A 260,082-nucleotide genomic window follows, 5' to 3' on the forward strand; every position below is an offset into this window, starting at 1 on the left:
TTTAAGTGTTTCTTCCAAGTTTTTAATCATTTCTGGAAACTCCAATTGCGTATTTTAAGAGTTTTACCAGAATTAGTGAGTTTTCTTACAAGTATGTACTGGAACCGTCAGGATATTAAATGACTCACAAAAAAGACGCGGGAGAAAATCAGCCTCATTTGTAAACATAAGCGGTACGTAGTCCTCACTTACAGTCTTTCTACACAAATTTTGAGCTTTATAAACATGAATTCCTAATATATGACAGCAAATTCAAGTGAAAACGCTCCCTGAAGTGGCCAGAGTTGTAAATATTACCAGTTTTATGATCATTTCCCAGCTTTCCACTGGTAATATCCGTGATTGAAAACAGCTGGAAATGTAGTAGGCATCTATTTATTTTTACTTCAAGTGTTTCTTCCAAGTTTTTAATCATTTCTGGGAACTCTAATTGCGTATTTTAAGAGTTTTACCACAATTAGAGAGTTTTCTTACAAGTATGTACTGGAACCGTGAGGAAATTAACTGATTGACACGTTTGATGCCAGAGAAATTCGGCCTCAATTGTAAACATAAGCAGTGTAGTACTCACTTACAGTCTTTCTACACAAATTTTGAGCTGTATAAATATCAATTCCTAATGTTTGAAAGCAAATTCAAGTGAAAACGCTCCCTAAAGTGGCCGGAGTTGTAAATATTATCAGTTTTCTGGTCATTTCACAGCTTTCCACGGGTAATGTCCGTGATTGAAAACGGCTGGAAATGTAGTAAGAATCTATTTACTTTTACTTCAAGTGTTTCTTCCAAGTTTTTAATCATTTCTGGAAACTCTAATTGCGTATTTGAAGAGTTTTACCACAATTTGAGAGTTTTCTTACAAGTATGTACTGGAACCGTCAGGATATTAACTGATTCACAAAAAGACGCGAGAGAAATTCGGCCTGAATTGTAAACATAACCAGTGTAGTCCTTCCTTACACTCTTTCTACACAAATTTTGAGCTGTATAAATATCAATTCCTAATATTTGAGTGCAAATTCAAGTGAAAACGCTCCCTAAAGTGGCCGGAGTTGTAAATATTATCAGTTTTCTGGTCATTTCCCAGCTTTCCACGGGTAATGTCCGTGATTGAAAACGGCTGGAAATGTAGTAAGAATCTATTTACTTTTACTTCAAGTGTTTCTTCCAAGTTTTTAATCATTTCTGGAAACTCTAATTGCGTATTTGAAGAGTTTTACCACAATTTGAGAGTTTTCTTACAAGTATGTACTGGAACCGTCAGGATATTAACTGATTCACAAAAACACGCGAGAGAAATCCGCCTCAATTGTAAACATAAGCAGTGTAGTCCTTCCTTACACTCTTTCTACACAAATTTTGAGCTGTATAAATATCAATTCCTAATATTTGAAAGCAAATTCGAGTGAAAACGCTCCCCAAAGTGGCCGGAGTTGTAAATATTATCAGTTTTCTGGTCATTTCACAGCTTTCCACGGGTAATGTCCGTGATTGAAAACGGCTGGAAATGTAGTAAGAATCTATTTACTTTTACTTCAAGTGTTTCTTCCAAGTTTTTAATCATTTCTGGAAACTCTAATAGCGTATTTGAAGAGTTTTACCACAATTTGAGAGTTTTCTTACAAGTATGTACTGGAACCGTCAGGATATTAACTGATTCACAAAAAAGACGCGAGAGAAATTCGGCCTGAATTGTAAACATAAGCAGTGTATTCCTTCCTTACACTCTTTCTACACAAATTTTGAGCTGTATAAATATCAATTCCTAATATTTGAAAGCACATTAGAGTGAAAACGCTCCCTAAAGTGGCCGGAGTTGTAAATATTATCAGTTTTTTGGTCATTTCCCAGCTTTCCACGGGTAATGTCCGTGATTGAAAACGGCTGGAAATGGAGTAAGAATCTATTTACTTTTACTTCAAGTGTTTCTTCCCAGTTTTTAATCATTTCTGGAAACTCTAATTGCGTATTTGAAGAGTTTTACCACAATTTGAGAGTTTTCTTACAAGTATGTACTGGAACCGTCAGGATATTAACTGATTCACAAAAAAGACGCGAGAGAAATTCGGCCTCAATTGTAAACATAAGCAGTGTAGTCCTTCCTTACACTCTTTCTACACAAATTTTGAGCTGTATAAATATCAATTCCTAATATTTGAAAGCAAATTCAAGTGAAAACGCTCCCTAAAGTGGCCGGAGTTGTAAATATTATCAGTTTTCTGGTCATTTCACAGCTTTCCACGGGTAATATCCGTGATTGAAAACGGCTGGAAATGTAGTAAGAATCTATTTACTTTTACTTCAAGTGTTTCTTCCAAGTTTTTAATCATTTCTGGAAACTCTAATTGCGTATTTGAAGAGTTTTACCACAATTTGAGAGTTTTCTTACAAGTATGTACTGGAACCGTCAGGATATTAACTGATTCACAAAAAAGACGCGAGAGAAATTCGGCCTCAATTGTAAACATAAGCAGTGTAGTCCTTACTTACAGTCTTTCTACACAAATTTTGAGCTGTATAAATATCAATCCCTTATATTTGAAAACAAACTAGAGTGAAAACGCTCCCTAAAGTGGCCGGAGTTGTAAATATTATCAGTTTTCTGGTCATTTCACAGCTTTCCACGGGTAATGTCCGTGATTGAAAACGGCTGGAAATGTAGTAAGAATCTATTTACTTTTACTTCAAGTGTTTCTTCCAAGTTTTTAATCATTTCTGGAAACTCTAATTGCGTATTTGAAGAGTTTTACCACAATTTGAGAGTTTTCTTACAAGTATGTACTGGAACCGTCAGGATATTAACTGATTCACAAAAAAGACGCGAGAGAAATTCGGCCTGAATTGTAAACATAAGCAGTGTATTCCTTCCTCACACTCTTTCTACACAAATTTTGAGCTGTATAAATATCAATTCCTAATATTTGAAAGCAAATTCAAGTGAAAACGATCCCTAAAGTGGCCGGAGTTGTAAATATTATCAGTTTTCTGGTCATTTCCCAGCTTTCCACGGGTAATATCCGTGATTGAAAACGGCTGGAAATGTAGTAAGAATCTATTTACTTTTACTTCAAGTGTTTCTTCCAAGTTTTTAATCATTTCTGGAAACTCTAATTGCGTATTTGAAGAGTTTTACCACAATTTGAGAGTTTTCTTACAAGTATGTACTGGAACCGTCAGGATATTAACTGATTCACAAAAAAGACGCGAGAGAAATTCGGCCTGAATTGTAAACATAAGCAGTGTATTCCTTCCTTACACTCTTTCTACACAAATTTTGAGCTGTATAAACCAGAATTCCTAATATTTGAAAGCAAATTCGAGTGAAAACGCTCCCCAAAGTGGCCGGAGTTGTAAATATTATCAGTTTTCTGGTCATTTCACAGCTTTCCACGGGTAATGTCCGTGATTGAAAACGGCTGGAAATGTAGTAAGAATCTATTTACTTTTACTTCAAGTGTTTCTTCCAAGTTTTTAATCATTTCTGGAAACTCTAATTGCGTATTTGAAGAGTTTTACCACAATTTGAGAGTTTTCTTACAAGTATGTACTGGAACCGTCAGGATATTAACTGATTCACAAAAAAGACGCGAGAGAAATTCGGCCTCAATTGTAAACATAAGCAGTGTATTCCTTCCTTACACTCTTTCTACACAAATTTTGAGCTGTATAAACATGAATTCCTAATATTTGAAAGCAAATTCAAGTGAAAACGCTCCCTAAAGTGGCCGGAGTTGTAAATATTATCAGTTTTCTGGTCATTTCACAGCTTTCCACGGGTAATATCCGTGATTGAAAACGGCTGGAAATGTAGTAAGAATCTATTTACTTTTACTTCAAGTGTTTCTTCCAAGTTTTTAATCATTTCTGGAAACTCTAATTGCGTATTTGAAGAGTTTTACCACAATTTGAGAGTTTTCTTACAAGTATGTACTGGAACCGTCAGGATATTAACTGATTCACAAAAAGACGCGAGAGAAATTCGGCCTCAATTGTAAACATAAGCAGTGTAGTCCTTCCTTACACTCTTTCTACACAAATTTTGAGCTGTATAAACATGAATTCCTAATATTTGAAAGCAAATTCGAGTGAAAACGCTCCCTAAAGTGGCCGGAGTTGTAAATATTATCAGTTTTCTGGTCATTTCACAGCTTTCCACGGGTAATGTCCGTGATTGAAAATGGCTGGAAATGTAGTAAGAATCTATTTACTTTTACTTCAAGTGTTTCTTCCAAGTTTTTAATCATTTCTGGAAACTCTAATTGCGTATTTGAAGAGTTTTACCACAATTTGAGAGTTTTCTTACAAGTATGTACTGGAACCGTCAGGATATTAACTGATTCACAAAAAAGACGCGAGAGAAATTCGGCCTCAATTGTAAACATAAGCAGTGTATTCCTTCCTTACACTCTTTCTACACAAATTTTGAGCTGTATAAACCAGAATTACTATTAATTGAAAGCACATTAGAGTGAAAACGCTCCCTAAAGTGGCCGGAGTTGTAAATATTATCAGTTTTCTGGTCATTTCACAGCTTTCCACGGGTAATGTCCGTGATTGAAAACAGCTGGAAATGTAGTAAGAATCTATTTACTTTTACTTCAAGTGTTTCTTCCAAGTTTTTAATCATTTCTGGAAACTCTAATTGCGTATTTGAAGAGTTTTACCACAATTTGAGAGTTTTCTTACAAGTATGTACTGGAACCGTCAGGATATTAACTGATTCACAAAAAGGACGGGCGAGAAATTCGGCCTGAATTGTAAACATAAGCAGAGTATTCCTTCCTTACACTCTTTCTACACAAATTTTGAGCTGTATAAACCAGAATTCCTAATATTTGAAAGCAAATTAGAGTGAAAACGCTCCCTAAAGTGGCCGGAGTTGTAAATATTATCAGTTTTCTGGTCATTTCACAGCTTTCCACGGGTAATATCCGTGATTGAAAACAGCTGGAAATGTAGTAAGAATCTATTTACTTTTACTTCAAGTGTTTCTTCCAAGTTTTTAATCATTTCTGGAAACTCTAATTGCGTATTTGAAGAGTTTTACCACAATTTGAGAGTTTTCTTACAAGTATGTACTGGAACCGTCAGGATATTAACTGATTCACAAAAAGGACGCGAGAGAAATTCGGCCTGAATTGTAAACATAAGCAGTGTATTCCTTCCTTACACTCTTTCTACACAAATTTTGAGCTGTATAAACATGAATTCCTTATATTTGAAAGCAAATTCGAGTGAAAACGCTCCCTAAAGTGGCCGGAGTTGTAAATATTATCAGTTTTCTGGTCATTTCCCAGCTTTCCACGGGTAATGTCCGTGATTGAAAACGGCTGGAAATGTAGTAAGAATCTATTTACTTTTACTTCAAGTGTTTCTTCCAAGTTTTTAATCATTTCTGGAAACTCTAATTGCGTATTTGAAGAGTTTTACCACAATTTGAGAGTTTTCTTACAAGTATGTACTGGAACCGTCAGGATATTAACTGATTCACAAAAAAGACGCGAGAGAAATTCGGCCTCAATTGTAAACATAAGCAGTGTAGTCCTTACTTACAGTCTTTCTACACAAATTTTGAGCTGTATAAATATCAATTCCTAATATTTGAAAGCAAATTCAAGTGAAAACGCTCCCTAAAGTGGCCGGAGTTGTAAATATTATCAGTTTTCTGGTCATTTCACAGCTTTCCACGGGTAATGTCCGTGATTGAAAATGGCTGGAAATGTAGTAAGAATCTATTTACTTTTACTTCAAGTATTTCTTCCAAGTTTTTAATCATTTCTGGAAACTCTAATTGCGTATTTGAAGAGTTTTACAACAATTTGAGAGTTTTCTTACAAGTATGTACTGGAACCGTCAGAATATTAACTGATTCACAAAAAAGACGCGAGAGAAATTCTGGCTGAATTGTAAACAGTAGCAGAGTATTCCTTCGTTACACTCTTTCTACACAAATTTTGAGCTGTATAAACAGGAATTCCTAATATTTGAAAGCAAATTTGAGTGAAAACGCTCCCTAAAGTGGCCGGAGTTGTAAATATTAACAGTTTTCTGGTCATTTCACAGCTTTCCACGGGTAATGTCCGTGATTGAAAACAGCTGGAAATGTAGTAAGAATCTATTTACTTTTACTTCAAGTGTTTCTTCCAAGTTTTTAATCATTTCTGGAAACTCTAATTGCGTATTTGAAGAGTTTTACCACAATTTGAGAGTTTTCTTACAAGTATGTACTGGAACCGTCAGGATATTAACTGATTCAGAAAAAACGCGAGAGAAATTCGGCCTCAATTGTAAACATAAGCAGTGTAGTCCTTCCTTACAGTCTTTCTACACAAATTTTGAGCTGTATAAACATGAATTCCTAATATATGAAAGGAAATTTGAGTGAAAACGCTCCCTAAAGTGGCCGGAGTTGTAAATATTATCAGTTTTCTGGTCATTTCACAGCTTTCCACGGGTAATGTCCGTGATTGAAAACGGCTGGAAATGTAGTAAGAATCTATTTGCTTTTACTTCAAGTGTTTCTTCCAAGATTTTAATCATTTCTGGAAACTCTAATTGCGTATTTGAAGAGTTTTACCACAATTTGAGAGTTTTCTTACAAGTATGTACTGGAACCGTCAGGATATTAACTGATTCACAAAAAAGACGCGAGAGAAATTCGGCCTGAATTGTAAACATAAGCAGTGTAGTCCTTACTTACACTCTTTCTACACAAATTTTGAGCTGTATAAACAGGAATTCCTAATATTTGAAAGCAAATTTGTGTGAAAACGCTCCCTAAAGTGGCCGGAGTTGTAAATATTAACAGTTTTCTGGTCATTTCACAGCACTCCACGGGTAATGTCCGTGATTGAAAACGGCTGGAAATGTAGTAAGAATCTATTTACTTTTACTTCAAGTGTTTCTTCCAAGTTTTTAATCATTTCTGGAAACTCTAATTGCGTATTTGAAGAGTTTTACCACAATTTGAGAGTTTTCTTACAAGTATGTACTGGAACCGTCAGGATATTAACTGATTCAGAAAAAACATACGAGAGAAATTCGGCCTCAATTGTAAACATAAGCAGTGTAGTCCTTACTTACACTCTTTCTACACAAATTTTGAGCTGTATAAACAGGAATTCCTAATATTTGAAAGCAAATTTGAGTGAAAACGCTCCCTAAAGTGGCCGGAGTTGTAAATATTATCAGTTTTCTGGTCATTTCACAGCTTTCCACGGGTAATGTCCGTGATTGAAAACGGCTGGAAATGTAGTAAGAATCTATTTACTTTTACTTCAAGTGTTTCTTCCCAGTTTTTAATCATTTCTGGAAACTCTAATTGCGTATTTGAAGAGTTTTACCACAATTTGAGAGTTTTCTTACAAGTATGTACTGGAACCGTCAGGATATTAACTGATTCACAAAAAAGACGCGAGAGAAATTCGGCCTGAATTGTAAACATAAGCAGAGTATTCCTTCCTTACACTCTTTCTACACAAATTTTGAGCTGTATAAACCAGAATTCCTTATATTTGAAAGCAAATTCGAGTGAAAACGCTCCCTAAAGTGGCCGGAGTTGTAAATATTATCAGTTTTCTGGTCATTTCACAGCTTTCCACGGGTAATGTCCGTGATTGAAAACGGCTGGAAATGTAGTAAGAATCTATTTACTTTTACTTCAAGTGTTTCTTCCAAGTTTTTAATCATTTCTGGAAACTCTAATTGCGTATTTGAAGAGTTTTACCACAATTTGAGAGTTTTCTTACAAGTATGTACTGGAACCGTCAGGATATTAACTGATTCACAAAAAAGACGCGAGAGAAATTCGGCCTGAATTGTAAACATAAGCAGTGTATTCCTTCCTTACACTCTTTCTACACAAATTTTGAGCTGTATAAACATGAATTCCTTATATTTGAAAGCAAATTCAAGTGAAAACGCTCCCTAAAGTGGCCGGAGTTGTAAATATTATCAGTTTTCTGGTCATTTCACAGCTTTCCACGGGTAATATCCGTGATTGAAAACGGCTGGAAATGTAGTAAGAATCTATTTACTTTTACTTCAAGTGTTTCTTCTAAGATTTTAATCATTTCTGGAAACTCTAATTGCGTATTTGAAGAGTTTTACCACAATTTGAGAGTTTTCTTACAAGTATGTACTGGAACCGTCAGGATATTAACTGATTCACAAAAGAGATGGGAGAGAGATTCGGCCTGAATTGTAAACATTAGCAGAGTATTCCTTCCTTACACTCTTTCTACACAAATTTTGAGCTGTATAAACAGGAATTCCTTATATTTCAAAGCAAATTTGTGTGAAAACGCTCCCTAAAGTGGCCGGAGTTGTAAATATTAACAGTTTTCTGGTCATTTCACAGCACTCCACGGGTAATATCCGTGATTGAAAACGGCTGGAAATGTAGTAAGAATCTATTTACTTTTACTTCAAGTGTTTCTTCCAAGATTTTAATCATTTCTGGAAACTCTAATTGCGTATTTGAAGAGTTTTACCACAATTTGAGAGTTTTCTTACAAGTATGTACTGGAACCGTGAGGATATTAACTGATTCAAAAAGAGACTGGAGAGAAATTCGGCCTCAATTGTAAACATAAGCAGTGTAGTCCTTACTTACACTCTTTCTACACAAATTTTGAGCTGTATAAACAGGAATTCCTTATATTTGAAAGCAAATTTGTGTGAAAACGCTCCCCAAAGTGGCCGGAGTTGTAAATATTAACAGTTTTCTGGTCATTTCACAGCACTCCACGGGTAATATCCGTGATTGAAAACGGCTGGAAATGTAGTAAGAATCTATTTACTTTTACTTCAAGTGTTTCTTATAAGATTTTAATCATTTCTGGAAACTCTAATTGCGTATTTGAAGAGTTTTACCACAATTTGAGAGTTTTCTTACAAGTATGTACTGGAACCGTCAGGATATTAACTGATTCACAAAAGAGATGGGAGAGAGATTCGGCTTGAATTGTAAACATTAGCAGAGTATTCCTTCGTTACACTCTTTCTACACAAATTTTGAGCTGTATAAACAGGAATTCTTTATATTTCAAAGCAAATTTGTGTGAAAACGCTCCCTAAAGTGGCCGGAGTTGTAAATATTAACAGTTTTCGGGTCATTTCACAGCACTCCACGGGTAATATCCGTGATTGAAAACGGCTGGAAATGTAGTAAGAATCTATTTACTTTTACTTCAAGAGTTTCTTATAAGATTTTAATCATTTCTGGAAACTCTAATTGCGTATTTGAAGAGTTTTACCACAATTTGAGAGTTTTCTTACAAGTATGTACTGGAACCGTGAGGATATTAACTGACTCACCAAGGAGACGCGCGAGAAATTCGGACTCAATAGTAAACATAAGCAGTGTAGTCCTTACTTACAGTCTTTCTACACAAATTTTGAGCTGTATAAACAGGAATTCCTTATATTTGAAAGCAAATTTGTGTGAAAACGCTCCCCAAAGTGGCCGGAGTTGTAAATATTAACAGTTTTCGGGTCATTTCACAGCACTCCATGGGTAATATCCGTGATTGAAAACGGCTGGAAATGTAGTAAGAATCTATTTACTTTTACTTCAAGTGTTTCTTCTAAGATTTTAATCATTTCTGGAAACTCGAATTGCGTATTTGAAGAGTTTTACCACAATTTGAGAGTTTTCTTACAATATGTACTGGAACCGTCAGGATATTAACTGATTCACAAAAAAGACGGGAGAGAGATTCGGCTTGAATTGTAAAGATTATCAGAGTATTCCTTCCTTACACTCTTTCTACACAAATTTTGAGCTGTATAAACAGGAATTCCTTATATTTCAAAGCAAATTTGTGTGAAAACGCTCCCTAAAGTGGCCGGAGTTGTAAATATTGTCAGTTTTCTGGTCATTTCACAGCTTTCTACGGGTAAGGTCCGTGATTGAAAACAGCTGGAAATGTAGTAAGAATCTATTTACTTTTACTTCAAGGGTTTCTTCCAAGTTTTTAATCATTTCTGGAAACACTAATTGCGTATTTTAAGAGTTTTACCACAATTTGAGAGTTTTCTTACAAGTATGTACTGGAACCTTCAGGATATTAACTGATTCACCAATAAGACGCTGGAGAAATTCGGCCTCAATTGTAAACATAAGCAGTGTAGTCCTTCCTTACAGTCTTTCTACACAAATTTTGAGCTGTATAAACATGATTTCCTTATATTTGAAAGCAAATTAGAGTGAAAACGGTCCCTAAAGTGCCCGGAGTTGTAAATATTGTCAGTTTTCTGGTCATTTCACAGCTTTCCAAGGGTAATGTCCGTGATTGAAAACGGCTGGAAATGTCGTAAGAATCTATTTACTTTTACTTCAAGTGTTTCTTCCAAGTTTTTAATCATTTCTGGAAACTCTAATTGCGTATTTTAAGAGGTTTACCACAATTTGAGAGTTTTCTTACAAGTATGTACTGGAACCGTGAGGATATTAACTGACTCACCAGGGAGACGCGAGAGAAATTCGGACTCAATAGTAAACATAAGCAGTGTAGTCCTTACTTACAGTCTTTCTACACAAATTTTGAGCTGTATAAACATGAATTCCTTATATTTGAAAGCAAATTCGAGTGAAAACGCTCCCTAAAGTGGCCCGAGTTGTAAATATTAACAGTTTTCGGGTCATTTCACAGCACTCCACGGGTAATATCCGTGATTGAAAACGGCTGGAAATGTAGTAAGAATCTATTTACTTTTACTTCAAGTGTTTCTTCTAAGATTTTAATCATTTCTGGAAACTCTAATTGCGTATTTGAAGAGTTTTACCACAATTTGAGAGTTTTCTTACAAGTATGTACTGGAACCGTCAGAATATTAACTGATTCACAAAAAGGACGGGAGAGAGATTCGGCTTGAATTGTAAACATTAGCAGAGTATTCCTTCCTTACACTCTTTCTACACAAATTTTGAGCTGTATAAACAGGAATTCCTTATATTTCAAAGCAAATTTGTGTGAAAACGCTCCCTAAAGTGGCCGGAGTTGTAAATATTAACAGTTTTCTGGTCATTTCACAGCTTTCCACGGGTAATGTCCCTGATTGAAAACAGCTGGAAATGTAGTAAGAATCTATTTACTTTTACTTCAAGTGTTTCTTCCAAGTTTTTAATCATTTCTGGAAACACTAATTGCGTATTTTAAGAGTTTTACCACAATTTGAGAGTTTTCTTACAAGTATGTACTGGAACCATCAGGATATTAACTGACTCACCAAAGAGACGCGAGAGAAATTCGGCCTCAATAGTAAACATAAGCAGTGTAGTCCTTACTTACAGTCTTTCTACACAAATTTTGAGCTGTATAAACATGAATTCCTAATATTTGAAAGCAAATTCAAGTGAAAACGCTCCCCAAAGGGGACGGAGTTGTAAATATTATCAGTTTTCTGGTCATTTCTCCGCTTTCCACTGGTAATCTCCATGATTTAAAATGGCAGGAAATGTAGTAAGAATCTATTTACTTCTATTTCAATAGTTTCTTCCAAGTTTTTAATCATTTCTGGAAACTCTAATTGCGTATTTGAAGAGTTTTACCACAATTTGAGAGTTTTCTTACAAGTATGTACTGGAACCCTCAGGATATTAACTGATTCACAAAAAAGACGCGAGAGAAATTCGGCCTCAATTGTAAACATAAGCAGTGTAGTCCTTACTCACAGTCTTTCTACACAAATTTTGAGCTGTATAAATATCAATTCCTAATATTTGAAAGCAAATTCAAGTGAAACCGATCCCCAAAGTGGCCGGAGTTGTAAATATTATCAGTTTTCTGGTCATTTCACAGCTTTCCACGGTAATGTCCGTGATTGAAATGGCTGGAAATGAAGTAAGAATCTATTTACTTTTACTTCAAGTGTTTCTTCCAAGTTTTTAATCATTTCTGGAAACTCTAATTGCGTATTTGAAGAGTTTTACCACAATTTGAGAGTTTTCTTACAAGTATGTACTGGAACCGTCAGGATATTAACTGATTGACACGTTTGACGCCAGAGAAATTCGGCCTCAATTGTAAACATAAGCAGAATAGTCCTCACTTACAGTCTTTCTACTCAAATTTTGAGCTGTATAAACATGAAATCCTAATATTTGAAAGCAAATTCAAGTGAAAACGCTCCCTAAAGTGGCCGGAGTTGTAAATATTATCAGTTTTCTGGTCATTTCCCAGCTTTCCACTGGTAATGTCTGTGATTAAAAACGGCAGGTAATGTTGTAAGAATCTATTTACTTTTATTTCAAGTGTTTCTTACAAGTTTTTAATCATTTCTGGAAACTCTAATTGCGTATTTTAAGAGTTTTACCACAATTAGAGAGTTTTCTTACAAGTATCTACTGGAACTGTCAGGATTTTAACTGATTCACACAAAAGATGCCAGACGTCTCCCAATGCAGGTGTCTCCCTCACATCCATGTTTCTCTCTGCCTCTCCTGTCTCCCTAAAAGTCAAGGGAGAGATATCCTGGCCGAGGATTACGAGAAATAATTTAATTAATTAATTAATTTATTATAAATAAATGCAGGTGGAACCGCTGAACACTCTCGGGGGAATCTGATATGTGGCTCTCCTGGGTCCTCTTCATTCCGTGGGGACAGTGCCCTCTGTACCCACCCTCAACCCTGGGCCCACTCCGACTGCCGGTGCTCTGGTCTCTAGCTCCCGGACAAGGATTGGAAGGAGTTGTACTAGTGCCACTGAGTCTCCATGACCACCTGGGTGGAGCTCTGATAAGGCAACGCGTGGTGTCCGGGCCATTGGAAAATTGCCTGGGTCTCACCACAGTAGGAAAACCCACCATGAAGTCATTTTCCCTGATCAGGTGCACAGGGTTGTCTGAATAGACTTCCAGCCATGAAGGAATAAAATGAGCCCTCAACCCCTAGGATTTCCAGAGGGTACCGGACCTTGGTCCCCAGCACTCACTTCCTCTTATGCCCCCCATGACCTGAGGTAGGCACTTGAGAGACCCAGCAAACCACTCCTCCTGCAGTTTCTTCCGCTCCAGCACAAACACACACACACACACACACACACACACACACACACACAGCACGCACACAGGCACGCACGCACACACAGTGGCAAGGACGGATATGACGCCCTCAAGTGCCCCCAGTTGTGGCCTCCCTGGGATTGGCCAAGGCTAGGCTGTCCTAAGTTACCTGAGGCTACACACAGCTCAAGGTCAGCAGGCATCAGAAGGGAGACTAGAGCCACTGTCTGCATGAGTGAAACAGTTTTGCTGTAAGCTTTTCCCAAGGCACACCCCAAGGACATCTGGAGACCAGTGGAGAGCATCCTGCTCTCTCCCAGGTCTCCAGTCAAGTGAGGTGATAGGGGCCTGTCTCAGGAATGTGGTGCCTGGTGACCAGAGTTCTAGCTTCTGTATTGTCCTGTCACTGAGGAAGTGACATAAAGTTTGTAGGGTTCCATTACCTGTATGTGTTCCTTTAAGCACACTTGCCCGGAAAAGCCCTCTGGGCTTTTGACTGACACCCCCAGAAATACTCCAAGTTCTCCAACTCAGCTTACCCCTCCCCCAGCTCCCCGTTCTTGCCACCAGGGTCCTAGCGTTCAGGAGAGCCCAGTGAGACCTGTGTTGTCTGATCGATTTAGTGTCCTGGCAAAGCCACTGTGTCCTCCTGGGCCTTCCCAGGGACCCTGCCGACACACACGCGAGGGATGATGCAGGAAACAATCTTCTAGAGACCCGGACCGCTGCATATGACATCACACCTGCCACACCTGTGGGCCTTGTGACCTGCGCCGGATGCAAAAACTCAGAGAGGGCCAGATCATTAGGCGGGGTGGGATGTGGCCTGGATGGCCGCTTCCAACAGGCCTGGGCTTCAGCACTGCGGTCCTGGTAGAGGCACACCGCCCTGGGACACCTGGCTAGGTCTCCACCTGGAAGAGGGTGAAATGAAGGAAAGGAAGGGGTGACCACCCAGGCCATATAACCTTGGTCTCCCAGGACATGTAGCATCAGACCTTGGGCTTGCTGTTGGCCTCCCGGAGACCAGTTCCATCATGTCATAATTTCAAGAGTTTCTTTAGAACGTTGATGAGACTTGGGAACTCAACAGGGTTGAGTCACACATGTAGTCACATGTTGGGAATGGCTGAAGGCATTTCCCCAAACCTGAAAAGGGATGATTCTTGCCTGCCAGACAGTTAAAAGGCATCTTAATCTACATGTTATTGCCTCCTACTGGCCAAACACCTGAACATCCTTAGGCTAATTCCCCTATTCTGACAATGTTTCTGTAAACCCTTTGAAGTGTATATCTCTGCCTTGTCTCAGGACAAGTTGTGTTAATAAAAAGCATGGGGTCCTGGGGATGGGGAGAACCTAAGGCCTTAGACTTAAGACCTTAGAACTTAGCTCCTTTAGCTAAGCTCCTCTGACCCCCAAATGCCTTTCAAAATGATGTCTCCTCTCCAGACTCTTTATTCGTCCCTGGGCTCCTCTTATTTAACATCTACACACAGCCTTCTCCAGATTCCTGAACCCTTCTTGATGCTGGGACAAGAACCCCAGCTGGGCCTACTTGGTGGGCGCCTCCACCTCCAATCCCTCTGGGCCCTGCCTTCGCACATTTTTGGTCCCAACTAAGTGTTTAGCCATTGGATTCTCCCCAACAAAATGCTGCCATGGGGATGTGAAGTGGACTCCCTAGCGGAGCCCAGTTGGTGAGGGCGCCCCCTTCCGGGCTCACCGGGACATCGCACCCCCCGGGGAGCTGCTTTCTGGGAAGCTCAGAAGGTGGATGAGAGGCAGCTGGTGGCTCAGCAGGGACAGATCTAGTCCCGGCTAGAGGGCGGCCGGGTGGGCGGGGCGGAGGGTGGGGGGAGCTGAGCACCAGGTCAGCCACGGGGCCCAGGGCTCAGCGGGCCTGGAGCCCCGGAGCCGCGGGCTCTTGAGGCTCCCGGAGGCCGGCTGCAGCGTCTACAGCCATATCACCCTGAACGCGCCCGATCTCCTCTGATCTCGGAAGCTAAGCAGAGTGGGGCCTGGTTAGGGTGTGGTAGGTTTTTTTTGTTTTTTATTTCTTTTTAGCCTGCCCCATCTTCCCTTTGGCAGTGTGAGGGGAGACCATCCATCCTCAGAGCTACTCTTGGAACTGAGCCCACCCCCCGTAGTGCGCCCCTGCCCTTGTTTGCTGCCAAAAATCAGAAAATGGGGTCTGGTGCCTTACTGACAGCACCTCTTGATTGGAGGGGCGTGTCTATTATATTCTCACAGCCGGTGGAAGCCCCCAGTGCTCTTCAGGCGCCCCACAACCTGGGGAAAGGATGGAACCCCTGATGGTGAAGAGGGAGGTAGCTTCCCAAACTGCTAAGGGAACCCCGCAGTCCCCCACCAAAGGCCCCACACCACCCCTCACTTTTTGCTATCCTTAGGGGGCTTTTTCCTGCCCATTGGGGTGAACACCCCCTTCCCAGCTTTTCTGGCAATCGCACCCCCAATGGGAGGCACCCTCCCACATCGTTTGGAAACTCAGAAGATGGGCGGGGAGAGATAGCAGATGGCTCAGTAAGCAGAGATCTGGTCCCCGCTGGGAGACTGTGGGGCTGGTGTGGGGAGTGGGAGGCTGAGCACCAGGTCAGTGAGGGGCCCGGGGCTGAACGGACCTAGAGGCCTGGCGGGGACTCTTGGGGCTCCCGGAGGCCTGCCCCAGTGTCCACAGCCATCCCACCCTGAATGCACCCCACCTCCTCTGATCTTGGACGCTAAGCAGGGTAGACATGGTTGGCACTTGGATGGGAGACCTCCTGGGAATACAGGGTGCTTGTAGGCTTTTTTGTGTTTTGTTTTGTTTTTCCTGGCCCAAACCACGTCCCCTGGCCAATGCAAGGCCCAGTTATGGTAAGGTTAGGGGTAGGGTTAGGTTAAGGTTAGGGTTAGGAGATTTAGGGTCAGGGTTGTGTTAAGGTTAGAGTTAGGTATTGCGTTAGGGTTAGTGTTAGGAGTTAGGGGTAGGGTTAGAATTAGGGTTAGCATTTAGTGTTAGGGTTAGGAAATGTGTAGGAGAGTGTTTGAAACACTTGTAGTTCATGCTAAAAGTGCTAGGATATATGTAAGAAAGTGGTTTAAACACTTAGAATTCTCATTTAAAGAGCTTAGAAAGCTGTATGAAAATCTATAAAACACTTGGAACTCATATTGACAGAGCTAGGAAACGTTTAGGAATGTGTTTGAAACTCTTAGAATACATGTTGATAGAGTTGTGACATCTGTTGGGAAATGTGAAACACCAAGAATTAATGTTCAAAGGGCTGTGAAGTGTGTACCACAATGTTCAAAAAACTGATAATTCATGCTAATTAAGCTGGGATTGATGTAATAAAGTGGTTTAAATCCTCAGAATTCAGTTTCAAGAAGCTAGAAAACTGACAAAAATGTATAAAGCAGTTAGAATTGAAATTGATAGAGCCAAGAAATGTTATGAAAAGTGTTTGAAACACATGGAATACTTGTTGATAGAGCTGTGATATCTCTAGGGAAGTGTTGAAACAGTGAGAATCTGCATTCGAAGAGCTGTGAAATGTGTAGAATTATGTTTAAAATACTTAGAATTCATGTTGAAAGAGCTTAGAAAACTGTAGGAAAGTGTATAAAACACTTAGAATTCACATTGATAGAGTGAGGAAATGTTTAGGAGAGTTTTTGAAACACTTGGAATACATGATTACAGAGCTCTAATATCTGTACGAAATTGTTGAAACACTGAGAATTAGCATTCAATAAACTGTGAAATGCGTAGGATGGTGTATAAAATACTTAAAACTCATGTTGAAAGCCCTGGAAAATATGTATAAAAGTGTTTGAAAAGAGTTATAATTCATGCTGCAAGTGCTGGGATATATGTAGGTAAGTCGTTGAAGTCCTTAGAATTCGTACTTACAGAGCTGTGAAATATGTAAAGAGTTGAAACACTGACAATTCGCGTTTAAAGAGGTGTGAAGTCTGAAGGTGGCAGAGCCAAGGTTGACCAGGCAGGACCCCAAGCTAAGACAGGAGTGTCAGGAAACTCAGTGATAAAGAATTGCTATCTTGTCATACACCATGACCAAGTAGGATTTATCCCAGGGATGCAAGGATGGTACAATATCCGCAAATCAATAAACGTGATACATCACATAAACTAATTAAAAGAAAAAAACCACATAGTCATATCAATTAATGCAGAAAAAGCATTTGACAAAATCCAACACCCATTTTTGATAAAAACTCTCAGTAAGGTGGGACTAGAAGGATCATACTTCAACATAATAAAAGCCATGTATGACAAGCCCACAGCCAACATCATACTCAATGGACAAAAACTAACACCATTTCCCCTAAGAACAGGAACAAGACAGGGATGCCCACTCTCACCACTTCTGTTCAACATAGTACTGGAAGTATTAGCCATTGCAATTAGACAAGAAAAATAAATAAAAAGCATCCAAATTGGAAAAGAGGAAGTAAAACTGTCCTTATTTGCAGACGACATGATATTATACATACAACACCCTAGAGACTCCATCAAAAAACTACTAGACTTAATACATGAATTTGGCAATGTAGCAGGATACAAAATTAACCTCAAGAAATCTGAGGCATTTCTATACACCAATAGTGAACTTTCAGAAAGAGAGACCAAAAAAACAATCCCATTTACCATCGCACCAAAAAAATTAAGATACCTAGAAATAAACTTAACTAAAGAGGTAAAAGACCTCTACTCAGAAAACTACAGGATGTCGAAAAAAGAGATAGAGGAAGACATAAACAGATGGAAGAACATACCATGTTCATGGATTGGTAGAATCAACATCATTAAAATGTCCATACTACCCAAAGCAATCTATAAATTCAACGCACTTCCCATTAAAATACCAATGGCATACTTCACAGATCTAGAACGAACTCTCCAAAAATTCATCTGGAATAAAAAAAGACACCGAATAGCTGCAGCGATCCTGAGAAAGAAGAACAAAGTAGGTGGGATCTCAATACCAGATATCAAGCTGTATTACAAAGCCACTGTTCTCAAAACTGCCTGGTACTGGCACAAGAATGGACATTGGTATGGCCCGAACCAATATGCTCAATTAATATTTGACAAAGGAGGCAAGAACATACAATGGAGCTAAGATAGTCTCTTCAATAAATGGTGTTGGGAAAATTGGACAGATATATGCAAGAAAATGAAGCTAGACCACCAACTTACACCATACACAAAAATAAACTCAAAATGGATAAAGGACTTAAATGTCCAATGGGAAATCATAAAAGTTCTAGAAGAATCCAAAGGCAACAAAATCTCAGACATATGCCGAAGCAATTTCTTCACTGATACAGCTCCTAGGGCACTTGAAACTAAAGAGAAAATGAACAAATGGGACTATATCAAAATAAAAAGCTTCTGCACAGCAAAAGAAACCATCAACAAAACAATAAGAAAACACATTGCATGGGAAGACATATTTGCCAATGTCATATCTGATAAGGGCCTAATCTCCAAAATTTATAGGGAACTCATACAACTTAACAAAAGGAAGATAAACAATCCAATCAAAAAATGGGCAAAGGATCTAAATAGATACCTTTCAAAAGAGGAAATTCAGAAAGCCAAGAGACATATGAAAACATGCTCAAAGTCACTAATCATCGGAGAGATGCAAATCAAAACAACAATGAGGTACCATCTCACACCTGTCAGACATCAACAAATCAACAAACGACAAGTGCTGGAGAGGATGTGGAGAAAAAGGAACACTCGTGCACTGCTGGTGGGAATGCAGACTGGTGCAGCCACTATGGAAGACAGTATGGAGTTTCCTCAAAAAACTGAAAATGGAACTCCCATTTGACCCTGTGATCCCACTTCTAGGAATATATCCCAAGAAACTAGAAACACCAACCAGAAAGGATATATGCACCCCTATGTTCATAGCAGCACAATTCACCATAGCTAAGATCTGGAAACAGCCTAAGTGCCCATCAGCAGACGAATGGGTTAGAAAACTGTGGTACATCTACACGATGGAATACTATGCTGCTGTAAAAAAGAAGGAACTCTTACCATTTGCAACGGCATGGATGGAACTGGAGAGCATTATGCTAAGTGAAATAAGCCAGTCAATGAAGGAAAAATACCACATGATCTCACTCATTCATGGATAATAAAGACCATTATAAACTTATGAACAATAATAGATACAGAAGCAGAGCTGCCTGAAACAGATTGTAAAACTTCAGTGGGAAGGCTGGAGAGGGTTGGGGGGCATGAGGTAGGGGGGTAAGAGATCAACCGAAGGACTTGTATGCATGCATATAAGCATAACCAATGGACATAAGACACTGGCGGGTAGGAAGGCCAGGCGATTGTCAAGGGCGGGGGAAAAAAAGGGACACATATGTAATACCCTTTGTAATACTTAAGCAATAATAAAAAAGAAAAAAAGAATTGCTATCTTGAATCAGAAGATGGCGACCGGCAAGAAGGTAGAGAAGGAGAGAGTGTGAGAGATAGAGGAGCGATAGAGGAGTGTGTGGATGTGTGTGCTGTGTGTATGAGCTAGGGACAGTTAGATCCTGCAGGTCTTCCAAGGGGCTGCCAAACCGGGAAGTCTTAGACGGCGAAACCCCGCTGCCACCACAGACACTCCGGGGGCAGCTAGCATGGGCACAGAGACCACGCCATCTTGAAAAACAGAACTGCTTGAGACTAGGATCCTAGCCTCACCACCACCGAATCTGGTCTCAGATGCAAACCAGGACCCTACAGCCACTAGGGACAAAGACCTGCAACCACAGCTGCAGACCCACAGACACCAAGGATCCAGAAATCCTGGCCGAAGATTTCTGTGAGTCACAGAACCCAACCCTCTCCCTGCAGGCTCACTGCAGCGCCATAGGAACTGCTAGACCTGCCCCTGGCACAGGGCTGCGGCTCCGCTACCAGAATTTGAGCCTGGGTGTGTGTGTAGCGGCTGGGAATCTGTTCCCTGCAGTGCGCAATTGTGTGACCAGGTCCCATGCCCACACAGGGCGGATATGCTGCCAGAATTTGAGCCTGGGTGCATGCGCACCCACTGGGAATCTCTCCCCCGCAGTGTGAAATTATGCGACTAGGTCCCATGCCCACTCAGGGTGGCAGTGTTACCTGACTTTGATTCTGGAAAGTGCACAGGGAAGTCTGTTCTCTGCAGCGCAGGAGTGGACCTCCTGCCAACACGTGGTGGCTGTGCAACCCAGTCCCCCAAGCAGACCAGGGACCCTGATTCTCCACACGAGAGGCAGCACTGAGCACCAGTGACTTGACTCTGTTTCTCATCACGTGCACCTGGGATCCCTGATTTCCAGTGCATGCACACTTATAGCCACTGACTCCAATTCTCGGTGCATGTGCACACAGGGACCCTGATTCTCGGTGCAAGGCCACACCAAGCAACAGACACTCTGATACTCAATTCTTGGTGCAGGAATAGGGGGACTCTGACTCCTGGCACGCACTAGGGAACTCTGATTTTAGACACACACCAGCAGGGGTCTCTTTTTCAGTGCAGCGCAGGCAGTGGTCCCTGATTCTAGGTGCGCGCACAGGGCCACACTGAGCACCAGTGACTAGGATCCTGGGCAAGCATGGCTCCCACCAACTCACGGCAGCCACACATCTTCGTTTGGAAGTGTTGGAGCTCTTCAGTGACACTCAGGTGGTGCGAAGCTCCCATTGCACATGGCCCAGGCCCACACAACTTGACGTTTGAACATTCTGGTGACAGAATGGGGAGACAATGAAACAATCGCCAGAGGAAAGAAAATGAGGAATTGCCAAGATAGCAAATAAGTGAAACGGAAGCATGCAACATGACTGAAAAAGAATTCAGATTAATGGTCGTACAGTTCCTACACCGGATGGATGAGACAATCAACAACCTATGCAAAAATCAGGAAGAAACCAAAAGTGATATAGCTACAATCAAAAACACCATGGAGGGTTTCAACAGTAGACTAGAAGAAGCAGAGGACCAAATTAGTGATTTAGAAGATAAGATTGAGAAACAAGCTCAATCTGAAGAGCAACTGGAGAAAAAAATTAAAAAGCAGGAGGAGAGCCTAAGTGAGCTTTGGGACAACACAAAACGAAGTAACATACCTATAATAGGGCTGCCAGAAGGACAGGAAGAGCAAGGATTAGAAAATCTATTTGAAGAAATAATGACAGAAAAGTTCCCTGATATGGGGAAGAAAAAAGTTACACAAGTACAGAGAGTCCCAAGCAAGATGAATCCCCAAAAAACCCACACCAAGACATGTCATAATAACGATGGCAAATGTTAACGACAAAGAGAGAATCTTAAAGGCTGCAAGAGAGAGTCAGAGTTACCTACAAAGGATCCCCCATTAGATTATCAAATGATTTCTCAACAGAAACACATCAAGCTAGAAGGGAATGGAAGGAGGTATACAAAGTGATGCAAAGCAAAGGACTGAATCCAAGAGTACTCTATCCAGCAAGACTATCAATCAAAATTGAAGGGGAAATCAGCAGCTTCGTAGACAAAAAAAAAAAGTTTAAGGTAGTTTATCACTACCAAGCCAGCAATGCAAGAAATACTAAAGGGAATGCTGTAAAAAGAAGAAATAGAAAGGGAGGAAGGAACACAGGCATAAAGTACAGAAATGGCTACAAACAAGTACCTATCGATAATAACATTAAACTTAAATAGATTAAATGCTCCAATCAAAAGACATCGAGTCAGTGAATGGATAAGAAAACATGACCCGCCCTAACCGGTTTTGCTCGGTGGTAGAGCGTTGGCCTGCAGACTCAAGGGTCCCAGGTTCGATTCCGGTCAGGGGCATGTGCCTTGGTTGTGGGCACATCCCCAGTGGGGGGTGTGCAGGAGGCAGCTGGTCGATGTTTCTCTCTTATCGATGTTTCTAACTCTCTTTCCCTCTTCCTTCTTCTCTAAAAAATCAATAAAATCTATTTTTTAAAAAAGAAAAGAAAACATGACCCATATATAAAGCGTGTCCCAAAATTCACGCAAGAAGTTATTTTGATAGAAAACACAGGTTTATAATTAAAAATTGTAAATTTTTTATTGATTCATAAAGTATAAAGTATAGGGTTATGTATGGAATAGCACATCGGGTAAATAGCCTCCACAGCTTTGCTGGCACATACCCAAACCCCTGGTCTTCATTGGTCTTCATTGTCCCTGCTCCTGGGCCATAATTGGTACTTGGTAATGCCTATCAAATTGAAGGGATTGAAATCAAAGGGCAACAGATATTAGAATCTGATTCAACAAACCAAGTAAAATTAGGCTTTTATTTTTTGTTGTTGTTGTTGTTAATGCTCATGCAAAATTCAAATCTTGCGTGAATTTTGGGACACCCTTTAGAAGGATCATACCTCAACATAATAAAGGCCATATATGACAAACCCTCAGCCAACATCATACTCAATGGGCAAAAACTAAAACCACTTCCCCTAAGAAAGAAACAAGACAGGGATGCCCACTCTCACCACTCCTGTTTGACATAGTACTAGAAGTACTAGCCATTGCAATTAGACAAGAAGAAATAAACGGCATCCAAATTGGAAAAGAAGTAAAACTGTCCTTATTCGCAGATGACATGATATTGTACATAGAAACCCGCCCCCCCTCCCCCCCCCCCCGCCTGGGATTCTGATGATGGCGGCGATAAAGGCAGACGCGACCCAGGTCGTGTCCCGGAGCAAATGGAGTGAGCAGCTGAAACTAATAACACCCACCCCGAATTGGCGAAATGCTCAGCTGGTGAGACCGTTTGCAGCCGGGAAGGGCAGAACTCCCCTGGAAAGGTAAAAAAAACCAGGGATTTGGGCAGGAAAGTTTGCCAAACCTCTGAGCCCAGAGGGTTGCAGGGAGACCGCGTGGCAGACAGCCGCATCCCTTGGGACAGGCACAGCCCCTGACTGGGGAAAGGAGATCCGCGGGATTCCTGGCGCCGCCGGGGGATTTGAGAGCTGGGTTCTCTGATCACGGAGGACTGAGCCTAAAGGGGGCAGCCTGAAGAGCTGACCAGACCATGCAGTCCCGGTAAGAGAAGAGCTTACAGAAACCAAGCCTTCCCCATTTCCGCGGCCGGCGTTTGTCTGTTTGTTTTCACTGAATCCTGTTCATAAGATATTTCGGATACAGACACTCACCTGTGCTGAATAGAGGGAGAGGGTGCGGAGGAGTGGAATCTGGGGAGAGACTGAGGAGAGAAGGGGGGCCGGGAGAGGTGGCAGCGAACTGAGCGCTGAGACACTCCTGAGCCCAGGACTGGGACAGCCATTCTCTCCGAAGAGTGAGACTCCTCCCCCCATTCCCCAGGCAAGGAGCACAGCCACACCCAGATTCCAACCTGAACGAGATCAAGGGTTAAAATAATCTGATCAGTCCCTGGGAGTTAACAGGGTCTGGCCTATGGAGGGATTTTCAATCCCAGCAACAACACAGAGCAGGTAACTATTAAGGAACCAGCTCTGGATAGTTGATCTCTCCAAATCAGTTTTAAATGCAAAAGAGAAGCCGTATAGCCTGAGAGGCCAACCCCAGAACACTGCCACCCAGAGGCTGAGCCACAAACCGACTCTTTGCTAAACACAAAATAAGGCAGACTGGGAAACAAATACAACCTGCTTTAAAATAAGGACTGTGGTTTACAACACAGAGGAACAGTGTATCGCAGGGAAACTCAACGTTCTCCTGAATACCTGGCAGGACTAAAGGCGAGCCAGACTGAAGAATAGAAGAACTGAAGGACCTTCACTACTGCAAATTTTTTTTTCTCTTTTTTCACCTGTTAACTAAGAAACCAATTTTTTTTCTATTTTTTTCTTTTTTTCTTTTTTTTTCTTCTTTTTCCATCACCTGATTTTACCCTTTTAATTACTACCTTCTTATTTTTAACCAGTATTATTACTGCTACCATCTTAGCATTTTTTAAAGTGCCATTTTATTTTTTCTTTATTTTATTTTTGGATTAGTGTCCTCCATTCTATTTTCATCGTTATATTATTAGTTGTTTCTAGTTTGCATCCATTTCCAGGGAGCTGTTGCTGGAATTTGTTGGGATTAGTGGTGGTTCTATAGGAGTATTCTCCTCATATAAAAAGTCTCTTCCCCTCTTCCACTTCATTCTCTCTTTTCGCTCTTTTTTTCTTTTTCTTTTCTTTTCTCGCTTTTATTTTCCCACCGCCATTTTCCCAATTTCATTTTTGCATTCCTTTTTTTGGTCCCTACTTTTCTTTTCTTTTTTCTCTTTTATCTTTTTCTCTCCCTTCTTCCTTATCCCCTAATTCTCTTAATTCGGGTGGTCACCTTTATTTGGGGTTATTAATATCGTGAATATATTTGTGTTTAGTGCCTGGTACGTGGTGCCTTGTTGTGTTGTATTTTGTGCCTTTAAATCAACGCAGCAGATCCAAGCAACAGCAGCCTCCTGAGCACCACACCCTCTACTAAGGAACAGCAGCTGTACATGAAGCCTCCCCCCACCAGCCAGAAGAGCCACCACAGCTGTGAACAGCACCCACCAGAGGAGCTGCTGCCAACTGAGGAGCAGCTGCTACCGCAACCGCCCGAAGAACAACCACAGACCAAGGAGTCACTGCCACCCAGGGAGCAGCCACTGAACGACTCAACATCTAGATATGTCAGTGAGATCAAACATGGGTAGACAAAGAAACCCCCAAAGGAAAGTGAAGGAGGACTCTCCAGAAAAGCAGCTAAGTAATACAGAGGCATGCAACATGACAGAAAAAGAATTCAGAATAAGGGTCCTAGAGTGCATAAACCGGATGGAGGGAAAAATCAACAACTTCTACAAGAAGCAAGAAGAAACAGATGAAAAAGTCAACTACCTATGCAAGAAGCAAGAAGAAACAGATGAAAAAATCAATAACATATGGAAGAAGCTAGAAGAAACAGATGAAAAAATCAACAACTTAAGTAAGACCCAAGAAGAAATGAAGAGTGATATAGCTGCAATAAAAAACACCATTGAAAGTATCAACAGTAGACTAGGAGAAGCAGAGGACCGACTTAGTGAATTCCAAGACAAGGAAGCAAAACACACCCAAAATGTACTGCAATTGGAGAAAAAAATTAAAAGACAGGAAGAGAGCCTAAGGGAGCTTTGGGACAACATGAAACGAAACAACATACGAATAATAGGGGTGCCAGAACAACAGAAACATGAACAAGGATTGGAAAACCTATTCGAAGAAATAATATCAGAAAACTTCCCTGAGGTGGGGAAGAAAAAAAGTCACACAAGCCCAGAGAGTCCCAAACAAGGTGAACCCGAAAAGACCCACACCAAAACACATCATAATTACCAAGGCAAATGTTCAGGACAAAGAGAGAATCTTACAGGCTGCAAGAGAGAGACGGAAAGTTACATACAAGGGACCTCCCATTAGATTATCAAATGATTTCTCAACAGAAACACATCAGGCCAGAAAAGAATGGATGGAAATTTACAAAGTGATGCAAAGCAAAGGACTGAATCCAAGAATACTCTATCCAGCAAGGCTATCATTCAAACTTGAAGGGGAAATAAGAAGCTTCACAGACAAAAAAAGGCGAAGGGAGTTTATCACCACCAAGCCAGCAATGCCAGGAATGCTAAAGGGACTGGTATAAAAAGAAATAAAAAGCTCAGAAAGAAAACAGCCACACAAAAAAAGAAATGGCTACAAACAAGTACCTTTCAATAATAACTTTAAATGTAAACGAACTAAATGCTCCAACCAAAAGACATCAAGTGGCTGAATGGATAAAAAAACATGACCCATATATCTGCTGTCTACAAGAAACCCACCTCATTAGAAGGGACTCATACGGACTGAAAGTGAAAGGATGGAAAAATATCTTTCAGGCAAATGGAAAGGAAAAGAAAGCTGGGGTAGCAATACTTATATCGGACAAAATAGACCTCAAAGTGAAGGCCATAACAAGAGATAAGGAAGGCCACTTCATAATACTAAAGGGATCAATACAACAAGAAGATATAACCCTGGTAAACATATATGCACCCGATGCAGGAGCACCCAAATTCATTAAAAAACTCCTGGAAGATATCAAAGGAGAGATCGACAACAATACAATCATAGTAGGGGACTTTAATACACCACTGACAGCACTGGATAAGTCCTCTAGACAAACAATCAGCAAAGATACAGCAAACCTAAATGACTCACTAGATCAGATGGACTTAACTGACATCTTCAGAACACTTCACCCCAAAGCCAGTGAATATACATTCTACTCATGTGCTCATAAGACATATTCAAAAATAGACCATATATTGGGTCACAAGCAAAGTATCCCCAAATTCAAGAAGATTGAAATCATAAAAAGCATCTTCGCAGACCACGATGGCATAATATTAGAAATAAACTACAATAAAAAAAACCCAAAATACTCAAACACCTGGAAGCTGAATAGCATGCTATTAAATATTGATTGGGTTACCAATGAGATCAAAGAAGAAATTAAAAACATCCTGGAAACTAATGACAATGAAAACACAACAATCCAAAACCTATGGGACACAATGAAAGCAGTCCTGAGAGGGAAGTTTATAGCTCTACAGGCATATCTCAAAAAACAAGAAAAAATGGTAGTAAATCATCTAACTCTACAACTCAAAGAATTAGAAAGAGAGCAACAAGAAAACCCCAGAGTGAGCAGAAGGAAGGAGATAATAAAGATTAGAGCAGAAATAAATGACATAGAGGCCAAAAAAACAATACAGAAAATCAATGAAACCAAGAGCTGGTTCTTTGAGGATAAACAACATTGGCAAACCTCTAGCCAGACTCACCAAGAAGCAAAGAGAGAGGACCCAAATAAACAAAATCAGAAACGATAGAGGCGAAATAACAACAGACCCCACAGAAATACAAACGATTGTTAAAAAATACTATGGACAGCTCTACTCCAACAAACTAGACAACCTGGAGGAAATGGACAAATTCCTAGAAAAATACAACATTCCAAAACTCAATCAGGAAGAATCTAAAAATCTCAACAGGCCAATAACTATGGAAGAAATTGAAGCAGTCATCAAAAAGCTTCCATCAAACAAAAGCCCAGGACCAGACGGCTTCACAGGGGAGTTTTACCAAACATTCAAGGAAGAACTAAAACCTATCCTCCTCAGACTACTACAAAAATTCAAGAGGAAGGAAGACTTCCAAGCTCATTCTATGAAGCCAGCATCACCCTAATACCAAAACCAGGTAAAGACAACACAATGAAAGAGAATTACAGGCCAATATTCCTCATGAACATAGATGCCAAAATCCTCAACAAAATGTTAGCAAATCGGATCCAGCAGTACATCAGAAAGATCATACACCATGACCAAGTAGGATTTATCCCAGGGATGCAAGGTTGGTACAATATCCGCAAATCAATAAATGTGATACATCACATAAACAAATTGAAAGAAAAATACCACATGTTTATATCAATTGATGCAGAAAAAGCATTTGACAAAATCCAACAACCATTTTTGATAAAAACTCTCAGTAAGGCGGGACTAGAAGGATCATACCTCAACATAATAAAAGCCATATATGACAGACCCACAGCCAACATCATACTCAATGGACAAAAACTAACACCATTTCCCCTAAGAACAGGAACAAGACAGGGATGCCCACTCTCACCACTCCTGTTCAACATAGTACTGGAAGTGTTAGCCATTGCAATTAGGCAAGAAAAAGAAATAAAAGGCATCCAAATTGGAAAAGAGGAAGTAAAACTGTCCTTATTTGCAGACGACATGATATTATACATACAACACCCTAGAGACTCCATCAAAAAACTACTAGACTTAATACATGAATTTGGCAATGTAGCAGGATACAAAATTAACCTCAAGAAATCTGAGGCATTTCTATACAACAATAGTGAACTTTCAGAAAGAGAGATTATAAAAACAATCCCGTTTACCATCGCACCAAAAAAATTAAGCTACCTAGGAATAAACTTAACTAAAGAGGTAAAAGACCTCTACTCAGAAAACTACAGGACGTTGAAAAAAGATATAGAGGAAGACATAAACAGATGGAAGAACATACCGTGTTCATGGATTGGTAGAATCAACATCATTAAAATGTCCATACTACCCAAAGCAATCTATAAATTCAACGCACTTCCCATTAAAATACCAATGGCATACTTCACAGATCTAGAACGAACTCTCCAAAAATTCATCTGGAATAAAAAAAGACCCCGAATAGCTGCAGCAATCCTGAGAAAGAACAAAGTAGGTGGGATCTCTGCCGGAGTCCATTCATTGTCTTCACTAGCTGAGTTTAGACAGAGATCCCCCAAAAGCTAGTAGCCCTTGAAAGTCCTAGTAAAGGTCAGGGCTTGAAAGTCCTAGCAAAGGTCAGGGCTGTGCACCACCCAGTTAATCTAGGAACCACTCAGTTAATTTAGGTAATAATAGTTGAAGCATCCCCACCTTAGTTCCTTTAATTCCTTAGATACTTATGTAGATCCTTGTTGATTATTGTTAATCAGATACTCCCGGAAATCTATTGATGAGCTAAACAGATACTTTGTCTATTCCTGGAAATTGTCTGCTGATCTGTGTGTCATTGAAACCTCCTTACCCTAAGGGCTACTCCAGATCAATAAAACAATGGAGCAGCCTGAGCAGAGGAGGAAGTCCTTCGGGACTTGCCCACCTGGTCCCCCAATATTGCAAAATTATCTCGTGTCTTTTTCTCTCATTTGTTGTGCGGCTCCTCTTTCAGATACCAAACCCTACAACATGCAGAACGTGGAGGGAGTCTCACTCAACAGATCTCAATACCAGATATCAAGCTGTATTACAAAGCCACTGTTCTCAAAACTGCCTGGTACTGGCACAAGAACAGGCATATAGATCAATGGAATAGAATAGAGAGCCCAGAAATCGGCCCGAACCAATATGCTCAATTAATATTTGACAAAGGAGGCAAGAACATACAATGGAGCTAAGATAGTCTCTTCAATAAATGGTGTTGGGAAAATTGGACAGATATATGCAAGAAAATGAAACTAGACCACCAACTTACACCATACACAAAAATAAACTCAAAATGGATAAAGGACTTAAATGTACGATAGGAAACCATAAATAGTCTAGAAGAATCCAAAGGCAACAAAATCTCAGACATATGCCGAAGCAATTTCTTCACTGATACAGCTCCTAGGGCACTTGAAACTAAAGAGAAAATGAACAAATGGGACTACATCAAAATAAAAAGCTTCTGCACAGCAAAAGAAACCATCAACAAAACAACGAGAAAACCCACTGTGTGGGAAAACATATTTGCCAATGTCATATCTGATAAGGGCCTAATCTCCAAAATTTATAGGGAACTCATACAACTTAACAAAAGGAAGATAAACAATCCAATCAAAAAATGGGCAAAGGACCTAAATAGACACCTTTCAAAAGAGGACATTCAGAAAGCCAAGAGACATATGAAAACATGCTCAAAGTCACTAATCATCCGAGAGATGCAAATCAAAACAACAATGAGGTACCATCTCACACCTGTCAGACTGGCTATCATCAACAAATCAACAAACGACAAGTGTTGGAGAGGATGTGGAGAAAAAGGAACACTCGTGCACTGCTGGTGGGAATGCAGACTGGTGCAGCCACTATGGAAGACAGTATGGAGTTTCCTCAAAAAACTGAAAATGGAACTCCCATTTGACCCTGTGATCCCACTTCTAGGAATATATCCCAAGAAACTAGAAACACCAACCAGAAAGGATATATGCACCCCTATGTTCATAGCAGCACAATTCACCATAGCTAAGATCTGGAAACAGCCTAAGTGCCCATCAGCAGATGAATGGATTAGAAAACTGTGGTACATCTACACGATGGAATACTATGCTGCTCTAAAAAGGAAGGAACTCTTACCATTTGTGCAACGGCATGGATGGAACTGGAGAGCATTATGCTAAGTGAAATAAGCCAGTCAATGAAGGAAAAATACCACATGATCTCACTCATTCATGGATAATAGAGACCATTATAAACTTTTGAACAATAATAGATACAGAGGCAGAGCTGCCTGAAACAGATTGTCAAACTGCAGCGGGAAGGCCGGGGAGGGTTGGAGGACAGGAGGTAGGGGGGTAAGAGATCAACCAAAGGACTTGTATGCATGCATATAAGCATAACCAATGGACATAAGACACTGGGGGATAGGGGAGGCTATGGGACTGTCTAGGGCGGGGGGGAGGGGGGGGGAATGGACACATATGTAATACCCTCTGTATTACTTTAAGCAATAAAAAAAAAAGAAAACCCCCAAGACTCTATCAAAAAACTACTAGACTTAATAAATGAATTAGGCAATGTAGCCGGATACAAAATTAACACCCAAAAGTCTATGGCTTTTCTATACACCAATAATGAACTCACAGAAAGAGAAATTAAAAAAGCAATCCCATTTACCATTGCAACAAAAAAATTAAGATACCTAGGAATAAACTTAACCGAGGAGACAAAGGACTTGTACTCAGAACATTTCAGGACACTAAAAAAAAAAAGATAGAGGAAGACATGTATAAGTGGAAGAATATACCATGTTCATGGATTGGTAGAATCAACATCATTAAAATGTCCATACTACCCAAAGCAATCTATAAATTCAATGCAATCACCATTAAAATTTCAACGGCATACTTCAAAGACCTCGAACAAATTCTCTAAAAATTCATCTGGAATAAAAAAGACCCCAAATAGCTGCAGCAATCTTGAGAAAGAAGAACAATGTTGGAGGGATCACAGTACCAGTTATCAAGCTATACTACAAAGCCACTGTTCTCAAAACTGCCTGGTAATTGCACAAGAAGAGACATACAAACCAATGGAACAGAACAGAGAACCAAAAAATCAACACAAGCCAGTATGCTCAATTAATATTTGACAAAGGAAGCAAGAGTATGCAATGAAGACAAGACAGTCTCTTCAATAAATGGTGTTGCGGAAACTGGACAGATACATGCAAAAAAAATGAAACTAGACCACCAACTTACACCATACACAAAAATAAACTCAAAATGTAAGATGGGAAACCATAAAAATCTTGAAGAAGCCATAGGCAGCAAAAATAGCAGACATTTGTTGTAGCAATATCTTTACCAATACAGCTCCTAGGGCAGTGATGGCGAACCTATGACACGCGTGTCAGAGGTGGCACACGAACTAATTTTTTTGGTTGACTTTTCTTTGTTAAATGTTATTTAAATATATAAAATAAATATCAAAAATATAAATCTTTGTTTTACTATGGTTGTAAATATCAAAAAATTTCTATATGTGACAAGGCACCAGAGTTAAGTTAGGATTTTTCAAAATGCTGACACACCGAGCTCAAAAGGTTCGCCATCACTTTCCTAGGGCAATGGAGACTAATGAGAAAATAAACAAATGGGGCTACATCAAAATAAAAAGCTTCTGCACAGCAAAATAAATCATCAACAAAACAACAAGAAAGCCCACTGCATGGGAGAACATATTTGCCAATGTTATCACCAATAAGGGTTTAATCTCCAACATTTATAGGGAACTCATACAACTTAACAAAAGGAAGATAAACAATCCAATCAAAAAATGGGCAAAAGACCTAAATAGACACTTTTCTAAAGAGGACATTCAGAAAACCAAGAGACATATGAAAACATGCTCAAAGTCACTAATTATCCGAGAGATGCAAATCAAAACAACGAGGTATCACCTCACACCTGTCAGAATGGCTACCATCAACAAACGACAAGTGCTGGCGAGGATGCAGAGAAAAAGGAACCCTCATAAACTGCTGGTGGGAATGCAGACTGGTGCAGCCACTGGAAAACAGTATGGTGTTTCCTCAATATATTTAAAGTGGAACTCCCATTTGACCCAGTGATCCCACTTCTAGGACTCTATCCCAAGAAACCAGAAACACCAATCAGAAAGGATATATGCACCCCTAAGTTCATAGCAGCACAATTCACCATAGCTAAGATTTGGAAACAGCCTAAGTGCCCATCAGCAGATGAATGGGTTAGAAAACTGTGGTACATCTACACGATGGAATACTATGCTGCTGTAAAAAAGAAGGAACTCTTACCATTTGTGCAACGGCATGGATGGAACTGGAGAGCATTATGCTAAGTGAAATAAGCCAGTCTGTGAAAGATAAATACCACATGATCTCACTCACTTATGGAATATAAAGAACATTATAAACTGATGCACAAAAATAGATAGAGGCAAAGCATCATTGAACAGACTGTCAAACTACAGGGGGAAGGTAGGGGAGGTTGGGTGGGGGGTGTAAGAGATCAACCGAAGGACTTGTATGCTTGTATATAAACACAACCAACAGACGTAAGACACTTGTGGGGTAGGGGGGAGGGCAAGTGCCGGGGGTTAGGGGAGGCCGGAGGGAGATCAATGAGGAAAACAAAGGAGACATATGTACTACTATTTGTAATACCTTAAGCAATAAAATAAAATTTAAAAAAGAAAAATGTGAGCTGCATGCACAGATTTGAGGACTATAAACATGCAGCTGATAGTTGAAACTAGAGAGTATAAATTCCCTTCCATAAAATCAAGTCTACTGCTATGATTTTATCCTTTCTTATGGGATCTGTGCCATCAGGTGGAGTCTGTTTTAGATAGTTGCTGTGATCTGAATGACCAGGAGTCCCTTATGAAAGAAGCCCAAGTGGGCTCCTCACCCCTTGCACCTGAGGACACAGCAGGAAATCTGCTCCAGGAAGAAGGCCCTCTCCCAATCATGCTGGCAACCTGATCTTGAAGCCCAGCCTCCAGAATTTGTTGTTTATAAGCCACTTATTTGGTCTTTTGTTCTAGCAGCCCAAATGAACTAAGGGTATTGGCTATGTTTGTCAAACACAAATCTTAACTTCCACAGCTGAGTCCCTTTTATTATTTTTTATTGATTTAACAGAGGAGAGGGAGAGAGAAACATCCATCAGCTGCCTCTCACACATGCTCACTCTGATCAGGGATCGAACTCACAACCTGATATGTGCCCTGACCTGGAATTGAACCTCCTACCCTCAGTGCATGGGATGATGCTCCAGCCACCTGAGTCACACCGCCCAGGGCTGAAAGTCTTTTTAAATGAGTTTACTGAGCCATGTGCTAGCAAGAAAAAAAGGACCATGTCCTGGGGCATGAAGTCTAAGCCACCAGCAGCAGCACTGCATGCAAAGGCAACATGCCGCCCTTTCTGGAGGTGAGGGCTCTCTATAAGTACAAGTACCAGGAAGAAAGTTCTAGTTTGTCTTGAGAGAATTTACATCAGCTGCAGATAAGGGGGTGGGGAAAGGTGAAGCAGGGCAGCACCGTCTGAAGGAACAGTTACTGCTTCTACTTGGCTACAGACAAGCTTCAGTAAGTTCGTACGTGTGTGGGACACACTGTCCTTGAATGGTGTTGATCCAAAGCCCTAAGGCACACACAGGAAGGTGCCCACTGTCAGCATCGCCTGGGCCACTGTCCCTGTCTCTCTCTCACGATCCAGCTGCTGTAATTTAGTTTAGACCAAGCATGTCAAACTCACAACGAATATTTTTGCGGCCCAACCAATATAACGGTATATATGAACGTTTTAATAAAAAATTAATAACTTACTGTTTACAATATCCTGTTACACATAATTATTAAAATGAATGACAACATTCGCTAATGACTACTATCATGGTGTTGCATTCATTTCTCTTATGTGCCTTACTAATACTAGCAGTGAATATTTTAGCAGTTGATTGGCACATCATTAATGTTGTTTGGTGTGCGCAACAGGAAATATTTTGCTTCCGGAGAACAAGAAAAATAGGTTTATTTGCATTATGCTTATTAATTTGTGCAGTTATTCAGTGTCTGGTAAGTTACTGTTCAAGAAAAAATATTTTTATTAAAATGTTCTATTATTTTATGTTAATGATTACTCGTTTATTTCAGTCCTCTGTATTCAGCATGTCTCTATCTAAATCAAGTGGTAGTAAAAATAAACGAAAAATTACTGACGAACATCAGAATTTCCAAGAAAAGTGGGAATTGAAGTATTTCTGCTGTGAAATAAAAAACTAAAGTAATCTACTTGATGTGTAAAAATGCTATTAGTGTACCAAAGTTACACAACATTAATCGTCACTATGAACAACATAAATCAAAATATAATTACGAGGGATTAGTGAGATAAGAAAAGTTGAAAGAGCTCAAGTTGGGACTGAAAAAACAACAGTTCACGTTTACTAAAGTATCACAAGAAGCAGGGGGTGCATGCAAGCTACATCTTGTCGGAGTTGATAGCTAAAACACCTTTTACTGAAGGTGATTTCATCAAGGAATGTCTAATTAAAGCTGCAGAAATTGTTAGTCCTGGAAATGTGAAGTCTTTTCAAATAATCTCTTTGTCTCAAAATACAGTTGCAGAAAGAGTTACTGATTTGGCTGACAATTTAAGTATTCAGATCAAAGCAAAATCACCTAGTTTCAAAGCTTTTCCATTGACTGTAACAAGAGTATGGACATTGGAGGCGTAGCTCAGTTAGCTGTGTTTTTTCGTGCTTGTGACACCGATTTCAACATTTTTGAGGAATTACTGGAACTAGTACCGACGCATAAAACTACAGGACAAGATATATTTGTTTCTAAACTTCTGCAAAAATACAATCTACCTCTCTCAAAATTAACTTCTGTAGCTACAGATAGAGCTCCTTTGATGACTGGAAAAAACAAAGGTTTCGTGGCATTACTGCAAAAAGAAAAAGTGAAATTTATGATGGGTCCAAAGATTCATCATATGCATTGCATTATACATCAAGATTTATTATGGGTGAGATTCTGTCCCCACCCTCTTTACTGGGTGTTTGGTGTTTGGTTTATCTATTGGTTCTGTGGTGTTCTCTCTCTCTCTCTCTCTCTCTCTCTCTCTCTCTCTCTCTCTATATATATATATATATATATATATGGATGGCCCGGTGCAAAAAATTCGTGCACTGGGGGGGGGGGTGTCCCTCAGCCCAGCCTGCCCCCTCTCACATACTGGGAGCCCTGAGGGGATGTCCTAGTGACGGCTTAGGCCTGCTCCCTGCTCCCCTTGGGGATAGGGCCTAAACCGAAGTCTGGCCTCCCTTTGTGGGAGGTGACCGGGCTGATCAGGGGAAGGCACCAGCCCCATCAGCCCGCTGCTGCAGCCACTGCCAGTCACCACAGCCACCAAGGTTTTCTCATCAACACGGACTCCAGTCCCTTCACCATGAAAAAATGACAACTTTCTTTAGGCATTTTCAAGATGTCTTTTTCAAATAATTTCTTTATTATTTTTTTTTTATCCTCACCTGAGGATATGTTTCCATTGATTTTTAGAGAATGTGGAAGAGAAAGGGAAAGACAGAGAGAAACATCAAAGTGAGAGGAACACTTTGATTGGTTGCCTCCTGCATGAGCCCTGCCCTGGGCCCCGGCCAGGGAGGACCCTGCAACCTAGGTACATGCCTTTGGTCAGAATTGAACCCAGACCCTTCCATCGGCAGGCCAAGGCATTATCCACTGAGCCAAACTGGCTAGGGCAGGATATGACATTTCTTAGCCCTCCAGCAGCGGACCTCCGTTTTTTTCGCCAGGAGTGTGGTGAAAAACCCTAGATCACCTTTTAGGATTCTTATTACCCAAGTTACTAAGAATATTACCAGTGGCATACAGGGAGCTTAGCCAATAACAGGTCAGAAAAGGTGTTTCCTCTGTAGTTCACACCGATCCTGGCTTGGCCCCACTGGCCCAGGCCTGACAACTCTGGCCCAGGCTTTAGGCCTGGGCAGGGGACCCCCATCTCCCCCTGATCACCAGCTCCACCCCCCGCCCAGGCCTGACAACTCGGCCAGAGGCATCGATCCCCATCACCCTCCAATCACTGGATCGGCCCCTTGCCCAGGCCTGACGCCTCCACCAGAGGTGTCAGGCCTGGGCAGGGGAACCCCATCTCCCCCCTGATCACCGGCTCCACCCTCGCCCAGGCCTGACGCTTCGGCTAGAGGCGTCGACCCCCATCACCCTCCGATCGCTGAATCGGCCCCTTGCCCAGGCCTGACGCCTCCGCCACAGGTGTCTGGCCTGGGTAAGGGACACCCATCTCCCCCTGATCACTGGCTTCTGGGTGGCTTCTGGGGCCAGCCTGCGGCCGGGGATTAGATTCGATCACGGGCGGCAGGCAGGCGGGTACTGGGGTCGCACACGGGGGCCTGGATGGCGGCTCTCGCGCTGGCAGCTGCACTGTCCCGCCCTGCCTGCAGTATGCAAATTAGCCGCCATCTTTGTTGGTGGTTAATTTGCATATCGTGCTGATTAGCCCATGGGAAGTGTAGCAAAGGTATGGTCAATTACCATGTTTGTCTATTATTAGATAGGATATATTCTTCCTCTTTCTTTTCTCTCCTATCTTTTTTTTTTCTTTCTCTCTTAGATATCATTTGTGCTCCCTTTTCTCTCCCCTAATTCTTTTTTCTCAGGTGGTTACTTATATTGGGGTTATCGGTGTCGTGAGTACATTCATGCTTTGTTCCCTTTGGATCATGTCTTGCTAAGGTGAATTTTATCCAGTCTGGCTAAAGTGCTAGAGAACAAGCCACATAACCAGACACCTGGAAAGGAAACTTCATTAACAAATGGGTCAATTACACCCTAGACCAGCCGTGGGCAAACTACGGCCCGCGGGCCGGATCCGGCCCATTCGGCTGTTCTATCCGGCCCACGAAGTCGAAAGAGCAGAGGGTTCTCTTGCTCTCCCCTCCGCTCCTTCACCAGCAGCAGTGTTAACATGGCAACGTTGGGAAACACGGCCGCAGCTCCTTCTTCTGAGTCCAGTTTAAGAACCCACTGTGGCCCTCGAGTCAAAAAGTTTGCCCACCCCTGCCCTAGACCCAGCTACAGAGGCGGCAGCGAGGGAGCAAAAGAGGAGTGTGTGTGTGTGTGTGTGTGTGTGTGTGTGTGTATGTGTGTGTGTGAGACTGAGACGCAGTTAAACCCCGCAGGACCTTCAGGGACAGGCTAACCGGGCAGCCTAACTAAGCAGCCGCAGCTACCATTGCAAACAGTACGGTGAGGCCAGCTCCTCTTCAGAGGCCTCGCCTTTTCAAAGGGGAGAGCTGATGTAACTGAGGGCCCAGCCTCACCTCCACCCAGGGTGCCCTCAGGTAACAGCTGGGACTCTCCAGCCACCCCTGCCAGGGGCCTGCTACCTCGGCTGTGGTCCCACGGTCACCGAGTCTCCAGCCACCCCGGTGCAGGTACCTGTGAGTTCTGAAGCACACTCCCCTCTGACCAGCCCAACACTTTAGTCCAGGGTACTGCAACCACATGAGCAGCAGACATGTGAGCAGCACGCTCCTGACCAAGGAGCATCAGCCCCATGAGCAGCCTGACCCAGGCCTAAGAACAGCAGGCTCATGTGGCCTGCCCCTGTCCAAGGAGCAGCAGCTGTGTGAGCGGCCCACTCCCCCATCTGAGGAGCAGCAACCACGTGAGCAGCCAGACCCGTCCAAGGAGCAGAAGCCACACGAACAGTCTGCCTACCCCTGAGGAGCGACAGGCCTGCGCAGCCCGCCCCCATCCGAGGAGCAGCAGCTGCGCACAGCCATCACCCTGCACCAGTTCAAGGAGCAGCAGCTGCGCAATCATCTTGCCCTTGTCCAAGCAGCAGCAGCCGCACGAACAGCCTGCCCAATCTGAAAAGCAGCATCTGTGTGAGCAGCCCACCCCCATCCGAGGAGCAGCAGTTCTGTGAGCAGCCCGTCCCCATTCAAGGAGCAGCAGCAGCCCACCCTGGTCCAAGGAGCAGCAGTTCTGTGAGCAGCCCTTTCCCATTTAAGGAGCAGCAGCAGCCCACCCCAGTCCGAGGAGCAGCAGCCACACGAGCAGACCACCCACGTCCGAGAAACGGCAGCCCTGCTCAGCACACACCTGTCCGAGGAGCAGAGCCACACACAGCCTGCACTTGTCCGACAAGCAGCAGCCAAGTGAATGGCCCATCCCTGTCTGAGGAGGAGCAGCCACGTGTACAGCTCACTCCGGTCCAAAGAGCAGCAGTCACGCGAGCAGCCCACCCCCATCCAAGGAGCAGCAGCTTTGCAATCAACCTGCACATGTCCAAGGAGCAGTAGCCCAACAAAGAGCCCACCACATCAGAGGAACAACAGCAGTGTGCAGCCAGCCCCCATCCAAGGAACAGCAGCCTCGTGATCAGCACGAGGAACAGCAGCTGTGTGAGAAGCCTCCCCCCACCAGCCAGAGGAGCCACCAAGGCTGTGAACAGCACCCACCAGAGGAGCTGCTGCCAACTGAGGAACAGCTTCTACCACAACTGCCCGAAGAGCAACCGCAGCCCGAGGAGCCACTGCCACCCAAGGAGCTACCCCTGAATGACTCAACAACTAGATCTGTCAGTGAGATCAAACATGGGTAGACAAAGAAACCCCCAAAGGAAAGAAAAGGAGGTCTTGCCAGAAAAGCAGCTAAGTAAAACAGAGGCATGCAACATGTCAGAAAAAGAATTCAGAATAAGGGTCCCAGAGTGCATTAACCAGATGGAGGAAAAAATCAACAACTTATGCAAGAATCAAGAAGAAATGGATGAAAAAAATAAACAACTTATGTAAGAATCAAGAACAAATGAAGAGTGATATAGCTGCAATAAAAAACACCATGGAAAGTTTCAACAGTAGACTAGGAGAAGCGGAGGACCGAATTAGCAAATTAGAAGACAGGGAAGCAAAACACACCCAAACTGAACTGCAATTGGAGAAAATAATTAAAAGACAGAAGGAGAGCCTAAGGGAGCTATGGGACAACATGAAACGAAGAAACATACAAATAATAGGGGTGCCAGAACAACAGGTTGAGGAACAAGGGTTAGAAAACCTATTTGAAGAAATGTCAGAAAACTTCCCTGAGGTGGGGAAGAAAAAAGTCACACAAGCCCAGAGAGTCCCAAACAAGGTGAACCCGAAAAGACCCACACCAAGACACATCATAATTACCATGGCAAATGTTCAAAACAAAGAGAGAATCTTAAAGGCTGCAAGAGAGAAACTGAGAGTTACTTACAAAGGATCCCCCATCAGATTATCAAATGATTTCTCAACAGAAACACATCAGGCCAGAAAAGAATGGACGGAAATTTACAAAGAGATGCAAAGCAAAGGACTGAATCCAAGAATACTCTATCCAGCAGGGCTATCGTTCAAAAATTGAAGGGGAAATAAAAAGCTTCATAGACAAACAAAGGTTAAGGGAGTTTATCACCACCAAGCCAGCAATGCAAGAAATGCTAAAGAGACTGGTGTAAAAAGAAATAAAAAGCTAAGAAAGAAAACAGGCACAAAAAATAGAAATGGCTACAAACAAGTACCTTACAATAATAACTTTAAACGTGAATGGACTAAATGCTCCAATCAAAATACATCAAGTGGCTGAATGGATAAAAAAACATGACCCATATATCTGCTGTCTACAAGAGACCCACCTCATTAGAAGGGACTCACACGGACTGAAAGTGAAGGGATGGAAAAATAGCTTTCAGGCAAATGGAAATGAAAAGAAAAACTGGGATAGCAATACTTATATTGGACAAAATAGACCTCAAAGTGAAGGCCATAACAAGAGATAAGGAAGGCCACTTCATAATACTAAAGGGGTCAATACAAGAAGAGGATATAACCCTGATAAACATATATGCACCCAATGCAGGAGCACCCAAATACATAAAAAAAAAACCTCCTGGACAATATAATGGGAGAGTTCGACAATACAGTCATAGTAGGGGACATTAATACACCACTGACATCACTGGATAAATCCTCTAGATAAAAAATCAGCAAAGATACATCAATCCTAAATGACGCACTAGATCAGATGGACTTAACTGACATCTTCAGAACATTTCACCCCAAAGCCATGGAAGATACATTCGTCTCAAGTGCACATGGGACATTTTCAAAAATAGACCACATATTGGGTCACAAGCAAAGTCTCCCCAAATTCAAGAAGATTGAAATCATACCAAGCATCTTCTCAGACCATAATGGCATAATATTCGAAATAAACTACAATAAAAACAACACAAAAAACTCAAACACTTGGAAGCTGAATAGCATGTTATTAAATATTGATTGTGTTACCATTGAGATCAAAGAAGAAATTAAAAACATCCTGGAAACTAATGACAATGAAAACACAACAATCCAAAACCTATGCAACACAATGAAAGCAGTCCTGAGAGGGAAGTTATAGCTCTACAGGCCTACCTCAAAAAACAAGAAAAAATGGTAGTAAATCATCTAACTCTACATCTCAAAGAACTAGAAAGAGAGCAACAAGAAAACCCCAGAGTGAGCAAAAAAGAGATAATAAAGGTTAGAGCAGAAATAAATAATATAGAGATTAAAAAAAACAATACAGATAGTCAATGAAACCAAGAGCTGGTTCTATGAAAGGATAAAAAATATTGATGAACCTCTAGCCAGGCTCAGCGAGAAGCAAAGAGAGAGGACCCAAATAAACAAAATCAGAAATGATAGAGGTGAAATAAAAACAGACCCCACAGAAATACAAATGACTGTTAAAAAATTCTATGAACAACTATACTCCAACAAACTAGACAACCTGGAGGAAATGGACACATTCCTAGAAAAATACAACCTTTCAAAACTCACTCAGGAAGAATCTAAAAATCTCAATAGGCCAATAACTATGGAAGAAATTGAAGCAGTCATCAAAAAGCTCCCAGCAAACAAAAGCTCAGGGCCAGACGGCTTCACAGGGGAGTTTTACCAAACATTCAAGGAAGAACTAAAACCTATCCTCCTCAGACTATTCCAAAAAATTCAAGAGGAAGGAACACTTCCAAGCTCATTCTATGAAGCCAGCATCATCCTAATACCAAAACCAGGGAAAGACAACACAATGAAAGAGACTTACAGGCCAATATCCCTCATGAACATAGATGCCAAAATCCTCAAAAAAAATGTTAGCAAATCAGATCCAGCAGTACATCAGAAAGATCATACACCATGACCAAGTAGGATTTATCCCAGGGATGCAAGGATGGTACAATATCCGCAAATCAATAAATGTGATACATCACATAAATTGAAAGAAAAATACCACATGGTCATATCAATTGATGCAGAAAAAGCATTTGACAAAATCCAACAACCATTTCTGATAAAAACTCTCAGCAAGGTGGGAATAGAAGGATCATACCTCAACATAATAAAAGCCATATATGACAAACCCACAGCCAACATCATACACAATAGACAAAAACTAACACCATTTCCACTAAGAACAGGAACAAGACAGGGATGCCCACTCTCACCACTCCTGTTCAACATGGTACTAGAAGTATTAGCCATTGCGATTAGACAAGAAGAAGAAATAAAAGGCATCCAAATTGGAAAAGAGGAAGTAAAACTGTCCTTATTCATAGATGACATGATATTGTACATAAGAAAACCCCAAAGACTCCATCAAAAAACGATTAGATTTAATAAATGAATAGGCAATTTAGCAGGATACTAAATTAACCCCAAGAAATCCATGGCATTTCTATACACCAATAGTGAACTTACAGAAAGAGAGACTAAAAAAGCAATTCCATTTACCATCGCACCAAAAAAAATTAAGATACCTAGGAATAAACTTAACTAAAGAGGTAAAAGAACTCTACTCAGAAAACTACAGGATGTTGAAAAAAGAGATAGAGGAAGACATAAACAGATGGAAAACATACCATGTTCATGGATTGGTAGAATCAACATCATTAAAATGTCCATACTACCCAAAGCAATCTATAAATTCAAAGCACTTCCCATTAAAATACCAACGGCATATTTCACAGACCTAGAAAGAACTCTCCAAAAATTCATCTGGAATAAAAAAGAACCAGAATAGCTGCAGCAATCCTGAGAAGAACAAAGTAGGTGGGATCTCAATACCAGATATCAAGCTGTATTACAAAGCCACTGTTCTCAAAACTGCCTGGTAGTGGCACAAGAACAGACATATAGATCAATGGAATAGAATAGAGAGTCCAGAAATCGGCCCGAACCAATATGCTCAATTAATATTTGACAAAGGATTCAAGACAGTCTCTTCAATAAACAGTGTTTGGAAAATTGGACAGAGACATGCAAAAAAATGAAACTAGACCACCAACTTACACCATACACAAAAATAAACTCAAAATAGATAAAGACGGGAAACCATAAAAGTATTATAGGGCAACAAAATCTCAGACACAAGCCAAAGCAATTTCTTCACCGATACATCTCCTAGGACATTGGAAACTAAAGAAAAATAAACAAATGGGGCTACATCAAAATAAAAGCTTCTGCACAGCAAAAGAAAGCATCAACAAAATAAGAAACCCCACTGCATGAGAGAACATATTTGCCAATGTTATCACCGATAAGGGTTTAATCTCCAACATTTATAGGGAACTCATACAACTTAACAAAAGGAAGATAAACAATCCAATCAAAAAATGGGCAAAGGACCTAAATAGACACCTTTCAAAAGAGGACATTCAGAAAGCCAAGAGACATATGAAAACATGCTCAAAGTCACTAATCATCCGAGAGATGCAAATCAAAACAACAATGAGGTACCATCTCACACCTGTCAGAATGGCTATCATCAACGAATCAACAAACGACAAGTGCTGGAGAGGATGTGGAGAAAAAGGAACACTCGTGCACTGCTGGTGGGAATGCAGACTGGTGCAGCCACTATGGAAGACAGTATGGAGTTTCCTCAAAAAACTGAAAATGGAACTCCCGTTTGACCCTGTGATCCCACTTCTAGGAATATATCCCAAGAAACTAGAAACACCAACCAGAAAGGATATATGCACCCCTATGTTCATAGCAGCACAATTCACCATAGCTAAGATCTGGAAACAGCCTAAGTGCCCATCAGCAGATGAATGGATTAGAAAACCGTGGTACATCTACACGATGGAATAGTATGCTGTTGTAAAAAAGAAGGAATTCTTACCATTTGCAACAGCATGGATGGAACTGGAGAGCATTATGCTAAGTGAAATAAGCCAGTCAATGAAGGAAAAATACTACATGATCTCACTCATTTATGGATAATAAAGACCATTATAAACTTATGAACAAAAATACAGAGGCAGAGCAGCCTCGAACAGACTGTCAAACGGGAAGGCCGGGGAGGGTTGGGGGGGCAGGAGGGAGGGGGGTAAGAGATCAACCAAAGGACTTGTATGCATGCATATAAGCATAACCAATGGACATAAGACACTGGGGGGTATGGGAGGCCAGTGGATTGTCAAGGGCGGGAAAAACAAAAGAGACATATATAATACTCTCAGTAATACTTTAAGCAATAAAAAAATTTAAAAAAATAAAATAACCGTAAAAGACTTATTATGGGTGAAGATAATAAACATGGAAAATGTGATGATACCTATCAAAAAATTATCAATTTCATAAGATCTCGAAGTTTAAATCAGCGACAGTTCTCTGCTTTCTTTTTTTATTTTTTTAATATATTTTATTGATTTTTTACAGAGAGGAAGGGAGAGAGATAGAGAGTTAGAAACATCGATGAGAGAGAAACACCGATCAGCTGCCTCCTGCACATCTCCTACTGGGGATGTGCCCGCAACCCAGGTACATGCCCTTGACCGGAATCGAACCTGGGACCTTTCAGTCCGCAGGCCGACGCTCTATCCACTGAGCAAACCGGTTTCAGCGTTCTCCGCTTTTTTAAGCAAATTAGTGAATATTCGGCTTGTCCTACTATGCTGAGGTTGGTGGCTATCCTGCTCCAAGGTTCTTACGCAATTCTGGGACTTGAAAGAAGAAATATATCAGTCCTTAATAACTAAAAATCAAGACACAAGCCTGTTTTTTGACACTATATGGTCGCAAGATTTATCCTTCATGGATGATATAAAACACAGAAATTAAACTTAAAACTGCAAGGAAAAGATCAGATTATTACAAATATGTGTGACCAAGTCAAAGCATACAGATGTAAGCTAGTTCTTTGGGGAAAGCAGTTGAAAAAGGAAGATTTAACACACTTTCTGACCTGCAGGCTGAACAAATTAAGTTTAGGTGAAACCACATCGTATCAAAAATACGCAGAAAAAAAATTTTGTCTTAGAACTGAATCTGAAACAAGATTCGAAAATTTAAATGTTTGGAAGACAAGTTTTCTTCAATTTTTTCAATATAGAATCAGTACCTAATCAAATGCAAATGGAGGTAATTGAAATCCAGTGCGATTCAGATTTGAAGGCAAAATTCAGTGAAGTTGGTATGCCTGAATTTTACAAATATTTACCTGCCAGGTGTGAAAATACTCGAAAATTCGCATATGAAATTATTTCCATGTTTGGAACTACTTATCGGTGTGAGCAGTTATTACAATTATGAAAAGAAATACGTCTCCTGTCAGATCCAGAATTACTGACGCTCACCTGGGGTCAGTTTTGAAAGTGATCACTGCGAACAAGATTTCCCCGAAGTAGGAAAGAGAGTAGCAGAGAAGAGATGCCAAGTGTCAGTTAGAAAACATTAATTTTATCATTGCTTTTGTGCTTTTCATTTGTACAGCATACTTTTCGAATTAAACGTATGTTTCTATGAAAAATGAAGCTTTTGTTTTTTTGCAGCCCACAGAAACTTAAACCTTATTTGGCCAGTTAGCCTTTGAGTTTTACATGCTTGGTTTTTAGATTGTCTTGGGATTTTTATCTTGTCACATAACTACAGGAATGCAGTGTAATAAACCACACGAAAACCTAGTTCCCTAAAAGAAAAAATAAAGGTCAATGTAATAGGTTTCAGAACGGTTATGCGCAATAATTAACAAAATTTAAAGGCACAGTTTTAATTACGAACAGCAAAGACGACAGCTTTGGCTCAGGGTGAATAAGACCTTCTCCGGCCACCAGGAGGCGCAGCGCTCGGCGCCGCCACGCTGGCTGCGGTGCCGCGATCCCGCGGAGGGAACGTCCCCTCCAGGGGAAAACGCTGGGAGAGGGCACCTCGCAAATTGGCCTTTTATTATGTAGGAGTATTATATAGGACCCCATGCTGTACTTTACATCCCGGTGACTATTCCATAGCTGCACGCCAAGGCGCCTGAGGAGGCGGGTGGCGGACACTGAATGACAACGAACCAGCGGCTCTCAAAGCAGCAGTGAAACCAACCACGGTCACCCAGGGGCTGGCTTCATCCGACGGACAAAAGCGGCGACCTCCCCGAGGACGCTCCTAACTGGACACGGGGAGACTGGAACACGCACCCTGCAGCCGCCAGCGGGGACCCACCCGCCTATCGCGAGAGCAACCTCAGCCTTTCCCACACCACACGCCGTGGGGCACGAACTCTCGCGAGAGCAGCCTCTAACGCGGAATGCGGTGGCGGAGAGAACTCTCGCGAGAACGAATGCCACCCCGGAGGGTACTTGGCGCCGGGGAGCCGAGAAACATGGCGCGGCCAGAGCCGTCCCGGCGCCGGCTCAACCCGCAGCTGGAGCGCGACGTGCGGGAGCTCGTGCGCCACGTGGCGGGCCTCCGGGACGACGTGGACCCCAACTTCCAGCTCTGCCTGCACTTCGCCTGGTCCAACTTCAGGTGTGGGGCGCGGGCCGGGGAAGAAGGGCGGGCGGTTTTGTCCGTGTCTCATCCCAGCATCCGGAACGGTTCCCGCGCACTGGAACGGCGCCGCCTCCCGGGCTTCCGATACCGGTTCAGATGCGCCCAGTTTACACACCTCGTCAGCGCTCCTATTTCCTTTATGGAAGATGTACATTAGGCAGTACTGTTGGGATTATTATCTGTAATGGAATTTTATTACTAAAAGAATGTTAGTCGGTATTAATATTATACCAGTTTAATTTCAATAGAAATCTTGAATACTAAACAGTTTTTCAAAATCAGTGATCTAGAGTTTCAACCTTAATGATCATACATGAAGTTCCTACTTAGTTTACAATGAGAATAGACAGCGAGGTAAAAGCCCGCCAAGTTTCTAAAATAATAAACTCAGTTCTTAGATGTAACTTAACAGAATGTTTTTCTTACAGATTGAATGAATTATTTTTTGCTTTTCTTTTTTTATTTTTATTGAGCTTATTGGGGTGACATTAGTTAGTAAAATAATGTAGGTTTCAGGTGTACAATTCTATAATACACCACCTCAAGTCAAGTCTCCTTCCGTCAACATTTATTCCCTCTTCTTCCTCCCCCCACTTATTTTTATTTTTCAATTACAGGTGACATTCAATATTGTTAGTTTCAAGTGTACAGCATACTAGAAGTGGTTAGGTATTTGTGTAATTTCCAAAGTGATCTCCCCGTCAGTTTAGTGCCCACCTGGCACCATGCATAGTTATTACAATGGTGTTGACTCGACTAGAGGCCGACTCCTGGGTCCACAGCCGACCTGCGCCCTCTCGAAGTCCGGGGGCCTCAGGGGCTTTGGGGAGGCAGAGAGGCTCCCGCCACCGCCACTAAGCCTGGAGCCATGAACCCAGCTCCTGCATTGAGCATCTGCCCCCTGGTGGACAGTGCACGTAATAGCAACCGGTCATTCCGTTGATTTGCGTATTAACCTTTTATTATATAGGCTAGAGGCCCGGTGCACAAAAATTTGTGCACTTGGGGGGGGGGTGGGTCCCTCAGCCCGGCCTGTACCCTCTCACAGTCTGGGACCCCTCGGGAGATAACGACCTGCTGGCTTAGGCCTGCTCCCGGGTGGCAGAGGGCTGGCCCAATCCCTAGGTGCAGCCCCTGGTCGGGCTTAGAGCAGGGCCGATTGGGGAGTTGGGGCGCCGCCTCCTGTCATGCACAGAGCAGGGTGGATCGTGAGATTGCGATGCCACCCTCAGTCACGCTCAGGGTAGGGCCAATTGGGGGATTGGGGCACCGCCCCCTGGCACACTCAAGGCAGGGTCGATGGGGAGGTTGCGGTGCCACCCCCTGTCACGCACAGAGCAGGGCCAATCAGGGGGTTGGGGCGCTGCCCCCTGTCACGGACAGAGCAGGGCCCATCAGGGGGGTTGGGGCTCCGTACCCTGTCACGCACAGAGCAGGGCCGATCAGGGGGTTGAGGAGCTGCCCCCGTCACGCACAGAGTAGGGCCGATAGGGGAGTTGGGGCACCGCCCCCTGTCACACACAGAGCAGGGCCGATCAGGGAGTTGGGGCACCGCACCCTGTCACACTCAGGGCAGGGCCGATGGGGAGGTTATGGCTCTACCCCATCACACACAGAGCAGGGCCCATGGGGGGGTGGGTTGGGGCACCGTACCCTTTCACACACAGAGCCGCAGGGCGATCAGGGGGTTGGGGCGCCGCACCCTGTCACACACAGAGCCGCAGGGCAATCAGGGGGTTGGGGAGTTCCCCCCTATCAGGCACAGAGCAGGGCAGATCAGGGGGTTGGGGCGCCTTCCCCTGCCACGAACAGAGCAGGGTGGATAGGGAGGTTGTGGCCCTGCCCCCTGTCACACACAGAGCCACAGGGCGATCAGGGGGTTTGGGCGCTGCCCCCTGTCACGCTGATCCCAGTGCCGGGAGACCTCGCTGCTCGCTGATCCTGGTGCTGGGAGGCATATTACCCTTTTACTATATAGGATAGAGGCCTGGTGCACAGGTGGGGGCCGGCTGGTTTGCCCTGAAGGGTGTCCTGGATCAGGGTGGGGGTCCCCGCAGGGGTGCCTGGCCAGCCTGGATGAGGGGGTGATGGCTGTTTGCAGCTGGTCACACACCCTTCAGGGTGGGGGTCCCCACTGGGGTGCCTAGCCAGCCTGGGTGAGGGGCTAAGGGCTGTTTTCAGGCTGGCGGGTGACTGAAGCTCCCATCTGCTCCTTTTTTTTCTTTCTTTTTTTTATTCTGGGCCAGCTTTAGCTCTGAGGCTTGGCTTCAGCTCTTAGGCCTCGGCTGCTGAAAGCAGGTATCTGGTTTGTTTGGGTTCTATAATCAAAACACTGTTTCAACTCCAGCTCTGAGATCCCAGCTGGCTGAAAGCAGGTTTCTGTAGTTTTGTTGAGCTTCTATATTTGTAACAATGTTTCAAACTGCAAGCTCAGAGGCCGGCAGCGGCAGGTGGGGAACGTTGGAGTCCTCCGTCACTGAAGCAAGCAAGCCTCATGTTCGCTTCAAGCTGCCTGGCTGCCGGCCGCCATCTTGGCTTGCAGTTAATTTGCATATCGCCCTGATTAGCCAATGGGAAGGGTAGCGGAGGTTCAGCTAATTACCATGTTTCTCTTTTATTAGATTAGATAGGATTCCTGTGCTGTACTTTACATCCCTGTGACTATTTCATAGCTGCCAATTTGTGCTTCTTAATCCCTTTCATCTTTTTCACCCAATCCCCCTCTGGCAAACATCAGTTTGTTCTCTGTCTCAGTTTGTTTCTATTTTATTTGTTCATTTTGCTCTTTAGATTCCAAATATAAGTGGAATCATATGGTATTTGTCTTTCTCTGTCTGACTTTTTCATTTTGCATAATACATTCTAGGTCCATCGCTATTGTTACAAGTGGTAAGATTTCATTATTTTATTTTATTGATTTCTTTTTAAGAGAGAGAGAGAAACATTGATTTGTTGACCCACTTGTTTATGCATTTACTGGTTGCTTCTTATATGTGATCAGAGATTGAACTCACTACCTTACTCTAACTAACCTAGCTACCTGGACAGGGCAAGATTTCATTTTTTTTTTTACTGCCGAGTAATATTCCATTGTATATATGTGCTACATCTTTCTCTAATCATTTATCCATGGGCACTTGGGTTGCTTCCATATCTTTGCTACTGTAAATAAAACTGCAAGGACAGAAACTAAAATGTGTATTTAAAATAATTTTTCTATTTATCTTTCTAAATGGCAGTAAGTAGATGGATGACGTCATTTTAGAGTTGGGAAAGGACTAAGAAGTTACTACCTCCTTTTTATACAGTAAGCAACTAAATTATTAAAGGTGAATTAGTGTTCCAGTCAGCCATTTAGGGGATAGAATTAATGTTATTTAGTAGTGCAATTTACTTCAAAGTTCAGATTGTTGGCTTTGATACTAAAAGAATGGAAAACAAGAGCCAGTGAGCTACACTGTCTATATATATAAAAGGCTAAGCGACCGGCCAACTAGCTGGCAGGTATGATGCACACTGACCACCAGGGAGCAGATGCTCAACGCAGGAGCTGCCAAGCGACAGCAACTTTGCAGAGTGCCATCTTACACTCCAGGACCCCTCAGGGGATGTCTGACTGCCAGTTTTGGCCCGATCCCCACAGGCCAGGCCAAGGGACCCCACCTACTGAAGGGACCCTGCTCACTCTGCAGACGCCCTTTGAGCCATGGCCCCAGGTGTGGCCAGCCAGAAAGGGACCACGGAAGATTGGTTCCAGGGCGTGTCCAACCCTTCTCACCCCTCCGGTCACCTTCTAATTTATTTCCTTTCAATGTGCATGAATCTGTGCACTAGGCCTCTAGTAATTTTATGATGCTTTAATCCATCAGAAATATGAACAATTTGCATTTGCTTTTTTAAAATTGTGGCCATGTTGTAGGCCCTAGAACTTCAGAGAGAGGTGAAATGTAGTGCCTGTCCTTAAGGAAGAAAGAAATGAAAGTTAATTATATATGATGAGGATAGGGGTTCTTAACATGAGGGCCTGAGGATAGAATTCAGGTTCTAAATTTGAACAAGAAAAAGTTCACACTAACCTTTAACTAAAAAGTAGCATTTCTTTCAATTATGAATGAAAGCAACAAACAATATTAGCTTACCTATGAGTGTGTCACTATTAGAAATCACATTTCACATCCTATTATAGTTGCAGATATTTCTAATATTATTTATGTCTCACTTTAATGGTAGTTATGGACCCACTGCTAGATCTTACTTAATGCTTTAAAAAGGAATGTTTCTTACTTATCACAAACTTTTAAAAATACTTCACAACTGTATTTCAGTGTACTTGGTTTCCTTTGTATTTCATTTTATGATTTAAGAGAGGGGATCCCGACTCTTCCCTGGGCTTCATTATAGCATAAAAAAATTCGGAACAGTATAGGATGTGCTATGCTGGGCTTAAATACAGGGCATTATGGGAAGACAGAGGATCCAGAGGACAGGGTGGGGGTGGCTTGGGATGGCCTGCATTCTGAAAGGCTACTTGAGCACTCACTCTCTGAGATGTGTGGCTGTTTGCTCGGATGGCGGAGGTGAAAAAGCGAGAGAGGTGCACTGCTGAGTATAGCTGAGTGCAGGGTGTTCGGAGACATGGAGGGCAGTGATACCGGTCTGCTTAGCTAGATGACACAAGATTGATGTAAGAATTGCATTTTGTCTTCTAGATTTCATCGTTTCTTGGATGTCAACAGTCACAAAGTAGAAAAGACAATAGAAGGGTAAGTCAGTTTTATATGTATGTGTATATGTACATATTCAAAATATATGTATTTTTATAGATCTTTTTATTAATTTAACTTTCTAACTATCAGTACATTTTTTAAAATATGTTTTAGAATTTATGAAAAATTCATCATTCATTCTGATCTTGGTAAAGCTGCCAGTTGGAAGAGATTAACTGAGGAATTTCTAAACGCATCACTTCCGAACATAAAGGAAATAAAGGTGGGCATTATATTGTGAGATCTCCGTTGTGTATTTTACCATTTCCAATCTGATTACTGTCAGCTATTGTCTGTTAAATAGACCTTCATTCTCTTAGTCTTGTTCACTGGCTAAAGCAGAACACGCTAGGAACTGACGCAAGCATTGCCCTGAAGCCCAGTGTGCTTCAGGCTCAGGGTGAAAGAGCAAGCACACGCTTGTTTATCATCTCAGCCCCAACCTGCTGTGAAAATTGAGATAAGAGCCCTGGCCAGTTTGGCTCAGTGGATAGAGCATCAGCCTGAGGACTAATGGGTCCCAGGTTCGATTCCAGCCAGGGGCACATGCCTGGGTTGCAGGCTTGATCCCCCCTCCCCCTCCCATAGGGGATGTGCAGGAGGCAGCCAATGATTCTCTGTCATCATTGATGTTTCTATCTCTCCATCTCTCTTCCTTCCTCTCTGAAATCAATAAAAAATATGTTTTAGAAAATGAAAAGAAAATTAAGAGATTGACACAAATAATAGCACTGTCTAGCTATCTCAGGTCTTTCAAATGGCTTCTCTGCACTTGGCAATAGGAACTCCCTGTAGAATGCTCATTAGGTGCCAGGTGCTGTTGTGAGCACTTTCCCTCATGGGTCCCCAAGATCACCTTCAGGCTTGATGATGCCCTAGAGATATTCACAAAACTTTAAAAAAGCTGCTCCCCTCACGGTTACGGTGAGGATACAGTCAACGATGAGCAAAGGGAAAGATGCCTAAGGTGAGGCCCAGGAGAAACCAGCCACAAACTTTAACATATTCCTTTCCAGTTGAGTTGCATGGGAATGCCCTTAATTCACCCAGTGACAGTGTGTGATCACACATGCAAAGTGTTGCAAACCATGGAAGCTCACCTGAGCCTTGGTGTCCAGGGTTTATATTGGGGTGTCTTATTGCATGGATGTGCAGTGCCCATGAGGCTGACCTTAGCAACTCAATCTCCAGCCCCACAGCGATCAAACCGAGACTCTGGCATAGGAAAACAGGCATGCGCCATAACTCACATTGCTGGCGTACATGGTCTGGTGCATGGCCCAGAGCCTCTAGCATACAAATCCCTCTTCTCCGCAGGATAGTCCAAGGGCTCAGGTTCTCTCTCAGGAGCCAGTCGAAAGCCAGTCCTGCAGACCTTTGAGGTGTTCACAGTTTGGGCAGTCTATACCTTCTGAGTTAACTTGTTTAATCTTCATGGAAACCCCTGTTATTATTGTTTTTAATATATTTTTATTGACTTCAGAGAGGAAGGGAAAGAGATAGAAACATCAATGATGAGAGAGAATCATGGATCGGCTGCCTCCTGCATGCCCCCTAATGGGGATTGAGCCCGCAACCCAGACATGTGCCCTTAACTGGAATCAAACCTGGGACCCTACAGTCCCCAGGCTGACGCTCTATGTACTGAGCCAAACCAGCTAGGGCAGTCCCCCCTTTGTCTGCACTGTGAAATTGGTGTCCTAAGGAAGAGAGCTTTAGACAGTTTAAGGAAGGGCTATAGAGATATTTCTGGAAAAGAGAGAGCTGCAGTGTCTGAGTCCATGCCGTGAGGGTGAGCAACACACCCCATGTATTGTTCCTGCAAAAGAAGAAGGCACATCTTTTTTATATCTCTTGATTCATTGTGGATAGCTTTCTGGGTAGTCTGTAAAATTTAATAAACAGACCCTATGACACCATCATAGTAATAATAAAAATAATGGCAAATGTTTTTACAGCACTTAGTACATGCCAGGCACTGTGACTCCCATAACCACCACAATCAGTAGATACTGTTACAGGACTCATTTTGGGAAGGCAAATGCTTTATATAACCTCAGTTTCATCTATACCAATGGAAATGCCTATGTTTTACAAATAATTAAATGAAACAGTGAATGTCACTTGTGATTTTTCACCTTGACCTTTTCATGGCCATCCCCGGTCATCCTTCTGTGTACCCCCAGCAGTAGGGCTCCCTGAACACTGGGACCACATCCCTATCTCTGTGGTGGCACATCCTGGGTGCTGCGCGTCAGTGCCCTTCCCTCCTCTCCCGGTGAACCACCCCATGCTTTAATATTAATTTTAGGCACCTAGAACAAAGTAGACAATAAATATTTGCTGAAGAAATAAATCTGTGTGATCCTTTCTGCCTTACTGTCCCTCTCTGCCCCAGTTACACGGGCAGAATTGATTCCCTTTTTCCCTTACTCTGGCACCTTTGACACGTCTGTGGTAGTATAGCAATAACGTACAGTACCTGCCATAAATCCACCCACTGTGAATATACAGGTTACCAATTCTCAATAAATATGTCATTTCACAGCAGCAGTCCAGTTTTAGAACGTTTTCTATTACCCAAAAGTTTCCCTCACGCCCATGTGAAGTCAGTGCGTGCTTCCATGGAAACACCAGACAACTACTGATGTGCTTGCTGTGTTTATGAATTTGCCTTTCTGGACATTTCATAAAAGAGATCATATAATATGCAGTTTTTGTGTCTGCTTTGTCCATGATGTTTTTGAGGTTCATCCATATTCTATTTCTTTTAAACGCTGAATAGTGTGGCATTTTTTGAATATGCCACATTTTTCTTATTCACCTGTGGATGATATTTGGATTGTTCCCAGGTTTTGGTTAGTGTGACAAATGAACTTGCTCATCCAAGCAAACTTGTGTGGACATAAGTTTTCACTCTTCTTGGATAGGTTTCTTATATGGTCAGCTTATGTTTAACCTTTAAAACATAGCCAACTTATTTCCCAAAGTGGCTGTATCATTTTATATTCCCACTAGCAATGTATAAGGATTCTAATTTCTCCACATTCTTACCAACACTTCTTATTGTTACATGTCTTTGTTATTATAGACATCCTAGAGAGTATCTCATTGTGGTTTTGATTTATATTTCCGTAATGACTGATGATGTTGGGTGTTTCTTTCATGTGTTTTGTTTTTTTCTGTTTTATTATTTTTTTAATTATATATTTATTGTTCAGATTATTACATTTGTTCCTCTTTTTTCCCCCCATAAGTCCCCTCCTCCCAGTTCCCGCCCCACCCTCCGCCCTCACTCCCCACCCACTGTCCTCATCCATAGGTGCACAATTTTTGTCCAATCTCTTCCCGCATCTCCCACACCCCTTCCCCTCCCCCCAAGAATAGTCAGTCCATTCCCTTTCTATGTCCCTGATTCTATTATAATCACCAGTTCATTCTGTTCATCAGATTATTGGTTCACTTGATTCTTAGATTTACTTGTTGATAGATGCATATTTGTTGTTCATAATTTGTATCTTTACCTTTTTCTTCTTCTTCCTCTTCTTAAAGGATACCTTTCAGCATTTCATATAATACTGGTTTGGTGGTGATGAACTCCTTTAGCTTTTCCTTATCTGTGAAGCTCTTTATCTGACCTTCAATTCTGAATGATAGCTTTGCTGGATAAAGTAATCTTGGTTGTAGGTTCTTGGTATTCATCACTTTGAATATTTCTTGCCACTCCCTTCTGGCCTGCATAGTTTCTGTTGAGAAATCAGCTGACAGTCGTATGGTTATTCCCTTGTAGGTAACTGAGTTCCTTTCTCTTGCTGCTTTTAAGATTCTCTCTTGGTCTTTTGCTCTTGGCATTTTAATTATGATGTGTCTTGGTGTTGTCCTCTTTGGATTCTTATTGTTTGGGGTTCTCTGCGCTTCCTGGACCTGCAAGTCTATTTCTTTCACCAGGTGGGGGAAGTTTTCTGTCATTATTTCTTAAATAGGTTTTCAATATCTTGCTCTCTCTCATCTTTTGGCACCCCTATAATTCTGATGTTGGTACGCTTGAAGCTGTCCCAGAGGCTCCTTACACTATCTTCGTATTTTCGGATTCTTCTTTCATTTTGCTTTTCTGGTTGGGTGTTTTTGCTTCTTCGCATTTCAAATCTTTGACTTGATTCTTGCGCTCCTCTGGTCTGCTGTTGGGTGTCTGTATAATATTCTTTATTTCAGTCAGTGTATGCTTAATTTCTAGTTGGTTCTTTATCACAACATCGAGGGTCTCATTAGATTTCTTGTAGATCTCATTAAGTTTATCGGCAGTTTCTAGAAAATTATTGAAAGATCTTAAAAGTGCGGTTTTGAGCTCTATATCCTCCATTTCTGTCATGTTTCTTTGTCTCCGCATTTTTTTATGCTTTCTTGGTGCACCCCCTTGTGGTCTTTGTGCGCAGTCCTGTTGTAGTTAAGCCTTGATTGTTGTCGGTAATACTGGGGGTGATTTGACCTCCAGGCCAACTGGCTATGAGAATCAGCTGTGTCTGCAGTGGGAGAACTTCTGTGCTGGATCGCTAGGGCGGTGCTAATCTAGCCTTTGCCTGAGGCTATCCGGCAAATGCCTCTGTGCAGGGCTTGGGCGGGCGGGTCCCAGGGGATCAACAGGGCGGGCGGAGCAAGCAGTTATGGCTGCTCTCAGTCCCGTCCCCAGGGACTCTGCTTCTCAGAGTCCCAGCAACCGCTGCAAACCTCGGAGAGAAAGCTGCCTTCGAGTTCCGACTGAAGCCAGACAGTACCGCTTCTCCCGTTTGAATCTGGGTCCCTAGAGACTAGCCCGGATCTGGAGCTCAGAATCTGAGACTCCCTCCCAATTGAAACAGACAACCGCGCCCTCAGCCGCCAGCCCGCTCCGCATGCACTCCGCACCTTAGTATTTGACATCAGCACTGCGCCTCCTCTGAGTCTCGGTATGCTATTCTCTTTCCTCCTAGTTGTAGAACTTCCACTCAGCCAGCCTTCCTGTGGTTCTGGATGATGTCCATTCCGTCTTTTTGTTGTATTTTTGACGTGGTTATTCGAGGCAGCAAACTCCGGCCTTAACCTATGCCGTCATCTTGGTTTCCCCTCTTTCATGTGTTTTTTTAGCCACTAGTATGTCTTTTATGATGTCCATTCAAGTCTTTTTTTATATATATTTTATTGATATATTTTACAGAGAGGAAGGGAGAGAGATAGGGAGTCAGAAACATCGATGAGAGAGAAACATCGATCAGCCGCCTCCTGCACACCCGCCACCGGGGATGTGCCCGCAACCCAGGTACATGCCCTTGACTGGAATCGAACCTGGGACCTTTCAGTCCGCAGGCCGACGCTCTATCCACTGGGCCAAACCGGTTTTGGCCATTCAAGTCTTTTATCTAGGGATTTCTTTCTTTTGTTTTTTTAAGTACAGACTACGTTTTTTGTTTTTGTTTTTAAACATTTTATTGATTTTTTTACAGAGAGGAAGGGAGAGAGATAGAGAGCTAGAAACATCGATGAGAGAGAATCATTGATCAGCCGCCTCCTGCACATCTCCTACTGGGGATATGCCCGCAACCCAGGCACATGCCCTTGACCGGAATCAAACCTGGGACCCTTCAGTCCGCAGGCCGACGCTCTATGCACTGAGCCAAACTGGTTTTGGCCAGACTACGTTTTTAATTCATATACTTAAATACCAATCTGGGCAACAGCAAAATGAGAAGCCTACATACTCAAAAAATATTTTTTTAGACAACCTAGACATTTTTAATACACGAACAAAAAGCTAGTCATCATATCCTTAGCTGCTAGACCTTGAATTTAAAAACTCTTCATTGTTTCCTGTTTTCTCTGTTCATGACTTTCCTTTATCGTAATGTTATTTCTTCTTTTTGGCCAGTCTACAGCTAAATTAAAATTTACAGTCAGATTTACTGAGCCTATCAGTCTAAGAAAATTTAGCTGTCCCCACCCACACTATATACACATCACAGAGATTTACCATTGTGATTCAAAATAACTGAATATTCTAAAGTTTCTTTATTCTAAAAGTATAAATTATATAGCTCTTTTAGGCATAGGTATTTTCAGTACAAAATGGTAGCATCACCATAGGACTGCTCTGAAGAGGAAATAAAACGAGAGAGCAACCTGAAGGGGGCACCCACGTTCTCTGTGCACCCGTGTGGACACCAACACACGCGTGCACACACCTCTCATGATATTTCCAAGATTTGGGGGAAGTTGTGAGGGGCGCTCTAGAAAGTTCAATGACCCTACATTAAAATGAGCTCAGAAAAGGAAAGCAAAGGAAAGGAAAGGGGAGGAAAGGGGAAGGAAAGGAAGAGTAAAGGAAAGAAAAGAAAAGAGAAGAAAAGAAAAGAAAAGAAAAGAAAAGGTCAAACACGCGGATCATTAAGAACTTCAGTTGAAATCACAAAGTATATACATGATCAAAAATGTGAACACTGACCAACCTATACATTCCTGTGTTTAATCAAAGAAGTTCTGCATTAAAAAACCAAACACACAGAATCCAGATCAGTGATATTTCCACTTCTGAGAAAGATTCATTCCAATTTAAGAATTTCATTATTTCTAGCAGTACGCTGTACAGTCCAGCTTAGGACTTCACTCAGTACAGATGAGAATATACCTGCTTTCTAGGCTTTTCCTACAGGCCACATGGAAGGAGATACTTCTGGCTAAGTTGCCAAAGGATACTTCTTGCAGTGTCTCAAATTTGTATTTTTATCTATAAGAAACATGTCCTATTAGTTAGCACCTTAGGCTCAAGTGAAGTTTTTTGGCACAGAATTCTAGAGTCTTCCTATATAATCTGACTAGAGGCCTGATGCACAAAATTTGTGCAAGGGGCTTGGCCCTCGCAGTCCGGCCTGTCCAGATGGTTGTCCGGATGGTTGTTCTGCTGTTTGGTCTAATTAGCATATTAGCTTTTTCTTATATAGAACTCGAGGCCTGGTGCACAAAAATTTGTGCACTCAGCAGGGCAGGGGGGGGGGTGTCCCTCAGCCTGGCATGTGCCCTCTTGCAGTCTGGGACCCCTTGGGGGATGACCCCCTGCTGGTTTAGGCCCACTCCCTGGGGAATTGGGCCTAAGCTGGCAGTCAAACATCACTCTGGTAGCCTGGGAGCCCTCGGGAGATGTCCACTTGCCAGCGGGGAGTAGGCCTAAGCTGCAGTCGGACATCCTTAGCACTGCTGAGGAGGTGGGAGAGGCTCCTACCACCACCGCTGTACTGGCAGCCATCAGCCTGGCTTGTGACTGAGCAGAGCTCCCCCTGTGGGAGCACACTGACCACCAGGGGGCAGCTCATGCATTGAGCATCTGCCCCCTGATGGTCAGTGTGTGTCATACTGACCAGTCATTCCCAGTCTTTCTGCTATTAGGGTCAATTTGCATATTACCCTTTTATTATATAGGATAGAGGCCTGGTGCACGGGTGGGGGCTGGCTGGTTTGCCCTGAAGGGTGTCCCGGATCAGGGTGGGGTTCCCGCTGGGGTGCCTGGCTGGCCAGGGTGAGGGGCTGATGGGTGTTTGCAGTCTGGTCACACTCCCTTCAGGGTGGGGGTTCCCACTGGGGTGCCTGGCCAGTCTGGGTGAGGGGCTGAGGGCCGTTTTCAGGCTGGCCAAGCCCCCCTGCGATGGAAGATCCCAGCCTCTCCTTTTTTCTTTCTTTTTAATTCTGGGATTTATTTACCTTCTATAATTGAAACTTTGTTGCCTTCAGTGAGCTCAGAGTCAGCGGGAAGCTTAGCTTCCTCCATCACTGGAGCAACCAAGCCTCCTGCTCCCTTCAGCGCAGTGGCTGCCAGCCGCCATCTTGGTTGGGTTAATTTGCATATAGTCACCCTGATTGGCTGGTGGGCGTGGCTTAAGATGTAGCGAAGGTACAGTCAATTTGCATTTTTGTCTTTTATTAGATTAGATTAGAGGCCCGGTGCACAAAAATTTGTGCACTCGGGGGGGGGGGGTCCCTCAGCCTGGCCTATGCCCTCTTGCAGTCTGGGACCCCTCGGGAGATAATGACCTGCTGGCTTAGGCCTGCTCCCGGATGGCAGAGGCCAGGCCCAATCCCTAGGTGCAGCCCCTGGTCGGGCTCAGAGCAGGGTTGATTGGGGAATTGGGGCGCCGCCCCTGTCATGCATAGAGCAGGGCAGATCGGGAGGTTGCGATGCCACCCTCAGTCAAGCTCAGGGTAGGGCCAATTGGGGGGTTGGGGCACCACCCCCTGTCACACTCAAGGCAGGGTCGATGGGGAGGTTACGGTGCCACCCCCGTCACTCACAGAGCAGGGCCAATCAGGGGGTTGGGGCGCTGCCCCCTGTCACTCACAGAGCAGGGCCCATCAGGGGGGTTGGGGCTCTGTACCCTGTCACGCACAGAGCAGGGTCGATCAGGGGGTTAGGGAGCTCCCCCCTGTCACGCACAAAGCAGGGCCCATCAGGGTATTGGGGTACTGCCCCCTGTCAGGCACAGAGAAGGGCCCATCAGGGGGTTGGGGCGCTGCCCCCAGTCATGCACAGAGCAGGGCCCATCAAGGGGGTTGGGGCTCCGTACCCTGTCACGCACAGAGCAGGGCCAATCGGGGTTGGGGCGCTGCCCCCAGTCATGCACAGAGCAGGGCCTATCAAGGGGGTTGGGGCTCCGTAACCTGTCACGCACAGAGCAGGGCCAATCAGGGGGTTGGGGCGCTGCCCCCTGTCATGCACAGAGCAGGGCCCATCTGGGGGGTTGGGGCTCCGTACCCTGTCATGCACAGAGCAGGGCCCATCAGGGGGTTGGGGAGCTCCCCCCTGTCACGCACAGAGCAGGGTGGATCAGGGGATTGGGGCGCTGCCACTGTCACACTCAGGGCAGGGCCGATGGGGAGGTTATGGCTCTACCCCATCACACACAGAGCAGGGCCCATGGAGGGGGGGTTGGGGCACCGCTCTCTATCACCCACAGAGCAGGGCCTATCAGGGGTTTGGGGCGCCGCCACTTTCACACGCAGGGCAGGGCTGATGGGGAGGTTATGGCTCTACCCCGTCACACACAGAGCAGGGCCCGTGGGGGGGGGGGGGGGTTGGGGCGCCACACCCTGTCACACACAGAGCAGGGGGGTGGGGGGGCCACACCCTGTCACACACAGAGCCGCAGGGCGATCAGGGGGTTGGGGCACTGCCCCCTGTCACGCTGATCCCAGTGCTGGGGGGCCTCGCGGCTCCGCTGATCCCAGTGCCTGGAGGCATATTACCCTTTTACTATACAGGATAGAGGCCTGGTGCACGGGTGGGGGCCGGCTGGTTTGCCCTGAAGGGTGTCCTGGATCAGGGTGGGGGTCCCCACAGGGGTGCCTGGCCAGCCTGGGTGAGGGGATGATGGCTGTTTTCAGGCTGGCGGGTGACTGAAGCTCCCAACTGCTCCTTTTTTTTTTTTTTTTTTTTTTTTGTAATTCTGGGCCAGCTTTAGCTCTGGCTCCAGCTCTGAGGCCTCTGTTGTTGAAAGCAGGTATCTGGTTTGTTTGGGTTCTTTAATCGAAACACTGTATCAACTCCAGCTCTGAGATCCCGGCTAGCTGAAAGCAGGTTTCTGGGGTTTTGTTTAGCTTCTATATTTGTAACAGTGTTTCAAACTGCAAGCTCAGAGGTTGGCAAGGTAGGCAGGGAACGTTGGTTTCCTCCGTCACTGAAGCAAGCAAGCCTCATGTTAGCTTCAAGCCGCCTGGCTGCCGGCTGCCATCTTGGCTGGAAGTTAATTTGCATATCTCGCTGATTAGCCAATTGGAAGTGTAGCAGATATACTCTCATTACCAGGTTTCTCTTTTATTAGATAGGATAAGTCTGGTGTCCTTGCCAGAAAATTATGCATTGAAGTACATTTTAAAAATCCTGGCATCATTTACATCTTTGAACAAGTCCATTATTTGGAATGGTATATTTCCTATTGAGTCATCAGTTATTTATATATTCCTCATACAAGTTCTTCATTAGAATAATGATTGGCAAATATATTCCTCCAGTTTCTATTTTATCTTCTCAGTAAAATTGTCTTTTAATATTTATTGTGGATAATGTTACAGATGTCCCCCATTCCCCTCTTTAGCATCCTCCACCCAGCCCCTGACACACCCCAGGCCTTCCCCACACTATTGTCTATGTCCATGGGCTATGCATATTTGTGTATACTAATATGTTCTTTGGTTAATCTCTTCCCTTCTACCTCCCACTCCTCTGAGTCATTCTGTTCCATGTTTCCATGCCGCTGGATATATATTAGTCATCAGTTTACTTTGTTCATTAAATTCCATATATTAGTGAGATTGTATGGTATTTGTCTTTTTCTAACTGGCTTATTTCACTTAGCATAATATTCTCCAGGTCCATCCATTATGTCATTAAGGGTAAGAGTTCCTTTTGTACATTTGCATATTATTCCATTGTGTAAATGTACCACAGCTTTCTTACCCACTTATCTACTGACTAGAGGCCTGGTGCATGAAATTCATGCATGGGTAGGGTCCCTAGGCCTGGCCAGCGATCAGGGCCAATCAGGGCCTTCCGGCTGCTGGCCAGGGCCTTCCTTCCCCAGCTGCCGGCTGCCGGCAGGGGTCTTCCTTCATTCTGCACCACACCCTGGTGGTTAGCAAATGTCATAGCAAGCGATCAAATTCCCGGTCTCTCAGCTGAACTCCTGAGGGGACATTTTGCATATTAGCCTTTTATATATATAGATATAGATGGGCACTTGGGTTGTTTCTAGATCTTAGCTATTTTAATTAATGCTGCTATGAACATAAGGTTGCATTTGTCTTGAACATATTCTTTCTGATTGGTGTTTTGGGATTCTTAGGATATATTCATAGAAGTGGGATGGGATTGCTATGTCAACAGGCAGTTCCATTTTTAATTTTTTGAGTAAACTTAATACTTTTTTCCATAGTAGCTGCACCAGTCTGCATTCCCATCAGCAGTATACTAAGGCTCCCTTTTCTCCACATCCTCACCAACACTTGTGGCTTGTTAATTTATTGATGATAGCCATTTTGGCAGGTGTGAGGTGATATATTATTGTAGTTTTAATTTACATCTCTCTGATGATTAATGACATTGAGCATCTTTTCATAATTCTATTGGCCATCTGTATGTTGTCTTTGGAAAAGTGTCTATTCAGGTCTTTTGCCCATTTTTAAATTGGATTGTTTGTCTTCCTGTGTGAGTTCTTTGTCTATTTTGGAAATTGACCCCTTGTCATATGTATCATTGGCAAATATGTTCTCCCATACATTAAGTTCCCTTTTAATTTTTTTTGCTGGTTTGTTTTGCTGTGTAGAAGCTTTTTAGTTTGATGTGGTCCTGTTTGCTTATTTTTTCCTTTGTTTCTCTAGACGTAGGAGATGTATCATGAAAATACCTCTACGTGAGATGTCTTAGATTTTTAAGGTTTTGTGACACATTTAAGTCTTTTATTCATTTTGAGTTTATTCTTGTGTATGGTGTAAGTTGTTGATCTAGTTTCTTTTTTTTTTTTTTTTTTTGCATGTGTCTGTCCAATTTTCCTAACACCATCTATTGAGAAGACTATCTTTACTCCATTGTATTCTCTTGACTCCATTGTCAAATACTAATTGATATTCGTCTGGGTTGATTTCTGGGGTCTCTTTTCTGTTCCATTGGTCTACATGCCAGTTCTTGTGCCAGTACTGTTTTAATTACAATGGATTTGTAATATAGTTTGATATCCAGTATTGTGACCCTTCAACTTTGTTCTTCTTTCTCAAAATTGCTGTGACTATTTGGGGTCTTTTTTGGTTTTATATAAATTTTTGGAATACTTGTTCTAGATCTGTGAAACATGCCGTTGGTATTTTAATAGACTTTGCATTGAATCTGTAAGATTGTTTTGGTAGTATGGACATTTTAATGATACTAATTCTTCCTATCCATGAACATAGTATTTGCTTCTACTTGTTTATATCTCCCTCTATTTCCTTTTTTCAACGTCCTATTGTTTTCCAAGTACAGGTCCTTTACCACCTTGTTTATTCCCATGTATCTTATTTTTTTTGTTGCAATGGTATATATATGTGTGTGTGTATATATATATATATATATATATATATATATATATATAATAGATTGTTTGTCTTAGTTTCTCTGAGAGTTCATTATGGTGTATAAAAATGCCATGGATTTTTGGGTGTTAATTTTGTATTCGTAGATTCTGAATTCATTTATTAAATCTGGTAGGTTTTATGGAGTCTTTTTTTTCTTCTTAATTTTTTTTAAATAATTTTTATTTCTTGAAGTATTACAAAGAGTATTACATATGTCTCCTTTTTCCCCCCCTTGACATTCCCCTGGCCTCCCCTACACCCTAGTGTTTTGTGTCCATTGGTTATTCTTATATGCATGCATATAAATCCTTCAGTTGATCTCTTAACCCCCCCCAACCCTCCCCAGGCTTCCCACTGTAGTTTGACAGTCTGTTCAATGCTGCTATGCCTCTGCATCTACCCCTGTTCATCAGTCTATACTGGTCCCCATTATCTGTCCCAACCTCACTGGAGCCGTTCCAACCTCACCAGGGCCATTTCATCCTCACCAGGGCCGTCTTGACCTCACCAGGCCATCCCTACCTCACCGGGGCCGTTTCAACCTCACCGGGCCTGTCCCGACCTCACTGGGGTCGTCTTGACCTTGCCGGTGCCGTCCCAATCTCATCGGGGCCGTCCCGACCTCACCCGGGCCGTTTCGGCCTCACCAGGGCCATTTCAACCTCACCGGGGCCATCCCAACCTCACTGGGGCTGTCTCAGTCTCACTGGGGCTGTTTCAACCTCACCAGGGCCATCCCGACCTCACCGGGGCCGTCCCGACCTCACTGGTGCTGTCTCGACCTCACCGGGGCCATTCCAGCCCCAGATGCCGTCTCAACCTCACCGGGGCCGTCCCGAGCTCATCGGGGCCGCTTCAACCTCACTGGGGCCGTCCCGACCTCACCAGGGATGTTTCAACCTCACCGGGGCCGTCCCAACTTCACCTGGGCCATCTCGACCTCACTGGGACCATTCCGGCCCCGGATGCCGTCTCAACCTCACCGGGGCCATTCTGACCTCACCTGGCCGTTTCAACCCCACTGGGGCCGTCCCAACCTTACTGGGGCAGTCTCGACCTCACCGGGGCCGTCCCAACCTCACCGGGGCCGTCCCGACCTCACCTGGGCAGTCTCGACCTCACCTGGCCATTTCAACCACACTGGGGCCGTCCCAACCTTACCGGGGCCATCCCGACCTCACCTGGGCAGTCTCGACCTCACCGGGGCCGTCTCAACCTTACCGGGGCCATCCTGACCTCACCTGGGCAGTCTCAACCTCACCTGGGCAGTCTCGACCTCACCTGGCCGTTTCAACCACACTGGGGCCGTCCCAACCTTACCGGGGCCATCCTGACCTCACCTGGGCAGTCTCAACCTCACCTGGGCAGTCTCGACCTCACCTGGCCGTTTCAACCACACTGGGGCCGTCCCAACCTTACTGGGGCCATCCCGACCTCACCTGGGCAGTCTCGACCTCACCGGGGCCGTTCCAACCTCACGAGGGCCGTCCCAGCCTCACCGGGGAAACACGAAGTTTGGCACTCTGTCTCCTGCCGGGCAGCCCCTGCCAGACAAAATCTCCAGGCTTTCCTGGTGGCTGAACATCCAGTATGCCTGCTCGGACTTCGCCCTCCACCAAGTGCACAGACTGCCCGTCTGCCGTCCCCCAGCGTCCCACGCGAGACTGGAACCGGTGGGCGTGCTTGTGCGCCTACTGGTACAGCGGTTCCACATCGCCGGCCCAGTTGGGCCGGCCCCGGCCTGCCCCGAACCCGACTCCGCCCCCTGAGTGCATCCCTCTCGGATGCGAGGAGCCGAAATCTGCAGCCTGCTGGGTTGGACTCTGTACTTGGTGCCTCTGCACATCCTACTCAGTCTCAATGCTCTTCTTTCTATGCGAGGAGTTGAAATCTGCAGTTTGTTGGGTTGGGCTCTGTACTTGGTGCCTCTGCACATCCTCCTCAGTCTCAATGCTCTTCTTTCTTTCCTTCCAGTTGTAGAGCTTCCACTGGGCCAGCTTTCCCATGGTTCCATATGATAGCTGTTTGTCCTATAGTTGGTAGTTTCGATGTTGTGGGAGGCAGTGCGCACAGGTCTCTTCCTTACGCCGCCATCTTGGTTCTCCTGGGTCTGCTTCTTGAGTGTGTCTCCCATGGGTGCGAGGAGTTGAAGTCTGCAATTTGTTGGGTTAGGCTGCAAAAGCACAGGTGGGTCTTTTTGTGCACCTGGCACAGCTTGGATGGGGATGTAAATTGATTAGGGCTGGGTCTCAGGGAGTTGCCAGGGCGGAGCAAATAGCAATGGTGGCGTCTCTGTGGCTCCTCGCCTCTCGGGGACACCGGGACTTCACGTCCCCCAGTGCCGGCGAGCAGCCGCGCGATAGAGCCTCCCTCGCTTTCTGACGGCTGCAAGGCCGTGCCACCTCTCCCTGTAGGGTCTGGTGCCTCATGATCCCGCCCAAACCAGCTCAATGGATTCGAGAGTTTGTAAAAGCCCAAGCGTTTCCTCTTGTGCCTCTAGCACAGCCTGGATGGGAATGTAAATTGAGTAGGGCGGGGTCTCAGGGAGTCCCCAGGGCAGGGCAAACAGCAATGGCGGAGTCTCCATGGCTCCTCACCTCTTCGGGACTCTGGGACTTGGGACTTGGCGTCCCCCAGTGCCGGCGAGCAGCTGCGCGCCAGAGCCTCCCTCGCTTTCCGACTGCTGCAAGGCTGTGCCGCTTCTTCCCGTGGGGTCTAGGGCCTCAGAGACCCACCCCAAGCAATCCAATTGAAAAAAAACCGCGCATCCAGTTGCAGCCCGCCTGGCGGGCGACTGTGTACCTCTGTTTTTGGTGGCTCTGTAGCTCCTACTCAGTCTCACTGCGCTTCTTTCTTTCCTTCCAGTTGTAGAACTTCCACTGGGCCAACTTCCCCATGGTTCTGAGTGGTGGTTGTTTGTCTTATAGTTGGTAGTTTCAATGATGTTGTGGGAGGCAGCATGCACAGGTCTACTCCCTACACTGCCATCTTGGTTCTCTGTAGTTGTGTCTTGAATGTTATTGTCCCATTCGTGGATGGAGTCTCCTTTCAGGGTGTCTGATTATGTGTCTCACTTCCTACCATGTCGTGCCAGCCATTGAGGAGGTGCTGTCTGAACAGCACAAAATACAACAAGACAAGACACAACACAGAAGGAAGAGAACAAGAATGTATACAAGACGCCTATAGCCCCATGACCACCAGAGAAAAGAGAATTAAGAAAGAGAAAAGAGAGCAAGAATGATGGAAGAAAAAGAAAAAATATGTGGAGGAACACAACAAAACAAAAACAAATAAAGCAAAAAGCACAAACAAAAACACCCAGAAAAGGTGGGTGGGGGGCACAATTTGTAGATACAGAGCTTAAATAAAGAAAATAAGGTTAAAGAATTAGAGGAATAGGGGGAGGACCATGGTTTTACAGGGGTCCTCAAACTTTTTAAACAGGGGGCCAGTTCACTGTCCCTCAGAAGGTTGGAGGGCCGGACTATAGTTTAAAAAAAAACTATGAACAAATTCCTGTGCACACTGCACATATCTTATTTTGAAGTAAAAAAACAAAACGGAAACAAATACAATATTTGTATTTGCATGTGTCCCGCGGGCCGTAGTTTGAGGACCCCTGGATTAGAATAAAGGGGTGGGGGACAGGAATGAGAAGACAAGGAAAAAAATTTGGATAGGAGAATAGAACAGATAGACCTAAATTTATGAAATGAAACAAGTTAAGAAATTAGAAGAAGAAAAGAAAAAGAAGAGAGAAAAATTTTAAAATTGAGTAGTGAAATAAAAAGAAAAGAGAAAGGGAAATTGAGTAGGAACAGGGAAGAGGAAATTAGATATATGAGCCCAACAGAGACTAGAACAGGGGTGGGCAAACTTTTTTTTTTTTAATATATTTTTTATTGATTAAGATATTACATATGTGTCCTTGTCCCCACGTTACCCTCTACCCCCCCCCCCCCCCCGCTCATGCCCTCGCCCCCCCATTGTCCGTGTCCATTGGTTAGGCCTATATGCTTGCATATAAGTCCTTTGGTTGATCTTTCCCCCTTACCCCCACCCTTCCCTACCTTCCCTCCAAGGCCCGACAGTCCAATCAATGCCTCTCCGTCTCTGGATCAGTCCTTGTTCATCAGTTTATGTTGTTCATTATATTCCACAAATGAGTGAGATCATGTGGTATTTATCTGCTCTCCAGTTCCATCCATGCTGTGGCAAATGGTAAGAGTTCCTTTTTCTTCTTCCTCTTCTTAAAGAATACCTTTCAGCATTTCATATAATGCTGGTTTGGTGGTGATGAACTCCTTTAGCTTTTTCTTATCCGTGAAGCTCTTTATCTGACCTTCTATTCTGAATGATAGCTTTGCTGGATAAAGTAATCTTGGTTGCAGGTTCTTGCTATTCATCACTTTGAATATTTCTTGCCACTCCCTTCTGGCCTGCATGGTTTCTGTTGAGAAATCAGCTGACAGTCGTATGGGTACTCCCTTGTAGGTAACTGACTGTCTTTCTCTTGCTGCTTTTAAGATTCTCTCTTTATCTTTTGCTCTTGGCATTTTAATTATGATGTGTCTTGGTGTGGTCCTCTTTGGATTCCTTTTGTTTGGGGTTCTCTGCGCTTCCTGGACTTGTAAGTCCATTTCTTTCACCAGGTAGGGGAAGTTTTCTGTCATTATTTCTTCAAAAAGGTTTTCAATATCTTGCCCTCTCTCTCCTTCTGGTACCCCTATACTTCTGATGTTGGTATGCTTGAAGTTGTCCCAGAGGTTCCTTACACTATCTTCATATTTTTGGAATCTCTTTTCTTTTTTCTTTTTCGGTTGGGTATTTTTTGTTTCTTTGTATTTCAAATCTTTGACTTGATTCTTGGGATCCTCTTGTCTGCTGTTGGATCTCTGTAAATTATTCTTTATTTCAGTCAGTGTATGCTTAATTTCTAGTTGGTCCTTTTTCATGTCCTCCATGGTCTCACTATACTTATTGAGGGATTCATTAAATTTATCGGCGGTTTCCATAAAATTCTTGAAAAACCTTATAAACGTGGCCTTGAACTCTATATCCAGTCATTTGCTTTCCTCCATTTCTGCCATTTGTGACCTGTTTCTTTGGCTCCGCATTTTGGCTGCTTCCCTGTGTTGATAGAGTGGCCCTGCACTCCAGGTGTCCTGTAGGGCCCAGTGGCTCAGCCTCCCCAGTTACCTGAGGTGGACACTCTTGGTGCACTCTTGGTGCCTTGGTTGTTATAGGATCACTGGGAGGAATTGACCTCCAGGCCAATTGGCTGTGAGAATCAGCTGTGTCTGAAGTGGGAGAACTTCTGTGCTGAAGACACCCTTCTGGGGCAAGACTTGCTTCAGTGGGGCTTTGGTGCTCACTGAGTCTGCTCCCTGAGTGTGTCCCTTATGGATCTGAGGAGTTGCAATCTGGATGGTCCCCCTCTGACCACTGGGTACAGTGGCTCCTGGATCTAAGGAGGTGCTAATTCAGCCTCTGCCTGAGGCCACACAGCAGGAGCCACGAAGAGGCTCAGCTGTGAAGCAATGCAAGCCGCTGCGGGGCCTTGGGCCTTCTCTTGGAAGTTCCGGGTCTGCCTGGCTCGGCTGCAGTTAGGTACATTCACATGCAAAAGCCTCTGCCGCAGCCTGGGTGGGGCGGGGTCTCAGGGAGTCAAAGGGCGGAGAAAGCAGCTATGGCTGATTCTCACTGAGTCGCGCGTCTCAGTGACCCGATAATTGCTGCAAGCACCTCTGAGGGAAAGCCGCACTCAAGTTTGCCCGCTGCCCGACAGTCCAGCTTCTCCCCGTATGAGTCCTGGGTCCCCAGAGGCTTCCCGGAACCGGAGTTCAGAGCAGTCGGGAGCTTGTGATTCAAAAAAAACAGCCGCGTCCTCAGGTGCCACCCCCTTTCCGCGCACGCACAAGCCGCTGTACCTCTGCACTTCACCTCTGCAGCTCCTCTGGCTCTCAGTGTGCTTTTCTTTCCTTCTAGTTGTAGAATTTACACTCAGCCAGGCTTCCTGTTGTTCTGGATGATGTCTGCTCTGTCCTTTGCGGTATTTTTCAATTGTTGTGGGAGGCGGCAATTTCCCGGTGTTTATCTATGCCGCCATCTTAGTTTCTCCTGGGCAAACTTTTTGACTCGGCCACAATGGGTTCTTAAACTGGACCGGAGGGCCGGAACAAAAGCATGGATGGAGTGTTTGTGTGAACTAATATAAATTCAAAGTAAATATCATTACATAAAAGGGTACGGTCTTTTTTTTTTTTTTTAGTTTTATTCATTTCAAGCGGGCCGTAGTTTGCCCACGGCTGGACTAGAATAATAGCAAATCAATATAGCAGATAGGTAAAGATCAATTTTAAAAAGAGGAAAAAAGAAAGAAAAGAAGAAAGAATGGGAGGAAAACAGAAGAAGGGGGTGCAAAAAATAAGATAAATAAAGTGAAGTCTCATTCACTTCAGCCGAGCTTAGTGCCTAAAGGGAGCTGGCGTAGGACCCCACTCTTCTGTTCTGTCTGCCAATTCTGTGAGGACTTAACCACTGTTGGGCACCGTCTTCTGGCCTTTAGCACCTGCTTGAAGCTCCAAGCAATCCACCGCTCCACTGCTTGTGTCTGTTTCCACAGGCCTTGGCTGCAAGCAGGAGGGGCCAGTCTGCTCTCTTTGTCTACCAGCTGTCAGTCTTAATCTCTCAAGGGTCTGTTTCTCACAGGGTGCCGGGGTCCTGCCCCAGCAGGTCCAGGGGTCCCCAAAGGTGTGGACGGAGCCAGTGAAGAAGGAACGACATGGAGACAGCGTTCAGTTGATCAGCAGCCTAGACAGGATCTCTAGCCAAGTTCTGGTCAGGATCTCCAGTGAAGTTCTGGTTAGGATCTCCAGCCAGGTTCTGTGTCCATGTTCTCTTGCTAGGTTCTCCAGGTTCTCCAGCCAGGTTCAGTCACCAGGTTCTAGTCAGGTTCTCTTGCCAATTTCTGTAGTCAGGTTCAGTCCAGGATCTTTTGCCATGTTCTCTCCAGCGAAGTTCTTCTGTCTCTGGGTTCTGTGTAGGTTCTGTCTTCTTAGTCCTGTGTTCTAAGTTCTGTGTCTTGCTGTCTTGTTACAACTGTATTTATACCAGTTGACTCAATCCTATCAATCTCTATTACAAAGGTTAGGGCGTTTCTTATCTCCATTCCAGGGAGTAAAGATTATGTAGCTTAAGCATGATTGTTCGTAGTTAAAGTGATTAATTACCCACCTGGCACTAGTTAAGAGGTTTTATTCCCTCCCTAACTTCAGGGGAAAATCCCTACCTGGGGAAACAACCTTTCTCAGAGACCTTGGTTAAAACACATAGTGCCAAGAAGGTGAGCAAACATATTAAGAACAGTATGCCATATATGCCAGGTCCCTTGAAATAGCAAGCATGGACCGGCTCCCAGCAACAGGGCTTTAGACAGGGGAAGTGCTGTTTCGCTGTCAGGGAATATGAAGGGTGTGTTTCCTGTGTCAGAGCTACTCCTCCATGAGTGGCCCAAAACGTTACTCTGTCCCCGACTGGACAGGTCTCCTTGTGTGGAGACCAGTGAGGTCAGCTACGACCCTGGAGGTTTAATCAGTCTGGTTCTCAGAGTAGTCAAGTGGACGGCTCCTCTTCCAGTCCGATCCCCGGGGGCTCCTTGAGACTGCTCAGGCCCTTAGCGTGGCCTCTGCCTTTGTTTCTCAGTAACCCTCCAAGTGCAGGTGTGGCAGGCTGGATGGGGGGCCCTTTACCTGCTCTTTGGGTGTTGGGAGCAGGGAGCTCCTCCCAAGGAAAATGGCCGTTTTGGTTTGGAAGCCTATGAACAACCCATTGCAGCATTCCTGGCTCCTGCTTTTCCAGGTCACCCTGCCCTGCTTCCCTCTCACCTCTCCTCAGTCACCTCACGTCCACACCTCCCTCCTGAGCCACTGCCTGGGTGTGTAGCTGCAAATGAAGACTCCTGTGCTCTGTGTTTAGAGAAAAAAAAAGGGCAATCGAAACTGCTGCTCTCTCCCTCACTGGCTCTGGTCTGCTGGGTCTAGACGGCTGCTGCCAGCAGTCCTGCTACCTCTCATAGCTGCTTGGAGATACGGGTGCTTCGGGTCACACTGCCACAGGTTGGGAAGCCCCGCCGGTCAGGTCAGCAGCACTGCCACCGCAGGTGGTGTGTGGAGCCCTGCCTGTGCCCCGAAACAGTTCTCCCCGTAGCTCAGCACCCTCCTCTCTGGGCTCCCCACCTCTCTAGATCTTGCCCTTTCTACAGATCTCCAAGTGCCTTCTTTCTTCCGTGTTATAAGTCACTCTTCAGCTGGACCACAGTTGGAAATCCCAGGTGTATGTTCTCCAATTTAGTGGTATTTCCAGCCTGGCCCTGTGATGAGGTGCCCGACAGGTCTGCCTGTTCAGCTGCCATTTTCTCCTGCCATTATTTCTTGGAACAGGTTCTCTATTCCTTTCTCACATTCTGCTCCGTCTGGTACACGATAATGCTAATGTGACATTTCATGTTGTTCCAAAGCTTAGACTCTCCTGCTTTCCACTTTTTTCTCCATGCACTGCTCCAAATGGCTGTTTTTTTCTACGTTATCTTGTAATTCACTGATACGGTCCTCAGCCTCTTCTAAGTCCACTGTTAAATCCTTCCAGGGTATTCTTTATTTCAGCTGTCATTCCTCACTTCCAATCTATTCTCATTTGTTGTTTCAACCTTTGTTTTCATGTTGGTGTAGCTCTCATTAAGACCTGAATAATACTCATTAAGTTGCTTGTAGTTCTCACTGAATTGTTTGACACCCTTGTTACCATTACTCTGAATTCTTTATCTGACAAATTGTTTACTTCCATTTCATTTAGTTCATTTTCTGGTGATTTCTCCTTTACTTTCATTTGGGGGTTGTTTTTTTATTTCCTTATTTTTGCTGTCCCTTTGTTTTTGTTTCTGTATATTAGATGAGACTGCTGTGCCTCCCAGATTTTGTGGGGTGGCCTTATGTAGCAGGTGTTTCGTGGAATCCAGTGGTGCAGTCTCAATTCTCCTGAATTGTGCGCTCTAGAAAGCCCCCCTACTTGAGTTATTTGGGTTCTCCTGTTGTAGTGGGGTCTTGAATGTTGTTGGCCTGTCATGGATAGAGTCTCCTCTCAGGCTAGCTGACTATGTGCTCACCCACAACCACATTGTGAGAGCTGTTGTGAAAGTGCTGCCCAAACAGAACAAAATACAACATGACAAAATATGAATCAGAAGAAATAAAACAAAAAAATACACAAGACCCCTACAGCACCAACAAAAGCAACCACCAGAGAAGAGAGAATTAGGACAGAGGAAAGAGAGTAAGAATAATAGAAAAAAAGATGGAAAAGCACGAGGAGAAAACAAAACAAACAACAAACAAAAGCACAAACACAAAACCACAAGAAAAGGAGGGGACAGAATATGTAGGTGCAGAGCTGAAATAAAGAAAATAAGAATAAAGAATTAAAGGATATGGGGGAAGGAAAATGGTTTAAAATAAAGGAAGGAGAAAAGAAAAGAAAAAAATTTGAAAGGGAAAATAGTGTAAAAAGCAGATATCCCCAAAATAAGAAAAAGAAAAAAGATGAGAAAGCAGTAGAACGCCCTGACCGGTTTGGCTCAGTGGATAGAGTGTCGGCCTGTGGACAGAAGGGTCCCAGGTTCGATTCTGGTCAAGGACATGCACCTTGGTTGTGGGCACATCCCCAGTAGGGGGTGTGCAGGAGGCAGCTGATCGATGTTTCTCTCTCATCAATGTTTCTAACTCTCTATCCCTCTCCCTTCCTCTCTGTAAAAAAAAAAAAAAATCAATAAAATATATATATATTTTTAAAAAGAAAGCAGTAGAAAATGAAAAGAGAAGAAAAAAATTGAGTAATGAAAAATGGGGGGGGTAGGAAAAGGGAAGTGTAACATTAGATATATAAGTGAAACAACAGAGTAGAATATAATACTAATAAAAGCATAATATGCTAATTAGACTGGACATCTTTCAGATGTCCACCCGGACAAACCACAGTGGCTGCGAGCCGGTGGCGCGTGAAAGGCACCGCCGCGGGAGAGGAGGCACTGCCGCCCCTTTCGCAGAGGCCTCAGCACAGGCCGATCCAGCACCATGGCCCCTTCCACAGAGGCAGCCGGAGAGGAGGCTGCGTGGTCCCGATCCCAGTGCTGCCCCTTCCACAGAGGCAGCCACAGAGGCATTGGGCCCACACCGCCGCCTCTGCAGAGGCTGGACGGGGTGTGACCTGCTGTGCCTCAACCTCCCACAGCCTCTCCCCCAGCCGGCCTGGCCCTAGATTGCCCCCCACCCACCAGTGGGTGGGGGGCGGAGCCAGCACTAAGAAGCAAGGGCCGATGGCTGGCAGCCATGGCAGCCAGCAGTGGCAGCAGCAGCAGCAGCAGCAGCAGCAGCGGGGGTGATGGGGGCAGCGCCTTCCCATAATCGGCTGGTTGCCTCCTGCAGAGGGAGGCCAGTTTGCGGCTTAGGCCCGCTTCCCTCAGGGCTCCCAGACTGTGAGAGTGGGCAGGCTGGGCTGAGGGGGGGACCCCCACCCCTGCAGTGCACAAATTTTCATGCACCGGGCCTCTACTAAATCAATAAAGCTGTTAGATAAAGAAAGGAAAGAGAAAAGGAAAAAAAGGGAGAGGAAAAAGGTAAAAGTGAAAAAAGTGAAGTGGCATTTGTTTTAGCCGAGTTTAGTGCCCCATGGGACCTTCTTTGGACCCCACTCTTCTGTCTGCTGATTCTGGGCTTCCTGTTAGTGCTTAGGTGCTGGCCACTGCCAAATGCTGACCTTTGGCCTTCAGCTCCTGCTTGAGGCTCCCAGCGATCCACTGATCCACTGTTTGTGTCTGTCTCCACAGGACTTGGCTGCCAGCAGGAGGGCCAATCTGCCCTCTGAAGCAGGTGGCTGGTCAGCACACTTCCCCTGGTTCCTCAGGTCCCGCCTCTGCCTGTCAGCCAGCTGTCAATCTTAACCACTCAGAAGTCTGTTTCTGAAGGGGCTTTTGGCAGGGAAGGTGCTGTTCAGCTTTCATGGAATGTGGTGGGTGTGTTTCCCTGTCCCAGAGCTGCTCCTCTGTGAGTGGCCCAAAGTATTACTCTGCCCTTGGCTGGACAGAGGTCCCTGTGTGGAGACCAGCGGGGTCGGCTGGGAGCCCGGAGTTTAGGTAAATTACCATCTGGTTCCCGGGATAGTGTGGCGGGCGGCCCCTCCCCCAGGCCAGTCACTGATGCTCTGGAGACTGCTCAGCCGGTAGGCTTGGCCTCTGCCTTTGTTTCCTCTGAAAAGCTCATCGTGCACGGGTGGCAGGTGCAGGGGTGGCAGCAGGGCTCCCGAGGGGGGCGGCTGTGTCCTCAGAGCAGGGGTTTCCCTTTCCCTGCCCTGTGGCTGCTGTGAGTGGCCAGCTCCTCTCGGGAAAAATGGCTGTTTCAGTTTGGGGGCCTGCTGGGTCGCGCCAGCACAGCCAAGGGTGATCCTGAGTGGGGGTGATGAAAGGATTGAGAAAAGAGACAAGAGAATGAAAGCTGGGTCTCGGTGGGACGCTGCCTCCCTGATGAGGAGACAGCGACAGCGCCCACAAGCCGTGTCTTTATTTTATAGTAGATGCTACGAGGCAAAGTAGGGGTGTGATCAAGATGTTTACAGCATTCTCGTTGGTTTCAGTCCAACTCAACTACTTGCACCTGAACTCTATCACACAGGCACGTGGGGCCACGTGTTCGGACCACAGGTTCAAGCTTACAGCTATAGCTGTTGGCTATAATTGTGCTGGGAAGGCTCTGCCCTCCAGCTGGGACTTGCACGTGGCCACGAGAGGACTGTGCCCTCTCATTAGTCCGAGGCTTGAACCTGTCCAAAACACTGTAGCCGTACCCCATAGCCTACGACCGAATGCTCCCAGCTTCTGCTTTTCCAAGCCCTCCCCCTAGTGCTTCCCACCCCAGACCCTCCTTAGGCACCTCCAGTCCATGTCTCCCAAAGTTCTGGTGAGTAGCTGCAAATGAAAACTCCTGTGCTCTGGGTTAAAAAACCAAACAATGAAACCGCGGCTTTCTTTCTAATCCGCTCTAGCAGCCCCGCTGCCTATCAGGCTGGGTGTTGCCTGGGCTGCCGGTCTTGGCCCTGCTGCTCACGGCTTGCAGCCCATCCCGCCCCTGGTGCTCACAGCTTGCAGCCCATCCCAGGCTCCGGGCCTCTATCTTCTGAGGGAACAGCCCCTCCCGCAGCCCAGTGCTCCCTCCTCTCTCGGCCTGCCAGCCTGCCGCCCCTGGGAGCTGGCTCCGCTCCTCTCGAGACCTTGCCCTTCCTCCTGGTCTCTAGGTGTTCTCTGTCCTTCATTGATATGTCTCCTCCTCAGGTGGGAATCCCAGGTGAATGTTCTCCAATTCAGTTGTATTTCCAATCTGGCCCTGGGACGAGGTGCATGACAGGTCTTCCTCTTCGGCTGCCATTTTCACACCCACACTCTCTTTATTACTATAGCTTTATAGTAAGTTTTGGAATCAGATAATATAAGTTCTTTAACTTTTTCAAAATTGTTTTTTCTATTCTGAACCCTTTGAATTTCCAGACACATTTTAGGATCAGCTAAATTTCTGTAAAAAGCCTCCTGGTGTTTTGGCAGGCTTTGTGCTGAATCTGTAGATATTTGGTGGAGGGGGGATATTGCCATTAGTTGGCCTGAACTTGGTCCCCCCAAGAAATATGTTCAAGTTATGTCTCCTGATACCTGTGAATGTGACCTTACCAGGTCCTTTACCATGTGAGCAAGTTAGCATCAAGTCATGCTGGTGCGGGACAATTGACTGGTGCCCTTATCAGAAAATAAACATTTGAACTGACGCAGTGAACACTGTGTGATGCTGAGTCAGATACTGGAGTGGTGCTGCTACGGGAGGAATGGTGCGGCTGCTGGAGGACCGCCACAATTGCCAGCATCAGCGGGAGCTGGGAGGGAAGGCATCCTCTCCCCTCAGCTTCAGAAGGGCCTGAAACTGCCATCCTTACCCGAGGACATGTTCATTACTTGTTAGAGAGAGAGGGGGAGGGAAAGAGAGAGAGAGAGAGAGAGAGAGAGAGAGAGAGATCAGTTGCATCCCACATGCGTCCCGACCACAGCCAGGGATTGAACCTGCAACCCAAGTATGTGCTCTGACCAGGAATCAAATCTGCTACCTTTCAGTGTATGGGATGACACGCCAACTAACTGAGCCACACCAGCCAGGGCTGAGATGCCAACTCTTGATCTTAGACTTCAGACTCCCAGATGTGAGAGAGTAAATGTATTTTAAGCCATTAAAATTTATTTTAAGTTTGTCGTATTTTGTTCTGGCAATCCAGGGAAACTAATACACAATCTTGTCAATATTAAGTCTAATTAAGTCTGAATGTGAGTCTGCCTCCTTTTAATTTGATAAATCATCTTTAATTGTGCTTAGCAATTTTATTTTTCCAGGTATATATCTTGCATTTTTTTATGTTTATTCCTAAATATTTTATTCTGTTTGGTGCTATTATGAAGGGAATTGTCTTCTGAATTTCATTTGCAGATTGCTTATTGCTAGCATATAAAAATGTAATTCATTTTTATATTGATTTTTATATACTGGATTGCTTAGTATCCTATATAATAAAAGGCTAATATGCAAATAGACCGAACAGCAAAACAAACAAACAACCGAACAACTGGTCGCTGTGACGTGCTATGACCACCAGGGAGCGTGTGTGGAAAGTAGTGGGCCTTGGCCATGGCTGGCTGGTGGAACAGGTGAGCAGGGGCGCCAGACCAAGGTGGGGCACCGGTCGCTGTCATTGGGGTGACCTCTGGTGGTTACTGAAAATTCTTTGCTCCCACGTGCCACGGTCCCACTCGGCATTCACATCTGCTGCTGGCGCCAGCCCCACTCACACCCGCTGCCGGCACTGGAGCCACCACTTGCACCCACTTGTGGCACTGACCCCACTCACAGCCAGCGCCAAAGCCACCTCTCACACCCACTGCCAGTGCCCGGCGCCAGTCCCAACCACTCAGTGCCATCAGCGAGTGCCAGTGGCAGCTGCTGGCCCTGATCACTCCTAAGGGCTTCTCCACTTTCCCCTGCTCCTGAGGGCTGATCAGGGCAGCGGCAACCACTCACACCCACTGCGGGCACCGGCTCCAATTGATCCATGCCATCAGCGAGTATGAGCAGGGTGGCACCATCAATGCTAGGAGCGGCGATGGGAGCAGGGCTGCCAGTAGACGGAACCGGGGGCCGCAGCAGGAGGGACCGGGCGGGGGTGCAGATGATGAGCCGAGACTTACCCTTGTGCCTGCTGCAACCTCGCAGCCCACAGTTATTTTCAAGGTGCACAAATTTGTGCACTGGGCCCCTAGTCTATCCTATCTAATAAAATAGTGATATGCAAATTGACCATCATTCCAACACACAAGATGGCTGCCCCCACATGGACATAAGATGGCCAGCAGGGGAGGGCAGTTGGGGGGAATCCAGGCCTGCAGGGGGAGGGCAGTTGGGGGCAACCAGGCCTACAGGGAAGGGCAGTTAGGGGCAATTGGGCCGTCAGGGGAGCAGTTAGGTGTCAATCAGGCTGGCAGGGTAGTGGTTAGGGGCGATCACGCAGGCAGGAAGGCATGCGGTTGGGAGCCAGCAGTCCTGGATTGTGAGAGGGATCCCAAGTTGGAGAGGATACAGTCTGGGCTGAGGGACACACCCACTCCCCCAACCCCATGCACGAATTTCGTGCACCGGGTCTCTAGTCCTATCTAATAATAGAGAAACATGGTAATTAACCATAAATTTGCTACCCTTCCCATTGGCTAATCAGCGAGATACGCAAATTAACTGCCAACCAAGATGGCGGCCGGCAGCCAGGCAGCTGAAGCGAACAGGAGGCTTGCTTGCTCCAGTGAAGGAGGAAGCCAACGTTCCCCGCCTGCTGCTGCCGGCCTCTGAGCTTGCATTCTAAGAAACAATGTTGCAATTAGAGAAGCTAAACAAGCTCCAGAAAGCTTTCAGCCGTCAGAGCTGGAGTTGCAACAGAGTTTCAATTATAGAATCCAAACAAACCCAGATACCTGCTTTCAGCAGCGGAGGTCTCAGAGCTGGAGCCGAGCCTCAGAGCTAAAGTTGGCTCTCAGCTCCAGTGACAGCCATAGAAGGTAAATAAATCCCAGAATTAAAAGAAAAAAAGGAGAGATTGGGAGCTTCAGTCACCTGCCAACCTGAAAACGGCCCTCAGCCCCTCACCCAGACTGGCCAGGCACCCCAGTGGGGACCCCCACCCTGAAGGGGGTGTGACCAGCTGCAAACAGCCATCATCGCCTCATCCAGGCTGGCCAGGCACCCAAGCGGGACCCCCACCCTGATCCGGGACACCCTTCAGGGCAAACCAGCCGGCCCCCACCAGTGCACCAGGCCTCTATCCTATATAGTAAAAGGGTAATATGCAAACTGACCCTAACAGCAGAAGGACTGGGAATGACTGGTCACTATGACACACACTGACCACCAGTGGGCAGACGCTGAATGCATGAGCTTCCCCCTGGTGGTCAGGGCACTCTCACAGGGGGGAGCTCTGCTCAGCCACAAGCCAGGCTGATGGCTGCCAGTACAGCGGTGGTGGTGGGAGCCTCTCCTGCCTCCTCAGCAGCACTAAGGATGTCTGACTACAGTTTAGGCCTGCTCCCCACTGGCAAGTGGACATCCCCTGAGGGCTGCCGGGCTGCCAGAAGGATGTCTGATTGCCATCTCAGGCCCAATCCCCCAGGGAGCGGGCCTAAGCCATCAGGTGGTCATCCCCTGAGGGGTCCCAGACTGCGAGAGGGCACAGGCCAGGCTGAGGGACCCCCCCCCACCACCAAGTGCACAAATTTTTGTGCACCGGGCCTCTAGTATATATATAAAAGGCTAATATGCTAAGTGTCTGTCCAGGTAATGACATCACATAGCAACACCTGGCTTCCTCTCCCTAGCGACTAGCCTCCTTGCAGTTTCTTCAGCCCAGGAACAAGACTTCCTTTATGGCCAGATGGAAATACTTACACTTTAACCAATGTCTGTGAAGTGTTTTCCTGTGTTTCATCTCATTTGATCCTCACAAAAGTCCTGGAGTAGGTAGATAGGAGATTCAGTGGAATCCTATTTTTTTTTTTTTCATTAACCGGAAAACAGATTTAGAAAGCTTAGGAACTTGACTCGACTGAAAAGAAGTAGGAAGTGGTGAACCTTGAAAATGACTTCAGGTTTTTTGTCACTGCGCAGAATATAGTCAGACACTGCAGTTAAATATTTTACCCTTTGTTCTCCCTGCGTGATCTACAATAATCATCTGCTTCATGTTGATTTTTACTGCTGTGTTGCTGACAATTACCTGAAAGAAAAGTTGGGGTGCTTCACTGGGCTGGAAAAAGTTTAGCTAAATCAGAAAGCAGGTCTAATTAAGCAAGTTCATTCTATAAATATAAAAAGCTAAGTTGACTCGCACATGCACGATACATATAAAGCTCTCGCTGCTGACAATCGCACACATGTGTTTTGATCTGTCATTGTTGATCATGAATTTGGTTGATACTTCTATTATAGAGAAAGGGTGAATAATGATATTAAAATATTTCTTCTAAGTAATTTCTTTTCAGTGTGCACAAATTCGTGCACCAGCCCACTAGTTTTCTATAAACAGGACCATGTCATCTCTGATTAAAGACACTCCTTCCTTTCTGATGTAGAGTGGTTTGTGTTTTTCAGCTTACTGTACTTGCTGGAAACTTCGAAAAAATGCTGAACAAAAGCCAGAGTGCACATCTGTGCCTTGTTACCAGCCTTAGAGAGAAAGCTTCAGTTCTGGCTGTTAATTATGGTGTTCATTGTAGGTTTCCACTGAATGCCATTCAGTGGGCTGTGCATGTTCCCTTTTATTCCCAGTGTGTTGAGAGGAAGTGTTTGATTTTTGTCAGATATCTTTCTGCATCTTTGAGATGATAATTTTTTTGCCTTTATTCTATTAATATGATGTCTTGTTCAGCTGGGGCAGCCATAACAAAATACCACGGACTTAAAAAAACAAATTTCCTTTCTCAAGGTGGGGAGGCTGGAAGGTCTAAGGTCAGTGTGCCGGCCAGTTTGGTTGCTGGTGAGGACTCCACCTGACTGGTAAAAGGCCACCTTCTCTCCAAGTCCTCACATGGCAGAGAGAACTCTCTGGTATCTCTTTTTGTTGTTGCTGTTAATTCTCACCTGAGGATATTTTTCCCAGTGATTTTTAGAAAGAATGGATGGAGGGAAGGAGGGGAGAGAGAGAGAAAAAAAACATCGAAGTTTCTTGATTGATTGCCTCCTGCACGTACCCTGACAGGGTCCAAGGATCAAACCTGCAACCCAGGCATGTGCCCTTGAACAGGAATCGAACCTGTGACCTTTTGGTGCATGGGCTTACTACTGAGCCACACTGGCCAGGGCTTTGGTATCTCTCTTTATCCCATCGGACCAGGGCTTCAACCTCATGACCTAATTACCTCCCAAAGACCCCATCTCCAAATACCATCAAATTGGGGGTTCAAGTTTTAATATGTGAATTTGACATTCAGTCCATGATATATGGTATATTACATCAAATGATTTTGGGGTATTCATCTGCTTTATTTGTGTGTGGACTGAGATGTACGTTCATACTTAAGGCCCTCTCAAGACTGTCCTGGCTTGTACTCTGTTGGTTCTCGTCTCCTCTGAGCATAGACTCCACTCCCTTGGCCAACAATGTGTGAGTGGCGTGGGTCCACTCCTCCTGCTGTGCATATCACAAGCCTCTAGTCAACCCAAGACATGTGGAGAGCTTAGCGATCCCCCTTTGGCTGTCTGGCAGCCAGGAGCTGCTTGGTGAACTCTCAGCTGTCCTACTGGCCCACTACTTGTTCCACACGGGCCGGCAGTCGCTGGCTCCCCTGCTCACTTGCCACTTTAATGGACAGCTCTCAGGTTCAAGTGAACCTCCTTTGAGAACAGCAACAAGGCTGCTTGTTTTCATTGCCTGTCCAGTCCTGGTTGAACTGCCACTCTGATGGAGCTGGAGGGAGGCAGGGAGATGGCCCCAGGCAGATGTGCCACAAACTCACACTATTCTTACCTGAGGTTGTAACCAGACTCAGTGGCCCAATCAGATGTGATCAGGAGTTTCCATCCAAGAAAGAAAGGGTTTATTCAGGAAATGGTGCCAAGCCCAGAGTCATAGGTAAACAATGCTCAAAGACCTAGCTCCTCGATGGCTTCCAGGGAATGGGTTATATGGGGGGACAAACATTAATCATGGTATGGTGGCTAACAGAGTTGAGATCATGCACTCTGCTGATTGGTTGGGACCAGGGGAGGGAGTAGTTGATTCTTGTATCATGTCCTGATACAATCATGGCATCGTTCTGTCTGGTTTCTTAAGGATGTGTCCCATGGGGTTATTCAGGGTTTCATGGGTCTGGGACTGAAATACAACTGAAGTTACGGTGTTATCTTTACCTTGACAGAACTGTTTCTGAGGTCCACAGACCTGAGGCTTGTTCTTAAGACAGTTTGATATTGACCAGACTCTGATCTTCTAAGAGGGAGTGGACGGAACAGAAAAGAGAATGGGTCATTTTTAAGAAATGGAGTTTCTGAGTGGCCACAAGATCATTTTTATGGATTAACTCTTCCTGTGCTTGAAGCAGAGCACTGAAATGGTTGTCTTGTCAATCTTGTGCAGCTTTATAATTAGTTTTTGGTGACAGGATTTTAAGACCACCTCCCTCCATTGTGCCATACTCCACACATCTTTCCTCTGGTAAGTTTCACCTCTTTCAGGTGCATAAAACCCTCCACACACACACACACCAAATCCAATCTGACAGCAATTGTTAATAGATTTATACAGTGGGAGTTATTTTCTTCAAGTCCAGTTGACCCTTGAACAATGTGGGTCCAGTTATGCAATCACCCACTTCAATTGAGCCATGCAGTTCAAACCCAAGTCATTCAAGGGTCTGCTGGCAGTTGGGAATCCGAATATGTACATTTTTCATTGTGTGCATGGTCAGCATCCCAAACCCCTGCATTGTTCAAGGGTCAACTGTATTTCCATTTTACATGATTTTTCTCTGGGGAATAAAAAATTCTTTGTGAAGGAATCTCACACATTTCTAAGCAGATGAGAAATTACCAATAAAAAGGAAGCCCTTGCAGCCTTATTAGTGAGCTTTGTTTCCAGGAAAGTTTGCCAAGTGTGTATTCTATCTCTAGCATCATACTAAGTGGTAGATATACAAAGTAAAAAAGACATGGTACCATTGAATAGTTATTTAATTATTATTATTACCAGAGGCCCAGTGCATGAAATTCATGCACGGGTAGGGTGCCTAGGCCTGGCCAGTGATCAGGGCCAATCTGTGGGGCGATCAGGGGGTCCCCCCTCTGGCACCCACCTTGGTTGGCCTGGGGCCTGCAGACTGGGGACAGCTCCTGCATTGAGCATCTGCCCCCTGGTGGTCCATTCACGTCATAGTGACTGGTCGTACTGCGATTTGGTCGATTTGCTTATTAGGCTTTTATTATATAGGGTGATTAACACAATGGAGATGCACAGAGGTGCTCTGGACTACAGAATAGGGAGAGTTGGTCCCTATTCTATAGGTATCAGACACTCCCATGCCTTCCTTGAATTTAACCCACCTCTCCTTTCCATGCATAGTTTTGACTTTTAACAAATTTGCAATGTTTTTGTTCTTGGTAACTTTCTAAATATAATTTTTTAAATATAATTTAAGTTTTAAAGAAATATAAAGAAAAGTTAAAGAATAGTAAAAGGGAGGAGAAACCAGAGACTCAGAGGAGGTGCGGAAGTAAAGTTCAGAAGTACGGAGGCACACGCGGAAAAGGGCTGGCAACTGAGGACACGGCTGTCTTTTTCAATCGGGAGGGAGACACAAGCTCCCGATGGCCCCGACTCCAGTTCTGGGCGAGTCTCCGGTGACCCAGACTCATAGGGGGAGAAACTGGACTGTCTGGCAGCAGGCGGAACTCGAGGGTGGCTTTCTCTCAGAGGTGTTTGCAGCGATTACCGTGGGACACTGAGACCCAGGGCCGCTTAGGGCAGGGCTGAGGATCAGCCATAGCTGTTTGCTCTGCCCTGTTGATTCCCTGAGACCCTGCCCCACCTAAGATGTGTGCAGAGGCTTTTGCATATGAATGACCTGGCCCTTTGCAATCTAAAATTTCCTAACAAACTGGAGCTGGGTCAGAGAGACCCAGAACTTCCAAAAGAAGGCCCAAGACCCCACAGCAGCTTGCATTGCTTCACAGCTGGGCCTCATCTGGGCACCTCCAAATCCCAAACAAAGAAGAGGAATCTGCAGATCTCTCCGTAGCCCCTGCTGGGTAGCCTCAGGCAGAGGCTAAATTGTTACCTCCTTAGAGATCCAAGAGCCAGTGTACCCAGTGGTCAGAGTGGGACCATCCAATTACAACTCCTCAGATCCATAAGGGACACACTCAGGGGGCAGACTCAGTGAGCACCAAAGCCCCACTGAAGCAAGCCTTGTCTCATAAGGGTGTCTTCAGCACAGAAGTTCTCCCACCGTAGACACAGCTGATTCTCACAGCCAATTGGCCTGGAGGTCAATTCCTCAATTTCTCACTGTCAGCCGAAATACAACTGTTAGGTGATTTCTCAACAGAAACTATGCAGGCCAGAAGGGAGTGGCAAGAAATATTCAAAGTGATGAATAGCAAGAACCTACAGCCAAAATTACCCAGCAAAGCTATTATTCAGAATTGAAGGTCAGATAAAGAGCTTCACAAATAAGAAAAAGCTAAAGGAGTTCATCACTACCAAACCAGTATTATATGAAATGCTGAAAGGTATTCTTTAAGAAGAGGAAGAAGAAGAAAAAGGTAGAGATAAAAATTATGAACAACAAATACATATCTATCAACAAGTGAATCTAAAAATCAAGTGAATAAAAAATCTGATGAACAGAATAAACTGGTGAATATAATAGAATCAGGGGCATAGAAAGGGAGTGGACTGACAGTTCTTGGGGGGAAAGGGGTGTGGGGGTGCGGGAAGAGACTGAACAAAAATTGTACACCTATGGATGAGGACAGTGGGGGGGGGGGGGTAAGGGCAGAAGGTGGAGTGGGAACCGAGTGGAGGGGAGCAAATGGGGGGGAAAAGAGGAACAACTGTAATAATCTGAACAATAAAGATTTAAATAAATAAATAATAAATTTAAAAAAAAAAAAGAATGGTAAAAGGAACTCGTATGCTCCCTTGCTCAGGTTCAGCAATTGATATCTAATCTGGATTTGTTCCCTAGCCTTTCTTTTTCTTGACCTGCACGGGCCAATTATTTGGTAACTTGTCTCTCAATTTAGGTGTGCCTGATGATTCCTCATTATGATTTAGGTAATGCATTTTTTTTTAAATATATTGATTTTTTACAGAGAAGAAGGGAGAGAGATAGAGAGTTAGAAACATCGATGAGAGAGAAACATCAATCAGCTGCCTCCTGCACATCTACTGGGGATATGCCCGCAACCCAGGTACATGCCCTTGACCGGAATCGAACCTGGGACCTTTCAGTCCGCAGGCCGACGCTCTATCCACTGAGCCAAACCAGTTTCGACTAGGTAATGCATTTTTGACAGGTTCCCTACGTATGCACATTTGAAGTATAAAAAATAGAGCGGTACATATATGATGGACTATTCATTGGCCACTAAATAATGAACTCTTAACCATTCATAACCGCATGGACGGACCTAAATAAAAGGGTGTTATGCTGAGTGAAATAAGTCAGGCAGAGAAAGACAAATACCATCTTATTTCACTTATACGTGTAGTCTAAAGGACAAAATAAACAAAACAGAAACAAGGTCATAGATACAGAGAAGAGACTGGTGGTTGCCAGAGGAGATGGGGTTTGGAGGACTAGGTGAAAAAGGTGAAAGGATTAAGAAGTACTCATTGGCAGTTACAGAATAGACATCCTGGGGTGTCTAAGGATAGGTGTTTTTCCTTTCTTCATCAGAATTGGACACCATTTGAGGAACAAGATCACAACAGAAAGTAAAGTATGATGTAGGGAATATAGTCAGCAATATTGTGATAACTATGTGTGGTGCCAGGTGGGTGACTGAAATATCGGGGGAATCACTTTATACCTGAAACTAGTACAAAATACTATTGAATGTAAACTGTAATTGAAAAATAAAATTCCAAAGAATAGTTTAGAGGTTAGGTTTTATTTAGGTAACTAGTGGCCCGGTGCACTTATTCGTGCACAGTGAAAGGAAAATAATTAGAAGAAATATTTTAAAATTGCAGTTTGCTGTTTCTCCCTCAGCACCTGGGTGCAGGGTGCTGCCTCCAGGGCCCCAATTGCCCTGCCAATCGTGTTGCTGCCTGGCTCCCAGGCACTGAGGGAGCCTGGCGGCGGCCCCAGCACCCACCACTGCTGCTGGTTGCCGCCTGTGGGGCCCAATCGCCTCGCTGATCCGATCGCAGGGTGACTAGCGGCGGTGGCGGCGGAGCATTTGGCCCCTGCCCGGTGACCAGTGGCTCGCACCCACCTTTGCCTGGTGCTACCCATTCACCTGCTCCACCATCCCGCCCCAGTCCCACTCTTGTCGGGGCCCACTGGGGCCTGCAGTGCCTCCACTGCTGCCCGCTGCCAGCGCCACGTCGCCAACACCTGCCATGTGGTCAGCACACATCATAGCAAGTGATCAAACTCCCAGCAGAACTCCTGGTTGAGGGTACCATTTGCATATTAGGCTGTCTTTTATTATATAGGATAATTCATGTTTTCTCAATCTAGAAAAAAATTGGGTACATAACAGTCATGGGATTATCTTTTCTTTACTCAAACTGATTTTAAAAGCTCTTACCAACCTCAGTGGCTCATATTCTTTTTTCTTTTTCTTTTTGGTTTTAAAGACAGATGCGCATTATTCCATACTGTCACTTCTCCTATGTCTTTCTGACTCTCCTTCAAACAGCAATTACGTGGAAATGCCAAGAGATAAAGAAGTGGGTACGTTTTCAGATACTGTAATATATAGCAAAGAAATTATTTTTAATGTTTAATTGGTTTTTATAAACTTTGTAAAAATCTATGAAACTAAAATATTTCTGTTGCATTGTATACAATTGCAATTGCAAATTTTCATTTAAAATGTAAATTCTGACTTTGTAAGTTGAACTAATCTCAATTATATAAAGAGAAAAATTACTTTTGATAAAAGAAATTTAAATGTATTAGAAACATTTCTAAGTTTTATTTTGAGTTTTGGTAGACTTTTTCCCTATAGTTTTGGGGTGGATTTTTTCCCCACACATATTTGATAAAACTGATGAGATTCTTCTGTTACATTTTAGAAAAGAAAGATGATTTTGACTGGGGGAAATACTTAATGGAAGGTGAAGAAATTGACCTTAGTCCAAATATAGACACACCGGTAAGTGTCAATAGTTTTCCTATTGAAAATACAAATACCTTCCAAGTGATGTAGATGACTTTTATGGGCTCTTCTGTCCTGCAGCAACTTAACTAAAACAGAAATTCTCTTCAGTGAACTAGAGTAGTTTATTATGGGGGATTTATTAAGATTTTATATGAAATCATTAGTACTAGGAAAGTGAATGGAAAGTATCCTTTAAAGAACTGTGAGGGGATTTTTGCCACCAAAAATAATTCCATCCATTCAAGACATTTAGAAAAAGTTCATTTGGTATAGTTGCTGCTTTTCCTCTGAAATCTTCCTAATCTTTTAATATAAGTTGCTTCTGTTGTTACACCTTCTAAGGATAGGTGTTTTTCCTTTCTTCATCAGAATTGGTCTGAAGAAAGCGAGGATGAAGATGATACACAGCCCTGGAGCAGAGAGGATTCTGGAATTCAGGTGGATAGGACACCATTAGAGGAACAAGATCACAACAGAAAGCCAGGGCCATGTGTCAGCTGGAAAGGTATTGTGTTCTTGGATGTTGGCATCCTTCTGTAATAGAAGAATTCTCAAGAAGGAAAGACCAGCTTTGAGACTCATACCCATGTCATTTAAAATATTGGCAAGCTCTGCCATCCTTATAAAACAGATCTTTTCATCATTAGGTCTATAATTGTCTAAGAAGTAGCACTATAGAATTAATGTTGAAAGGGGATTTAGACTGCAATTTTTTTTCTTTTCTTACAGTTCTGAGAATTGTGTTGGTCCTAAATATTTTTAGTTTATTTTTTATTGGAGAAAGATTGCCTTTGCTAAAGTTGGTAATTAAAAGGAAAACATCTATACCATTTATTTTCAATTTGGGTGTCTGCTTTTTAATGTTTACTGAAGAACTATGAACTCATAGAATCTAGAAAGAGCTGGAAACAACCTTATAGATTAGGTCATTGAATCCTACTTCTCATTTTGTAGTTAAGGAAGCAGAAGCCCGGTTACAATGGTGTTCCCATGGCTGCACTGCTGTGACACAAGCCCCAGAGGCTGGGGTCTGTGCCCAGGCCCTGTGCGCTGTACTTGAACCTTGCCCAATGGACACAATGGAGTTAAAGCTGATTTAGCTTCCTAATGATTTCCTGATTTTCTCTTTTCTTCCCTTACTTTCTAATTCTTGATTGGGATGTTCAGGGCAGAGTGCAGATTAAAGAGCTCAGAGCACGTCCTCACTGGTTTGTTCAGGCACTCTGCATATTTCTTCTCTTTGGGTCTTTCATTCTCACCTTGTCCCCCAGTTACAGGCACCTGTTCTGATGGAGTGGGTATCTGTGTTCTCACATATGTTAACTTCTTAAAAAGTACATTGTGTTGGTGGGTGGGTTCTGATTTTAAACTATATACAGCTGTGATACCGTGTAAACTTTGTTCCTCTTTGCATTGAACTCTGGGTAAAATCTGCCCATATCACTCTGTGAACATTTCTTCTGTTGCTCCCAACAGCTCTGGGGGATTCTGTGCTTTGTACCCCCACATTTTTGTTAGTGGTGTCCTGAGCTGCCTGGCCTCCTCTGCCTAGTACCCCACCCATTATGGACCTGGCCCTACTTGATCTTCCCCTCTGTTTGGAGTCTGTTTTCATTTGCATTTGTGTGATTATACAAGATGAGTGTTTTTGATTCCTAAGGTTCCCTCAGTATAACCCCTTCTATGATATCTTTTGCTTGTTTTTCTTTTTCAATTACAGTTTACATTCAGTATTAGTTTGTATTCGTTTCAGGTGTACAGCATACCAGTTAGACAATCATATGCTTTACAAAATGGTTCCCTCCAATATTTCTAGTACCCACCTGGCACCATACACAGTTATTACAATATTATTGACTCCTTTGCTTGTTTTTTTGAGAGTGATGTCCTATCTGCCCAACCTAACCCTTCAGACCTTTTTGGATGTCTAGATATTAATTCCTAAGTTTTAGACATTACAAGGATCTTTTCTTAGTCACCTGACTATTAACATTTTGGATGGTATCCTTCAAATAATGTCATTTTTAAAAATATTATATTGGTTTTAAACCTGTGACTTTTTCATGGTGTGATTAGTATTTCGGTCTTGATATTTTTCTCTGTATTCGCTCTCTGTTTGCTTCTTTTGTAGATTAGATTTAGGTCTCTAGTGACTGCCAGGCCCATTGTTACCTATGAAGTGAGTTTAAAGAGTCCAGCTGACTTTTCTTATGTCCTATGCCAGTTTTCCGTAGTCAGTAGTCCATCCTTTCCACATTGCTCTGTGGTTCTACCATTATCATATATCAATATGTGTATTTATTTGTGAACATTCCATTCTCGTCTTTAATTCAAGTTGCTGAGGAACAAATGATTTTAGTTATATGGCTTGGTAATATGTCTGAACACATAGAAGACCAGTTTCCCCTAACCTCCTTTACTGTTTACCAAAATTAGCTTCACTTTCTCTGGACCTTTATTCTTCCATTGACATTTTAGAAGAAGTATAATAAGTTTCATTTTTTAAATCTAGCTGGAATTTTTATTGGGATTATATTGAATTTATAGGTTTACGTAGGGAAGATTTGACATCTTTACTTTGAAAATATCTACATTTCTTCTAATTTTTTAATGCCTTACTAGAGTTTGGAAATTATCTTTATAAAAACCTTAAGTATCTGTTAATTTCTACAAATGTTATCAGTTTTTGTTGTGAGGGGCATCTTTTTTGCAGTGTAGAACACTATTGGGTTTTTTTTGTTTGCTTTGGTGTTTTTTAAAAATATATTTTATTAATTTTTTTACAAAGAGGAAGGGAGAGGGATAGAGAGTTAGAAACATCAGTGAGAGAGAAACATCGATCAGCTGCCTCCTGCACACCCCGCACTGGGGATGTGCCCACAACCAAGGTACATGCACTTGACTGGAATCGAACCTGGGACCCATCAGTCCGCAGGCTGACGCTCTATCCACTGAGCAAAACCGGTCAGGGCACACTATTGGGTTTCGTAAATTGTTCTTATATCCAACATTGCTGGATTCTCATCTATCATAATTATAGAAGGCCAGAGGCTTCACGACCGAAATGACCAAACAACCAGTCATCATGAAGTTCATGGAGCACCTCTCGCCCCCCCCCCCACCATGACTGGGGTGCCGGCAGCATCCGCGGAGCGTCAGAGCGCACCGGGAGCGGCTGTGGAGTGTGTGAGGCATTGTGGGGCAGCGGACATGGCCCTGATGGCAGCTAGGCCTATGGGGCCCTACACACCCATGATTTAATCATGCGCCGGGCCTCTAGTCCTATCTAATAAAAGAGAAACATGGAAATTAGCGTACGTCCACTACCCTTCCCATTGGCTAAAAAGGGCGATATGCAAATTAACTGCCAGCCAAGATGGCAGCCGGCAGCCAGGCAGCTTGAAGCTAACATGAGGCTTGCTTGCTTCAGTGACGGAGGAAACCAACGTTCCCCGCCTGCCTTGCCGGCCTCTGAGCTTGTAGTTTGAAACATTGTTACAAATATAGAAGCTAAACAAAACCCCAGAAACCTGCTTTCAGCTAGCTGGGATCTCAGAGCTGGAGTTGAAACAGTGTTTCGATTATAGAACCCAAACAAACCAAATACCTGCTTTCAGCAGCAGAGGCTTCAGAGCTGGAGCCTCAGAGCTAAAGCTGGCCCAGAATAAAAAAAAGAAAAAAAGAAAAAAGGAGCAGTTGGGAGCTTCAGTCACCCGCCAGCCTGAAAACAGCCCTCAGCCCCTCACCCAGACTGGCCAGGCACCCCAGTGGGGACCCCACCCTGAAGGGTGTGTGACCAGCTGCAAACAGCCATCATCCCCTCACCCAGGCTGGCCAGGCACCCCTGTGGGGACCCCCACCCTGATCCAGGACACCCTTCAGGGCAAAACAGCCGGCCCCCACCCATGCACCAGGCCTCTATCCTATATAGTATAAGGGTAATATGCCTCCCAGCACCGGGAACAGCGGAGCCGCGAGGCCTCCCAGCACTAGGATCAGCGGAACCGAGAGGCCTCCCAGCACCAGGATCAGCGTGACAGGGTGCAGCGCCCAAGCCCCCTGATCGCCCTGCGGCTCTGTGTGTGACGGGGGCGGTGCCCCAACCAACTGATGGGCCCTGCTCTGTGCGTGACAGGGTGTGGAGCCACAACCCCCCTGATCGGCCCTGCTCTGTGAGTGACAGGGGGCAGCGCCCCAACCCCCTGATTGGCCCTGCTCTGTGCGTGACAAGGGTTGGTGCCACAACCTCCCCATCGACCCTGCCTTGAGTGTGACGGGGCGGTGCCCCAACCCCCCAATCAGCCCTACCATGAGCATGACTGAGGGTGGCATCGCAACCTCCCGATCCTCACTGCTCTGTGCATGACAGGGGCGGCGCCCTAAGTCCCCAATCGGCCCTGCTCTGAGCTCGACCAGGCGCTGCACCTAGGGATTGGGACTGCCCTCTGCCACCTGGGAGCAGGCCTACGCCAGCAGGTCGTTATCTCCCGAGGGGTCCCAGACTGCGAGAGGGCACAGGCAGAGCTGAGGGACCCCCCCCCCCTTTCACCAAGTGCACAAATTTTTGTGCACCGGGCCTCTAGTCCTATAAAATAAAAGAGAAACATGGTAATTGGCGTAGGACCGCTACCCTTCCCATTGGCTAATCAGGGCGATATGCAAATTAACTGCCAGCCAAGATGGCGGCCGGCAGCCAGGCAGCTTGAAACTAACATGAGACTTTCTTGCTTTAGTGACGGAGGAAACCAACGTTCCCCGCCTGCCTTGCCAGCCTCTGAGCTTGCAGTTTAAGAAACATTGTAACAAATATAGAAGCTAAACAAAACCCCAGAAACCAGCTTCCAGCCGGCTGGGATCTCAGAGCTGGAGTTGATACAAAGTTTCGATTATAGAACCTAAACAAACCAGATACCTACTTTCAGCATCTGAAGCCTCAGAGCTGGAGCCAGAGCTAAAGCTGGCCCAGAATACAAAAAAAAAAAAAAAGAAAGAAAGGAGCATTTGGGAGCTTCAGTCCCAGCCTGAAAACACCCCTCAGCCCCTCACCCAGACTGGCCAGGCACCCCAGTGGGGACTCCCACCCTGAAGGGTGTGTGACCAGCTGCAAACAGCCATCATCCCCTCATCCAGGCTGGCCTGGCACCCCAGTAGGGACCCCCACCCTGAAGTGTGTGTGACCAGCTGCAGACAACCATCATCCCCTCACCCAGGCTGGCCAGGCACCGCAGTGGGGACCCCCACCCTGATCCAGGACACCCTTCAGGCAAACCAGCCAGTCCCACCCATGCACCAGGCCTATATTCTATATAGTAAAAGGGTAATATGCCTCCCAGGACCAGGATCAGCGGAGCTGAGAGGCCTCCCGGCACCAGGATCAGCGTGACACGGGGCAGTGCCCAAACCCCCTGATCGCCCTGCGGCTCTGTGTGTGACAGGGGGCGGGGCCACAAACTCCCTATCGGCCCTGCTCTGTTCGTGACAGGGGAAGGCGCCCCAACCCCCTGATCGGCCCTGCTGTGTGCCTGATAGGGGGGAGCTCCCCAACCCCCTGATCACTCTGTGGCTCTGTGGGTGATAGTGGGCAGCGCCCCAACCACCCCTCCATGGGCCCTGCTCTGTGTGTGATGGGGTAGAGCCATAACCGCCCCATCGGCCCTGCCCTGAGTGTGACAGTGGCGGCGCCCCAACCCCCTGATCCGCCCTGCTCTCTGTGTGACTGGGCAGTGCGCCAACTCCCTATCGGCCCTACTCTGTGAGTGACAGGGGGCAGCTCCTCAACCCCCTGATGGGCCCTGCTCTGTGCGTGACAGGGGGCAGCGCCCCAACCCCCCTGATGGGCCCTGCTCTGTGCCTGACGGGTCAGCGCCCCAACCCCCCTGATGGACCCTGCTCTGTGCGTGACTGAGGGTGGCATCGCAACCTCCCAATCCGCCCTGCTCTGTGCATGACGGGGCGGCGCCCCAACTCCCCAATCGGCCCTGCTCTGAGCCTGACCAGGGGCTGCACCTAGGGATTGGGCCTGCTCTCTGCCACCTTAGAGCAAGCCTAAGCCAGCAGGTCGTTATCTCCCGAGGGGTCCCAGAGTGCGAGAGGGCACAGGCTGGGCTGAGGGACCCCCTCTCTCCCCCGAGTGCACAAATTTTTGTGCACCTGGCCTCTAGTATATAAATAAAAGCCTAAGCAACCGAACGACCGGTTGCTAAGACACGCACTGTCCACCAGGGGGCAGATGCTCAATGCAGGAGCTGCTCCCTGTGCCATGCCAGCACAGCCAAGGGTTTGGTGAGCCTGAGGAGGGGCGGCGAACGTTTTAGAAAAGACAGACAAAGAGAATAAGTTGGGTCTAGGTCGACCCCCTTGCCTGACTAAGGCCACAGAAAGGGATCCAGATGGCAAGCTGAGCCTTTATTTTATAGCCAGAGGTAAATAAGGTAGTGGTCACCATAGTTACAATGTTCTTGTGAGTTCCACTTGTTTTGGCAGCACTTGCTGCACCTCCTGCAGCCCATTAGCTACCATATAGAATCTAGGGAGTGTCATAAGGTCAAGATTAATTATGCTAAGAGGGCTGTACCCTCGAAGCTGGGACTTGTTTGTGGCTTTGCCAACAGGTCAGCCCAAGGCTGAACCCTATAGCTGCTTCCAACATCTCACCTGTTTTTTAGTTTTAAGCTACTATAATGAAAGTAAAACTTAAACATCAAGAACAAAACTCTGGCTATTAAAACAATAACAAAACAATGCCAATGCAAAACCCAAACTACAGACATGTTAACATTTTAAAACTTAAACATCAAGAACAAAGCTCTGGCTATTAACAAAACAATGCCAATGCAGCACAGCAATAAGAAATCAAACTACAGTAACATTTTTCTACTAAATGAAAATTTCTTTTCAATTTTTCCCTTACAGTACTTGTTGGCTATTGGCCTTGTGGTGGTATTTAGCCTTAGATGGAGTTTACCATCTGCTTTGGGCTGCATTCCGAAGCAACCCGACTCCGGGAAGACCTGTGCCCGGCTAAGTCAGTCAGTAGAGCATGAGATTCTTAATCTCAGGATCATGGGTCTGAGCCCCACGTTGGGTGCCACATGTGCCGGTCCAGAAGCCAAAGGTTTGATGAGCCTGACGGGGGGGGGGGGGGGGGGGGGGGGGGGTGAAGGATTTAGAAAAAAAAGAGAATAAGCTGGGTCTAAGCAGATCTCCTGTGCCTGGCTAAGGCCACAAAAGGATCCAGATGGCAAGCTGAGCCTTTATTTTATTTTATTTTATTTTTCTGTTTTTTGTAGGTTCTTCTTTTTTTTTTTTTATTGCTTAAAGTATTACAAAGGGTATTACATATGTGACCTTTTTTTCCCCCACCCTTGAGAATCGCCTCACCTCCCCTACCCCCAGTGTCTTATGTCCATTGGTTATACTTATATGCATGCATACAAGTCCTTCAGTTGATCTCTTACCGCCCTCCCTCCTGCCCGACAACCCTACCCAGCCTTCCCACTGCAGTTTGACAATCTGTTTGAGGCAATTCTGCCTCTATCTATTTTTGTTCATAAGATTATAATGGTCTTTATTATCCATGAATGAGTGAGATCATGTGGTATTTTTCCTTCATTGACTGGCTTATTTCACTTAGGATAATGCTCTCCAGTTCCATCCATGCCGTTGCAAATGGTAAGAATTCCTTCTTTTTTACAGCAGCATAGTATTCCATCGTGTAGATGTACCACCGTTTTCTAATCCATTCATCTACAGATGGGCACTTAGGCTGTTTCCAGATCTTAGCTATGGTGAATTGTGCTGCCATGAACATAGGGGTGCATATATCCTTTCTGATTGGTGTTTCTAGTTTCTTGGGTTATATTCCTAGAAGAGGGATCACAGGGTCAAATGGGAGTTCCATTTGTAGTTTTTTGAGGAAACTCCATACTGTCTTCCATAGTGGCTGCACCAGTCTGCATTCCCACCAGCAGTGCACGAGGGTTCCCTTTTCTCCACATCCTCTCCAGCACTTGTCATTTGTTGATTTGTTGATGATAGCCATTCTGACAGGTGTGAGATGGTACCATTGTTGTTTTGATTTGCATCTCTCGGATGATTAGTGACTTTGAACATGTTTTCATATGTCTCTTGGCTTTCTGAATGTCTTCTTTTGAAAGGTGTCTATTTAGACCCTTTGCCCATTTTTTGATTGGATTGTTTATCTTCCTTTTGTTAAGTTGTATGAGTTCTATATAAATTTTGGAGATGAGGCCCTTATCAGATATGACATTGGCAAATATGTTTTCCCACCCAGTGGGTTTTCTTGTTGTTTTTTTGATGGTTTCTTTTGCTGTGCAGAAGCTTTTTCTTTTGATGTAGTCTCATTTGTTCATTTTCTCTTTAGTTTCAAGTGCCCTAGGAGCTGTATCAGTGAAGAAATTGCTTCGGCATATGTCTGAGATTTTATTGCCTTTGGATTCTTCTAGAATTTTTATGGTTTCCCGTTGTACATTTAAGTCCTTTATCCATTTTGAGTTTATTTTTGTGTATGGTGTAAGTTGGTGCTCTAGTTTCATTTTCTTGCATATATCTGTCCAGTTTTTCCAACACCATTTATTGAAGAGACTGTCTTGACTCCATTGTATGTTCTTGCCTCCTTTGTCAAATATTAATGGAGCATATTGGTTCGGGCCGATTTCTGGGCTCTCTATTCTATTCCATTGATCTATATGTCTGTTTTTGTGCCAGTACCTGGCAGTTTTGAGAACTGTGGCTTTGTAATACAGCATGATATCTGGTATTGAGACCCCACCTACTTTGTTCTTTCTCTGGATTGCTGCAGCTATTCGGTGTCTTTTTTTATTCCAGATGAATTTTTGGAGAGTTCGTTCTAGATCTGTGAAGTGCATATTTTAATGGGAAGTGCGTTGAATTTATAGATTGCTTTGGGTAGTATGGACATTTTAATGATGTTGATTCTACCAATCCATGAACTCAGTATGTTCTTCCAGTTGTTTATATCTTCCTCTATCTCTTTTTTCAACGTCCTGTAGTTTTCTGAGTAGAGATTTTTTACCTCTTTAGTTAAGTTTATTCCTAGGTATCTTAATTTTTTTGTTGCGATGGTAAATGGGATTGTTTTTTTAGTCTCTCTTTCTGAAAGTTCACTATTGTATAGAAATGCCTCAGATTTCTTGAGGTTAATTTTGTATCCTGCTACATTGCCAAATTCGTGTATTAAGTCTAGTAGGTTTTTGATGGAGTCTCTAGGGTTTTGTATGTATAATATCATGTCGTCTGAAAATAAGGACAGTTTTACTTCCTCTTTTCCAATTTTGATGCCTTTTATTTCTTTTTCTTCTCTAATTGCAATGGCTAATACTTCCAGTACTATGTTGATCAGGAGTGGTGAGAGTGGACATCCCTGTCTTGTTCCTGTCCTTAGGCGAAATGGTGTTAGTTTTTGTCAATTGAGTATGATATTGCCTTTGGGCCTGTCATATATGGCTTTTATTATGTTGAGGTATGATCCTTCTATTCCCACCTTGCTGAGAGTTTTTATCAAAAATGGGTGTTGGATTTTGTCAAATGCTTTTTCTGCATCAATTGATATGACCATGTGGTTTTTTTCTTTCAATTTCTTTATGTGATGTATCACGTTTATTGATTTGCGGATATTGTACCATCCTTGCATCCCTGGGATAAATCCTACTTGGTCGTGGTGTATGATCTTTCTGATGTACTGCTGGATCCGATTTGCTAAGATTTTTTTGAGGATTTTGGCATCTATGTTCATGAGGGATATTGGCCTGTAAGTCTCTTTCATTGTGTTGTCTTTCCCTGGTTTTGGTATTAGGGTGATTCTGGCTTCATAGAATGAGCTTGGAAGTGTTCCTTCCTGTTGAATTTTTTGTAGTAGTCTGAGGAGGATAGGTTTTAGTTGTTCCTTGAATGCTTGGTAATACTCCCCTGTGAAGCTGTCTGGTCCTGAGCTTTTGTTTGCTGGAAGCTTTTTGATGACTGCTTCAATTTCTTCCATAGTTATTGGCCTATTGAGATTTTTAGATTCTTCCTGATTGAGTGTTGGAATGTTGTATTTTTCTAGGAATGTGTCCATTTCCTCCAGGTTGTCTAGTTTGTTGGAGTAGAGCTGTCCGTAGTATTTTTTAACAATCATTTGTATTTCTGTGGGGTCTGTTGTTATTTCGCCTCTATCGTTTCTGATTTTGTTTATTTGGGTCCTCTCTCTTTGCTTCTTGGTGAGCCTGGCTAGAAGTTTGCCAATGTTGTTTATCCTTTCAAAGAACCAGCTCTTGGTTTCATTGATTTTCTGTATTGTTTTTTTGGTGTCTGTGTCATTTATTTCTGCTCTAATCTTTATTATCTCTTTTCTTCTGCTCACTCTGGGGTTTTCTTGTTGCTCTCTTTCTAATTCTTTGAGTTGTGGAGTTAGATGATTTACTACCATTTTTTCTTGTTTTTTGAGATAGGCCTGTAGAGCTATAAACTTCCCTCTCAGGACTGCTTTCATTGCGTCCCATAGGTTTTGGATTGTTGTGTTTTCATTGTCATTAGTTTCCAGGATGTTTTTAATTTCTTCTTTGATCTCAGTGGTAACCCAATCAATGTATGATACATACTATTCAGCTTCCAAGTGTTTGAGTATTTTGCGTTGTTTTTATTGTAGTTTATTCCTAATATTAATGCTATCGTGGTCTGAGATAATGCTTGGTATGATTTCAATCTTCTTGAATTTGGGGAGACTTTGTTTGTGACTCAATATGTGGTCTATTTTTGAATGTGTTTAATGAGCACTTGAGAAGAATGTATATTCCATTGCTTTGGGGTGAAGCGTTCTGAAGATATCAATTAAGTCCATCTATCTAGTGAGTCATTTAGAATTGCTGTTTCATTGCTGTTTGTCTAGAGGATTTCTCCATTGATGTCAGTGTTGTATTAAAGTCCCCTACTATGATTGGATTGTTGTCGATCTCTCCTTTGATATCTTCCAGGAGATTTTTTATGAATTTGGGTGCTCCTGCATTGGGTGCATATATGTTTACCAGGGTTATATCTTCTTGTTGTATTGATCCCTTTAGTATTATGAAGTGGCCTTCCTTATCTCTTGTCATGGCCTTCACTCTGAGGTCTATTTTCTCCAATATAAGTATTGCTACCCCAGCTTTCTTTTCCTTTCCATTTGCCTGAAAGATAGTTTTCCATCCTTTCACTTTCAGTCTGTGTGAGTCCCTTCTAATGAGGTGAGTCTCTTGTAGACACAGATGTATGGGTCATGTTTTTTTATCCATTCACCCACTCGATGTCTTTTGGTTGGAGCATTTAGTCCGTTTATGTTTAAAGTTATTATTGAAAGGTACTTGCTTGTGGCCATTTCTTTTTTTGTGTGTGGCTGTTTCCTTTCTGAGCTTTTTGTTTCTTCTTTTTTACCAGTCCCTTTAGCATTTCTTGCATTGCTGGCTTGGTGGTGATAAATTCCCTTAGCCTTTTTTGACTGTGAAGCTTCTTATTTCCCCTTCAATTTTGAATGATAGCCTTGCCGGATAGAGTATTCTTGGATTCAGTCCTTTGCTTTGCATCACTTTGTAAATTTCTGTCCATTCTTTCCTGGCCTGATGTGTTTCTGTTGAGAAATCATTTGATAATCTAATGGGAGATCCCTTGTATGTAACTTTCCGTCTCTCTCTTGCAGCCTGTAAGATTTTCTCTTTGTCCTGAACATTTGCCATGGTAATTATGATGTGTCTTGGTGTGGGTCTTTTCGGGTTCACCTTGTTTGGGACTCTCTGGGCTTGTGTGACATTTTTTTTCCCCACCTCAGGGAAGTTTTCTGATATTATTTCTTCGAATAGGTTTTCTAATCCTTGTTCCTCTTTCTGTTGTTCTGGCACCCCTATTATTCGTACGTTGTTTTGTTTCATGTTGTCCCAAAGCTCCCTTAGGCTCTCCTCCTGTCTTTTAATTTTTTTCTCCAATTGCAGTACAGTTTGGGTGTGTGTTGCTTCCCTGTCTTCTAATTTGCTAATTCGGTCCTCCGCTTCTCCTAGTCTACTGTTGATACTTTCAATGGTGTTTTTTATTGCAGCTATATCGCTCTTCATTTCTTCTTGGGTCTTACTTAAGTTGTTGATTTTTTCATCTGTTTCTTCTTGCTTCTTGCATAAGTAGTTGATTTTTTCATGTGTTTCTTCTTGCTTCTTGTATATGTTGTTGATTTTTTCCTCCATCAGGTTTATGCACTCTAGGACCCTTATTCTTAATTCTTTTTCTGTCATTTTGCATGCCTCTGTATCACTTAGCTGCTGTTCTTGTGAGTCCTCCTTTTCTTTCCTTTGGGGGTTTCTTTGTGTACCCTTGTTTGATCTCACTGACATATCTAGACATTGAGTCGTTCAGTGGCTGCTCCCTGGGTGGCTGTGGCTCGTTGGGCTGTGGTTGCTCCTCGGGCAGTTGCGGTAGCAGCTGTTCCTCAGTTGGCAGCAGCTCCTCTGGTGGGTGCTGTTCACAGTTGTGGTGGCTCTTCTGGCTGGTCGGGGGAGGCTACACGTACAGCTACTGATCCTCAGAGGGTGTGGTGCTCAGGAGGCTGCTGTTGCTTGGATCTGCTGCGTTGATTTAAGGGCACATAATACAACACAACAAGGCACAATGTACCAGGCACTGAACACAAAAAAAATCTGAGCCTTTATTTTATAGCCAGAGGTAAACAAGGTAGTGGTCACCATAGTTGCAATGTTCTTGTGAGTTCCAGTTGTTTTGGCAGCACTTGCTGCACCTCCTGCAGCCCATTAGCTTCCCAGGTAGGATCTAGGGAGAGACAGGAGATCAAGCCTAATTATGCTAAGAGGGCTCTGCCCTCAAAGCTGGGACTTGTTTGTGGCTTTGCCAACAGGTCAGTCCAAGGCTTAACCCTATAGCTGATCACTATAGCCCCGAGTGGTCAGTGCACTCCCACAGCAGGAGCACCACTCAGCTGACAGGTGCCAGATGCTGGGCTCACAGTTGGCAAGCGCAGCTGCGGCAGCATGAGCCTCTCCTGCCTCTGCATTAGCACAGTACCCAGTGGCGGCAGCAGCAGCAGGCGCAGCAGGGCCAAGATGAGCGGGAGCAGCGCGGTGCCCATGCCCAGTACTACATGCCCTGAGGGGTCTGGATTGGGAGAGGGAGCAGGCCAGGCTGAGGGATCCCACCGGTGCAAACCACCTGCAAATATTGACAGTTTTATCTCCTGCTGATTCTTTTATGTTATGTCTTCTTCAGGACATCTTAACAGTGTCTTTTTTCTGGCCAGCCCTGTAGTCTGCAGAGGAAGCAGGGGCAGTGGATGTGGGTGGGTTTCATCCTTAAGAGGGTTGCACCTGAAATTCCTTCATGAAGTGTAATGGGCTTGGCTTATATGTTCTGGGTATGTGACCTTTATCAAATTGAGACAATTTTCTTCTATTTCTGTTTTTCTAGGCATCTTTAATCATGAACAGATATTGAACTCTATTAAATGCTATTCTTTATTTGAGAGAGAATCCTATATTTTTTCTCTTTTACTTTACTATTGCATTGATAGATTTTTTTTTATATATATATTTTATTGATTTTTTACAGAGAGGAAGGGAGAGGGACAGAGAGCTAGAAACATCTATGAGAGAGAAACATCGATCAGCTGCTTCCTGCACATCTCCCACCGGGGATGTGCCCGCAACCCAGGCACATGCCCTCGACCGGAATCGAACCCGGGACCCCCCAGTCCGCAGGCCGACGCTCTATCCACTGAGCCAAACCGGCCTCGGCGATAGATTTTTTGATAGTGAATCATCCTTGAATTCCTGAGCTATAATTTCTTGACCATGCTGTTTGTTTTTACTACATTATTAGATTGAGTTAGCTGTTCAAAATTTTGTTTTTCAATTTTTTAACTTACAGTTGGCAGTCATTATTTTCAGATGTATGCATAGTGGTTGAACATGTATAGAACTTGTACAGAGACCCCCTCATACGGGTTTTTTTTTTAATCTTTATTGTTGAGAGTGTTACAAGTGTCTCCCTTTTTCCCCATTGCCCCACTCCACCTGGTTCCCACCCTGTCCAAGGCCTTCATCACCCTTATTGTCTGTGTCCATAGGTAGTGCAAATCCTATCTAATAAAGCAGTAATATACAAATTGACCATCACTCCAACACACAAGATGCGGCCCCCATGTGGACACAAGATGGCCACCACAAGATGGCCAGCAAGGGAGGGCAGTTGGGGGCAACCAGGCCTGGAGGGGAGGGCATTTGGGGGTGACCAGGCCTACAGGGAAAGGCAGTTGGGGGGAACCAGGCCTCCAGGGGAGGGTAGTTGGGGGAGACCAGGTCTGCAGGGGAGGGTAGTTTGGGGCAATCAGGCCAGCAGGGGAGCAGTTAGGCATCAATCAGGCTGGCAGGAGAGTGGTTAGGGGTGATCAGGCTAGCAGGCAGAAGCAGTTAGGAGCAATCAGGCAGGCAAGCAGGTGAGCGGTTGGGAGCCAGCAGTCCTGGATTGTGAGAGGGATGTCCCAGATTGGAGAGGGTACAGGCTGGGCTGAGGGACACACAAACCCCCCATGCACAAATTTCGTGCACCAGGCCTCTAGTCCAGTGATGGCAAACTTATGACACACGTGTCAGAGGTGACACACGAACTCATATTTTTGGTTGATTTTTCTTTGTTTAATGGCATTTAAATATATAAAATAAATATCAAAAATATAAATCTTTGTTTTACTATGGTTGCAAATATCGAAAAATTTCTATATGTGACACGGCACCAGAGTTAACTTAGGGTTTTTCAAAATGCTGACACACTGAGCTCAAAAGGTTCGCCATCACTGCTCTAGTCCTATATAATAAAAGCCTAATATGCTGTGTACAGTCATCCTTTCAACCAATTAAAGCATAATATGCTAATGATATGCTAAGTTCGCTGAATCACTTGCTATGACATGCTTGCTATGAAGACCACCAGGGGGTAGTTGACTATTTGCTATGACATGCACTGACCACCAGGGGCAGACGCTCTGACCAGTGGGTTAGCTTGCTGCTGGGGCCCAGCTGATCAGTACTGAGCTAGACTGGCCAGACATGCCCTGGAGCCCTCCCACGGTCTCTCCCCTGCTCGCCAACCTTCCACGTCCCTCCCCGGCCCCAATCGTGCACCGGTGCCCTCTCGCAATCCGGGCTTAGGGTCCCCCTCACCCTGAGTGCACGAATTTTGTGCACCGGGCCTCTAGTACGCATATAAGGTCTTGGTTAATCTCTCCCAAACTCCCCTAACCTCTTCCCTCTGAAATTTGTCATTCTATTCCATGTTTCCATGCCTCTGGTTCTATTTTATTCATCAGTTTATTTTTTTCATTAGATTCTTTGTTCATATATTTTGATTTTTAGATTCAATTGGTGATAGATATGTATTTATTGTCATCTTATTGTTCATATTTTTATTTTTCTGCTGCTTCTCCTTTTTTCTCTCTCCTTTCTTCTTCAGTACCCTTCAACATTTCATGGAATACTGGTTTGGTGGTAATGGAGTCCTTTAGCTTTTTCTTGTCCGTGAAGCTCTTTATCTGACCTTCAGTTCTGAATGATAGCTTTGCTGGGTAGAGTAATCTTGGTTGTAGGTCCTTGCTATTCATCACTTTGAATATTTCTTGCCATTCCCTTCTGGCCTGCAAAGTTTCTGTTGAGAAATCAGCTGACAGTCATATGGGAGCTCCCTTGTAGGTAACTAACTGCTTCTCTCTTTGTCTTTTGCTCTTGGCATTTTAATTATGATGTGTCTTGGTGTGGGTCTCTTTTAGGTTCCTCTTGTTTGGGACTTTCTGTGCTTCCTGGACTTTTACCAGGTAGGGGAAGTTTTCTGTCATTATTTCTTGAAATATGTTTTCAGTATCTTTCTTTCTTTCTCTCTCTCTCTCTCTCTCTCTCTCTCTCTCTCTCTCTCTCTCTCTCTTTCTCCTCCTCCTCATCCTCCTCCTCCTCCTCCGCCACCTCTCTCTCCTTCTACTTCTGGCACCCCTATTAATGCAAATATTGATATGCTTGAAGTTGTCCCAGAGGCTCCTTATACTATCTTCGTATTTTTTCTTTTTGATGTTCTGATTGGGTGTTTTTTGGTTCCTCATATTCCATATTATTGATTTGAATCTGAGAGTGCTCTACTGTTGAATCCTTGTAAATTATTCTTTTTTTTAAAATATATTTTATTGATATTTTTACAGAGAGGAAGGGAGAGAGTTAGAGAGTTAGAAACATCAATGAGAGAGAAACATCGATCAGCTGCCTCCTGCACACTCCCCACTGGGCATGTGCCTGCAACCAATGTACATGCCCTTGACCGGAATTGAACCTGGGACCCTTGAGTCCGCAGGCTGATGCTCTATCCACTGAGCCAAACCGGTTAGGGCTGTAAATTATTCTTTATTAGTGCTATGTCATTCTTCATAGTTACGATATCTTTTCTCATGCTGTTGAGCACCTTTGCCATCATTATTCTGAACTCCATGTCTGATACATTTCTTATCTCCGTTTCATTTAGCTCTTTTTCTGGAAGATTCTCTTGTTCTTTCATTTGGGGATTGTTTTGTGTGTTTTTTTTTAATGTATTTTATTGATTTTTTACAGAGAGGAAGGGAGAGGGACAGAGAGTCAGAAACATCGATGATAGAGAAACATGGATCAGCTGCCTCCTGCACACCCCACACTGGGGATGTGCCCGCAGCCAAGGCACATGCCCTTGACCGGAATCAAACCTGGGACCCTTGAGTCCACAGGCCGACGCTCTGTCCACTGAGCCAAACCGGTCAGGGCTGGGGATTGTTTTTTATCTCCCCATTTTGGCTGCCTGTTTGGGTTAGTGTCTGTGTATTAGGTACATCTGCTACGCCTCCAAATCTTTAGGGCCAGAGTGTCAGATGCTGTTTCTGACTGACCCTGAGTATACTGTTTGGAGCTATCAGCAATCCTCAGCTTGTGGCTCCCTCTGATGGGGCCGGGTGCCTTTGGAAAGGACCAAGATGTACATGAAGTTCTGGTTTCCCAAGCCCATGTCCAGAAGCAGATCAGGTAAAAACTCAAATCCTTCAGATACCTGCCTCGGCCTGTAGTCTGGTTGTATTCAGTCTTGATTAACCTTAGGCTGTCGATCACAGGGTGGGGCAATTGCTTCTGCCTGCATGCTGATTGTTACTCTCAATCTCATAATGGGCCTCAGAAACTCCACAGGAGGTAATTGGGACACTTAGCACAGAAAGCCACTCTGTTGACACAGCGAAGCATAAAAAATGCCGAGACAAAGAAACAGGACACAAATGACAGAAATGGAGGAAAGCAGACTGCTGAATATAGAATTAAAAAACCACACTTTTGAGGTCTTCAAGGGTCTTCTAGAGATGGCCGATAAACTTAATGAGATGTACAAGAAATCTAATGAGACCCTCGATGTTCTGATAAAGAACCAACTAGAAATTACGCATACACTGACTGAAATAAAGAATATTATACAGACTCCCAACAGCAGACCAGAGGATCGCAAGATTCAAGTCAAAGATTTGAAATACGAAGAAGCAAAAAACAACCGGAAAAGCAAAATGAAAAAAGAATCCGAAAATACGAAGATAGTGTAAGGAGCCTCTGGGACAGCTTCAAGCATACCAACATCCGAATTATAGGGGTGCCAGAAGAAGAGAGAGAGCAAGATATTGAAAACCTTTTTGAAGAAATAATGACAGAAAACTTCCCCTACCTGGTGAAAGAAATAGAATTACAAGTCCAGGAAGCGCAGAGAACCCCAAACAAAAGGAATCCAAAGAGGACCACACCAAGACACATCATAATTTTTTTTTAAATATATTTTATTGATTTTTTACAGAGAGGAAGGGAGAGAGATAGAGAGTCAGAAACATCGATGAGAGAGAGAGACATCGATCAGCTGCCTCCTGCACACTCCCCACTGGGGATGTGCCTGCAACCAAGGTGAATGCCCTTGACCGGAATCGAACCTGGGACCTTTCAGTCCTCAGGCCGACGCTCTGTTCACTGAGCCAAACCGGTTTCAGCAAGACACATCATAATTAAAATGCCAAGAGCAAAAGACAAAGAGAGAATCTTAAAAGCAGCAAGAGAAATAAACTCAGCTACCTACAAGGGAATACCCATACGACTGTCAGCTGATTTCTCAACAGAAACTTTGCAGGCCAGAAGGGAGTGGCAAGAAATATTCAAAGTGATGAATGCCAAGAACCTACAACCAAGATTACTTTATCCAGCAAAGCTATCATTCAGAATTGAAGGTCAGATAAAGAGCTTCACAGATAAGAAAAAGCTAAAGGAGTTCTTCACCACGAAACCAATATTATATGAAATGCTGAAAGGTATCCTTTAAGAAGAGGAAGAAGAAGAAAAAGGTAAAGATACAAATTATGAACAACAAATACGCATCTATCAACAAGTGAATCTGAAAATCAAGTGAATAATCTGATGAACAGAATGAACTGGTGATTATAATAGAATCAGGGGCATAAAAAGGGAGTGGACTGACTATTCTTGGGGAGAAAGGGGTGTGGGGGATGGGGGAAGAGACTAGACAAAAATCCTGCACCTATGGATGAGGACAGTGGGTGGGGAGTGAGGGCGGAGGGTGGGGTGGGAACTGGGAGGAGGGTAGTTATGGGGGGGAAAAAAGAGGAACAAATGTAATAATCTGAACAATAAAGATTTAATTTTTTTTAAAAAAAGAAACTCCACCGGTTGGGGCAAAGGGTTTTCCAATAGGTGGGGCAAGTACCTTCCCACCCACCACCACCCCCCAGGCAAAAACTGCCTGGGTAGCAAAGGTCACCAGAGAAAGGTGTCCTCTGCAGTGTGAGGCAATGATTCAGCACAGGAAACCGGGGTGTCTGCCTTCTGAACTCTAACCCCAGAGCCCCTGATCCTGGCTTCTGCTCATTCAGCTCCAGTCAACTCTGTCCTCCTTCTGCCAGAAAACACAGTGAGTGGCTGCACATGGAATTTTGTGCACTGGCCCTTTAAGAAGGTCCCTGCATTTCCAGCCGTCTCTCCCTGGCACACAGCAACCCTGCTGCTTTTCACAGCCAGATGTTATGTGAGCACCTTTCTCAGTTCTGGTGCTCTCTACTGGGGGGCCCAGCTTGGGGATTAGACCCCAGAGTTCTCAGTGGCAACCCCTCCCCCAGCTGAGATCTCTCCAGACCTTCAGCTGCTGTCTGTGGGCGGCCGGCCAGCCCTTTCGTGCCTCCGCCCCTCCTGCCAGTCTCTGTGTGTCTCCACTTTCCGTCCTCGGTTATCAGGGTTCTCTCCAACTGGTCTTCAGTTGGTTACTCAGGAAGTTTTTCTATATTTTAGTTGTATTTCTAGTTTGGTCCTGGCTTTGTGTCCATGAGCATCCACTTACTCTGCTGCCATTTTAGAATCTGTCCCTCATAAGTTTTGAACACATCTCACACCATACATAGTCAATACAATATTTTTTACTATATTTCCCATGCTGTGCTTTACAATCCCCGTGACTATTTTGTAACTGCTAATTTCTACGTCTTAATCCCTTCCCATCTGGCTACCATCACCCTGTTTTCTATCCATGAGTCTATTTTTTGTTTTGTTCATTTACCTTGTTTTCTAGATTCTACATATAAGTGAAATCATATGGTATTTGTATGACTTTCTTCATTTAGCATATTGCCTTTAAGGCCCACCCATGTTGTCAAAAATGGTAAGATTTCATTCTTTTTTTATGGCTGAGAACTATTTCGTTGTATAGATCTGTACCACTTCTTTATCCAGTTGTCTATCAGTGGACACTTAGAGTGCTTCTGTATCTTGGCAAATGAGTCTATGCATAGGTTCTTTAAGTGGGTGCCTTGGATTCTAGCAGGCTCCTGTCTCAACTGGATGGACAGAATCCCCGCTGGTCTTCATAGCCACACATGGTGAGGTCTCCTCTTCCTGGCGTGGGAACCCTGGGCTGGGGAGCCTGGTGTGGGGCTGGAACTCCTTAAACTCAGGGGTAGCTCTGCCTCTGAGATATCCCATGATTTTCAGCTGCCACACATGGGTTTCATGTCTCTGCTGCTCTTGCCAGTCTTGATGTGACTTCTTCTTTCTATAGGACTTCTGTTCATCTAGACTAACGGTTCTCAACCTGTGGGTCGCAACCCCTTTGGGGGTCAAACGACCCTTTCACAGGGGTCACCTAAGACCATCGGAAAACACATATATAATTACACATTGTTTTTGTGATTAATCACTATGCTTTAATTATGTTCAATTTGTAACCATGAAAATACATCCTGCATATCAGATATTTACATTACGATTCATAAGAGTAGCAAAATTACAGTTATGAAGTAGCAACGAAAATAATTTTATGGTTGGGGGTCACCACAACATGAGGAACTGTATTAAAGGGTCGCGGCATTAGGAAGGTTAAGAACCACTGATCTAGATGTCAGGCAGTTCTCAATGATGGCTGTTCTGTTAAGTTTCGTTGTAATTTTGATGTGGTTGTGGGAGGAGATTAAGCGCAGTGTTTACACCTACTCCACCATCTTGACCTGAACTTGGGTTAGCTATGTTTTAATATATATGGTTTTAAATAAATGGTTATATATACAAATGTCAGGTAGCTGCTCTTTTTGTCGCCCGAGGATATGTTTTATTGATTTTAGAGAGAGAAGAAAGGAGAGGGAGGTGGGGAGGGGAGGGGAGAGAGGAGAGAGAGAGAGAGAAAGAGAGAAACATTCATCAGTTGCCTCCCATATGCACCTTGTCTATTGGGATTGAACCCACAGCCTAGGTATGTGCTCTGACCTGGAATTGAGCCTGCAATCTCAACAGCCAGGGTGGTAGCTGTTATTTTAAAGAGCCTTTTTCTGTTGAATATTTGAAGGGACTCGTAAGTTCAGATATTGTGGCAAAGTTGATCAAGTGGGTTTTTTTGTTAACTCATAACTTAAATATGTTAAATTTCCTTTAGTGGATGAGCCAGATGCCCGAAGCTGGCTGGAGCAGCATGTGGTCCATCAGTACTGGACAGCTCAATCCTCGACGTTTCCTCATAGTTTGCATTTGCACTCCAATTTAGCTGCTGTCTGGTAAGAAGCTCGATTTTTCATGTAATGTGCTAATAGGAGAAATTTTGGTTATGGACTACCAGAGTTGAATCTCTCTTGATATCTAGTTTGGGTCTAGGTTGGAATTGGCACAGTAAAGATGCAGAAGAAACCCCACCTTCCCTCACGTCCCCTGGAACCTTCTCCCTAACACACCCATCTATACCAAGTGGCAGTTGGAGTCTGGGTGGTACTGGTCAGATGAGGCACTCCTGCCCGAGGCCCCAGCCTGAGTGGCTACTGCTAGGCTGGCTCCCTCCAGCTTTTCAAGGCCCTTCTGCTGCCCCAGTGAAGGCTTCTCCACTGCAGTGCACTCAGAGGCCAGTGACTGACCTCACCTGGATTCTAGTGGCTTCCAATCAGATGCTGTTTATTGAATTGTGGGAGCTGGATGAGAATGAGACACTCACTGTCAACAAGTTCTGCAAGCAGGAGCACAATGGCACCGTGCTGCTGTGACTGTACTCTGGCACACACACTGTCAGGGGTCGCGAAGACTTCTGTATCAAGGCTTGGGACCTCGCTCAGCAGATGGCACTGAATTCATACCCAGCTTACTCTGGGCATATCATCTGTGTTGCTGCCTCTCCCAAAGGACTCTGTATTTCTTCCATGCAGTGAGGGCAGTAGGATTTTACTCTGGGATACCCCCTGAGCCAGCATAACAGGGGGGCTGTACTGCCTCTGGCTACCTTCCTGCCTCACTGGCTTGGCTCCCTCAGCAGAGTGAAGTCTTTTTCTTTGATGATAAGAATGGGGCTGTTGTACCCTCAGCTCCTTGGACTGATGTTCTGCCGACACAGTGCTCGCTTCCGGGCCGCTGTCAGCACTGCCCCTTGCTCTGCTGCACCAGGCTTTTGCAGGGCTTTGAGAAGCCGTGCCCACAGAGACTTTGTGAGAAATGCTTCTTGTCCCCACTCAGTCACTCCCTCTTGCCCCAGGGAGCTGGGGAGAACCTGGACCTAACAGTGTGGCCAATTAGATTAGATTTCAGACAAAAAGCCAATCCCCCTTGAGTAGCCACCCTTTTCCCCTGCCTTCTGTGTTTGTGAGACAGCACAGAAGCCTTATATGTGTTGCTGCGCCAGTTCTGTGCAGTGGCTAGACTGTCTCAGCCTGGGGGTGGCTGCATTCTGAGAGTCTGTGGTCATAGAAAAGAAAATTTTCTTGAAAATAGACATGCATGTGTGTCTCAGTGTTTGTGTAGAAACATAGTTTTTGCTGGTGAGAAAATCCATCGCACGACTTTCCCAAGGTCCTCCTTCAAAAAGAGTCCGCAAAGCGTTTTGTGCTTCCCATGTAGCTGTGCACGAGGAGCTGGCCATGTGTGGAAGAGGTGTAGGTGTGGGCCTTCCTGGATTCCTGGAGCAGTTCATTACCACTAAGGGAGAGAGGAGTTTTTTATAGAGCTTAATTCACCCTGATCATGTGCAACACCCTCAATCACAAATATCCAGCTTACCCTGAGGGAGACCCAGACACTCTCACCACAGGTTTGTACATCTTCTTGCCATTCACTGAGACAGAAATCCATTCTCTGGCTGAATAAGAAGTATGGCCAGCCCTAGCTGGTGTGGCTCAGTTGGTTGAGCATCATCCCATGCACTGAAAGGTCACAGGTTCCATTTCCGGTCAAGGCACATGTGCCCAGGTTGTGGGCTCAATCTCTAGTCAGTGTGCATGCAGGAGGCAGCCAATTGATGTTTCTCTCTCTCTTTCTCTCTCTCTCTCTCTCTCTCTCTCTCTCTCTCTCCCTCCCTCCCTCCCTCCCTCTCCCCCCCCCCCCGCCCCTCCCCTTCCTCTCTCTAAGCATGTCCTCAGGTGAGGTATATAAATAAATAGATTTATGAATAAAATAAATAACAGTGAATTCAAAAAGAAGAAGCTTGGCTAGTGCCTGTGTAACAGACTAGCAGAGAAATGTTCTATTAGCACATAGCCTGAGGCTGACCTCTGCTCCCTCTGTTCCCTGGAAGAAGGAAGTCTGAACGCTATTTGTGTGGACCTTGAAGATTTTAAATTGCAGCATCAGGCTGGCTGGTGAAATAAAAAGTTTAGGCTTTTCCAAATTCTTTTGGAAAATAAATTTTTTAAAACACTTTTATGTCAATAAAAGTACGATTGCCATTTTGACCAAAAAAACCCACAAATGATATATACTTTAAATATTCATGTGGGCCCTATACAATCAGCAATAAACATAACAATTGGGATTGCTCTGAAAGTGCTTTTTCAGGAGTATTTTAGTTGATTTGTGAAAATGAATATGGGAGGGCATTTACAGTTTGTATCATGTTTACTTGTTTATTGATCACTGGTTAAATTACCTCTAAATTTCATATATTCTTTGAGAGGTAGTTTTATTAAATGAGAAACTTTTTCATTAACATTTGCTGTTTGCTTTCTAATAGGGACCAGCACTTGTACAGCAGTGACCCGTTATATGTTCCAGGTGACAGAGTTTTTGTTACTGAGACACAGGTTATTCGGGAAACCCTATGGTGAGTCCTGTTCACCCAGTTAATAGAAGACTTTATTAGTGAGAAGCAAAATGTTCATTTTTAAAGAAAAGTGTTCAGGATTTTTTCATCTGTTACTTAGAAACAGGCCATTCGATATGAATCCTAAAGAGTCCCCAGTGACCACCTGAACTGAGGAAGCCCGCACTGCATTTTCAGCCATGGAGATGACGGTTTTGATGTATTTACTTCTTTTTTATTTTGAATAGCTTACTATCTGATTTCATTAGGTTAAGCTATCACTTTTCTAATATCTGAGTTCAAAGCAAGGTTGCTAGTTTGCTGCTTACCGCTTGTAATAGGCAGAGTATATCAGTGAAAGTTAGCCTGTGCCTCATACCTGCGAACCAGGAATCTAAGAAATCAGATTGTGTCACACAAAATGGAGATGAAAAGCTCAGCATGTAGCGGTTGTCACTACAGAGATCTCCAGTTCTGGTCCCTTCTGCAGAACGGGTAATGTTGACCTTCTAAAAGCAGGAAGAGCTCAAAAATTATAGGGGAGAAACCAAGATGGCGGCATAGGTAAACACCGGAGTTTGCTGCCTCGAACAACCACTTCAAAAATACAACTAAAAGACGGAACGGACATCATCCAGAACCACAGGAAGGCTGGCTGAGTGGAAATTCTACAACCAGGAGGAAAGAGAAAAGCATACCGAGACTCAGAGGAGGCGCAGTGCTGAAGTAAAATACTAAGGTGCGGAGTGCATGCGGAGCGGGCTGGCGGCTGAGGGCGTGGTTGTTGTTTTCAATCGGGAGGGAGTCTCAGACTCTGAGCTCCAGCTCCGGGCGAGTCTCTAGGGATCCAGACTCATACGGGAGAAGCGGGAGTGTCTGGCATCGCTCAGAACCCTAGGGCAGCTTTCTCTCCGTGGGGCTTGCAGCAATTACTGGGACACTGAGAAGCAGAGCCTCTGAGGGCAAGACTGAGAGCAGCCATAATTGCTAACCCCACCCTGTTGATCCTGTGGGACCCGCCCCGCCCAAGCCCTGCAGGGAGACTTTTGCTGGATAGCCTCAGGCAAAGGCTAGATTAGCACCTCCCTAGAGATCCAGGAGCCAGGAAGCCCAGAGGTCAGAGTGGGACCATCCAGTTTGCAGCTCTGTGGAACCATAAAAGACACACTCAGGGGGAAGACTCAGTGAGCACCAAAGCCCCATTGAAGCAAGTCTAGCCCCAGAGGGGTGTCTCCAGCACAGAAGTTCTCCCACTGCAGACACAGCTGATTCTCACAGCCAATTGGCCTAGAGGTCAATTCCTCACAGTGATAACTACAACAATCAAGGCTTAATTACAACAAGACTGTGCACAAAGCCCACAAGGGGGTGCACCAAGAGTGTCTACCTCAGGTAATTGGTACACTTAGCACAGAAAGGAACTCTATCGACACAGCGAAGCAGAAAAAATGCCGAGACAAAGAAACAGGACACAAATGACAGAATTGGAGGAAAGCAAACTGCTGGATATAGAGTTCAAAACCACACATTTAAGGTCTTTAAAGAACTGTCTAGAAGCCACCAATAAACTTAATAAGGCCCTCAAAAAGACTGGTGAGACTGCCGATAAATGTAGTGAGATTTTCAAGAAGACTGGTGAGACCGCCGATAAATGTAGTGAGATCCTCAAGAAATCTAATGAGACCCTCGATGTTGTGATAAAGGACCAACTAGAAATTAAGCATACACTGACTGAAATAAAGAACATTATACAGACTCCCAACAACAGACCAGAGGATCGCAAGAATCAAGTCAAAGATTTGAAATATGAAGAAACAAAAAACACCCAACCGGAAAAGCAAAATGAAAAAAGAATCCAAAAATACGAAGATAGTGTAAGGAGCCTCTGGGACAGCTTCGAGCGTACCAACATCCGAATTATAGGGGTGCCAGATGATGAGAGAGAGCAAGATATTGAAAACCTATTTGAAGAAATAATGACAGAGAACTTCCCCTACCTGGTGAAAGAAATAGAATTACAAGTCCAGGAAGCGCAGAGAACCCCAAACAAAAGGAATCCAAAGAGGACCACACCAAGACACATCATAATTAAAATGCCAAGAGCAAAAGACAAAGAGAGAATCTTAAAAGCAGCAAGAGAAAGAAACTCAGTTACCTACAAGGGAATACCCATACAACTGTCAGCTGATTTCTCAACAGAAACTTTGCAGGCCAGAAGGGAGTGGCAAGAAATATTCAAAGTGATGAATGCCAAGAACCTACAACCAAGACTACTTTATCCAGAAAAACTATCATTCAGAAGTGAAGGCCAGATAAAGAGCTTCACAGATAAGAAAAAGCTAAAGGAGTTCATCACCACCAAACCAGTATTATATGAAATGCTGAAAGGTATCCTTTAAGAAGAGGAAGAAGAAGAAAAAGGTAAAGATACAAATTATGAACAACAAATACACATCTATTAACAAGTGAATCTAAAAATCAAGGGAATAAATAATCTGATGAACAGTATGAACTGGCGATTGTAATAGAATCAGGGGCATAGAAAGGGAATGGACTATTCTGGGGGGGGGGGCGGTGTGGGGTGAGGGAAGAGATTGTACAAAAATGGTGCACCTATGGATGAGGACAGTGGGTGGGGAGTGAGGGCGGAGGGTGGGGTGGGAACTGGGTGGAGGGGAGTTATGGTGGGAAAAAAGATTCACTAATGTAATAATCTGAACAATAAAGATTTAATTAAAAAAATAAAAATTAAATAAAAGCAGGAATAGTTGTTGGACCATCTCCTCTGGGAGGAAAGGCTTTGATAATACTGTTTTGAGAAACCAAGATGGCGGCATAGGTAAACACCGGAAATTGCTGCCTCCCACAACAAATACAAAAATACAACTAACAGACAAAACGGATATCATCCAGAACCACAGGAAGGATGGCTGAGTGGAAATTCTACAACTAGAAGGAAAGAGAAAAGCACACTGAGACTCAGAGGAGGTGTGGAAGGAAAGTGCAGAGGTACGGAGGCACACCCGGCAAGGACTGGCAACTAGGATGCGGCTGTCTTTTTAAATCGGGAGGGAGTCACAAGCCCCTGACTGCTCTGAACTCCAGTTCCGGGTGAGTCTCTGGGGACCCAGACTCATACAGGGAGAAACTGGACTGTCCGGCAGCGGGCAGAACTCGGAACTCGAGGGTGGCTTTCTCTCAGAGGTGTTTGCAGCGATTCCCGGACACTGAGATGCGGGGCCCCATAGGGCAGGGCTGAGGATCAGCCATAGCTGCATGCTCCACCCTGTTCATTCCCTGAGACCCCGCCCCACCCAAGCTGCGGCAGAGGCTTTTGCATGTGAATGACCTGGCCCTTTGCAATCTAAAATTTCCTAACAAACTGCAGCTGGGCCAGTCAGACCCAGAACTTCCAAGAGAATGCCCAAGGCCCCACAGCAGCTTGCATTGCTTCACAGCTAGACCTCATTTGGGCACCTCCAAACCCCAAACAAGGAAGGGGAATCTGCAGATCTCTCCGTCGCTCCTGCTGGGTAGCCTCAGGCACAGGCTAAATTAGCACCTCCTTAGATCCAAGAGCCAGTGTACCCAGTGGTCAGAGTGGGACCATCCAGATTACAACTCCTCAGATCCATAAGGTACACACTCAGGGGGCAGACTCAGTGAGCACCAAAGCCCCACTGAAGCAAGTTTTGCCTCATAAGGGTGTCTTCAGCACAGAAGTTCTCCCACCGTAGACACAGCTGACTCTCACAGCCAATTGGCCTGGAGGCCAATTCCTCACTGTGAGACCTACAACAATCAACGCTTAACTACAAGAAGACTATGTACAAAGCCCTCAAAGGGGTTCACCAAGAGTGTCCCCCTCAGGTAATTGGAGAGGCTGAGCCACTGGTCCCTATAGGACACCTAGCACACAAAGCCACTCTACCAACACAGGGAAGCGTTAAAAATACAGAGACAAAGAAACAGGTCACAAATGACAGAAATAGAGGAAAGCAAACTACTGGATATAGAGTTCAAAACCACACTTTTAAGGTTTTTCAAGAGCTTTCTAGAAACCGCCGATAAATTTAGTAAGACCCTCCAAAAGTCTGGTGAGAGACCACCGGTAAATGTAGTGAGACCCTCAAGAAATCTAGTGAGACCCTTGAGGTTATGAAAAAGGACCAACTAGAAATTAAGCATACACTGACTGAAATAAAGGATATTATGCAGAGTTCCAACGGCAGACTAGAGGATCCCAAGAATCAAGTCAAAGATTTGAAATACGAAGAAGCAAAAAACACCCAACCAGAAAAGCAAAATGAAAAAAGAATCCGAAAATACGAAGATAGTGTAAGGAGCCTCTGGGACAGCTTCAAGCATACCAACATCCGAATTATAGGGGTGCCAGAAGGAGAGAGAGAGCAAGATATTGAAAACCTTTTTGAAGAAATAATGACAGAAAACTTCCCCTACCTGGTGAAAGAAATAGAATTACAAGTCCAGGAAGCGCAGAGAACCCCAAACAAAAGGAATCCAAAGAGGACCACACCAAGACACATCATAATTTTTTTTTTAATATATTTTATTGATTTTTTACAGAGAGGAAGGGAGAGAGATAGAGAGTCAGAAACATCGATGAGAGAGAGAGACATCGATCAGCTGCCTCCTGCACACTCCCCACTGGGGATGTGCCTGCAACCAAGGTGAATGCCCTTGACCGGAATCGAACCTGGGACCTTTCAGTCCTCAGGCCGACGCTCTGTTCACTGAGCCAAACCGGTTTCAGCAAGACACATCATAATTAAAATGCCAAGAGCAAAAGACAAAGAGAGAATCTTAAAAGCAGCAAGAGAAATAAACTCAGCTACCTACAAGGGAATACCCATACGACTGTCAGCTGATTTCTCAACAGAAACTTTGCAGGCCAGAAGGGAGTGGCAAGAAATATTCAAAGTGATGAATGCCAAGAACCTACAACCAAGATTACTTTATCCAGCAAAGCAATCATTCAGAAGTGAAGGCCAGATAAAGAGCTTCACAGATAAGAAAAAGCTAAAGGAGTTCACCACCAAACCAGTATTATATGAAATGCTGAAAGGTATCCTTTAAGAAGAGGAAGAAGAAAAAGGTAAAGATACAAATTATGAACAACAAATATGCATCTATCAACAAGTGAATCTGAAAATCAAGTGAGTAATCTGATGAACTGGTGATTATAATAGAATCAGGGGCATAGAAAGGGAGTGGACTGACAATTCTTGTGGGGGGGGGGAAGGGGTGAGGGGGATGCGGGAAGAGACTGGACAAAAATCGTGCACCTATGGATGAGGACAGTGGGTGGGGAGTGAGGGAGGAGGGTGGGGTTGGAACTGGGTGGAGGGGAGTTATAGGGGTAAAAAAGAGGAACAACTGTAATAATCTGAACAATAAAGATTTAATTTTAAAAAAAAAGATTAAAAAAAACCAGTTTTGAACTTCTCTCTAAGATAATATTGAGATTATCTTGAGTGATAAGGTAATCGGATTAAGAGATTAATGTGTTCTGTTTTCCAGTTATCTGACCTCTGCCTCAACTGCTCAATTTTGAGTCTTTTGTTAAAATGTCTTATCACTACTGTAGCGCAGGGCTGGGGAACATCTTGTCTGCAGGCCACATAAGGCCTGAGAAATCATTCCCTCCGGCCCCACCTAGGCATTAGGGGAGAGCTAATTAAATGTTTGACCAGCCCTAACCGGTTTAGCTCAGCTGATAGAGTGTCGGCTTGAGGACTCAAGGGTCCCAGGTTCAATTCTGGTCAAGGACATGTACCTTGGTTGCGGGCACATCCCCAGTAGGGAGTGTGCCAGAGGCAGCTGATTGATGTTTCTTTCTCATCTGTGTTTCCAACTCTCTATCCCTCTCCCTCTCTGTAAAAAAATCAATAAAATATATATAAAAAAATAAAAATTAAATTTAAAAAAATAAATATTTGACCAAATAGAACAGGCTAATGTTTAAGTTGGTAATTACATATGGCCGAAAATGATGTTATAAATATTGAACTGGCTCCTGGCAGAAGGAAGGTTCCCCACCCTGCAGGAGTGAATATTTTTCTAGACTAAAATACACTCATTTTTTTATTTCATTTCAGGTTACTTTCAGGGGTCAAAAAGCTCTTTATATTTCAGTTGATAGATGGGAAGGTAAATGTGAGAAACAATGTAATAGTGACCCATTTGACACATGTAAGTGATTTGTATTTATTATAGTTTCAATTAAATGATAGGATTTATTTAGCTCATCTTTATATAACTAGAACATTTTTCATTATTAAAAATAACTACTAAATATATTTAAGATCTAAAAGGCAAATTAGGTTGTACACCTTAACAGTGCTTAGAGAATTCTTTAGTATTGTTTGTGATATTACATTTAGTTTTAATTTGTGTTTTCTCTTTTTTATTCGTCATTGTGTATTGGGAAAGCTGCATACTGTAATTTTGTTGTTGTTGTTGCCTGTAGTGCATTTACCAGAAATGTGTTTTTAAAAAGTAGAAGCCATAATTCTATATTCTGTAGAAATTAATGCTCACAGTATCCTTTGAGTCTAAATATTTGCTTTATTAGTTTGTCATCTCCTCAGCATAGTCTTCAAAACAGTCATGAAAGAAATATTTTACAGTGAGGGGGATATGAATTTGAGTACTTACAGAGACTGACTTTAATAATTGCAGTTTTTAATTCTCATTTCATCTGACCACAGAGCTGTTTGCGATCAGTGCTGGAGCAGATAGCAGCGTATGGCCAGGTTGTGTTCCGACTCCAGGAGTTCATCGATGAAGTCATGGGGCACAGCTCCGAGCATACGCTTCCTGGGAATGGATCCATCCTTAAGAAGCTAACGGAAGCTCCCTTTCGAACTTACCAGGCTTTCATGTGGGCCCTATACAAATACTTTATTACTTTCAAAGAGGAACTTACAGAAATTGAGAAGTGTATCATCAATAACGGTATTGAAATGTTCTTCCCTTTGACACACAACATACTTTGAATGCCATTTAGGTTGTTAATTGATATAAAGTTTGAAAATTACATGGCAAATAATTGTTATGAGTACTTTCATTTTTTAAATTATTTTAAATTTATATTTTAAGCTGTTCATATCTTTAAAAATACAAACAGTAACAAAAGACTGTGAAAACTTTTCCTCCTGCTCCAATTGTCCAGATGAGTACTCAGTTCCTCTCCCTAGAGGCAGCCAAGTGATCAGTGTCTGGTACACCCTCCCTGAGAGAACTTAAATACATGTAGTCAATGCCTGTTCATATATGCATACCTAGATGTCTATGAACTGCCCCCTTCAAATGATTTCTTATTTAAATTTTTAGGATTGCTACCTTATGCCCAGTCAGCATGGCTCAATGGTTGAGCATCGACCTATGAATCAGGAGATCACGTTTCGATTCCCGGTCAGGGCACATGACTAGGTTGTGTGCTTGATCCCCATTAAGGGGAGTGTAGGAGGCATCCAATCAATGATTCTCTCTCATCATTGATGTTTCTATCTCTCTCCCCCTCCCTTCCTCTCTGTGAAATAAAAAATATATATTTTAAAAAAAGATTACTACCTTATCTATATATGTCCTATATAATAAAAGAGAAACATGTAAATTGACCGTCCTTCTGCTACACTCACCAGCCAATCAGGTGTGAGTATGCAAATTAACCCAACAAAGATGACAGGTTAATTTGCATACACATGTGCCAGGCAGAGACCAGAGCGGGAGAGCCTGCGGCTTGTGGGGATGTGGCTCCCTCGGTCGTTCCCAGCAGCGTGGGGAGCACCAGGAATTCTGGGAATAGTAGTTCTGGTGGCAGCCCCAGGGCCGGAAGCCCATAGCGCGGGGAGCACCAGGAATGCTGGGAATCATGGTTCTGGTGGCAGACAGATCTCCTAGACACTAGAGCAAAGTGAGCCTGGAGCAAGTAACTGTTGCAGTGGGGGATGGAGGGAAAACAAAGGTGAGAGACATAAGTAAAATCAGAGTGCCTAGGAAAAATTATGGGGAAGATATCCTAAAACTTCCAGGAAATCTTCACCAATGAAGCAAAGAAAAAAAAATGCCTCTATTGTTCTGTGAGCTACAAACCAAACTGAGTTGGAGTCTCAGACAATTCACTCATATGATTGCAAAGACAGACAGAAACTCTCAGATTGGAGAGTGCTCCCAGATTGGAGAGGGTGCAGGTCGGGCTGAGGGACCCCCACACCCCCCAGTGCACGCTGTTGTGCACTGGGCCTCTAGTATATATATAAAAGCCTAAGCAACTGGCCAACCATTCAACCAATAGCTATGATGCGCACTGACCACCAGAGGGCAGACGCTCAATGCAGGAGCTGCTGAACTGTGACTTGGCAGCTGTGGTTCTCAGGTGACGCACTAGGAACCAGAGAGGAGGGAGCCCAATTCCGGTCTGCATCACCCAAGAACTGCCCTCGCAATCTGGGACCCTTTGGGGGATGTCGGAGAGCCAGTTTCAGCCCCATCCCAACAGGCCAGGCCGAGGGATCCCACTTGTGCATGAATCCATGCACTGGGCCTCTAGTAAGTATATAAAGAGCCTCCTCATTTTTATTTTTTATTTTTTTAATATATAGATTTGAGAGAGAGAGAGAGGAAGGGAAAGAGAAAAACATTGATTTGTTCCACCCATCCATGCATTTGTTGGTTGCTTCTTGTATATGCCCTGACCGGAGATCGAACCCGCAACCTTGGTGTATCAGAACAATGCTCTAACCAACTGAGCTACTAGCCAAGGCCCCTTTTGGTGGACATTTAGGTTGTTTCTGATCCTTTGCTATTGCCAACTACTGCAGTGATAACCTCTTATGTATAATTCACAGTGCACGTGTGCAGCAAGTTATCTATAGCATAAATTCTTAACACATTGCAGACAGATCACGAGAATTCTCATGTTTTCATATTACACAGTGTTTTACAAATTATCATACTTTAAAAAGATATTAGCTTGTAAGAACATGTAATCAGTAACTTCAAAATGCAGTGGGTATTTAATGTTAAAGCTTACCTTTAACATTTCTGTAAAACTAGAGGCCTGGTGCACAAAATTCATGCACGGTGGTTGTCCCTCAGTTCGGCCTGCACCCTCTCCAAATCGGGACCCCTCTGGGGATGTCCGACTGCCTCTCACAATCTGGGACCGCTGGCTCCTAACCGCTCACCTGCCTGCCTGCCTGATCACCCCTAACCACCTCTGCCTCACCCCACACCCAGGACCCAGGATTCCCTTCTTTGGCCCATCGCAGGCACCCGCGACCTGGGCTTCCCTCCCTCTGGCCAGCTGCAGGCAACCAGGATCCAGGCTGGCTTCACCTGGGCCAACTGAAGCCACAGGTGCCCAGGACCGTGGGGCAAGCAGCTTGTCCCTCTCCCAGGCAGCAGGTTGGCTGGTCCCCATTCCTCTCTTGCGAGCTCATTTGTGCCTGGCTGGTCCCCATTCCTCTCTTGCGAGCTCATTTGTGCCTGGCTGGTCCCCATTCTCTCCTGAGCTCATTTGTGCCTGGTGGTCCCCAATCCTCTCTCCCCAGCTCATTTGTGCCTGGTTGGTCCCCAATCCTCTCTCCCCAACTCATTTGTGCCTGGCTGGTCCCCATTCCTCTCTCTTCAGTGTTAAGTGTCTGAGCAGTTCTGGCAGGAGGGTGTGAGGGTGTGATGACCATGTGCATGTTAGGTCTTTATTACATAGGATGTTTTTTGTACTTGTTCAATAGAAACTTATCTGGCCACTGGGTAAAGCTAGCAGTAAAACTACTGGTTCGCAATGTGTAAGGGTGGAAGTGCTGGGCCAAGGAGGTCTTATGGCATGTGTAATTTTGATAGATTCTGCCACATTGTTCAATAGTACAGATAAGTAACTTCATTCTTCCAGGCAGTATATATGAATACCTGTTTCCTCATAGTCTTGCCAACAGTGTGTTATCAAACTTTTTGATACCAATATGACAGGTGTGAAATGGTGACCCAGTGTCGGTTTCCTTCTCAACTTTTCTTTACAACTACTGCACAGGGTAGTGCTGAGTCCTGTGTTCCCATCACCCCACGTCCTCAATGGGTTACATAACTACAGTCTGTTACCAAACCAGGAAATTGGCATGGCATATTGATTAACCAATCTACAGACCTGATGTGGGTTTCACCAGTTTGCAGATACTTGCTTTTTTGTTGGGAGCGGGGAGGAGCTAGTAGTACCTGTGTGCAGTCGGCAACATTTTGTCGCGTGTGTAGATTCACATAATCACCTCCATGTTTGGGACTCAGAGTTGTGCCATCCCCATAAAGGGACTTGCTCTTGCTCCCCCTCTGTAGTCAGTCACCCCACCATCCCCTCACTGAAATAGTATCCCATTGTAGTCTGGAATTTTTTTCCCACAATGTAGTTTTAGTTTGTATTCTTTTATTACAAGTGAGATTGAGTATCTTTCTATATGTTTAGGAATCACTTGTGTTTCTGTCAGTTCCTTTATACATTATTTTTCTGCTTTTTTTTCTCCCTTTAGGAAATAATTTCTTTAGGAAAATGAATCATTTGTGATACAAGATGAAAATCCAGCATCCTCTGTTGGCTCTGCCTTTCCATAATGGCTGAACACATTTGAAAGCATATTTTTCCTGGCTAATGAGTTTGATTTCTTGATATTTGCAGATACGACAATAACTCTTGCCATAGTAGTGGACAAGTTGTCGCCTCGACTGGCTCAGCTGAAGGTTCTGCACAAAGTCTTTAGCACTGGCATAGCAGAAGTCCCACCGGACACTCGGAATGTCGTGCGGGCATCTCACCTGCTTAACACCCTATACAAGGCCATTCTTGAATATGACGATGTTGGAGAAGCCTCTGAGCAAACCGTACGTGGGCCCTCATCTAGTCTAAAGTGTGTGGTTCTATCCTGCCAGCTAAGGGAGTGGTGCACAGCTTTCACAGCTTTTGTAAAAACAGTGCTTAAGTCATGCTGTGCCAGACACTTGTGCAGGGTTTTTAAATTAGCTTCTAAGTTATAGTTGCCATGATCACCAAAAGGATGAGGAAAGGACAAAGCAAAACATAAAACAAGATGTGAAAAATACCTAGCTAAATTACATAGATATTTGCAATAACCATTTTTTTTTAATCTTTATTGTTGAAAGTATTACATGTCCCCTTTTTTCCCTCATTGACCCCACCAGCCCACCTCAGCCCCTCATCCCAGGCCTTCACCACCCTATTGTCTACGTTAATGGGCCATGCATATATGCATACAAGGTCCTTGGTTGATTACCTCCCACTCACCCAGCCCCACCACCTTACCTCTGAGATTCCTCAGTCTGTTCCATGCTTCCATGTCTCTATATCCACTCCATTCATTACTTTATTTTGTTTATTACATTCCACATGTGAGTGACATCATGTGATAATTGTCTTTCTCTGACTGACCTATTTCGCTTAGCATAATACTCTCCAGGTCCCTCCATGCTGTCTCAAAAGATAAGAGATCCTTCTTTTTTACTGCTGCATAGTATTCCATGGTATAAGTGTACTACAGCTTTTTTATCCACTCACCTACTGATGGGCACTTGGGCTGTTTCCAGATCTTCACTATTGTAAATTGTGTTGCTATGAACATTGGGGTGCATACATTCTTTCTGATTGGTGTTTTGGGTTTCTTAGGATATATTTCTAAAAGTAAGATCACTGGGTCAAATGGCAGTTCCATATTCAATTTTTTGAGGAAACTCCATACTGTTTTCCATAATGGCTGCACCAGTCCGCATTCCCACCAGCAGTGCACTAGGGTTCCCTTTTCTCCGCATCCTCGCCAGCACTTGTCATTTGTTGATTTGTTGAAGATAGCCATTCTGACAGGAGTGAGATGATACCTCATTGTCGTTTTGATTTGCATCTCTCTGATGATCAGTGACTTTGAGCATGTTTTCATATGTCTCTTGGCTGTCTGTATGTCCACTTTGGAGAGGTGTCTATTTAGATCCTTTGCCAATTTTTTTATTGGATTGTTTGTCTTCCTTTTGTTAAGTTGTGAGTTCCTTATATATTTTGGATATTAACCCTTTATCAAATGTATCATTGCCAAATATGTTCTCCCATACAGTGGGCTCTCTTTTCATTTTGTTGATGGTTTCTTTTGCTGTGCAGAAGCTTTTTATTTTGATGTAGTCCCATTTGTTTATTTTCTCCTTAGTTTCTTTTGTCCTAGGAGATGTATTAATAAACATATTGCTACAAGAGATGTCTGAGATTTGGCTGCCTATGGTTTCTTTTGGGATTTTTATGGTTTCACTACATACATTTAAGTCCTGTATCCATTTTGAGTTTATTCTTGTGTAGGGTGTGAGTTGGTGGTCTAGTTTCATTTTTTTGCATGTATCTTTCCAATTTTCCCAACACCATTTATTGAAAAGACTGTCTTGACGCCATTGTATGCTCTTGCCTCCTTTGTCAAATATTGAGTGTAATGGCTTGGGTCAATTTCTGGGGTCTCTGTTCTATTCCATTGATCTGTATGCCTGTTTTGTGTCAGTACCAGGCTCTTTGGAGCACAGGAGCTTTAGAGCATCGGTTCTCAACCTGTGGGTCGCGACCCCTTTAGGGTTCAAACGACCCTTTCACAGGGGTCACCTAAGACCATCAGAAAACACATATGTACTTACATATTGTTTTTGTGATTAATCACTATGCTTTAATTATGTTCAATTTGTAACAATGAAAATACATCCTGCATATCAGATATTTACATTACGATTCATAAGAGTAGCAAAATTACAGTTATGAAGTAGCAACGAAAGTAATTTTATGGTTGGGGGTCACCACAACATGAGGAACTGTATTAAAGGGTCGCGGCATTAGAAAGGTTGAGAACCACTGCTTTAGAGTAAACTTGAAATCTGGTGTTGTGATTCCTCCAATTTTGTTCTTCTTTCTGAAGATTGCTGCAGCTATTTGAGATCTTTTTTAGTTTCATATAAATGTTTGAAGTATTTATTCTAGATCTGTGAAATATGCTGTTGTTATTTTAATAGGGATTGCATTGAATCTGTAGATTACCATGTATAGTATGGACATTTTAATGTTAATCCTACCAGTCCATGAACACAGTATATTCTTCCACTTGTTTATATCTTCTCTGTCTCTTTTTTCAATATACTGTAGATTTCTGAGTACAGGTCTTTTACCTCCTTGGTTAAGTTTATTCCTAAGTACCTTAATTTTTTTTGTTGCGATGGTAAATGGGATTGTTTGTTTAGTTTCTCTTTCTGGAAATTCATTATTGGTGTATAAAAAAGGCATCAATTTTGGGGTGTTGGTTTTGTATCCTGCTACATTGCCAAATTCATTTATTAAACATAGTACTTTTTTGGTGGAGTCTTTAGGGTTTTCTATGTCCAATATCATATCATGAGATTTTCACTTCTTCCTTTACAATTTGGATGCCTTTATTTCTTCTTGTCTGATTATTGTGGCTAGGACTTCCAGTGCTATGTTGAATAAGAGCGGTGAAAGTGGGTATCCCTGGAATAAATGCCACTTGGTCATGGTGTATGATCTTTCTAATGTAATGCTGGATCCAATTTGCTAACATTTTGTTGAGGATTTTAGCATCTAGGTTTATCAAGGATATTGGCCTGTAATTCTCTTCCTTTGTAGTGTCTTTATCTGGTTTTGGAATTAAGATTATGCTGGCCTCATAAAAAGTGTTTGGAAGTGTTCCTTCCTCTTGGATTTTCCGAAATAGTTTGAGGACGATAGTTATTAGATCTTCTTTGAATGTTTGGTAAAACTCCCCTGTGAAGCATCCGGACTTAAATTGTTTGCTGGGAGTTTTTTTATTACTGCTTCTATTTCCTCAGTTGTTATTGGCCTATTCAAGTTTTCTGATTCTTCCTGATTCGGTTTCAGGAGAATGTATTTTTCTGGGAATTTCTCCATTTCATCCACATTGTCCAGCTTGTTGGCATTTAGTTGTTCATAGTGTTTGCTTATAATTATTTGTATTTCTTTGGTGTCAGTGTTTACCTTACTACTTTCATTTCTGATTTTATTTATTTGAGTCCTCGCTCTTTGTTTCTTAATGAGTCTGCTAACAGTTCATCAATCTTGGTTATCTTTTCAAAGAACCAGCTCTTTTTTTCATTTATTTTTTTTTGTATTTTTTTTTAGTCTCTATATAATTTACTTCTGCTCTAATAGTTATTATAGCCTTCCTCCTATTTACTCTGGGCTATTATTATTCTCTTTATAATTCTTTAAGTTGTTGGTGTTAAATAGTTAATTATTAATATTTCTTGTTTTTTGAGGTATGCTTGTAGTGCTATGAACTTCTCTCTCAGGACTGCTTTTTCTGTGTCTCAGAGGTTTTTGTTTGTTGTGTGTTCCCAGGAAGTTTTTTATTTCTTTGCTGATCTCATTGGCAACCCATTCATTGTTTAATAACATGCTATTTAGCCTCCATGTGTTTGAATGTTTGGGGGTGTTTTTTACTGTAGTTGATTTGTAATTTCATTCCACTGTGATCTGAGAAGATGTTTGATATGATTTTAATCTTCTTGAACTTGTAGAGACTTGTTTTGGGTCCTAACATGTGGTCTATCTTTGTGAATGATCCATGTGCACTTGAGAAGAATGTATATTCTGCTGCTTTGGGATGAAATGTTCTATAAATGTCAATTCAATCCATCTGATCCAGTGTGTCCTTTAGAGTCACTGTTTGCTTGTTAATTTTTTGTCTGGAAGATCTATCCAGTGAAGTCAGTGGGGTTAAAGTCCCCTACTATGACTGTATTGTTGTCAGTCTCTTCCTTAAAGTCCTCTAGAAGTTTTTTTTTATGTATTTTGGTGCTTATATATTGAGTGCATAAATGTTTACCAAGGTTATATCCTCCTGTTGTATCAGTCCCTTTAGTATCATGTAGTGACCTTTGTTGTCTCTTGTGATGGCCTTCATTTTGAGTTTATTTTTTCAGATATGAGTATTGCTACCCCCGCTATTTTTGTTTGTTTCCATTTGCATGAAAAATTTTTTCTATTCCTTCACTCTAGTCCTGTGTCAGTCTTTTGTTCTGAGGTGGGCCTCTTGTAGACAGCATATAGTTGGGTCATGTTTTTTTATCCATGTTTTTTCAGCTACCCAATGTCTTTTGATTGGAGCACTTAATTCATTTACATTTAAGGTTATCATGATAGATACTTATTTATTGCCATTTAAATTCTGTATGCCTAGATTTCTATTTCTTCTTCTCATAGCAGTCTCTTTAGCATTTCTTGTAATGCTGTCTTGGTGGTGATGAACTCCTTTAGCCTTTTTTTGTCTGGGAAGCTCTTTATTTCACCATTTATTTTGAGTGATAGACTTGATGGATGTAGTAATCTTGGTTTCAGATCCTTGCTTTCCATTACCTTGAGTACTTCATGCAATTTTCTTTTGGCCTATAGAGTTTCTGAAGAGAAATCAGCTGACAGCCTTATACGGCAGCTCCTTTGTAGGTATCAAATTGCTTTTCTCTTGCTGCCTTTAAAATTCTCTCTTTGTCTTTAATTTGGCGTCTTCATTGTGATGTGTCTGGGCATGGTCCTGTTTGGGTTCTTTTTTCTTGGGATTCTCTGTGGCTCCTGAGCTTGTGTGACTTTTTCCTTTACCAAGCTAGTGAAGTTTTCTGCCATTATTTCTTCAAACATATTATCTGTTCCTTGCTCCCTTTCTTTCCCTTTTGGCACACCTATCATGCGAATATTGTTGCATTTCATGTTGTCCCACAGCTCCCTTAAGCTGTCCCCCCTGTATTTTGTTTTTTCTCTTTTTGGTTCTCTGATTGAGTGATTTTTTTCTTTCCTGTCTTCTAAGTCACTGATCTAATACTCAGCTTTTGCTAGTCTGCTGTGTATTCTTTCCAATGTCTTCTATGTCATACTTTATTTACACTTGTTCTTTTTTTCATAATTACTATATCTTTTCTCATGCTGTTGAGCATCTTTGCCATTATTCTGAACTCTGTATCAGGTAAGTTTCTTATCTACATCTCATTTATCTCTTCTGGAGAATTTCTCTTATTCTTTCATTTGGGGATTGTTTTTCTGACCCCCTAGTTTGGCTGCCTGTTAAGGTTTGTGACTATGTATAAGGAACATCTGCTACTCCTCTACACTTCTCAGTCTCTTGGTCAGGACAGTGTCAGATGCTATTTCTGACTAATTAGATTAGACAAAGATGCAAAGCCTCCAGAGACTCTCCACTGCCTGCAGACTAATTGAGTTCAGTCTTGAGTAGCCATCAGTTAGTCGTCCAGAGGTGGGGCGTGAGGTTTCCCAACAGGATGGGGCAGTTGCTTCTGCCTGGAGACTTACTGTTATTCTCAGTCTCATAATGGACCTCATAAACTCCACACATAGGGCATGGTGTTTTCCAATAGTGTGGATCAGCTGTCTTCCCTCCAAGCAAAACTGCCTGAATTGCAAAGGTTTGCTGCGAACAATGTCCTCTGCAGCATGAGGGAATGACCTAGCCTCACCCCATAACAAAGAAACAGAATTTCTGGAGGATGAGGCCCAGAAATCAGGATTTTAAAAAGATTCCCAGGTGATTGTAATGTGCAGCCAAGGTTGAGAACCACTTATCTACACTGAGTGGCCAGATTATTATGTCCACCTGACGTTTGTAGGCAAATTAGCCGAACACTGCATCATATGGGATATGGAAGCGAAGGCCTGTTCGAACACCTTTGCTGTCTGCAGTTACCAAGATAAAACATCTCCAATTCGCACAGGAACACAAGGATTGGACAGTCAAGCATTGGAAAAAAGTCATGTGATCCAATGAATCACATTTCCAGTTGCATCATGCAGATGGCAGAGTGAGAATTTGGCAGAAACAGCATGAAAGCATGCACCCCACATGCATGAGTACAACCCTTCAAGCTGGTGGGGGCAGTGTTATGGTTTGGGGCATGTTTTCCTGGCATGATTTGGGCCCTTCAATTCGTGTGGAACAACGTCTGAATAGCACAACCTACCTAAGTATCGTTGCTGATCAAGTTCATCCTATCATGTTGCTGGCGTATCCCAATGGAGATGGCTTCTTCCAGCAAGACAATGCGCCATGCCACGCTGCTCGTATTGTGCAGGAGTGGTTTCAAGAACATGAGGGAGACTTTACCTTGCTTAGGTGGCCCCACAACCACCAGATCTCAATCCAATTGAGCATTTGTGGGACGAAGTTAAAAGAGGCATCAGGCATGGTGTCAGATTCCTCGCATCACCTTTCAACATCTCGTGGAGTCAATGCAAAGAAGAATCACCGCAGTATTGAAGGCAAAAGATGGCCCAACAAAGTACTGATGGGGTGGTCATAATAATCTGACCACTCAGTGTATTAACCCGGAGGTCTTAGTTCAGTTCCCGGTCAGAGTACTTGCCTGTGTTCTGGGCTCAATCCCTAGTCAGGGGCATGCAAGAAGCAGCCAATCAATTGTTCTTTCTCATCATGATGTTTCTGTTTCTCTCTCCCTCTTCCTTCCTCTCTGAAATTATATTTTAAAAAATATATTTTAAAAAAATGCTAATCTATGATATCAGACACCTAGAGCAGTCAGATTCATAGAAACAGAAAGTAGGATGGTGGTACATATTTTAGGTATATTTCCTAGTTTGTTGGTGTACTGTTTTCTCAACATTTTTGTGCTGCAGTTTAGTCCAAAGGCACTTAATTTCTTTCTGCTATGCAATTTTTTTTTTTAAATATATTTTTATTGATTTTTTACAGAGAGGAAGGGAGAGAGATAGAGAGTCAGAAACATCGATGAGAGAGAAACATCGATCAGCCACCTCCTGCACATCCCCCACCGGGGATGTGCCCGCAACCCAGGTACATACCCTTGACCGGAATCGAACCTGGGACGCTTCAGTCCACAGGCCGACGCTCTATCCACTGAGCCAAACCAGTCTCGGCTGCTATGCAATTTTTTTGTATAGTAGAATGAAATCATTTCCTCATTCTTAATGGACATCTTGCTAATTGCACCATTTAGGTAGGGAAACTGTATCCCTATCATCCCTGGGTAACCATCACTCTCAGGAGGGTCCTAGTATGGACTAGAGATATGTGCTCATCTCACATATAGGTGAGTTTTTTTGGTCAGGATCTTATAACATGTTTTTAATTTTTAATTTTTTGTTTCAAACAATAGAAATCTGATAATTATTTAAAAAGGTGTTTCAGAAATGTTTGCAACTCATTTCATGCAGAGATGAGAGTGCTGTAAGTGTGGGCTGTGCACGCTGTCTCCACAGGTCTCACTGCTTTTCTCTCTCTGGGTGGAAACCGTGAGGCCATACCTGCAGATTGTGGACGAGTGGATTGTGCACGGCCACCTATGCGACTGCGCCCGGGAATTCATCATCCAGAGGTAACTGCGGCAATCACAGGTTCATGGGTATAGGCGTCATCTTTTGTCTTGTGTTAGAATCACCTGCGTCCATTCGAGTAGAAGACACTGAGTCCCAGCCCCAAAATATATTTTTCCAAGTTTATGTCAGTTCACAGCTTTTCTTTGCAAATCATATTTTTGAGTGATAGTGTGTTCATGAAGGGCTGGTCTGGTAAAACGCACACTGCTTTTCATACAATGAGTTCAGGTAACAACCAATAGGCTTCAGTCATTCCAATATAAGTCATCAGTAAGACAAAAGTATGACAATATTACAGAATTGGCCTCTAATATATTTATTTCTCCATATTAGCTACCCTGCAATTAATTGTTTTTTCCAAATAGAATCTGCCATGTGGAACCGTCCGCATCTCAACTCTGAAGTTGTGCACTGTTTAGGTTTGATTGACAGCTGTCCATGTACCTGGGCAAACAGAGCAGCTGTGATTCCGCAGAGTTCTGGAATGGTGGCCCTGTTTCCAGTGCTAGATAAAGGAGCCAGCCTTTCCTCAAGTCAATCTCGTGTCCCTTCTGTTCTGTTTCATCTTTTTTGACAATTTTTGTAAAAATGGGATTCTGACTATTCTTAGATGGTGATGAGTATCTATCATTTCATTATTAAAAGCAGTCCAGCCTTAGCTGGTTTGGCTTAGTAAATAGAGCATTGGCCTGCAAACTGAAGAGTCCTGGGTTCGATTCCGGTTAAGGGCCCGTACCTCCATTGCAGGCTTCCAGCTCTGGTCTGAGGGCCTGCAGGAGGCAACCAATTGATGTGTCTCTCTCACATTAGTGTATCTCTCTGTCTCTCCCACATCAGTGTTTCTCTCTGTCTCTCCCCTCTCCCTTCCATTTTCTCTAAAAATCAGTGGAAAATATATCCTTGGGCGAGTATTTAAAAAAATCAAAAACAGTCCAGTTAAGAATCTATGTGGGGAAAAAGATGTGGAATCTGAAGATTACCCTCAGAGGAGATGAACAAATTCATCATAGTTTGTTTAATTCCAATTCAAGAAACTTCCTACTTAGTTAGATTTTACCTCAGTTTTTCAGTGTATTTATTCACTTTTCCATGTTAAACTGAAGTCAGATAAAATATCCCCTGTTATTCATGGACATTGCTTCGTTTTAGCAATAATTGCTGTTACTGTGTTTTGGAATGTCTGGATGATATGACTAAGCTAGAACACATATACTGTTGTTTTGGGGGGGAAATTAACATTTAAATTATTTTGAATCTCTATAGAAACAAAAATGTTCCAGTAAATCACAGAGACTTTTGGTATGCGACGTACACGCTGTACAGTATATCAGAAAAGACAGAAAATGAAGAAAAAATGAGTGATAATGCCAGTGCAAGTTCTGGCAGTGACCAGGGGCCCTCCAGCCGACAGCACACCATGGTGTCCTTCCTCAGACCCGTCCTGAAGCAGATCATCATGGCTGGCAAGTCCATGCAGCTGCTCAAACACCTGCAGGTTGGGGACAGCACCATGTGCCAGGCCACAGCCAGAGGTGGGACCCTTTCCTTGTGCCTCTCCCATAGCATTGTGGCAATTGCTTTCTTGACTTTTGTCATCTGAGATACATAATGGTGTAGTTTGAAAATCATCAAAGACTTCTAGTTACATGGAAATTTTCAAGTGAATAGATTATGCTACTCCTGATTGAAAAAATTTGTCCTCATTGGGAATTTTTTTGTTGTTTTTAAATCTTTATTCTTGAGAGTATTACAGATGTCCCTGTTTTTACCCCCATTGCCCCACTCCATCCGGTTCCCACCCTACCCCAGGTCTTCACCACACTACTGTCTGTGTCCATAGGTAAGATCTTTGATTAATCTCTTCCCACGCCCCCATTCCCTCTGAGATTTGTCAGTCTGTTCCATGCTTCCATGCCTCTGATTCTTTTTTATTCATCAGTTTATTTTGTTCCTTAGATTTCTTGTTCATTTATTTTTATTTTTAGATTCAATTGTTGATAGATATGTATTTGTTGCCATTTTATTGTTCATATTTTTAATCTCTTCCTCCTCCTCTTCCTCTTCTTTTTTTAAAATTTATTTGTATTGCTTTCAGAGAGGAAGGGAGAGGGATAGAGAGATAGAAACATCAATGATGAGAGAGAATCATTGATCAGCTGCCTCCTGCACTCCCCCGCACTGGGGATCGAGCCCACAACCCAGGCATATACCCTGACCAGGAATCAAACTGTGACCTCCTAGTTCATAGGTCAACACTCAACCACTGAGCCATACTGGCTCGGCTTATTTTTCCTCTTCTTAAGGAATATTTTTGGAAGGAACCAAGATGACAGCACAGGTAAATGCCTGTACTTGCTGCCTCCCACAATCACATAAAAATTACAACTAAAATACAGAACAACTACCATCCAGAACCTTGGGAAAGCTGGCTGAGCGGAAGTCCTACAACTAGAGAGGTAAAGAAGAAAGCGCACTGAGACTGGTAGGAGGTGCGGAGGCACGGAACGGGCTGGTTTGGCACCCGGGTGAGCTGCTTTTTTAATCGGGAGGAGATCACCTCTGTGGAGGCTGCCCGGAGGAGTGAGCCATCCCAGCCGCACACCAGACCCCCAGCCCAGGGTTCCAGAGCTGGGGAAAGAAGTCCCTACAGGCAGTAAGAACTACGGACTGTAAAAACCAGTACGGATTGGGGCTGAGTGACACACAGGCTGCTGGAGACCCAGCTGCTCCTCTTAAAAGGCCAGCACCGCGAACTGAATTTACAAGCTCCCACTTCCTCTGAGCTCCAGTGCTGGGTGAGGCTCTGGGGGACCGAGATACATACGGGGAGAAACTGGCCTGTCTGGTATCAGGGCAGGAACTCAGGGGCTGCTTTATTCCAGATGGAGGTGCTTGCAGTGGTCATTGTTCCCGTGCTGGGACCTCCCTGGGTGCAGGGCTGACTAGCAGCCATTTCTGTTTGTTCCACCCTGGAGATTCCCTGAGACCTCGCCCCAACCAATTTACAACCCCACGCAAGTTGTGCACAGTGACATTTTCATATGAATGGCCTGTCCTTTCTCAGCCTCAAACCTGTCAAACAAGCTGCAGCTGGGTCTGGGAGCTTCCAAAGCTTTCAATAAAAGACCCAAGGCCAGTACCAGCACCAGCCTGCCTTGCTTCACAGCTGGGCCTTGCTTGGACACTTCCAAACCAGATACAAAGAAGAGGAATATACAGATCTCTCTAGCTCCTGCTGGGTGGCCCCAGGCAGTGGCTGGCTTTGCATCTCCCTGGAGACCCAAGACCCAGTCAGTGTATGCAGTGGTCAATGTGAGACAATACCAGATTACAACTTTTCACATCCATAAGTGACACACTCAAGGGGCAGACTCAGTGAGCACCAAAGCCCCAATGAAGCAAGTCCTGCCCCATAAGGGTGTCTTTTGCACAGCAGTTCTCTCACTGTAGTCGCAGCTGGTCCCCACAGCCAATTGGCCTGGAGGTCAATTCCTCCCAGTGACACCAACAGCAGTCAAGGCTCAACTACAAGACTGCACACAGCACACAAAGGGATGCACCAAGAGTGTCCACCTCAGATGATTGCGGAGGCTGAGCCACAGGGCCCTATAGGACACCTACTACACAAGGCCACTCTATCAACTCAAGGAGACTTAGCAGCTCTATCCAATACATAGAAACAAATACTGGAAGTAGCCAAAAGGCGAGACAAAGAAGCATGTCACAAATGAAAGAAATGTAAGAAAGCAAACTACTGGATATAGAATTCAAAGCCACAGTTATAAGGTTATTCAAGAGTCTTCTAGAAACCTGCAAGGGAATTAGGGAGACCTTCAAGGATCTTAGTGAGAATGCCAAAAAAATGGAAAAGTACCAGTAAGAAATTAAGCATACACTGACTAAAATAAAGAATAACATGCAGGAATTCAACAGTAGACTAGAGGATCCCAAGAATCAAGTCAATGATTTGAAATAAGAGGAAGCAAAAAACACCCAACCAGAAGAACAAAAAGAAAAAAGAATCCAAAACTATGAAGATAGTGTAAGGAGCCTCTGGGACAACTTCAAGCATACCAACATCCAAATTATGGGGGTGCTAGAATAAGAGAGAGAGCAACTCATTGAAAACCTATTTGAAGAAATAATGACAGAAAACTTCTCCTATCTGGTGAAAGAAATAGACTTACAAGTCCAGGAAGTGCAAAGAACCCCAAACAAGAGGAATCCAAAGAGGACTACACCAAGACATATCATAATTAGAATGCTAAGGGCAAAAGACAAAGAGAGAGTCTTAAAAGCAGTAAGAGAAAAATAGTTACCTACAAGAGAGTGCCCATATGACTGTCAGCTGATTTCTTAACAGAAACTATGCAAACCAGAAGGGAGTGACAAGAAATATTCAAAGTGATGAATGGCAAGAACCTACAACCAAGATTACTCTACCCAGCAAAGCTATCATTTAGAATTGAAGGTCAGATAAAGAGCTTCACAGACAAGAAAAAACCAAAGGAGTTCATCACAACCAAACCAGTATTATATGAAATGCTGAAGGGTATTCTTTAAGAACAGGAAGAGGAAGATAAAGATAAAAAATTATGAACAACAAAGTGACAACAGATACATATCTATCAACAAGTGAATTTAAAAATCAAATGAATAAAAAATGATGAACAGAATAAACTGGTGAATGGAATAGAATCAGGGGCATAGAATTGGAAAAGACTGATGATTCTTAGAGGGAAGAGGGTGTGGGGGGGATGCAGGTTTGTGGGGGGGGATGCTGGAAGAGATTAGACAAAGATCTTATATGCATACAGACAATAGGGTGGTGAGGGCCTGGGGTGGGGTTGGAACTGGGTGGAAGGGAGCTATGGAGGGAAAAAGGAAGGACATCTATAATAATCTCAACAATAAAGATTTTTTTTAAAAATACCCTTCAACATTTCATGTAACACTGGTTTGGTGATGATGAACTCCTTTAGCCTTTTCTTGTTTGTGAAGCAATTTATTTGATCCTCAATTCTAAATAAGAGCTTTGCTTGGTAGAGTAATCTTGGTTGTAGGTCCTCACTGTTCATCACTTTGAATATATCTTGCCACTCCCTCTGGCCTGCAAAGTTTCTGTTGAAAAATCAGCTGACAGTGTTATGGGAGCTCCCTTGTAGGAAACTAACTGCTTTTCTCTTGCTGCTTTTAAGATTCTCTGTGTCTTTAATCCTCGGCATTTTAATTATGATGTGTCTTGGTGTGGGCCTCTTTGGGTTCCTCTTGTTTGGGACTCTGTGCTTCCTGGACTTGTATATATATTTTTTTCACCAGGTAGGGGAAGTTTTCTGTCATTATTTTTTCAAATAGGTTTTCAATATCTTGCTCTCTCTCATCTTCTTCTGGCACCCCCATGCAAGTGTTGGTACGCTTGAAGTTGTCCCACAGGCTCTTTAACACTATCTTCATATTTTTGGATTCTTTCTTCTTTTTGCTCTTTTGATTGGGAGTTTTTTGCTTTCTCACATTCCAAATCGTTTATTTCATTCTTGAAATCTACTCTACTGTTGAATCCCGGTAAATTATTCTTTATTTCAGTTAATGTATGCTTCGTTTCTGATGGGTCCTTTTTCCTGTCTTTGATATTCTCACTAAGATCCTTGAAAGTCTCATAAAAATCCTTGACTAACCTTATAACCATGGTTTTGAACTCTGTATCCAGTAGTTTCCTTGCTTTTGTGATGTGTTTCTTTGTGTCCGCATTTTGGCTGCTCCCTGTGTTTATTTCTATGTGTTAGGTAGAGCTGCTATGTCTCCTGGAATTGGTAGAGTGGCCTTGTGTAGTAGGTGTCCTGTGGGGCCCAGTGGCTCAGCCTCCCCAGTCACCTGAGCTGGGCACTCGAGGTCGGCACACCCTGTAGTTGAGCCTTGATTGTTGTTGGCATCACTGGGAGGAGTTGACCTCCAGGCCAATAGGCTGTGAGGACCAGCTGCGACTACAGTGGGAGAGCTGCTGTGTAGGAGGCACCCTTATGGAGCAGGACTTGCTTTAGTGGGCTTTGCTGCTCGCTGAGTCTGCCCCTTGAGTGTATCACTCGTAGATGTGTAGAGTTGTAATCTGCTGTTGTATGAAGCTGTCCACTGTAGGGTGCACTGGTTCTGGGGCCTCCAGGGAGGTGCAAAGTCAGCTACTGCCTATGCTCTGCCTAGGACCACCTGGCACGAGCTGCGGAGTGATCTGCAGATGGCTGCTACTTATCTACGGCTTGGAGTTGCTGAGGAGAGGCCATGCTGTGAAATTTGCTAGTGCCAGGCCTGGGCCCTCTTATTGAGAGGTATGGGACATGCTGAGGCCAGCTGCTGCTTGTTCGAAAGATTTTAGCAAAGTGTGAAGTCTGAGCCTGGAGAGCCTATTCATTTGGTAAGACCAGTGCAACAGCTTGGATTCAGGCTGAAAATTGTATGGGGTAGGATCTCAGGGAGTCACCAGGGTGGGGTGAAGAGTGTGAGCAAGGTTTATGGAGACTCAGATATGAGGCCTGTCTGCAGGCTCTGTTGGGGGAGGGCTCAGCATAGGAACAATGACAGCACCCCTGTCTAGGAGAATGCTCCCCCCCAGTTCCCACCCTGATGCCAAACAATTCAGTTCCTCCCCATATCTCCTGCACCTTTCCAGCTACTGCCCCAGCGCTGGAGCTCAGAGGCAGCAAGTCAGTGTCAGTTCATATGCTGAACCTTTAAGAGGAACACCCGTGACACCAGCAGCCTGTGTCACTCAGTCATAATCCCCAATGGTTTTTACAGCCTGAAGTTACAGGGATGCTCTTCCCAGCTCTGGAACCCTTGGCTGAGGGCTCTGGTGTGGGGCTGGGACACCTTGCTTCTCACATAGACCTCCACAACCAAGACATCCCTCCTGATTAAAAGAATACCACACATGGGTGTCAGACCACTCTGTTCTGTGGCTCTGCCCCTCCTACCAGCCTCAGTGTGCTTTCTTCTTTAATCCTCTAGTTGTAGGACTTCCATTTAGCCAGATTTCGGATGGTTCTGAATGATGGTGATTCTGTATTTTAGTTGTAATTTTGATGTGGTTGTGGGAGGCAGCAAGTACTGCGTTTACCTACACCAGCATCCTGACCAGAAATCTCATATCTTTTTTATGTGCTTCAATAATATTTTCACTTTGTAATATTTCTCTTTTGAATGAATAGTAAAATGTCTTGAGCTTTTCAAGGTCACTGTTAGAAGTGTGTTTTTTTCCAGTAAAATTAAGACTTCCCTTAGTGTTATTATCAAAGTGCTGTACGGTATCATAGTAACTTAACTTTCAAGTATCCTGTTTAGGGATGTTACCTTGTTCAGAAAAAAATTAGGTTACACTTTAATGTCTCACCATGAATTTTTCAGTTGTCTGACAGAATGTAAAAATGTTTAGTGGCAGTGTATTTTAAAGGTAACGAAACACGAATAGACCGTCATATCCAAAGGAAAATACCAGGCTATATTTAGATAAAGTTACATAATACAGTGGGGCCTTGACTCACGAGTTTAATTCATTCCGTGACGGAGCTCATAACTCAAATTACTCGTATGTCAAATCATAAAGTGAACGAGTGAGACACGTGAGACACATGATGCTGGGCTGACACGTTCACTGTGACGTTCGCTGCGCCAACTAGCAGTGGGGTATCTGAAGCTGGCTCGTAACCCGAATTTTAGCTCGCAACTCAAAGCAAAAAAATCGGCCGAGAGACAGCTCGTATCTCAAAAAACTCGTTAGTCGGGACACTCGTAAGTCAAGGCCCCACTGTAATTCTGAATGCTACTTATATTATTTACTAGAACATGGCTAATAACATTAAGTAACTTGACATATTTCTTTATGTTTTAGATGCAGGAAGAAAAGGCTTATATAGCCTCTTCCTGGAATCTGTGCAGTCACGCCTTCGACATGGAGAAGAAGCCCGTACACAGCCCCTCACTGAACAGCAGGCAGCCCAGGGGAACCTCATTAGGATGCAGTCCATTGCAGAACGACACCTGGAGCTGGACGATGCTCACGACCCCCTGCTGGCAGTCAACTTTGCCAGGTGAAATCCAACTGCAACATCTTTGATGGTTGAAATAGCAGAATCTGTGCAGGATTTAGTAATGGTTTATTTCTGCTAGGTGGGGCTTTCCAGCCTTAAAAATAAAAACTTTGTAGCCTCTCCTACCTCATGAATGGAATACAGGATACTGTGTTCACTTATTTCAGGTGTCTCATTTGGCCTCCACGTTGGTGAAAGTCCACAGATCATCACGTGCCCTAGGCCCAAGGGAATGCTGTCACTGGAACCAGAGATGCTCTAAAAAGTCTGGGTTCTGCCTGGCTGGGTGGCTCAGTTGGTTGAGCATCGTACTGTGCACAAAAAGGTTGCTGGTTCAATTCCCAGTCAGGGCATGTTTGGAAAGCAACCCATTGATGTTTCTTTCCCACATCAATGCTTCCCCGCCACCCCCACTCCCTTCCTCTATGCATGTCCTTGGGTGAGGATTTTTTTTAAGTCTGGGTTATGGACGGACATCAGACATACTGAGTTAGACCTTCCTTATGTGCAGAATGCACCTTGACTCTTTGAAGCATTTAGGGATTAATACCAACACAGTGCCCCTCATCATCTGATGGCCATCACTCACTACCAGCAACCGAATGGCTACAAGTACTTGACCCTAAAGACAAAAGTGACTTTGAAAAACTGATCCACCCAAAGTATTTTATTTTGTTTTGTTTATCCTCACCCGAGGATATTTTTTCCATTGATTTTTTTCTTTTTTTTTAAGAGAGAGAGTGGAAGGGAGGTGGGAGAGGGGTGAGAGAGAGAGAAACATGGATGTGAGAAAGACACATCAATTGGTTGCCTCCCACACAGGGCCGGGGATCGAGCCCACAACTAAGGCACATGCCCTTGACTGGAATTGAACTTGCAACTCTTCAGTCCATGGGCCCACATTCTAACCATTGAGTAACTAGCTAGGGCCACTCAAAGTATATTTTGAGGAAAAAGACTTTCTCTTTCTGTAATAGTTGGTAATTTAAGACTAACAATCAAAATGGTACTCTGGAGTTTAAGAAAATTCTCTTGACAGCTGCTCTTAAAAAGAAGTCTCATTTTTTTGTGTGTGTAAAGGTTGTATTTGGAACAGAGTGACTTTCACGAGAAGTTTGCTGGTGGAGATGTATGTATGGATAGATCCTCGGAATCTGTGACGTGCCAGACGTTTGAATTCACGCTGAGATCTTGCCTCTATCCCCATATTGACAAGCAGTATCTAGATTGCTGTGGAAACCTCATGCAAACGCTGAAAAAAGATTACAGGTATAAAGGAGTTCAGTTTTGGAAGTAGTCTGTAGTTTATTGTACTTTAAGAACAGTTGAGGTTATTTTAAAACCTGTATTTCAAGTTAAGTTTTATTAGAGTAGGAAATAGTTATGCAGTAAACAATTTTCTTTTGAAAGAATCAATTAAACATTAATGTTTTCTTAACTATGTTGTGAAATTTAATTTTTTGTTTCTGAGATGCTATCCCAAAAGAAAAACAGATAAAGCCTTTTGCACAAAATGCCCGTCACAAAATTTGCTATCAGAGTAAAAAACATGAAATTACCAGTTCTTTAAATTATGGCATATCTATAAATATGCCATATTCATATCATGTGTGAATTTTGTAAAGTTCATACAAATAATGTTTATACAGAGTATTTAATGACATATTTTGTTCTTAAAACTTAAAAAGCAGGATATCTATAATAATAAAGGCGTAATATGCAAATCAACCAAACAGCCAAACAGTGGAATGACCGTCCGGATGACCTTCTGGACAAAGCAGGGCTGTGAGGGCCTACTCTTGCACGAATTTCATGCATCGGGCCTCTAGTGCTATATAATGAGGACTATATATTTTTTAATGCATAGAAAAAAGACTAGGAAGAAATACCCCAAATATTAACAGTGGAAATTCACTATGAATAGTAGGATTTGGATTCACTTTTTTTTTTTTTTTAATCCTCACCGAAGGATATGTTTTCATTGATTTTTTAGAAGATGAGGGGTGGTGGGAGGGAGAGAGAAAGACAGAGAGAGAGAGAAACATTGATCAGTTGCCTCCTGTATGTGCCCCAACTGGCAATCAAACCTGCACCCTTTCAGTGTATGGGATGATGCCCAGCCGACTGAGCCGCACCAGCCAGGGCTGTATTCACTATTTTTTATTACACTTTTGTGGCTGCCCAGTGTTCTACGTGATGGAAAAATAACTTTCTGATTATTAAAATAAAGCACATGCTATTTTTGTTATTAACAATGTATTTAAGAGGCATTAGTGTCTCTGGTTTTACTCACTGTGGCATGGAAACCTGTTCCACTGGAAATGGTAGCATACAAGCCTATGACTGATGGAGAGTCCTGGCTCGTGTTGCTCATTTTCTCTCTCTTCAGGTTGGTGGAGTACTTGCAGGCCATGAGGAATTTTTTTTTGATGGAGGGTGGAGATACCATGTATGACTTCTACACATCAATTTTTGATAAAATAAGAGAAAAGGAAACCTGGCAAAATGTGTCTTTTCTTAACGTCCAGCTCCAAGAAGCAGTAGGACAGCGTTATCCTGAAGACAGTTCACGGTAAAATATGGGAGGCACCTATCCTATTCAATATTACAAAGTAATCCACGTGCCATGAACCCTTCTATGAATTTTTGTCGATATAATCTTATTTAATCTTCACAATAACCCTATGGATTTTGCTACTATTGTTTCACATATTGGAAAACCAAGGCCGCAGGAAGCTAAGTGACTTGCCCACTGAGCAAAAGGGGGTGCCGAGATGGGACTGTTCTGCTGTCAGGCTGTGCTGCTGTGGGCTGTGCCACCTCCCTGCCCAGGGGCTGTACCCTCCAGCCGCTGCCTGGCCTCCCTCATGATTGTCTCAGATGGTCTGTGGGAGCTCTGGCCTTGTGGACCCTCACTCCCGCCACACGCTGCTCAGACCAGGCTCAGGAGGGAGAGTAGATGGCACCGCTGGTGGGCAGAGTCGCATGCTTTCAACTCTTCCTCTTGCTGAGCAGCTGGGACAGGCCTGGGAGTTGGTGCCGCCAAGTCTTCGTAGTGCAGCGACCCCTTCCGCCCCATCATGCTCAGTCCCTTTCTCATTCCCCTTTGAAATAAATAACGATAATGGTTAACATGGCTGCGTGCACTTTTAAGGCATTATTCTCACAGCTATGCTGCTTACTGACCATCTGTTGCTAGTAGTAGATAGAATAATTTTTGTTTTCATTTCATTCTCTTACTACCTTTGATTCTTCCATAAAAACAGAATTTCATCAATTATGTAGTTAGTAAAAGCAGGATAACTGTTCAGTTATTTTCCAGATAAGAAATTAGTGCCCAGCACCCCCTAGAGCAGGGTGGGCAAACTTTTTGACTCGAGGGCCACAATGGGTTCTTAAACTGGACCGGAGGGCCGGAACAAAAGCATGGATGGAGTGTTTGTGTGAACTAATATAAATTCAAAGTAAACATCATTACATAAAAGGGTACGGTCTTTTTTTTCAATAGTTTTATTCATTTCAAATGGGCTGGATCCAGCCCGTGGGCCGCAGTTTGCCCACGGCTGCCCTAGAGGGAACCAGAGAAGTTTATGTTTTTCGATATCAGTAGAAACCCATGAATTTTGCTATTTTTAATAAGTTTTCATCTATGACATCCATTTTTAAAAAATATTTTTAGACAGGAAGGAAGGAAGAAGAAGAGAAAAACATCGATGTTAGAGAGAAACATGGATCCTGCACACCACCTACGGGGGTCGAGCTCAACACCGGGCCTGTGCCCTGTGTATGGGATGCCGCCCAACCAGCTGAACCACACTGGCCAGGGCTGCAGTCAGTCTTTTCTTGTTGCTCAGACTGCGCAGATCCAGTGCCTCTCACCAACTCTCGGCTGTTGGGAGCCTTCGGAGGCCCTCGGCTGGGTGCTGGAGCACACCCACTGGCCCTGGGTTGTCACCACTCTGGGCTCTCTGTGTGGACAGAGCTAGGCAACTTGTAGAAAGAGAGAAGGATGTAAGCTGTTATCGATGTTTTCAGTGGATGTTAAAATGACAGATTTCATTTCTATTTTCTTTTTTTTTTAAATTTTGTTTTATTGCTTAAAGTATTACAAAGAGTAGTACATGTGTCTCCTTTTTTTTTACCCCCCTTGCCATTCCCCCACCTTCCCATATCCCCCAGTGTCTTGTGTCCATTGATTATGCTTATATGCATGCATACAAGTCCTTCGGTTGATCTCTTACTACCCCCTCCCGCCCCCCAACCCTCCCCAGCCTTCCCACTGTAGTTTGACAGTCTGTTCGAGGCTGCTCTGCCTCTGTATCTATTTTTGTTCATCAGTTTATAATGGCCTTTATTATCCATAAATGAGTGAGATCATGTGGTATTTTTCTTTCATTGACTGGCTTATTTCACTTAGCATAATGCTCTCCAGTTCCATCCATGCTGTTGCAAATGGTAAGAATTCCTTCTTTTTTACAGCAGCATAGTATTCCATTGTGTAGATGTACCACAGTTTTCTAATCCATTCATCTGCTGATGGGCACTTAGGCTGTTTCCAGATCTTAGCTATGGTGAATTGTGCTGCTATGAACATAGGGGTGCATATATCCTTTCTGGTTGGTGTTTCTAGTTTCTTGGGATATATTCCTAGAAGTGGGATCACAGGGTCAAACGGGAGTTCCATTTTCAGTTTTTTGAGGAAACTCCATACTGTCTTCCATAGTGGCTGCACCAGTCTGCATTCCCACCAGCAGTGCACGAGTGTTCCTTTTTCTCCACATCCTCTCCAGCACTTGTCGTTTGTTGATTTGTTGATGATAGCCATTCTGACAGGTGTGAGATGGTACCTCATTGTCGTTTTGATTTGCATCTCTCGGATGATTAGTGACTTTGAGCATGTTTTCATATGTCTCTTGGCTTTCTGGATGTCCTCTTTTGAAAAGTGTCTATTTAGGTCCTTTAATGTTGGAGATTAAACCCTTATCGGTGATAACATTGGCAAATATGTTTTCCCATGTAGTGGGCTTTCTTGTTGTTTTGTTGATGGTTTCTTTTGCTGTGCATAAGCTTTTTATTTTGATGTAGTCCCATTTGTTTACTTTCTCTTTAGTTTCCAATGCCCTAGGAGCTGTATCAGTGAAAAAATTGCTTCGGCATATGTCTGAGATTTTGTTGCCTTTGGATTCCTCTAGTATTTTTTTAAATATATTTTATTGGTTTTTTACAGAGAGGAAGGGAGAGGGATAGAGAGTCAGCAACATCGATGAGCGAGAAACATTGACCAGCTGCCTCCTGCACACCCCCCACTGGGGATGTGCCCGCAGCCAAGGTACATGCCCTTGACCAGAATTGAACCTGGGACCCTTCAGTCCGCAGGCCGACGCTCTATCCACTGAGCCAAACCGGTTAGGGCTCCTCTAGTATTTTTATGGTTTCCCGTCTTACATTTAAGTACTTTATCCCTTTTAAGTTTATTTTTGTGTATGGTGTAAGTTGGTGGTCTAGGTTCATTTTTTTGCATGTATCTGTCCAATTTTCCCAGTACCATTTATTGAAGAGACTGTCCTGACTCCATTGTATGTTCTTGCCTCCTTTGTCAAATATTAATTGAGCATATTGGTTCAGGTTGATTTCTGGGCTCTCTATTCTATTCCATTGATCTATATGTCTGTTCTTGTGCCCAGGCAGTTTTGAGAACAGTGGCTTTGTAATACAGCTTGATATCTGGTATTGAGATCCCACCTACTTTGTTCTTCTTTCTCAGGATCGCTGCAGCTATTCAGGGTCTTTTTTTATTCCAGATGAATTTTTGGAGAGTTCTTTCTAGGTCTGTGAAATATGCCGTTGGTATTTTAATGGGAAGTGCGTTGAATTTATAGATTGCTTTGGGTAGTATGGACATTTTAATGATGTTGATTCTACCAATCCAAGAACATGGTATGTTCTTCCATCTGTTTATGTCTTCCTCTATCTCTATTTTCAACGTCCTGTAGTTTTCTAAGTAGATGTCTTTTACCTCTTTAGTTAAGTTTATTCCTAGGTATCTTAATTCTTTTGGTGCTATGGTAAATGGAATTGCTTTTTTAGTCTCTCTTTCTGTAAGTTCACTATTGGTGTATAGATATACCATAGATTTCTTGGCATTAATTTTGTATCCTTCTACATTGCCGAATTCATTTATTACGTCTAATAGTTTTTTGATGGAGTCTTTAGGGTTTTTTATGTACAATATCATGTCATCTGCGAATAAGGACAGTTTTACTTCTTCTTTTCCAATTTGGATGCCTTTTATTTCTTCTTCCTGTCTAATCGCAATGGCTAATACTTCCAGTACTATATCGAACAGGAGTGGTGAGAGTGGGCATCCCTGTCTTGTTCCTGTTCTTCTTTGATCTCATTGGTAACCCAATCAATATTTAATAACATGCTATTCAGCTTCGAAGTGTTTGAGTGTTTTGGATTGTTTTTATTGTACTTTATTTCTAATATTATGCCATTGTGGTCTGAGAAGATGCTTGGTATGATTTCAATCTTCTTGAATTTGGGGAAACTTTGCTTGTGACCCAGTATGTGGTCTATTTTTGAAAATGTCCCATGAGCACTTGAGAAGAACGTATATTCCGCGGCTTTGGGGTGAAGTGTTCTGAAGATGTCAATTAAGTCCATCTGGTCTAGTGAGTCATTTAGAATTGCTGTTTCTTTGCTGATTTTTTGTCTAGAGCAGCCGTGGGCAAACTATGGCCCGCGGGCCAGATCCGACCCATTTGAAATGAATAAAACTATTGAAAAAAAAGACCGTACCCTTTTATGTAATGATGTTTACTTTGAATTTATATTAGTTCACACAAACACTCCACCCATGCTTTTGTTCCGGCCCTCCGGTCCAGTTTAAGATCCCATTGTGGCCCTCGAGTCAAAAAGTTTGCCCACCCCTGGTCTAGAGGATTTATCCAGTGTTGTCAGTGGTGTATTAAAGTCCCCTACTATGACTGTATTGTTGTTGATCTCTATCTCTCCATTGATACCTTCCAGGAGTTATTTTTATGTATTTGGGTCCTCCTGCATTGGGTCCATATATGTTTATCAGGGTTATATCCTCTTGTTGTATCAATCCCTTTAGTATTAGGAAGTGGCCTTCCTTATCTCTTGTTATGGCCTTCACTTTGAGGTCCATCTTGTCCATTATAAGTATTGCTACCCCAGCTTTTTTTTTCATTTCCATTTGCCTGAAAGATATTTTTCCATCCCTTCACTTTCAGTCTGTGTGAGCCCCTTATTCTGAGGTGGGTCTCTTGTAGACAGCAAATGTATGGGTCATGTTTTTTTATCCATTCAGCCACTTTATGTCTTTTGATAGGAGCATTTAGTCCATTCACGTTTAAAGTTATTATTGTAAGGTACTTGTTTGTAGCCATTTTTATTTTTTGTGCCTGTGTTCTTTCTTAGCTTTTTATTTCTTGTTTTTACACCAGTCCCTTTAGCATTTCTTGCATTGCTGACTTGGTGGTGATAAACTCCCTTAACCTTTTTTTGTCTGTGAAGCTTCTTATTTCCCCTTCAATTTTGAATGATAGCCTTGCTGGATAGAGTATTCTTGGATTCAGTCCCTTGCTTTGCATCACTTTGTAAATTTCCGTGCATTCTTTTCTGGCCTGATGTGTTTCTGTTGAGTTATCCTTTGATAATCTAATGGGGGCGAGTTGAGCGTGGCTGCTGCTCCTTGGACAGGCGCGGGCTGTTCACGTGGCTTCTGCTCCTTGGATCGGTGCTGGCTGCACGCTGTTGCTGTTCCTCAGATGGGGCAGGCTGATCGTGAGGCTGCGGCTCTTTGGACAGGAGCTGGTTGCTTACAGAGCTACTTACTGCTCCTCTTACGGGTGTGGGGTGCTTGCGCAGCTATTGCTCTTCAGATGGCCGACAGGATGCTTGCCTGGCTGCTGCTCCTTGGGTGGGAGTGAGCTGTGCATGCGGCTGCTGCTCCTCAGATGCGGGCGGGATGCTCCCCCAGCTGCTGTTCATCGGACAGGTGCAGACTGTGTGGCTGCTGCTCCTTGGGCCGGAGTGAGCTGCACGTGCAGCTGTTGCTCCTCGTACGGGGGCTGTCTGCTCGCGTGGCTGCTGCTCCTTGGATGGAGGATGGGCTGCTTGCGTGGCTGCTTCTCTTCAGGCGGGAGTGAGCTGCATGTGTGTCTGCTGCTCCTCGGACCAGTGTGGACTGCGCAGGGCTGCTGCTCCTCAGACGTGGGTGGTCTGTTCATGTGGCTGCTGCTCCTTGGACTGGGGGAGGCTGGGCGGCTACTGCTCCTTATATGGGAGCGGGCTGCTTGCGGCAATGCTGTTCCTCGTATGGGTATGAGCTACTCACACTGCTACTGCTCCTCGTATGAGGGCAGGCTGCTCATGCGGCTGCTGCTCCTCGTATGGGGGCAGGCTGCTCATGCGGCTGCTGCTCCTCGTATGGGGGCAGGCTGCTCATGCGGCTGCTGCTCCTCGTATGGGGGCAGGCTGCTCATGCAGCTGCTGCTCCTTGGACGGGGGCAGGTTTCTCGCACACCTACTGCTCCTCAGACAGGAGGAGGGTGTGGGCTGCTCAGCTGCTGTTCCTCAGATGGGGGCGGGCTGCGTGGGGCTTCCGCTTCTCACTCGTGGGCAGGCTGCTCACGTAGTTTCTGCTCCTCGGACGAGGGAGTGGGCTGCTCACACAGTTGATAGCTGTTGCTCCTTGGACAGGAGTGGGCTGCTCACGTGTCTGCTGCTTGCATGGTTGCAGTGCCCTGGGCTGAGCCATTTCTATTTTCTTTGAATGTTATTAACACTTAAGGTAACAGACATTGGTTTTGTTCTATAGTAAATATTAATAGTTCCAAAGTAACAACAACAAGCCCCCAAAAACATGCTTGGGATTGTTTTCTTGTACTTCCGGTCATCTGCATTTCAAGATCAATGGGAATAGCTCTTCCTGTGATTAGACCAGCACTGACCAAGTGTTACAGTTTATTTTCTACTTTCATGAATCACTTCCACCTTAGTTCCTTTTTTTGTTTTTTGTTTTTGTTAATTCTCACTCAAGGATATTTTTTTCAGTGATTTTTAGAGAGAGTGGAAAGGAAGGAGAGGGGTAGGGAGGGAAGAGAGAGAAAGAAACATCCATGTAGAGACACATCAATTGGTTGCCTCCCACATGCTCCCCGACCAGGGCCGGGGATCAAACTGCAACACAGTTATGTGCCCCTTGGCTGGAATCAAACCAGTGACCCTTCAGTGTGTGCGTCGACACTCTAACCATTGAGCAACACCAGCCAGGGCAGTTCCATTTTGTTTTTGAATTAGGTAAAACAGCTATGAGTTCTTAAATTGAAATCACTGGTACAAAGGTACTTTTAGGGACACCTGGCTTCTGTTTCTGCCTTCCCTGTAGGTAATAATTTTTTTAGATTTTCTTTTACCCTTGTTATGTTTACTTTTTGGACCAAAAACGTGTACATGTATTCCTTTTCCTCTTTGCATGTTACATGAAATGCAGCACAGTCCACACTCTCCAACACCTGCTCGGTTTTCATATGTAAATAACACATCGCAGATTCGGTCCCCCCGCAGGCCAGGCAGTGTGTCGTTTCCCACTGACTGCTTTTGCCGTGTCCATTCAGCCCGCTGTCCCATAGGTGGGCACTGGGTTTCTAATCCTCGCTGAGCATGTGTGCCTAGCCTTGCACATTTCACCTCAGTGTAACTTGGAAGTAGATTTTTAGAGTGGGATTGCAGCGAAGAGTAAATGTGTGTGTGATTCTGCTGGATCCCACCAGATCCCTCCTCCCAAAGGCTGTATCTCCTCTGGTTCCCAGCAGTGTGCAGAGTGACTTTCTCCACAGCTTCACCCCCTCAATGTGTTGTCAAACTTTTGGATTTTTGCCATCTGCTGGTGAGAAATGGTATCTCAGTGTAGTTTTAATTCACATTTTTTAAATATGAGTGAGCTTTTTCATCTTTCCAAATGTGTATTTTTGCATTTCTCTGAAGAACAGCTTTCATATCTTTTGACACTATTTCTGTCAGTATCAGGTTGTTGGTCTTTATCATCTTTTTCCATTTTTAGGAGCTCTTTAGTTTGGTTTCCCTCTTTGACATTGGTCTTTTTATTCTGCTTACCATAGAATCATTTTTATTGCTGTTTAGTCATGCAGATTTTTTTAGTTTTATAACATAATAGTCTTTTTCTTATTACTCCTGGATTTTGAGTCATAGTTCTTGGTTTTACTCCCTTCCAGTTATATTTAAATTCACCGTCTTCCAATGTTTGAATTGATTTTTTACATTTATATATTAATTCATTTGGAATTTATCCAGCTAAATAGAAGAAATAGATCCAGCTTAATCTTTTTCCAAATGACTGGTTGGTTCTCATCCCTTATTTCTTTAAAAAAAACAAAAATGAAATCTTTCTTTTCCTCATTTATTTGAGGTATCCCTTTATCTTTAAATTTTCATATGTATTTGGACCTCTTTCTAGATTTTTCATTCTATTTCATTGTTCTTTTTATTTCTGTGCCCGTAGCATTTTGGTGTAATAGGGTTTTCCTGGCTATTCTTGCTTATTTATTTTTCTAAATGCACTTTATCTTCAAGTGTCTGGCTCTACAAAAACATAGATGCCATTTTTTTTTATTGATTTTAGAGAAGAAGGGTAAGGGAGAGAGAGAAACATCAATGATGAGAGAGAATCATTGATTGGCTGCCTCCTGCACGTCATGTACTGGGGAGCCTGCAACCTGGGCATGTGCCCTTGACCGGAATCGAACCTGTGACCCTTTAGTCCACAGGCCGCCGCTTTTATCCACTGAGCCAAACAGGCTAGGCCTACGACAGTGGTCAGCAAACTGCTGCTCGCGAGCCACATGCGGCTCTTTGGCCCCTTGAGTGTGGCTCTTCCACAAAATACCGACTTCTGCGCATGGGCCACGAAGTTTCAATCACACTGTACGTGCGCCCGCACGTGGTATTTTGTGGAAGAGCCACACTCAAGGGGCCAAAGAGCCGCATGTGGCTCGTGAACCGCAGTTTGCCGACCACTGGCCTAGGGCAAGGCATTTTTTTTTTTTTTTTTGAGATTGCATTCATTCATAGGTTAACTCGGGGCAAGGAGCCACCCACCCTTCCTCCTATGGCTTCCATGTGCTCTACATGTCTGTCTGCGCCCTCGGGCTTCCTGAGTCCCAGGGAGAATCTCCTGGGTTCAGCATCAAGGCCAAGGCTGTTCCCCACCTCGCACTCCTCCCTCAGCACTCGTTCCTGGGCAAGTCCCTTCCCTATTGAAGGCTTCATCAACCCCTAATGACCTGGAAATCAGTAGTTTAGCCCAAGTGTTTGCACAGCCAACACCTTTGACTGCTCGAATGTCACATATTCCTGTGTCTTCAGTGCTGCTCATCTGAAAGCTCCTCTCTGATGCCTCCTGACAGCTCTCAGCTTCTCCCCTTCCACTTGACCCCAAAGGCCACCAGAGTTGGTGGGCAAGCCAGCAACACCTGCATCCTCACACGCAGGCCCCTCACTGAGGCCTCGGGACAGATGTGTGAGGCTTCTCTGGGGAAGGAGTGGTTCTTGCTGCAACTCGGGCTCTCTGTGCACATCAACATGTGGGCACATCACGTTCTCCTCCCACAGGTTCCATCTTATGGTATGCAGTACTTCGGGTTTCCCAGAGCTGTATCTCCCACTCCAGGAGCAGTCCATGCCCACTGCCTGAAGGGACAAGCTCTCCCATTTGCAGGGCCTGGCATGGTTTACTCTCCTACAAAGCTCTGACTAGCCTGGCTCAGGCAGCATCCTGTGACTCCTCAGTGACAGGAGGGTGACTTGCATGGTTGCTCTGGGGGTGAGCCCCTGGGGGCAAACAAGAGGTCTATCATCTGCTTAGCTTGGCACCTGATGAGGTATTCAGTGGGTGCCTACTTAGTACTTAGTAGATGCTTGTATAACAAACTTAAGAGCTAAAAAATTCTGACTAGTGCCTAAGACATGGAATGAATGGGCTAATTCATACATGGCAGCCCACCCGCCCTGCCTTCCGTGGCCTGCTCCCGGGCTCATTACTCGGGGCCCCGCCACCCCCGAGCGCTGCGTGGTTTCTCAGTCACTGCCAGACGTGGGGGAGTGACAGCAGGGCACTCTGTGCCCACACGGTGCCTGGCACAGGGACATTCCAGTAGCTGTGGTAGCTGCTTTCTATCGAGAGTCACATTCAAACCAGTGTTAGGGATGAGTGGATAAAATGAGCATGACACCGTGCTTTCGGGGCAGACCTCACTTCACACACACACACACACACACACACACATACACACACATACACTCTCAGGGAGAGCAGAGGTTTGCTTCTAAGCCCGTTGCCTGCATTTTTTCAGAGTTAAGCACCCTGCCTTTGTCTCTCCCTAATTAACCTACGACCATTGTGAAGTGTCTCTTCTCTTTTATAGGTGAATTCAGTATTTGAAAACTTGTCCCTCTTATTTCCAAAGCCAAATTCCTATTCTGGAATATATGTCAGAAAATATGCCTTTCTTGGCATATTTGCACACCTTTTATGAAATACTGTGTCTTTTTCTGGAATACAATGTAAATAAAATAAATGTTAAAGTAATGTGTGTTTTTTTTTAAAGAGCATTTTTATATGAGCATATTTTCACAACCTAAAACTAAATTTCTTTATCTAGTCTATCTATATCTTTTGAAAATGTGGACACAGCTAAGAAGAAACTCCCTGTTCACATTTTAGATGGCCTGACTCTGAGCTATAAGGTAAGTGCTGGTCCTCTTTGTAAGAACATTGCTTTCTGTTAAAATGAGAATGTGCCTGTGATGGGTTACTTTCTATTCTAATTTTCTGTTCTTGTTTTCGTAGGTCCCATGGCCTGTGGACATTGTTATAAGTTCAGAATGTCAAAAAATTTATAATCAGGTGTTCCTTCTCCTACTGCAAATAAAATGGGCAAAATACAGTCTGGATGTTTTACTATTTGGTGGTAAGATTTGTTTTCTGCAGATAAATTATCATTTAATTTTAGCCCTGAAAAGAGGTTGGTATATACGAGTACCAAAATGACATGTATTCATAGCAGCATTTTTACAGATGTCAGAATTGATGTCCCTGAATGAAATACCAGATATATATATACAGTTAACCTGAAATACAACAACTTGATTAGGAATTTAGCCAGAATAATGACTCATCTTAGGTAATGTGAAAATTCTAATGACAAGTCATGGGACTTTGCATATACATTTTTGATAACAGCAATCATCCAGGTGATACAGAAACTTCTCAGAGCTTAACTTCCAGAGACTCTGAAGGGGGTGTCCCTGCCATCCACATGGTGACCACGGGCTGAGGACCTCCCCTGAGCAGGAGGGCCAGCTTGGAGTGGAGCTTGTCCCCCACACTGCTCTTTGAATCCTTTACAGAACTAGCTGGACAGCCACCACTGCAGGACGGGCTTTTGTGTGGACAGGAAATGGCTGCCCAGTTTGGACCACAGAAGAAACCAGTGAGGCAGCAGATTCATCGCATGTTCCTCTTGCGCGTGAAGCTCATGCACTTTGTGAACAGCTTGCACAACTACATCATGACCAGGGTTCGTATCTGTTTATAGAGAACTACAGGCCTGGTGCACGACATTTGTGCACTGGGGTAGGGAGGTCTCTCAGCCCGGTCTGCACTCTTTCATGGTCTGGGAGCCCCTCAGGGGATGTGCAACTGATGGCTTAGGCCCGCTCCCCGCAGTCGGACACCCTCAGTCAGCACTGCCGTGGAGGCAGGCTGCTGCGCTCTCCAGGCATCAGCCCGGCATGTGGCTGAGGAGCGCACTGACCACCAGAGGGCAGCTCCTGCGTTGAGCATCTGCCCCCTGGTAGTCAGTGCTCGTCGTTCCGCTGTTCGGTCGATTTGCGTATTACCCTTTTATTATATAGGACTAGAGGCCCGGTGCACAAAAATTTGTGCACTCGGCAGGGAGAGGGGTCCCTCAGCCCAGCCTGTGCCCTCTTGCAGTCTGGGACCCCTCAGGAGATAACGACCTGCTGGCTTAGGCCTGATCCCGGTGGCAGAGGGCAGGCCCAATCCCTAGGTGCAGCCCCTGGTCGGGCTCAGAGCAGGGCTGATTGGGGTGCCACCCCTGTCATGCACAGAGCAGGGCGGATCGGGAGGTTGCGATGCCACCCCTAGTCACGCTCAGGGTAGGGCCGATTGGGGGGTTGGGGCACCGCCCCCTGTCACACTCAAGGCAGGGTCGATAGGGAGGTTGCGGCGCCACCCATCACACACACAGCAGGGCCGATCAGGGAGTTGAGGAGCTCCCCCCTGTCACGCACAGAGCAGGGCCCATCAGGGGGTTGGGGAGCTCCCCCCTGTCACGCACAGAGCAGGGCCGATTAGGGGGTTGAGGAGCTCCCCCCTGTCACACACAGAGCAGGGCCTATCAGGGGGTTGGGGAGCTCCCCCCTGTCACACTCAGGGCAGGGCCGATGGGGGGGGTGGGTTGGGGTGCCGCACCCTGTCACACACAGAGCCGCAGGGCGATTAGAGGGTTTGGTCGCTGCCCCTGTCACGCTGATCCGGTGCTGGGAGGCCTCGCGGCTCTGCTGATCCCGGTGCTGGGAGGCATATTACCCTTTTACTATATAGAATAGAGGCCTAGTGCATGGTTGGGGGCCGGCTGGTTTGCCCTGAAGGGTGTCCTGGATCAGGGTGGGGGTCCCCACTGGGGTGCCTGGCCAGCCTGTTTGAGGGGCTGAGGGCCCTTTTCAGACTGGCGGGTGACTGAAGCTCCCAACCTGTCCTTTTTTCCTTTTTTTTAAATTCTGGGCCAGCTTTAGCTCTGAGGCTCGGCTCCAGCTATGAGACCTCCGCTGCTGAAAGCAGGTTTCTGTACTTTGTTTACCTTCTGTATTTGAAACAATGTTGCGGTACTGCTGGCTGAAGCCTGGGGTTTTGTTTAGCTTCTATATTTGTTACAGTGTTGCTTAGAGTGCAGCTGAGAGGCCGGCAAGGCAGGCGGGGAAGCTTGGCTTCCTCCGTCACTGAAGCAAGCAAGCCTCCCTGTTCACATCAGCTGCCTGGCTGCCGACCGCCATCTTGGCTGGCAGTTAATTTGCATATTGCCCTGATTAGCCAATGGGAAGGGTAGCGGTCGTACGCTAATTACCATGTTTCTCTTATTAGATAGGACTAGAGGCCCGGTGCACAAAAATTTGTGCACTTGGGGGGGTTAGGGGGGGTCCCTCAGCCCGGCCTGTGCCCTCTCGCAGTCTGGGACCCCTCGGGAGATAACGACCTGCTGGCTTAGGCCTGCTCCCAGGTGGCAGAGGGCAGGCCCAATCCCTAGGTGCAGCCCCTGGTCAGGCTCAGAGCAGGGCCGATTGGGGAGTTGGGGCACCACCCCCTGTCATGCACAGAGCAGGGCAGATTGGGAGGTTGCAATGCCACCCTCAGTCATGCTCAGGGTAGGGCCGATTGGGGGGTTTGGGCACCGCCCCCTGTCACACTCATGGCAGGGTCGATGGGGAGGTTGTGGCACCACCCCCTGTCACGCACAGAGCAGGGCCGATCAGGGGGTTGAGGAGCTCCCCCCTGTCACTCACAGAGTAGGGCCGATAGGGGAGTTGGGGCACCGCACCCTGTCACACTCAGGGCAGGGAGGATCAGGGGGTTGGGGCGCCGCCCTCTATAACCCACAGAGCAGGGCCGATCAGGGGGTTGGGGGCCGCCACTGTCACACTCAGGGCAGGGCCGATGGGGAGGTTATGGCTCTACCCCATCACACACAGAGCAGGGCCCGTGGGGGTGGGGGGCTTGGGGTGCCCCCCTCTATCACCCACAGAGCAGGGCCGATCATGGGGTTGGGGCGCCGCCACTGTCACACTCAGGGCAGGGCCGATGGGGAGGTTATGGCTCTACCCCGTCACACACAGAGCAGGGCCAGTGGGGGGGGGAGTGGGGTTGGGCGCCGCACCCTGTCACACACAGAGCAGGGCCGATCAGGGGGTTGAGGCACTGCACCCTGTCACACACAGAGCCGCAGGGCAATCAGGGGTTTGGGGAGCTCCCCCCTTTCAGGCACAGAGCAGGGCTGATCAGGGGGTTGGGACGCCTTCCCTTGTCACGAACAGAGCAGGGCAGATAGGGAGGTTGTGGCCCCGCCCCCTGTCACACACAGAGCCGCAGGGCGCCCTTTTACTATATAGGATAGAGGCCTGGTGCATGGGTGGGTCTGGCTGGTTTGCCCTGAAGGGTGTCCTGGATCAGGGTGGGGGTCCCCACTGGGGTGCCTGGCCAGCCTGGGTGAGGGGATGATGGCTGTTTACAGCTGGTCACACACCCTTCAGGGTGGGGGTCCCCACTGGGGTGCCTGGCCAGTCTGGGTGAGGGGCTGAGGGCTGTTTTCAGGCCAACTGAAGCTCCCAACTGCTCCTTTTTTCTTTTTTTTTTCTTTATTCTGGGCCAGCTTTAGCTCTGAGGCTCCAGCTCTTAGGCCTCCGCTCCTGAAAGCAGGTATCTGGTTTGTTTCGGTTCTATAATCGAAACATTGTATAACTCCAGCTCTGAGATCCCGGGCTCGCTGAAAGCAGGTTTCTGGGGTTTTGTTTAGCTTTTATATTTGGTACAATGTTTCTTAAACTGCAAGCTCAGAGACGGGCAAGGCAGGCAGGGAATGTTGGAGTCCTCCCTCACTGAAGCAAGCAAGCCTCATGTTAGTTTCAAGCTGCCTGGCTGCTGGCCGCCATCTTGGATGGCAGTTAATTTGCATATCTCGCTGATTAGCCAATGGGAAGAGTAGCGATCGTACTCCCATTACCATGTTTCTCTTTTATTAGATAGGATTCCTTCCAACAGTCATACACCCAGAGGAGCCCACCACATACTCATAGACTGTAAATGTAAAAATAGCCCCTAGGACAGTTGTTCTCAACCTTCCTAATGCCGCGACCCTTTAATACAGTTCCTCATGTTGTGGTGACCCCCAACCATAAAATTATTTTCGTTGCTACTTCATAACTGTAATTTTGCTACTGTTATGAATTGTAATGTAAATATCTGATATGCAGGATGTATTTTCATTGTTACAAATTGAACATAATTAAAGCATAGTGATTAATCACAAAAACAGTATGTAATTATATATGTGTTTACGATGGTCTTAGGCGACCCCTGTAAAAGGGTCATTCGACCCCCAAAGGGGCGCGACCCATAGGTTTTGAACTGCTGCCCTAACAGTGACAGTGGGGTCGGGAGAGGGTGTTTTTGAGACCTGTGTCCCATCGGCCCTCCTGTCCACAGGGACGGGCACAGACAGCGCCCTCTTTTGGAGTTGCCTTCCTACCTGCTGCAGGAGCCTCTGAACTTGATCAGTGTCGACAGCTGCCCCTGGAAATCACTTCAGTTTTGAGTAGCAGCCAGAATCTGTCAGGCTAGTGTGGAGTGTCAGGAGGAAGAACCATATACTCTTTTCTTTTCTTTTCTTTTCTTTTCTTTTCTTTTCTTTTCTTCAAAACAAGAAACTTCATTACAGTGTAAATATTTCTTACACATCTTAGAACTAGCTCAAGAGGAAGTTCTGAGTGTGGTACTCGGCTATTTGAATGATGGCTGCATTACTGGAGGGCAGGACTCATTTGGGGTTTCAGATGGTTGCCAAAAACACTTCTAGTCATACTATCTCTAGGTTCTAAAATCCACTCTGTGGGGTGAAGTGAGTCCTCCCAAGCCTCCATGTCGGAACTGCTGCTCTCTGCCTCCTGGGCCTGCAGCATGGCCTTCTAAGCGCCGGCCTCGGCCTCCAGTGCTGAGGAAGTGGCAGGAGGATCAGGTGTGCAGTTGTGAGTACAGGAAGCAGTTTATTCCCGTATCATTATTTATTAATTATTGTAGCATTTGTTTGTATTACAACTGTAAACTTACTTTGCCCACCTCTATATAGACAATGGAACTTAGAAAAACTTGTTCAATTTACCTGATAATTTTTTTCTTTTCCTTTTTCAAAAAAATTAGTGTATTCCTAGCCACTTTGGCTTGGTGGATAGAGTATCTGCCTGTGGACGGAAGGGTCACAGGTTCAATTTCAGTTAAGGGCATGTGTGCAGGTTGCAGGCTTGATCCCCAGGAGGGAGTATGTGGGAGGCAGCCGATCAAGGATTCTCATCACTGATGGTTCTATCTCTCCTTTTCTCTTCTTCTCTGAAATCAATAAAAATATTTTTTAAATAAAATAAAAGAAAGTTTTGTGTGGGGTTACACATGTTCTCCAAGAAGAAATCTGATTATACTTTGATCTTTCTCTTCCAAGATTCTTCACAGTACAGGGTTGGAATTTCAACATCAAATTGAGGAAGCCAAGGATTTAGATCAATTGATTAAAATTCACTATAGATATTTGTCAACCATCCATGATCGATGTCTGCTAAGAGAAAAGGTACGTGAGACGGGACGTCACCTGTAATATTGTCCACTGAGGTGGGAATGAAGCTGAGCAAGGGACGTTGCTTCTTGGCTTTGGAATTTTATAGTTATTAGGTTTCTGTTCTGTAGAATATTCTTTAAGGAAAGACCAGACCACATGAAGTTACAAATTTAGAGAAACCGTGAGAATTCTGTTGCCAGCCTGGCCTCACCCTGCTCTGCGTGTAGAGTCAGTTGGAAATTTTTATCTGCACATGTGGCATAAAAGTGCTTTATTCAGGAAGTGCACCCACCTTAGTGTGAATATTGGGATGAAGTCCTCTTACAGCCATTGGGAATGCTTGCCTCGTTTCACTGGTGAATTTCAGTGACTGTCCGAAGAAACGGGTCGGATTGTGCTGGCACCACCTGTGCTGCGGGTGCTGCGTGTGTAGCCAGGCCCAGTGCGCTTTTTTCCAAGCCAGGCACCCTTTCTCCTGCGCAGCACGCAGTCGTTGTGCTAAGGGACTTCCTTGGTGACTGAGTGAGGTAAAAGTTTTGGTGTCAGGATCCAAACACAGTTACCGAGACGGTGATCTGTCTGTCCGTGGCTTTGATCTGCAGGTCAGCTTTGTGAAGGAAGCCATCATGAAGGTGTTGAACTTGGCTCTCATGTTTGCAGATGGCTGGCAGGCAGGCCTTGGGGCTTGGCAGTAAGTATGTGGCTTATGGAATCTCTGTGCTGTAAGTGTTTTCATTGGCTCCATCCTGAGAGTTCTTTTTCATCTTGGCAACACATCGCATACCACATAGTTAGGGGGAAAATTGAATAATCTGCTCACCTAAACTAGGCAACATCAGGATTGTGCGATTCTTTTGTGAGCAGTAAAATAATAAGAAAAACTTAAAGTCTTTTAATGAGGACAGATATCCTTAGATTACATTCATGTTTTGTTAGATTTTTATTGTCGATGCTTAAGACATACATAGAAGTAGAGAGAAAAGGACAGCCCGGACCCGAGGCGCCCTCACTCCGCCTCAGCAGTCGCCAGCTGTAACTGGTTCTGCTCACTGCTCACCCACTCACACTTAATGGATTTTAAAGCAAATTCTAGGAGCCATGCTACACTAGTCCCAAATTATATTTCAGATGAGCCTTAGAAGAATGATTCTGTATTTGATGTGTGGGGTGTTCATGACTCCCGTCAGCACATGGAGGGCAAGCGCCCTGTGAGCAAAGGGTGCGAGGACCAGGAGCTCGCCTGCCTGAGCACCCTGCCATGTCCTCACTGTGAGCTCAAATGTACAGCTGAGCAGTTTGTTTTTCTCTGCCTGGTTCATAAAATTAATGTAATGCTGCAATTAATTGCTTATTTTTATTTTTCAATTACAGTTGACCTTCAACATTATATTAGTTTCAGGTGTGCAGCATACTAGTTAGACATTTGCATGCCTTATAGACGGATCCCCCCAATGTGATGCTGCTGCCGTTACTTCCCTAAATGAAAAGTGCGGGTCCCACTGACTGGTTGTTGTGATAACAGCTTGTCCTTAACCTGTGAGGCGAGAGGATGTTGTGCTGATCTATTTTAAATCTTGGCCTGTGACTATATCAGAATACTCTGGCTGTATAAACTAAGATGACAGGTAAAATTCATGATTGCAGGCATGGAAATGGAAGTCTTACTGGCTTCATTATTGCCATCTCAGAGTATATAAAGTATATTTCTCTTCCTGTGTAACGGGTGGAGAAAAAATAACACTGCTGCATATGCTTTGATTAAAATTGAACAGTTTCCATTTCTTCAGCGAGCCGATTGCAAGAAAAAAACAGGTGCCTGGCCGGGTGACTCAGTTGGGGCACCATACCGTGCACCGAAAAATTTCGAGTTTGATCCCCAGTTGGGACGCATACAAAAGGAACCTTATCAATGTTCTTCTCTCTCTCTCTCTCTCTTCTCTCTCTCTCTCTCTCTCTCTCTCTCTCTCTCTCTCTCTCTCTCTCTGTCTCTCTCTCCCTCCCTCCCTCCCTGCTTCCCTCCCTCCCTCCCCCTTCCTCTCTTTCTCTTGAGCCTGGCTGGTATGGCTCAGTGGTTGAGCATCAGCCTATGAACCACAAGGTCACAGGTCAATTCCTGGTCAGGGCACATGTCCTGGTTGTGGGCTCGATCCCCAGTAGGGGACATCAGGAGGCAGCCAATCAATGATTCTCTCTCATTGTTTATGTTTCTATCTCTTTTCCCTCTCCCTTTCTGAAATCAATTAAAAAAAAAAAAAAGAGTCGTATTAGTTTCAGATCCTTGCTTTTCATTACTTTGCATACTTCATGTTGTTCCCTTCTTGCCTGTAGTGTTTCTGTTGAGAAATCAGCTGACAACCTTATGGGATCCCCCTTGTAAGTAACTGTCTATCTCTTCCTGCCCTTAAGATTCTCTCTTTTTTTCTTTAATATATTTTTATTGATTTCAGAGACAGGAAAGGAGAGGGAGAAAGAGATAGAAAGAACAATGATGAGAGAGAATCATGATTAGCCTCCCCCTGCATACCCCACACTGGGGATTGAGCCCACAACCCAGACATATGCCCTGACCGGGAATTGAACTATGACCTCCTGGTTCATGGGTCCACCTACAACCACTGAGCCACATCGGCCAGGCTGGGCATTGTTTCTTTGTCTCACCATTTTAGTTATCCCTTTCTGTGTATGTCTGTGTATTAAATAGAATTCCTATGACTCCCTGTCTTTATGATGTGGCCTTTGGTAGTAAATGTCCTGTGGGACCCGGTGTGTGGTTTCCTTGAACTCCTAAGCTGGATGCTAGGGGTGTCCCTTTTGTGTGTTATTTGGGCTCTGGTATTGTAATTGGGTCGGATCTCCTTTCAGGCTGGCTGACTACAAGGCTCACCCCTGACCATGTTGTGTGAGCTGTTGTACAGTGCTCTCAACTCAAAAGAAAACATAAGCTTGCTCTAGCTGGTTTGGCTCAGTGGATAGAGCATCAGATTGCGGACTGAAGGGTCCCAGGTTCGATTCCGGTCAAGGGCAAATGCCTGTGTTCTGGGCTCGATTCCCAATAGGAGGCATGTAGGAGGCAGCCGATCAATGATTCTCTCTCATCATTGATGTTTCCATCTCCCTCTTTCTCCCTTCCTCTCTGAAATCAATAAAAATGTTTTGTTTTGTTTTTTAATTGATTAAATCTTTATTGTTCAGATTATTACATTTGTTCCTCTTTTTTCCCCCCATAACTCCCCTCCTCCCAGTTCCCGCCCCACCCTCCACCCTCACTCCCCACCCACTGTCCTCATCCATAGGTGCACGATTTTTGTCCAGTCTCTTCCCGCATCTCCCACACCCCTTTCCCCCCCAAGAATAGTCAGTCCATTCCCTTTCTATGTCCCTGATTCTATTATGATCACCAGATTATTTGTTCACTTGATTCTTAGATTCACTTGTTGATAGATGCATGTTTGTTGTTCATAATTTGTATCTTTACCGTTTTCTTCTTCTTCCTCTTCTTAAAGGATACCTTTCAGCATTTCATATAATACTGGTTTGGTGGTGATGAACTCCTTTAGCTTTTCCTTATCTGTGAAGCTCTTTATCTGACCTTCAGTTCTGAATGATAGCTTTGCTGGATAAAGTAATCTTGGTTGTAGGTTCTTGGTATTCATCACTTTGAATATTTCTTGCCATTTCCTTCTGGCCTGCAAAGTTTCTGTTGAGAAATCAGCTGACAGTCGTATGGGTATTCCCTTGTAGGTAACTGAGTTTCTTTCTCTTGCTGCTTTTAAGATTCTCTCTTTGTCTTTTGCTCTTGGCATTTTGATTATGATGTGTCTTGGTGTGGTCCTCTTTGGATTCCTTTTGTTTGGGGTTCTCTGCGCTTCCTGGACCTGTAAGTCTATTTTTTTCACCAGGTGGGGGAAGTTTTCTGTCATTATTTCTTCAAATAGGTTTTCAATATCTTGCTCTCTCTCTTCTTCTGGCACCCCTATAATTCGGATGTTGGTACGCTTGAAGCTGCCCTAGAGGCTCCTTACACTATCTTTGTATTTTTGGATTCTTTTTTCTTTTTTTTTTTTTCTTTCTTTTTTTAAATATATTTTATTGATTTTTTACAGAGAGGAAGGGAGAGGGATAGAGACTTAGAAACATCGATGAGAGAGAAACATCGATCAGCTGCCTCCTGCACACCCCCTACTGGGGATGTGCCCGCAACCAAGGTACATGCCCTTGACCGGAATCGAACCCGGGACCCTTCAGTCCACAGGCCGACGCTCTATCCACTGAGCCAAACCAGTTAGGGCTGGATTCTTTTTTCATTTTGCTTTTCTAGTTGGGTGTTTTTTGCTTCTTCGCATTTCGAATCTTTGACTTGATTCTTGTGCTCCCCTGGTCTGCTGTTGGGTGTCTGTATAATATTCTTTATTTCAGTCAGTGTATGCTTAATTTCTAGTTGGTTCTTTATCACAACATCGAGGGTCTCATTAGATTTCTTGAGGATCTCACTACATTTATCGGTGGTCTCACCAGTCTTTTCGAAGGCCTTACTAAGTTTATCGGCAGCTTCTAGACAGTTCTTGAGAGACCTTAAAAGTGTGGTTTTGAGCTCTATATCTTCCATTTCTGACATTTGCGTCCTGTTTCTTTGTCTCTGCATTTTTTTTTTATCTTTTCTGGTGCACCCCCTAGTGGTCTTTGTGTGCAGTCTTGTAGTTAAGCCTTGATTGTTGTCGGCAATACCGGGGGTGATTTGACCTCCAGGCTAACTGGCTATGAGAGTCAGCTGTGTCTGTAGTGGGAGAACTTCTGTGCTGGATCTCTAGGGCGGTGCTAATCTAGCGTTTGCCTGAGGCTATCTGGCAAATGGCTCTGCGCAGGGCTTGGGTGGGGCGGGTCCCCGGGGATCTACAGGGCTGGCGGAGGGAGCAGTTATGGCTGCTCTCAGTTCCGTCCCTAGGGGCTCTGCCTCACAGAGTCCCAGCAACCGCTGCAAACCTCGGAGAGAAAGCTGCCTTCGAGTTCTGACCAAAGCCAGAGAGTCCCGCTTCTCCCGTTTGAGTCTGGGTCCCTAGAGACTCGCCCAGATCTGGAGCTCAGAGTCTGAAACTCCCTCCCAATTGAAAACAACAACCGCGCCCTCCGCCGCCAGCCCGGTCGCGCACACTCCACACCTGAGTATTTCACTTCAGCACTGCGCCTCCTCTGAGTCTGGGTATGATATTCTCTTTCCTCCTAGTTGTAGAATTTCCACTCAGCCAGCCTTCCTGTGGTTCTGGATGATGTCCGTTCCGTCTTTTAGATGTATTTTTGATTGGTTGTTTGAGGCAGCAATCTCCGGCATTAACCTATGCCACCATCTTGGTTTTTCTCCAAAAATGTTTTTATAAAATTAAAATTAAATCAATAAAAACGTTTTTTTAATAAAAGCCCTCGCTGGTTTGGCTCAGAGGATAGAGTGTCGACCTGTGGACTGAAAGGTATCAGGTTTGATTCTGGTCAAGTGTACATGCCCAGGTTGCAGACTCGAACCCCAGGAGGGGATGTGCAGGAGGCAGTCGATCAATGATTCTCTCATCATTGATGTTTCTATTTCTCTCTCCTTTCTGAAATCAATAAAAATATACTTTAAAAAAAAAAGAAAATATAAGCAAAACAAAAACACAAAAGAACCCAACAATAACAGCAAAATTAACCACAAAAGAAGAGAGAATTAGGAGAGAGAAGAGAACAAGAATAATAATAAAAGAAAAATATATATATAATAATAAAATAAAAAGAATATTAGAAGAGAATAGGGGAAAAGAAAAATTATGAAAGTAAAAAAGGAATCTGGCTGGTGTGGCTCAGTGGTTGAGCATCAACCTATGAACCAGTAGGTCACAGTTCAATTCTCAGTCAAGGGGCATGTCCAGAGTGCAGGCTCGCCCTTCAGTAGGGGGCATGCAGGAGATAACCTGTCAATGATTCTCTCTAATCATTGATAGAGTTAGGAAAGGAAAGAAAAAAATAAGAAATGTGAAAGAAACAAAAGAGAAAATCCTATATAATAAAACCCTAATATACAAATTAACCAAACGGCAAATGACCGGTCGCTATGACACACACTAACCACCAGGGGGAAGACGCTCAACGCAGGAGCTGCCCTCTGGTGGTCAGTGCACTCCCACAGGGGGGAGCACCGCTCAGCCAGAAGCTGGGCTCACAGCTGGTGAGCACAGTGGCAGTGGCAGGAGCCTCTCCTGCCTCCGCGGAAGCGCTAAGGATGTCTGACTCACAGCTTAGGCAGGGAGCAGGCCTAAGACATCAGTTGGACATCCCAGGAGGGCTCCTGGACTGCGAGAGGACGCAGACCTGGCTGAGGCCACCCTCCCCCCCCCCCCCCAGTGCATGAATTTTGTGCAATGGGCCTCTAGTAGAATAATAACACCAAAGCATTAAAAATGAGAAAATAATGAAAAATAAAAAAAATAATAATTGGAGTTCATCCCAGTAGACTTTAGTGCCTGCTAGGATTTCCCTTTAGATCCTGCCCTAATGTTGTGTAAGGCTGTTTTGTATGCCAATTTCAGGCCTCCTGGGAGGTACTTTTGTGCTAGCCAATGTCAGAAGCTGTCAACATTTGGGTCTCAGCATCCTGTTCAAAGTGTGATGCAATCCACAGCATGTTGCTGCCTCCACTGGGCTTGTCTGCCCTCAGGAAGGGCCAAGCTGAGCTCCTATTTTAGCAGCACGAAGTCAGTGGTGGGTCAGCACATATTCAGACTTCAGAGAAGATGGTGGGTGTGTTCCCACCATCTGAGTCTGTCCTGGAATATTTCCCTACTGCAGCAGGGTGGAGCCTCTTAGCCAGGCCTGGGAGATCTTCCAGAAGCCAGGAGTTTCTCTCAGCTCTCCTGTGAGAGGGAAGCATCAGCCAGGTTCCAGGAGTGTGGGGGCAATAGCCCCACCCCAAAGCCAGTCACTGTTGCTCCCTGAGCCTGGTGCCTCCTCAGCAGGGGTTAAGATGCAGGGTGGGACAAGCTGGACTTGAGAAAGCGGGATGAGCTGGATTTCTTAGGGTGGGACATTTGCCTTTCCTCAGACTTCTGCTGTTGGGAGGGGATGGGGGGGTTGCATCTCTCAGGAAAAATGTTTGCTGTGACCCAGCACAGGTATCCCAATCCCCCATGACTCTCCCCAATTCCTTCCACCCCAGTCTCTCCTCAGGCAACTCCAGTCCACATTGCCCTCGCTCCACCAAAACCTAGGGCGAGTGTCTGGGAACGAAAAATCCTGTGTGCCAGCCCTTGCAAGAAGTTGCATTGTCTCCAGGAGACTCAGCTCTCCCGAGCAGATAGAAGCCCTGCTGCGGGATGCAGCATAGATGGCCGTTCCCAGCTTTGGCTGCCCCTGCTGGGGAGCCCAGCCTGGAGTCCAGGCCTTTCTCCTCTCAGGGGGAGCCCCTGGCAGCCAAGACAACCCTCCTCACCTTTGGCCTACCTCTCCTGGGAGCTGGGCCAGCCCCTCTCTTGACCCCACCCTTCCAGTCTCTAGGTGGTTTCTGCTCTGAAGTTGTTAAATCATTTTTAAATTTAGGGTTTTATATCTTTAATGTGTTATTTCAAAAGGAAGATATGCTTGTGAAAAGTAAAAATACAGAAGTGAATAATAGGGAAAGGAATTTCCTGTGACCCCAGATCTAGAACTCGGTAGTACTATCCTGAAACATGATTTATGTCGAGCCCGGCAGGAGTGGCTCAGTGCTTGAGCATCGATCCATGAACCTGGAGGTCACGAGTTCAGTTCCTGGTCAGAGTACATGCCTGGGTTGCAGGCTCCATCCCTAGTTGGGGGCGTGCAGGAGGCAGCTGATCAATGATTCTCTCTCAACATTGAGTCTTTTTCCCTCTCCCTTCCTCTCTGAAGTCAATAAAAACATATTTAAAAAACAACGTACCCTAACTGGTTTGGCTCAGTGGATGAGCATCAGTCCAGGGACTGAAGGGCCCCAGGTTCAGTTCTGATCAAGGGCATGTACCTTGGTTGCAGGCTCGATCCCCAGTAGGGGCCATGCAGGAGGCAGCTGATTGATGTTTCTCTCATCAGTGTTTCTAACTCTCTATCCCTCTCCCTTCCTCTCTGTAAAATCAATAAAATATATTTTTTAAAAACAACAGCAACATGATTTATGTAGAAATGACACTCACCTTCAACTATTTGGGAGTTTTATTTTAAAGAAGGTCAGGAAGAGTTCCTCTCAAGATGGCAGCATAGGTAAATGCGTTATTCGAACCCTCCCACAACCACATCAAAATTACAACTAAACTACAGAAGAGCCATCATTCAGAACTGCTTAAAATATAGCTGAATGGAAGCCCTACAACTCAGGATTTAAAGAAGAAGCCACATTGAGGCTGGTAGGAGGGGCAGAGACCCAGAACAGGCTGGCCCCACACACATGGTGGCAGATATATCAGGAGGGATTCTTCGGCTGCTGAGGCCCCCGCCCCCATCCTCCCCTGTGGACCCAGGATTCCCAGCCCCACACCCGGCTCCACAGCCCAGGGAAGAAGAACCCCCATAACCTCCAGCTGTAAAGACCAGGGAGTGTGGCTGTGAGACAGAGGCTGCTGGGTTCCCAGGAAGTTCCTCTTAAAGAGCCCCCGCATGGACTTAGACTCGCTGCCTAACACCACAGCTTGAAAAGCACCAGTGAGGAACTAAATTGTCTGGCAGCAGGGCGAGAGCTAGAGGGGCAGCTCTCTGCCAGACAGAAGTTCTGGTAGAAGCCATTGTTCCTTTTCTGATCCCCCCCCTCCCCAACAGAGCCCACAGAGGGGCACCATGTCTGACTCTCCATCAACCTGGCTCATGTTTCCCCCACCCTGGTGATTCCCTGAGACCCCACCCAATTTCTGGGCCCATCTAAGCTGTTTCCAGTGGCTTTTCTTTTTTGTTAATCCTCACCCAAAGCTATTTTTCCATTGGTTTTTAGAGATCGTAGAAGGAAGGGGAAGAGACAGAGAGAGAGAAACATTGATGTGAAAGACACATCGCACATCGATTGGTTGCCTCCTGCATGTGCCCCGACCAGGGCCAGGGATTGAGACTGCAACTGAGGTATTTGCCCTTAACCTAAATTGAACTTGGGGCTCTTCAGTCCAAAGGCCGACACTCTATTCATTGAGCCAAACAGGCAAGGGCTCCAGTGGCTTTTTCATACTACCTATCAGTCTTGGCTCCTGCTGCAGACTTTATTGAAATTTCTCAAAGGTTCACAAATTGCAAACAAGCAGCATTTGGGCTCAGCATGCCCCGTACCTCTCGTTCAGTGGCCCCAGGCCCAGCACTTCTGGCAGCCGGCCTTGGTTTGCACCTTGGCCTCTCCTGGGCACCTTGAAACTCAGCACAAATGGCAGCCATCTGCAGATTGCTCTGTCGCTCCTGCCAGGTGACCCCAGGTAGGGCATAGGTGGTGACTGACCTTGCAGTTCCTGGGAGGTCCCAGAGCCAGTGCACCTAGTCAACAGCTTCAGACCACGCCAGATTACAACACTACCATCTCCATGAGCGACATTCAAGGTGCAGATTCAGTACGCACCAAAGCCCCACTGAAGCAAGTCATGCTCTATAAGGGTGTCTCCTACACAGCAACTGCTCCACTGTAGTCACAGCTGGTTCTCACAGCCAATTGGGCCTGGGTGTCAGTCTACTCCAGTGACACCAACAGCAATTAAAGCTCAACTACAACAAGGCAGTGCATACAGGTGCGCACCTGGAGTGCCCAGCTCAGGTGACAGGGGAGGCTGAGCCACTGTGTCCTACAGGACACCTACTACACAAGGCCACTCTACCAATTTCAGGAGACATAGCAACTCTACCCAATACATAGAAACAAACACAGGGAAGCAGCCAAAATGCAGAGACAAAGAAACATGTCCCAAATGAAAAAACAGGAGAAAGCTCCTGAAAAAAAACTAAATGAAATGCAGGCAAGCAAACTATGGTTATAAGAATGCTCAAGGAACTCAGTGAGGACTTCAACGGCATGAAAATAGGTCATAGAAACCATAAAAGGAACCAATCAGAGATGAAGCACACACTCACGGAAACGAATAATTTAGAGGAGTCAGCAGAGTAGATGAAGCTGAGAATCAAATCAGTGAATTGGAATTAAGGAAGCAAAACAAACACCCAATCAGAAAAGCAGAAAGAAAACGGAGTTAAAAAAAAAATGAAGATAGTATAAGGAGCCTTTGGGACAACTTCAAGCATACCAACATTTGCATCATGTGGATGCCGTATGGAGAAGAGAGAGCAAGAAATTGAAAACCTATTTAAAAATATAGGAAACTTCCCTAACCTGGTAAAGGAAATAGACACACAAGCCCAGAAAGCACAGAGAGTCCCAAACGCGACAAACCCAGAGGCCCACACCAAGACACATCATAATTAAAATGCCAAAGACATTTAATTAAAGACAATCTTAAAAGCAAAGAAAAGCAATTAGTTACCTACAAGGGAGCACCCATGCGATTGTTGATTAATTTCTCAACAGAAACTTTTCAGGCCAAAGGGAGTGGCAGAAAATATGCAAGGTGATGGAAAGCAGGACCTAAAACCAAGATTATTCAGCAATTTCAGAATTGAAGGACAGATAAAGAGCTTCCCAGACAAGAAAAAGCTAAAGGAGTTAATCACTATCAAACTAGTATTATATGAAATATGAAAGGGTCTTCTTTAAGGAGGATAAGAAAAAATAGGCTAAAAATGTGAACAATAAAATGACAATAAATACATATCAACAATTGAATCTAAAAATCAAACGAACAAGTGGAACAGAAACAGACTCATAGAAACAGAACATTTTGACAGTTGCTTGATGGGGTTGGGGGACTGGATGAAGAAGTACGAATGGGTTGAAGAATTGTGGGGAGTGATGGACCGCATAGGGAGTACAGTCAGTATTCCAGGTGTCATGTCAGATGGTACAAGACTTATTGGGATGGCCACTTAGTAAGTTCTGAAATGTCTAATCGCTGGGTTGTACATCTGAAACATACAGCATTGTATCTCAACTGTAATTGAAAAATAAAAAAGGATTAAATGGCCAAAAAAAGTAAAAATATTCTTTAAAAAGTGAGGCAAGGAATTTATATTTTATTTTATAGTCTTTGTACTTAGGATTCTAAATAATTAAACTGAGGTACTTTTGAAATTATTCCAGATGCACTACTTAAGTTGAAATGTACTTTCTTTCCTAGGATGGAATCTATAGAGAAAATGGAGTCTGATTTTAAAAACTGCCATATGTTTCTTGTCACCATTTTAAACAAAGCCGTCTGTAGAGGGTCCTTTCCCCATCGTGAGTACACATGCTAAAATCTGACTGCTTTTCTGTTTCCTGTACAAAGGCTCCATGTTCCTATTGTGGTACTGATCTCGTGACGAATTTCAAACCTGGAAAGTCCAGCAGCAGCTGGGTCGTGCTTTGAATTGTGTTGTGTGTGTGTGTGTGTGTGTGTGTGTGTTAGTTTTGTTTTATTTTCAGAATTACTGTGGGATGAATGAATATCAAAGATAAAACAAGGTTAGTAAAGTTTGCTTTCTAGTATGTCATTTGGTACACCAGTGGATTCTGAAACTATTGCTTAGAAAAGCAGAAGGCAAAATAGATTTCAGTCACACTTTCCTTTTTTAAATATATTTTTCTTGATTTCAGAGAGGAAGGGAGAAAGAGAGATAGAAACATCAATGATGAGAGAGAATCATTGATTGGCTGCTTCCTGCACACCCTTCACTGGGGATCAAGCTCGCAACCCAGGCATGTGCCCTGACCGGGAATCAAACCATGACCTCCTGGTTCATAAGTTGATGCTCAACCACTGAGCCACACCGGCTGGGCTCAGCAACTATCATGTGCAGCTTTTGTAACTATTCCTTTTCAAAAGGTGGGGGAGGGTTTCTTTAACAATTTTAAAACTCCTGACAAACACAGAAGCAGGCAGAAGTCTGTAGGGTGAGTCAGGGAGGAGAGTGATGCTTAATTTGCAGAAACAAAGGACTAAGTCATATTTATTTGCACAGCTTTTGGGGGAAAATATGCAGGGTTAATCTCTTCCCTGTGTCTGCACATTCAAATTGTGATCCAAAACTACAGTGGGAAGGCTGGGGAGGGTTGGGGGTGGGAGGGATGGGGGGTAAAAAATCAACCGAAGGGTTTGTATGCATGCATACGAGCATAACTAATGGATATAAGACACTGGGGGGCATGGGAGGCTAAGGGAGGGTCAAGGGGAGAAAATAAAAGGAGACATATATAATACTCTTTGTAATACTTTAAGCAATAAAACAATTTTTAAAAAATTGTGATCCATTCACTAAGAATAGCTGAATTGCCTGGCCCGTGGGGCTCAGTGGTTGAGCGTCAACCTATGAACCAGGAGGTCATGGTTTGATTCCCGGTCAGGGCACATGCCCGAGTTATGAGCTTGATCCCCAGTAGGGGGCGTGCAAGAGGCAGCCGAGCAATGATTCTCATCGATATTTCTCTTCCTCCCTCTCTGAAATCAGTAAGGATAATTTTTTTTAAAAAAAGGAATGTCTTAATCTTTGAAATATCTGCACAATTTAGTATATTTTTTAAAAGAACAGCTGAATGTTCTGTAAAACACTATGTGAGAAATATTGATGCATTTGTCCATTTTCTTTAAATACATTTTTATTTATCTCAAAGAGGAACTGAGGCAGAGACAGAAACATCAGTGATGAGAATCACTGATCACTGCCTCCTGCACGCCCACACTGGGATCAAGCCCACAACCCTGGCCTGTGCCCTGACTGGGAATTGAACCATGACCTCCTGGTTCATAGGTCAATGCTCAGCCACTGAGCCACGCAGGCTGGGCCATTTGTTCATTTTTTAATTGGGTGATTGTAGGTTAGAACTTGGCCTTTTGTTATGACCAGACTCCAGAGTTTCTGACACGTTGAACAAATACGATTTATTTCGTGAAAGGTCAGATTTTTTTGTTTTCAAAATTCAAATGAAGTGAATAGAAATAAATCATACTTTTTCAATTTGTATTTAATAAATGAAGATTATCATCTTTATTATACATTACAAATAATCACCATTTTAATTAAAAATGGAAAATGTGGCCCTAGCAGGTTTGGTTCAGTGGATAGTGTCAGCCTGCGGACTGAAGGGGCCTGGGTTCTATTCAGGTCTAGAGCATATGCCTGGATTGCAGACTCAGTCCCCAGTAGGGGGTGTGCAGGAGGCAGCCAATAAATAATTCTCATTGTTAATGTTTCTATCTCTCTCTCCCTTTTCCTTCCTCTCTGAAATCAATAAAATTATAAAAATGGAAAATGTTTTTAAATACTTTTCAGTTTTGAATTGATTAAAGCCTTACTCATACATTTTCAAAAAATTAAACCGATTTTTTAAACTTTATTCTTCCCACAGTGGAGTCTCTAGCACTGTCCCTCATGGCTGGCATGGAGCAGAGTTAAACATCTTCGTGTGATAAACGCCTCGGACTTCAGCTCCATACCTGTACAGCTCCAGCACATGCAGCTGAGAAATAAGGATCATTTGTTTTTGTCTCTTTTTTAAAAACTGTTCTCTACTGTCTAGACAAGTGGGTTTGTAGGTGTTTTCTCTGAAGCTTATTGGATATTGTATAGGGTTATGTATATAAAATTATATCAATAAATAATGCAAAGTGTACATAGGCTATTTACACTTATATTTCCTACTGTCAGCTATAGATTTATGGCATTGTTACCTTTAGATGTGAATGACATTTTTGAAAATGTAATTGTTAATATTAAAAATACAGCACTTTACATTTTTTTATTCTTCTTTTGCTGTCACAGTTTTTTGTATAGTTTTACATGTTGTCTTCCCTAAAGCTTGTCTTAGATTTAGCTGTCTAAAAATGTATTTTATGTGCCTGAGAAGTTCCAAAATGGAAAACAGCTTCAACCAATATCAGTAATGTGAAGGCCAACTTCACGTAGGAGCAGCTGTTGGTCCATACTGTCATTTGGCCTTTCTGAGCCTTTTTTGTCAGCTAAAATCATGCTTACCATCCCATTTTCCCACGTTTCCTTCTTGTGCTCTCTGTCCATCTCTAGCATTTATGACTGAGCACTATATTTACTGCTTAGTTTTTTACAAACACCACTGACTCCAAACCGCCTCAGAGCTGAGTGCCAGGATGTCCTTGTCCTCAGACACTGTGACAGGCATCCTGTGGCAGACAGCAGTGTCTACAAGTAGCTCTTCCTGGGAGCCAGCCTGGCTCCGAGGCTTTCCTCTGAAATTGGAAGAAATTCACTGAGGAGATCTTCAAATGCCAGGGGCTGCACAGCTACTTCCAGGTCTGAACCTCCCACTAAGAGACAGGCAGCCTCCGGGACTTGTCCTGCACATCAGTCCTGTGGCCGTTGATGGGAGCTCGAGCACCATACAGCCATCATAGAGGAGTCGGCGTAAAATTCTTTATATGTCACAAAACTCATCACATCCAACATACAAAGCATACCTCTTTCATAAACTGAATTAGCCTCTGACACCTACAGCTATCGCAAATGGTAAAACAGTCTTAGCTCCTACCCAAATGTCACACGAAGGCCTGTTGACCTCAGTTTCTTTTACCCAGTAAGTTCATCATGTCCACCTTTTAACAAAAAAAATACACAGTGTACTAAAAGACAAAAAAATCAGAGCAATCATCAGACATAGACTGGGTAGCGATGTTGGAATTACCAGACTAGGAATTTAAACAACTAGGATTAATCTACCAAGGTCTCTAACGTAGACAGTGGACACGTGAAAGAACAGCTGGACAATGTGAGCAGAGAGACGGGAGCTCAGCAAAAACATGGTTGAACCGAACATCAAATTGACATTCCTAAATTATTTAAAGTGTACGCCTCACGCTTACAAAACATTCCTCAAGAAAAGGCACATTTTTAGGCCATAAAACACCTTGACAGTTTTTTAAAGATGGGAGTCATACAAAGTATGCTCTCAGACCACAGCTTCGGGGGTGGGGGCGGGGGGCAGGCTTGTGACCAGCGGCTGGAGTAACCCCTGGTCTCCACAGGAGGATGCGATTGGCTTGCTTGGGTAATGCTGCGGACCGGCAGGAGGACAATCTGTGAGGTGGAGGATGTTTGGGGAACGAGCGGGATGGGGACAGATCTGGAGAGCTGGAGGCAAATGTAACCTACACAACAAACATTCCTGGTGCACTATGTGCAGGTGACCAGTGAGACTGTCACCGGGTACCACCGTATGACTACTGTGTAAGTCCACCCTAGTAAGGCTAGCAGATCTACCTAATACACAGCAACAGCAACACAGAGGGGCAGCCAAAATGGGGAGACTGAGAAACATGCCCCAAATGAAATAGCAAGAAATCTCCAGAAAAAAACTAAATGTAATGGAAGCAAGCAATCTACCAGAAAGTTCAAAGCAATGGTTATAAGGATGCTCAAAAACTTAATGAGAATTTCAATAGCATGTAAAAGGACATAGATACCATAAAAAAAAAAGAAACAAAAATAAAGAAAACAATATCCACTCTAACCAGTTTGGCTCAGTGGATAGAGCATTGGCCCACAGATTGAAGGATGTGGGTTCGATTTCAGTCAAGGGCACATACCTTGGTTATAGGCTCGATCCCCAGCCCTGTCAGGGTGCATGCAGGAGGCAATCAATTGATGTGCCTCTCTCACAAAGATGTTTCCTCTCTCTGTCTCGCTCTCCTTTCTCACTCTCTCTAAAAATCAATGGAAAAAATATCTTCAGGTGAGGATTAGCCAAAAAAATAATAAATACATATAATAATACAATATCTGAAAAAAGAATACATTGCAAAAATAAACTAGGTTTGATTAAGCATAAAATTGAATTAGTGATTTGAAAGACTAGCTAGCAGAAAAGACCCAATCAGAGGAGCAAAAATAAAAATAAGAAATTAAGCTAGTTTAAGGAACATTTGGGACAACATAAAGTATAACAACATCAACATCCTATCTAATAAAAGGGTAACATGCAAATTAACCATCACTCCATCACAAATATGGTGGCGCCAGTCCTCTCAACCCTGCCAGAGTCCCCCAGTCCTGGGGGGGCGGGGCAGCCACTGAGTGGGGAGCATGAGCAGCCTGGCAGAATGCTTGCATCGTCACCCCAGCGATGAGGCAAGCATTCCGCACCCGGCCACAGAGGGCCTCTGGCCAGGCCGGGCACGGAACGCTTGCGTCATTGCAGGCTGGGCTGAGGGACCCCACCCCCTGATGCATGAATTTCATGCACTGGGCCTCTAGTGAGGTGCTAAGAATGAGAAAAAAAGAGAGCAAGAGATTGATAACTTATTTGAAGAAATTATGACTGAAAATTTCCCAAACCTGGTGAAGAAAAAAGACACACAAAGTCCAGAAGTCCTAAACATGATACTATACCTGATGGATTTAATCGATATTTTCAAAGCATTTAATCTAAAACAGCAGAAAATAAATTCTGTTCAACTACATATGAAACATTTTCTAGTATACACAACATGTTAAGATACAAAACAAATCTCAATGAATTTAAGGAGATTGAACTCATATCAGGCATCTTCTCTGATCACCATGGTATATGATACTGGAAATTAATTACAAGAAGAAAAAAACCTGAAAAACACAAATTTGTGGAAGCTCAATAACATGTTACTAAACAATAAGTGGGTTGGCAATGAAGTCAAGGTGGAAAAAATCAAAGATACTTTGAGACAAATGAAAATGAGAAAAGTGCCCTGGCCAGTTTTGCTCAGTGGATAGAGCATCAGCCTGTGGACTGAAGGGTCCCAGGTTCGATTCCTGGTCAGGGTACGTGCCCAGCTTGTGGGCTCCATCCCTGGTAGGGTGCGTGCAGGAGGTAGCCAATTTTTTTTTTTTTCAAGTAGGAAAGATCCTTTTATTGGGGTGGACACTCACCAGTCCATGATAAAATGACTTAAGAGAATGATCCGAAAGGGATGACTTCTTCCTGTGGCGTGCTCTCAGAGCAGGGTCCCGGCACGGCATAGATCCCGGCGGACCGGGCATCAAGGCCAAGTCTTTAAGGCCGGACCAGGGGATGGAAGCGGGAAGAAGGGCCCCACCCCTGTCACCCAGCTGCAGCAAGGCTTATCGCTAGGCACTCGAAGACACACTCTGGTTCTCCAGAGAAGGACTGGGGAGCAGGAGGAGGGGATTTGGGGTGGGGTGGAGTAATGAATAACATCATTGATGTTCCTCTCCCTCTCCCTTCCTCTCTGAAATCAATAAAAAATATTAATAAAAAATAAAAAGAGCACCTGGAAAAAACTTTAAAAAAAAAAAAAAAGAAAATGAGAAAACAACTCAAAATCTATGGGACACAGCAGAAGCAGAGTTAAAAGGAATTCAAAGCATTTTAGGCCTACTTTAAGAAGCAAAAAACATCTTCAGAAAATAATCTAACCTTACACTTAAAGGAACTAGAAAAAGAACAGCAAACAAAGCCCAAAGTAAGTAGAAGAAAGAATATAACAAAGGTCAGAGTGGAAATAAATATATAGAATCCAAAACACACTCTCGTCTAGCCGCTTTGCTCAGTGGATAGAGCATCGGCCTGTGGACTGAAGGGTCCCAGGTTCGATTCTGGTCAAGGGCACATGCCTGGGTTTTGGGCACAATCCCCATTAGGGGGCATGCAGGAGGCAGCCAATCAATGATTCTCTCATCACTGATGTTTCTATCTCTCACTCTCCCTTCCTCTCTGAAATCAATAAAAATATATTTAAAAAAAATAAAACACAACACAAAGGATAAATGAAACCAAGAGCTGTTTCCTTGAAATGATAAAACTGATAAACATTTTAAACAGACTTATCTAGAAAATAAGAGAAAGTACCCAAATAAATAAAATCAGAAATAAAAGAAAAGTAACAAATTGCACTACAGAGATACAAAAGATTATAAGAAAATATTACAAACAAGTATATGCCAACTAATTGGATAATCTGAAAAAAATGGATAAATTCCTAGGACTTACAACCTTCCAAAACTGAATCATGAAGCAGAAAGTCTGAACAGTCACTGGGATGTAAAGTACAGCATAAGGAATATTGTCAATGTTATAAGGCAGATGAGATTCCCGCCTCATAGGTTCAGCCGTTCCTGATAACACGCAGGCCCCTTGATTTCCACTGCTCATCTCTGCAACATTCACTTAAATGCCCCTTAAATACCCCTTTTCTCCAAGAATTCTTTTTCTTTTTTCCTCTTATTATCTCTCTCTCTCTCTCTCTCTCTCTCTCTCTCTCTCTCTCTCTATATATATATATATATATATATATATATATTCTCAAAGTAATCACTTCTATGGCTATGGCTTCCATTACTTTTTACTTTTTTTATATATATATATTTTATTGATTTTTTACAGAGAGGAAGGGAGAGAGATAGAGAGTTAGAAACATCAATGAGAGAGAAACATCGATCAGCCGCCTCCTGCACATCTCCCACTGGGGATGTGCCCGCAACCCAGGTACATGCCCTTGACCGGAATTGAACCCGGGACCTTTCAGTCCGCAGGCCGACGCTCTATCCACTGAGCCAAACCGGTTTCGGCTACTTTTTACTTTTTAAAATATATTTGTATTGATTTCAGAGAGGAAGGGAGAGGGAGAGAGATACAAACATCAGTGATGAGAGGGAATAATTAATTGACTGCCTCCTGCACACCCCACACTGGGGACCAAGCCTGAAACCCAGGCATGTGCCCTGACAGGAACAAACCATGACCTCCCAGTTCATCAGTCAATGCTCAACCACCAAGCCACACCAGTTGGGCTTCAATTATTTTTTTTTAAATATATTTTATTGATTTTTCACAGAGAGGAAGGGAGAGGGATAGAGAGTTAGAAACATCGATGAGAGAGAAACATCGACCAGCTGCTTCCTGCACACTCCCCACTGGGGATGTGCCTGCAACCAAGGTACATGCCCTTGACCGGAATCGAACCTGGGACCCTTCAGTCCGTAGGCCGACGCTCTATCCACTGAGCCAAACTGGTTAGGGCTTCAATTACTTTTTATAAAATGTAATGACAATACAATTTTAAGTGTTTTTATTAACAGTTTTATTTTTACATAGGATGCCTCATTTAATAAACCATGGATTCCAAGTTGCCCCATGAAATCAATCACAAAAAATGTGATATTCTTAGCATGTGAACTTCAAGAAATTTTCCTAATCACTTTCTTTGGTTTGATCTAATGTGTGCTGTTTTCAAAAATATAAGTTGTGATATCACAAAATGAACATAGCCAACTTTCAACCAGAGAGCTCCATTTTGATGTTTCACTTAACAGAGACAATATCCTCTGCAACCCTATTCCTCCTCCTGCATTCTCTATCTCTAGTTACCTACTCAATCCCCACGCCATAAACCTAATGGCAATGTTGGCCTCACCTCTTCACTTCTCTCTCCACATCTAGTCACCAAGTAATTCTATTCTACTTCCCAGATGGTCCCAAATCCTTTCCTTTATTTTTTTTAAAATATATTTTATTGATTTTTCACAGAGAGGAAGGGAGAGGTATAGAGAGTTAGAAACATCGATGAGAGAGAAACATTGATCAGCTGCCTCCTGTACACTCTCCACTGGGGATGTGCCCGCAACCCAGGTGTCCTTGACTGGAATCGAACCTGGGACCCTTGAGTCCGCAGGCCGATGCTCCATCCACTGAGCCAAACCAGCCAGGGCCCAAATCCTTTCCTTTATTTCAGTCACTGCCACTGCCTACAGTTTGAACCCTCATTGCTCCTCTAGGTGAATATAAAGTATCTTAACTGGCCTTGTTGCTTCCTCAGATCTTTCTATTCTCCAGAGTGGCCTCTGACAAACCACCTGACAGTGACTCCTGGACCTCCCATCATTCAGTTGCTCTGTTCCCAGATAAAATCCAAACTCTTTACCCCAGAATCTACTTTGGGGTCAGATAGATCTAGGGTAGACTCCCAGGTTTAAGCACTTTCCAACGGTGTAACCTCAGATAATGGGGCTCTTTAAATCTTTTTCTCATTTGCCTGAGCTCACTGAGGGCAGGTGTGCCTAACACATACATATACTAGTAGTGTCTGGCAAGACAAGTGATGCCACCCAAGAACCAGCTCTACATCCTCAATCAGCAGGAAGTAGATAAGGAAAACTGACCATTGTCCCTCAAACCCCAAAAGCGTTTGGATGATATCACATGAGGGGGGAATGTTAGGCAGGAGAAAGCTGCAAGGGCAAGCAGAGGGGGGAGGGGAAAAGAAGTCAGCAGTCTTGGGACTTGCCAAGATAAAAATCACCAGATGTTCTCATAAATTCTGGGAAAAGCCACAACAATGTAAAAAGGGGACATTGAAATTTAGTCTATCCAGCAAAGGAACCTTGAAACCTGTAAGGGGGAAAGAAACCAGATGGGGCACTCGGACTAGCTGAGATGCCCACTTGTGCTTTAAGCCAAGTGTATTCTTTAAAAAAAATTTTAATATATTTTTATTGATTTGAGAGAGGAAGGGAGAGGGAGAGAAACATCAATGATGAGAGTGAATTATTGATCAGCTGCCTCCTGCACAACCCACACTGGGGATGGCTCTGGCCAGTGTGGCTGCGTTGGTTAGGCATCATCCCATGCACTGAAAGGTTGCCAGTTTGATTCCAGGTCAAGGCACATGCCCGAGTTGCTGGCTCAATCCTCAGTAGGGGGTGGCCAGGAGGAAGCTGACCGATGTTTTGCTCTCACATCCATCAATGTTTCTCTCTTTCTCCCTAATCCCTTCTCCTTCTAAAAATCAATTTTAAAAAACAATTTTTTAAAAGAGGCAGTGGATGAAGCTGGCTAGCAAACACAAAGACAAAGGGTGTTCCCCCTTTTCCCTTCCTTCTTTAATTATCTCATGTTTTTTAGTCTCAGAAGTTGACATTACTGATGACAAGGTAGAGAAAATGTGTGCTGTAGAAAGTAAAATGAGGGTAAAATCATTTATGATATAGACACAGAGTGGCCTCTCTGCAGCCATTGAAGAGAGAAAGGGCCTTGTGTTGACAGACATGGAGCATGCTCCCGAACATATTATTAAGGTCAAAGCCAAGTGCAGAGCAAGCTTACTATGTGCTGCCATTTATTTTACAAAGAAAGGTTGGGAGGATACACACTCCCTCACACACATGTGCTGTGCATGCATAGGTGCTCTGTTGAAAAGGGGTTTATTTTCTCTCCTTATGAAGGAAAAAAATATACTCAAGGTACATGGGACGTTTTATCAAATAAGAAATCATAACTATATTAAAATGTTCTAGAGATTATATAAAAATCTCCAAGAGTCTGTAAATTCAGATACTTTCATTTGTAACTGATTGTTATTCTGGAATATTGTGTCTTACAGAAAGAACAGGGTTAGGTGTCAATTACATTATAATCCTATCTAATAAAAGAGAAACATGGTAATTGGCATATGACCGCTACCCTTCCCATTGAATAATCAGGGCGATATGCAAATTAACTGCCAGCCAAGATGGCGGCCGGCACCCAGGCAGCTTGAAACTAACATGAGGCTTGCTTGCTTCAGTGACGGAGGACTCCAAAGTTCCCCGCCTGCCGCTGCCGGCCTCTGAGCCTGCAGTCTGAAACATTGTAACAAATATAGAAGATAAACAAAACCCCAGAAACCTGCCGGGCTTCAGCCAGCAGGATCGCAACATTGTAAACAAAGGCCAGAAACCTACTTTCAGCAGCGGAGGCCCAAGAGCTGGAGCCAAGCCTCAAAGCTAAAGCTGGCCCAGAATAAAAAAAAAAGAAAAGAAAAGAAAAAAAGGAGCGGTTGGGAGCTTCAGTCACCCCCAGCCTGAAAACAGCCCTCAGCTCCTCACCCAGACTGGCCAGGCACCCCAGTGGGGACCCCCACCCTGAAGGGTGTGTGACCAGCTGCAAACAGCCATCATCCCCTCACCCAGGCTGGCCAGGCACCCCAGTGGGGACCCCCACCCTGATCCAGGATACTCTTCAGGGCAAACCAGCCAGCACCCACCCATGCACCAGGCCTCTACCCTATATAGTAAAAGGGTAATATGCCTCCCAGCACGGGGATCAGCGGAGCTGCGAGGCCTCCCGGCACCGGGATCAGTGTGACAGGGTGTGGCGCCCCAACCCCCTGATCGGCCCTGCTCTGTGTGTGACAGGGTGCGGTGCCCCAACCCCCTGATCGGCCCTGCTCTGTGTGTGACAGGGTGCGGCGCCCCAACCACCCCCCCCACGCGCCCTGCTCTGTGTGTGATGGGGTAGAGCCATAACCTCCCCATCGGCCCTGCCCTGAGTGTGAGAGTGGCGGTGCCCCAACCCCCTGATCGGCCCTGCTCTGTGGCTGATAGAGGGCGGCACCCCAACCCCCTGATGGGCCCTGCTCTGTGCATGACAGGGTACAGAGCCCCAACCCTTCTGATGGGCCCTGCTCTGTGAGTGACAGGGGGAAATGCCCCAACCCCCTGATTGGCCCTGCTCTGTGCGTGACAGGGGGTGGCGCCGCAACCTCCCCATCGACCCTGCCTTGAGTGTGACAGGGGATGGTGCCCCAACCCCCCAATTGGCCCTACCCTGAGTGTGACTGAGGGTGGAATCATAACCTCCCAATCGCCCTGCTCTGTGTATGACAGGGGGCGGCGCCCCAACTCCCCAATCGGCCCTGCTCTGAGCCCAACCAGGGGCTGCACCTAGGGATTGGGCCTGCCCTCTGCCACCCGGGAGCAGGCCTAAGCCAGCAGGTCATTATCTCCCGAGGGGTCCCAGACTGGGAGAGGGCACAGGCCGGGCTGAGGGACCCCCCTCCCTCCCCCCGAGTGCACAAATTTTTGTGCACCGGGCCTCTAGTCCTATATAATAAAAGAGAAACATGTAAATTGACCATCCCTTTGCTACACTCACCAGCCAATCAGGAGTGAATATGCAAATTAACCCAACAAAGATGGCGGGTTAATTTGCATACACAGGCGCCGGGCAGAGAGCAGAGCAGGAGAGCTGGAGGCTTGGGGGGTTTGGCAGAGTGGGAGGCCGTGGGACAGAGACAGAGCAGGAAGGCAAAACCTAGAGCATGGGGAGCACCAGGAATTCTGGGAATAGTTCTGATGGCAGCCCCAGGACTAAAAGCTAAAGCCCAGAGTGCAGGGAGCACCAGTAATGCTGGGAATCATGGTTCTGGTGGCAGACGGATCTCCTAGACACTAGAGCAAAGTGAGCCTGGAGCAAGTTACTGTTGCAGTGGGGGATGGAGGGAAAACAAAGGTGAGAGACATAAGTAAAATCAGAGTGCCTAGGAAAAATTAAAGGGAAGATATCCTAAAACTTCCAGGAAATCTCCACCAATGAAGCAAAGAAAAAAAAAATGCCTCTATTGTTCTGTGAGCAACAAACCAAACTAGGTTGGGGTCTCAGACAATTCACTCATATGATTGCAAAGACAAACAGAAACTCCCGGATTGGAGAGGGCTCCCCTGAGGGCTCCCCGATTGGAGCGGGTGCAGGTTGGGCTCAGGGACCCACCCCCAGTGCACGAATCTTCATACACTGGGCCCCTAGTCCTATATAATAAAAGGCTAATATGCCTATCAACCAAACGGTGGAACGACCGATCGCTATGACACGCACTGACCACCAGGGGGCAGATGCTCAATGCAGGAGCTGCCCCCTGGTGGTCAGTGCACTCCCACAGGGGGAGTACTGCTCAGCCACAAGCCAGGCTGATGGCTGGCAAGCACAGCGGTGGTGGCTGCAGTCTCTCCCACCTCTGCAGCAGCACTGAGGATGTCTGATTGCAGTTTAGGCCTGCTCCACGGGAAGCGGGCCTAAGCTGTCAGTCAGACATCCCCTGAGGGCTCCCAGACTACAAGAGGGCACAGGCTGGGCTGAGCGACCCGCCCCTCCAGTGCACGTTCACTGAGCCTCTAGTTAGATCTATAACTATTACAGGATTCCAGGGCAGGAGGAATAGGAAAACTGAGACAGGAAAGTTAAAACAAGGCCAAGCAGGGTGGGCAATTTGCAGCCAGCTTGTAACTAAAAGCCATTATCTTCCCCAGCCAAGAACCCAGCAAATGGTTAAAAGCCTCCCTAAGGAGATAATTCGAAAAGGAAGGAGAGGGAAAAAAGGCCGTTTAATCCCTAAGCGGAGAAGCCCGCAGTCTCAGGCTCGACAAGATAAAGTTGCCAGGTGCCTCTCATGTGCTCTGGGAAGGCCTCAACAAAGTAAAGGGACCTTGAGAGTTACGCAAAGGAATTTTGAGACCTATAGACCGGAGGGTATATAACGCCCCAGACCCCCACCCAACCTGCTCTTCAGATTCGCTGGGAGCGTCTATGCTTCATGAACCAGATGCATAGGTTTGCTGGCTTTGCTTTTTCAATAAAGGTGCATGCTCTGACTTAGTGGTAGGCAAACTGCGGCTTGGCAAACCGCAGCTCACGAGCCACATGCGGCTCTTTGGCCCCTTGAGTGTGGCTCTTCCACAAAATACCGACTTCTGCGCATGCGCCACGAAGTTTCAATCCCTCTGTACGTGCACGCCCCCACATGGTATTTTGTGGAAGAGCCACACTCAAGGGGCCAAACAGCTGCATGTGGCTCGCGAGCCACAGTTTGCCGACCACGGCTCTAACTGCCTTAACACATTGGCTTTCACAGCGCAGTCAAGGTCTCTCCTATGAGTTCATTTACATGAGAAGACAAGGGTCAAAGTTGGGGCCAGCCCTCTCCCTCTGGCTCAGAGGGCTGTCCTGTCCGGGAACACCTCTCTGGTGTTGTGAGAGGTGCCTGTAACATAACCATGTCATTTTAAGGTGTGTTTGTTTTTTCATTTACAGACATTCACTATTATGTTTTAATACATTTATTAAAATGTTACATCTTCTGAGAGATCCCTGGAAAGGACCCTGACTTACTTTAAATTACATATATCAGAATAAATTTTCAGATCATCCCCTTAAACTGGATTAAGATTACTAGAACTCTAGAAAATATCTGAATTTATGGAAGCTCTGGTGAATAATTAGGGGAAACAAAGATTGATTATAGACCTGAATTAACTGAAGATGACTGTAATTTTTGGAACTTTTTGTTTAAAGTATTGCTGACTTTTTTAATCTTTATTTTTTAAAATATTTTTTATTGATTTCAGAGAGGAAGGGGAGGGAGAGATAGACATATTAATGATGAGAGACAATCATTGATTGGATGCCTTCTGCACACCCCACACTGGGGATCGAGCTTGCAACCTGTGCATGTGCCCTGACCAGGAATTGAGTGAACCTTCTGGTTCATAGGTTGACGCTCAACCACTGTGTCACACCCAATTTTAGAACAACCAATCTTCAATTCTATCTTACCAAAATCCTATAATTTCTTTGCAATTTAATTATAATTTTTTTAAATTTTGTTTTATTGCTTAAAGTATTATTAAGAGTATTACATATGTCTCCTTTTTTCCCCCCCTTGACATTCCCCCGGCCTACCCTACCCCCCAGTGTCTTGTGTCCATTGATTATGCTTATATGCATGCTTACAAGTCCTTCGGTTGATCTCTTACTCCCCCCTCCTGCCCCCAACCCTCCCCAGCCTTCCTGCTGTAGTTTGACAGTCTGTTCAAGGCTGCTCTGCCTCTGTATCTGTTTTTGTTCATAAGTTTATAATGGTCTTTATTATCCATAAATGAGTGAGATCATGTGGTATTTTTCTTTCATTGACTGGCTTATTTCACTTAGCATAATGCTCTCCAGTTCCATCCATGCTGTTACAAATGGTAAGAATTCCTTCCTTTTTACAACAGCGTAGTATTCCATTGTGTAGATGTACCACAGTTTTCTAATCCATTCATCTGCTGATGGGCACTTAGGCTGTTTCCAGATCTTAGCTATGGTAAATTTGTGCTGCTATGAACATAGGGATGCATATATCCTTTCTTATTGGTGTTTCTGGTTTCTTGGGATATATTCCTAGAAGTGGGATCACTGGGTCAAATGGGAGTTCCATTTTTAACTTTTTGAGGAAACTCCATACTGTCTTCCATAGTGGCTGCACCAGTCTGCATTCCCACCAGCAGTGCATGAGTGTTCCTTTTTCTCCACATCCTCTCCAGCACTTGTCCTTTGCTGATTTATTGATGATAGCCATTCTGACAGGTGTGACGTGATACCTCATTGTCGTTTTTATTTGCATCTCTCGGATGATTAGTGACTTTGAGCATGTTTTCATATGTCTCTTGGCTTTCTGAATGTCCTCTTTTGAAAGGTGTCTATTTAGGTCCTTTGCCCATTTTTTGATTGGATTGTTTATCTTCCTTTTGTTAAGCTGTATGAGTTCCCTATAAATGTTGGAGATTAAACCCTTATCGGTGATAACATTGGCAAATATGTTCTCCCATGTAGTGGCCTTTCTTGTTTTGTTGATGGTTTCTTTTGCTGTGCAGAAGCTTTTTATTTTGATGTAGTCCCATTTGTTTATTTCCTCTTTAGTTTCCAATGCCCTAGGACAGTGTTCAGCAAACTCATTAGTCAACAGAGCCAAATATCAACAGTACAACGATTGATATTTCTTTTGAGAGCCACATTTTTTAAACTTAAACTTTATAGGTAGGTACATTGTTATTAACTGAATTAGGATACTCCTAAGCTGGCCTTTTCTAAAAACGTCCTCAATCTGATTAAGGTACATTCGCTGAGGTCGACCCCTTCCAACTCTTCCATCCACACTCGTCTTGTATACTTGTTTCGTCTATCTCCTTTTGTTCATCCTCTCTACATGTCCAAACCATCTCAACATACCTTTCTCAATCCTCGACACTACATCTTCTTTCACTCCACAACATTCGCTAAAATTAACTTAATAAACTTTACTTAAAATTTTAAGTCTTAGTTAAACTATAGGTACATTGAATAAAACTTGATATCATACTTAATAACGATATTATTTATTGATAAAATTAAATTCCTTACAATTTGCTGTACAATGTCCATAAAATGAAATCATGACAATGACTGACAAACACTAATGTGAACAATGGCCTTGCATCTCCTTGGAAAGTTTGGGTAAGTCAGGTTTGTATGTTGTTGTTTTTAATTTTAGGCACGATTCCAGGTTCTCATCAATAAGACGACTTCTCAATTTACTCTTGATAAGGTTCATGCTTGAAAATGATTCTTCACATAAATATGTAGACACAAATAAGGAAAGAACAGCAAACGCTAGTTTTTTCAGTTGATTATATGAGTCAGGAATACTATTCCAGGTGTTAAAAATCAACATATCTTCCTTCTCCAGGTCTTTCAAAGCAGACCACTTGTGCTGTGAACTAAGTTCACATTTGTTTTTCTCCAATATTTCTATATCAGCACAAAGATGTTCAAATTTCAAGCTCCACAGTTCTTTGTTTTTTAAATCCAGCAATTGCATTTCAAAGTTGCCAATGTCAATATGAAAGGGAGAAAAATTTAATTCTGTTATAGTAGCATTGAGAGTTTTTTTTAACAAAGGCTAATGTCGCTTTGCTGTTTCTGAATTCCTGAAACCTGTTGAGAAAAGCTTCCCTCATATTTAAAATACTGCACGTGGTATTATGTGGAAGAGCCACACTCAAAGGGCCAAAGAGCTGCATGTGGCTCGCGAGCCGCAGTTTGCTGACCACTGCCCTAGGAGCAGTATCAGTGAAGAAATTGCTTCGGCATATGTCTGAGATTTTGTTGCCTTTGTATTCCTCTAGTATTTTTATGGTTTCCCGTCTTACATTTAAGTCCTTTATCCATTTTGAGTTTATTTTTGTGTATGGTGTAAGTTGGTGGTCTAGTTTCAAAATCTGTCCAATTTTCCCAACACCATTTACTGAAGAGACTGTCTTGACTCCATTGTATGTTCTTGCCTCCTTTGTCAAATATTAATTGAGCATATTGGTTCAGGTTGATTTCTGGGCTCTCTATTCTATTCCATTGATTTATATGCCTGTTCTTGTGCTAGTACCAGGCAGTTTTGAGAAGAGTGGCTTTGTAATACAGCTTGATATCTGGTATTGAGATCCCACGTACTTTGTTCTTCTTTCTCAGGATCGCTGCAGCTATTCGGGGTCTTTTTTTTATTCCAGATGAATTTTTGGAGAGTTCGTTCTAGGTCTGTGAAATATGCCGTTGGTATTTTAATGGGAAATGCGTTGAATTTATAGATTGCTTTGGGTAGTATGGACATTTTAATGATGTTGATTCTATCAATCCATGAACATGGTGTGTTCTTCCATCTGTTTATGTCTTCCTCTGTCTCTTCTTTCAACATCCTGTAGTTTTCTGAGTAGAGGTCTTTTACCTCTTTAGTTAAGTTTATTCCTAGGTAGCTTAATTTTTTTGGTGCAATGGTAAATGGGATTGTTTTATAGGTCTCTCTTTTTGTAAGTTCACTATTGGTGTATAGAAATGCCATAGGTTTCTTGGTGTTAATTTTGTATCCTGCTACATTGCTGAATTCATTTATTACGTCTAATAGTTTTTTGATGGAGTCTTTAGGTTTTTTTATGTATAATATCTTGTCATCTGCAAATAAGGACAGTTTTACTAATTCTTTTCCAATTTGGATGCCTTTTATTTCCTCTTCTTGTCTAATCGAAATAGCTAATACTTCCAGTACTATATCGAACATGAGTGGTGAGAGTGGGCATCCCTGTCTTGTTCCTGTTCTTAGGGGAAATGGTTTTAGTTTTTGTCCATTGAGTATGATGTTGGCTGTGGGTTTGTCATATATGGCTTTTATTATGTTGAGGTATGATCCTTCTATTCCCACCTTGCTGAGAGTTTTTATCAAAAATGGGTGTTGGGCCAAGACTGGTTTGGCTCGGTGGATGGAGCGTCGGCCTGCAGACTGAAAGGCCCCGGGTTCAAATCTGGTCAAGGGCATGTACCTTGGTTGCGGGCACATCCCCAGTGGGAGGTGTGCAGGAGGCAGCTGGTCGATGTTTCTCTCTCACCGATGTTTCTGACTCTCTATCTCTCTCCCTTCCTCTCTGTAAAAAATCAATAAAAATATATTTTAAAAAAATGGGTGTTGGACTTTGTCAAATGCTTTTTCTGCATCAATTGATAGGACTATGTGTTTTTTTTTCTCTCAATTTGTTTATGTGATGTATCACGTTTATTGATTTGCGGATATTGTACCATCCTTGCATCGCTGGGATATATCCTACTTGGTCATGGTGTATGATCTTTCTGATGTACTGCTGGATCCGATTTGCTAAGATTTTGTTGAGGATTTTGGCATGTATGTTCATGAGGGATATTGGCCTGTAAGTTTCTTTTATTGTGTTGTCTTTCCCTGGTTTTTGGTATTAGGGTGATTCTGGCTTCATAGAATGAGCTTGGAAGTGTTCCTTCCTCTTGGATTTTTTGTGGTAGTCTGAGGAGGATAAGTTTTAGTTCTTCCTTGAATGTTTGGTAAAACTCCCCTGTGAAGCCGTCTGGCCCCAGGCTTTTGTTTGCTGTAAGCTTTTTGATGACTGCTTCAATTTCTTCCATAGTTATTGGCCTATTGAGATTTTTAGATTCTTCCTAAGTGAGTTTTGGAAGGTTGTATTTTTCTAGGAATATGTCCATTCCCTCCAGGTTGTCTAGTTTGTTGGAGTATAGATGTTCATAGTATTTTTTTAACAATCATTTGTATTTCTGTGGGTCTGTTGTTATTTCACCTCTATCATTTCTGATTTTGTTTATTTGGGTCCTCTCTCTTTGCTTTGTGGTGAGCCTGGCTAGAGGTTCATCAATCTTGTTTATTCGTTCAAAGAACCAGCTCTTGGTTTCATTGATCTTTTATATTGTGTTTTGGGGTTTATTTTGTCTCTATGTCATTTTTCTGCTTAATCTTTATCTCCTTCCTTCTGCTCACTCTGGGCTTTTCCTGTTGCTCTCTTTCTAATCCTTTGAGTTGTAGAGTTAGATGATTTACTACCATTTTTTCTTGTTTTTTTTTGAGGTAGGCCTATAGAGCTATAAACTTCCCTCTCAGGACTGCTATCATTGTGTCGCATAGGTTTTGAATTGTTGTGTTTTCATTGTCATTAGTTTCCAGGATGTTTTAAATTTCTTCTTTGATCTCAATGGTAACCCAATCAATATTTAATAACATGCTATTCAGCTTCCAAGTGTTTGAGTGTTTTGGATTGTTTTTATTGTAGTTTATTTCTAATATTATGCCATTGTGGTCTGAGAAGGTGCTTGGTATGATTTCAATCTTCTTAAATTTGGAGAGACTTTGCTTGTGACCCAATATGTGGTCTATTTTTGAAAATGTCCCATGTGCACTTGAGAAGAACGTATATTCCACAGCTTTTGGGTGAAATGTTCTGAAGATGTCAATTAAGTCCATCTGATCTAGTGAGTCATTTAGGATTGCTGTTTCTTTGCTGATTTTTTGTCTAGATGGTTTATCCAGTTATGTCAGTGGTGTATGAAAGTCCCCTACTATGATTGTATTGTTGTCGATCTCTCTCTTGATATCTTCTAGGAGTTTTTTTTATATATTTGGGTGCTCCTGTATTGGGTGCATATATGTTTACCAGGGTTATATCCTCTTGTTGTATCAATCCCTTTAGTATTATGAAGTGGCCTTCCTTATCTCTTGTTATGGCCTTCACTTTGAGGTCTATCTTGTCCATTATAAGTATTGCTACCCCAGCTTTTTTTTCATTTCCATTTGCCTGAAAGATATTTTTCCATCCCTTCACTTTCAGTCTGTGTGAGTCCCTTATTCTGAGGTGGGTCTCTTGTAGGCAGCAAATATATGGGTCATGTTTTTTTATCCATTCAGCCACTTGATGTCTTTTGATTGGAGCATTTAGTCCATTCACGTTTAAAGTTATTATTGAAAGGTACTTGTTTGTAGCCATTTCTTTTTTTGTGTGCCTGTTTTCTTTCTGAGCTTTTTACTTCTTGTTTTTACACCAGTCCCTTTAGCATTTCTTGCATTGCCGGCGTGGTGGTGATAAACTCCCTTAACCTTTTTTTTGTCTGTGAAGCTTCTTATTTCCCCTTCAATTTTGAATGATAGCCTTGCTGGGTAGAGTATTCTTGGATTCAGTCCTTTGCTTTGCATCACTTTGTAAATTTCCATCCATTCTTTTCTGGCCTGATGTGTTTCTGTTGAGAAATAATTTGATAATCTAATGGGAGATCCCTTATATATAACTTTCTGTCTCTCTCTTACAGCCTTTTAGATTCTCTCTTTGTCCTGAACATTTGCCATGGTAATTATGATGTGTCTTGGTGTGGGTCTTTTCAGGTTCATATTGATTGGGACTCTCTGTGCTTGTGTGACTTTTTTCTTCCACACTGCAGGGAAGTTTTCTGACATTATTTCTTCAAATAGTTTTTCTAACCCTTGTTAATCTTCCTGTTGTTCTGGCACCGCTATTATTCGTATAATGCTTCATTTCATGTTGTCCCATAGCTCCCTTAGGCTCTCCTTCTGTCTTTTCATTCTCTTTTTTAGGTCAGTTGTTTCATTCCCTAGGGGCCAAGGCATTTATTCTTGCAACTGAAACAGCATTTAGCATATTGTATTGTAAGTTACCTGATCTCAATATTTGTTCCCTGTAAACTAAAGTGGAAGTTTTTCATGAGCCTGGACATTCTGATTTATTTTTGCATTTTCTGGCCCCCAAAAGACATTTAATGAGATAATGCAATTATGAGTGAATATGTAAAGTGTAGGTTTGAGAAAAGTTGTGAGTGAAACTATCAAGAGAATATTGGGGGTAAGAATAGAAAACAGAAATTAAAGAAACCATGGAAGGAGAGTTTTAAGAAAGATCCACAATACTGAGAGATGCACAATACTGAAAGTTATTCATAGCTGTGACCTAGAATTTTTTTTATCTTCTCTTTTAGTATTTTTTCTATTATTGGTACTTTTTGTCTGTCCATGTGCCTTCTATTATTTTTCAAGATACACAGATCCTGATGTGTTTAAAGTTATGGAACACTTCAACTAAAATCTAATGTAGAAATTAACGTATATGTGAAATGTGAAAGTCTGGTTCTCTGGTTGAGCTGTTCTCTCACTATCTCAAAGCATGTTCTCAAGAACATGCATCTTGATCTTTCCCTCCGATTGCTTTTGCTGCTCCTCTTTGAACAAACCTCATATGTCAGCTAGTGGAGTGAACTATTGGCAAGTTACATTCCTCCCAAAGTCTGTTTTTAAGTATGCCTTTTCTTCCCTCACCTCGAAATATCTCAACTGCTTTGCCTCTACTCCATTTCTGCCTGTATGATGTCCAGGTGTTTCTCAAGATTCAGTTCAAATATTATGTTCTCCAAACAGCAGTCACTTATTACCCAAGTTGCTCTGAATTATTTGTCTATTACATATGTTCACAAAGCCCTGTTAATGTGCGTGTGTATGTGCATGCATGCACATGTTTGTGTGTTGTGTATATGTGTGTTGGTGGTGGCTGTTTATTTATGTATACTATGATTTTTCCCCCAATTATAAAATTATGATAAAAGTTCTCTTTCTTTTATATTTATTTTTATTTTTTAAAATAAATCTTTATTGTTCAGATTATTACATTTGTTCCTCTTTTTTCCCCATAGCTCCCGTCCACCCAGTTCCCACTCCACCCTCTGCCCTTACCCCTCCACTGTCCTCATCCTTAGGTGTACGATTTTTGTCCAGTCTCTTCCCACACCCCCCATACCCCCCACATCCCTTTCCCCCAGCAAGAATTGTCAGTCCACTCCCTCTCTATGCCCGATTCTATTATATTCACCAGTTTACTCTGATCATCAGATTTTTTATTCACTTGAGTTTTCGATTTACTTGTTGATAGATATGTATTTGTTGTTCATAATTTTTATCTTTACCTTTTTCTTCTTCTTCCTCTTCTTAAAGAATACCTTTCAGCATTTCATATAAAAAAATATGGAACACTTCACGAATTTGCGTGTCATCCTTGTGCAGGGCCCATGCTAATCTCTGTATCATTCCAATGTTAGTATATGTGCTGCTGAAGCGAGCACAGTTCTCTTTCTTTTTTAATAACCATATGTATTATTTGGAAACATTAAGATCTCAGTGTGTTTTTAAAAGATTGAATGAATGCACTCTTTCATGAGCCAATAGTCTTCTTATATTCTGTAAACTTCACATTTTCTCTATCAGCCGTTAACCTACAACATTTGACTCTGTTTTTTATCAAGAAAATCTAAGGTCTATTCTAGGCACCTCAGACTTCTTTTCTGAGTACAATCTCATTGTCTTCTCAAAAATGTTATTACTTATTGTGAGTCACAATACAAACAGGAAGTGTAATTCTGCCTTCTACAAAATTTACCCAATGTTCACATAGAAGACACATACATTTGGAAAGTGAGAAAATGGTGGAACCAGCTTCCATGACCAAAGCACTATTTTTCTACACAAATTTTTATTCCTTATCAAAAGGTTGTGTGTGTGTTTATGTACACATCACTTAAATACGGTGCAGTAAAATGCTCACATTTCCGTTGTGTATTTCTAGGTATCTCCAATAGGCTAAAGGCCAATTGTTTTCTGTGACACGGCATCTTTCTGAGCACTACTGAGTTGTATAAGTTCTTTATAAAATTTTAATATTAACCTCTTATCAGATGTATCATTAGATAAGATCTCCCATTCAGTGGGTTGTCGATTCATTTTCTTGATGGTTTCCTTTGCTGTACAAAAACTTTTTAGTTTGATGTGGTCTCATTTATTTATTTTTTCTTTTGTTTTCCTTAACCAAGGCAATGTATCAGAAAAAAATATTGGTATGAATAATGTTCAAGATGCCACTGCCTGTTTTCTACTAGGATTTTTATGGTTTTAGTCTAACATTTAAGTCTTTAATCCATTTTGAGTTTATTCTTGTGTTTGGTGTTAGATGGTGATCTAGTTTCATTTTTTTTGCACGTTTCTTTCCAATTTTCTCAACAGCATTGAATGACTACACTAACTTTACACCATTGTATGTTTTTGTCTCCTCTTTCAAATATTAACCATTTATTAAGGCATGACTCTCTATTCTGCTCCATTGATCTACATGTCTGATTTTATGTCAATATCATGCTGTTTTGATAACTATGGCCTTGTAGTATAGGTTGATATCAGGCAGCATGATTCCTCCAACTTTGTTTTTCTTTCTTTATATTGCTGTGGCTATTGTTTTTTGTTTGTTTGTTTGTTTTTTGTGATTCCATAGTAATTTTGGGGATATTTGTTCTGGTTTTGTGAAATATGCTATTAGTATCTTGATAAGAATTGTGTTGAATCTATAGATGGCTTTGGTAGTGTGGACATTTTAATGATGTTAGTTCTTCATATCAATGACCAGAGTATATGCTTCCACTATTTGCATGTTCTTTAATTTCTTTCTTTTATTATAAAAAACTAGAGGCCCAGTGCAGGAATTCATGCACCTGTGGTCTGTGGGATTGGGCTGAAACTGGCTCTCCAACATCCCCCAAGGGATCCCGGATTCTGAGAGGGTGCAGGCCAGGCCAAGGGACCCCACTGGTGCACAATTGGGGCTGGAAAGGGACGCAGGAGGTTGGCCAGCTGGGGAGGGACTGCAGGAGGGCTCCAGGGCATGCCCAGACCGTCTTGCTCAGTCCCCATCGGCAGGACCCCAGCCGCAAGCTAACCTACCAGTCAGAGCATCTGCCCCCTGGCGGTGCATGTTATAGAGACTGGTCAACTGCCCCCTGGTGGTCAGTGCACATCATAGTGAGCGGTTGAGCAGCCTTAGCATACTATTAGCATATTATGCTTTGATTGGTTGAATGGACGACCAGATGACCGACACTTAGCATATTAGGCTTTTGTTATATAGGACTATTTTTATTGTTGAAAGTATTACAGATGTCCCTCCTTTTTCCCCATTGACCCCCTCCAATCCACATCCACCCCTCCCAGGCACACACTATTGTCTGTGCCTATGAGCTATGCATCTATGCATATAAGTTCCCTGGTTAATCTCTCCCCACCTCCGTCCTCCTTCCCTACCTTCCTCTGAGATTCCACAGTCTGTTCCATGCTTCTATGTCTCTGGGTTTATATTGTTCATTAGATTCCACATATGAGTGAGATCATGTGATACTTGTCTTTCTCTGACTGGCTTATTCTGCTTAGCCTAATACTCTCCAGGTCCCTTCATGCTGTATCAAAGGGTAAGAGGTCCTTCTTTTTTACAGCTGCACAGTATTCCATGGTGTAGATGTACCACAGCTTGTTATCCACTCATCTACTGACGGGCACTTGGGCTGTTTCCACATCTTAGCTATTGTAAATGGCACTGCTGTGAACACAGGGGTCATACATTCTTTCTGATTGGTGCTTCAGGTTTCTTAGGATATATTCCAAGACATGGGATCACTGGGTCAAATGGCTGTTTCCTTTTTAATTTCTTTTGGAAACTCCACCCTGTTTTGCACAGTGGCTGCACCAGTCTGCATCCCAACCATCAGTGCACTAGGGTTCCCTTGTTTCCACATCCTCACCAGCACTTGTCATTTGTTGATTTGTTGCTGATAGCCATTCTGACAGGAGTGAGGTGACAACTCATTGTCATTTTAATTTGCATCTCTCTGATGATTAGTGACTTTGAGCACTTTACCCTATGTCTATTGGCCATCTGCATGTCCTCTTTAGAGAAGTGTCTATTCAGGTCCTTTGCCAATTTCTTAATTCCTTGTTTGTCTTCCATTTAAGTGCTGTGAATTCCTTATATATTGTAGAAATGAACCCATTATCAGATATCATTGGTCAATATGTTCTCCCATGAAGTGGGCTCCCTTTATAGTGACTTATAAATTAACAAGTACAGGTCTTTTACATCTTAGGTTCAATTTATTCATAGGTGTATATGTGTGTGTGTGTGTGTGTGTGTGTGTGTGTGTGTGTGTGTGTGTGTAGCAATTGTAAATGAGATTGTTTTCTTAGTTTCCATTTCTGATAATTCATTATTGTGTATAAAATCACAACTGATTCTGGATATTTATTTTGTATCCTGCTACTGTACTACATTCATTTATCTGTTCTAGTAATTTTTTAGTGGAATCTTTAGGGTTATCTCTATATAGTATCACGTAATCTGCAAATAATAAGTTTTACTTCTTACTTTTCAATTTGGATGCCTTTTATTTCTTCTTTTTGTCTGACTGCTATGGCCAGGATTTCCAGTATTATGTTGACTACCAGTGGTGAAAGTGAGCATCCCTGTACTGTTCCTGATTTTAAGGGAAGCACCTTTAGTTTTTCCCCGTTGAATATGATGTTGGCTGTGCATTTGTCATATATGTCCTTTATTATGTAGAAGTGTGTTCACTCTATTCCCACCTTCCTGAGAGTTTTCATTATACACTAGAGGCCCAATGCATGAAATGCGTGTAAGTGGCTCGGCTCTCGCAGCCTCAGTGGCTTGCCTCAGCCCTCAGAACTCTGGCTTCATCCAGAAGGCCATCCGGAAGGACTTCTGGAAGGGCGTCCAGTCTAATTAGCATATTATGCTTTTATTATTATAGATGGGTGCTGGATTTTTTCAGCTGCTTTTTCTTTTTTTTTTTTCATTCTTTTAACATTTTATTTTTTTATTTTTTTATTTTTTTATTTTTTAATTAAATCTTTATTGTTCAGATTATTACATTTGTTCCTCTTTTTTTTCCCCCCATAACTCCCCTCCTTCCAGTTCCCACCCCACCCTCCGCCCTCACTCCCCACCCACTGTCCTCATCCATAGGTGCACGATTTTTGTCCAGTCCCTTCCCGCATCTCCCACACCCCTTTCCCCCCCAGGAATAGTCAGTCCATTCCCTTTCTATGTCCCTGATTCTATTATAATCACCAGTTCATTCTGTTCATCAGATTATTTATTCACTTGATTCTTAGATTCACTTGTTGATAGATGCATATTTGTTGTTCATAATTTGTATCTTTACCTTTTTCTTCCTCTTCCTCTTCTTAAAGGATACCTTTCAGCATTTCATATAATCCTGGTTTGGTGGTGATGAACTCCTTTAGCTTTTCCTTATCTGTGAAGCTCTTTATCTGACCTTCAGTTCTGAATGATAGCTTTGCTGGATAAAGTAATCTTGGTTGTAGGTTCTTGGTATTCATCACTTTGAATATTTCTTGCCACTCCCTTCTGGCCTGCAAAGTTTCTGTTGAGAAATCAGCTGACAGTCGTATGGGTATTCCCTTGTAGGTAACTGAGTTTCTTTCTCTTGCTGTTTTTAAGATTCTCTCTTTATCTTTTGCTCTTGGCATTTTAATTATGATGTGTCTTGGTGTGGTCCTCTTTGGATTCCTTTTGTTTGGGGTTCTCCGCGCTTCTTGGACCTGTAAGTCCATTTCTTTCACCAGGTGGGGGAAGTTTTCTGTCATTATTTCTTCAAATAGGTTTTCAATATCTTGCTCTCTCTCATCTTCTGGCACCCCTATAATTCTGATGTTGGTACGCTTGAAGCTGTCCCAGAGGCTCCTTACACTATCTTTGTATTTTCGGCTTCTTTTTTCATTTTGCTTTTCCGGTTGGGTGTTTTTTGCTTCTTCGCATTTCAAATCATTGACTTGATTCTTGCGGTCCTCTGGTCTGCTGTCGGGAGTCTGTATAATATTCGTTATTTCAGTCCGTGTATGCTTAATTTCTAGTTGGTTCCCCAATATAAGATGGAGGGTCTCATTAGTTTTCTTGTAGATCTCATTAAGTTTATCGGCGGCTTCTAAACAGTTCTTGAGAGACCTTAAAAGTGTGGTTCTGAACTCTATATCTTCCATTGACAATTTTGTCCTGTTTCTTTGTCTCCGCATTTTGTTATGCTTCCTTGGTGCACCCCCTAGTGGTCTTTGTTCGCAGTCTTGTAGTTAAATCTTGATTGTTGTAGCTAATTCCAGGGAGGGTTTGACCTCCAGGCCAAGTGGCTATGAGAATCAGCTGTATCAGCAGTGTGAGAACTTCTGTCCTCTAGGGAGGTGCTAATCTAGCCTTTGCCTGAGGCTATCCGGCAAATGCCTGTGTGCAGGGCTTGGGCGTGGCGGGTCGCACAGGATCAACAGGGTGGGCCGGAGAGAGCAGTTATGGCGGCTCTCAGTCCTGTCCCCAGGGGCTCTGCCTCTCTGGGTCCCAGCACCCGCTGCAAAGCTCGGAGAGAAAGCTGCACTCGCTCTGACCGAAGCCAGACAGTCCCGCTTCTCCCGTTTGAGTCTGGGTCCCTAAAGACTCGCCCGGATCTGGAGCTCAGAGTCTGCGACTCCCTCCCGATTGAAAACGCCAACCGCGCCCTCCGCCGCCAGCCCGCTCCTCGCACTCCGCACCTCAGAATTTGACTTCAGCACTGCGCCTCCTCTGAGTGTCCGTATGCGTTTCTCTTTCCTCCTAGTTGTAGGACTTCCACTCAGCCGGCGTTCCTGTGGTTCTGGGTGATGTCCCTTCCGGTTTTTGGTTTCACTTTTGAAGTAGTTGTTCAAAGCAGCAAACTCCGGCGTTAACCTATGCCGCCATCTTGGTTCTCCTGTCAGCTGCTTTTTCTGTATCAGTTGACATGATCATGTGCTTTTATTTTCCTTTCTTTTGTTTATGTGGGGCATCTCATTTATTGATTTGTGGATATTGTACCAGTCTTGCATCCTGAGACCCAAAAAGGCTCCTATTGTGAGATTCCAATTATAGGAAAGAGCCAGAATAGGTTAAAAAAAGAGACAAATGGCATAAGAGTTTCCAGGGGCAGACGGAGTGGGGCATGAGTACTTCTGGAGCAGGGTTTTCTTTTCCTTGTGGGGTGAGGGGACATTTGGCACCCAGGAAGGGGTGGTGAATATGCAGCGCCATGGATGTACTCCATGCTCCGGAATGGTGCAATTTAAAATACAAATAACATTTATTATTTAAAATTAATTACAATATGGGAAAATGAAGGCTAAAAACAGAAAATAAGAAAAATGATAAAATAAAAAACCCACAAATAATAAAAATAAAAAACTGAATCATGCCATAGAGAAAACAAAAATGCAATAATTAAAGAAAATAAAAGTAAAAGGTCAATGTGTGAGGGTAAAACAAATACTTCTGATGGCAGGGTGACCACATTCAACAATCGGGCCTTGAGCTGGCCCTGATGCCTTTGCTAGAGGCAGCTCCTCCTCTGACGCAGGAACCAGGACGGGGTCGAGGCAGGGCTCTGCAGCCAGGGTTGGAGGGTCCTCGGTTCGGTGAGGAGAGCTGCACAGGCCGGCCCTGGCTCGTCAGCAGGGGCTGCAGGAGGTGGCGGGACCATTGGAGGTGGACAGGCCTCTACATCTGCCTCTGCATTGGGCTCCTCTGGATGGACAAGTTGTTGAAACAGGAGCCTGCTCTGCCCCCTGGGCTGGCGCTGTAGTTGTGAGAGGAGAAAAGATCACCCTGCATTTCCGTGTGCCTCCCAAACACAGAACATGGCTGCAGATGTAAGGGGTTTAGTGGGTGGGTTGCTCAATGCAGACGGTTGGTCCATGTGTCTCATGTGAGAGGACCCCTGAGATCTGCATCTCTTAACATGTAGAGACCCCTGCACCGAACTGAGCAGCTGCTCAGCTCCCCTTGTCCACGTGGACCAAGATTGGCGGTCCCATCCCCTCTCCATGGACCTCCGTGCTTTTTCCAGTTCCCGCCTATTTCATCAGTGCTCTGACGGGGAGTCTCAAAAATACATCTCTGAACAATTGTGCAACAATTGCTGTGGGTAACCTCCTAGGGGGAGCCCTGCCAGTGCAGCTGTGCCCTGTGGGGCTTTGGCAGGTCCTGCACACTGTTCTCCCAGAGGAGGGGCTTTCCCCTCCCCCCCCCCCCAGGGGACCTGCTGGGGCTTCTGCTGCCTCACTTTGTCCCCGGGCTGGTCCCCACCAGCCCTGAAGCCGGATTGGGGAGGTGGGGCATCTCTGACATGTAGAGGCCTGTGCACTGCCTCTCATGTTGGAGGTGCATATTGTTTGCCCTTTGTCCCTTTAGAAAACACCAGCCTTTGAGAGTTTTCTGCACCACAGGGATGAAACACCTTGGCCTTGCGATGTGTGGAATGCTTTCCTGCTTGTGGTTTCTCTTCCCAGATTTCTGCATTTTTCTAGTTGTTTGGGGCACAGGAAGAGACAGCCATTGCCTGACTGACTTCTGTCCTTGGGGTCACACTTAGCACAGTGGTCTCTCTCCACCCTGAGATTATGCACATGCCTACTGAAAGGGCTTTCTCTCCTCCATCTAATCTCTACATAACTGCTACTCCTTTAACTCTTCTGGACAATTCCCATAAATGGAATCTTCCTAAAAATACATGTCAGCTCACATATTTTTATAACTTTTTTGTAATCCTAGCTGCATGAGAGATCAGATGTAAAAGAAGATACCCTTTTAGTAAGAGTGTGTAGAATCTCAGGGTAGACAACCCTGTGCTAAGTGTAACTCCTGAAGCTAATCAGGACTCTTCCAAAAAATTTAAGAGGTGTGAAGACTCCCAAGCTTATCCTAAGAGGCCAGCATTATCCTAATTCTGAAACCAGATAAAGACACCACAAAGAAAGTTATAAACCAGTATCCCTGATGAACATAGATGCTAAAATTCTCAATAAAATATTAGCAAAGTGGATCCAGCAATACATTAAAAATATCGTAGACCATGATCAAGTGGCATTTATTCCAGGGATGTAGAGATGGTACAATGTTCACAATTGAATAAATGACTTACACCACATAAACAAAATGAAGTCTAAAAACTACACAATCATATTCTGCATCTATTAGATGCAGAAAAAGCATTTTATGTATTCACCCATTTGTGATAAAAATTCTCAGGCTCATGGGAGTAGAAGGAACATACCTCAATGTAATAAAGGCCATACAATAAAGGCCAATCCCAAAGCCAACATCAGACGCATTGGGCCAAACAAACATATTTTAAGTGGTAGTTTTAACTGTCATATAAAGTATAGGATATTTTATGGCAGGAATGGTTGCTGGGAGTTTGGACAGGAGGAAATGATGGGGATTTGGACTAAAGTGGCAGTGTTGGGGGTGATAAGAATTGATCAGCCGAAACCGGTTTGGCTCAGTGGATAGAGCGTCGGCCTGCGGACTGAAAGGTCCCAGGTTCGATTCCGGTCAGGGGCATGTACCTGGGTTGCGGGCATATCCCCAGGAGGAGATGTGCAGGAGGCAGCTGATCGATGTTTCTCTCTCATCGATGTTTCTAACTCTCTATCTCTCTTCCTTCCTCTCTGTAAAAAATCAATAAAATATATTAAAAAAAAAGAATTGATCAGATTCAGGATTTATGTCAAAGATAATGCCGGCAAAAATTATTGATGGATTGGATGTGCTGCTTGAACAATAGAAAGTAACAACATCACAATGTATTTTGCCTGAGAGACTGGGTGAAAAGTAGATTGTTTTTCTAACGACGGAAGCAAGTGTCGAGCCGACTGGGAATGGGGGGTGGGAGTAATGGCAGGAGGTCCATTTTGGAAGCACTGAAGCTTTTAGGGCTGTGATCTCAATTGAACCCAATGGTTGAGAAACAGTTAGTCAGGAATAGAAGTGAGGGACTGGAGCTTTCCTTTGCTGGATGTTAATTTGTCCAGATCCAGAATGTTACCCGAGGTCTAGTTGACTCCAGCATTCAAACTCTTTCCACAAGGTTCTTCTCTGTCCTCAACAGCCCATCGAGGGATCATAACAATTTGCCTGTTGCCTCATTGTCTTCTCTAGAATGGAAGGGCTGTAAATGCCAGGAAGGCTAAGACAGTCCTACAACAGGGCACAAAGGCATGGACTGTGGCCCACTCTGCCTGGCATTACAGGAATGTTCCCAGGATGAATCCTAGAGACAGCACACTCTCCCTCACCATGGCTCTCTCACTCTGCTTTTATTACATTTAAAAGGCACACACACTCCTTAATTTATCTAAGTAACTAATTATTTCCTCGGCACTGATAGAACTGATAGATAGCATTAATTCATTCTGCCTGAAAATTTAAAGAAATCCTGGTCCATAATGAATTTATTCTAACATTCTTAATGTGCTCTGATATAGGACCTCTTGTCAAATATATTTGATAATCTACTCTGTCCAAGCAAACCCTAAAGATCAAACTTAAAAAATCTATAATTACATAAACTCTGCTGCTTCTAGTCTCAGGCCTTAATTCTTTGTCACATATTAGAATTTTCAAATAAATTGAGAACTATCATTTCTCATTAGTTCTTATAAGACATTTATTTATCTTTTCAAGAAGTATTTGCTGAGTGCCTACTATTCGATACACTGTGGAAGAAATAGTGATTAAGACACTGATCTCTTTGAGCTCTAGGATCTTATAATTTAGGAAGGACTCAGTGTTTAAGTTCACACACACACACACACACACACACACACACACACCCCTATCTTAGGCTATTGGAACACATATGCTCTCTTCTGTAATTGCACATGCTGGACACCTATCCCGACCTGATCTGGGATTCTCTCCTCCTTACCTGATGTCTTCTTGTTATAACTTCAGTTTCTGGACTGCACAGTTTGCTTTGTAGACCTTCCTTCAGCAGTTACAATTTTATGCTATATTCGTTGATTTCCTCTTTTTTTAGTTGTTTACTTGACTGTGAGTAATTTGAGAGGGAAGATTTTTTATTTAACCCCATATACCCTGGGCTTATTAACACATGGTAATCATCTCAAGAATACTTATTGAATGAATAAATGAATTCAGTACTGGATTGTGATAATATATTGGGATGTACTACATGGTAGGATGATTTAATTTTAGTCAATATATCTTCACTTAAAGAAACTAGGAGCGTGTGTTTGCAACAAAGTGGAAATAGTCATGCAGTCGGCAAAATTATTTAAGTATTACTTATTTAATGCTGATTTTACTCCAAACTTATCATTAAGATTTGAGTTGGTTCAACATATGAGATTGATTTCTACTTCAGAAAATCGCATGTTGAAAAAGAGGGAGAATAAGGAATAAGGTGCTCTGTGGTTCTAAAAATCTCCCCAGATGTGAATCAATTTAGGTAGTTCTCTGTATGTTTCTTAACATTTATCTCCATTGTTGAAAGTATTATAGATTTATTCCCCATTGACACCCTCCACCCTGCACTCCACTGCCACTCAGGTCTTCACCACACTACTTCCTGTGTCCATGGGTTATGCATATATGCATATATGTTCTTTGTTTAATCTGCTCCCCCCCTTACTATTCTCTGTATGTTTTAATTCTGTTACACAGGCCTATACTATTTTAATATAAACAGGGTAGCATAAGGTATGGGCAAAATCAAAAGAAGTGAGTTTTCTAAGGAGATATAGAGAATTGTTTTCAATTAGTATTCAGAATGAATTAAGATAATCAGTCAGGCCCTGACCGGTTTGGCTCAGTGGATAGGGCGTCGGCCTGCAGACTGAAGGGTCCCGGGTTCGATTCCGGTCGAGGGCATGTACCTTGGTTGCGAGCACATCCCCTGTGGGCCTCCCTCTGGCAATGGCTGACGTCATTACAGCGTGTCCACAGCGTTCTGTATGTGTGGGCCGATGCCACATCCATTGTCAGCAACAGCAGGACGTCATGTGCAAGCAAGATCGGGCTGAAAGCCACAACACTGAACGGCGACTGCCCCTCCCTTACAATCCAGCAGGAGCAGGGCTGATAGAATATTTATTATCATGTTCATTTATCTGTTGAAAATGCTGACAATTGAGGGAGGGTCATACTGTTAACCATGAATGAGAAGCCCCAACCAGGTGGACCTGCAGTGCTCTATTCCTCATCAGCTGTGTGCTTCCCACTAACAGTGCAGATCCGGAAGCAGATGCTGAGGCCTTGTGGGGGAGCGGAGACTGGCCTGTCGTTGCCGCTCCCAGGGCACACACCGAGCGCAGGCCTGTTCACCTGGCCTGGGAAACACATTTGGGGCGGGTCTGGCCCAGGGCTTGCTTATACAACCCATCGTAACTGGTAAATGGTCAACTGCTCTTCCATCGGGCAGATCTGTATTCCTCCTCTCACACCTATGTTCTAGGCTGGAGGGGACATCACCCATCAGGAGGTACAGCGCAGGAGGCCAAGGAGACCACCTGAACAAGCCACTATTCTTACACTGGGCACAGCAATGCCCTATATACTCCCTGTGGGAACCACGGCAATGAGAGCACAGAGGCCTTGTTATTCGTACTCCGGGATGTTCAAGGCCGTTCTGGCAGGAGCCTAAACAGGATGTCCAAGGACTCTGAGCCTGGGAATCATAATCAGGCTAAGATACCGAGTGGGTGCCAGGACACGTGGTGCCCTGTGCCCTGCCCCTGACACTACCCCCTGGGCTGATTGCCTGTTGGTGCCTAGTAAGCATTTGTCCTGTTCCCCTCAGTTCAGTGCAGGCTGACAGCTTTGAGAGACTGGCTCTCCTCCGGTCCAATGTTTCAGACAGTGGGTGTGTTAGAAGATGCCCCTCTCTGCTGGGCTGCCTTGGAAAACAAATCCAGTCAACCCAACAGATGGTCCACTCTCAACAGATTTGGAAACTTTTCTTGGACTGGTGTTCTGCTTTATATACTCTGGTACGAATATATATAAATTTGTTATTCCTTGGCTGTGTATTGTTGCTGGAAAATACAAATACAATGTATAAAAGGAAATGTCAGAGCAGTTCTTCAAGGTGCTACATCTACTGCTCTCTCCTGTAGCTGGCAATTTGAATAAAACACTCATAAGAGTCAATCTTGTCTCTGCTTAGTGGAGACAGGCAGTAAAGGACCCCTTACGTTCAGAATCAGGGGAACCAGGGCAGACCATAAATCCTCTGTTATTGTTATTAAATTTTGACTATTAACTATCCTGCACCCACTTATGTAAAAGAAGTATGTGTTGCCCGGCAGGTATGGCTCAGTGTTTGAGGGGTGACCTGTGAACCAGGTCACTGTTTGATTCCTAGTCAGGGCACATGTCTGGGCTGTGGGCTTGATTCCCAGTGTGAGGCGTACAAGAGGCAGCCAATCAATGATTCTCTCTCGTCATTGATGTTTCTATCTCTCTCCCTCTCCTTTCCCCTCTGAAATCAATAAAAACATATTTTTTAAAAGTATGTTTCTATCATATTACTTTTACCCAAACCCAGAGGTTTCCCATCTTTGCTTTCTCCAACTTGCCTAATCTATCACCAATGGATTTCTTTCTTTCTTTCTTTCTTTCTTTCTTTCTTTCTTTCTTTCTTTCTCTCTCTCTCTCTCTCTCTCTCTCTCTCTCTCTCTCTCTTTCTTTCTCTCTTTTAGCAATTTATTTCAAGTTTATTCTAGTGGTAGAAAATGAAAATTCCCACTAAAGAACATCTTCCAAAAAAAGAGAAATAATTAACAACAAAACAACAACCAAAAAAAACCGTCAATAGGTATAGGCTTCCATAAATCAACAAGTCAAATTAACTTCATGTATTCCTTTAGCTCCCTTACTATATGCAGAAAAACGCCTATTAGTAAGATGTCAAATCATGTAGTGACTCCCCCAACCCAAATGACCATATAAAGGTTTAAACTTATAAGTAAGTTTTCCTGATAAAACATGATATTTATGCTTCTAGCACATTACTGAGATTAAGTCTAATCCAAATTGTCACAGAGGTCGCTAATGCCATCACAATTACCTGTAAAAATATTCAAACGTATTTTTCTCCAAGAAAAGGTTAAAACATTGTATTTGTCATCTCTACTTTCCAAGCTACAGGAAACAGAATGATTAACATAAAATACAAAGGAAAACTCCCTCCAATAAAGAGCTGCTAGAGGTAGAAATTTAAAACAGGAGGAGGAAAAATGGCGGCGGTATAAACGGACGTGTCCTGTGCCTTGTCCTGGAGCAGATAAGGGTGAGCAGCTGAAACGGGTAACATGCAGCCCGAATAGGCAGAGGATTTTCAGCTGAGAGACTGTCTGCAGCTAGGAAAGACCGAGAACCCCCAGGAAAAAAAAGACGGTTGGAGACTGCAGCTGAAGCCTCTCGTGGTGCGCCAGCTAAGCAGCGGAGACTGCGCCATCTTGGGTGGTTGTTGCCGGCATCCAGAGACCAGCTACTAACCTGGAAACAAGGGATCTCAAGCAGCGTCACTGCCTGAACTCAGACGAGCACTGCTTCTTCTCACGGAAAGGTTGGACATCCCCTAAAGGTGCGGTTTGAAGTTCGGGTTAGAGGGAGGACCGAGCTCGCGCGCGCACGGGGCGGAATCTTCGCCCCACAGAGTCCGCAGCCGTTGGGACCAGCGTGACCCGCGAGTGGGGAAGGGGCCCCACAGGGCTGCTGGCAGAAGGGAACGCGAAAAATGAGCTCATAGCTGGACTGGATGTAAGGGAGCAGCCTTGGACTTTGCCAATCTGCTGGCTGCTTGGTGCCAGGGGCGAGTGGGCACACGGAGACTGCGCGCGGAGACTGTGAGCAGACCTGGAAGGTGGAGGCTTGCGAATTCGCACAACTATCAGGCTCTTGTTACAGTTCCCCTTAGATCCGTGCATTTGATTATTAAACCCAGTGCATGGGATTCCCCAGTTGGGGTCATTCACAGAGCCTGTAGGGGAAAGTTCTTTTTGGGGAGCCTGGGAAACAGCGGGCAGTGGCAAGGAACCAGCTCTGGGCAGTGGTCTTTCCTGAATCAGTTCCCAATACCATAGAGGAAAAAAAAACACAAAAAAAACCCTACTGATAGAGAAGACTTATAGCCTCGGAGGTCAATCCAGACACACTGCCACCCAGAGGCAGAGCCACGAACTGTCTCTTCTGCGATCACAAATAAAGGCAGTCTGGTAAACAAATACAAGCTGCCTTAAAATCAGGTCTGTGGTTTACTGCACGGAGGGACAGTGTATCGCAGGGAAGTTCAACACTCCCCTGAATGCCTGGCAGGACTGAGGCGTGCCAAAAAGAAGAGTGGAAGATCTGAAGCACCTTCACTTCCGAATATTTTTATATATATATATATATTTTTTTAAATTCTTTTTTCACCATTTCATTAAGAACCTATTTTATTTTTTTTTATTTTATTTTTTATTTTTTTCATCACTTGATTTTACCTTTTTAATTACTACATTTTTTTAACCAGTATTATTGCTATCCTTTTACCATTTTTTCAAGTGTCATTTTATTTTTTATTATTTTTTTAATTTTTCTTTATTTTATTTTGGGATTAGTGTTATACACACTATTTTCATCGTTCCTTTAGCATCATTTCTCTCTAGCTCACATTTACCCTTAAGCCAAAACTCTCTTCCTCACTTTTCCCCTTTTGTTGTCCTGTTTCTCTTACCCTATTCCTGCTTTGGATTTTACCTATTCCTTCTTTCTACCCACTGTCTAAATTTCACCCTACTTATATATCTAATTTCCAATCCCTCGCTCTCCCCATACAAATAGCCTCTTCCCCACCTCTATTTCATTCTCTTACTTTTTTTTTTTTGTATTTTTGTTTTTTTTTCTTCTCTCCCTTTTCCCAATCTCATTTCGGCACTCCTTTTTGTTTTTTATTTTTCTCTTTAATCTTTTTCTCTTTTTTCTTCTATATCCCCTAATTCTCTTCGCTCGGGGGGTCACCTTTATTTGGGGTTATTAATATCGTGAATGCATTTAGTTTGTTGCCTTGTACGTTGTGCCTTGTTGTGTTGTATTTTGTGCCTTTGAATCAGCGCAGCAGAGAGAGAACTACATAACCAAACACCTTGAGAAGAGAAATCATGGTGAAACAAAGAACCAACCCAAATATGAAAGAAAAACAGGCATCATCAGAAAAGGAAGTAAACGAAATGGAGGCAATGGAGGCAAGCAACCTGTCAGAGAAAGAATTCAGAGTAATGGCCATAAGGTGGATGAAAAAAATGGAAGACCAATTCAACAATATGTGTAGGAACCAAGAGGAAATGAAGAAGAACCAAGAGGAAATGAAGAGAAACCAAGAAGAAATGAAAAACGACATCACTGCCATAAAGAACTCAATAGAAAGCATCAACAGTAGACTAGAAGAAGCAGAGGACCGCATCAGCGAGCTAGAAGACAAGGTAGAAAAAAATACCCAAACAGAACAGCTTCTAGAAAAAAAAATTAAAAAGCAGGAGGAGAGCCTAAGAGAACTCTGGGACAATGCTAAACGAAACAACATCCGAATAATAGGGGTGCCAGAAGGAGAGGAAACTGAGCAAGGAATAGAAAACCTGTTTGAAAAAATAGTAACAGAAAATTCCCTGATATAGGGAGGAAAAAACTCACACAAATCCAAGAAGCTCACAGAGTCCCAAACAAAATGAACCCGAAAAGACCGACACCAAGGCACATAATAATTAAATTGGCAAACACCAACGACAAAGCAAGAATCTTAAAAGCAGCCAGAGAGAGACAGAAAGTTACCTACAAAGGATCCCCCATCAGACTAGCGACCGATTTCTCAACAGAAACACATCAGGCAAGAAGGGAATGGAATGAAATATACAAAGTCATGCAAAGGAAGGGTCTGAATCCAAGAATACTATACCCAGCGAGGCTATCAATCAAAATTGAGGGTCAAATCAGGAGTTTCACAGACAAAAACGGTCTACGGGAGTTTATTACAACCAAACCAGCAATGCAAGAAATGCTACAGGGTCTGCTGTAAATAGAAAAAACAGGAAACAAAGAAGGAACGCAGCGGTAAAGAACAAAAATGGCGACTAACAAGTTTCTATCAATAATAACTTTAAATGTAAATGGATTAAATTCCCCAGTCAAAAGGCATAGGGTAAATGAGTGGATAAGAAAACATGACCCATATATCTGCTGTCTACAGGAAACCCACCTCAGAAAAAAAGACGCACACAGACTGATGGTGAAGGGATGGAAAAAGGTTTTTCAGGCCAATGGAAGTGAAAAAAAAGCCGGGGTAGCAATACTTATATCTGAAAAATTAGATCTCAAAGTGAAGGACATAAAAAGAGATCAAGAAGGCCACTTCATAATACTAAAGGGAGCAGTCCAACAAGAAGAAATAACTCTGGTAAATATATATGCACCCAATATAGGAGCACCCAAATACGTAAGAAATCTTCTGGAGAAGATCAAGGGAGAGATTGACAGCAATACAATCATAGTAGGGGATCTTAACACCCCATTATCTCCACTGGACAAATCCTCTAAACAGAAACTCAGCAAAGAAACATCAATCCTAAATGACTCACTAGATCAGATGGAATTAATTGACATCTTCAGAACATTTCACCCCAAAGTCACAGAATATACATTCTCCTCGGGTGCACATTTGTCATCTTCAAAGATAGACCATATATTGGGTCACAGACAAAGTCTCTTCAAATTCAAGAAAATTGAAATCATATCAAGTATCTTCTCAGACCACAAAGGCATAAAACTGGAAATCAACTACAACAAAAACAATCCAAAAAAATCAAACACATGGAGACTAAATAGCATGCTATTAAACAACGACTGGGTCACCAGTGAGATCAAAGAAGAAATAAAAAACATCATGGCAACAAATGACAATGAAAACACAACAATCCAAAACCTATGGGACACAGCAAAAGCAGTCTTGAGAGGGAAGTTCATAGCTCTACAAGCCTACTGCAAGAAACAAGAAACAATGAGAATAAATGACCTAACTCTACAACTCGAAGAATTAGAAAGAGTGCAACAAAAAAAGCCCACTGTAAGCAGAAGGAAGGAAATAACAAAGATCAGAGCGGAGATAAACGACATAGAGACCAAAAAAAACAATACAAAAGATCAACAAAACCAAGAGCTGGTTCTTTGAAAGGATAAACAAGATTGATACACCTCTAGCCAGGCTCACCAAGAAACAAAGAGAGAGGACCCAAATAAACAAAATCAGAAATGAAAGAGGAGAAATAACAACAGACCCCATAGAAATACAAAGGATTGTTAGAAAATACTATGAACAACTCTACTCTAACACACTAGACAACCTGGAGGAAATGGACATATTCCTAGATAAATACAACCTTCCAAAACTTAACCAGGAAGAATCTAAAAATCTCAATAGGCCAATAACTATGGAGGAAATCGAAGCAGTAATCAAAAAGCTTCCAGCAAACAAAAGCCCGGGGCCAGATGGCTTCACAGGGGAGTTTTACCAAACATTCAAGGAAGACCTAAAACCTATCCTCCTCAGACTATGTCAAAAGATCCAAGAGGAAGGAGCACTTCCCAGCTCATTCTATGAAGCCAACATCACCCTAATCCCAAAACCAGATAAAGACAATACAATGAAAGAGAATTACAGGCCAATATCCCTCATGAACATAGATGCCAAAATCCTCAACAAAATCCTAGCAAATCGGATCCAGCAGTACATCAAAAAGATCATACACCATGACCAAGTAGGATTTATCCCAGGGATGCAAGGATGGTACAATATCCGCAAATCAATAAATGTGATACATCACATAAACAAATTGAGAGAGAAAAACCACATAGTCATATCAATTGATGCGGAAAAAGCATTTGACAAAATCCAACACCCTTTCTTGATAAAAACTCTCAGCAAGATAGGAATTGAGGGATCATTCCTCAACATAATAAAAGCCATATATGACAAACCCACAGCCAACATCATAATCAATGGGCAAAAACTAAAACCATTCCCCCTAAAAACAGGAACAAGACAGGGATGCCCCCTCTCACCACTCCTGTTCAACATAGTACTGGAAGTAGTAGCCATTGCGATCAGACACGAAGAAGAAATAAAAGGCATCCAGATTGGAAAAGAAGAAGTAAAACTGTCCTTATTTGCAGATGACATGATACTGTACATACAGAACCCTAAAGACTCCATCAAAAAATTATTAGACTTAATAAATGAATTCGGCAATGTAGCAGGATACAAAATTAATGCTAAGAAATCCATGGCATTTCTTTACACCAATAGTGAACTTACAGAAAGTGAAACTACAGAAGCAATCCCATTTACCATTGCACCAAAAAAATTAAAATACCTAGGAATAAACTTAACTAAGGAGGTAAAAGACTTATATGCTGAAAACTATAGGACACTGAAAAAAGAGATAGAGGAAGACATAAACAGATGGAAGAATATACCGTGTTCATGGATTGGTAGAATCAACATCATCAAAATGTCCATACTACCCAAAGCAATTTATAGATTCAATGCAATCCCCATTAAATTACCAACAGCATATTTCACAGATCTAGAACGAACGTTCCAAAAATTCATCTGGAATAAAAAAAGACCCCGAATAGCTGCAGCAATCCTGAGAAAGAACAAAGTAGGTGGGATCTCAATACCAGATATCAAACTGTATTACAAAGCCACTGTTCTTAAAACAGCTTGGTACTGGCACAAGAACAGACATATAGATCAATGGAATAGAATAGAGACCCCAGAAATCAACCCAAACCACTATGCCCAATTAATATTCGACAAAGGAGGCAAGAGCATACAATGGAGTCAAGACAGTCTTTTCAATAAATGGTGTTGGGAAAATTGGACAGATACATGCAAAAGGATGAAACTAGATCACCAACTCACACCATACACAAAAATAAATTCAAAATGGATAAAAGACTTAAACGTAAGACGGGAAACCATAAAAATACTAGAGGAATCCACAGGCAGCGAAATCGCAAACATATGCCGAAGAAATTTCTTCTCTGATAATGCTCCTAGGGCAATGGAAACTAAAGAGAAAATAAACAAATGGGACTACATCAAAATAAAAAGCTTTTGCACAGCAAAGGAAACCATCAACAAAACAACAAGAAGACCCACTACATGGGAGAACATATTTGCCAATGATACCACCGATAAGGGTTTAATTTCCAACATTTACAGGGATCTCATGAAACTTAACAAAAGGAAGATAAACAATCCAGTAAAAAAATGGGCAACGGACCTAGATAGACACTTTTCGAAAGAGGACATACAGAAGGCCGAAAGACATATGAAAACCTGCTCAAAGTCACTAATTATACGAGAGATGCAAATCAAAACGACAATGCGTTATCATCTCACACCTGTCAGAATGGCTATCATCAACAAATCAACAAACAACAAGTGTTGGAGAGGATGTGGAGAAAAAGGAACCCTTCTGCACTGCTGGTGGGAATGCAGACTGGTGCAGCCACTGTGGAGAACAGTATGGAGCTACCTCAGAAGACTAAAAATGGAACTCCCATTTGACCCAGTGATCCCACTACTAGGAATATATCCCAAGAAACCAGAAACGCCAATCAGAAAGGATATATGCACCCCTATGTTCATAGCAGCACAATTCACCATAGCTAAGATTTGGAAACAGCCTAAGTGCCCATCAGCAGATGAGTGGATTAGAAAACTGTGGTACATATACACAATGGAATACTATGCTGCGGTAAAAAAAAAGGAACTCTTGCCTTTTGCAACAGCATGGATGGAACTGGAGAGCATTATGCTAAGTGAAATAAGCCAGTCAGAGAAAGATAAATACCACATGATCTCACTCATTTGTGGATTATAGAGAACAACATAGACTGATGAAAAGGGACAGACTCAAAGACTGAGAAACAGCAATCAGGCTATCAATCCCCAGAAGGAAAGTAGGGGAGGGCGGGGGTAAGGGGAAGAGATCAACCGAAGGACTTGTATACATGTATATAAGCCATACCAATGGACATGGACAACAGGGGGATGGTAGCATGAGTGTGTGTGGGGGGGAGGTTGGGGGTTAATGGGGGGGATGAGGACACATTTGTAATACCTTAACTAATAATAAAAAAAAAAAAAGAAATTTAAAACAGCCCTAGCTTTCAGGGAACAAAACTGGTGTAAATCTGAAATTATATTAATGGCTGCTGCTTACAATATTGAAGACACAGACCATGGACAGGAATTTATCCCTGAATTTCATATTCAAAATTTCTCCATGTTAATACTATCATGACAGTTTTTACTAGTATATAGTCTTTTGTTTGTTTGTTTGTTTTAAATATATTTTATTGATTTTTTAGAGAGGAAGGGAGAGGGATAGAGAGTTAGAAACATCGATGAGAGAGAAACATCGATCAGCCGCCTCATGCACATCCCCTACATGCCCTTGACTGGAATCGAACCTGGAACCTTTCAGTCCGCAGGCCGACGCCCTATCCACTGAGCCAAACAAGTCAGGGTTATATAGTTGTTTTAATGAAAAAACGTGCTTGCTTTTGTATCCAGGTAATCTAAAGAAAAGACATTACTGTAAACATCTCACTGACAGTCTGTGTTCATTTAGTTTGAAATAATTTCAAATGAGATTTTATTCTTATTTCCCCCGTTTCTTTTTTTTCGTTTGTTTTTTTAAAATTGTTTTATTGCTTAAAGTATTACAAAGAGTATTACATATGTCTCCTTTTTTCCCCGCCCTTGACAATCCCCTGGCCTCCTCTACCCCCCAGTGTCTTATGTCCATTGGTTATGCTTATATGCATGCATACAAGTCTTTCGGTTGATCTCTTGCCCAGTTTACTAACAGTACCTTTAATAAAGGATTGTTTTACTCAGATTGTTAAGATCTTCATACATTTCAGAGTGATCCATGATGAGTATGCTTTCAGAAGGTGTTCAGTTTAGTGAGGCCAATAGACTTACTAATTTCTTGGTTATTTGAATGCATTTTTACTGGCCCGTGATACTCTTACATTCAGTAATTCATAAAAATGAAAGGTTTGATGCTTCCCTAAGTTCAACTGAGCTAGAAAAATAAAAGATTTGAATAAAAGACACACATTTTATGTATAGGTTTCTTAGTCCGAGTGAATAAGTCTTAATTCCAGATGTTGAATGAGAGGATCCTTAGACTCTTCTAAGCATAACATGTGCAATACATACAAAACAAAAAAGGAGGTTATTCCTTCAATACTATTAGTCATTAGCATGGCAGCTTGGGACGGACAGCTTCATGAAAACACTCGAGATAAAGTTTTTTTCTACTGAAAGACAATTCTGGGTTTCAAGGAAAAAGATACTGCCTCTGTTTTTAATTGTGTAGTACAAATACTCATGGCATAGTATATTTCTGAAAAAATGATAGACATATTAAGAAAATAGACACTATTTCTAAACTTTGTTAGGAATAAGAAGGCACCACTGATTTGAGGTTGTGTCCTGTCATTTGATAGTTGATTTTGAGTTGTTTATTTCAGGATTTGCTCTTATTAAACTTTTTTCCTGGTGATATCACTTGAGACCATTATTGTAGTTTACGGACCACAAACAGACACATTCATAGCAGTATTTCATCATGGAGAGGTCATTCACAGTGTATGTTGACAAGACAGATTCTTTTCCACCTCTAGCTGGAATCCATACTGCAGAACAATGTATTTTAGATCCGCATAGCTCAATTCCATGGAAAGTTTATTCGCCAGATTTTTGAAGTGGTAGAGCAGAGGACCTAGATTTATCCAAATTCCGCCTGGCTTGAGTATTTTCCATATTGTGTCAATATAATCAATTACATTGTGAGCTGTGTCTATGAAGAAACAGGTAGCAATACAGTCCCAGGTATTGCATTCTGAGTATATCTCCTGAAAATCTGCTGCTGTCATAGAAAAATTAGAACCAGGAGGAAGACAGCGGGGGTCAACATCAGGGAAAAAGATGGGTCAAATCTGATCAGCTGACCTCCAGTTATTGCTAAACTGATGGACCCAGGGATAAAGCTTATATATTTTTCTTTTTTATTTATTTTTTATTGCTTAAAGTATTACAAAGAGTAGTACATATGTCTCCTTCCCGCCCCCCCTTGACAATCCCCCGGCGTCCCCTACCCCCCAGTGTCTTGTGTCCATTGGTTATGCTTATATGCATGCATACAAGTCCTTCGGTTGATCTCTTACCCGGCCCCCCACCCCCTGTCCTGCCCCCTAACCCTCCCCAGCCTTCCAGCTGTAGTTTGACAGTCTGTTCAAGGATGCTCTGCCTCTGTATCTATTTTTGTTCATAAGTTTATAATGGTCTTTATTATCCATAAATGAGTGAGATCATGTGGTATTTTTCTTTCATTGACTGGCTTATTTCACTTAGCATAATGCTCTCCAGTTCCATCCATGCTGTTGCAAATGGTAAGAATTCCTTCCTTTTTACAGCAGCATAGTATTCCATTGTGTAGATGTACCACAGTTTTTTAATCCACTCTACTGCTGATGGGTACTTAGGCTGTTTCCAGATCTTAGCTATGGTAAATTGTGCTGCTATGAACATAGGGATGCATATATCCTTTCTGATTGGTGTTTCTGGTTTCCTGGGATATATTCCTAGAAGTGGGATCACTGGGTCAAATGGGAGTTCCATTTTTAACTTTTTGAGGAAACTCCACACTGTCTTCCATAGTGGCTGCACCAGTCTGCATTCCCACCAGCAGTGCACGAGTGTTCCTTTTTCTCCACATCCTCTCCAGCACTTGTCGTTTGTTGATTTGTTGATGATAGCCAGTCTGACAGGTGTGAGATGGTACCTCATCGTTGTTTTGATTTGCATCTCTCAGATGATTAGTGACTTTGAGCATATTTTCATGTGTCTCTTGTCTTTCTGAATGTCCTCTTTTGAAAAGTGTCTATTTAGGTCCTTTGCCCATTTTTTGATTGGATAAAGCTTATATTTATTAATTTCAGAACATCTGTTGAGTACAAAGTTGGAAGAAAAGAGCATTAAAAAACCTCCATTCGTTTTCTTGACAAGCATAACCTAGCATAGCTATTTCCCAGGCCAGTCTTCCTAGTTCAGCATCAGGTACCAGAATATTTACTTTAGAAGGATCCCATCTCTTTTGGAAAAATTTTAAAAATTTCTTTAATGATTGGCTGGTAGCAGGCATCCCTTTCTGCTTTTCCACTTTCACACCAGTCTCTCACAAACTGTTTCAATGTGAATTTTAACTTATCCATGTCAAACGTAGAGGCTGACATAATCTTCCCATTCCCATTTTATCCATATTCTTTATTTGCAAACATATGTATGCAATCATTCACAATGGTCAGTAGTTTTCCTTGATTATGATCAATGTATTTCCGGATCTTGTCCAAGTGGAGAAGAAACTGAGGCTGGAGTTTCTGTTGATTAGCTGGAAGTGATCGAAATTGTCTTTCTGTTCGGTTCACTCACTCATGCATACTGGTGCCATAGTAGCGGAAGGCACTGATGATCTTCCAGGAGTGCTCGCGCTGGAGCCTCCGTCGTCCTCGTCCTCCCCCTCCCCCCTCTCCTCCTCCTCCGTGTTGTGCGTGGCCTGGCTGCCGCCCCGCGGAATCCACTTCCCCGGAGCCCAAGACCGACCCCCACGCCGCTGCATAGCTGCTGCAGCCCTCAGCCTGGCTCTCTTGCGTCTGGCTGCGAAGGCAGCCATGGCTGTCATGTAGCCCACGTAAGCCTCCTCTTTGATTGGAATGTATAAAATAAGGTGCAAAACTGCCGTTCTCCGGAGCATGTTCTCCATCTGCTAAGACTGCTTCCTCGTCATTGTGGCCAGTTTGCCGCAAATAAACTCATAAAAATTCTCTACAGTTTGAATGGTTTTCACGGCGACGCCATCTAAGAGGACCGAGGTCAGTGCCCCACTACCCTGTCAGGCACTGACTGCTTCAGACCACCCAGGACCAGCGTCACTGGCTTCCTACAGGGCCACTGCCAACCTTCACACCTGTGAAGAGCATCTGAGTTTATTTGAGCCAAACTGTCGATAGCTGCCGGGACGCAGCAGCATTTTAACGCATTGGGATAACACCCGGAGAATGCATCTTTCACCTATTTTTATACATCACCATCAAAGGAGGAGACACGGGTGGGTTTCAGGAGATCCATACCGCGGTTCTCAACCTGTGGGTCGCGACCGTCGGAAAACACATATATAATTTCATATTGTTTTTGTGATTAATCACTATGCTTTAATTATGTTCAATTTGTCACAATGAAAATATATCCTGCATATCAGATACTTACATTACAATTCATAACAGTAGCAACATTACAGTTATGAAGTAGCAACGAAAATAATGTTATGGTTGGGTCACAACATGAGGAACTGTATTAGGAAGGGGCATTAGGAAGGTTGAGAACCACTGAAGGTTGGGAGAAAGCAACGCAGGGAAGCCTGTGGGACTGGGTGGAAAGTAAAGTGACAGACAGGCTGCTTTTAGGCAGGTGGGTGCAGGGCAGCTGGCAGCTGACAATTAACACCGTAAGGAGGGCACTGCGCCCCTGCGCCCAGGCACGTGGCTGCGCCCTGAGGGCCTGGACGCGAGGGGGGTGACCCTGACCCTGACGTTGCACAGGGTGTTGTCTTAGATGCAAAAAGACAGTAAGCTCAGTCAAGACTGAAACTTGGCCTTGGTCAGCCAGGACATGGCTACCCACTATAAACTGCTCTTATTAAAGGTTTTCAGACCACCTTTCGTGGTCACTTCAGAGCTCTGAGGTCCCCGAGTCGGCAGCTTAGCGCTCGGCCAAGGGGCCGCCACGTCCCCGAACCCCGGTTCACAGACGCGGGGTGCGGCCCGGCACCACCTCCGGCGGCCGGGCTGCCAGGGGCTCGGGCCCGGCTGTCTCCAGAGCGGTCCCCCCATCCCCGCCCCCGTCCGCGCCCGCCTGCTCCACCCACCTCCGGAAGAAGCCCGGCCCCGGTGATGACGCACTTCCGCGCGCCGGGAGACGGGGGGCGGGGCGCGGGCGCGGGGCGTCAGACCTCCTCCGCCGCCTCCGCCTGGGCCGCCGGCCCGCAGGCACCAGCTCGGAGCCCATGAGGGCGCGGGCGGGCGGCGCAGTCCTGCCGGGGCGCCGGGAGCGGGAGCCGGCGCGGCCTGAGCGGGGAGCCCGAGGCGGGAGCCATGGCCGAGGAGCGCGCGGGCGCGCGGGCCGCCGGCGGATGCGGGGTGAGCGGGCGCGGGGGGAGCGTGGGGCCGGCCGCCTGCGGAGGGTCGGGCTCTTGCTGAGTTTCCCGTTCAGGGGTGTCGGCCCAGGTTCGCGGCGCGGTCCGGGCAGCCCGTGGGGGCGGGGGGCTGCGGTCCCGGCTCGGCTCGGCGGGAGGTTCGTGCGCCTCTGCAGCCGCCGGGCCGGCCGGGCCTGAGCCGGGAGCCGCGCGACGCCGGTGTCTCACAGCCCTTTCCTTCCCGCCCCTCCGCCCCGCTCCCGTCCACTTAGGAAAGAGAAACCTTAGGACGAACAGGAACTCACACCAAGGAAACGTTTTTCCAATGAAAAGTGGAAATTTCGGGACAATTAAAGATACGTAGTAGACTTCACATTTTTAACTCGCATGTCTACGTTTGCTTTTAAGGAATGGCAAGTGCTTGCATATGGGGGTGCGCGCCCCATTCGTGGGACTGGGAGGAGGCGCAGGGGGAGCGTCCTACGTGGACGGCGGCGGAGCGGGTTTCTGGTCCCGGTTCTGCCGGGACCGCGGGCAGCGGCGGCCCGTCGGCCTGGCCGGCGCCTAATCCGTGAATAGCCGGCGAGTGCCCACGGGGAATTAGCTTTGAAAAGGCGGGAGAGCGAGAGGGGGTCCTCATTCAAACGCAGGATTTCTGGATTGTCGGACATTTATCGTGACAGGGGAGGGACCTATTGAGTTGTTTTTTCTTCCTTTTTCTGGTTATGTTAAAAGCAGGCTGGTTCGCCCTGACCGGTTTGGCTCAGCGGATAGAGCTAGAGCGTCGGCCTGCGGACTGAAAGGTCCCGGGTTCGATTCCGGTCAAGGGCATGTACCCTGGTTGCGGGCACATCCCCAGTGGGGGGTGTGCAGCAGGCGGCTGATCGATGTTTCTCTCTCATCGATGTTTCTAACTCTCTGTCCCTCTCCCTTCCTCTCTGTAAAAAATCAATAAAATATATTTTTTTAAAAGGCTGGTTACCTTTCTGCCCCTACAAAACCAAGCTGCCAGCTCCTCCTGCTTTTTTGAGTTGATGGACAGTAATTACGAACTGGTGGCCAGCTAGTAATCTAGGGCCTAACTTTCATTGTCTCGCACCTGCACATTCAGCACGTTGCCGAGTCAGCTCCCAGGTGAAGACGAGGTGGTATCTTCCTCTCCTGCCTGTGGCTCCGGCCTCAGCACTTCTGACCTGGATTTTGACTCTCGCGTACCTCACCGCCAGCTTGCCTTCCACAGTGTGCATCGGTGTGGTCTCGCCTGCAAACACCATTACGGCTCTCCGCAGTGCTGCTCGTGGTTCCCTGGGATAGAAAGATAATCTGCGGGTGGAGCACTTAGCATGGGATTCGATGAGCTTGCTTGGAATCCCAGTTCCCACCGTAACTGTAACTTGGGGCAAGTTACACACCACCTCTCCGAATTAATAGTAATATTTCCCTCAGAGGATTGTGAGGGTACCACCACCTGGCACCTAGTGAGTCTTCCGTAAATATTAGCTGTTATTTTTCTTATTTCTCAATATGTTTGGCATAAATGATTGGTCAGAATGTTTAAGGGTTCCCTGATTAATAAGAGTATTCAGTTCTCTCATTTACTAATCAATACAGGAACTAGAACCCACTCTAAAAATTAAAATTGTTCATTATGTGCTTAGAGTAGGAACTTTTAAGGAATGTTTACTTAAAGAAACCTAGACAATTTATTCCCATATTCCTTCTCTGAATCCTGAAGGTTACTTGGCCACAAGTAGATGTTCCCGTCCAGGCTTTCCTTTTCTCTGAAGGTGCATAAAGTCACTATGTATTAATAAATTGCAACAAATACAGGAAATGAGTTTCCTTGGTGCTTGGTGAGTTAGTGAGAAAGCTGGCCTGGGCAGGTGGCACTGGTGCTTTTTGGAATGTGTGGTGGCTGAGAAAGCAGTGAATGCCTTTAGTCAGATATGTTCATGTCATATGCCAGTGCCTCCAAATTATGCGTCTTCCCTGCTTGCAGTTTCTGTTTACTAGGTGTACCAGTTAGAAATGCGGATGTTTTTCAATAGATGGAGTTACACATATGTTTATATAAATGCGATTTGATATGTATGCTATTTTGTTGTATTGACAGCAAGCTTCAAAACTTCATTGTCAAATTTGCTGAAGGTATTAACATTATAGATACTTTTACGCTTAAAAATGTCAAATTTTTCATGCCAAAAAAAGAGCATTTGTGGGAAGTTTTAATTCATTGTAACATTTTGAAGAAAAGTGCTGCTGAATACTTTGGGAAGCTTATGGTGAACAGGCTCCATCTCAAGATACTTGTGAGCGCTGGTTTAAACGCTTTAAAAGTGATGATTTTGATGTGAAAGACAAAGAACGTCCAGGTCAAACGAAAAAGTTTGAAGACCAACAATTACAAGCATTATTGGATGAAGATGCGTGTCAAACTCAAAAACAACTTGCAGAAAGATTAAACGTTGTTCAGCAAACAATTTCCGGTCATTTACAAGCACTGGGAAAGGTTTTAAAGCAGGGGTCCTCAAACTTTTTAAACGGGGCCAGTTCACTGTCCCTCAGACCGTTGGAGGGCCGGACTATAGTTTTAAAAAAAACTGTGAACAAATTCCTATGCACACAGCGGCGGCAAAAACACCCGGCGGGCCAGATAAATGTTTTCGGCGGGCCGCATGTGGCCCGCGGGCCGCAGTTTGAGAACCCCTGTTTTAAAGGAAGGAAAATAGGTGCCAACATCAACTGAACGAAAGACAAATGGAAAACCAAAAAGTCATCAGTAAAATGTAGCTTCAATGGCACAAAAGAAAGTCTTTTTTGCATTGAGTTGTGACTGGCGATGAAAAGTGGATTTATTTTGAGAGTCCCAAACACACAAAATCATGGGTTGATCCAGGTCAACCATCAACATCGACTGCAAGGCCAAATCGCTTGGGAAAGAAGACAATGCTCTGCGTTCGGTGGGATCAGGAAGGTGTGGTGTATTATGAGCTTCTAAAACCAGGTGAAACGGTTAATACTGATCGCTACCGACAACAAATAATCAATTTGAACCACGCTTTGATCGTGAAACGACCAGAATGTGCCAGAAGACACGGCAAAGTAATTTTGCTTCATGATAATGCACCATCACACACCTCAAAACCAGTTAAAGACACGTTAAAAGATCTTGCCTGGGAAGAATTAACCCACCCGCCGTATTCACCAGACCTTGCTCCTTCAGGTTACCATTTGTTCTGATTGATGGCACACCCACTTTCTGAGCAGCACTTCAAAACGTACGAAAAAGTAGAAAATTGGTCTCTGAATGCTTTGCCTCAAAACAAGAAAAGTTCTATTGGGACGGTATCCACAAATTACCTAAAGATAGGGTAAATGTGTAGCTAGCGATGGACATTACTTTGAATAAAGCACTTTTCATGTTTCTCTTGAAATTATCGTGTTTTCTTTGAGTACAAAATCCGCCATTATTAACCAGTACACCTAGTAGTATCACTTCAGGTGCTATTTTCTACAGGTCCCAGGACTTGGTTTTATTTTAATGTGTTGGAATTTCCCTATAGCTTGACTTCATGGTTTCAGGTTCTTAGAAGCTACTACTCTAGGGAAAGACTGCCCATGCTACTACTCTAAGGAATTGGCTGCTGCCTTTTTTCTACCTTGTTTGGCAAAGAGGTATATTTACCTAAAAAAGATATTGGCAAAGAGATGTATTAACCTGAATAATAGAGGGGAACCAACTAATCATTGCTTTCTATGAAAGGGAGGTGTGCATTAATTTTTTTATATGGTGCAGCATGATAATGGAAGTTCTTTTTGCATATAGATAACTGGTTGCTGTATCATTTGTTGAAAAGGCGTTTTTATTCACTGAATTGCCTTTGTAGCTTTGTCAAAATGTTAGTCTATTCTGGATTCTCTTTCATTGATCTATCTATTTGTTTATCTTTACATTAATACTATTCAGTCTCTGTTATTGGAAGTTCATAATAAGAACAAATAAGAGTTAGTTCTATGACCTTGTTCTTCTCTTTTAAAATTGTTTTGGCTATTTGGGGTCTTTGCATTTTATAAGTATTGAATCAGCTTATGAATTTCTACCAAAAAAAGAAAAAGTCTGCTGGTATTTTCTTTCTTATCCTATATAATAAAAGAGCTAATATGCAAATAGTGGTCATGCCATCATGCCTGGACCTGAGGCCACACACCCCTGTCCCCACGCTGGGGCCGGGGACCTGAGGCTGTGCCCCCCGCCCAGGCAGGACTTGATGGAGGACCTGAGGCTGTGTCCCCCCTCCCCCCCCGGCAGGGCTTGGGAGGGGACCTGAGGCTGCACCCCCTGCCCAGCAGGGCTTGGGGGGGGGGGGGAGGTCAGCCGGGTCTGGGTCTCATGCGATTTCGAGGCATGGGCAGGGATTTGACTCAGGGTCCCGTGGTGCACCCCAGACTCTGACAAGAGGGAGATTTTCATATACATTTTACTAATTTTCTTTCATCTATGACGCTTCTATTATAGAGAAAGGGCAAATAGCAATATTAAAATATTTCCTCTAATTCCCTTTTAATGTGCACGATTTCGTGCTTTGGGCCACTAGTGTGTGTGTGTGTGTGTGTGTGTGTGTGTGTGTGTGTATTTATCATTGATTTCAGAGAGGAAGGGAGAGGGAGAGAGAGATAGAAACATAAATGATGAGAGAGAATCATCGCACACCCCCTACTGGGGATCGACCCCGCAACTCGGGCATGTGCCCTTGGCTGGAATCGAACCTGGGACCCTTCAGTCCATAGGCCGATGCTCTATCCACTGAGCCAAACCGGCTAGGGCCCTGTTGGTATTTTCATTGGGATGGTGTTGATTCTGAAGATTAAAAACAATACTGAGCGTTCTGATCCATGAATGCATCATCTCTCCATTTATTTTAGATCTTCTTTAATTTCTCTCAGCTGTGTTTTGTAGGTTTCACTGTGTAATTCTTCCACAACAGTTGTCAGATTACTCCCTATTTCATATTTTGGTGCTATCGTACATGTAATATAAATGTAATACAAATGTAAGTTCTTAAAAAAATTAAATTCACAATTGTTGCCAATATATGGAAATAGAGTTGATTTAAGAAATATTTTAATAGCCATATTTAACAAAATTTACCATTTTAACCATTTTAAGTAGTTCATTAGTGTTAATTATGTTCACATTGTTTTACAATCTCCAGAACTTTTTTATCTTGTAAAACTGAAACTTTATATCCATTAAATAGCCACTCCCATTTACTCCATCACAAATCCCCTAACAACCACCATTCTGCTTTCAGCTTCTTAGTTTGACTTCTCTAGATACCTCATATAAGTGAAGCCATTTACTGTTTGTCTTTTTGTGACCAGTTTATTTTACTTAGATGTGATGTCCTCAAGGTTGTTGTTGATACATGTTGTCATCAACACTGTGTAAATCGGGTTATTTGGTGTGTTTTTTTGTTGAGTTGTAGAAGTTTCTAATATATTCGAGATATTAGCTCATCAGATATATGCTTTACAAATATTTCCTCCACAGCTCCACAGGTTGCCTTTTCATTCTGTTGATTGTGTCCTTTGATCTATAGAAGTTTTAAATTTTGGTAAAGTCCAGTTAAAGTTTGTAATTTTGATGAAGCCCATATCTGTTTTTTCTTTTGTGGCTTATAGTTTGGAGTCATATCTAAGCATCCATTACTAAATCCAAGATTTACATCTGTGTTTCCTGTGAGGAGTTTTATGGTTTTAGCTGAGGTCATTCATTCATTTTGAATTACTTTTTATACATGGTGTGAGGTAGGTCCAGCTTTATTCTTTATAAGTGGAAATTCAGTTGTCTCAGCCCTCTTTGTTGAAGCAATTGTTCTTTCCCCACTGAATGGATTTGGTGCTGTTGCCCGAAATCAGCTGGACATGCATACATGGGTTATTTGTAGACTCTACTTTTTATTCTGTTGGTGTGTATGACAGCCTCTCTGTCTTTTGCTTCCATGTTGACAGGTCACTGATGTTTACTGGGATCCTGTGTGAAACAAGTGGGAGTAATTTTTAACCTTATCTTTTTCCAACTGACAACAGATGACCTGATTGACAAAAGCCATATGCCCTAGTTTATCTGAACTTTTCAGGTCATGGTGAGAAAGCAGATGAGGGGGTTAATAGAGATTGTCCTTTTGCCCAGTTACACACTAGCCAGGCCACATTCCTTAGTGTGGGGAAAGGGGTGGGTCCGTGAGTAAAGGTGTATACTGCTTTGCTTAAGGAGCGCTCCTATTTACCTCTTGCTCAGGTTGCTGCAGTCCAGGCTGCCTGCCATATATCTGTGCTAATTCCATTTGGGGAGAAGTTTGGGCTAAGAGAAAGGCAGTGTAAGTAATACAGTGGTAACACACACTCCGGAGGTATATGACTCTGGATGGAATACCAGCGTAGGCAGTTACTAACCATTGGAGTTAGGCAAGTTACAAGTATATTCTCCATCTGAGTTGTGTCATCTATAAAATTAGGGGTTAATAGTTACTATCTCAAAAGTGTAATGTGTGTGATCAGTGTGTGGCATAGTGTCTGTGGCCACTGTCACAGGACCCTGTTTTGCCTGGGTATAGCTCAGGATTCTTTGTAATAGACTGTCCTTGTCCTTCAGAGTGTTCATTTCCTTTTAAATTTTACATCCATGAAATGGGAGCAGGAATAGTTTCTATTGTTGCTAGTATTGTCCCCAGCATCTAGCTGATATATAGTAGATAGAGCTCAGCAAGTAACTCCTCAGTTGGAGTTGAGTACTTTTATTCTTTTCCTTTTTTAAAAATGGACCCCAGTTTTTGGGAACTCATTTTATTTTTATTTATGTTGTTAATCCTCACCCGAGGATATTTTTTCCATTGGTTTTTAGAAAGGGTGATAGGAAGAGAGAGAGAAAGAGAAACATCGATGTGAGAGAGTCATATCGATTGGTTGCCTCCTGCACACCTGTCAAGGGCCAGGGATTGAACCTGCAACCCAGGTATGTGCCCTTGACGACCCTTTCAGTGTGTGGGCTGATGCTCTAACCATTGAGAAACACCAACCATGATGTGTATTTTTATTCTTTTTTAAAGTATATTTTTATTGGTTTCAGAGAAAGAGAGAAATGGAGAGGAGGATAGAAACATCAATGATGAAAAAGAATCATTGATTGGCTGCCTCCTGCATGCCTCCTCCTGGGGACTGAGCCTGCAACCCGGGCATGTGCCCTGACAGAATCAAACCATGACCTCCTGGTTCATGGGTCAGTGCTCAACCACTGAGCCACGCCAGCTGGGCTTTCAGGAATTCTTGTTGCCCTTTCTGACCACAACTGTCTGTAATACCTAACTAGTACATTTTTAAAATGAAATATCAAAAAATGGTTTGTGTGAATATTATTCTTTAATCTCACAAATATTTTATGAAGTTATGTTTGAACTGAGGGATGAGATTGGAGAATTACAAAAGGAACCTCATCGTGTTACAAAAGCAGTCTTAAGAGTTTAAACCTCATCATGAGGGCAAAAGGAGGGTGGTTGTATCACTTAATAATTACTACATAAGAAACTACTCCCAAATTAGTAGCTTTTCACAATACTTTGGGGGGGTTAGCAGTTTGGGCCACATTCGGCCAGGGGTTCTTCATTAGCTTTGATGGCAGATACTGTAGTCATCTGGAGGCTTGGAGTTGGGTGGGTGACTTAAGATGGCCGTGCTCCTTTTGTCAGGCAATGGGTGATGGCTGTTCACTGCTGGGTCTAAGGGGCACCAATTGGGAGGCTTAAAATGCTCTCATTCTCCTGTACCTAAGGGATTTCTCCACTTGGTATTGAAGACTTCTAGGGGTCTAGATTCAGAAGTCCACCTTGTTATTTCACCTGACATCTGTTGGTTAAGCCAGCTCCAATCCAGGAAGTGGAGAAATAACTCCACCTATTGATGGAATCGGCAGCACAGATATGTTGCCAAAATGTTGGTATACAGGAATAGGAGGAATTTTTGGGCCGGTTTTTGTAGTCTTGTGCAGGCGTGACAGGATGAGATTTGTATTTTAGAATGATCACTCTGTAGTGTCAAAGGGGCAGGAAAGAGTCAAGGCAGGGCTCCAAGGCCACAGTAGTCAGCTATGGGAGAGATGGTAATGTGAGTGTGTGAAGACATCATGACACTTATTTTAAAAAAATTTTTAATTGATATCAACAAGAAAGGTAGAAGGAGAGAGAAACAGAAACATCAATGATGAGAATTGTTGGTTGGCTGCCTCCTGCATGCCCCCTATTGGGGACTGAGCACGCAACCCAGGCATGTGCCCTGACCGGAATTGAACCAAGACTTCCTGGTTCATAGTTTGCCGCTCAACCTCTGAGCCAGGCTGACTGGGCACGACTCATTTTTCATCGTCTGCTTTCAAATGTCTCAAGATGTTCTGTAATGATTTATAAAAGGGCAACAAAATGAAGAGGGGAGACATTGAACTGATTTGAGAGAGGCAGTACTAGATCAGGCTCAACTGGAAATAATTGTGTGTTTTTTTAATCCTCACCCAAGTATACTATATTTATTGATATATTATTTTTTTTAGAGCGAGAGGGAAACATTGATGTGAGAGAGAAACATCGAGTGGTTGCCTCTCATATGCTGTCCAACTAAGGACCAGTTTTGCAACCTTGGTATGAGCCAGCAACCTTTTGGTGTATGGGACAATGCTCCAACCTACTGAGCCACACCGGCCAGGGCAATAATCGGTTAATTTTTTATAAAGCCTTTCTAATTAGCTCAGATAATTTAAAGGAGAAATAAATGTATGACACTTTTTTCCTCAGCATATTGGGCCCCAAGAACTTAGAAATAATTGCAAGTAAGGAAGATTTACTTTTGTTACCATTTGTCTGATTGCTCACACGAAGTGCCCACCATGTCAAGGCCTGCCTGTTGCATTTTTCTCATATATCACTGTTAGTTGTTAGGTACGTATGATAGTACAATTAAAGTAATTTATGTAGAGAGGAGAATAATAACGTAATATTTGCATTTTAAAAGAGACCTGTTTTATTTTTTTTATCATTTTTTAAAATTTTATTTATTTATTTTTAATTTATTGCTTAAAGTATTACAAAGGGTATATGTGTCCATTTTACCCCCCCGCCCTAGACAGTCCCTTAGCCTCCCCTATCCCCCAGTGTCTTATGTCCATTGGTTATGCTTATATGCATGCATACAAGTCCTTTAGTTGATCTCTTACCCCCCTACCTCCTGCCCCCCAACCCTCCCCAGCCTTCCCGCTGCAGTTTGACAATCTCTTTGAGGCAGCTGTGCCTCTGTATCTATTATTGTTCAAAAGTTTATAATGTGAGACCTGTTTATTTTTTAAATTTTTACTTTAAAATATATAATGTGTGAACAAAAAGGTGGGTTGTCTGGGTTTATTTGTTTTTTGCAAGGTATTAAAAATAATAGCATGAAGAAATGTGCACATAGAATAAAATGTGCATCTTAAAAAATATTTAATCAGCATTGCAGCACCATGGTCTCTATCCAATGGTCTCCATAAATAAAGCTTCATTGTTTGGGAAAGAGCACCAAGTCACAGAAACTGCAAATTAAAAAAAAGAGTAGTCTTCCTGTGCTTCCTACTTGTAGCTGTTTTTTGGAGTTTTTTGAGATTCTTTTTTTTTTTAATATATATTTTATTGATTTTTTTTTTACAGAGAGGAAGGGAGAGGGATAGAGAGTTAGAAACATCAATGAGAGAGAAACATGCCTCCTGCACACTCCCTACTGGGGATGTTCCCACAGTCAAGGTGCATGCCCTTGACTGGAATCAAACCTGGGACCTTTAGTCCGCAGGCTGACTCTCTATCCACTGAGCCAAACCGGGTTAGGGCTTGAGATTCTTGATAAATAAAACAAATGATTCAAGAGCTGTAGACTATTTATTGACATTCACGCTGTTTGACTGTTTGGAAGCATTTGCTTTGCTGTATACAGTGAGTGACTATCAGAATTTTCAACCAAGTAATTATGAAATTATCAGTAAAAGCAAATAGGCTATTTACTTTTAAAAATATATCCTTAAAAATAAAATAAAATAAAAATATATCCTTTTGCCACCCTATCTCCTACTTTTGTTATCATCTAATACCAGTGCAGTTTAAAATTTCCATGATTGACTTAAAATTGTCTCTTTTTTTCCAGTTTATTTAAATCAAAACTCAAAGTCCACATATTTTTTAAATTTATTTTAATCTATATACTAACATAGTTCTCCCTCCTTTTTTCTTTTCTTTATACCATTTCTTTGTTGAAAGAAACTGGTCTATTTCTTTCAAATTTTTTCTACATTCTAGGTTTTGCTGTTTAAAAGACCAGAAAAATGACTTTAGTTTGGTTGTTGTGACTGTGGTCTTTCTTCCTTTACTTCTGTCTTTTATAACATTGAGATTTTTAAGAATAGGCCAGTTGCCTTGTTGAATGTCCCACAGTCTGGATTTGTCTGATCTTTTGTTATGATTAGATTCTAGTTAAATAATACATACGTAATTTTACCTTTTCAAAAAATTTTTTTAAAAATATACTTCATTGAATTTTTTACAGCGGGGAAGGAAGAGGGATAGAGAGTTAGAAACATCGAAGAGAGCGAAACATCGATTTAGCTGCCTCCTGCACACTCCCCACTGGGGATGTGCCTGCAACCAAGGTACATGCCCTTGACTGGAATCGAACCTGGGACCCCTCAGTCTGCAGGCCGATGATCTATTCACTGAGACAAACTGGTTAGGGCTGTAATTTTACCTTTTGAAGACTTGAAAATATAAACATAGGAATCATGTGGGTTTTACAGAATCTTTTGTACGTTCACTTCTAGGTCTACCAAGTGCTAACAGCACCTGATCTCGATAATAAGCGTTGTAACAGAGGCAGAGAACATTCAGTTAAGAGGAGTTTTAGATTTCCTCTCCAGGAAGTCACAAACTGCAGAAAACTAGCAGAATAGGCCCAGTCTTAAAACAGAAACAGGAAACAAGATTTTGACACTTTCAGGTATGGTGTATGTTTCTTCCCCTAACCACTGAATTTACATCATCTGCACTTCCCTGAAGCTTTTGAGCATATGATTGACTCCAGTGCCTGCGTTTCCTTATGTGGCTAGAGGAACTTTAGACCTATAGAGGCCAAGATGCTGAAAAACAGCACATAATTAAGAAGAAACCAAGATGGCGACATAGGTAAACACCTGAAAATGCTGCCTTGCACAACCACTTCAAAACTACAACTAAAAGACAAAACAGACATCATCCAGAACCACAGGAAGGCTGGCTGAGTGGAAATTCTACAACTAGAAGGAAAGAGAAAAGCACACTGAGACTCAGAGGAGGTGTGGAAGGAAAGTGCAGAGGTATGGAGGCGCACGTGTGGAAAGGGCCGGCAACGGAGGACGCCAGTGTCTTTTTCAATCGGGAGGGAGTTACAAGCTCCCGACTGCTCTGAACTCCAGTTCTGGGAAGTCTCTGGGGACCCAGGACTCTTAGGGGGAGAAACTGGACTGTCTCGCATTGGGCGGAACTCGAGGGTGGCTTTCTCTCAGAGGTGCTTGCAGCGATTACCGGGACACTGAGACGGGACACTGAGATCTGGGGGCCACTTAGGGCAGGGCTGAGGATCAGCCATAGCTGTTTGCTCTGCCCAGTTGATTCCCTGAGACACTGCCCCACCGAAGTTGCTAGCAGAGGCTTTTGCATATGAATGGGCTGTCACTTTGAGATCTAAAATTACCTAACATACTGCAGCTGGGTCAGAGAGACCCAGAATATCCAAAAGAAGGCCCAAGGCCCCACAGAAGCTTGCATTGCTTCACAGCTGGGCCTCACCTGGGCATCTCCAAACCCCAAACAAGGAAGAGGAATCTGCAGATCTCTCCCTAGCTCCTGCTGGGTAGCCTCAGGCAGAGGCTAAAATAGCACCTCCTTAGAGATCCAGGTGTCAGTGTACCCAGTGGTCAGAGTGGGACCATCCAATTACAACTCCTCAGATCCATAAGGGACACACTCAGGGGGCAGACTCAGTGAGCACCAAAGCCCGACTGAAGCAAGTATTGCCCCAGAACGGTGTCTTCAGCACAGAAATTCTCCCACTGTAGACACAGCTGATTCTCACAGACAGTTGGCCCGGAGGTCAATTCCTCCCAGTGATACCTACAATAATCAACGCTTAACTACAACAAGACTGTGCACACAGCCTACAAAGGGGTGCATCAAGAGTGTCCACCTCAGGTAATTGGGGAGGCTGGGCCACTGAGCCCTATAGGACACCTAGCACAGAAAGGCACTCTATCAACACAGGGAAGCAGCCAGAATGCGGAGACAAAGCAACAGATCACAAATGACAAATGGAGGAAAGCAAACTACTGGATATAGAGTTCAAAACCACGGTTATAAGATTTTTCAAGAATTTTCTAGAAACCACCGATAAACTTAGTGAGACCCTCAAGGATATGAAAAAGGACCAACTAGAAATTAAGCATACACTGACTGAAATAAAGAATAATGTACAGAAATCCAATAGCAGACAAGAGGATCCCAAGAATCAAGTCAAAGATTTGAAATACGAAGAAGCAAAAATCACCCAACCGGAAAAGCAAAAAGAAAAAGAATCCAAAAATATCTAGATAGTGTAAGGAGCCTCTGGGACAACTTCTGGCATACCAACATCCGAATTATCGGGGTGCCAGGAGAAGAGAGAGAACAAGATATTGAAAACCTGTTTGAAGAAATAATGACAGAAAACCCCCTAACTGATGAAAGAAATAGACTTACAAGTCCAGGAAGTGCAGAGAACACGAAACAAAAGGAATCCAAAGAAGACCACACCAAGACACATCATAATTAAAATGCCAAGGGCAAAAGACAAAGAGAATCTTAAAAGCAGCAAGAGAAAAAAAGTCAGTTACCTACAAGGGAGTACCCATACGATTGTCAGCTGATTTCTCAACAAAAACTATGCAGGCCAGAAGGGAGTGGCCAGAAATATTCAAAGTGATGAATAGCAAGAACCTACAACCAAGATTACTTTATCCAGCAAAGCTGTCATTCAGAATTGAAGGTCAGATGAAGAGCTTCACTGATAAGAAAAAGCTAAAGGAGTTCATCACCATCAGACCAGTATTATATGAAATGCTGAAACGCATTCTTTAAGAAGAGGAAGAAGAAGAAAAAGGTAAAGATAAAAATTATGAACAACAAATACGTATCTATCAACAAGTGAATCTAAAATTCAAGTGAATAAAAAATCTGATGAACAGAGTAAACTGGTGAATATAATAGAATCAGGGGCATAGAAAGGGAGTGGACTGACAATTCTTGGGGAAAGGGGTGTGGTAAGAGACTGGACAAAAATCGTACACCTGTGGATGAGGACAGTGGGAGGGTAAGGGCAGAGGGTGGAGTAGGAACTGGGTGGAGGGGAGCTATGGGGGAAAAAGAGGAACAACTAATAATCTGAACAATAAATGCTTATTTTTTTAAAAAGACAGAATAGTGAGGTCATGGATCCTCAGTCTCTTGAAGAATCAGTTGATTTTTTACCAAAGCTCCAGTGATTTGTATTGATGGGATGAGTAGAAAGTCTATAATCATGGTACTTTCAATAATTAGGGAAGATGAAAGAATCAGAGATACTGCACAATGAAGTTTTATCTTAAAGACTAGAGGCCTGGTGCATGACATTCGTGCACTGGGGGGATGTGGAGGTCCCTCAGCCTGGCCTGCGCCCTCTCGCAGGCCGGGACCCTGGCCTAAGCCAGCAGTCGGACATCCCCCGAGGGGTCGTTAAAGCTGCTACAATGGCACTGTGTTTACCAGCTTCTGGCTGAGCGGCACTCCCCCTGTGGCAGTGCACTGACCCACAGGGGACGGCTCCTGCGTTGAGCATCTGCCCCCTGAGGGTCAGTGCGTGTCATAGCGACCAGTCATTCCGCCGTTCGGTCGATTTGCATATTAGCCTTTTATTATATAGGCTAGGTTTTAAATTTATAGTGTGTGTGTGTGTGTGTATATGTTAGATGCCATTTTAGGATAATGGATTTTAAAGTTTTCTTTACTCTTTTTTATAATAGCTTTCTTCCTTTTTTAGCAAGAAGGCTTTGGCCGACCACGTGTGTACCATGCTGCAATTGTAATCTTCCTTGAATTTTTTGCTTGGGGCCTGTTGACAACTCCAATGCTAACTGTAAGTATTGCTGAACTGGGTCCTCATTTATACAAGCAAAAGAGAAATGTTTAAGCATATGTTCACAGGACCATATGTCTAAATATGTGTTTGAGAGTAGATCTTGACAGCAATTTAAAGACTGCTTATTCCATTGGGTTGTTTATGGTGTGCCAGATGGAACCACCTGCAGCAGAACACTTGGGCTGCTCATTAAGTAGTCCTGAGTAGCAGGATACTCGCACTCCACCAGAGTCCTGGTTCATAATGAATAAGCTCTATATACTTAAAAAGATCATTAAGATGTCGTAGAGGGAATTATCATAAAGCTTTGTTGAACATTATGAATTACTTTATATGGATGTGATGGCCTTTTACTTAAGAACATAAAAAACAGGAGATTGGTAAGTACCTTGTAACAATGAAAGTGATGATTGTGAGAATATTAACATTTCCATTTTGGGTAGCTTACCTACAGTCATATCTTAGCAGAGGCTGTATTGAATTTCTTAGAAAGAACTTAGATGTTTGATGTGTGGTTAGATGGAAGAGAGATATTAAGTAAAGATTGGGGTACAGATTTTAGGTGCCTAGTAACTTTTTAACACTTAATTTTAATAAAGATATTTTGAAATTGGCCTTAAATTACAGTTGTCTTAAATCGTTCTTTTAAAAAATATATATATTTCTATTGATTTCAGAGAGAGAGAGAGAGAGGGAGAACAGATAGAAACATTAATGATGAGAGAGAATCATTGATCGGCTGCCTCCTGCACGCCCCCCTCTGGGGATCAAGCCCACAACCTGGGCAGGAGCCCCAGACCGGAATCAAACCCAGGACCCCTCAGTCCACAGGGTGACGTTCTATCCTCTGGGCCAAACAGGCCAGGGTAAATTGTTCTTTAAAAATCATTGGAAATTAACTCTTCCCAGTCATCATTTTGTCTTACTCAAGGAATCCCTTTGTATACAACTAAACTTTGTTTCCCAAGTAGGTTTAGGAAATACAGAAATTTAGAGGGTGGCTATTAGCTTTACATGAGACTTCACTATATACTTTCAAGATTTTAATTCTTGTGGCACATTTAAAATACAATATGATTAAATAAAATTACAACATGGATGAAACAATCAATTTTAAAAATTGTGTTTTTAATCCTCTGTTTTATTCGTTCTCATTTTACTACTTGTTTCTTCATAATGCTTTCCTCCAGAAGGTACTGGGAAAATAAGTAGTCCCCATTTTAGTTTCATGAGATTTGCCTGCTGTGCTCATCACTGTGACCCTAGTGACTAGGGTTGCCTGGGACACAGCTGGTATTTTTCTTTGAACAAATATATATATGTTGTAGGTATACATATTTATGTCCTTAAGTGATTATTTTTTCAACATATATTTTTAGCATAAATACAGACACATCAGGCCACTCATTTTAAGAAACTGTGTTATTTGATTTTTTGCCCTAGTTCTTTATTTCTTTTTCCTCCCAGCTTTTCTAGGTTGCAAAGTTGCTTATAGTCAATATGGACGTAATCCTGTAATCATTCGTTATTGGGTAAACATTTAAATTGAATTGAAGAGTACTTTAATGTTTTTGATACCCGTCAGAAATTCTGCAACTTCCTTCTAAACTTTAAAATCCTTGGGCCTTTTTGACCCTAGACCCCTTTTAATTTTAATTAAACAAGTAAATTTTAATATGCCCCAGGGACTGATGCGCCTTCCTTGTTGCCCAAAGCAAATAATTTTCCTAGATTTTCTATATCCCTGTAGTTCCTGGAATGCAGTCTTATAAGGCAGCTAAAATGCTGCTCTCCTGTCACTTTGCAGTTTTCAAGCAGTTCTGCTGCTTGCAAGGATTTGGTTAAAATGGACATTTGTTTGTGAGGAGCAGAGTTGCTAGTATCACTTTGTCGCTCTGTGTTGTCCTAGAAGTGTTGCTGAGTTAGTGGATGTGCTTATTATTTTCTAAGCTCTTGATGTTGCTAAAAATAGTTTTTACATCTTTAAATGGTGGTTTTCCTCAATATTTTTGTTGAACTTTATTTACAAATGGGATAGATCAGGGATTGTGAAAACATGTCTTGTGGGGCTAGGCGAGGAAGTAAATGTGACAAGTGTTGGCAATTGGAATATATGTTCCTTCTACTGCACAGCCACTGTCTGCCACTCAGCCAGTCAACATGGCAGTTCAAGCCCCATGTTTTGAAATCTTCAGTGACTTTCTATGAAATGCTAGAAAGTCATATAAAGTTTGGTGAAATTTCTTGAAATTTGCAGATTGACAGCTAACTCACTATGAAAAATACAGTGAGTCAAATAGAATTACTTTGCTAATTTTCCACCTCTGGTGTAGACACCTCTGGTAGCAAGGGTGTTGTTCTCCAGCCCTGATGGAAAGTCCTGTTCCTTAGAATTGAATCACGTGCTGCTTATAGGAGCTCTTGATTTATGAAAGTTTGGGTGTCTGGGAACTCCTGTAGTACCGAAGTTGTTTATCATGTGTAGGGCTTCATGCCATTGGCAGCCATGAGTGACCTAGCGTACTATCCTTTTTTAATGAATCTTACACCATTCAATTCTTCAAGTATTTCACTTAGAAGTCCCACTTCAGATAACTATGCTTGTGATTGTGACCTTGGCGACCAATAGCAGCTTTTTTCTTTTTCTTTTCTTTTTTTAATCCTCACCAGTTTTTTCCATTGATTTTCAGAGAGAGAGTGGTGGGAGGGAGGGAGGTGGGGAGAGAGAGAGAAAGAGAAAGAGAAAAGAGAGAGAGAGAGAGAGAGAGAGAGAGAGAGAGAGAGAGAGAGAGAGAAAGAAAGAAACATCAATGTAAGAGAAGCATATCAATTGGTTGCCTCCTGTAGGAGCCCTGACTAGGCTGGGGATCAAATCTACAGCCCGCTGACCATGGCTGTAGCTCCTCAGCTCTGAGAGTAAGATTCCAGGAGCTCATTTTGTAACCTTTATTAACCCTTTCAACTGTAGATGTTTTTCCAAACAAAGGAGAGAATGGGCTACTATGAGTCAGTTTACCCACTAACATCTCAGTAAACTGTGCTGTGAATATTTGTGGGGTTTTTGCTGGCAAAATGGATGAATACCACAATGTTAAAGCATAAAAGAGGTCATCAAGAATGCTGGTATTTCTAATGGTGTGAAAACAACAATGATCACAGGCAGTTGAAGAGGTTGGAAGACTGCTGTTGATTTGGATGAATGAAAAGCAGTCAGCCTGTGACAGCAAGGAATATGCTGCATGCTATAGTGAGGGCTGAAAGTTTAAGGCCAGTAGGAGGTGGTTCGATAAATTTAAGAAAAGAAGTGTTTGTTTACAGATTAAACAGTACATTAGATATGTACTTATGTAAGAAAGTTTAAAACAATCATTTGGGGGTCTGGAACAAATTAATCCAATCTACATTATTTCTAATGGAGAAAAATGATTCGGTTTTCAAGCAGATCTTCCCGAACATCCTTCTGGAACAAATTAAGTTCGAGAACTGAGGTCCTACTATATTGTATTTTCCATATGAACAACTGTAAATCTACTTTTGCCCAACCACATATGCTTACATGCAGATATTGTACAGCTTCATTGTACAGGAAATTCATTTCTCCAGGTTTTCTAAAGTTATGTTTTTAAACTGATAAAAATAAAACTTTTATGTTTACAATAGTCCTTCCCAAGAATAAAGGTGATATCTTCCTTGAGTTTTTATTTCTTAATATGCTTTAATTGATTTTAGAAAGAGGAAAGGAGATAGACAAACAGCGGTGAATCTATTTGGCTGCATCCTGCCCTCTGCTGGGGATAGAATGCACAACCTGGATGTGTGCCCTGACTAGGAATCAAGCCAGCCCAGGATGACGCTCAACAACCAACCACACCAGCCAGGGATCCCTGAGTTTCTTAGTGTGAAAAGTGTTTAAAAAAATGAAAACTTTGATCTTATCTGAGATATTTATATCCTATCTAATAAAGAGAGAATATGCTAATTGACCCTCATTCCATCGCAAAGTTGGTTGTTCCCACAGCCTATAAGGAGGGAATATACTAATTGCTGCCCCAACCTCAAAGATAGTAGTGCCCACACCCAATAAGGAGGAAATATATTAATTGACTGCCCCACCCTCAAAAATGGTGGTGCCCACAGCCAATAAGGAGGGAATATGCTAATTGACTGCCACTCAAAGATGGCAGCTCCCACAGCCACAAGATGGCTGGCAGGGGAGGGCAGTTAGGGGTGACCAGGCTGGCAGGGGAGGGCAGTTGGGGGTGACCGGGCTGGCAGGGGAGGGCAGTTGGGGATGATCGGGCCAGCAGGGGAGCAGTTAGGCATCAATCAGGCTGGCAGGGGAGTAGTTAGGGGGTGATCAGACTGGCAGGCAGAAGCAGTTAGGGGCAATCAGGTAGGCAGGCAGGTGAACGGTTGGGAGCCAGCAGTCCCAGATTGTGAGAGTGATATCCGACTGCCAATTTAGGGATCGGGCCTAAACTGGCAGTCAGACATCCCCCGAGGGGTCCCAGATTGGAGAGGGTGCAGGCTGAGCTGAGGGACAATCTCCTCCCCCCCCCCCCAGTGCACGAATTTCATGCACCGGGCCTCTAGTACTTATAATTAGGTTTACTTTATTATGTTAACAGTTACCTTTTGTAGTTCAGTTTATTTATATCTTTAATTTCTTTGACTATCATAAAAAGTTTGAATATTGCTGTTTTCTTTACAGATGCTTTATTTTATGGAGGTTTAGTCATTAGCTTTAAAAACAATTATTGACTTCTTTTACTTATTCCTCCTATAAGATTTTACTGTTTCCTTCTCTCTTTTTTTAATAGAGAAAATTAGAAAAGTTTTAAAAAGCATAGATAGAAAAATCTTCAGAGGAACTGCCTACATTATGGCTGTTACCCAGAAATGGTCACTCAGACCGCCAGAAATTAGGAAGCAAGGACTGTCATCCATTCATGGTTATAGTTTTACCAAATTAAAAAGGTTATCTCTTATTCCTAGATAGCAGTACCTGCATCAGTGAATGCATGTTTGGATCATTTTGAGTGTAGAATTGTTTTAGGGGACATAAGGGGTCAGGACTGTGAAGACAGAGCTGGGGGCAGCGGATCAGCACTGCTGCCCCTTTGACAGCATGGGGGTAACCTGAAGTTTTGAGTGTTCACCAGCACTCCCCCCAGTGGCAGAAGCTGTGAGAAAACCTGTTGTCAAGAGAGTTTGAGAAATATCTCAAAGCTCTCAGCCTTGATCTGACAGAGTGTAGAAGGGAAAATGGGAGATTGAGAGACACTGTCACTCCCTGGATCAGAGAAGCACTTTTAAAAATATACTGATTTCTTGTTTTGCCATTTCACCACATTTTTGTGATGTGTGTGACAAATTAAATTATTAAGCACTTCTAATATTTGTTTGTATGTCTTTTTAATTTAAATTTTATATTGTTGACACCATTGTAGATTTCCTTCTACTCTCCCCTCCATTGCCCAACTACATCTCCCCCTACCTCTGTACTTGTCTTTCTCTGACTTGCATATTTCACTTAGCATAATATTTCCAGGTCTATCCATGGGTCTTTTTTTTTTTTTAACAGCTGCATAGTATTCCATTGTGTAAATGTACCACATCTTTTTTATACATTCATCTACTAGATGGGCACTTGGCTGTTTCCAGATCTTAGCTATCGTAAACAATATTGCAATGAGCACAGTGGCGCATACATTCTTTCTGACTGGTGCTTCAGGATTCTTAGGAAATTATTGTTTTGCATAGTGACTGCACCAGTCTGCATTCCCACTAGCAGTGTAGGAGGGTTCTCTTTTCTCCACATCCTTGCCAATGCTTGTTTATTGATTTATTGATGGCAGCCATTCTGACAGGTGTGAGGTAATACCTCACTGTACTTTTAATTTGCATCTACCTGATGATTAGTGACCTTGGGTATTTTTTTCAAATGGCTATTGAACATCTGTATGTCCTCTTTGGAGAAGTGTGTATTCAGATCCTTTGCCCATTTTTAACTTGGATTGTCTGTCTTCCTGGTGTTGAATTGTATTCTTTATATACAGCGTGGGTAAAAGTAGGTTTACAATTGTTCATATGGAAAATAATACAATAAGAAATAAGTAATGACATAAGAATATACTGTGTGTCTCATACTCAAAACTGTAAATCTAATTTTACCCCACTCTGTAGTTCGGAGATAACCTCTTATCAGATGAACTATTGCCAAATATGTTCTCTGTACAGTAGGCTCACTTTTCGTTTTGGTGATGGTTTCTTTTGATGTGGTCCCATTTGTTTGTTTTCTCCTTAGTTACCCTTGCCCTAGGAGATGTGTCAACAAACATATTACTACAAGAGATGTCTGAGATTATGCTGCCTATGTATTCTAGGGTTTTTATGGTTTCACTACATACATTTAAGTCTTTTATCCATTTTGAGTTTATACGTGTGCATGGTATAAGGTAGTGGTCTAGTTTGATTTTTTTTTGCATGTGTCTGTCCAATTTTCTCAACATCATTTATTGAAAAGACTGTCTTTATTCATCATATGCTCTTGCCTCCTTTGTCAAATAATAAATGAGTGTAATGGCTTGTATTAATTTCTGGGTTCTCTGTTCTGTTCCATTGGTCTATATGCCTGTTCTTGTGCCAGTACCAGGCTGTTTTAGAGTGGCTTTGTAGTATAGCTTGATATCTGGTATTGTGATTACTCCAGCTTTATTCTTTCTTTCTCAAGATTTCTGAGGGTATTTGGGGTCTTATTTGGTTCCGTATACATTTTTGGAGTATTTGTTCTAGTTCTGTGAAGTCTGTTGGTATTTTTATAGGGATTGCATTGATGCTATAGATTGCTTTAGGTAATATGGACATTTTTAATGTTGATTCTACCAATCTATGAACACTTGTTTATATCTTCCTCTATGTCTTTTTTCAATATTCTATAGTTTTCTGAGTACAGGACTTTTACCTCCTGTCCCAGGTAGATCCCAGGAAAGGATCTGGGGTGTTTATCTAAGACGTCACTTGAGATGAACTTAACCATGCAGGTCTGGGACATTCAAGTAGTTGCTAGCAAAGAGGCTGCTCTACGTAAGCAGGACCAAGGGCAGGCCTAGGACTAAAAAGACCAGAAGCATTAATTTCAATTTTAAGTGTATGCAAAATGATTCAATTAACTGCCAGAGGAATTACACCACATGAAACATACACAGTTGCAAATCACACAGCACTTTATTACTCACAAAAGTTCCTCATGCTGCACATACAGGCTTGATGGGGTCCCAGTGATGCTGTCCTCTGGGGTCCAGTAGCTGGGCTGGTCTGGTTCGGATGCAGGGGCCGGCGTTCCTCACCTGAGAGCTCGGTCGCGTCTCAATTGGGAGGTACTAACCATTCTTCTGTCGTCTGGCAGAGAGAGGAGCGTGGAGCAGCATTGCTTGCCAGACTGGCAAAAGGATGTGCCTTTGTGGCTGTCTCGACGGGTGAGCACTGTTGGCTGGTCAGGACCCATTTTTAAAGCCTGTTTCGCACCCGCAGCAGTTCAGGTGGCTATCGATGAATTACGTCAATGCACACATATTAATCTCAAACAGGGCATGGGGCTACATGTGGTTATCTAGGGAGAGTACATCACTCACTCAAATGATTATCTTGACAAGTCACTCTAAGTCAGTAACTGAAGTTCAAATCCTTATCTATGAGGTACACACGCTTCAGGGCAGTGGGGAATGTGTCCTTAATATCACACTTTAAGTTAGAAGGAAAGTTAACTCAAACATTTTAAACCCTTCTTAACATTTTTTAGACATTTTTAAAGCATTTAAAAAGTTTTCTATATTTTACTACAACACCTCCTTTGTTAAGTTTATTCCTAAGTATCTTAATTTTTTTTATTGTTGTTGCAGTGGAAAATGCAATTTTTTTGTTGTTTTAGTTTCTCTGAGAATTCGTTATTGGTGTATAAAAATGCCATCAATTTCTGGGAGTTACTTTTGTATCCTGTTACATTGCCAAATTCATTTATTAAATCTAGTATTTTTTTTTTTTTTTTTGGTGGAGTTTAGGGCTTTCTATGTACAATATGATGTCACCTATGAATAATGATAGTTTTACTTACTCCTTTCCAATTTAGATGCCTTTTATCTCTTCTTCTTGTCTGATAGCTGTGGCTAGGACTTCCAGTACTGTGTTGAATAAGAGTGGAGAATGCAAACATCCTTGTTTTAGTTTTTGCCCATGATTGTTGGCTATAGGTTTGTCATATATGGCCTTTATTATGTTGAGGCATGATCCCTCTGTTCTCACTTTGCTGAGAGGTTTTTATTAAAAATGGGTGTTGGAGACAACCAAGATGGCAGCATAGGTAAACACCTGAACTTGCTGCCACGCACAACCACATTAAAAATACAACTAAAAGACAAAACAAATATCACCCAGAACCACGGGAAAGTTGGCTGAGTAGAAATTCTACAACTAGAAGGAAAGAGAAAAGTGCATTGAGTCCCATAGAAGGTGCAGAGGCGTGGAAGTACGGAGGCGTGCGCGAAATGGGCTGGCAGCTGGATACGTTGTTGTCTTTTTCAACCGGGAGGGAGATACAAGCTCCCGACTCCTCTGAACTCCAGCTCTGGGCGAGAATTTGGGGACCCAAACTCATATGGAGAGAAACTGTACTGTCTGGCATTGGGCCGGAGGATGAGGGCAGGCTTCTCACAGAGGTGCTTTCAGCGTTCATTGTTCCTGCACAGGGCCACGGAACACAGAGACCCAGGGACCTATCCAGGGGGAGGGCCATTGGGCAACTATTACTGTTTACACCACACCATGATTCCCAATTTATGACCCCACCCAAGCTGTGCACAGAGGCTTTTACATACTAATGGCCTGGCCTTTCTCTGCCTAAAAACCTATCAGACTGTAGCTGCGTCAGAGAACCACAGAGCTTCCAAAAGAAGGCCTAAGGCTCGTCAGCAGCCTGCATTACTATACAGGTGTGCCTCATCTGGGCATCTCCAAATCCCAAAGAGTAAGAATCTGCAGATCTCTCTGTAGCTCCTGCTGGGTGGCCTCAGGCAGTGGCAGATTTTACACCTTGGTGATCCAAGAGCCAGTGTATCCAGTAGTCAGAGTGAGACCATCCAGATTACAACTCTTCACATCCATAAGAGACAGACTCAGGGGACAGATTCAGTGAGCATCAAAGCCCCACTGAAGCAAGTTCTGCCCCATAAGGATGTCTTCAGCACAGAAGTTCTCCCACTGTAGACACAGCTGATTCTCACAGACAATTGGCCTGGAGGTCAATTCCTCCCAGTGACACCAACAGCAAAGCTTAACTACAACAAGACTGTGCACACAGCCCACAAAGGGGTGCACCAAGAGTGTCCACCTCAGATAAATAGGGAGGCTGAGCCACTGGGCTCTATAGGACACCTAGCACAGAAAGACACTCTATCAACACAGGGAAGCAGCCAGAATGCGGAGACAAAGAAACAGGTCACAAATGAAAGAAATGGAGGAAAGTAAACTACTGGATATAGAGTTCAAAACCATGGTTATAGGTTTTTCAAGAATCTTCTAGAAACCTCCGAGAAATTTAGTGAGACCCTCAAGGATATGAAAAAGGACCAATTAGAAATAAAGCATACACTGACTGAAATAAAGAATGATATACAGAGCTCTAACAGCAGACTAGAGGATCCTAAGAATCAAATCAAAGATTTGAAATATGAAGAAGCAAAAACGCCCAGCCAAAAAAGCAAAAGGAAAAAAGAATACAAAAATATGAAGATAGTGCAAGGAGCCTCTGGGACAACTTCAAGCATACCAACATCTGAATTATCGGGGTGCCAGGAGAAGAGAGAGAACAAGATATTGAAAACCTGTTTGAAGAAATAATGACAGAATACTTCCCCTACCTGGTGAAAGAAATAGACTTACAAGTCCAGGAAGCACAGAAAGTCCCAAACAAGAGGAACCCAAAGAGGACCACACCAAGGCACATCATAATTAAAATGCCAGGGGCAAAAGACAAAAAGAGAATATTAAAAGCAGCAAGAGAAAAACTGTTACCTACAAGGGAGTACCCATACGACTGTCAGTTGATTTCTCAACAGAAACTATGCAGGCCGGAAGGAAATGGCAAGAAATATTCAAAGTGATGAATAGCAAGAACCTACAACCAAGATTACTCTACCCAGCAAAGCTATCTGTAGAATTGAAGGTCAGATAAAGAGCTTCACTGATAAGAAAAAGCTAAAGGAGTTCATTACTGCCAAACCAGTATTACATGAAATGCTTAAGGGCATCCTAAATAATAAAAACTCTGGGAGTAACGTCACGACTGAGGCTCGACCAACCGGAAGGAAGTCAGTCCTGCAGGGGTTGTCTTGGAAACGGCTGCACCCTCCCCGAGTTGTTTCGGTAAGGGTGGGATTTCAGGCAGGAACTGGCCCTTGGAGCATGGCCCCACTGAGTCCTGGGTCCTCTTAGCAACAGCTGCACCCTCCCCGAGCTGTTTCTGGTAAGGGTGAGGTTTGAGGCAGGAACTGGCCCTCGGAGCATGGACACACTGAGTCCTGGGTCGCGTTGCCAAGGGCTGCGCCCTCCCCGAGCTGTTTCCCAGGAGTGCGAGGTTTGAGGCAGGAACCGTCCCTCAGAGCGTGGAGGCATATCTTTATAAAGTTTTAATACATTATATTAGATGTCTTGGTAGTACTGTTTTACCCACAGTGTCTACAGGAATTGCTGCAAATTTATTTCTTGGTGGAAGCACCTTTCATTCCCAATATAAATCACCCATTCCACTAAATGGAACTTCAATTTCTAGACTCAATATAAACAGTGAAGTTGCTAAAACTATTAAAAAGGCCCAACTTCTCATTGTTGATGAATGCACCATGGCATCCAGTCATGCTATGAACGCCATAGACAGATTACTAAGAGAAATTTGAATGTTGTATTTGGTCGAAAAGTTCTTGGAGGGGATTTTCAACAATGTCTCAGTATTGTACCACATGCTATGTGATTAACCATAGTACAAACTAGTTTATTTTTTTTTAAAATATATATAATTGGTTCTTTACAGAGAGGAAGAAAGAGGGATAGAGAGTTAGAAACATCGATGAGAGAGAAACATCGATCAGCTGCCTCCTGCACACCCCCTACTGGGGATATGCTCGCAACCAAGGCACATGCCCTTGACCGTAATCGAACCAGGGACCCTTCAGTCCGTAGGCCAACGCTCTATCCACTGAGCCAAACCAATTAGGGGTTTTTTGGGTTGTTTTTTTTTACAAACGAGTTTAAAGTACTGTAATGTTTGTAGATGTTTCAGAAAGTTGTCTCTTAAAACAAATATGAGATCAGAGGATTCTGCTTATAGTGGATGGTTAGTAAAACTTGGAGATGGCAAACTTGATAGCAGTTTTCATTTAGGAATGGATATTATTGACATCCCCTGTGAAATGATTTGTAATGGATCTATTATTGAAGCTACCTTTGGGAACATTATGTCTATAGCTAATATTAAAAATATATCTAAACGTGCAATTCTTTGTCCAAAAACTGAGCACGTTCAAAAAGTAAATGAAGAAATTTTGGATGTATTCGGTGGAGATTTTCACACATATTTGAGTGATGATTCCATTGATTCTACAGATGATGCTGAAAGGAAAATTTTCCCATCCAATTTCTTAATAGTATTACACCTTCGGGAATGCCGTGTCATAAATTAAAATTGAAAGTGGGTGTAATCATGATGCTATTGAGAAATCTTAATAGTAAATGGGGTTTTTGTAATGGTACCAGACTTATTATCAAAAGATTACGACCTAACATTATCGAAGCTGAAATATTAACAGGATCTGGAGCGGGAGAGGTTCTGATTCTAAGAATTAATTTGTCCCCATCTGACACTGGCCTCCCATTTAAATTGATTCAAGAACAGTGTCCCGTGATGCCAGCATTTGTGATGACTATTAAAAAATCACAAGGACAAACTCTAGACAGAGTAGGCATATTCCTACCTGAACCCGTTTTTGCACATGGTCAGTTATATGTTGCTTTCTCTCAAGTTTGAAGAGCATGTGACGTTAAAGCTAAAGTTCTAAATACTTTATCACAAGGGAAATTAGTCAGGCTCTCAGAAAGTGTTTCACTCTTAATGTGGTATACAGAGAGATATTAGAATAAGTTTAATCACTTTATCAGTCATTGTTTGCATCACTGTTGTTTTTATATCATGTTTTTGTTGTTTTTATATCATGTTTTTGTTTTCATATCATGTTTTTGTTGTTTTTATATCATGGTTTTTTGGGTTTTTTTTTTTTTATTGCTTAAAGTATTACAAAGAGTATTACATATGTCTCCTTTTTTTCTCCCCCGCCCTTGACAATCCCCTGGCCTCCCCTACCCCCCAGTGTCTTATGTCCATTGGTTATGCTTATATGCATGCATACAAGTCCTTTGGTTGATATCTTACCCACCCCCCTCCTGCCCTCCCACCCTCCCCGGCCTTCCCACTGTAGTTTGACAGTCTGTTCGAGGCAGCTCTGCCTCTGTATCTATTTTTGTTCATAAGTTTATACTGGTCTTTATTATCCACAAATGAGTGACATCATGTGGTATTTTTCCTTCATTGACTGGCTTATTTCACTTAGCATAATGCTCTCCACTTCCATCCATGCTGTTGTAAATGGTAAGAGTTCCTTCTTTTTTACAGCAGCATAGTATTCCATGGTGTAGGTGTACCACAGTTTTCTAATCCGTTCATCTACAGATGGGCACTTAGGCTGTTTCCAGATCTTAGCTATGGTGAATTGTGCTGCTGTGAACATAGGGGTGCATATATCCTTTCTGACTGGTGTTTCTGGTTTCTTGGGATATATTCCTAGAAGTGGGATCATAGGGTCAAATGGGAGTTCCATTTTTAGTTTTTTGAGGAAACTCCATAATGTCTTCCATAGTGGCTGCACCAGTCTGCATTCCCACCAGCAGTGCACAAGTGTTCCTTTTTCTCCACAACCTCTCCAGCACTTGTCGTTTGTTGATTTGTTGATGATAGCCAGTCTGACAGGTGTGAGATGGTACCTCATTGTTGTTTTGATTTGCATCTCTCCGGTGATTAGTGACTTTGAGCATGTTTTCATATGTCTCTTGGCTTTCTGAATGTCCTCTTTTGAAAGGTGTCTATTTAGATCCTTTGCCCATTTTTTGATTGGATTGTTTATCTTCCTTTTGTTAAGTTGTATGAGTTCCCTATAAATTTTGGAGATTAGGCCCTTATCAGATATGACATTGGCAAATATGTTTTCCCACGCAGTGGGTTTTCTTGTTGTTTTGTTGATGGTTTCTTTTGCCGTGCAGAAGCTTTTTATTTTGATGTAGTCCCACTTGTTTATTTTCTCTTTAGTTTCAAATGCCCTAGGAGCTGTATCGGTGAAGAAATTGCTTCGGCATATGTCTGAGATTTTGTTGCCTTTGGATTCTTCTAGTATTTGTATGGTTTCCCGTCGTATATTTAAGTCCTTTATCCATTTTGAGTTTATTTTTGTGTATGGTGTAAGTTGGTGGTCTAGTTTCATTTTCTTGCATGTATCTGTCCAATTTTCCCAACACCATTTATTGAAGAGACTGTCTTGACTCCATTGTATGTTCTTGCCTCCTTTGTCAAATATTAATTGAGCGTATTGGTTGGGGCTGATTTCTGGGCTCTCTGTTTTATTCCATTGATCTATATGTCTGTTCTTGTGCCAGTACCTGGCAGTTTTGAGAACAGTGGCTTTGTAATACAGCTTGATATCCGGTATTGAGATCCCACCTACTTTGTTCTTCTTTCTCAGGATCGCTGCAGCTATTCGGGGTCGTTTTTTATTCCAGATGAATTTTTGGAGAGTACGTTCTAGGTCTGTGAAATATGCCAGTGGTATTTTAATGGGAAGTGCGTTGAATTTATAGATTGCTTTGGGAAGTATGGACATTTTAATGATGTTGATTCTACCAATCCAAGAACATGGTATGTTCTTCCATCTCTTTATGTCTTCCTCTATCTCTTTTTTAAATGTCCTTTAGTTTTCTGAGGTCTTTTACCTCTTTAGTTAAGTTTATTCCTAGGTAGCTTAATTTTTTTGGTGTGATGGTAAATGGGATTGCTTTTTTAGTCTCTCTTTCTGCACATTCACTATTGGTGTATAGAAATGCCATAGATTTCTTGGCGTTAATTTTGTATCCTGCTACATTGCCGAATTCTTTTATTAAGTCTAATAGTTTATTGATGGAGTCTTTAGGGTTTTTTAAGTATAATATCATGTCATCTGCAAATAAGGACAGTTTTACTTCTTCTTTTCCAATTTGGATGCCTTTTATTTCTTCTTCTTGTCTAATTGGAATGGCTAATACTTCCAGTACTATGTCGAACAGGAGTGGTGAGAGTGGGCATCCCTGTCTTGTTCCTGTTCTTAGGGCAAATGGTGTTAGTTTTTGTCCATTGAGTATGATGTTGGCTGTGGGTTTGTCATATATGGCTTTTATTATGTTGAGGAATGATCCTTCAATTCCCACCTTGCTGAGAGTTTTTATCAAAAATGGGTGTTGAATTTTGTCAAACGCTTTTTCTGCATCAATTGATATGACTATGTGGTTTTTTTCTTTCAATTTGTTTATGTGATGTATCACGTTTATTGATTTGCGGATATTGTACCATCCTTGCATCCCTGGATAAATCCTACTTGGTCGTGGTGTATGATCTTTCTGATGGATCCGATTTGCTAAGATTTTGTTGAGGATTTTGGCATGTATGTTCATGAGGGATATTGGCCTGTAATTCTCTTTCATTGTGTTGTCTTTCCCTGGTTTTGGTATTAGGGTGATGCTGGCTTCATAGAATGAGCTTGGATATTTTGTAGTAGTCTGAGGAGGATAAGTTTTAGTTCTTCCTTGAATGTTTGGTAAAACTCCCCTGTGAAGCCGTCTGGTCCTGGGCTTTCGTTTGCTGGAAGCTTTTTGATGACTGCTTCAATTTCTTCCATAGTTATTGGCCTATTGAGATTTTTAGATTCTTCCTGATTAAGTTTTGGAAGGTTGTATTTTTCTAGGAATATGTCCATTTCCTCCATGTTTTCTAGTTTGTTGTAGTAGAGTTGTCCATAGTATTTTTTAAAAATCATTTGTTCTGTGGGATCTGTTGTTATTTCGCCTCTATCATTTCTGATTTTTTTTATTTGGGTCCTTTTTCTTTGCTTCTTGGTGAGCCTGGCTAGAGGTTTGTCCATCTTGTTTATCCTTTCAATGAACCAGCTCTTTGTTTCATTGTTTTTCTGTATTGCTTTTTTGGTCTCTATGTCATTTATTTCTTCTCTACTCTTTATTATCTCCTTCCTTCTGCTCACTGTGGGCTTTTCTTGTTGCTCTCATTCTAATTCTTTGAGCTGTAGATTTAGATGATTTACTACCATTTTTTCTTGTTTTTTGAGATAGGCCTCTAGAGCTATAAACTTCCCTCACAGGACTGCTTTCAATGCGTCCCAAAGGTTTTCGATTGTTGTGTTTTCATTGTCATTAGTTTCCAGGATGTTTTTAATTTCTTCTTTGATCTCATTGGTAACCCGATCAATATCTAATAACGTGCTATTCAGCTTCCAGGTGTTTGAGTATTTTGAGTTGTTTTTATTGTAGTTTATTTCTAATATTATGGCCTTGTGGTCTGAGATGATGCTTGGTATGATTTCAGTCTTTTTGAATTTGGGGAGACTTTGTTTGTGACCCAATATGTGGTCTGTTTTTGAAGATGTCCCATGAGTACTTGAGAAGAACGTATATTTTGTGGCTTTGGGGTGAAGTGTTCTGAAGATGTCAATTAAGTCCATTTGATCTAGTGAGTCATTTAGGATTGCTGTTTCTTTGCTGAGTTTTTGTCTAGCGGATTTTTCCAGCGATATCAGTGGTGTATTAAAGTCCCCTACTATGATTGTATTGTTGTCGATCTCTCCCCTGATATCTTCCAGGAGTTTTCTTATGTATGTGGGTGCTCCTGCATTGGGTCCATATATGTTTATCAGGGTTATATCCTCTTGTTGTATTGATCCCTTTACTATTATGAAATGGCCTTCCTTATCTCTTGTTATGGCCTTCACGTTGAGGTCTATTTTGTCTGATATAAGTATTGCTACCCCAGCTTTTTTTTCATTTCCATTTGCCTGAAGGATATTTTTCCATCCCTTCACTTTCAGTCTGTGTGAGTCCCTTCTAATGAGGTGGGTCTCTTGTAGACAGCAAATATATGGGTCATGTTTTTTTATCCATTCAGCCACTCGATGTCTTTTGATTGGACCATTTAGTCCATTTACGTTTAAAGTTATTATTGAAAGGTACTTGTTTGTAGCCATTTCTTTTTTTATTTATATTTTTATTTTTTATTTTTTTGTGGCTGTTTTCTTTCTGGGCTTTTTAGTTTTTCTTTTTTCACCAGTCCCTTTAGCATTTCTTACATTGCTGGCTTGGTGGTGATAAAATCCCTTAGCCTTTTTTTGTCTGTGAAGCTTCTTATTTCCCCTTCAATTTTGAATGATAGCCTTGCTGGATAGAGTATTTTGGATTCAGTCCTTTGCTTTGCATTACTTTGTAAATTTCTTTCCATTTTTTTCTGGCCTGATGTGTTTGTGTTGAGAAATAATTTGATAATCTGATGGGGGATCCTTTGTAGGTAACTCTCTGTTTCTCTCTTGCAGCCTTTAAGATTCTATCTTTGCCGAAACCGGATTGGCTCAGTGGATAGAGCGTCGGCCTGCGGACTGTAAGGTCCCAGGTTCGATTCCGGTCAAGGGCATGTACCCGGGTTGCGGGCACATCCCCAGTGGGAGATGTGCAGGAGGCAGCTGATCGATGTTTCTCTCTCATCGATGTTTCTAACTTTCTATCTCTGTCCCTTTCTCTATGTGAAAAATTAATAAAAATATATTAAAAAAAAAGATTCTGTCTTTGTCTTGTACATTTGCCATTGTTATTATGACGTGTTTTGGTGTGGGTCTTTTGGGGTTCATCTTGCCTGGGTCTCTCTGTACTTGTGTAACTTTTTTCTTCCACATATCTGGGAAGTTTTCTGACATTATTTCTTCAAATAGATTTTCTAATCCTTGTTGCTCTTCTTGTCCTTCTTGCAGCCCTATTATGCGTATGTTACTTCATTTCATCTTGTCCCAAAGCTCCCTCAAGCTCTCCTCCTGCTTTTTAATTTTTTTCTCCAGTTGCTGTTCAGATTGAATTTGTTTCTCTGCCTTATCTTCTAACTCACTTATTTGGTCCTGTGCTGCTTCTAGTCTGCTGTTGAAACTTTCCATGGTGTTTTTTATTGTAGCTATATCACTTTTCATTTCTTCCTGATTCTTGCATAGGTTGTTGATTTTTTCATCCATCCGGTGAATGAATTGTACAGCCATTATTCTGAATTCTTTTTCTGTCACGTTGCATGCTTCAACTTCATTAATTTCCTTTCTTGGTGACTCCTCATTGTCTTTCCTCTGGGTGTTGTTTCGTCTCTTCATTCTGATTATCTCCCGATGGTTCAAACGTCAAGTTGCGTGGGCCTGGGCCGTGTGCAGTGGGAGCCTCCCACCACCCTAGTGTCACTGAAGAGCTCTGACACTAAGATGTGTGGTTGTTGTGGGTTGGTGGGAACCAGGCTCGCTCAGAGTCAGTGTTGTCAGCGCTCAATGTGGCCTCGTACGCGCCCTTAGAATCAGGGACCCTGCCTGCACCGTGCTGAAACAGAGACCCCCCTGAAGCGTGTTGAAAACCAGAGCCCCCTCGCGTGCGCCAGGAGTCAGAGTTCCCCAGAATCCAGTATCAGAGTCTTTGTTGCTTCGCCCGACCTTGCCTTGAGAATCAGGGTCCCTGTGTGCCCTTGCACCAGGAATTGGAGTCACTGGCTGTTAGTATGAATGCACAGGAAATCAGGATCTCAGGCGCAGGTGATAAGAACCGCAGTCAAGTCACTGGTGCTTGGTGCTGCCTCCTGCCCAGAGAATTGGGGTCCCTGGGCCCATGATACGCGGGACAAATTCCCAGTGTTCATGCCATTGCTCCCAGCCCAGGGCTCCGAAGCTGGCAGTGCACGTAGGCTCAGTTCCTGGGGTTCACGCGTTTGCTCCCAGCCCAGGGCTCAGAAGCCGGCAGTGCACGTAGGATCAGTTCCTGGGTTTCGCATCTTTGCTCCCAGCCCAGGGCTCAGAAGCCGGCAGTGCGCGTGGGCTCAGTTCCTGGGTTCGCACAATTGCTCCCAGTCCAGGGCTCAGAAGCCCGCAGTGCGCGTCGGCTCAGTTCCTGGGGTTCGCACGTTTGCTCCCAGCCCAGGGCTCCTGAACCCAGCCCTATGTGGGATCAGTTCCAAGGTGCTCACGCTCTTCCAGGCTAAAGTTCCTAGAGCACTGAGGCCCCGGCAAGGGGTGGGTCTATCAGTTAGTTACTCTGGCGCTGCCCGCAAGCCTGTGGGAAGGGGGCATGGGCTCTGTTACTCACAGATCTGCGGGGGGGGGATTTCTGAACTTTTGGTGTCCGCAGGTCTGTAGCTGTGGTCACAGGTCTCTGTCCCCAGTGGCTGCAGGGTCTTGGTATGCGTCTGAGATCAGACTGGGTCGTGCTGAGGCCAGGATCCTAGTCTCAAGCAGCTCTGTTTCCCAAGATGGCATGGTTGCCGTGCCTCTGCTGGCTGCCCAGGAGTGTCCGCGCAGGGAGCGGGACTCCCCTGCCTAAGACTGCCCAGTTTAGCAGCCCCTTAGAAGACCTGCAGAATCTAACTGTCCCTAGCTCATACACACACACCATACACGTCCACACACTCCTCTATCACTTCCTTGCGCTCTCACACTCTCTCCCTCCCTACCTTCCTGCTGGTAGCCATTTTCCGCAATCCCCTCATGTTTTTGTTTTCATATCATGTTTTTGTTGTTTTTATATCATGCGTCTGTTGTTGTTCTATCCTTTTGTTACTGTTTATTTATTAATAAATTTATATATTATTTTCATATACATTTTACTAATTTCCTTTCATCTCTCACACTTCTATTATAGAGAAAGGGCAAATAGCAATATTAAAATATTTCCGCTAATTAATTCCCTTTTAATGTGCACGAATTTCGTGCACTGGACTACTAGTTCTTTAAGAAGAGGAAGAAGAAAAAAAGGTGAAGATAAAAATTATGAACAAGCCCTAACCGGTTTGGCTGAGTTGATAGAGCGTTGGCCTGCAGACTGAAGGGTCCCAGGTTTGATTCCGGTCAAGAGCATGTACCTTGGTTTCGAGCACATCCCCATTAGGGAGTGTGCAGGAGGCAGCTGATCGATGTTTCACTCTCATTGATGTTTCTAACTCTTTACCCCTCTCCCTTCCTCTCTTTAAAAAATCTATAAAATATATTTTTAAAAACTTATGAACAACAAATGCATATTTATCAACAAGTGAATCTAAAAATCAAGTGAATAAAAAATCTGACGAACAGAATAAACTGGTGAATAGAATTGAATCAGGGGCATAGAAAGGGAATGGACCGATAATTCTCACCGGGGGGGGGGGGGGAGGCAGTTTGGGGGTGTGGGAAGAGATTGGACAATAATTGTACACCTATAGATGAGGACAATACGGGGGGTGATGGCGGGGGGATGGGGACGGTGGAAACTGCACGGAGGGGAGCTATGGGGGGAAAAAGAGGAACAACTGTAATCTGAATAAAGATTTATTTTTAAAAAATGGGTGTTGGATTTTTTCATATATTTTTCTTCGTCTATTGATATGATCATGTGATTTTTTTAAATTTATTTTTTTATCTTTACATTCTTTATTAGTTAAGGAATTACAAATGTGTCCTCATTCCCCTCCCCCCCATTATTCCTCCCCCCCCACTCCCCCATGCTCTCATCCCCCTGTTGTCCATGTCCATTGGTTTGGCTTATATGCATGCATACAAGTCCTTTGGTTGATCTCTTCCCCTTAACCCCACCCTCCCCTACTTTCCCTCTGGGGATTAATAGTCTGATTGCTGTTTCTCTGTCTTTGGATCTGTCCCTGTTCATCAGTCTATGTTGTTCTCTATAGTCCACAAATGAGTGAGATCATGTGGTATTTATCTTTCTCTGACTGGATTATTTCACTTAGCATAATGCTCTCCAGTTCCATCCAAGCTGTTGCAAAAGGCAAGAGTTGCTTCTTTTTTACCGCAGAGTAGTATTCCATTGTGTAGATGTACCACAGTTTTTTAATCCACTCATCTGCTGATGGGCACTTAGGTTGTTTTGTTGATGGTTTCCTTCGCTGTGCAAAAGCTTTTTATTTTAATGTAGTCCCATTTGTTTATTTTCTCTTTAGTTTCCATTGCCCTACGAGCATTATCAGACAAGAAATTCCTTCGACATATGTTTGTTATTTCGCTGCCTATGAATTCCTCTAGTATTTTTATGGTTTCCCGACTTACGTTTAAGTCTTTTATCCATTTTGAGTTTATTTTTGTGTATGGTGTGAGGTGGTGATCTAGTTTCATCTTTTTGCATGTATCTGTCCAATTTTCCCAACACCATTTATTGAAGAGACTGTCTTGACTCCATTGTATGCTCTTGCCTCCTTTGTCAAATATTAATTGGGCATAGTGCTTTGGGTCAATTTCTGGGTGCTCTATTCTATTCCATTGATCTATATGTCTCTTCTTGTGCCAGTACCAAGCTGTTTTAAGAACAGTGGCTTTGTAATACAGTTTGATATCTGGTATTGAGATCCCACCTACTTTGTTCTTCTTTCTCAGGATTGCTGCAGCTATTCGAGGCCTTTTTTTATTCCAGATGAATTTTTGAAACATTCGTTCTAGATCTGTGAAATATGCTGTTGGTAATTTAATGGGGATTGCATTGAATCTATAGATTGCTTTGGGTAGTATGGACATTTTGATGATGTTGATTCTACCAATCAATGAACACGGTACGTTCTTCTATCTGTTTATGTCTTCCTCTATCTCTTTTTTCAATGTCCTTTAGTTTTCTGAGTAGAGGTCTTTTACCTCCTTAGTTAAGTTTATTCCTAGGTATTTTAATTTTTTTGGTGCAATGGTAAATGAGATTGCTTTTTTAGTCTCCCTTTCTGTTAGTTCACCATTGGTGTAAAGAAATGCCTTAGATTTCTTGGCATTAATTTTGTATCCTGCTATATTGCCAAATTCATTTATTAACTCTTATAATTTGTTGACGGAGTTTTTAGGGTTTTCTATGTACAGTATCTTGTCATCTGCAAATAAGGACAGTTTTACTTCTTCTTTTCCAGTTTGGATGCCTTTTATTTCTTCTTCTTGTCTGATTACAATGGCTAGTACTTTTAGTACTATGTCAAACAGGAGTGGTGAGAGGGGTCATCCCTGTCTTGTTCCTGTTCTCAGGGGAAATGGTTTTAGTTTTTGCCCATTGAGTATGATATTGGCTGTGGGTTCATCATATATGGCTTTTATTATGTTGATCCTTCTATTTTATTAGTATGATCCTTCTATTCCTACCTTGCTTAGAGTTTTTATCAAGAAAGGGTGTTGAATTTTGTCGACAGCTTTTTCTTCATCAATTGATATGACTATGTGGTTTTTATCTCTCGATTTGTTTATGTGATGAATCACGTTTATTGATTTGAGGATATTGTACCATCCTTGCATCCCTGGGATGAATCCTACTTAGTCATGGTGTATGATCTTTCTGATGTATTGCTGGATCCGATTTGCTAGAATTTTGTTGAGTATTTTGGCGTCTATGTTCATGAGGGTTATTGGCCCATAATTCTCTTTCATTGTGTTGTCTCTATCTGGTTTTGGTAGTAGGGTGATGCTGGCTTCATAGAATGAGCTGGGAAGTGTTCCTTTCTCTTGAATTTTTTGGAATAGTCTGAGGAGGATATGTTTTAGTTCTTCCTTGAATGTTTGGTAAAACTCCCCTGTGAAGCCGTCTGGCCCCGGGTTTTTTTGTTGGGAGCTTTTTTTTTTTTTTTTTTTTTTTTTGTAAATCTTTATTGTTCAGATTATTACATTTGTTCCTCTTTTTTTCCCCCCATGGCTCCCCTCCACCCAGTTCCCACCCAACCCTCTGCCCTTACCCCCCCCCCCCACTGTCCTCATCCCTAGGTGCACAATTTTTGTCCAGTCTGTTCCCGCATCTCCCACACCCCTTTCCTCACCAAGAATAGTGAGTCCATTCCCTTTCTATGTCCCTGATTCTATTATAATCACCAGTTCATTCTGTTCATCAGATTATTTATTCACTTGATTCTCACATTCACTTGTTGATAGATGCATATTTGTTGTTAATAATTAGTATCTTTACCTTTTTCTTCTTCTTCCTCTTCTTAAAGGATACCTTTCAGCATTTCATATAATTCTGGTTTGGTGGTGATGAACTCCTTTAGCTTTTCCTTATCTGTGAAGCTCTTTATCTGACCTTCAATTCTGAATGATAGCTTTGCTGGGTAAAGTAATCTCGGTTGTAGGTTCTTGGCATTCATCACTTTGAATATTTCTTGCCACTCCCTTCTGGCCTGCAAAGTTTCTGTTGAGAAATCAGCTGACAGTCGTATGGGTATTCCCTTGTAGGTAACTGAGTTTCTTTCTCTTGCTGCTTTTAAGATTCTCTCTTTGTCTTTTGCTCTTGGCATTTTAATTATGATGTGTCTTGGTGTGGTCCTCTTTGGATTCCTTTTGTTTGGGGTTCTCTGCCCTTCCTGGACTTGTAAGTCTATTTCATTCACCAGGTAGGGGAAGTTTTTTGTCATTATTTCTTCAAATAGGTTTTCAATATCTTGCTCTCTCTCATCTTCTGGCACCCCTATAATTCTGATGTTGGTACGCTTGAAGCTGTCCCAGAGGCTCCTTACACTATCTTCGTATTTTCGGATTCTTTTTTCATTTTGCTTTTCTGGTTGGGTGTTTTTTGCTTCTTCGCATTTCAAATCTTTGCCTTGATTCTTGCGCTCCTCTTGTCTGCTGTTGGGAGTCTGTATAATATTCGTTATTTCAGTCCGTGTATGCTTAATTTCTAGTTGGTGCTTTATCACAACATCGAGGGTCTCATTAGATTTCTTGAGGATCTCAATAACTTTATCGGCGGCTTCTAGACAGTTCTTGAGAGACCTTAAAAGTGTGGTTCTGAACTCAGTATCCTCCATTGACAGTTTTGTCCTGTTTCTTTGTCTCCGCATTTTTTATGCTTTCTTGGTGCATCCCCTAGTGGTCTTTGTGCGCAGTCTTGTTGTAGTTAAGCCTTGATTGTTGTAGTTCATACTCAGGGGACTTGACCTCCAGCCCAACTGGCTCTGAGAATCAGCTGTGTCCGCAGTGGGAAAATTTCTGTCCTCTAGGGAGGTGTTAATCTAGCCTTTGCCTGAGGCTATCTGGCAAATAGCTCTGTGCAGGGCTTGGGCGGGGCGGGTCACATGGGATCTACAGAGCGGGTGGAGGGAGCAGTTATGGCTGCTCTCAGTCCCGTCCTCAGAGGCTCTGCTTCTCAGAGCCCCAGCAACCGCTGCAAACCTCGGAGAGAAAGCTGCCCTCGCATTCTGACCGATGCCAGACAGTCCCGTTTCTCCCGTTTGAGTCTGGGTCCCTAGAGACTTGCCCAGAACTGGACCTCAGAATCTGAGACTCCCTCCTGATTGAAAACGACAACCGCGCCCTTAGCTACCAGCCCGCTCCGCGTGTACCTCCGCACCTTTGTATTTTCCGCACTGCGCCTCCTCTGAGTCTTGTATGCTGTTCTCTTTCGTTCTAGTTGAAGAATTTCCCCTCAGCCAGTCTTCCTGTGGTTCCGTCTTTTAATTGTATTTGTGAAGTGGTTGTTCAAGGCAGCTAACTCCGGTGTTTACCTATGCCGCCATCTTGGTTTTCTCTGTTGGGAGCTTTTTGGTGACTGCTTCAATTTCTTCCATCGTTATTGGCCTGTTGAGATTTTTAGAATCCTCTGGATTGAGTTTTGGACGATTGTATTTTTCTAGGAATATGTCCATTCCCTCCAGGTTGTCTAGTTTGTTAGAGTAGAGTTGTTCATAATATTATTTAACAATAATTGAATTTCTGAGGGGTCTGTTGTTATTTCGCCTCTTTCATTTCTGATTTTGTTTATTTGAGTCCTCTCTCTTTGCTTCTTGGTGAGCCTGGCTAGAGCCTCATCAATCTTGTTTATCCTTTCAACGAACCAGCTCTTGCTTTCATTGATCTTTTGTATTGTTTTTTTTGGTCTCTGTGTCATTTATTTCTGCTCTGATCTTTATTATCTCCTTTCTTCTGCTCACTCTGGGCCTTTCTTGTTGTTCTCTTTCTAATTCTTTGAGTTGTAGAGTTAAATGATTTACTATCATTGTTTCTTATTTTTTGAGGTAGGCCTGTAGTGCTATAAACTTCCCTCTCAGGACTGCTTTTATTGTGTCCCATAGATTTTGGGTTGTTGTACTGTTATTGCCATTAGTTTCCAGGGTGTTTTTAATTTCTGCTTTAATCTCACTGGTAACCCAATCAATATTTAATAACATGCTATTCAGCTTCCAAGTGTTTGAGTATTTGGGGTTGTTTTTATTGTAGTTTATTTCTAATATTATGCCATCGTGGTCTGAGAAGATGCTTCTTATGATTTCAATCTTCTGGAATTTGGGGAGACTTTGCTTGTGACCCAATATGTGGTCTATTTTTGAATATGTCCCATGAGGAGCAGAGTCGAATGTATATTCCGTGGCTTTGGGGTGAAGTGTTCTGAAGATGTCTATTAAGACCATCTGATCTAGTGAGTCATTTAGAATTGCTGTTTCTTTGCTGATTGTTTGTCTAGAGGACTTATCCAGTGATGTCAGTGGTGTATTAAAGTCCCCTACCATGATTGTATTGTTGTCAATCTCTCCTTTGATACCTTCCAGGAGTTTTTTTATGAATTTGGGTGCTCCTGCATTGGGTGCATATATGTTTACCGGAGTTATATCTTCTTGTTGTATTGATCCCTTTAGTATTATGAAGTGGCCTTCCTTATCTCTTGTTATGGCCTTCACTTTGAGGTCTATTTTGTCCGATATAAGTATTGCTACCCCAGCTTTCTTTTCCTTTCCATTTGCCTGAAAGATATTTTTCCATCCCTTCAGCTTCAGTCTGTGTGAGTCCCTTCTAATGAGGTGGGTCTCTTGTAGACAGCAGATGTATGGGGTCATGTTTTTTTATCCATTCAACCACTCGATGTCTTTTGGTTGGAGCATTTAGTCCGTTTACGTTTAAAGTTATTATTGAAAGGTACTTGTTTGTAGCCATTTCTTTTTTTGTGTGGCTTTTTTCTTTCTGAGCTTTTTATTTCTTCTTTTTACACCAGTCCCTTTAGCATTTCTTGCATTGCTGGCTTGGTGATGATAAACTCCCTTAGCCTTTTTTTGTCTGTGAAGCTTCTTATTTCCCCTTCAATTTTGAATGATAGCCTTACTGGATTTAGTATTCCTGGATTCAGTCCTTTGCTTTGCATTACTTTGTAAATTTCCATCCATTCTTTTCTGGCCTGATGTGTTTCTGTTGAGAAATCATTTGATAATCTAATGGGAGATCCCTTGTATGTAACTTTCCGTCTCTCTCTTACAGCCTGTAAGATTCTCTCTTTGTCCTGAACATTTGCCATGGTAATTATGATGTGTCTTGGTGTGGGTCTTTTCGGGTTCACCTTGTTTGGGACTCTCTGGGCTTGTGTGACTTTTTTCTTCCCCACCTCAGGGAAGTTTTCTGATATTACTTCTTCGAGTAGGTTTTCTAATCCTTGTTCATCTTTCTGTTGTTCTGGCACCCCTATTATTCGTATGTTGTTTCGTTTCATGTTGTCTCAAAGCTCCCTTAGGCTCTCCTCCTGTCCTTTAATTTTTTTCTCCAATTGCAGTACATTTTGGGTGTGTTTTGCTTCCTTGTCTTCTAATTCACTAATTCGGTCCTCCGCTTCTCCTAGTCTACTGTTGATACTTTCAATGGTGTTTTTTATTGCAGCTATATCGCTCTTCATTTATTCTTGGGTCTTACTTAAGTTGTTGATTTTTTCATCTGTTTCTTCTAGCTTCTTGCATATGTTATTGATTTTTTCCTCCATCTGGTTTATGCACTTTAGGACCCTTATTCTGAATTCTTTTTCTGTCATGTTGCATGCCTCTGTATCACTTAGCTGCTTTTCTTTCCTTTGGGGGTTTCTTTGTCTACCCATGTTTGATCTCACTGACATATCTAGACGTTGAGTCATTCAGTGGCTGCTACCTGGGTGGCAGTGACTCCTTGGGCTGTAATTGCTCTTCGGGCGGTTGCGGTAGCAGCTGCTCCTCAGTTGGCCGCAGCTCCTCTGGTGGGTGCTGTTCACAGCTGTGGTGGCTCTTCTGGCTGGTGGGGGGAGGTTTCACATACAGCTGCTGTTCCTCAGACAGAGGGTGTGGTGCTCAGGAGGCTGCTGTTGCTTGGATCTGCTGCGTTGATTTAAAGGCACAAAATACAACACAACAAGGCACCACGTACCAGGCACTATACACAAATATATTCACGATATTAATAACCCCAAATAAAGGTGACCACCCAAATTAAGAGAATTAGGGGATAAGGAAGAAAGAAGAGAAAAAGATAAAAGAGAAAAAAGAAAAGAAAAGTAGGGACCAAAAAAAGGAGTGCAAAAATGAAATTGGGGAAAAGGAGGGGGGAAAAGAAAAGAAAAGAAAAGAAAAAAAAAGCGAAAAGAGAGAATGAAGTGGAGGAGGGGAAGAGACTATTCATATGAGGAGAAAACTCCTATAGAACCGCCACTAATCCCAACAAATTCCAGCAACAGCTCTCTGGAGATGAATGCAAACTAGAAACAACCAATAATATCAAGAGAGGCATGGGAAAACAGAAGCACAAAAATAACCGGGGGGATGGGTGGAGGGACGGGAAAAACCAGCAGAAAAAAATAAAAAGGAAAAGCAAAACAGCCTCACAACCAGTCCTAAAACACACACATACACACACACACAGACTCACACAAAAAAACAAGCAACAACAGAAAAACAATATACTCAACAATCAAGCAAACAGCAACAAAACAATAGAAAGATAATAGAAGAAAAAAATTAAAAATAAAAAAAATAAAAAATATGAAAAATTTTGGATAGTGAAGAAAAATAAGGGGTTTGTGTATAAAGATTTAGAGCAGTGGATTGGAAATAGGATATATAAGTAGGGTGAAATTTTGACAGGATGTAAACAGAAGGAATAGGGAAAACCTAAAGCAGGAATAGGGTAAGAGAAACAGGACAACAAAAGGGGAAAAGTGAGGGAGAGGGTTTTAGCATAGAGGTAAAATTGAGGTAGGGAAAATTGTTGCTAAAGGAACGATGAAAATAGAATGGAGAACACTAATCCCAAAATAAAATAAAGAGAAAATAAAATGGCACTTTAAAAAATGGTAAAATGGTAGCAGTAATAATACTGGTTAAAAATAAGAATGTAGTAATTAAAAGGGTAAAATCAGGTGATGGAAAAAGAAGAAAAAAAAATTGGTTTCTTAGTTAAAAGGTGAAAAAAGAATAAAAACAAATTTGCAGTAGTGAAGGTCCTTTGGTTCTTCTACTCGTCAGTCTGGCTCGCCTTAGTCCTGCCAGGTATTCAGGAGAGTGTTGCATTTCCCTGCGATACACTGTTCCTCTGTGTTGTAAACCACAGTCCTTATTTTAAAGCAGGCCGTATTTGTTTCCCAGACTGCCTTATTTTGTGGTTAGCAAAGAGTCAGTTTGTGGCTCAGCCTCTGGGTGGCAGTGTTCTGGGGTTGCCCTCTGAGGCTATAGGGCTTCTCTATCGCACTTAAAACTGGTTTTCTCAATGTTTGTTTGTTTGTTAACCACTGAGAAAGGAAAATATAGTAGCAGCTAGTGAATAAGTAGCTGTGCTTCATGAAAACATTAGTTCAGCCCGGGCTGGTATGGTTCAGTTGGTTGGGCATCAACCCAGGCACTGAAAAGTGGCTGGTTCAATTCCCATCATGGCACATGCCTAGGTTCCGTAGGAGGCATGCAGGAGGCAGTTGATTGATGTTTCACTCTCATATCAATGTTTCTCTTTTTCTCTCTCCTTCTTCCTTCTTCTCTCTCCAAAAATCAATAAAAATATCTTAAAAATATATCTTAAAACTTGGTTGTAAGATCATTTTGTGAAAAACATCAGTGATTTAAAGGAACAAATCAGTGTTGCATGCTAAACAAAATAAAACAAAACAAAAAATACACCCAAGAAGAAGTGAGGCTAACAGGAAAATTTCAAGTAATAGAACAACTTGGTTCCATAATCTCCTATTAAGTTAATTTTCCTGAAGTATTTTTATCAGCATCTGTGGTAAAGTTAAGAAGCAGGAAGGAGTTCAGGTACCAATTCTAAAAATAGTTTGGTCATTATTAATCATTGCTAATAATATTAAAGTTAAGTTAAAAACAAGCCATTACTCGCAAAATCTTAGGGCATCATATCATTCACATTTTATTGGGATTTTTCATGCTCAAATTAACAACTCATAGGTGATTTCCCACTTTGAATATATGCCATACTCCTGAATGTGCTGATCAAATAAACTTAAGAAAGTTTGATATACATTCACTTAATAAAAACTAAAATTTAGTCCATTATTAACAAAAATATATGAAGAACATCTGTGAATTAGGCAGGCATTGCTTGTTTTATGAAGCTTAAACTTGAATTTAAATATTTACAATCCCTTCCTTCCTTCCTTCCTTCCTTCCTTCCTTCCTTCCTTCCTTCCTTCATCTTCCTTCCTTCCTTCCTTCATCTTCCTTCCTTATCAAATATATTTTAAGTTTGTTTTATATGCCAGGCACTAGACGAATGAAACATGGACTTGGTCATCTCAGAACTCACAGAAATTGGGAGTTGATATGTAAACACCAAAGCACAATACCAAAATCCTGAAAGTTTGACTCACAAACTAAAAAGCATGAGGTAATATCAATTATATGCTTCTTTATTAAATACTGTGCTAAATGTTATAGCTTTAAAGATGTCAAATGATTAAGGCAGCCCTGCCTTCAAGGAATACTCATGCAGTGGAGGGGAGAAGGTGTGAATACAGATGCTATAAAAAGGGGTGTGGATGGAATATTTCTTAAGGCTGTTGTATGCGTTTCCTATTAATCCTGTAACAAAGACCATAAGTGTATTGTCTCAAAACAACTCACATTTATTATTTACAGGCTATGGTTCAGAAGTGTGACGTCAGTCTCACTGAATTATGATCAAGGCACTGCCAGGGCTGTGTGCCCTCACGGAGGCTATAGAGGATGTTTGCTGACCTTACCTAACTTCTATATCTAGCCACATTTCTAGGCTTGTTGCCAGCTTTTACCATGTTGAAAGTCATCGACATGACAGTTTCTTATGCTCTTATATTAGCGTCTTATTTCCCTCTGACTCTCTTGTTCTGCCTTCCTTTTCCACTTTTAAGGACCCTTGGAATCACATTGAGCCCATCTGGATAATCCAAAGTAAGCTTTCTCAGTTCCTTTGGCAATACAAATTGCCCTTTTCTGTGTGACCGAAAGTAGTCACAGGTTCTGGAAATTAGGATTCTGACTTCTCTGAAATCATAGTGCTATCAAACTGCAAAAAACAAAAAAAAAATTCAGACTAAGTGAGATAATGTCTATAAAATACTTTGCAAAATATAAAGGGTAATGCTAATGTAAGGTGTTATGGTAGCAGGTTGCTCTGGTTTGACTATGCAGGGATATAGAGTTAGGTCACATGCCTTTCTCCTCTCCTCCTTCTGGGCCTCTAATGACTTGCCTATTTCCATGACTTTGTTATTTTGATATAAAAAGATGGCACTTTTGTAGTTCAAAGTCAGGCTCTTACTCCTGTGTACGGAAAATGGAACCATCAAATATTTTCGTTTGTTCTGGACATACTAATCCTGACATGTTGATCTGTATACATCCCCTGATTTCTGTGGGTCCCAGAATTACCATGGATAGAATCCCTGGCCACAGTTGTGATTCAGACAAATGAAACATGACTTATGGGCTGAAAATGAGGATATATGATTAACATTAAAAATCCAGGTTTAAATGAGGGCAATGCCTGTTCCACTTTTTCTCCCACTTCATAACTCCCATAAAGAAATCACCATAATTAGAATTTTTTTCTCATCTGTTGACCCATCTTGAAAAATAAATCTGAGAAGGCATACTACAAAGAAGCTCCTGCCCTGGCTGGCTGGCTCAGTTGTTTGGAGCATTGTCCTGTACACCTGTGAGTTTAATTCCTGGTCAGGGCACATGCATGTCTAGGTTTTCGGTTTTATCCCAGGTCAGGGCTTGGAAGAGAGGCCTCTGATTGGTGTCTCTCTCTCATTCTCTCTCTTTTCCATCTGTAAGCATATCCTCAGGTGAGGATTAAAAAACCCCACAAGCTCCTGATTAAAACATAAACTATATTTTAACCCTTTCTGATAGGTCCTAAATTGCCTGGGCAGGAAAGTGATACATATTTGAAACTTGAACCATAGGGAGGGGCCATGCAAAACATCACTGGCCTATTATCACCCTCCTCCTCATCCAGGATTGAGATATAGACATACGTACATACATCTCTAAAGGCCCAAACAACTGCCCATTGGGTGGTAAATGAGGAGTTTTATACTTATTTAATAAAAGATGAGAATCAAAGGAGGAAAGGAATTAAAGAATCACAGTGTTCGTGTTTAGGAATGACTACAGCTAGGCTTTCAGAAATTAAAATTGCAACAACTTATAGGATTAATTGGAAAGGACTGCTGGTACATAGGAAATTATTGAAGTGCTTCCAAATCTATGCTACTACAGTGTCACGCCTGACATCCTTGTATATGTGACTTGTGCATGAGTGTAAGATTGATGGTTCTGTTCATAAATATGTCTTTCTCTCCACTGAGAATGAGTAGAGTTTTGCATGTAATAAGCACTCCTTTAACTTTGCTCATTAACTGAACATAGGGCTGATTTCTTGAGTTATTTCAAACTGGGGAAAACTAGCAGGAGAGCTGTAATAAAAACCTTCCAACCACAACACAAGCAGAATAGAATGAACCTTGAGAGATAAAGCAAGATGATCCCATTTGTCTGCTGGTTGCAAAGTTAGATTAACCTTAGATGAGGTGCAATTCTGTGAATCATTCAGGATGGAAACTTAGTGTAGGAGAAAGAACAGTGGCTTTGGTGTTAGAAAATGTGAATTAAATTTCTAGCTTCATTCATTCCTGGAACCATGACTGAACAGGTTTCTTTTATCTCTCTGAACTTTGATTTCCTAAATAAACCAGCAGGATATTTGAGTGACGCAGGTGTAAAAGAGCACTGCAAGGGCCATGAGCAATCATATTTGAGAAGCCCTGGATATTCTTGAACCAGAAAAAAAAAGAAGTTGCCAAGTTTGAATTATCCCAATATTTTTAAGGATTATGTGCCAAAGACCACTTACTGTGACGATACATCTTTTCTGTTTGTGGCTTTGGAGAACCGAACAGGATTCAAAGAGGGGTTTAACAATAAGTCACCTGACTGCTCACCTACTTGTTCAGCCCCCTCCCCCCAAGAGATTATGATGGGATTGTTACCACTGACTGGGGCTGCCCTGTGCCAGAATATCAAGGAGGTGTCTCTGTAAGGACTTTTGGTCTAAGGACTCAGGTCAATTCAAGTGGAGGCATGCGGTTGCAGTTCTGGCATATTTGAATAAGTTCTGCATTGATGGTGGACATTTGTGTCTACCACCTAACACCCATTAGAAATCAGTTTTGCTTAAATCCAACACAGGTTTTTTTAAAAAGAGATACTCTGAAACTGCTCAGCTGTTTCTCCCATATTGTTGAAAATGATCTTGTCAGAATGCAAAGCCTCTTTAACTTGTAAACGTGTCATTATACTTTGCTGTGAGTAATGTGTAAGTTAATGTCCCTCCCATCCCAATCATAACAATCCCTCAGCCAACTGTAAAAGATCCTTTAATGATTATTTTCTCTGCTGAATGCCTTTTATCATCTGTGCTTAGACAAGTGGAGCTGGAGTGTCTTGCCTATGTACCATCATTTGTTTTAGAGATTCTTGGGGAACTAAAAAATAAAAGGCATTTGCAAAAAATGTTGAAAGTTAAATGGATATATTAACAGAGTACTAACCAATAAATTAAAAGTGCAATGAAATAAAATCGAATTTTAAATTTAAAAGGGCTTATCTCATGCAAAACATAAGCTGTTCTAAATTTTCACTATATATAAAATTGCACAATTAACAAGGAACTCATTGTGCTAATGGTTTTAAAATATTCATTTTAGGCTTATTGTTTCCAGTTTACATCTTTTGGAGTGCTTCCACATATAAACACCACGACAATTCATTTAAAATGGTATTTTTAAAGTTTCCTAAGTGATTTGGAGACCCAAGCCTTTTTTTTTTTTAAAGGAATTTCTTAGTCTGATAATTAGGTAATAGCTTATTCATTCCAAATGTCTAGTAAAGTTCCTCCTAACTATTAATTATATCATAATACAATCTTCTAAGTGAATCAAAATTTTCAGAGAGTTATAATTTTTCTGGTCTTATGCAGAAAAACGATAAGTTAAAAAGAGAGCAAACCTACCGGGAAAATGAAATTCTGTCCTCATTCTCCTTTGTGAGTAGGTTTCTGCTAGAGAAAGAGTGAGGACGAGACCAGTGGCTCCTGCTGTGTTGCTCATGGTCTCCGATGCCTGCCTTTTCCTCCCAGAACCTAACATTACTGGAAGTCTTGGCATCATGCTGCACTCAACTCAGCTCAGTAATCAAACTCTAAGTTCAAGTTCAGGGCCCATTTCTTATTTTCTCAGTTTCTACAAAAGTATATATAATGTATCAAGTACTTAGCTGTTTGACATTTAAACAAATATGTCTAGAAGCACATACATGTATACATATATGTGTGTGTATTATGTAAGAAAGAATTTGTCTGGTCTTTGTTCCAGATTCCCGGAATAGAGGCTCTAAACCCTTAGAATTTTCTGAGTGATAGGAATATCTTTGTTGTTCATGATGGGTCCCCAGGATGACTACTGAG

At 43.2% G+C, this 260,082-nt stretch overlaps 2 protein-coding genes, 1 long non-coding RNA gene, 1 other non-coding gene and 2 pseudogenes across 20 annotated transcripts; 3 read left to right on the forward strand and 3 right to left on the reverse strand.

The window, feature by feature from the left end:
- Nucleotides 1–45,522: 45,522 nt before the first annotated feature.
- On the forward strand, nt 45,523–168,602 carry TUBGCP5 (tubulin gamma complex associated protein 5). Of its 5 annotated transcripts, XM_036355409.1 has the most exons (24): nt 45,523–45,767; nt 50,501–50,554; nt 50,672–50,780; nt 85,661–85,757; nt 86,102–86,181; nt 86,557–86,692; nt 101,996–102,040; nt 107,188–107,305; nt 109,735–109,824; nt 115,923–116,016; nt 116,535–116,781; nt 120,497–120,699; nt 128,126–128,241; nt 129,506–129,774; nt 136,122–136,320; nt 137,401–137,589; nt 138,710–138,892; nt 149,031–149,115; nt 149,219–149,339; nt 149,779–149,948; nt 154,656–154,781; nt 155,372–155,460; nt 165,998–166,098; nt 168,205–168,602. In XM_036355409.1, the coding sequence occupies exons 1-24, from the start codon at nt 45,547–45,549 to the stop codon at nt 168,249–168,251; spliced, it is 3,189 nt and encodes a 1,062-aa protein (XP_036211302.1). In that variant the 5' UTR covers nt 45,523–45,546; the 3' UTR covers nt 168,252–168,602. The 5 variants fall into 5 exon arrangements, 4 of the variants coding, with proteins under 4 accessions (XP_036211302.1, XP_036211304.1, XP_036211303.1 ...); XM_036355411.1 differs by lacking the exon at nt 138,710–138,892 and having other exon boundaries at nt 45,525–45,767; XM_036355410.1 differs by lacking the exon at nt 101,996–102,040 and having other exon boundaries at nt 45,527–45,767.
- LOC118679008 lies at nt 107,422–108,620 on the forward strand (annotated as a pseudogene).
- Nucleotides 168,603–187,741: 19,139 nt separating the features above from the next.
- Nucleotides 187,742–187,845, reverse strand: LOC118679149. Its single transcript, XR_004975145.1, has one exon. It is a non-coding gene; the product is annotated as a U6 spliceosomal RNA (small nuclear RNA).
- Nucleotides 187,846–193,800: 5,955 nt separating this feature from the next.
- LOC118679070 lies at nt 193,801–234,393 on the reverse strand. The gene is made up of 3 exons (XR_004975116.1): nt 234,223–234,393; nt 213,840–214,045; nt 193,801–194,208 (listed from the first exon to the last, which is right to left on the reverse strand). It is a non-coding gene; the product is annotated as an uncharacterized LOC118679070 (long non-coding RNA).
- On the reverse strand, nt 208,858–210,989 carry LOC118679069 (annotated as a pseudogene).
- On the forward strand, nt 212,509–260,068 carry LOC118679067 (hippocampus abundant transcript-like protein 2). 13 transcript variants are annotated; one of them, XR_004975109.1, is made up of 6 exons: nt 217,834–218,548; nt 221,581–221,724; nt 223,623–223,798; nt 226,886–226,981; nt 255,833–255,957; nt 256,460–256,499. XR_004975109.1 is itself a non-coding variant. In XM_036355414.1 (3 exons), exons 1-3 carry the CDS (start codon nt 212,700–212,702, stop codon nt 234,495–234,497), a joined length of 246 nt encoding a protein of 81 aa, XP_036211307.1. In that variant the 5' UTR covers nt 212,509–212,699; the 3' UTR covers nt 234,498–234,524. The 13 variants fall into 13 exon arrangements, 1 of the variants encoding a protein (XP_036211307.1); XR_004975114.1 differs by lacking the exons at nt 255,833–255,957; nt 256,460–256,499 and adding an exon at nt 243,706–243,765 and having other exon boundaries at nt 217,833–218,548; nt 226,869–226,981; XR_004975108.1 differs by having other exon boundaries at nt 217,902–218,548; nt 255,833–260,068.
- The last annotated feature ends 14 nt before the right edge of the window (nt 260,069–260,082 follow it).

Source organism: Myotis myotis, unplaced genomic scaffold, assembly GCF_014108235.1.
Source record: "Myotis myotis isolate mMyoMyo1 unplaced genomic scaffold, mMyoMyo1.p scaffold_m19_p_22, whole genome shotgun sequence".
NCBI classification, from domain to species: Eukaryota; Metazoa; Chordata; class Mammalia; order Chiroptera; family Vespertilionidae; genus Myotis; species Myotis myotis.

Bases quoted from the DNA above. Each gene is read 5' to 3' on its own strand.
- TUBGCP5 (XM_036355409.1), top strand. From the start codon at position 45,547: ATGCGGTGGCGGAGAGAACTCTCGCGAGAACGAATGCCACCCCGGAGG. The intron at 116,017-116,534 runs GTAAGTGATTTG...ATCTGACCACAG, and splicing joins TAGTGACCCATTTGACACAT to AGCTGTTTGCGATCAGTGCT. The intron at 154,782-155,371 runs GTACGTGAGACG...TTTGATCTGCAG, and splicing joins GATGTCTGCTAAGAGAAAAG to GTCAGCTTTGTGAAGGAAGC.
- LOC118679067 (XM_036355414.1), top strand. From the start codon at position 212,700: ATGGCCGAGGAGCGCGCGGGCGCGCGGGCCGCCGGCGGATGCGGG. The intron at 212,745-226,885 runs GTGAGCGGGCGC...TTCCTTTTTTAG, and splicing joins GGGCCGCCGGCGGATGCGGG to CAAGAAGGCTTTGGCCGACC. The intron at 226,982-234,392 runs GTAAGTATTGCT...GTCGTCTGGCAG, and splicing joins TGACAACTCCAATGCTAACT to AGAGAGGAGCGTGGAGCAGC.